Below are 230415 nucleotides of genomic sequence, written 5' to 3' on the forward strand. Positions count from 1 at the left end.
CTGGGTCAGTCAGGTGCAGCTGATGAAGCTCAGATACCACCATCAGAATACCTTGGAGATTACCAGTTGTGCTTGGGAGTCAAAGCAGGCTTAAAGTATCTGAATCTGTCCATCACTGATCTCATCCAATGCTTTAGTTTCTTTATGCCAATAGTTCATTCCAGCACGAAGGCCTTATGTAAATATATATTACTGTTCACACTGACAATATATGAATATCAGCCATGCAGCCATTGACCTGCAGCACCAGCGTGTCCCACAGCAGCCGTGGAGAAGGCAGCACAGTCACACTGGAGATTAACTTTAGACCTTTGCATCACTTCCAACATGCCAGTCCTTGAAAACCCTACACATACATGAGCTTGTGTGTGGGATTTTGCTTAACTGATGTGTTTTATTTACTTCCACTTCTTCTCGATCATGTGGGTGTCTTGTCCAAGCCCTCCCATTTTTGGAGAGGAGAACAGGACAGACTCAGCTGCTCTGAGTGCTGTGCATAGATATTCCTTTGCTGATGTTGTTACTCATTCTCTCCCTTCCCACCTCTGCTGCCTGCTAACAACCAAGGATGGGCATGCCATTCCTGAATGGCCCTGCAGCTCCAGGGCTAACACTGCGGCTTGCTGTCACAGAATCAATCCTTTGGGTTGGAAGGGACCTTAAAGCTCATCCAGTTCCACCCCCCTGCCATGTGCAGGGACACCTTCCACTAGAGCAGGTTGCTCCAAGCCCCTGTGTCCAACCTGGCCTTGAACACTGCCAGGGATGGGGCAGCCACAGCTTCTCTGGGCACCCTGTGCCAGCGCCTCACCTCCTTGTCTCCAGGCTGAACAAGCCCAGCTCTCTCAGCCTGTTTCTATAGCAGAGGTGCTTCAGCCCTCGGAGCATCTTTGTGGCCTCTAATGTTGTCTCTCCCCCCATTTTATTCTGTTGATTTAACAGCAAGGCAAAGCCAGGGCTTCCCACTAAGGAAGTTTGAGGTGTTTTGTGGGGAACAAGTCTGCAAGGAGCTGTGTTTGCAGTTAACAGCAGGATTACTGGGGACGCCTGGTCTAGAGCAGCCTGAAATGCTCATCCCAAGAGGGTTTGTTTCTAAGCTATTTAACCCCTTAAAATAAAAATTAAAAAAAAGAGGTCAACCATGAAAGGGAATTTAATAAATGCAGCTCATACATAAATATTTGCTTCTGCTCCAAAGTGCCTGATTCCTCTAGTTTCTCCTGTTAAAGAATACCCATGGGACAGCCAGTTTAAAAATGTTTCTGTTTCCAAAGATTTTTAAGGAGCTTATGCCCATATAGTCTGTATTGCTCTGGAGCACGGACAAGGAAAGGAGCCTGAAGGGACCCACATACGCAGCAGCAGCTTGTTGACAGCTCCCCTACGCCCTGGGCAGGGGTGTGAAGAGACCCCTTCCCTCCAGCAAGTTGTTTCCAGTCTCCTGCACCCTGACCTTGCAGGAGCCAGAGCAGCAAATTGAGGTCTGTGAGGTTTTTTCCATCCAGAGCTTGCTGGCGGCTCTGCCCCATTCTTCAAGAGCAGACCGATGCCATGTATTTCTAAGCCATCCTGCTGCAGAAAGGACAAGCTGAAGGATGGGGCTTCTTGCCTGCATATGAACTGGGCTACAGGAGCCAAAACAGGATGGAGCAGGCAGGGCTTCAGGCAGGAGGCTGCTTTAGTGAATTAATCCCCCCCACCCCCCCAATACCTGCTTTAAATGATCACAAGCTGGAGGGTATTTTAAGAGAAGCTAAGAAGAAGGTGCTGCTTTATCCCTATGGCTTTGGATTTTCACAGGAATTTTGAGTATCTAGAAAGATTTTTACTCTGTGGAGACAATGTGCTCTCAGCATTCTTCTTTTCTTATGTCATTTCATCTCCCTGATCCCTTTCTCCCCATCACTGAGCTATGTCTGTCTTTCCTCAAACCAAAGCCTCCATAAAATAATCCAGTGCAAGCATTCAACCTGTGTTTTCCTCACTGAGATTTGGACAAGCAACAATGCTCCTTTTCAACAGAAACCTTACAGAAAAAGTGTTAATTGCTGAAGATTTGGGGCTTGGTTTTGCTAACCACAAAAGCAAGTGGAAACGGCATCATAGGATACGGTTGCGCTGAAAGCTGGCAGGTGTTAAATAGCACACCCAGGGCTTCAGCATCCTCTGGCTCCGCAGCTTTGTGGTGGTTTCTGACTAATAGGCACCAACTTCATTTTTACCTTTGAGGAGCCTTGGCAGATACTCGTTGAACCCCCCTCGGCCTCAAGCCACACTAAGTTAAAACCTGAGTTAAACCCTTGGAGGCATAATCCATCCCACAAACTAAGGTATCAAGTGGGGCTGCTCCAACATCTTAAAAGCAGCTTTCCACTCTCCTGCATGTGGGCAGAAACCCTGAATCCTAATGACATCTGTATGAAACTGCCTCTTTCATGTTGAGCAATTTCGATCCAAGACACTGAACTGACATTTTATGTATGAAGTATACCTGAGGTTAGACAGGAGATAGTTGCTTCCAACCATCAAGAAGCAACCATGAGACGGTTGCTTCCAACAGTTCTTACTCAAAGGCCATTTAAACATCTCTCTTCTACACCCAGCCTCCTCTTTCCAGCTCCTGATCTTTTTCACAGATAGGAAGAAGAGTTTGTTTGCTGACATGATGCATTTCTAGCACCAGATGCTCCACTGGGACATCTATATGTGTGTCAGCTAGGAGAGCCAAAGCCTGGACCTGCTTTGGTTCTATCAAACAGAGCTGTTGGCTCTAGTGCCCACATGATCCTCTCTCCAGGCTTTGCACATTTATGATCCTGTGTGCAAGAAATTGGTTATTAGTATTAGGCATTTCAAAATCAGGAATGCTCCAGGTTTCCCTCTTAGCATCTGCAAAAAAAAAAAAGGGACAGCTGGGAAGCTCCTCATTCTGCCGAATCTCACAACATTTCTGCTTATGTGAAGAGCACTTAAAATGAGAGCTTTTTCTAGCCCTTGTGCTTCCAGCTGAAATGCCAAACCAGAGTGGCAGGACCTGGATACCTTGGAGGGAAGGAATGCCATCCAGAGGGACCTGGACACGCTTGTGAAGTGGGCTGATGCCAACCTCATGAAGTTTAACCATGCCAAGTGCAAGGTCCTGCACCTGGGTCAGAGCAATCCCAGGCACAGCTACAGGTTGGGCAGAGAAGAGATTCTGGGCAGCCCTGAGGAGAAGGACTTGAGGGTGTTGGTCGATGAGAAACTTAACATGAGCTGGCTTCAGTGTGCGCTCGCAGCCCAGAAAGCCAACCGTATCCTGGGCTGCATCAAAAGGAGCGTGACCAGCAGGTTGAAGGAGGTGATCCTGCCCCTCTACTCTGCTCTTGTGAGACCTCACCTGGAGTATTGTGTGCAGTTCTGGTGTCCTCAACATAAAAAGGACATGGAACTGTTGGAACAAGTCCAGAGAAGGGCCACAAGGATGATCAGGGGACTGGAGCACCTCCCGTGTGAAGATAGGCTGAGAAAGTTGGGGCTGTTCAGCCTGGAGAAGAGAAGGCTGCGTGGAGACCTCATAGCAGCCTTCCAGTATCTGAAGGGGGGCTATAGGGATGCTGGGGAGGGACTCTTCATTAGGGACTGCAGTGATAGGACAAGGGGTAACGGGTTCAAACTTAAACAGGGGAAGTTTAGATTGGATATAAGGAGGAAGTTCTTTTCTGTAAGGGTGGTGAGGCACTGGAGAGGGTTGCCCAGGGAAGCTGTGAATGCTCCATCCCTGGCAGTGTTCAAGGCCAGGTTGGACAGAGCCTTGGGTGAGATGGTTTAGTGTGAGGTGTCCCTGCCCATGGCAGGGGGGTTGGAACTAGATGATCTTAAGGTCCTTTCCAACCCTAACTATTCTATGATTCTATGACCATAAACTGCAGGTGCATTTTCAGGTGGGTGAAGGGAGAACCAGCTGTCCTCAGTCCCAGTGATGTAAAGCACTGCTAGTCTAAATGCAGTTAAATCAGCATTAAATCAAGGACAACTGCACTGGGTAGAGGCCATATCATTCCCCCAGCACATTGCAGAGATGTGGCTGAGGCTCTCCAAGCAGACGCAATGCCAGCACAATGGCCATGGGGCCATGAGTAAGGAAGGGGCTCTGTCCTCCTTCTGCCTATCTCAGGTACAAAACCTGAGATTTCCCGTCCAGTGCCACCACCTGCCCCATCTCTCACATCTCCTTGCCTTTTCCCTGTATATCTGCTCTCCACCAACAGATCTGGAACCCACAGCTGGCAAAATGGGCTACAGCTTGCCCTGCTCTCAAATGGAGATGGTTCTTCCTTGCAAGAGAACTTTTTGGGGTGGAAAGAGTGAGAGATAAAGGAAGCACAAGAAATACATGGGGGCTCAGAGGGGGTGATGAGGGGATGGTGTAGCTGGAGCAGGGCAGATGGGGAAGCCACCACCTCCTGTTTTTTTTCAACCCTTTGCAGTCAGGCTGTTGCCCCTGATGGCTTACCCAGCCCTCTACCTTCAAAGGACCCTTTGAGACCAGTTTTCAGCCAGTGTGCAATACACACCTTTCAGACCAGTCTTGTGCAGACCTTCTTCAGGAGTCTGGACAACAGGTTTGCCCCACAGAAACCCTTCCCAAACCTTGACAGCACGAGATTCCTTCCTTCTCCGTGTCAGCCATTAGATGTGCCTCTTCAGTTCCACAGTGCTCGAATTCCCCCTCTGGAATGTCAGAGCCAGAACCTTGCAGGCATTTTGGGCTGTGCATCTCAGACCCCCACTGTGGGCTCCCCCAGACCACAGGAACATGTGGTACATCTCAGGTAGCTTCTATTTTGGTTGAACAGTAGGTGATCAAGCATCAGTACTGCACGGCGCAGCCAAGTCCATCTTCTGAACAACATCAGACTCTTTAAAATGCCATGGGAGGGGAGAGGGGAGTATTTTGAAGGGCTGTTAGTACAACTTTTCTTCTTTGATTTTTATAAAACTCAAAACTGAGGACTGGATTTTATCAAATATCTTTTCTGGCACACCTGGCAAGAGGGAGGAAAAGAGATTTTACCTGTATAACACAAAGGAATTAAAACACCTCTGCAGATCTTAAAATCTTTCTTATTCCTGCATTCACTAAGAAGCTGGAGATGAGCAGAGTTTAATTTTAAAGCCTTTGTTCTGCCTCTTTGAAACAAATACTCTCTTCCTTCTGATAATGATTGAAGTGCCAGCAATTTATTTTTTAAAGGAAAAGATCACAGGAATTTCTGAGCTCCACACCCCAGCTCAAGTATAGCTTTGTCCTTTGCTGAGGTGATGCTCCTGTGCTTTAACTATTGTATACTTCCCACCCCAGTAACACAGGGAACAAAAAGGTGTTGCTCCAAAATAATAAATGCAGTGGCAAAGAAATTATGGCTTTAGTAAAGTTTTCTTTATGTGCTTGATGTACCAACTTCCAACAGTGACTTTGTGACACTGACTCCAGTAACAGTGAATTCGGGTTTTCAGGGGGAGTTTGTGTGTGTGCACGCTTTGGTTTTTAAAGAGGTTACTGCAGACAATGTTGTGGACAAACTTGAAAGTGTAAGGTTTTATTCTTCCTCTGCCACCACAGATAATGAAGTTTTATCAACTCCCTTTTATTATAGTAATCTAAAACTGTACCATGTAATAGGGTCATAAACATTTAATGAAACTGAACGCTGTATGAATAAAATCAGAGAAGCTTTAGGATGGGCAAACGGAGAACAAAAGGGAATCCAAGTAACTCAGGTGACTCTAGTCCAGAGCCTCAGTAAAGGATGCTCCTCCATCCTCACCTCTGTGCTGGCATGTAGCCTGGGCACCTCTTGCTTAACTCCCATTAGTGGGATTTTGCCCTGCGTTTAAACTACCATACCTAAAGTGAGGTGCTGAAATGCAGCCCTGATCTTTATGACTTTTTTTTTTCCTACTGTTTCAACCCTTCCTGGTATGTTCTGCGGAGACTTTTAATATATTGTTTCATCACATACTTAAAACGAAGGGGATGTTAATTACTCTGATGCCATGAGAAGCATAAATACTACCTAACTGACATTCACCGGTGCGTTTCAAAGAGCAGATGTGTATTACTATAGCATGGCAGTTACATTAACTCTGTGCAATGACAATAGGAAAAACTGGTAATAAACATCAAACTCGTCTGCCTTTTACCACAGGAGAAAAAAAAGAAAGTTCAAGTGTAGTGGAAAGTTTTGGGGGTTGTTTTTTACATTACCTCTTGCTTGCTTGGTCTAAAACTTTTTGCCAGGGGAGGTTTTTGGGCTGAAGAAGAGCCCACACTCTCCCTAATTCTGGTTTTGTGAGAGGCACCTGTGACCCTGCTTTCCATAAGGTTCACTTGCTGAGAAGTAGCTGATGTTTGACAAAATACAATCACATGGCCTTTGCCATGCCAAAATTGGCTTACAGTGCCCAAACACAAGTAAGCATATGTAGGGGTAGGTTTTCTTACTGGCAAACATAAAGTGGCCAGAAATATTATAGTGTCTTTGTGTAAGGGCTGTTTTTTAGGGACTGCTCATGCTCGGCAATGTGAACCTCAATTTGGTTGTGGGTTAAAATACACAGAGAAAAAATGACCTGGAGCACCCTGGTATTAACGACTGTGGCCTTGATTTCATTTGTTAAATACGGTGGATGTTGGAAACTGGATTAGAATAAGGCAAATACTATTATTCCTTTGTTATTCTCCCTGTGTTTTCCTTTCACATAGCTTTTGCTGGAGATATTGTTTCTGTCCTCTCTTCAGTCCATTGCCATGCCAGCAGCTATGGACTGAAAGTGAGAATAAAGATTGCAGAAGGCCAAAAATCTTCATCAATTTTTTTAAAACAGAAAATTTGAATTTTAACTAAAATAAAATTGTAGTGAAATAATTTCCATTCACCATGTTGGTTTTGTTTTTTTTTTTGCCTGAGAAAACGGAAGACTCCAAATCCAGAACTATGTTTCCAAAAGCAGAAAATTTAAATTTAGGGTGGACATTTTTCAAGTTGACTGGCAGATATGAAAATGTAAGGGGAAGAAAATGCCCAACAATTTGGGGGTTTGTTGAAAAACTTTCCATCAAATTGCACATTCTGATATCTGCTGAGGTAAATTGTAAAGGACAGTCTTCAAGTAAAATATACTTGCATAGCTATTTTTTTTCCTGTTTTCATACTCTGAAATAATGATCTTGACAAATTTGGAATCATGGAATGGTTTGAGTTGGAAGGGACCTTGAAGCTCATCCAGTTCCAGTGGACACCTTCCACTAGAGCAGGTTGCTCCAAGCCCCCTCCAACCTGGCCTTGAACACTGCCAGGGATGGGGCAGCCACAGCTTCTCTGGGCACCCTGTGCAAGTGCCTCAGTTTCTCCTAAATTCTCTTTCTTCTATTTTTTCAGTGTTAGTATGCATGCTGTAGGTTGTGGCCCAAAAGGCCTAATGTGATATAGAGAACAACCTGATGGAAATTCTGTTCTTCATCTTGTAGGTTTCCATGTAGGTATATCACAGGTGGGCTTTATTCCCCCTCCTTTGTTTTAGTGAAAATGGGAAACAACATTGTGGAAAGGGAAGCTTTAAAAAGAATGTGTGATATGGAAGTGTGAGTGCATAAATTATCAGAGCCAGCTTTGGAAATGTGCATTTGCAAGTGTTACGATCAGACACGTTTCCCAAAGCAAACTGTAGTAGTTGTAAGATAAATGGCGCCCCAGAGGAAAGCAATAAACAGTACAGCCACACGCTTTACTATGCCTTCATCTCTGTATTTCCATTATGTATGAAAGGGTAGAAAGCAAGCTACAATTCCAGAAAGCCCTTTGATCAGTGTATTTATTTTTCAAGTAACTTTAAAACAATATGAAAATAAAAACCCAAACCAGAAGAATCATTAAAAGGCTGGAAAGTGGCTGTGGATTTTAAATATGCATGAAGGGCAAAAGATTGGGATGAGTACACAATTTCCCTTGAAGCCTTACCCTGATACCCATGATACTGCAAAAAATTATTAGATCACTAGAAACCAACTCTTTTTCTGCACCATATGTTGCCCTTTCTCTGTCCTTGCTTCTTGCATATGTGGATTATAACATCTTTGAACCTTTGTGTTCTGTGATGGTCATGGGAGACTCTTTCAGAAAATATTAAGTAGTGTTACTATTAATATGTGTCTGTGGAGTAATTTAGATTGGAAGGAGCACCTCTGGATCTCATTTAATTCAACCTCCTTATTTAAATAGAAAGAAGATGGGAACACGAGTACTAAGATACCGGCACAGTGAAGAGGTCTCACCAGGATGCAGTAGGGTGGATGTGATGTCTGGTTTGAAACAGTCAATCATTAATAAGATCAGGGTTGTACATAAGCACCATATCCTTAATGTGGTCTTGCAAAGCAGAGACACCCTGCTTTAACTCGCATCCGAACAGGACGGGTCTTTCAGGACGATGACCTGACAGCATAGAAGAGAACAGGGATGCTGTGTTCAAACATGTCCATGAAATTGGATGATCAAAATGAGTCTTGTGCCTCTGCAAACATGCAGCCTCTTCTTGTGCCACCATGCTGAGAACTGGAGCAAATTATCCTTCTTTGCAGACCTTGAATAAGCAAATACTCAGGAGGGTGATGGGGTGGGTCCTTTATCAGCAATTGCTTTGAAAAATGAAATTTGAAAATTAAACAACATCTGTATAAGCAATTTTCTCCCCCAGGAATACCACTGTGTAGAGGCAAATCTAATCTGAATAAGGAAAAGAATATTCAAACCGAAGTCAGCAGAGAAAGCACATCATTTCTGTGGACATGAACTGCGGTGGAAACTTACCCATATTCTCACATTCCCATGATTATCTAAGGCATAGCCTGAAAATCCCAGGACTCTTTGTTGAACCTCTTCTTTCCCCTCCCTTTTTAACATAAAATGCATTTCACTGACAAATCCTTCTGATGTAATGGATTTTTACATGCCTGAAATCATGGCTAAGCTTTAAGCAAGGAAAATCAATAAATGCATGTATATAGCAGTTTAGGATTATTTCAGTAGTGCTATCACTGCACAAGGAAAGCAGGGGAGACGTATCTGCTGCTTCAGTTCAGCGTTGAGAGTGACCCCTTGCTGAAGAGGAAGCTCAGGGAGTGGTCATCCCTCAGTAAGGCCAAAGTGCGTCCCCTCCGTCCTACCATTAGCCACTGCATCTGGGAAATGGTGACATCTGCAGATGCGTGGGCTTCATATTCTCCACATAACCACCTCATCCTCTGGCCATGAGACTGCACATTGTAGTTTGGGAGCGACTGTAATTCAGTCAAGACTAGAAACGAAAGTGAGATGGAAGAAGGAGGCTGCTCTCTCATGTGGCCTTCAACTCATGAATTAACCAGCTATTAAACATCATCAAATAATCTTGTAACTTCATCAAGTTCTGCTAAAGCAATGCATGATGATGTTTTGCTCACATGGAGAAGTTAAATAAAAGGAGGACTGTATATCATAAAAGTATAGGATGATTTGGGTTGGAAGAGACCCCCAAAAGTCATCTAGTCCACACCCCCTGCAATAAGCAGGAACTTTTTCAACTAGATCAGGTTTGCCCAGAACCACATCCAGCCTGGACTTGAATGTCTCCAGGGAAGGGGCATCTACAGTGAAGTCAGATTATTCATTTCTGTGAGGGGTCTCAAAAAAATAATTATTTAAACTACTAGATTAGCTTGCCTGTTCTTGAAAACTCTTGTGAGACAACCTGAATGTACGAGTGTTCGGACAGGGAGAGCCCAGTTTACCGTGGTTTCCTTTTTCCTTTAAGGCTGAGCCAGCTTAGGCAGTAGCATAGGCAAGGAGAATGTGCATGGATGAAGCCGTTCACTGTTAGGAAACGTTCTTCCCTGTTTAACAACAGAAGTTACTCTATACTGTCTGGAAACTGCGATAAGAAACAGGACAGTGCTTTAGAGATACCATGCTTTAAATTTTGAATAATGTACTACTGGGATGTTTCAAATAGCTGAAGTGCAAACTGATCACACAGGTGTAAAAGGGCACACTGGTTACATAAAATATAATAATGTACCCTTCAGCACAGTGACATGTTCCATGTAGAATATAATGTACTATTTGAAATCAGTAACACATAAGAGAGTGGAGGAGAGTTTCAAAGACCAGACTGGAGAAAGGAATAATACCACAGAGTAGCACATGATGATATATGATATGTGGAGGAAGCTAAGGAATTAGATTGAATGCCAGGGAAGATTGAAGTTCTCCATGAGGAGATAAATATAATCCAAACCAAAGATACTCGGTCGGTAGGAGCTACTTACAAGGCAATCATGTTGGAAGTGCCTAAGTGGATAGCAAATCAGATACGAGCATGCAGTGAGATTGAAAAATAAATGTATAAATGCCAGTTTAATTCTGGCCTGTGCTGTGACAGGGCGGCAGAAAGGGACACTCCTTCATACAACACACAGGCAAAGTAGGAAATATTATCTTTGGGAGCCTAAATAAAGCTCCAGCAATTGGAGGTGAGTGTGAAAAGGAACAAGGATACCACAGAGAAATTTGGGATACAGAGGAGACAGACCGCCACTGGAGCAGAATTGAGTTAAGTGTGGCTGAGTGGCAACCAGCACATGGATGGCTGCTTGCAAATAGCTGTTGCAGGGAAGTGTGGTGGACCGTGGGCACAGCAAGCCTGAGACTGAGCAAATGAAATGTCTTCTTGAATTTCAGGGAAAAAATGGGTCAGTAAAGCTGGTCCATCTTCCTACAGAAAGGGGTAGGAGCACTGTCACTTGCCATGTAAAAGGAGTTTATACAACTGATTCCCTAGGAGTGAAAGGGAGCTTGTGTGTTACATCATGCATCATCCCACTTCATGGCAGTGGGCTTTTGGGGCTACCACTGACAAAGCTGCGGTCATGAGCTGTAAGGAAGAAGGGCTGAGATGGGCTAGAAGGTTGATCCACTTCTCGTTTTCTCCTGCTCTGCTCTGAAGCAGGATTGCTCGATAGCTCAAAACGTTTCAAGTACTGGGGGTGGCCAGTGGGTGTCAGTTTTGCTCTATGAAGCAGCTGATGGAGTTTCCCTTATCTAAAGTAAGAAACTATCTCTTAAAGGAGGCAGTGGAAAAAAAGCATTCCCGTGGAGAAATATGAGGTCAGCCCCACAGTTTGGCATTTTGGTTTCTTCATAGCTCTGTCTGAGCAGCCACAGACGGTAATTCTTAGAGAAGTCGTCATCTTGGTTTCTCCTCTTTCAGTAACTCTGATTTTAGAGTAAGGACAACTAAGTGACAGTTTTCAACAGAGCCTTTTTGTCTTACAAAAGAAGAAGCCACCATCTACAGGCAGCTAGACACTTTATTTTTAAAGGCTCATATGTGCAAATGTGCAAAAGTCTTGCATGAGCTATCTACGATAACCTCGCTGAGGGTCATGGTTTTGTTGTCAGTCAATGAAGACAACTCAATATAGTGTAGAAATCACTTAAAAGATCAAGTCAATGCAAAAGACCTATAGCTACTTTGGACACAATTTCCATGGAAAACATCTTCACATTTTAAGGATCGTTTTCAACAGCTATTTTTAACTACAGAGCCAAATGTAAAATTATACCCTTGTTGAATTAAAACCCATCCCGACAAAGCCAAACAGGCAGCAAGCCACTACAAAAAAAATGTTTGCCTTTCTAATGCAATGAGTAAGCTGAGACCTGGTACTTCTGTAGGGCTTCATACGAAACATTTGCATGAGGAAAGTTTTGTGATGAGAAGAACACCCTTTAACGGTGTACAGACACAATAAACCAGCAAAAGCAATTTGCAGAAGAATTTTTAATTAAAGGATGAAGAAAATATCTGCAAAGGTTTTTCTATTTGTGTCCACATTCATAATGCTGTAAAATTGGAATCTTTATTTTTACTTTTGTACGTCTTAGATGGGGCCTTTTCAGCTGAAGTCAGTAGGAGAATTTCTAGTCATATCAGTTGTATAAGCTCAGGCTTGTGCAGTGAAGAAAAGATACCTGATAAAATGACATCTTCTTTAGCCATCATTCCACCACCTAAAATCTTAATTAGAAGAATCCCTCGTGTTGCTAATAAACAGAGAGTAACATTTGTTCTTCCAGACCTCAGAAAAAAATGAGAGTATATTGGCATAGCTGGGAGTACAAGATTGTCTTTTAATACAGAGACCAAATGATGTCTTCATTGATTTAAATTCCCAAAGGAGAACTGAAAAATAGAAACACCGCCCTCTTAAAAATAAACAAACAGGAAAAAGGAGGCATTTTCAAACCACAAGAATGAAGTTATGCTTTCTTTGCTTGCACAGTTATGTGTGGGTAATGTCTGGATGTAGAGAAATGTTATTCCTTTCCTGGAGTAAAATAAGAATAATAAATAAAACTTTGAAAATGAAGAAATTCTCTGCCACTAACCAAATCTGTCTCCTAAAAAAAAAGCTGTGGAGCACTCCATCAGCTCTGCTGCTGGAGCAAGACAGAGGAATGCTTTGCAATAAAAATTAACATCCAGCTTTAAAAGGCTGTGGTCAAATACTGTTTCATGTAAAACTGAGAAGAGCGTAACAAGATGCTAATGTTTTATTTTTATGATCTAAATTGTTGCTTGTGGTTAATCAAAGTTAACCTGGCTCCACTTCAAAACTGATTATGTAGCCAGTTAATTTAAGGTGACTGTATTTATATAATCAAACTCCAGGACACTTGTATGGTGACACTTCGCTTATGGGCACAAAAGAGGCATAGAGCCCCCCTATTCTTTAAATTTCTCTCTCCTGCACAGTCACAGGGCCTCCATCACAGCTGTATCCAAGTCCCTGCACCTCCTGTTGAAGTGTTCCTCTCTTTTAAAACATTTGTCAGAGAAGAAATACTATCAGCTTTATTGTCTATGTGAAGAACAGAAGTATGAACAGGGATATTCATCCCCTGTAAGTAACTCTTTTAGCCAACTGATTTCTCCAGCCTCCCTGTGTAGTCACTGTAGAAAGGAATGCTCTTCTGGAGAGTGACTACCAGCGGAAATTTAATTTTGGTGCTTGGAATTGCAATTGGGAAGCATCAGTCTTTTCCATGGACTCCAGAAACAGCCAAGGAATAGGAAGCTGAACTAGATGCCTGTAGCAGAGTACCCCGTGTAAATGGCGGGGGAAATGAGTATCCTTTTCCAAAGCAAGGCATTGAAAGTGAGTCATCCACAATACAGATTTAGGCTTAGTCCCTAGGCTGTCCCTCACCTCTGAGATGACATTGTCAGCCTTTGGTTCAGCTGTGCCACTTCTGGACAGAGAGGGCCAGGCGTTTTTGTTTTCTCAGGCGCTTTTATGTTCTGACTTCATTAATCATGAGACTCTGATGTTATACCATTTCTGCAATGATCAAAAGACTGGTTTGAATGGCAGTTTCTCACTGTAGGTGTGGTACTGTCCAGTGAACTGCTCACTCTGAGTCCATGCATTATGCTGGGTAGCACAGAGGGGACTAACTAATCCCTGCCCTACTCCCCTGGCTTGGGACAGCTGGGCCTGTCTTCTGGATCAGGTTTTTTTGCAGAGCCACATGCCTGCAGGAGCTGTCAGCCTGAAAGATTCATCACCTATTTAGTCTCTGACAACCACTTCAACTAGTTTTCAACCCAGCACCACAGGTTTTTCCTAGCTCCCTCTAAGCACTAGCATGATGCTGGAAAAGCAGTGAAGGAAGAGGAACAAGGGCTAAAGAGGGTAAAGTACACATCAGTAAGTCCATGTTCACAGTTTGTAGCTATGCACGCTGAACAGGGGTGATGGTGGTTTTGGACACATGGTAAGTGAGGAGTGTAATGAAGAAACAGAACATCCTTCAGGTGTTTTGAAAAAAGGCCCTGGTAACCTGAGAGAAATCATACAACCAGTCAGATAGAATCAGGGAAAACAGCCTTTTTAACTTCCAGGGAGATATGTACGCTCCTGAAAGGTAAGGCAAGATGTGAGTTTAAAACAAGCCAGTTACTCCCCTTGTGCAAAGCATCACTCTTCTGCAAAGGAGAAGTGGGATGCCTAACAGTTCCTGCTGAGCAAGGGAGTCAGTTAGACAATCTAATTTCATGTTAAGGTCAGCTGTCTGTTTCCTTGTTTGAAAACTCCTATCCATAGTTATTCAGAGTTGAAGATGGTTTAGCAGTGCAAGGACCCTGAAAGCACCAAAAGACCTTAACGACCCTGATCAGCCTCAGCTAGGGCCTGCACACACACTCCCACCATTGGCCAAGTAGCCCATTTAAGATCAGCCCTATGATGGCTCTAGCTTTGGGACATGCTGGTCTTCTGCTTGGCAGAAATTGTGCCTCTTTCTAGCCATGGACCTTGCTGATTCTGACCTGTAGATTGACTTATTGGCTTGGCATCCAACCTGCCTCATTGCTGCAGACTTGCATGAGTGTCAGGGTTCTTGGTGAGACCTGGCTCTCATCTCTGGCCTGCCCTACTCCCTTCCTGGGGGTTGTGGGAACCTCACCTAGGTGGCGAGGTTCCTGCCATGCTAGCCTGGGTCACCTCTGTGGCCCCTAGCCTCCAGGGAGCCACAGGCTCATGCTGTGCACTTACAGGTAGGTTGGATTCAAATAGAAAATGTCCTTATTCCTCAGTTAATTGCCAAGCTTCAGAAAGCAGTAGTGAGAACTCTTTGCAAGCTCAGAAATAAATGTATAGGGTGGCCTTATCTATTCTATATTTCACCCAGGATGAAGACTCTGAATATAGCTGTAGTGTATCAGGTTGAACCCAGAAGGGAAGTGTCAAAAGCCTTACAAGACCTGCTCCCACGATGTTTGCAGCCCAATTTGGTAGAAGACTTCAGTATGGTAGAAGCCCCTTCAAACCCAAATGGCAGCTTTTGACATTTTAAGATTCAATCATCATGTTATCCCTGCATAGGGAAATGGAAGAATTCCACTCCCACCAAATATTCAGATGTTCAGTGGTACTTTGCAATATTCAACATAACTGACACCTCTAATTTTACTAAATAAAATAAACAACTGCCTATCTGCCTAAATGCCTCTAGCAGCTCTAGCAATTTAAATAGATCCAGCACACTTTTTCATCAGCTGCTTCATGAACTTCATAATACTCTGTTGTCCTCTGTTTGGTATTGGTTGTATGTAATTCTGTTGGTATTTGTGATTTTCAGACATAAGCAAAGCAAGAGTTAATTCTCATTTTTGTTGAAGTACTAAGCAGGAAGCTAGGTCACACATAAATCCTCATTGTGCTAGGTGCTGTACAAGCAAAGAATAAAAATGATCCCAGGCTCAAGGCTTCTCTGTTAGTAGCTTGTGTCATAGTTAAATTTTGTTAGAACACTTCAGAATTGCCCTTCCTCATAAATGCTATATCCATATACATTTATATCTCCATAATAGAAGATAAAACCTGTACGCTTTTACTGTTGATAATAAAACAGGAAATATAATACTATTTTCCAAGTAACTTGGATATAGCAATTGGAATACATGGGGGTAAAGGAAAGGATCTTTGTTTCTTGTATACTTCTGGGTTACATACACACGAAGTTCGCCACAGAATAAGGAAGAAGTATTTGTTGTGAAGCGTCTCACACAGAGCACACTGAATTCAGGTGGAGCGTACAGAGCAGGAGCTGGTGCCCTTTTAAGAATCAAATATTTTGATGAATGAAGCTCTACCAGTAAAGATAAGAGAATACAGCAAACCATGTGATAGATTAGCAGAATGTTTTACAGAGTCCCCTACAAAGCATCCGCTGCTCTTGAAAAGCCTAACCAGCCCAAGTGAGAAACTATTCACAAATTTAGTATTCAGATTACATACTCTGCCTTTTCAACTGCTCTCTGTACAATGAATGCCTGTACAACTACAGTAACAGACACAGATCTACAGTTTCTGTGGCCTTTGAGCTATTATGAGTATTGTGCCTCTCCATAAATTACATCTGCATGTCCTGAAAATACCAACTGTTTTAATAGGAATTAATCTATAGGCTTTTATCTCAGTGAAATACAAGGGATACAGTATGTTGTGTCCCTGTTAAAATGAATAAAGTATGCTCTGAAGATATTCAAGGATGTTCATTATTTTCTTTATGGGTCTCTTTATGGATGCATATAAGCATAAAACAGTCCTTTATTGTAGCAAAGAGGAGGAGATGGAATAATGAACAGATTAGTGCTTATATGCTTTTTAGATTGTCCAATGCACAGTTAAGTGAACAAAGGTCTGCTTTTGTCCTCTTCAGAGTGTATTGGGATTTGATCCAGTTTGCCTCCTTCTGCGGGTAGAAAAGAGAGGGTTCAGTCTAAAGGCAAGAAAGCAGATGCAGGGGTCTGCTGCTCTGTGGTGTTCATAGCTGTCCAAGGGACAGTGTGTGTTAAGATATGCCTTTTTGAATTTGCTAAGTATAAATAGATCTGGAGCTTATGCTGTGAGGAGCTACTATTTATGTGAGTACGTAATACAAGCTTTTCAGGAGTGAACTCCTAGAATACCTTACCTTATACAAGTATTTAAAAAAGGAGAAAAATATCATTTAAACCAGAATTTACACATCTGCATTATGGTTGTTTTGAATAATAATTCTCACACACATGCATATATAGGGGTTAAAACTTTTAAATGATTTGCTGAAAAGAGGCTGAGCCCATCACTAACCTATCGAATCATGTTACTGACAAACAATGAGGAACTGAGTTCCCCTCCCAGGGTCCTTGTGAGACAGGACAGCTCTATTATCTCCAGCACGCAAGGGTAGAACTGAGGTGCAAGGGGACTAAGCAAATACCTGGAGGGACATACGGGTCTTGAGTAGGTGACTGTTGGCATCACTTGTAATTTCCAAGGTAGCTGGCCTTGTGTCCCAGAGTAGGCAGAGCTGTGCAAATGTTTCTTATGTCTTGTTGATGAAAATAGGAGGAAAAGGGGCTGCCCACCAGGCTCACAGCAGCTCCAAAAGCTTCTCTTTTGGAACTATGCTGAAGTGACTTCTAATGTGGCAGAAGTCCATGGCAAAGCTGATAGTTGTTCTTGAAGCATTGCTCAGCAGAAGAAAAAGTCTCATTGCATTATTTACCACATTTTAGAAATGGAGAATTGAAATGCAGAGAAATAATGACTTGGCTGAAATTACATGGAGGACCCTGATGGTCTCTTGATCCCAAGCCAACACTTGGTCCTCAAGATCATCACAGTTGCTTTGCTGAGAATCATCTAGGGGCAGGTGTGTGGTTGACATAAACCACTGTGGAGCTCTTGCTGCAGCCCCAAAGCTGAGTTTTGTATTGGTTTCAATGGATTCACCCTTGTGCTGCTGTAGTGAAGATGCACTCATCTCTGCAGCCCTTGGAGCTGACAAGCTGATTTCTAAAGGCAACCCCTTTCACTTTATTCCCTGTCCCTTACTTTTCCTTTAGTCACTCCTTGTTTTCACAGCATCATTTGGGTTTTGAAAGCTTATGGAGCAGCAGAATTAAAAAAATCAGAAGCATTTACTGAAGAGCATGGGTCTGGGGTTTCCCATCAGCTTCCATGGCTCAAACAGGTTCCAGCAGCTTTGTGAGGAAAGCTGTTAGCTATTAAATTATTACCTGTAAGGAGAGCCAGCTGGAAGCTTTCAGTTTTCAACATTTTGATGAAAAGCACCATAAAAATCTTGACAACAAGGCTTGTAGCATTTCAATGACATCTTTTGCATTTTCTCCTGCTTTTCAGTGGTCTGTGAAAGTGATCAAAGGCTTCAAAATGCTGCTGAGACCCACATCTTAGGAATTTTGACCACCCAATATGAAGAATGGGGGGGGGGGGGAGGAGGCGGAAGGCAAAACCTGAAGTGTGTGCTGTTGAGTGAACTTGGACAGCTTTTGGGAAGTCACTTTCCATCTGGAGGAGAATGTCCGTAAGGAGAGTTATTCCGGCGTAAACTGTTATGGTATAATTACACAGCTATAGTTATGCCAGTCTATTTTCTGATGTAGGCAAGCCAAGTCTAGTTGTTGAGACGTAGGTGTGGGAAACAAGAAGTGTGCTTTCTAGGCTCAGCTTTGAGTGCTCTTTGTTGCCTTGGGCCAGTCCCCTAACCTTTCTGCCTTCTTTCTATGCAAAATGAGAAGAGTTAACCCACTTCACAGATGTGGTGTAATGACTAATTGGCTAAAATTTGTAGTGCTGGGGAGAGAGCTGTCTATTAACTTGAGTGTTTTTGGCTTTCTGAGTAATTTAATGTATTTTTGAAAGAGTTTGTCTCCCTCTCTCAGGATAGGGCTGCTCTGCCACTACAAAGGAGAATGTCATTTGAAGAGTTTGAGCTAATAAACCCTGGGTTTTACTTTACTCCTCTAACAACAGTATTGTGCTCACGTATAGCTGAAGCGAGAGTTAAGGCTGCAGTTAAGATTTTGCTTGAGAGCAAAAATTACAGGGACTTTGCAGACTCTGGATACGCAAAGAATGTAGGCATGAAGTGATGAAGGTACGTGTGTCAGTACGTGCCTGAAACTCACTTTGTGGCAGTGAAAATAAGGGATAATTCCCTGTTATTCCTGTTGGCTGCTCTGCTGTGTGAAAAGGCTCAAGGGTGTTATGGACAGCCTGAATTCAGATGCTTCCTAGTGTTTGTGCGCTTAAGTTTATGAATTTTAAGTTAATAACACCTGTGTATATAATGCATGACAAACACATCTACAGGATGTTCTTCCCTGTGAGGGTGCTGAGGCACTGGCACAGGGTGCCCAGAGAAGCTGCAGCTGCCCCATCCCTGGCAGTGTTCAAGGCCAGGTCGGACACAGGGGCTTGGAGCAACCTGGTCTAGTGTAAGGTGTCCCTGCCCGTGGCAGGGGTTGGAACTGGATGAGCAGAAAGGATGATGCTGTTGCACTTGATCTAAGGCCTGTTCTGTATTCATCATCAGCACCAAAGACGCACTGGGGGGTGTTACTTCAGCCTCAGCCGTGAGTTAAAGCAGGGTTTTCCTCAAGAGAACATGCTGGTTTTCCCCCTTTCCACACCGCACTGAATTATCAGGAGGGGGAAATACATGGAAAGGCTTTTATTTTAACCGGGCTTTCTCTGTAAGCGTAAGACTTACAGAATAGAAATTACCTCATATTTACTTTGAATGTTCATTAGATAACGGCAGCTCTCAAAGCTTCCCCCCCGCCCCGGGGAGGCTCCCCACCGTAGGGGTAATTGGCGCCAAGCCAACGCCGGCGTGAGAGCGCCGGGCCGCGCTGAGGGGTTAAAAATAGAAGTGCTGAATCATGACTCCGCCGGCAACTTCACCAGCCCGGCGGCAGCGGCTGCCGCTGCTGAGGGAAGGGAGGAGGAGGAGCAGGAGCAGGAGCGGGCATGGCAGGGTCCAGGGGGTAGCCCCGGTGCCCGGAGGATGGCGGCAGCGGTGCCCTGAGGGGGCGGTGCGCGCGTGTGTCCGTCCGCGTGAGGCGCGGAGCGCACACGGCGGCGGCGGCGGCGGCACTTGTCCTCTAATCGATTGCCGAGCGTGCTGAGCGGCCCTGCCGGCGCGGGCACCCGCCCCCCGCGCCCCCCCCCCCCCCCATCCCTCGCTTCTTTCCTCCCCCCTCCCGCCCCTTCCCTTCTCGTCTCCCTCCCTTCGCCTTGCCTCGCTGGCCCTTGGGTGAGGCGCCGCGGGGCGGCTGGGGCGGCGCGCACCCGCGGGGCTGCGGGAGCGCGCGTCCACGAGCGTGTCCGTGTGTTGCCGTGTCCGTGTGTCCCCGTGTGTGAGTGAGTGCGTGTGGGGAGTGAGTGAGTGCGGGCGTGCGGGCGCCGGCGGATCGGTTTCTCGGGGTTTGACCAGCTGTCCCAGGCTAACCCTGCTCTCTGAAGATGGAGGAAGTAAAAACAGGATTACCCTTAGCTACAGCTCCACTGCCTTAGTTTCCATAGCCAACTGCCGTGCACAAACACACCTCCACTAGGCAGAGGGAGCCGACACTAATAAAAACACAAACAAAAGGGGGATGGAAGTGATTCACTGCCTGCGCGGCTGAGGTAAATCTGCGCCTGGCTTCTTTTTCTTTCTTTCTTTTTTGTGTCCGTCCCCCCCCCCCCCCCCCCCCCCCCCCCCCCCCCCCCCCCCCCCCCCCCCCCCCCCCCCCCCCCCCCCCCCCCCCCCCCCTTTTCCCTTCCTTCTTTCTCCCCTCCCTCACCCCGGTCTTTCTTTCCCAGGTGGGGAGGACAGCTCCGTCCGGTGTGCGAGGCGGCGGCGGGGACGGCGGGCTTGTGTGTGTGTGTGTGTGTGTGCCTGCTTCTGTGTATGTGTGTGTGTCTGCCCGTGTGGAGGGGTCCTCGAGTAAAGTGCGGGTGTGCAGCATCTCCCGCACGGCGGTGGGCTCCAGTGACTTGTTGCTGTTAGATCATTAAAAATAATAATAATCATGATAATGGGGAAAGAGAAGGGCAAAAACGGCGTGGGAGAGGGGCGGCGGGAGCAGTTCGTGTACCGGGGGTTCGACGGGGCTCGCCCGGTCCGTTAGTCAGCGCCGGCCCCAACTGCCATTTCCCTCAGCGCTCGCCGCCACCTGCGGCCCCGGGGGGCTGCGGCCTGACGCGGCGGCGGGAGGGAGGAGAGACGCAGGGGTGTGTGTGTAGGGGGATGTGTGGAAGGGAAGGGCAGAAAATAAAATAAAACGAAAAATGAGGCAGGACTTCCATGACTTTGACAGGTTGTGGTATGGGCAGGCAGAGCAGGGATGAGGCGCGGAGCCCGGTGTCGCCCAGGGCCGGAGCAGCACTCCGGGGAAGTTGGCCTAGGCGTTCTGCGCGGGGTGTGAGTGCGCCTGCCGGCCCCCTCCCCTCACCCCATCCCGCCCCGCATCCCCTACTCTCCCCCCGTTTTCGTGCCGATTCGTAAGGAACCGGTGGATCAAGTTTTTCTCTCTCTCTCCCCACTGGTTAATCGCATTGCTGTAGCACCGGCTGACCTCCCTCCCTCCCTCCCTCTCCTTCTCTCTCTCTCTCTTTTTTTTTTTCTTTTTTTTTTTTTTTTTGGTGTGTGTGTGTGTTCTTCATCTTCCTTCAAAGTATGTGCCATTCCTGAGCGAGTTTCCCCGCCGGCTCATCCCCGGGGCTGCCCGGTTCCACATGCCCCACCTGTAAGTGCCAGGGGCGGGTTTCTTTCCCCTCTCCCCCCCCCCCCCTTTTTTTTTTTCTCCATCTTTTAAAAATAATATTTTTAAAACTTTCCCCATTTTGCGCTGTCTTCAGCCGGAGCAAAACTCTACTCTCTCCATTCGTTGTGGAGAGGGAGGCTTGGCAGCTGGGATTTGCCATCACCAGCCTAAAAATGGTGACCAAAGTTTTTCTTTTCCCCCTTCTCCTCCCTTCCTTGAAGAAATAAAAAATAAAAATCAAACCATGTTTTAATTTCGGTTATGGATGTTTCTGTGTTTCTTTTTGTCTTCCTTGCTCTTCCTCCTCCCTTCTTCCCCTTTCTTCCACTTCATTGGCTGGATGATCTTTCCCTGTTGCTTCTGATGTTTCTTTCTTTTTCTCAGTGTATGCCTGCCTACCTGGACTAGGGGGAAGATAAGGTAATTTTGAAGGGCTTGAGGAAGCAGCTTACCTGTTTTGAAAACTTTTTGTTTGGAGATTTCTTTTCTAAGAGTCATGTGAAAATCAGTAATTGAAGAGAGTTTGCTAGCAGCTGGGCAGGTTGAAATTTAAGTGTTATGTGCTGAATGCCTTGGGAATTTGATCTGTTTTATGCCAAAGGAACACAGAGAAAAGTATTTATTTATTGGGGGAAAAGGGGGGGGGGGAAGGAAAGCGGGTTAAGGGAGGGGGAGGGAAGTGGTTTTGGAGACAAGAAGTGAAGCTGCCTGTTTTCCAGTAAGTAATGGAGAAATTCCAGGAGCCAGGGCTAAATATACTTGGCGATCAATACAGAAATGGCTCATTGTGAATAATTTAGCTGCCTGGTGCAGTGAGAGTTTTGAAACTAAAGGCAAAAAAGAGGCCATGGAGGGAGAGAGGAAATAAAATTCTCCTCTGGTCATGTCAGATTCTTAACTTTTCCACTTAAAAGAAAATAGTTATGATTATTGGTCTCCTTTTTTATTTTTTTTATTCCCCCCCCCCCCCCCCCAATATATATCAAATGATAGCTAGGGGGTGTCATTCTATACAGTTACTTGGGTTTCTGGAAAGTAATAGCTTGTTCTGTGTCAGCAAAGTGCTTCCAGAAACTTTAAGATTGCTTCACACCGCAAAATGCACCATCTGGGAGTATTTAGTGTGATGTTTGGCCCCTTGCTGTGGCAGATAAATAGGGCTAGAGTGAACAGGTGCCTGTACAGGTGTGTGTGCATGTACAGTGGTGCGAGACAAAGAGTTGTAACAGACATGGGAGGGCTGTTTTTGTTTAGCTCAGGATGGAGTCTCTTGGAGTGTATGTGAAAAGAGCAATTGTTAGTAGTATTCATCTCTTCAAAGCCTGTTCTGGCTGTGAGCACTGATAATTGATAAAGCATTACCATCCCAGCTTGAAAAGACAAGTGGGAAGTCAGGGAAAAACCTCTTGGATCAGGTGAAGATACGAGTAGGGGAGAAAGGGGAGTATGGTCAGACCAAAGTGATCCCAGTGCAGCCTGCCTAGGAGGCAGCTGAATTTCTCTACTCACATAATTTTCAGGGAGAGTTCAGTGATTTGCAAATGAGCACATACAGTACACTTGTGTGTTTCTCTAGGCAATGGTTGCAACAGCAATAAAATGGGCAACTACTTAGGGCTTTTAAGTAAGTTTAATCATTTAATGGTTGATACTGACAGGCGTCTTTGAGGGTGTACTTTTCTGCCTTGCAGCACTGCACTTTGACTATGGAAGCAGAGGCTGCTGATGGATATATAACATGTAAGTAGTCATTTCATTTGATTATTCTGAATTACTTTTCTTCTCCCACTATCCTTTCTATAATGCAGGCACTTGAAACTTTAGCTTCCGTCTGTATGATTTTTATATTGAGATGACACTGAATTAAGAGCATTTAAACACAAGTTTTGTGTATGACTGAAAATTGCATGGGGATGGGTGCATGGGTGAGTACCTCTAGGTATAAGTATTTGCTGAGAATGAATGAACTTTGCAAATGAGAGTTCATCTTCAGAAATTCAGATTGCAGCAAGAAACTTTTTATGCCTTTCACTGTGCATTTCTCCTGTTTTCTGTGTCAGGGTTTATTTAAGTGCTTTGTTTAACTGTCAGTTAACCTGGAGCTTTGGGGGGGGAGGTCTGTATGGTGAAGTACTGTTTCAGTCTTCTCCTGCTCAGCCTGGATTCTTGGTGTCTGCAAATGGAAAAGTAAGCTTTAATTTCTCTTGAGACAAAGCAGTTGGGGCAAGGCTTGTCACAGGTGTATGTGTGAAAGATTAGTGACAGTAGGTTTAAGGGAACTCTTAAATTAGTTCATCAAACCTTAACTTGTGGCAGCTGAGAGCTCAGTTTTTACACAGGCTCTGGAAGACCCTACCAGTGGAAGAGGAAAGGGCTGAAGGGAGCAGGCGGGCTGTAGTTTTTAATCATGGAATGGAAACTTAACGGGGAACTTGTTTTGTGAAAACAGGTGACAATGAGTTTTCACCCGAAAGGGAGCACTCCGGCATGGCCATTGACCTCACCTCCAGCACACCCAATGGGCAGCATATCTCTCCCTGTCACATGGCAAGCAGTAAGTCTTTTCTTAAGCCTGTTTCTCTTTAGCAGTGTTTTTGGGTTAGTCTGGTCCTCCGGGTCCTCGGCTTGCTTACCAGGTTTTCACCACTGCCGTAGGCGTTGCTAATAAAAGAAGAGAAGGACAGGGTAGATCTTTTTTTTTTCTTGTTCATGCTGGTGTCTCATCTAAACATGAACGGGATTACTAGTCTGAACTATCCCAAGGTGGCATTTGAGAGCTGGTCCTTACCTGTTCCAGGTAGGAAAATACTAGGCTTGACGTGCTGATTTTGTTTCATCAGATTTTGAAATCCAAATGGAAGTTGTTGTTATTATTTACTGTGCTTCTCAGAATAGCTTGAAGTAGCTTTATTTGAAAACAAACATGTTTTATTTACAAAAAGGCTTTATTCTGGCAAAAATACTAAGTTAAACTATCTGGGTTTGATGGCAGGTTGTATTTTACTGTTCCATATAGAAACTTCAGCATCCTATTCATTACCTCAGCTTTGCCTTGACAAGTCCAAAAGTGGTTGGGATAATTGGAAGTTTATGGCACTTGGTAGCTGAGTTTCTAACAAACTGAAAGGATTTTGTTTTAGAATGTCAGGGGAGAAAATGTAGAGATTTGGAAGTCTACTGAGAGTGTCAAGTGCTGATAATATTTTTATAATTATTTTTGTGCTATATTTTGGAAATAGATAAATGTAGTTTACACGCATTTCGTAAAACGAACATCCTTCCTTTTCTCTGCTGTAAGTGCCATAGCTTGTTTTACTGTTGGTTACAATGTTATATCAAGATACTTACTTTAAAGGACCCCTGGACTTCTGTTAAAAAAATATGTAACATTCTTTGCTTCCAATATACTTTCAGAGGGTTCCTCTCTATTCGATACTTATTTTCTTCCTAGTGTAGGTACTGTAGATGCGTATTTATCTTTTTAAACTGTGAAAGAAAAAGTGAGCTTTCAGGATTGCTTGCTTTCAAATACATAGTGTACTGCCTCAGAGTCATTCTTACTGAGAAAAAGATGTTACTTTCCTTTAAGAATTCTTTCCTCCGGCAAATTAAGGGTAAAACGCAGTTTTTATGAGTCTTTAAAACTGAGGGTTATTATGAAGATCTTCCAATTATATACATGTTACTAGAGAATATAGTTGCTAGTACTCTGGACTGAACTTTATATGACAACTGATCATAATTCAGCATCTTTAGACAATTCCAATCCTGCTGCACTGGGATTCTGATATATTTTATTATGTTGTAGAAGTTTTACTACTCACTTTCTTCATTTTCTTTGTTTCCTTTTTATTAATGGGAAGGCAAAAGAAATCTCCCTGTTCTAAATCTTCTTTATAATCTAGACTAAAAAACAGAGTCAAATTAGGGGATAAAAAAGATCTAGGATGAAGTAATGCAAAAATACTTTAACACATTCAGTATTTTCATGTTCATTGTGTTAACATTTTCAATGTTTTTTAAGCTTTGTTAGTTCTTGCAGCACACATATCTGCAGCCTTGCTGAATAGCTCATTTTTGTAGGTGTGTTTTTTGGTCTCTCACAGGTGTCTTGGCTGCTCTCATCACTTCTGTTAACCATGTACTGCTGTTGAAAAATTAGGGGCTCTGCCTGGGTTTCCTAAGCCAAGCAAAACTTAAATTTGTTGCAATTTGTATACTCTGTTTTGCAGAGAGGAAGTTTGTTCTGTCTTAAATATGGAAGGTATTGATTAGAGGTTGTTGGCTTTTGTGGCAGCTGTTACACTGATTCATTTAAGGTTTTTTGGCCAAATCTTGGGTCTGGCATAGGTAGGCTACATCACTGGGCTGCGCTTTAGAGCTTTCCACCTGTTTTATAAGGTACAGGAAATTCTTTTAAAGGTTCCATAACCCAGGGGCCTGTGACCTCTATTTTTTGTTTTCTTCTTTTTCTTCCTTGTTTTTTTTTTTATTTGTAGTATGTATTTTTTAAAGGAGAGGTGGAGATGGGAGAGTAAGGAGGAATAGCTGTTTGAGATATTTTGTATAATGTGGTAGCTCCTGATGGATTGTTTCATCATCCCTCATTGTAAGTGGCAGAAGTGGCTGCGTTGTACTTCAATATGGTTTTGTTTCTAGTGGAATCACTGGAGGACAGATCCACTCTGCCGTTATAGTGAAGCCCAGGGCCTAGCATTCTGGCTGAGTAGGGTCTGCTGATGGAGGAGGTGGTATGTAAGTAAGTACATGGATTAGACTGCAAATATTTCACTCCTGGCTTTGTTGCCACCAGAAGGTGGATGGCTCTATTTAGCTGTGTGCTCAGGACATGCACCTGCAGGGCAGAGATCTAAGTTTTGACCTTTGTTCTTGCATTTCTTTGAATCGTTTTGAACTGCAGCTCTTAATTTAGCATTAATTTGTATCTGGCTCAAACAGAGGCAAAACCGTAAGAAGCAAATTTCTTGGATCTGTACTGAAATGACTGAGCAGCACTCTCCCAGCAACAGTAAAATTATGTGCTAGGTAAAGAGTTTTCTATGTTCATTAGCCCTTGGCAATCCAAGTTAGTAGGAGTTCTGGCTTTGCTACCAATGTTTTCAGGTTCTATTCCAAAAGGTTTAAGGTTAAATATTTTGGCTGGTTTTGGAGAGTTGTCTGCTGCATCCTTTAACCTATTATCATTTTCAAGTAGCTAGACGGTATGTATAGGTTATGGATGGGGCTGACACTCAATTTTCCTTGTGAATGAGATGATCCTGAAAGATAAATCACAGTAAATCGCCTGTCATAGCTAGCTAATGATCTTACATATACCTTGTGGTATGTATCTGCCTTTAGCAGAATACTGTATGTGTGTTGGCAGATGCTCTATTCTAAAATAATAATTGTAGTTTTATGTAAGCAGAGATTTAAAATATTGTAAATAGTTAAACAGAGTAAGTTGATAGATCATCTCAGTGTCCTCTACAGTAAAAGACAAATTAGTGCTATGCCTGCTGAGTACAGATGATACATTTACATAGCTCCAAATCTGGAAGTCCAGCTTTTCTTGTGATCTTCCGTAGGTAAACTCTTCCAAAGGCTAACACCCAGAGCTGGGCATCAAAGGCTCAATTAACTTTGTGTTGGTACTAGAGAGTTCCCTGCGTGGCCCTAAGCTCTCGTATAGACCCCACGGGATTCAAGGGAGTCTGTGTTGTTGCCTTCAGTGAATGCTGAACTGGGCTGTAAGTGATCAGGAACCTCTGAATAGGAACTGGCATGCTAATTAAAGGCTGATGGGGAATCCTTATAAAAGAGGCTTTAAAAAGAAATAATTCCCAGTCACCTCCTCATAATACCACACTGGATTCTTACTACAGTTATTAGAGGTTGTGTTTTTTTTTTTGTTTTTCCGAAGCTTATAATGGACTTAGAATGTCCCCTTTAGAAACTGCAGGGCACAGTTACTTGATTAGTGAGCTCGATGATGGCTTTGTATAGGATGAAGGATACTTCTCGAAGACCACTTGCCTGGTATCATGCAGAAAATAATAACATCAGCTATTAGCATCTGACAGTAAGCGATAGAGGAAATTTCCTCTTAAATTAGAGACTTTACAGTGGGTGTCTCAAATAACTTTATCTTTGCTTTCATAGACAAAAGGAGCCCTTAAATGAAACAGAACAATCATAAATATCAAATCCAACATCTGATGTTTGAAACTGATTAAAATTGTGGTGCATTCTAAAGATGTGTTTGTAGTAGCTTAAAGTGTTACTACGTTATGAGAAATAATAGATTAAGAAAACGGCCACTGTCAGCTGACTCTGTTGCTGAAATGGAGGTGATTGCATTTTCTCTGTGGTGGGGAATGATTGCACTGACAAGAGCTCCCCAAGTCTTTCTTGATTACTTTCATTTCTGAACTCCAAATTGTCATACGACCCCTGTTTTGTCACAATTGTGTTGCCCCCAGAAAAAGTTTCATGTACCAAGGCTGTATCGGCACCGTATCTGTATGGATAAAGAAACGTAACCGCTGAGCTTGTTTTTTGGCATGAAACTGTTTAAAATTAGAGCTTGCTTCATGCTGCACCTACACGGCAAACAAGCCTTGCCATCACTAGTCTACTGCCCAGGCAAGTGAGGCTGGACCTTGCAGTGGGATTCTTTTGGCTCACTATATGTTTTTTCAGTAGGATGAAGTGATGGGAGCTGAGCCTCTGCAGGAGGCTTTTCTTTAGGAAGGGTGGTTGGAGCTGGCTGGGCTGGGCTGCTGGAGTGGGGACTGAATTAGTGCTTTGAGGCAGTCACTCCCGTGACACAAGCATTGGGTCATGAAGAATTCTGGCAGCCAAACTGTTGAATCCCCCTGAAGTGGGGATTCAGGTCTTCAATTCTTCCAAGTATCTCGGAAAGTGTGAAACACTGCATATGATGCTAAAAATTTGGGTTGGATAACCTTGAGACACGGAGGAATCTCTTCAGCAACCTTTAAGGAGTAGGGCAGGCAGCATCTATTGGTCTGGCTATCTTTCATGTTGCCTTGGTGCTGGGAGGTGGACTTCTGACCATCCCTTAGGATGGCCTTCAGTCCTTTGTGTCTGACTTTCCAACCTTCAGAGTATGATGTTTAGAGAGCTTAGCTGTGCCTGATACAGATGTACCTATGGTTTTGCAGGGCAGTGAAGATACTCTATGCCAAAATGAGCTTACACATAAGGGATGAGCTCAATAAAGCGTAGCAGGGAACTGGAAGAAGTGAACTCCTTTGACACTTACAGAAGCACTGACTTTGCATCAGCCTTTTAACCTCATACTCGCTGGGAATTGGTGGAGTTTCAGCCAATAAGTTTAGCTTTCTTGAAGTTTAAGGAGGAAAAATAAGAAATAAAAAGGTGATGATCAGGCTTTGAACAGAAATCTAGGGGGTTTTGACTACACCTAAAAACTGAAGTGCTGCAGAGTAATGTTACACTGCTTCTTTCTTGAAAAAAAAAAAAAAGAAAGAAAAAAGGGGTACCTGGAAATGAAATACTTTCTGGGATGCAACTTGGATTGTTGTAACTTCATCCACAACAGCTTAGATTTTTCACACTGATATGGTTAAAATAATGAAATAGTTCCTCTGATATAAACTCTGTGGATAAACGAACACCAAGTAGCTGCTGAAACTTATAAGTGTTTAAGTAACTGCTATCCATAGCTCACACTCGGGTTCCCCTGTCTATTTTTCATATTTCTGTTGCAGTCTCTCTGGCATTCCCTATGGAGTCAGATACTTAGCTGCAAAAACATTCCTCTCTCCCAGTGAGTGTTATAACGAGGGTGGAGCAAAATGATCAGTTAATCTGATTAAAAAGGTTTTTATCCATTCTGATGGAAGCCTCCTGAGGGGTCATCTGCCAGGGCTTTGTTGCAGCACACACCTTTTCTTAGGGGAGCTTCTGTTATTCTCTTGGACTGTCAGGTTTGGTTAACTTTCCTTGGTACACGCCCTGTTACAACACTCAGTGCTCTTGCTAGCTTTGGAGTCAGCAAGTTTTCAAAGCTTGCCTCTGGAATTTCAGTTCCTTTTCAGACATGCCAACAAAAAGAGCAATCCTCATCTTCCTTGAAATGTGGCACTTTGATAGCAGCTGCACGATGAGATACCTGTTAGAGAGCATTTTGTCTTTCCCATCCCTGAATCTGGGGGAATGTGCCTCTTGTGTTGGAATCGAAGGGTATTTTCTCCTGGGAAATTGGATCAAGGGCTTGTTCCCTATTCCTGTGGGCTGTAGGCTCTGTCTGGTCCCTCAGGTAGTTGACAGTTTGCAGCACTAGGTTTTACAAGTGGAAATGCAGCTACCTGTGTCATCTTTGTGAGTTACAGAGGGTGAGCCGTGCTCGTGCTCGTGCTCCTTTCAGTGCCAGGAGAGCACCTTGAAAGAGTGATGCTATTCTAGCTGTGAAGAAAAGGCTTAGCTCTCTTCTGCCTTTTCTTCAATAATCCCAGTGAAGAAAACTCCTTAGGGGATCCACCTTGAAGCAGGTTGGTAGAAACTTTAAGAGAAGGCTGCGCCACTGCTCTCTGTAGTAACAAGACCTGTTGCTAGCCCAGGTGTGGAGCCTGTGCCATAGCATAGAGTGGTGAACACTTGCTTAGAGTCCAAGTGTCTGGCTGCTACATCCCAATGGAAGAAAGCAGAGCTGTGGTTATCACTGACAAGTGATGAGGCTTGACAGGTATGGGTTGGGTGACCAGAGGTCCAGCTTTTCTCCTGACTCTTGTCACTGTAAGGGAGTCCTTTCATGTTTGTGTGCTGCCTTTTTGCCCCTCTTGCCTTTTTTGGCCAATCAAAGAGGCTACAGATCACTTAGGGTGGTAGATGTTAGGCCTTGTCAAAAGTGAGAATTTTATTACAATATCTACTTTGCTTAGAGGTTGTTTTACATTTCATTTTTGCAGCCCCACAATGAGACGCTTTCAGAAGTACCTGAATAGCAGTGTAGCTTATTTTCTGTCCTGTGCAGGAATAATTGCGGTAGTCCTAAAGCACCCTGTTCTGGTGTGATTACATTAGAGCAACCACAGCATTTTAACTCTTCCCATACATTACCAGGCCTATGTATGGACAAACCCCTATTTACACTGCCCAGCAAAATATGCCCTTGATCCAGAGCCAGGTTTACATTACCGGCTTGTGCTGGCACTGCTGTGTCAGCCTGTGGCTTTGGAGAGCTGTAATCCCTCACAGGCAGAGCAGTGTTGGCAGAAGCTCCTGCTGTGAGCGTAGCCGTGGCTGGCAGGGTCACCTGCAAGTGGTGTTACAGGTGTTACACTGGAGTGTACCGTAAAACAGCAGGCCCTGTTCCTGGAAAAGCTGATTGATGCCCCTTATTTCTATGCTGATAAAAAGCTTCCATGAATTAGGATTTTTTTTTTTTTTTTTTTTTTTTAAACTGATTTACTCTTTCTCCACACAAACGTGCTTTCTGCTTTGGAGGTTTATTCCAGTAACACTGTGTGACCGAGGCATAGCACCACAGAGGTGGTGTGCTCTGTGTGCATCATACCCGCTCTTTTAGCTCATGGTTGCTGTATTCAGCCTCTCCAGAGAGGTTACAGGGCACTGGGTCTACCCTATGGGGAAGCCAAGATTGTTGGTGATCTCTGTGCTCTTGAAGGGAATGGTATGGAGGTTGTACACCTATATGTGGTTGTATGTCAGTCTTGGGGCTAAACTGCGCTCTCATCCCTGGTGTGGAGGGTGTGAATCTACTAGCTGGTGGTGAATGGAAAAGAGCAGTTAAGTGCATGGTGTCCCTAAACAGGTAGGAGTCTGTTTAGCAGACTGGGGTTTACATAAGGCAGGAGCCAAGGAATCCAGTTCACTCCAGATGTGCCTCCACTCTCCCCACCAAGGCTTTATGAAGAAGCTGCACCAACTGGGGCTTTGTTACCCCTTTTTTCTACTGGGTTATTGGGACCACTTGTGAGGCTGTTCTGGGCACAGGTATAGTCACTGTAGTAGGGAAAGTGAGAAAGGGAAGACTATTGGGAATATTTAAGTCCTTTCCCTATCACTGGGCTGGAGAAGGCCTTTTGAAGACTCTGCTCTAGTGTTTGCCCTGAAGCTTCATGCAGTGGGGACAGAAGACCCAGCTACATCTTGATGCTGCTGATGTCGGGCCCTTTGTCCTGAGGGATGGAAGTCTGAAGCAGTTTCCAAAGAAGGTAGGACATACCGAAGCATAGAAAATCCATTCACCTTGTCTATCACCTTTTTTCTTGTGAAGTTTCCTCTTCTGTGGGGAAGTAAAGTAGTTGTGTTTCAACTCCAGCTAATGGAAGATCTGGGCAGGGCTTGCAATAGAGGTGCTCCATTTGCAGTTAAACCACATACATGATAGAGCTAGACTTTTTGATGAGGGATATTTTCTTGTTTATCACCTTTGTTCCTCCACTTGAACAAAACAAGTGTTATATTGAACATATCGATGCTGTGACCTTCAACAATGGACTGGAGTTTTTTCAGCTCCTTATGAGTCATGTTTCCCTTCCATTCCTTTCAGCCTCAAAAAAAATCCATAATTCCATCAGAAGAAAGTGATGTTGTCCTGTTTTTTTTCAAGGGACATGTGTTCCATGAAAGTTATGTTGCTGAGTGGCGCAGAAAGCTGGCTGGAGAAGCCTGTGATACACCCAAGTCCATGTTATTATTTCTCATAATTACTCTTTGGGAATTTGTGTATGTGTAGTCATATGAGATTTTACGCCTACTCTTTCCTAGTCCTCAGCTCAGCCTTTGGACATTTTATGTTTCCCTTTGCAAACAAATGGGCTTTTTAGATAATGATCTAGCCATAAAACACAAACTGAGAGAATTTTTGGTAACTGTATCTGTGCATCCTTTAAACTTCATCAGCAAAAATGAAATACCCGTTTCTGTCCAAAGAGCAACAAACAGGATTATGTGAATTCCCTTCTTTTGAAAATGAAAGAAGTTGCCTCTTTTTGTATGAAAACTGCACACAGAAGAGGTACGAGGTCTATTCATTTGGGGAAGAGCAGCTATTCTCTTTAAGTCATGGATGGTTTAAAAGTTTCCAGGGAAGAGCTGCAGTAGATTGAAGATCTTGTTCTGGTTAGCAGCCAGGTCTGTGATACTCGGTGAAGGCTCAGGCAAAAAAGAAAATGGTGTTTGAATTTGATGGGGTTTTATCTTGTTTACTGAGAAATTGATATCCAGAAGTGTGTGTTTTGCTTTGTCCAGATATGGCTCCTGAAGGGGAACAAATCTTATTTATTAGCGGTTTTGCATACTGCTTTTAATTCCTTTCCTAGGTATGGCCTTTGTGTTGCATGTCCAGTGTCATGGTGAAGGGCCTCTCTCCCTGCATTTCTGGAGAGTTTGCAAAGATCTGGCACCTGTGCAGAGTTTGTCCCTAGAGAGAAATATTTTAGAATACACTTTTGGGCCTTAAATTTGCTCACTGTCTGAGTCCTCATCACCTTTCAGTAGTAGGCATGTCCTAGACATGGATGTGTGTAATAGTTTTACAGTTCGATCTCCTCAAATTAGGTAAACTTTAACAGCTCTTTGGACCTTGTTACCAGCACAGGTGGTTCCTGCTTGAGGTTAATACATCTCCGTGCAGCTGCCTGGAACAATCTGGGGTATCAGCTTTAATTGAAACCCCCTGTTTGAAATTTTTCCTCTAGCTTAAATGCACAGGCCTCTCTCTCCATCACTGTTAGGTATTATCCTTTGAATAATCTATTCTTCTGGAGTGTAATGGAATAATATCTCCTCGTTATGTCATGCATTTCAACAATAAATCTGTAAGAGCTTCACAAAGGATGCCAGCTGAAGAGATACAAATGGGTGAATAAAATTATCGGCTGAAGAGGTGGAGAAAAATTAGAGAAATTGATGTTAGTATGAGTTCAACCCCTATAGGTGGGAGGCAGTCAGCTTCATCATTTGCATATGTGACTTCAGAATGTCAGATTATAGGTAGGTCACGGGTTCAAAAGAATGATGTGCTGGTTGTGTATTTAAGGGTCAAGTAGTATATGATGTTAGCCGACTGTGAGAGCTCTGTGAGTTTATTCTTGCGTTCTTTAAAATTTATAGTCTATCAAAATGTCTTAATTTCCCTTGAATCCCATACATTTGAATGTGAGTATAAATGCTTCCACCAGTCAGCTGCCCCCAAATTAGCTAGTATCAGTAGACAAGGTATGAAAATGTGTCCAGCCCTAGTTTATGACAAGCCTGTGCATGTGAGATGTGTATAAATACAAACAGAAGGCACTTCAGGAGAGTTTCGGTCACATACTATGGAGACATACAGGCTTGAAAAATACTGGAATCATGCATGTCTTATGAAATTAGGAAGCCAGAAAGAGGAGAGGTATGTGACTTACGCCTCTGCTAAAGGAAAAGCTATTAAGTGTCACCCTTTTCAAATGTCAAATTCATGGGAAAAAGTTGTTGGAAGCCAGTCTCTGCTAAGGCTGCTGCTCACAGGACCTACATTTTGTTAGATGTTTGTGCAAAATCGCCTCACTGCTCGGACTGTGAGACCAGACATGACTCAGGAGATCAGCATGGTTTCAGGTTGCTGTCTTACTGCTTTTGTGCTAAAATGCTGTAAAGAGGCATTTGCTTTTTTCTCACACTTTTCAAGTGCTTGGTTTATTTAATGTCATTAGTGCTATTGTTATTTAAATTTAGCTTCTGACTGGTAATCATTAAATATTTATAGAAAAATTGATAGCAGTGAGATTTTTTTGCCCTAGTAAATATATCTCACATATGTATTCAAAACCAAAGCAAACTGCACTGCATTCCAGGAAATAATCTATAATGATGCTCTGTAATATACGTGCTCATCTTTGTGTCAAGCTGCTTTATCTGTGTCCTGACTGCAGCTAATCCTGCGGTGGAACCCTGGCTGGTTTTCTTAACGGCCTATAACAACAGAGTACAGTGTCTTAGGAAATGAGTAAAAATAGGTTTTCATTATAGAAATGTGGATAATAATTGCAGTATAATTATTCAAGGTTTCTTAGTGACTGTATATGGGGAGATTCTTAAGTTTTATGTGGCATCTTATTTACAGCACCCCAGCAGCAGACTGCTGTGCTAGAAGAGAATGGTGCCAAGGTATTTGTTCTGCTTTGCTTATGCCGATCACTATCACACATTCTGTTTTCTCAAACATGTGGATGTTGTTTGATGCCTCAGCTTGTCATGTTTTCCCCATCTTTGCTGTGGCATCTGAATGCCCTTATGAAACTAGTATGTGAGTCCCTTTAAGGAATTTCTAATGTATCTCCTGTTGTGAGGTCTGTACTTGGGTCTGGGTAGAGCAAAACCAGCTCTGTGTTTGGGAGCAGGAAGGTGTCTTTAAAAGAAGGTAGCAATGTGGCTACTGACGATGGTGGTTTAAAACCATTTAAAACCAATGTCTAGTTAAAAAAACTGTAACTGTGACCTTAAACTGGTTTAAGGCTAGAGTTCATTGGAGGGGTATGGACAAAGGCATGGGATCTATAGGATGCCTGTCGTGTGAACAAGACAATTGTTTCTCCAGCCTGGATCTCTGCGTAGTATTTTTGTGCAACTGTAAATGGAATAGATCTTGGTAGACCATCAAAGAAATGACCCGAATTAATTGTTCTGGCCAGGTATTTTGAAGAGGGGGATGCTTCCATCTGATTTGGCAATGAGATATCAATTTATAATGATGACTGTAGTTTGTTATAATAATTCTAATTATATATATAAACAGTTTAATCTACTATAATGTGATATGATAACATTTGCTGAGCTTTGGCTGTTTTCAGATAGTGAAAATGTGCTGGTGGTTGTTGGCTAGGATTCAGACGCATTTGTCAAAATTTTGTGCACTATGTGAACAACAAAATTTTGTGTGGATTAAGCAATTATTAATTCCTATTATCCATCAGATAAAACTACAACTAACTCATTAACCAAAATTAACAGTAAATAAAGCTGATCTGTTGTTGAGGAGGCTAATTAGGACTGTAATTGTGTAATGATGATGCATTTAACTTCAAAATGCAGATTTAAAAGCATCTCTTTTTGGCAGTGATAGGGCAAGGTGTGAAATGAAGTGGGATACTTATCACTGGCATTGGCCTCTTAATTAATGCCACCAGGATTGCCTGTGGCTTTAGGCTTATTCATGCCCTCTGTAGAGCTCTCAGAAATGTCCTAATTCTGCTCACATTGAAGCCAGTAGTAAACCAGCTTTTTTTTCCTACCAATGGGAAGAAGGTGTTACATGGAAGCACTGGTGTAAAACATTGCATGCTCCTGGGTTTACTACTGCAGCAGCGCATCCAAATGTCTGAGCGCTGGGAATACTGGCTGTGCTTTGGGATTTGCTGCTGACTTGCCATGGAGATAGATCTGGAGTTTCAGGCCAACAGAACTGAATTGTGACTCAGTGTTTTAAAAATGATTGAGTAATTTTCCATGCAAGTTCCATTACAATATCTTATGCCCCAAGGATTATTTACTATAGATGAACTTGCAGCATTTTTTTCACTGCTATATGTAATCTGGAATTTTAATAAGAAAGGAACAGTTTAAATAGGATGGTGTTTTACCCAAATTTCCTCGTTCTAACAATAAAATCAGCATCACTAGTAGCAGTTGTACCTGCTAGACTCTATGCACAATTTCTTTAATCTGTTGTCAAAAATATATTAAATGCTATTATGAGGTGTAGGTTTTTTTAGCAGAATGTGTTTTTTTTAAATCATTAACAAAGGAATGGGCACTGGATGCAGAATATATGATTCACCTTGTCTCATCCTTTCTAATTGCTCTACTGATTTCTTTCCTTCTGACTTGGTTTAAAGGGAATTACAGAACTAAAAGCATTGAATTAATCTTGAATGTTCCCACTAATCAGTCTTGAAGGGAGTATCGACATTTTTACCTATTTTATTTTTAAGTTTTCCTCTGTAAGTTATTTTTCTTGTGCTTCCTGGTTCATGGGGAAAGAAACCCTATGAGCATGTTTTAGTTACATCACTAATATTAGAACTGAGTAATCGGGTGGCTTTGGCAGCAGCCTCATTTATAAATTGGTGGTGAGCAGATGGCTCACCGAGTTGGCATGCCAACTCCAAACTTTCACAATCATGAGTCAAGTTTGAAATCGCAAGATTGCCTTACATGCCATGAGATGATTTTTTTGGGTGTTTGTTTAATAAATGTAATTCTCATCGTCCCCTCTCGTTTCTGAGCTGTGTTTTGCACTAAAGCATGGCTTCTCAACAATCTATAGGGCTGGGAATTCCTGTGGGGTTTTTTTTCTTAATTTAATGAAGGTGGAGCCTCTTGAAGCCACTTACCCAAAAATCTGGCTGCTAAGAAAAAGCATTAAATATCAGGCTAAAGGACATAAAAGTGAGACTTTGTAATCCTGGCTAACATCAGATATTTCAAATGGCTGAGATCATTCACGATTATCCTTTCAGCAGCTCCTGCTTTGTTCGTGCAATAATTTACTAGAAATAATTTGCAGGTATCTGTAATCCTGGGTATGCAAATCTGTGCCAATTTGTTTGTTTCCCAAGTGTGGGGCTTCAGTTGTTAAGCTGCATAGAGTACAAATGTTATATTTTGAAATGCAAGAGTGAATATTTTCTGTAAGCAAAATGTAGCAATAAGAAAACAGAGCTGATCTGAAGTGCTCAGATGTTCTCACTGTAAACACAGAGAAGCTCCAAAAGGGTCAGATCTTTATCCACTTGAGAATTTGGACAAATACTACAGGAAGGATTTTTTTGTGTTGTTGGTTTTTGTTTTTTTTTGTTTGTTTGGGTTTCTTTTTTGTTCTTTTTTAAGTTATTCCTTCAACTAAAATGAACATGGTGTATATGGGTTATAATGCATTGTGGGACCTGTTACAGAATGATAATTAGGCCTTATTCCTAAATGATTCCACATGAAATGTGCTATTGTAAATGCTGAACAACAGCATTTCATCCATAATCATGTAATTGGTGTGTGTAGCTAATTAGTGTGTGTTCAATTTAGGCCCAGATTTTTTGGAAGTGTCTCCTGTTCTGGTCCTGATTTAGCAAAGCTCTTAAACAGATGATTAACTTCCACTGGCTTTAATAGGACTTAAGCACATTCTTAATCGGGGCCATTGTGTCAGATCGTGTCTCTTGGTGACAATCAGAACAACCTGCCAGAGACATAGGAAAAATATCTGTAGTTCCTCCTTAAATTAGGTTAATCATTTCTTTAATCTGTGAGGCATTTTATTTCAGAACCTGAAACGCTGTATAGATCTCTCTTTTTTTCTGAATTTTCTTTTTTTTTTTTTTAAAGCAAATAGTTATTGTCACAATCTAATTGTATCTATAAAGTTTAAAGATTTTAACTAGCTTGGCAGGAGGCTGTTTACATCAAATCTGCTCAATACACCTTTGAGATGGAAAATAATATGCATCGGAGTGTGCCTTGCTTGAATATAAAAGTCAATGCTGATAGATACCTGTGATAGAAAATTTGTGTGGGAGTAATAATTTAGTAATAAAATAGGTCAAATTAATTCTTATGCTGAAGGGGATACCTTACAATAACCATTTTGTAATTTTATGTTTGACAGTTTGCTCTGCATTATGTGGATAGGTGGAGCTGAGATAATGTAATCCATTTCCAGTTGTAAACAAGATTGCTTTAAGAGCTGCTGTAGTAAGATGCATGTTGGCTGACTTTAAGCTGAAAGGTAATTGCCTCTGAATATTAATGTGCATGTGGGGATTTTGTTTTTAATTCTGGGATTTTGTTTTTGCCCTATAGCAGCTCTGGAGAGGCCCTTGTTTTCCCAAAACCCACTTTGCTGCTAATTGAAGCTGATGGCAAGTGTTGTGCTTTGGGCCCTTTGCTTTTATTTTATGTGGCCTGTGCACCTTGGAGAATGCTGCTTTCTTTGGCTATTTTTTTTTTTTTTGTTAACCACCTTTTGAGTAGGTGAGTTGTTTTGGAGATGCTCTTACTGTCTTACAGCAGCTATGGCTAGTTCCTAGGCTCAGGGAGGATTGATAGGTTTTAGAAAGGGGAGAAGTTGGCTGCACTAATTGAATTGTAGCCTCTTAAGAGAAATGAAAGTTAAAATGCTGATCCTGTGCTGCATAGCTGGAAAGCTTCCTCAGGAGTAATTTAGGATTTACCTAAAGCCCACTGCATTTTGTGGGAGATTCTCCATATAGTTCCAAATGCTTTTGGAGTAGGCCCATATCATGGGGGCAGATTTTAGATAGTGACAAACTTAATCTGGGGGAATATCAGATGTCTGCATTTGTATATGAAATTATTTTAGGCATTGAAGAGAACAACTAGGTTGCAATCAATTTGTACCTAGTCTTTCCATTTAAGTCCCAGCACTTAGCTGCTACGAGCTGTTCTATTACCTGCTGCCTACAGCAAGGCTCAGCACTGGTTACAGTGGGATTGGTGTTGAGCAAAGTGTAACTGCAACTCTGCTCTGGAGGAAACTGCAGTCAGGGTTCTGCAGGAGCTTGAAAATCTGTTGTGTGCCAGGTTCTAACCTGCACGTGTTTTAAGGGCAGTGGATATGCGGGCTGTCACTGTTCAAAGATGTTATAACTGGCAAGTTAAATATAAGGAACAAGCTCTTCCCTATGAGGGTGGTGAGGAGCTGGCACAGGCTGCGCAGAGAAGCTGTGGCTGCCCCATCCCTGGCAGTGCTCCCGGCCAGGTTGGACACAGGGGCTTGGAGCAAACTGGTCTAGTGGAAGGTGTCCCTCCCTGTCAGAGGGGGTTGGAACTGGATGAACTTTAAGGTCCCTTCCAACCCAAACCATTCTGTGATGCTGTAAGTGCCCTACATGCCCTTCTAGAAGAGGTAATTGTTCTTAAGGCAGGCATTCAAACCAGAGTCCAATATGCCTTGTTCCCTGCCAGCATTTTTTCTAAAAAAGAAAAAACAAACAACAAAATGAAGTATTTTTAGCTTAGACGGATTCACTGATCCAGTTTGCTGCATGGTTTCATGAAGCTAGAGGATGGTATCTGAGCAGGGGTGGGAGCTCCTAGTGCTGATGTTTCTGCAAATGCAAAGGTATGCTGAACCAGAGCGATGGGGGCAGCAGCTCAGAGGCACTGGCTTTGCACCCAGCCCCTTCTCTAGGTCACCTTTAGCTCATGCCTCATGGTTGGACTATAACCTCATAAAATGTCTCTAATTAAACAGTGGGCAGAAGATAGGTGGTGTTATGGGTGGGAACTGCTCAACAGAGCCAGCTGCGAGTCCTCCACATCCTTGCATATTGCACAAATTTTGGGGTATTGAGGTTTTTGGTTTAGAATGATTTTTAAATTTCCACAGTGCCATGTCTCTAGTGATTTGGTCTGACACTTCTGGAAGTCAAGGGGAGTCCTTGTGGTAATTCAGTCAGTTTTGCAATGTGATGCTGCTTGTAGCAAAGCTGTTCTATGGATGCCTTTGCTAAAAAATTACTTAGCTACAGAAACATTTGACTGTAGGCTGGTAAACAGAAAAAGTGAGGGTGTGTGGGTTTGTGAGTGTATGTTGCCCATTAAGAAGTCTCACTTTATGCTGTGGCTGCTTCATTACTATGATAAAAATAACATAAAAGGATTCTAATAACTAATTAACTTGTTCACTAATGGATCATGCATTGTCTTAAGGGCAGCAGTTTAAAGGAGTCTGTTTAATGAAAGTTGACTGGAGGTATGTCCTGTGGCTATTACAAACTTTGTTTTATAATAGCATGTATTTTTCAATAGCTCCTTCCATGCTGTAATGTGGTTGGAGTGGGAGAAAGAAAACTGGCCATTTCCCGGCAGGTAGCGATAAGTTTCTACTTGGTCAGAATGCTCTTTACAGTATGATAGGTTTATAATTATTATCCTAAGATTGATGTTTGGGGGGGGGGGAGTGTAAATTTGTGCAGCAGTAATCCATTAAGAAATCAATAATCATTCCAGCCTGAAATGCAGTTTCTCTACAACATTATAAATACATACCAAAGACTTTAAAGTCGTCTTGTCTCCCCTTCTTCACCCCACTCCTCCCACTTCGCTAAACTCCAAGTTCAATGTCCTTTGCTGTGTTGGAGAAACAATGATGAGGTAGGACTCTTCAGTTGGATAAAACCAAGGGTGGTAGCATTAGCATAATCTTGAGAGCCAGCAAAATATTTTAGTGTGAACTTTGCTTCCCCTGCGGTACCCTTTCGATCATGGAGAATTTCCCCTTCTCCTCTGCCTTGGTTTCATCCCTGGTAGATGTGGATGATGAAAATTCATGCCTTGCTCCTCTCTAGAGGACTATGGAGAGGAAGTGCTGTGTAAGTGTGAATTTGTTGTATGTGTATGTTTCCTTTTCCTCCCTCCTCCTCCTCATTCAGTCTTACTTCTTCATGTAACAGAACAGGTTCGACTATCAGAGGATAGCATGTCCTGCAGGACTTCCCTTTTTGCTCTGAATTCTCCCCAGCTGGGCAAACACATTTTCAAAATGTTGCTGTAAGTTATCCCCTGATCTAGAGAGCTAGAAACCTACTTTATCTCAGTGTAAAGGTGTTTGTAGCTGATTAGTAGACTCTGAGGAAGATTAGCATTTGTGTTTCTCAGTGGAAGGCTAAAAAAGCAAGAGGCTGGGCTGGCCTGGTTTTGATCTTGTGAGGAAAATTATGGATGGGACAGGGAAATGCTGTTAATGTAGTAACAGCCACAAAACATGGAGTACTTGTAATATTATGTTTCCATGTCTTTTATTTTCATTCTTCTTCTACTTCCTGTTTGTTAAAGTTGGTTGAAAAATCAGTTTTAATGAAAAATACCTCCATTTTCCACTTGAGTTTAAATTACTGTAATTTTTAGCCAGCTCTGCTGTTCATTAAAAATGGAACATTCTTTAATGATAGGGTTGTATCTTACATCCCTGATACTTACCCAGGCCTAATTTCACTCTTTTCTCATCTGCCTCAATAAAAGGCATGCTCAGCTTGGAATGGGTGCAGTAACTCAGTATCTGCCTTTTACTTTTCTGAGAACATTGTCATCTAGTACATGGATGTTCACCAGCCTTTTCAGCTTTGAGAAGGAGAGAAAGACCCAAGTGTTCATCACATCTTTCCTTTTGAGATTGGAGTATCTAGGGTTATGTCCAGAGGTCTAAGCGAGTATAAAGTGTGAGGTTTGCATGTCACTTGGCGCATATAGACCTTTGCTTATCAGAACAGGCTATGGAAATACCCATAGCAGTAGAATTATTCACGTATTTCAGTCTTCACAGGCTTGCATCTTGGACAGGGGGTTTTCCAGAGCTGGTAATGAGTGAAACTGGGCACTTAAAATCCAAGAACACTGCTTCTCATCTGTGTAGTTGCTCTAATGCAAATTTAAGGCTACTGTGGTTGTAAGTTCTTCACTGTAATCCTCTATGGGCAGAGCTTTCACACATGGCTTGATTGTGGGGCAGCTTGACTCCACTGGTTTGCACTTGAAAGTGTGAAGTGATGGGAAGAGGAAAAGGCCCAGATGGCAGCAAAAAAAGTTGGTTTTGTCAATTGCATTTAGTAGGTTTCCATTCGGCATTGACTTTTTGTCATGTCAATTGCTTTTTTCTTTTCTAAGGCCACAAACTCCATACTGGGTTGCTTTCCCATCAATAAAAAATACTTCCTTATTTACCTAAAACTGTCCCTCTTCCTCAGATGATGGGAACGTAAGAGTTTAGCGAAGCCTGGTACTTTGTGGGGTTTGACTCTTCTTAATTCAATACCTTGTCACTTGTGTCACTTCTTCATTGGCCCATGTACTGATCAATGGCTTTTATACATCAACGCAATTCTTACTCTGCAAATAATTCCCCCTACCCCGGTCAACTTGTGATACAGAAGCAGCAGCTGATTGACAGCTGATTATTATGCAATGATTTGCTGAAGTGTTCATGCAAATGACACGTGGCTTTTCAGTGAAATAGGAAGTCTTTATCACATCTTTTTGGGTTTTACCCATTACCTTCTTTTTCCAGTGGTTTGCAGAATGATGAGTGCTAAAAGCCCAGTATCAACTCACAGGATGCTGTATTTAACAGATAGGGTTTTACTAACTCTTGGTTGCATTTGTCTTTACTTTCTTTACTTCATAAGTCTCTGTATAGAATTACCTGTGAGTGGATATTTTCCAGTGTGCTTTTTAAGACAAACTTTCCATATTTTTTGTTTTGTTTTTTGTTTGGTTGTTGGGTTTTTTTTATCGTTGCAGCTGGTTTGTTTGTTTGTGTTTTGGTGTTTTGTTGTTTTTTTTTTTAATTACCAAAATTACCATTTTGTTGGGTTTTTTTTTTAATTACCAAAAGCTCATCACCATTGATAACTTACGAATGTGTATGTGTCCACCAATAGCTTGAATGGCACGATAGAGAAGTTGCTGTAAGTGGCTCTTTGGAAAGAAAATTCTTCAAAGAGAAATATTAAACAAACTGAAGGATTAAGAGATGCCATCTCAATAAGTTAGCGTTAATTGGCTGTGTACAAAGCATTTTAAAACAACTTCCCTGAAGATTCTGCATGTTAGGCTTGGAGTGCCTTTCTAGCAATGCTAGACACTGAGGCTACTTCAAAAGCTGGTTCCATCTAAAAAGTGCTTATTTTCCAAATTTTTTTTGTTTTCTGATTTCCAGACTCAAAACAGTTCTGCATTGTAGCTATGGGTCTCCCTGAGGGATTTAGGCTGTTTAATGTCAGCTTTACGTATCTTCTTTTTTGTGTGTGTGTGCCCCTCTAGGAGTATCCCATGCTGTAGAGACTTCAAACTGCTACTCTGGAAAACAGTTCCAAGCTGCTCTCAGTCTGTGGGCAGTAACAGTGCTGCAAATTGTAGTCGGGTCTCTGTGTTACCTCATTTTTTCTATTTCTGTTGCTGTGAGCATTATCGCAGTCTCCCAAGTGCAACACATTGACCACAAGCTATGTGAAAGGGCCAACGGTCCTAAACTACTGGTTCAACTTTATGCTTGTAGATGTGGTTTAAATCCTGTTGGAATTAAAAGAGAGAAAAGGACCCCAAGCCCCTTTATTAGTGTTAGGAGGCTATGGATAAGGTTCGGAAAGGTTTTTTATTTAATCCAAAGTTTTCAAAGCCCACTTTAGTGATGAACAAGCAACATCCTCTGTTTTCATCCTCATCATTTTCAGAGAATGGAGGTAGAAGAACTACACTTCTAGCAAGAACCAACTGTCTTTGGGGAACCTCACTTGTGATATCATAGGTCTGCCTTTTAGAGATGGCATGGATTGCTAGACCATTTCAAAACGGATCAGGAATACAATCAAGTAGGACTCTTGAAGAGCTGTTCTTAAGTGACTTGGTCAATGACATGCAGTGAGTCAAGGACTGAGCTGCAAACAGGCTGAAATGCCTGTCTTCCAGTTATGAGTTCACCACACCAGCATTTCTTGCTCCGTGGGTTGTATAGAAGTGTTAAATGTGTTTAATGAAGCTCCCCCCCTTCTTTTTCTCACCCCCAATGTTACCTCTAAAAGTCAAGGTAAACTGTAAGAAAGAAAGAAATCCCTAGCATAAAATTGGTAGGAGGAAGTAGTTCACAGCAAAATGCTTTCTCTTTAAATGCTTGTGCTGGAAATAGTTCTTCCCATTTGACCCACCAAAGGTCTTCACCAAGACTTGCAAGCTGTGGGAGGGTAGTAGCTCTCAAATCCTTTGGGCAATACTGTATTCAAATGGAGAAATGCTACCAAATCTTGGTCAGGTTAATTCTCCCTAGCCTGGTTGGGTAAAGGAGGGGGAAGTAAATCATTCAGTAGGTATATCTTCCATTCAGCAGGAGCTGCATATGATGGGATTATTAGTATTTCTAAACTAAAGCCCCTGACAGATCCTTGGATGCTTAAAGCTGTTGTGATGCTTTACCAGATGGTTCAGAAACTCAGACTGGAATATCTCATTGGCTGGTGCTGAACAATGACATTTCAAACCCACACATTTGTTTGGATTTTAATTTTCAGGAGGATTAAAGCTTTTTGGGATATGGGCTGTCTCTTTCCATATATACGCTCAGTACCTTATGTAGTTTAGATGCTTTTGCAGTGTCTTTCTAGTTCATCATGTTACTTATGAAAGAGCAGTTCGAACTGTTGCACATTTTTAAGTTTTATATATACCTGGTCTGGCAAACGGCAAACAGGATAAGTGTGCAAGTGTTGCCTTGCCTCATGCAACCATCATGATGACTGCAGCTGCTTTGTCTTGTAGCTGGGAATTGTGTGAACAGGTCATTATGCTGAAACATGCTATTTTTGATGCTGTATCCCTCTGTTCTTTTCACTTCTCAAATCTTGTCTTTGAAGCCCCAATCCTGCAAATACTAATATGTTTGCATAACTTGTATCAAGTGGAGTGTTGATGTTTTTCCCTGCTAGATGTTGAGCTGTTCAATCCTGACTCTACAAAGTACTTTGATTGAGACCCCACTGCTCTGGGGGAGAAGATCAAAGGAAATTGGTTGGGTTTTACTCCCTTTCATTCTCATGGCATTTTGAAAATGGGATGGAGTGCCCCTCTGGCAAAATGTAAAACATTTTTAGGGCCTACCAAGTTAGGCAGTCTTCCCTGGCTGCCCACATGGCTCTCTTGGTTAGAACTATGACCTTTCTGCTGCTTCTTAACTGCCTTGAAGAAGGGATGGGAATATTACAATTAAATTCCTTAGGGTAAAGACTGCTAGTTTGTTGTGTGTAGATGTATCGTGTGGTGGTAGGTTACTATGGAAAGATGTAAGTGCACTGATGATTTTGGGATTGAGGGAAGGATTTGAGCTTAGTGTTTGAGGAATGTAAAACTTAAAATGCTCCTTTAAACAACAGTTAATGCACATTCTACAGGGCAAAGAACCAGGATGCTTTGCTGACAAGTCTGAGAGCTTTTGCTTTTTTTCTGCCCTCTCTTACACCTGACAACTCTATTAAGAGAAAAGCAACAGTGGAGAAAGAGTTTGGTTATGTTGTAAAGAAAAAGTACATTTTATATAATTATTTTCCTGTGTTAGTCTGGTACATTCATTTCCACTGTTCTCTATATGATTCATATTTGTACATGACTGTTGCATGGTATTAAATAATGTGCAGGGTTTTTTTCTGTTAAACAAGTGTTCCCTTCACTTGTCACAAAAAGCTGACACATGTTCGTTCTTCAGTGAGGGAGTTCTGCATCTGTCGACACTTCAGACATAATCAATTTAGATTTCAGCAGATGATTAGTGCTCACCTCTAACCAAACTGAGAAGCTGTTCCTCCAAATGGTAACAAATAATATCCTAATTAGTCCTCCACTTAAGGAGCCCTCGCTGAAAGCTACTGATCTCAGAGGCCTTTCTGTTCTAGTCCACTGCCTTTACAGACTGTTGTATCAGCATTTATGCCGAGTTTTTATTCCCCCTGCCTCAAAATACCTTGCAGAGCAATTAATTATGCACCTGAAGATAGGCATTAGCCACGCAACAGTATTCCACACATAGTTATGAACATTTCATTAGTGCCAGTTAATTTATGTATGATTATGAAAGCAAGAGCAGGAATGCTGGGCAGGACTCCAGGATTATCCTATAGCCCTTGTAGCTGTTAAGTGTCCCTGTGAAGCTTTTTGACCCGGCCAACCAGTGCAGATGAGTAGAGCTCATGCTGCTTTAAATACTGGTTTGCTCAAAGCAGGAACCTGCAGAGTGAACAGAGCAGAAAATTAAGGGAAGAAGACAACATGCAGAGCAACTCCTCTGTGCTCCAGTGAGTGGCTGGTTGTGACAGCACCAGGTTTTACCAGGAAGTTTTAAATGGGTTTATGCTTTTCTGAGTCTGATTAGCTAGTTAGCAAAACATGCCCATCCCTGTCTATTAAACTCTGTGTACTTCCTCTTAGCTATCGCTATTTTGTACAAGCCTGGGGTTTTTAAATAAATACATGTCCACAAAGACATAATTTAAGAAGTACCACTCACAGGGATGGCAAAAAAAGCCACTGGCATATCTCAGGACAAAAGTCATGTGAGCAGCTATAGCTGGATTAGTGTGACCTCAATAGTACAAAGAATTGAGGAAAGAAAAGAGGGAGAGAGGATGGGGGGGGGGGGGGGGGGAACAGACGGATGGGATGGGGGACGCTGTAAGATGCCTTCTGGAACATGTGCAACCGTAGTTGTCCAAAGCTAGGCTGAGCAAGCTGAACACCAGAGTACATAAATATCCATTTTTAAAAAGGAAGTTTTAAAATGTCAATTGGATTTTCAGGTTCGATTCAGTAACTTTTTTAAACCCTGGTTAAGTTTGAAGGTGAGAGCACCTATTTTAAAACATAAATTGGCAGAAAAAAATCACTTAAATGATGGCAGAGTGCGGCTTAAATATTTGCTGCTAAAATGTTAAAGAATGTCTACCTACTAAAATTGGGGATGCCACAAAATTGGTACATAAAAGCAGAACTTGTAGCTGAGAGGGCTTTATTACTATGGTTGTTGCTTTTACTCTTGGTACAGGGATATTTTCTTCAGTTTATTCAGAGTTCAGTCAAAGTGAGTAAGGCAGCTAGGCATGAAAAAGCATAAAGATTTATTCTCCTCTGCAAGCTGGTGAATGAAAACTGGTTTGAGAGGTTGAGGCCAATTCCAATTTGCATTCAGGGTAAGGTTGACATAAATAATGAATTTAAATATCATCTAGGAAATGAAGCTGTTAATTATCTTTAATATATTAATATGTAAAATAAATGTGTGAATAAATGAATGTTAAGCTTTTTAAATAAGTGCACAATTTATCCCCTGAGGTAACAAAAAGAAGCGCCTGATCTACTATAAAGCTTACATTTATTTGCAAAATTACTGGTCTCTGTGGCTAATAGTTTTTGTTTAGAAAACAACTGAGAAGTCCAAATGCAAGACAAGGTTAAGCTACAGTATTTTAAACTATTTGAAGTTTCCTTGTTGCTCTTTTTAAACCCCAACTTCAAAACGTGATTAAATCACCTGATTGTTAATAGATTCACCGTGTCTTTCTCTTGAAAAGATGTATTTATCTTAGAAACAAGACACACAGTGCACCTAATCTATCTGCATTTTGGTACAGCAGCTGCTATGTTATTACTGAGAAATTTGTTAGTGTAAGAGGGTAAAAATTGATATGGCTATTATAAAGTGTATGAGAAAATACCTAAATGGAAGATTATGGCAGGCTATAATAGATGGGAATTATCCAGGTTACTAGAAGGTTGCAAGCTCTTTTGGTTTGGTCTCAAAATGGATTTGTTTCAAACACTTGTTAATGAATTGCCGGTAAAAATGAGGAGGTACTGATATTTCTTCCAAGTCAAATCAGAAGGCAGTATCGACATGAAAAAAAGTCAAAAAATTGTACAGAAAGAGGCGACACATTTGAGCTGGAGCAATGAAAATGAGATGAAACATGATAGTGCACAGTGCAAGGTTGGACACACAGGGACTAATAAGAATTTCTGTTGTAACCTGTATGGCTGAAAATGGCAGAGGAGGAAAAAGGTCTGAATGTTTTTAGGTGACACAAAATGTCTGTCAGGCGCCAATATGGTAAAATTATGAAAAAGGCACATGCCATGATGTGTTATTGCAGTGTTTCCAGTGGAGAAGGGAAATGTTGATGCTGTTTTACTATAGCTTAGCCCACGCAGAGGCCTGCGCTTCAGTGATGAGACGTCTTCCATTTCTTCAATTCCCTTTTCAGGGTAGTTTGGGATTTGCTCTTCTCTGTCAAGAAATGAAGGTTTATTCTGCCGCATCTAGTCAGCCTGGTAAATTAAACCTACTGAAAGGGCATGGGACTGGGCCCATTGAAGCATACAGGAAGGGGTACATATCGGGTAGAGTGGCAAGCTATTTAAACTTACACAGTCGTCATGAGGAGTTGCAGACAGTGAATAAAGCAAAGTTACCCTTTTGCTCCTGCCAGAACATGGGCAGGATTCTAACACATTTCTGAATGGGCTCATACGGCACGATGGCTTGGCAGCAGTGGGCTGAAAGTCATGTACGTCAATGAGGCACCTTTTCATTATGTAGAGGTCACCAATTGTGTGGCCTGCTGGGAGCCATAAGCAGTGTCATCCCTGTCTTCCCAAATTCTCACTCAAGGGCTGATGCAGTTCTCCTGCACTCGGAAGTCCAAGACAAGGCCTGCAGTATCTGTGCAAGTAAACAGGGTTTTGCGTTTTGTGGGCCGCAGTTCAGTAGTGCAGCAGCAGAAACATTGTTTCCATGTACTTTCCATGACTTTCTGCAGCTCTAGCTTCTGTGCTGTTGATTGACTTGAGCTCCAGAAGGAAAACCAAGATTTTACTTGGCAAAACCTATTCTAGGTGTCTAGCAAGAAAGCCATGAGATACATAGAGGTGTGGTTATGAAATCTCTATAGTTGCATTACATGTTATGTATTTTACTGTAGAGCTGGGGGAGCTTGGAATTAGTGATGACTTAGAGTCTGTTTCTGGTTTTGTTTGCTGTGCTGCAAGGCAATGGAAAAACGAAGTCTTCCGACATCTGTATTTCTTGCTCTCCTTAAAAGAGGAAGGTGGAAGAAGGAAAGTCATCTTGCTGAGCAGCTGTGGAAGGAGTCTGATGTGACGTTTTGGCACTGCTCAGTGTTGCTCTTTTGTTAGCTGTTGGGAGCAAGGTGACTTCTCTATAACAACCATTGCTAGCCAAACTCAGGCCAGCTGCACAGCAGGCTAAATATTTTGAGAAGGGAAAGAACAAATAGAAAAAAATAGTATTTTAAACGGTATGTCCCTATTCCTAGTAAATACCATTAAATACATAGTTTTTAGTCTGATGTTATTCCTTTGAAACCTTCGTTTTATACACCTTATACAAATTTTAAGTGACTTTCAGATTATTTTCTATATCCCTATACTCGGAACCTAATCTTGACTATTAAGGAAAAGTTAGATCTGGATAGTAAGTGTGAGGAGTCACTGTTCCTCATGGGCAACAAGTGACAGAAGGTGTGTGGCTTGAAAACTTAGTGCATTCCTTTTTCCCCTCATTTTGTTCAGGGCAGGGTTAACCCCATCTTTAATTTTAAATGACTAGCAGCAATTTTAAATGAATAGCAGCAGAAATGAAGGCTCAGGCCTGTGTCTGGAGCACTGGAGATTTAACTTTCCCATGGCTAACTGCAATTCTAATGGCTGAACCATATATATTTTTTTAATTATTATTATTAAACCTACTGTAAATTATATATAAATTTTATGGCAAAATTTGTTTTGATCTTTATGAAAGAATGAAATGCGAGAATGAAAGTCCTCAGCTGGTGCCAAGTTTTCGTTTAGGGTGAAGTGCCATAAGTATAGATCTAATATAGAGCTTCTGATTTAGAGCATCTGATCTAGCTTACTAACTACTCTTTATCAAATTTTAAAATATCATTTTTATTTAACAAAAAGCTCCATATAAAACATTATTTTGTTTCCTTTCCCATATATTTATCATGAGAAGACAAGGAATGCCATTCTTCTGTAGTATGGCTGAAATCATGATTTCACTCCAATCATCAAAATGAAATTTTACAGTCTACCTCTCCTCTGCCATGAAATAGGATGGTGTCATGTCACTTCTGTCAGGCAAACAAGATATGCTGCCCAGGTGGTAAATGAGGCAGGGAATTGATTTGGCCTGGCTGACTGGAATCTTTGGACAATAGTTAGTAGTGCAGTGTTTTCTTACAAAGAATAATTTACAATGTCTTTGAGACTTCTAATGCCAGAACAGTCTGGGATATATTTTCAAAGCTGTGTTCTCAGGGCTTGTTAACAAATAATGGGATTTGTGCATGTACCTCCCATGAGTTGCTTTGAAAGCATATCCTTAAGTGTCAGAAGATTTCTGGACACACATTTAAGACTTACTATATTCTTTAAAGGCTACGAATAGAAATTTCCCAATGCTCTCAGCTTGTATCATATTTAAAGTACATACTAGAAGAAACTGCTGCTACAAAAGAAACAAATGAAAAAGGACTTCCTCAAAAGTACCTTTTCATGCAGAATTGTTGTGTTTCTGGGCTGCCTGATGTGACAATGAAAGACACTGGGTGTTTCTCAGAGATATATTTTATGCAGGAGATATATCTATAGCACTATTCAGGGGAAAGGATAGTCTAACCACCTTTACCTCAAGATATCTTGTCTGTCAAACCAGAACAAGAAGAAATTGTGCTTATCTATGCGTTGAATATAATCTGGTGTTTTGGTGGGTGTTTTGTGGGGTAAAATTCACAACAAATTAGTACCTTCTCACCTTGAGGTTGGATCTTGGAATATGATAATTCATTATCTCGTGGACAATGTGACAAATAGGGATCAGTTCTTGGTAATTTGTTTTCCTGTCTACACCTGTTTCCACTGCTGAGTTACTATCTCTACAAGGGCTGCATGACAAGGAAAGAGAAGCACATTTTGATGGAAAACTATTACTGAGGTTTTACCTCTTTCCTTTAAATAAAAAGATGAATATAATGTGCATCTGTTTTTTTTTTTTATCAAGGAATTCGGTTGCTGGAGGCAAGCTGAAAAACTACTAAGTGCAGATAGACCTTTGTGTAATGCAGCATCCTTAAATATTGCATTAGCAATATTAGTAAGACCTGGTGGGTCCAAGATTTTCCATGCCTGCAGCTTTCAGTAAAGCCAAAGAAAATCAAACTAGTGGACTTGAGAAATATCTGTGTCTAAAAACCAGGAAGTGGAGAAGCATCTTCCTCTGTTCTGCTGAATAATCACTTGGCAAACAGCTGGGACACGTTGGAGAAGCTCCTGGTTGCAGTTTAGGTGTAGGATATTCTGAGAGGCTGAAGGCTTTGGTAACGTTTAGCTGTATGTAGGAAATGCTGTGTGATAAGAATGGTAAATTTCCTCTTAAACCATGTTGGTGATCTGCAGCATTTGAGGTACTTAGTACAAATGAGCAAAGCTGATGTTTTTGTTTGCTTGATGGTGGTGGAACTAGCAAAATTGAGGACACTTTAGGGGAAGGAGACAGTCTTTGGAATGATTTTTTCACTTTTCTGCTTCCCTGAAAAAAGGATCAGGTGGCCTGTGCTCATTGTATTTTATTTCTTCGGTCCCCCTAGAGCTGGATTTTTGCTCCTGGCTGGCTTTTCAGCAAAGACTAGTCCAACACAAACCAGTTGATCCAGGAGCTTAGGTAGATTCATCCAGAACTGCTATTTAATAAATCTCCTCTAAGCTAAGTTAAAAACTTCAGTTTTCTTCTCAAAGTTACATTTGCCCAAGCTAACCAGGCATTGAAGTAAATCTGTTTGTTTCTATTCTCTTTACCACTGCTGGACCCTTCTATTCTCTTTACACTTTTCTGGACCCTTTACCACTGTGAAACAGTTGGCGTGTGAACACTGTCTGTCCTTCCTGTACTGATTAAAATGTTTCCAAAAGGTCTCCTAGAAATTGTGTCTTCTACTGGGAATCAACCTGCCTCCTTTGGTTGTTCTTTGTAATGTATGCTTTTTTGTGTTTGGTGTTTTCCCGGTTGCTTTTCTTTGAACTCTTTCTGGGATGGTGATATGTCTTTGAGGGACTGACTTGAAGGTTATACCAGTTAGGTGGGTATTTAGCTTAGATCCAAGTTTGGTAGCACTCTATTTAATGTAACACTTAGGTGTCTGAATAATCCTCTCCCCATTCACAAGGGGTCTGAAAACACTAGCAAGCCCCTTTGGCTTGTACAAGATTTGAGTGTGTACCTAAGAATGCGCACTCTTTTCTGGTTTCTGAATGAAGCCTTGTAGAAGAATAACAGTATTACTTGCTTTTTTACTGGTTCATGTGTATGGTACTGGCATTTCTCAGCCGCATTTCTGCAGTGATTGCTAGTTAAGAATGGAAGAGCCTTACTGTCTTTAGCTGTTGTAGGGACAACTGTGTCTCAGTTTCCTTAAGCTCCATCTTGAATTTGGCCAGGCTTTTTGCCCCCTATCCTCCACAGCTTTTCTAGATGTTTTCCACTTTCCAGAACAAACATCTTTGTGATCCATGTTAAAGCAGCCTAACCTTTTTTTTTCTTTTCTTGACCCAGTGTACTGGGTTGTGGTTTTGACTACTTGTATATACTAACCCCCAAGTATGAACTATTTAGGCACACATAGCTGCATACTGAGGAAGCTACTTCAGGCTCACATCTATCAAAAATCATTAGACGTGTGATAGCTCTGTTCCTTCACTAGTCCTGGTTTCTGTTTAGTTTCATTATTTTGCTGTTTAGCAATTGTAAAATGATGTGCAAATGCACATGCACTGGAACATGTAAAGGGACTGCAAACTAAGACCACATTATGGACTTGCTGTACATCTATCAAACATATAAATAGGCGAGAGGAGCCTGTATGAATAAATGAGTGCCAACGTAATTTTTAAGAGGTTTAAACTGACCTCTGGAGTGATCCTTTGATTTCATTCCAACCTTGAAGTATTTTCACTTTTGGTACACTTTGGCTCCTGCTCTTAACTTTATTTACTGTATGGGCTCCTACTTTAGATCTTCTTCCAAAACTCTTCACCTTGGCTGTTGCTGTCTGGCGCAGAATCTTGTGTAATACTTTTTAGTGCTCTAACATCCTCTGAAATTCCTTTAGGTCACTGCAATACTGTCGCTGGGAATTCCAGAGGCCTTGCTGAGCGTGACCTCTTCTGCCTTGGTCCAACCACCACAATCTTCAGCACATTGCTTTCCACATTTTCCTAGCTTTTCCTCTTCCTGCATGCAGTTTCCAAAACTTTCTCCCTGCAGTTCATTTTTAGCGTTATGGCTAATAATGTCACTGCTTATTTCTTGACCTGATATAAAGTGATACAAAACTAAAGGCTTTTCTAATGTAATTCATTGAATTTTAAGGCTGTGTTCAGAGTCATTTGTGTGACAGCATGGTTCTTGTGATGGACTAGAGTTAAGCTTCTTCCTATATAAAATCTTACATTTCTTTTAAAAGTTTGGTATGAATAAGAAAGTTTTTTGGCTTGCTACTCATGAGGATGTAAGTTTGTGGCCTTCCTTCCTTTTTTTTTTTTTTTTTTGGATGGTATTATCTGAAAACAGTGTAATATGCTTATTTCTGGTTTTGCAGAGAAGGCATTTTTAGAGCAAGCTGATAGCGAGCCAAAGTCTCTGAAACCTTAAAGTTGTGGTTAGCAGACAGCCAGTCTAGGAAATTAGGTCACCATTACTTCACTTTTATATATATATTACTCTTATTTTTTATAATTCTGTAGTATGTCCTGCAGTTGACACTGTTGCTGTCTTGTCAGTGACACCAAGAGGGATTGGATCCCAAGCTGGCAGCAGGAAGGAGACCAAAAGGAGGGTCTGAGGCTGCAGGGGGGTGAATTTGGGGTGTGAAATCAGTGCCAGGAGCAGAGCAGCAGTGGAAGGTGGCTGGTTTATTTGGGAAAGAAGGTCCAAGCATAAACTGGTCTTTAACACCATAGAAGTAGGTTGGGTTTGGGGATCTGGGCAGTTGACAGTGCTCATGGAAGGAATTGCTTCCCTGAGGACTTTGGCTTAGCAGAGACAAGGCCAGTAACAGGCATGGTCCTTGTGGGGAGGCAGTTGTGGATGCTCTGCCTCCCTGAGTGGGTATTTGCCTCTGTGCTCTTGGCTGTTACAGCCTCCACTGCAGCAGAAATCATCCCTGTGTGGGCTGGTGGGATGAGGTGGGAGCAAGAGTAACTTGAAAACCCAAATCCATTTATATAGATATTAAAAAAAAATATATTTTTCTTCTCTTAGAAATGCTATTAGCAGATTCTGGGAGTACCAAAAGCTTTATTCCCATCTGTTACACTGTGGATGGCTCTTCTAAGGTGTGACCTTATCAAAGCTCTGATCAAAACACAGAGTGAAACTCAAGGCAGGTTCGATCTAGTTGAGATTCCCTTCAGTAGACCATGGCAATGGGGAACAATGGATGTGCTAGTGAAGTTCATTCTTTCCTCAAGTGTGGTTTTATTGGCAATGAGTATGTAAAAAATAGTGCTTACTGGCTTCAGGATCTTTCCCCCTGCTTTCAGACTTCTATTTGCTCAATTTGCTTAAAAATAAGGAAGGTTTCTATTCCAACTGTAGTATTGACTGAACCAGTAGAGCCATAACTGCCGTGTTAGAAGAACAGGTATTTGTGCCTTGTCAATGAGATTATTTGTTAAGCTCCTGATGCAGAACTTCTACTGTTAAGTTTTCTTCGTGGGCCAGGAGGAGAACAATTTAAATCTAGGATTAGTCTTCCAAGGCCAGGAAAATAAATCCTTTCAGAGAAAGCTAATATATCATTGTAGAAAGCTGGATTTTGGTTTTTTTTTTTTCAGGTGTGCTTTTAGGGCTTTGTGAGGGCTTTCATGAATCGGAGGGAATTTTGTGACTAACTCGGTCATGATACCTTGTAAGGGAAAAAGGAGACTGAAAGGGAAAAGAGGGATCCAGTGGGCAGACTTTGCTGTTTGTACTTGTCTGTAATCCCCTGACTCTGGCAGAGTAGCAGGCTACTAAAGCAGATAAAGGCAAAATTGGCATTAACCTGAGTCTCTCAGCCTGCATTTAGCGTCGAGGGAAAATCTTTAACCCCAGAAGTTTGATTTTTTTTTTTTTTTTTTTTGAGAAGTGGTTGTTTAGGGAAGGCAGTTCTTCATGCAAGTTGGAAGATGGGAACTGTATTTTGTATACTGTCGAACTAGCTTTCAGGAGCTTAACAAGTACCATCAAGTACCATCAGCCTTGGTGCTTCCCCCCCCCTTTTTTTTTTTTTACCATTTCACCTGTGACAGCTTCAGTTTACAGACTCCATTCTTCTTGTGGAAATTTTATTGTGTGACCGTTTCCTTGTTTAGTAATACAGTGGTTTGGGAGGAAGCAACTTTATACTTCTGATCTAATTTTAAAGCCTCCGAACAGGTTATTCACTCCTCCAACCAATTTCTAAAGATTTTCAAATAAGGCCTAACTTGATTTAGAAGGTGAGGAAGTAAAGTGTCAGGGCCAAAACTTTGAAGGAGCTTTCGAGTGTAACCTTATTGGGATTTTTAATGGGCTAAATACAGCATTGTAGGCAGAAGCTGTAAGCTGAGAAGCCCTCCATCTCAGCAGATCCTTGGGGATATGCCCTTGGGAGGGTTTCAGACTGCAAGAAAATGTGGAAAAACAAGAAGATTGCTCTGCAATGGTAGACATAATGTAGGGAGAGGTTGGGAAAGATAAATCCTTCTGTCCCCCTTCATTATGAGAGTAAAACGACACTTTTGGCTAGAGGCCAGTGAAACCTGGGAGATCTAGGATGGTGCAGACAGGACTAGCAACAAGTTTTGTCAGGGAATGGATTGGATGAGTGCAGATCTGCCTCTGTATTGTGTTTTTTGTTCTGAACACAGAGCATTAACCCCTTTGTTCCTGCTGCTTTCCAGAAGCAGAAACGAGGCCGAGGCACTCAATCCCTCAGAGCAGATGGGTAAAAATTGTGGTGGATTTTAATTAAACTTGGAAAAACAAGCGGAGGTAGAGGAATGCTCTGACAGGAGGTGTAGGATTGTTGGAGGAGCATGTTGTTGTGATACTGACCTGACAATACAGAGGTTAACAGCTATCCCGCCTTCCCCACGCAATCAAAATTTAGCAGCTGCGTGGAGAGGGGGCTGCCAGGCAGATTTGCTTACTCACAAGGAGCATTAAAAGAAAAGTTGGCTTTGTTTATTTTTTTCTTTCTTATCAAAAGGAACTGAAAACTTATTTTCAGCAATAAATGCTGCAATCTTTCATCCCGAAAATGGTCATTTTGAGTTAAAATTTTGTCATTCAACTCTTGGTTTCACCTATGGTGGTCCACCGAGGTATGGCTGAGGTGGTGCCTTCAAGGAGGCAGGGAAAAAGCTTGTGATCTTGAGCATCTGAAATCAGCTTAAATGTGGCACCTTTCTTATGCCTATGGAAACTTATTTTCCTGTACCCATAAATTTGTTATGTCTGTGATAAGTGAAGTTTGTCTTTCAACTTAGACCATTAAGGGCTACGGTGTGGTCAGAGGTGTGAATGCAGCTTCTGCTGATTTACCTTGGCTGGCTTTAAGTTAGCTCCTGTGTGTATGCAGGGAGGCCCGGTGCTGCATCCCAGCAGCACGGGCATGGCATGTTTTGGGGACTGACTCTGACTGCATCCCTGGCACTGGTACCCAGGAGCGCAAGGCAGTGACTGATGCTACCTTAAAGGAACCTCTGTTAAGTTGCCTCTGGCCAGGCAGAGCCTGTGTGTGTTTGCACAATCTCATGATCTTCAGGGGACAGTATTTTTTTTTATTTTTTATGGGAGTTGCATGTAAACATGGGAGGATGTAATTTAGCCTGTAAGTAGGATCTATTTGGTAATAAGCCTTTTCCAGAGCTGTATAATAATAGTTCTTATTTCTTCAGTTAGAAACAAATGAGGGCCACAATCCTAAACAGGCTTACATGGAAGCTTTATTGTAAGATTCACCAAGTACTGAAATTAGCCCGTAACTTCAGGGCTTTCAAGTTAAACATGCTCTTTTTCAGAGCCTCCGGCCATAGAGCATTTCACCTCGGAATAGTTGTACTGTTCCAACTACTGTAAGTCTAGGCATGATATCTTTCTCTTCCCAGAATAAGGAAGATTTATTTTAAAGTCCAACTTCTTACAACTGGGAGATACCAAGGGGCATTACTTTATAATGATATGAGGTAGAGCTGTTTTGCTAAAATTTCTTACCTGTTGTAGAATAGAAGGTCAGAATTATAAAAGCACCCATGGTGGGTAACTGAACTACCTGGTGTCATTTGAATCTTTCAGCAACCAAACCCCTTAGGAAATACAGTTTACGTGGTGTAAAGAAGCAAAGTATTTAATGTTACATCCCTTAGGCTTTTGTATTAGCAGCCCCCTAAGGAATGATACCATTGATAAAGATTTATTTTTTTTTTCCCTTAAAATGTATGACTAGTATTTTGCTGCTCTGAGGAAAAATATGGGGAAAGGGTGCTGTGATATTAACTGGGTGTAGTACAAGGGGTTCATGAATGAAATCCAAATTGGCTCGTGTTTGAAGGCTTCTGAGGACACTGGAGAAGTGCAAAAGGAGTTGCTGTTTGCTGTCAGGTTGTCACCTTTAGCACAGCTCCAGTCCTGACTTTGTACTTTTACCTACTTTCCTTCAAATAGCATCAGCCTCCACTGTTCCCAGGCTGCTTAGTTATAAATCATACCAAACCTTTGAATCCTTGAGTCATTTTTTGCTATGACTTTTCTTCCTCTGTGGTATGAAGTACACGTGTGTTATCTCCTCACCTGGAGCAGATCTGGGAGGTGGTGTGGTCTGCAGGAATGAAAACTGGGTTGGGAGGCAGGAGGTGGTGAAATCAGTGCTGGCTCACAGGGCAGAGTTAAGCAAACTGCTTCACCTCTGAGTTTCATTTTTCTCCCCTGTGCAAGGCAAGGGATGGGGACACTTCTCTGTCTGCCTCCCAGGATGGGCTTTGGGCCGAGTAGTTAATTCAGTCCCACTTGAATCTTTGGAAACATCACCATGCAGGACCTGACAATCCTTTAGCAGCTAATGATACGCAGCAGTGGTCTGTCATTTGCTCTGGAGTCTGTGTGGTGCATGTGTGATCTGTGCTTTCTGTGTTCCTGACCATATTTACGTGTGGCTCTGAAGGAGGAGACATAGCGAAGGTCAGCTGTGTCCATGCATTTTAACACAGACCAGTACAAACCCCAGTTTTCTGGTGTGGAGCGGCTGCTTTTGTGCTGTGATGTCTAGTTTGGTTGTTCACAGTGATCAAAATGTGCATGTCCTTGGAATGCTGAAAAGTCACTTAGGGGAATCCTGGCTCTCACTTTTTGCTTTTCTTCTGCACTTTTACTTTATGAGCACCTTTCCTCCAGTTGGGGGAAAGGCTGGCAAACAAATACCCTCCCACCTGCCAGGAAGGACCACACCTTGGGCTTCCTGAGAGTCATAGCAGTCAATAATTTATTGCAGGGAGTACAAATCTGTTTTCCAGCTCTGCTCAGGCAGCAACCAAAGAACTCAAACCAATTGGAGATAATGCTTATTAGAATAATCTCTTACCTGAGAGCAGCCATTCTTAATAAAAGACAAATAGTCATGGTTTTCCACCCTTAAATAGCACAGAAAGCCTGTTGATCCTTTGCAGTTTCACTGCAGGAAGAAGTGATTCTATTTTCTACCCCTCAGCTCAGGACCCAGGCTTTCATGCTGTCGCTGTGTTGCTGTCAACAGGGAGAGGATGGGACCTTCAGCCTTTGCCTGCTTGTTCTCATAACCTTATTACTGCAGGCTGTGCATTGCCTGTTCTTCTGGTTACATGTGATGAGGAGAAAATCTGGAGTTGTGAAAAGGTAGTTTAAAAACCAAAACACAGTGTTTTCTGGGAGGGGATTTTTTTTTAAATTTCTATTTTTTTATGTTGCAGGTCTGGTTTAGAATATAGCTGGTGTAACTCTCTTGAGCACTAACTAGCTTTCATAAAAATTATGTAAGCTATTTTTAGTATTAATAACTAAAAACTCTAGTATTAATAATTAACTAGTTAAGAAAAAAGTTATTTTACTCTTTTTTTTTAATGTCCAAGAAAATATCTGAACGTAACAAAATTATCTGTGTTTCTTCAGGACCTCTTTTCCATCTGTCCTTTTCTTTTTTCCCCTTTGAGAAAACCTGTAAGGTTTCTTTTCTCTTTAAGTTTATAGGTGTCTCTGACAAGATTGCTTCTTTCAGGGAGGGTGGGGAACTGTGTGAGTCAGCTTGTAGGACTTCTGCCCTAGCAATACTTTTAGAGTTAGGAGGAACTCCAGCTTCTACTAATCCATTCTTTTCCAGGGGTATGCTTTCATGCATGCTCGTAACCTGGGATTAAACCTGGCTTTTCTCAGTGTCCTGGCTGGAGCTTGATGGGAAGGAAGACAACATAGTGGACAGCTAAGTGCAGCCACATGTCCTGGTATTTTCAGGGCGTATCACAGCATGCCAGGAATGAATCCTCAGTTAATTCCATTGGTCGCACCATTAGAGTTCAGGACTGTCCTGTGTAGGTAATGTGCTTGTCTTTTAGAATGGAGTGAAACGAGTTGATAGAAACCTTTGAACTACCTGCCTCTGGCACTCACACAGAGAAAGAGCGTCGGTGGTTTAGGGAAAGATAACAGCCAACAAGCTGTGGCTTCTGTGCAGGCATTGATAGGAGAAGCTCTGTGGGTAGAGAGGTCAGACTAGAAGATCATAACAACCTCTTCTGATCTTAATGTGTCTGCATCTTACCCGAGTCTGGAATTCAAAAACTGCTCTACCCCCTTCGTTATTGATATTTTTCATTATTTCACAGTGGCGTAATGATAGGTTCTGTCTCACCAGATGATGCTTTGTTTGAGTGCTTGTAACCTTGTTGCAAATTTGTAGTATATAAAAGCTTCATAGGTGAATGTGTCTCTTCATGTCTTTTCACTCTAGATGTTTTCTGTAGTTGTTTTTCCCATGGGAATACGGAAAAGAAAAGGGTCTGGTCTTTCCTACTGTAGAGCAGAAGAGTAGAGCTTGGGCATTATTAGAATCAGCATCATTGGAAGGACTTTGTACGTGCAAGGCAAGCAGGCATTATCTTTTTCTATTTCCCAGTGTGAATTTGTATTTTTGCAAGAATCAAGAAAGTAATTAAAATAAGTACAAGATTTTCTTCTGGCATAAATTAATCCATGATGTGTAAAAGGGGAATTTGGTATAAGAAATTCCAGTAACATAAAATACTCTACAACTGTCTCAGATCCACATAGGGCTTATAATATTCCAAGAACTCAACTTCAACCTAACACAGAAAATGGAAATGAAGGCATGGGTAACCCATGTTCTTCTAGGGTATTTGAAGGGACAAAACAGGCAAGAAAGTAGAACAGAAGGTGGTGGTGGCAGAATCTGAGTGTCCCTGCTGAACTAGGGAAGGCATAGCGATGTGGTCCAGCTTTGCTAGGTATCTAATGAGGATGACTTGCTCTGAAGATGATTTAGGGCCATTGTCTTAGTAATAAATGGTTTCAGTTGAAATGGCTAGTAAAGATTTTCCAAGTTCTATGGAAGGATCTGTGAAGCTCTGCACTGAATAGTCCTGTCCTCGTGGAGTTCATTTGAAGGAACTTCAGCCTTGCAGACACTAGGTATCTAGTCCAAACTAGTCATTTCATCTTACTCTGTAGGCTCCTCCAGAAAATCATCATCTCGCAGAACAGGTGGGATGAAATTATTTGCCCTCTGGAGATGCTGGTTTATTTGGATTGACTTCACAGGGAACCTAGACAGTGCTAGCTGGGACTTGGCTAACTAGCTGTTAGATGTGTAGAACTAGGTGGCATAAATTGGCCCTTGCAGCACTAAATGGTGAGGTGATAGTTAAGCTCACCATGGGGAAGGACAAAGACAGATGGGAATGCATGCAACAAAACCATTCTGGAATTTGAGTATGGCAAGGACATCTCTCATGTTGGTTACTTTAAATGCAGTGATTGTTTTGATATACTATATGCTCATAACAGTAACACTCTTTGTAGCATCATTCTGGGTGCTGTCTGCTAGTGGAACTCATATGCACTGTAATGAGGAGTTTGGTTAAATACACATACCACCAGATGATTACATTGGAGATTAAACTCAGGATAAAAATGACAGACTTCTCTGTTTGCTCAGATAACAGCCATAGCAACTGCTGTACAAGCATGATGATACATTTTATTCCTTCTGTTATTACTGTGCTACCTGGCATTCTTCACAGAGGAGTAAAGTCCTGAGAAGTAGTTACTGAACTTCAGAAATAAGGAACACTTTCACTTTTCTCTGCTTGCTTTGCTGATATGACAAACTAAATGAACCAGCCCCAGTAAAACCCCAGCCCTCTTTATGCAATGATTCACTCAGGCTTATTCCTCCACCATCTCCTATTGCCCACCTCCTGTCTGGTTACTTAGTCTGTGGACCACATGGAGTTTTCTGTGATTTTTAAGAAGGAATGGGGGAAAGGGTCCCAGTCTGCAAGGGGCTTAAACTTACACTGTGATCAGAAATATGTCAGGGTCTTCCTTGTTCTTATGTGACCCCTGAGAAGGAGGTGTGCCAGTTTTCATCTGCTTGAGGAAGTGACTGGACTGGCATCACACCCATCTGCCTTTGATTCTGTGTCTCAGTTAAAGCAGATGCCTATTTACAGCTGAACTGGTTCAGAATGGCTTTAGGCTTCATCTAGAGCAAGGCTTTGGTGTCTGACTCTGGATCTGTAGCTAGACAGCACAGCTGCTTTGCAAAGGACTGGATTCACTGAAGGAGCCTTTGTGGATTAAGATCCAATTTAGCATTTGTAGGGTTGTCACAAGTAATAGTACAGCCTGACAAACAGCACAGTCATAAAACAATGCAGTCCCTCTGTGTACTGTAGTCCTCTGCTTTAGATGAGGTGCAGAGTCCAATTTTGGAGTTACTAGGTCTGAAGCTCCTCTTGTTCACTAACCTGTAAATTCAGGAAAATAGTTTTATTGAAGGCAGCAGGGTGTCAGCAGCATATAAAACCTGCGCTGCTGGCTCTGGGCTTGCAAGTCTTGGTCATGAGTGTGAATGGTATAGAGATTTATTTTTCTTTTTCTCTTGTAATAGTGTCCTGCTTTCTGCTGCCAATGTAGATACTGGACTTTTTAAAGTGGAATTTCTGCTGAAAACATGAAAAGCTTGCATAAATAATGAAATTTGAGGCCAGCCTGTTATCTTCAGTGCATTCCCCACTAGCTCTGGTGCATCTCCAGATAAGTAGTTTTGCAGGCTGACTAGACCTTTCCCTCCCCCATATTCCTTAATCCATCAAACTGTGCCTAGATCACTACAATTCCGAGGTTCTTTGTTGTGTTTGATTTATTTTGTTCCTTGTTGGGTTTTGGGGGGTGGGGGTGGTGTTTTAAATTGGGACAAGCCCAAATTCTCAGTAACAAACACCCTGACACCCAGCCAACACAAGTGTAGAGCTGGCTACTAATTATTTATCATTTGTTGTAAACTATTTTTCATGAAGATCTCTCACTAGATCCACAGTGCCTTAAGAGAGCAACTGAGTGTTAATCCAGTGAGCAGGAACAGTACAGAGAAGCTGGTGCAGCCTTTGATGGGTAACAAGCAGTCTCGATAGCATCTTTTGCATGAGGAGAAGGATGGGAAATGACAAGGCCAGTTTTGGAGCAACTGTATCCGTGTTTCTCTACCCTTGAGGACAAGGGGGACAAGTGCCTACATGTGGTGGATTTTGTTAGCTGGATCCAGTTGCTGTGTTAATGAAGGTCATGTTAGTCTGTGGAATGCCGGGAAAGCAGGAGAAGCTGAAACTGAGCTGGCCCATCCCCAGGCAAACTGGTTTTAACCAGGAAAAAAGTCAGAGAATGCGAAGAAACTTCTTGTACATCACCTCAGGCAGTTATGTATTCTGTTTCCTAGTTACATTTTTTTTCCTGGTATCAATTCCAAAACAAACAAATGGAGAGAGAGAGACACACACACACAGGGGGGAATTGGAGGGGGAGCATTCCTTGAAATAACCCTTTAACATCTTGGGCCAAGTTCTCTTGTCTTCAGGCCTGAAGATACAGTCTGTATGTGCTGGTATTGGTAGAAAGCACCCCAGATATATGCTGTAATGATTGTAAAATGAAACTTCTGATCCCTTTTTATTCATTCAGAAGTAGAATCATAGACTGCAGCATGTATCGGGCACTACACTAAATAGCAGGATAAAGAAGTGGGCACTGCAGGTACAGACCTCCTGACTGTCTTCTGTTGCACCTTTTTCTTACATGGGTAGAACAGAGTACTGGGCAGGAAAGGACCCTGGCATCAGTTAGCATCTGGAGGCAAAGCCCTGATGGAAGGGCTAGTAGCAAATCTGTTCAAACAGTAGCTTGGATATTTAGAAATAGTAGTTCAGCACAAGTATTTCCTCTTGGGCTCTCTGGGAGAAATGGCACAGTCAAGTGCAGCTCCTGGAGTGCTTCAGTTAGCTGCCCTACCTTGTGAATGCTGAAACCTCAGGTCTCCTCCAGTACTGACTGCAAATTTTCATTTCACGGGGGCATTTGCAACGCATAATTGTCATACTGAAGTGCTTGAATAAACCTTCTTTTTTTGTCTGTGTGATGTGATCACATCCACTTTCACTCCTACTACTAGTCTTTCAACTAACTTTTGACTCCAAAAAATTCAGGGAATTTATCATACCCTGCTTTGGAAATGACCGTTTGATCTGCTTAAGAGCGAAAGCAGAAGACATTTCTCAACTTCTCTGTACCGCTGCCCTCTATGTCATCCTGTTTCGAGCTCCCTTATACAGCTCTTAAAGTGCTATATAAGGTTCTGAAAAGTATCACATTGCTTGGCTCAGTGCTTAAGGCAGTAGGGCACACAGTCTATTTGGCGTGCTCCAGCAGCCAGTGGAAACAAGGGTAAGCCAGCTCATGTACATCTTAGCTTTGGCAAGGATGATCAGAGCCATAGCTCAGCAAGAAATCAGCATTCCCTCTGCAAGTGAAAGGTCAAGAATGCAGAAAGCTCACTGCCTTTTTAAGAAGATTGAAAGTTTGCCCTCCCTTTTTTTCCAAAAAGAGGGCAAATTAGGATAACAATCCCATTTTCTGGTTTGTGTTTGGCTGAGAATGTGTCATCTAATCTATTTAAGGAATGGTCACATTGTAATATTGTGAAGAGCTGGCAACCTCTGGGTCAAATCCATTCCATTCAGGCCTGCCGTTTGCTTGACTCGCTAATGGCCAACAATGTTTGTTATCCAGCTGACATCATGTTCTTTCCTGCTCCGAAGTTCTCCAGCCAGCAGATAGAGTAGAAACAAAAACTATCGGCATAGGCATTTCCTCATTAAAACCTGTGGTGCTGGGATCTAGACGGGACACTGCTCTAACGAGTTCAGAGTGCTGTGATATTTTTCAAGCATGGGCCTCCAAACCTAAGCAAAGAAGAGAGCATAGCTTCATCAGCAGAAGCACATGTGTGTACATATGTATATGTGTGCGTACCTTTTCTATCCCAAAGCACAGGCACAAATGTACTGTTATCAGTCTTGCTGAGAGAGTGGGTGGGAAACTATTCAGAGACGCTTTTTTTCCCACTGGAAGCCTTTGGCGTCTAGAAATCAAAGCTCTCTGGAGATGTGTGCAAGTCTTGATGAGATCTAAATTGAGAAATTTTCTAAAATCCAGATGGAATTTCTGATGAAAGCAGATGTGTGATCAACACCCTTGCCAGCTTAGAAGGCAGAGGCTGTAGTGGTGCCACAGAGAGCTTTGTGCTTAGTCAACCTGAGCAAGTACTCAGTATCACTCAAAGAGAGGTTCTTCCTTCTTCTTGAATTGGGGTCTGCTTCATCTTCATGGTTTTCTCAGTGACAGCCTTGACATTTTCTGTATAATATATCCCCTCTTTAAAGCCAGCACTAGTCATCTGCTGTGTTTATAGAGGGAGAGAATAAAATATTTAAATATTAGGAAGGATTTTGTGAAGTATTTCTTCAAGTAGATACTGTTCTAGCAAATGCAGTTACTTTTTCTTTCCAGATTACTATTAATGACCTCTTTTGCCTTAAATTAACATCCAGATTCTGTTTTTTTTTAATCAATGTATTCTGTTTGCAATGTAAGAACACCTTACTGTAATGATACAAATTAATTTTCCTTCTTAGCATAGTATCCCGCCATGCTTTTCTTTTAACATTGGAAATAACTATTATGAAATCAGCCACATGTGATGAAGTCTGTGTGAAAGACATCTCAACTGGCATGGGGTCATGTTATAAGACATTAGCATTAGAAGTTTTTTCCCACTTCCTTGAACAATTCCTCTTTTATGCAAAGATATGCAAAGTCCTGCCTGCCTTTTTCTTGCAGCCTGTGTTAAACTTCAGTTGTCACTTGAATTCTCGTTCCAAGTTTTTCTGCATCAATTTCATTGAAACCAACAGTAGAGAGCTTAAAGGATGTACAGAGATATTTTTTTCTGAAGGGCTCATAAAAGAGGCAGGCTGCTACTCCTTAGCTTGAGCCAAAATACATGGAGTGAAGATTGTGCAAGTTATTTTCAAGTGGATGTATCTTGTCCCTGATAGAGAAGACACTGGCTTTACCAACGCTGGGATTCCTGTAAGCTTACAGTGAATTAGGATTTGTTTGTGCTTCCATTGACTTCAGCACATGAACATTAATCTCCGACATTAATCAATTTATTGTCGCTGAACCTCCAAAAGATAAAGAATTACAACCTCTGTTTCATAGATGAACTGAGTTGCAAAGAGATATAGCTTCCTGTTTAAATGTGTGTTTAGGCACCTAAGGATGCAACTAGGTGCCAAATAAGATTTATGAAAGTGCTTTAACTGATTTTGAGTGGAAGTTTAGGTCTTGGAGAAGTAAGGGGCTTTCATAAATTCAGCTAGGCCCTGGGGTATCTATAGCAGCCTCCTGCTGACTTCACTGATCTTGCCTACGTTTAGGAGTAGAGCTAGAGCTGAACCCAGACTTGCAGAAAGGTAGAAAAGTGCACGCAGAAGATGAAAGGTGGCTCCTTGAGCAGCTTGCAGCTAGTGTTAGGGGACAGCACTATTCATGCAGATGTGTACAGCCACTATTTCCCCTTTTCATTTATTTCCAGCCTCATAGTATATCAGCATTCCCCTTCCCATCTCAGGTTATTTTTCAGCTGGATCATACAGAGGTTTCAAATGTTTGCTTTTTTATTTTTTAGATTTGTCTTTAGTTATTTTTAAACAGCACCTGTTTCAGAACTTCCTTGATTCAAATGAGTTCAATGCTTCTGTAGTCCCTGATGCAGGAGACAAGCTTGAGACTGGTTTGCATCCTTACAGCCTGCTGGGAATGAGCTTGCTGTGGAAACTGTTAGGTGGAAATGACAAGTAATACATTTGTCCAAAAAGGCAGCCTGTGAGTGGGACCAGAATGAAATTTGAGTCAAGTTAGATGAAAATGTTGGGGGACAAAACACTTCAGCAACGTTGAAATAGCCTTTGATGTTTGAAAGTAGAAAATATTTCCATGTTTGTTTCAAAATGATGTATTTCAGCTCCAAAGGGCCAGCACTTGAAAGACAGAGGTTATAGAACTTCACAAATGTTTATTTTCTTTTTTTTCAAATAGACATTTCAAGTCAAATTATTTTCGTAGCAAATTAAACATTTCTATTTGCCCTATATGATTATTTCTTTCATTTTGTCTTTGGTAGTCAGTGCAAAAACTCTTATTTTCCTTACGCTCCCACTAGAACGGAAGGTTGGAGACTGGAATATTCCACCTCCGTGTGTGCGGGATGCAGCTGCCTAAAATAAATCTCCAAGCTTTAGGCATCTCAGACTCTGCCTCATGGTAGATGCGTTTTTCTTACCCTCGAGTGAGAATCCTCTGTTGATGATATCTTTAGGGAAGCCAGTGATCCCAAAGCCTCAGGCCAGAAACTTGACAACAGAGCAGTAATGAGGCATTGCTTGTGTGAACAGGTCACTTTCTGCAAAGACTGTATAGCATATATGCATGAATAATGTTCAGGAACATTAAAAGAAGTCAATGGATCCCCTATGCACATGGAAGCAGACAAACGAAGCATTACATGTGATATACAAAATTCTGTGCCCTACCTGGGAGTATGCATAATGCCTTCTTGAAACCCTCAGGTCAAATCTGGCACCAGGGTAGTTGAATCTGACATGGTTCTGATCGTAACCTTTGCAGCTAGAGTTGTGCCGGTACATACACTTGATGAGAATGTGACAAGAGAAAATTGAATGTAAAGTCTGCTAGACAGCCAATAAATTTATTTTATATCTGTATCTTTTCCTTGCTTGGCAATTATTTCAGCAGGTGCTGAACTACTTTCTGCTTACTGTGAGCGAGGGAACTCAAACGAGCTACTGCAAATTCTTGATATTTCCTGTGCTTATGAGAAGACATAATCATCTGCAGAACTTGTATATTTGATGTGGACTAAGGCGGTTTTTTAAATAATGCTTTTATTATTTTTTTCTCCCCAAAGATGAAGATTGCTTATAAGTAGTGGTAGGTTACTTAGTACTACATAACCAAAATGTCTTTAGATTGTCACCAAACCCCTGTTATCTATTTTTAAGCTAGAGGGGCAGAGTTGTCGCTCGGGTCCTTCTACATTATTTGTTGTAATTCAGGAGACTCTTAATAACAGCATTATCATTATTGGGTTATAGCCCTCCTAGATTATGATTTTTAGAACCATAAAGCAAGAGTTGCAGAGTTTCAGAGGTTGATAACAGAGAGAAATTTATTGTTATTTCTTACACTTAAATCTGCCAGGCAAGTTAAAACAGTCAAGTAGGAGATCTGGAATAGAAAAGATCTGCAGTTAAACACTGAAAAATCTCTACCTCTTCTATTCAGGAGAGCTATTAAACTATTGCTTATTGTACATCAGTATTCTGCATTTGTTATATGAAAAGCTACTATAGGCAGTAGTTTGAGCAGGCTATTACGATTTCTAACTTCATGCTACGACGTTCTCACTTGTCTGCACGGTTGACCCTATCCTGTATGTCATCAGGGAGGAGATGTTTAACTTGTGACACTACTAATCCTTTCCTGAAGGCTTTTCGTTCTTCCTGCACGTTGTCCTTTCATTGCTTTTTGTGAGCTGGAACATGCTTGCTCAGCCCCGATGATGAATTCATGTAATTACCTATGTATGTGCTGAAGTCCTGTTGACTTTAACGTTAAAGATCAGGGATTGCTTAAGTATTGCACTGAATCAGGACTCCCCAGGCGTTTTCACATGCCCAAGGTAACTTGGGAATTGGTGCACCTTCTTGTAGTTTCCCCCTGATGGGAATGAACAGCAGGCTGTGCATGGGGACAGCTGGGAACACAGCAACCCAACAGGGTGCTTGTTTCTCCCCAGGTAAATAAATCTGCAGAGCACAGTTTGGCCTGTGTGCCTTTGTGTTAACTCGAGTGTGATACGTGGAAACAAATCGTGATGTTAGACAAAGTTCAGAGTACTTGGTTAATCCAATTCTAGAAAGTGTCATTAGTCTGTCTGCAGGTGCAAGTTATGCAAAAGCACATGTCTGTGCTAGAAGTCTGCATCCCAGTGTAGCTATGTGTGTGTACCTCTGCAGAAACCCTGTTTGCAGAAGCTTGTCATGCAGTCTTTTCTTTCTCAGCCAAGTTCTCACACAAGGATACAGATGATTTTCCATGTGCCTCTTGAAAATGTACTTGTCTCCACTTTTTTATTTTGCTGATATAAATACACCTAATGCACTGTGATAGTGCTGTGTTTTGTAGAGAAGGCTGCAAAAGCCCAAAAAGTCTAGGTTGGTCTTGGTGTACATAGGCATCAAGCTTTCAGAAAATATGATTGTCCTCAGCTGGAATGAGTGACAGTCCTGGGAATCACATCTGAATTACAAAAAAACTCGGGTCTCCAGTTCATATGTTGTCATAATCCAGTAGACACATTATATATTCCCTGAAGAGGCTCATTTGTGATCCTTTCTAACAACGTTTGTGCTCAGAATAGCATTAGCTCTTTGACAAGAGGGGCAATGTTGCTGTTAGAGCAGTTCCAGTCTGGGCTTCTGGTGGAGCTCTGTGACATTGCTTTCCCAGATTGATGATGAAGGAGTGGACTTAAGCTTTCTCCATCCCTTCAGAAGTCATCCGTGCTGCTTCCTCAGTGCTTTGATATTCTGCCAGCCAAGAGAGGGAAGAGCCGTTTATAAATATTTCTGGTAATACAGTAAGTACTCTCGCATGTTTTGCTCACTCATTTTCCGTATCCAGAAATCTATCTGACCAGAATCAGTTCACTCTCTTTTATTAGCAGAAATAGATCCACAACAATTAAAATTGATTAAAAAAAAAAAATAGAGAAAAGCAACAGCAAGCACAACATTGTATTGACTGACTGTGTGTATATTCACACTGGCTTCCAATCCATGGATAATTACCCCTCAGAGACTGTGTGCTGTGTACAGTACGGAGATGGAATTATGCACTTTAAAGAGCTTTAGTGAGGCTCTTAGGATGCCAAATTCTTTCTTTTTTTTATTTTTGTTTTTTTTTGTTTTTTTTTTTCCTTCTTTTCATTGCAGTGAGTAATGATTTTTAAATGCACATGACCCATCCTCAAAACCAAAATAAGGCACGTCAGTGATGTTTTGTGTCTGGGTGCCCCTTCTCTTGAAAGGACACATTAGAAGTGTGCCCATGAGGTGAAATCTGGGGCATGGTCAGAGATCTCTTGGGCTTGCTGGCTCTTTTTCATGAGGGGAAAGGCAAGTGGAACTCGGATGTTGCTTGTTCTGTTTGGCAGCAGGTACCCCAATTGGGATTGCTGCAAGGAAAGAGCACTTGAAAGAGACTGTGGGTGCAGATCCCTAAAAAAACAGACTTGCTTGAATGCTAAGAACCAGTGGTGGTGGTTTCTCCAACCTCTTTATCAGAGCCAGTTGAACTGTTTTGATTTGCAGTTTCACGCACATACACAAATTAAAATATTGCCTATAAATTTCAGCCTAAATTGGTTTTGGCAAAGTGATAAGCAAGTAAAAAACAGGGCCTCATCGTAGGAAGTGTCAACCCATCTTAATTTTAGACAGAGATACCAGCTCCTCCTAGAGGAAAAGAGCCAGTACGTAAATAGCTCCCAACAGATCCTTTACCCAAGGAGACAAAAGGGTGACGTGCACAAGTTGCTGCTAATGCCAGATTTAAGCTTTCCAATGGGAATTTGTCATGTACATGAGGTTTGAGTTTGTCTGTAAGATGTGACTTGATGTTCAGGCAGGAGAGTTTATTGTTGTTCTGTCATAGTCTGGAGGTATTAACAGCTCTCCAGATTTGTTGGAGCTCTTTGGAGAACATCTCCAAAGGTAATATCTTGGGAGTTTAAAAAAGGAGGCACCTTCTGAAACACAGTAATTGGGAATATACTTGGCAGGCACTTGTTCTTTGATAGTGGCCATGTTTATGGATTTTTATCTTTAATTTATGTTTAGTAACAGTGAATGGTGCTGCATATTGTTGCATCAGGGTGTTGTCTTAAAAGGAGGGCTCCTAAAGACAACTTGTTGCCCAAAAAGAGATTCTGTAACAGGACCAGACTGTGGCAACTACAAGGTCCCTGCACCTGCCCTGCTCTCCTGCTCAAAGATGAATGAAGGTGAGAGAGCTTCCAGGAGCTGGTTTGTGTGTACAAGCCAGCTCTCTTGGTCCTGTGTCCCAGAAGGAGCAGTGTCCCTGTGTAACTTGGACTGCAGAAGCTAGAACAAGGCAAATAATGACCTTCCTTGATGCTGCCCAGCTTCAGCCCCTTAACGAAACAAAGGACATGCACTGCTTCACAAATGAAGCTTCACAAATGAAAAAGACAAACAAATGAAGTAGTTCTGCCATCCATCAGAGAGGCTGTGTGCATGGCTGTACATGGTGGCTGAACGTGCAGTTTCCACAGTAGATGAGGTTATGGGGTGTTTTCAGGAGAGGGCTACATGTATCCCCTGAGGAAGTATGATATGCTTCAGTCTGTGAATCTGTTATGTCTCCTTCTTGACCTTCGTGGAATAATACCAAGTGGTGCTCAAAACCACTCGCAGCGTCTTTTACTGATGGTGCATCCCATGACCACCTCAGCAGTCTGAAATGCTTCAGTCTGGGGTTTAGTCCTGCAGTCCCATGTCCTTTCTTGGTTTAGCGGTTGATGGAGATATGTGCTCAGCACTCTTGAGGGGGGAAATGTGGTGGGTGCTTTTGGTGTTTTAGTGATTGATATGAGAAACTGTATGTGTGTATGTACCCATTCTTACTGTTTTAATCTAACTTGAAGAAACATTCCTCACTTGTTAGATATGTAAATTTTTAGGTAGCTAATTATCTGCTTTACTTGCCAACTCTCTCCAGCCTCTTTCTTCCATGATCCCACCACCCTCTTTCCTTCTCATTCCCATAAATATGTGTAGCTGATGAATAGCAAATCTTCTCATAGAATTCTTCAGGAATATTTACTGTAGGGCTTTGCTTTTGTTTGCTTTTCTGGTGACTTAGAGATGGCATAGTGAGAAAAGAAACATGTGAGCTAAACCTGTTGGTTTGAACATTGTGTCAGAAAATATCCATAAATTGCAAGCTACTACACAGATGTATAGATTTAATGAGACTGTGTGATGCCATTTATTTATGCTAAAGAATCTGACACATACGGTACTGAAAAAAGTTAATACTCTAAGAGTTATTTTATATTTTTCCATTGCCATCTGTCACTGCCTACATAATAATGATACAGGTGAAAGCCTAGCACTGCTTTTAAAAAAAAAAATCAGAATGAATAGTCATTTAAATGTCTTGCTGCTTTAATAGCTGGTGTGTTTTAAGTTGTGGGAAGGAGGCAACAGAGATACACTCCCCCTGTTTTTTGTATATGAAATTTGGGGTTTAAACAGATTTATATTCTTGAAGTGACTTCTGAGAGTGGAAGATGATTATAAACTGTTCTATCCTTTAAATTTGGAAAAGTTAGGGACTAAACCAGACTCTGCCATCCTTTATACCATCAGTGTCTGGTTCTTGGAGTAGCTCTTTCATGTGCATCTTCAGATGGAGGTGAAATTTTGTGCTTGCATAAATGTGCTGAATTAAGTAGTGTGAATGTGATTCATCTGTGAGTGGGTCTTTCTAGATCCCAGATCCCAAATCCTGATTCCCACTGGCCATCTGAAATCAGTAAAGAAAAAAAAAAAGGAAATACACTTTTTCAGCTGTCTTAAGTAAAAATGTTTCAAAACAGCACCATGCTGACAGAACTCAGCATTTACAAATACAGTGGCTTTTCAGAGTTTTCCTTTAGCTTTATGCAGTCGTACTGTGGTTAGGCAAAGCTGCTTTCCCTTTTTCTTCTTTTAATCACAGCAGAGTCCAACACAGCAGTGCCTGTGAAGTGTGTGCTGAGGAGTCCCTATGCTCTGATGTTTGCAGTCATCAAGGGCAGCAATAGTCCTATACCTGGGGATTTGCCCGTCGCTTCACATCCAAGGGTGCAGACAAGGCTTTTACTTGAGTGAATGAAACAGGTTTTGTTGTTAATCACCTTTTTACAGTGTAGTGATGATGACAGGTGCTTATCCTATAATTTTCCATGGGTTGATGAGTTAGGGAGGTTCCTCCTTTAGAGGAGGAGGAGGACATGGCTGGGTCAGGTTGCATTAAGATGATTTATATAATAAAAAAAAAACCCACATCTTTTCCTGAAAGCCGTGAATGATCCAAAGGTGTAACTTTGTAATGAAAGCCTTTCACTTATTTAAAATAATGTCTCTAGTGGTAAAATGCCAAAAAATGAAGCAAAGTGCCTGGTCCAGACACAGAGAAATCATTCCATTGGCTTCCAACAACTTTTTCAGGTGTATTTTCAAATATAGTGCAGATCCCTAATGGCAAGTTCCTTATAAATGAAATAATCATTACTGTTCTAATTACTATTCTTTGTGTACATTGGAAAGCATTTTAGGAAGTCATGCACTTTTTAAGAAGCAGAGATGACAATGAGTGAGCAATGAGGTTTTGGTCACTTTAAATGGATGTTATAAATCACTTTATTTTTGTTTATAAGAGATGATCCATATATAGCTGTAGTTTGTCAGCATTTTCCATTACAAACTTCTAGTTTTGGGTACTGTATAGAGCCCTCAGCAGCCTCTTAGAAAACCCACTTAGAGGTGAATGTTGTGTCATTGCTTAATGAGTATATGTTTTTTCTGCTCCCTTATTAGAATTTGAACCAGTCCTAAAAATAAAAAGGTGTTCGTGGTTTAATGTTTTGAGAGACAGTGTGTTTCACTACAGGACTGAGCCCGATTTTATTTTTTCTTCCTCTCTCTGCTTTCCAGTTGCATCAGAAATAACTCTTGAAGTAAAAAAGAGCTGTGGTAGGAGAGGAGACTGACAGTATTTAATGTATGTGCTGCAGACAGTAAGAGACTTGCTTTAGATCGGCAAGGGAAAGGGTTGTCAAAGACCACCCACGTCCCCAAACCCTGCCTCCTGCAGCTCATGGGAACTGTGAAATGGAAAGTTTACAATGAAAAGGGGCCCTGGAGAACACCTGCTATACAACACAGACAACCCCCTCTCCCCAACATCATCTGCCCTTCTGTAAGGCCTGAGGAGTCATTAAGACAAAGACTTAGTGATTAGGGTTTGCAGCAGGGGCTGATAAGATGTCGTCTAAAGGCAGAAAGTTTGCTAGGTGGCATTTGCTCAGAGAAGCATGTTTCATGAAACATAATAAGGAGATGAAAAAGCCCTACTCCCTCTCACCGCATCAAAACAGCCTGTAAAGTAACAGAACAAATAAGTATCCAACAGTTTCTCCTAATCTGACCATAAGGAAAACCCATGAGTCCAAGCCTAATAACTGGCTTAGCTTGAGCATCAGTATAGGGGACAGCAGCTAAGAGCTGAGTACTGCTGCGTTCCCCTCATCTTATGCAGGAAGCGGGTTCTGACACTATGAATGGGAAGGGAGGAGTGGGGGTGAGCAGTCCAGCAGTCCTCATCGCATCTATAGGGAATCAACAGAAACCATCTACTGCATTAAGCACAATACCCTGTTGCACCATCATTACTTTGTAAATATAGGCAAAAAAGGAGGGGGAGATTGGGTCATCAGTACTGCTTTTCCTACCCTGGGATATGAATACATGACTCTCACTTGTGCAAGTACAAGTTGCATAGATGCATTTATGAGTGAAATTTGGCCTGAGGTCCTTCTGGAGAGGAATCTTGCAACACTGAGCCATCATATATAGTTAATTAGGAGTTCTTACTCTTGCCACTTTAGAGGTAAGCAGCATTTGTGACTTGTGGTGAGCAAACAGCCATGCCTTAAAGGCTGGGCATCCAGAGCAAATTCTGCCATCTTTACTTACGCCAAGGTAGTTTTTACTCAGGCTGTCATCCTTTGGACTTCAGCAGATGCCTCACTGTATGCAACTCGAAATTCATTGAAACCATCTGAATTTAGTCTTCTGATAGAAATTTCAGGTCTCAATGCTGCAGTTGCTGGGATGCTTAAATCAGAGCCCTTCCAACTGTAACTATTTAATATTTCTATAAGCTTGTATAGTCATTTGAGCATAAAAGTTGTTTCATAGGTTTAACTGCTGCAGTCTTCAGTCCTTGTGTCTGGCCATGGACAGCTGGGTTGGGAGAAGCTGCCTGGTATTTTAAAAGTGTTGCTACTGAAAACATGAGGTGACAGCCAGTGTGTTGTTCCACATCAGCCAAAGCTGGTTCTTGTAATGGTATAGTATGCCTGGTCAGGGCCTGATCCAGCTGAAAATGGTTGATTTTTCTCAGGAAGGTTAATTTTCAACCAGGGTAGTTTACCACCCAGTTCCATAAGAACTTCCAGTATAAAAGATGGAAGTAGGGTGGGGAGTGAGAGGATGGCAACCACGGTTTGTGTCAGCTAAAACCTGACTGGAGCTCGGCTTAGCTATGCAGCTGCATCCTGATTTAAACTAATCTTGGGTGTAACAAACCTGTTAGTCTACACTTACTGCACACACCACCTCCAGAAGATATGAAATAAGTATTCTGTTGCATTTAGCGAGAGTTTAAATTGACTTCAGAGAGGTAGCAGGCTTAAACTGAGACTCTTCAACGTGAAAACTAAGAATTTTGAAGGATGCCTAAATAAGCTGATCACTTCTCACTGTATTTCTGGCGCATTAACCACCTCCATGTGGGCATGAAGAATCCCGTTTGTAGCATGCAGAAAAGGACCTGGCACAAAGCTCCTAAATCTTTCCCTTCTCTTCTTCTTTTTATTAGTTATAAAATGTTTGGTTTGATTTAACTGGTACAAATGGACATAAGCCTGCCGGGGTCACCCTGGCAACATGGTGTCACCATCTAAGATTTGCGCTTGCTCAGTAGACAAAAGCTAAAACTTTGGCAGCTTGTGATAAACAAATTTGACACCCAGCATCGGGGACATCCATGTGTAATGCAAGAGGCCCTGCTCTAGGCTTTTGTTGCTTGACTCTAGAAAGGAGCTGGGTAATTCCCCTTTCTTTGCAGGTGACGTTCACCCTCATTTGTTCCATCCAGCTACAGCTTCACTGTAAGTCTCCAGAAAGCCTCAATCTACTGTGAAAGCAGAACAGGTTTCCTTGAAATACATCTTTCTAAGCCCCAACTGAAACAGTTTCCATTACAGTGGTGTTAGGGCAGTGTTGTCTCTTAAATGACACCTGTGGGTGTCTTCCTTTCTCCTGAAGATCAGGGTTACCAGCTTCCAGTACCTTGAGCAGCCCTGAATCTCCTTATTCCTCAGCATCACACCTACACAACTTTTGAGGGATACCTGTATCGCAGCAGCAGAAGGAGAAGCCTGTTAGTTTCTCAGGAATTAAATATAATTTGCAGCCAATTTAGGTCTTAATGTCAACCTGTTTGCCAAGTGCTTTGTGGCTATGAGGCAACAACAGAGCAGATTCCTCCTCTGGTTTTGCCACTGCTCAGCTGGCATTCTCACCCTTTGTATGCATGCCTTTTGAAAAAGGGAAGGTTTGCCCATGCTCCCTTGTTTACACATTTAATAGCTCACAATTAAGCCAAAATGGACTTGAAAAGCCTCGTTAATTAAAAGCCAAATTACCAGCAACAGAAACTCAAAGATGAAGTTTTCTTTTCACCCCTTTACGCTGTTCCAGGAGGAAAGTATATTTAAACATGCATTCAAGTCTCACTAGCTTCTGGAGAGGTGTAGACACCCTCTTTAAGGACCATTTTGCTACCAGAGTGCTCTTAGACTGAGCAAGAGTCAGGGCTCATTGTTCCCAGCTTTTAGCATTCCTTACCTTGAATTTTCAAAGTCTGTAAAGATGGAAGCGTTCTCCCTCCCCCCACTTCCTTAATTTTCAGTTTACAAAACACTGATTTGTCATTCCAGATATTAAAATTAACTATGTTCCACTCACCATTAGTGAGTGTTTTTAATAGGGTAGAAACATTCACATCTGAGTCTTGAGATCTGTAAGAATAAGATTCCCAGGTTCAAAACTTGTGAGTAGCTGGCTCATTTTCTATTTGTCTTTAGCTGCCAATTAGCAATGTCATTAATCCACTGCCTAGGAGAAGTTCATGATTAAAATAGACGGTGTCACTGACCATGGACAAGACAATATGCAGAAGGTTGTGCCATAGGTGCCCGTCATTGTGCTGCAGTAGTTAGAGCTCTGTCTCATTCTCCAGAGGGAAGTAGAAATTTCTTAATTTCTCTGCCTCCTGGGGTACAGACAGACACATTATCCAGGCTTTGAATACTGCATTATATTGTGTTCTGGATAGGGATTCTGAAGCAGACCCTGGGAGGGCTAATGCACCACCTGCCACCTGTTATCAGGGGAGCTTGGTTAGGGAACACATTGTGTCCGCATTAGCCGCAAATGTCCTTTGCTGCGTCCACCCACAGAGCCACCCGAAGGCTCCTTGGGGGTGGCAGATTTGAATTTTGCCTCCTCAAGGATGAGTGTCTTGAAGCTGGGCCAGAGCTTTGTGTGCTGCTGGCGAGAGAAGACAGATTGGGGAAGAGGCACAGGAGGGTTGGAGGGATCAGGCTTGCTTTTTCTGCATCTCCGGGGGCAGCAGGGAGGAACTGGTGGTGCATGGCTGCTGCCAGTAAAGGCTAACCTCTAGCTGGAGACCACAAACCCTTGGTGACAGTGGCCAGCCTGATTTTCTGAGGCCACAGATAAAATAAGCAATGACCTAGGACAGCAGACAGTGGAGGAGACAGAGGAGCACGATCCTGCTGCTTGCTCCCTGGTGTGCTGTACAGAAGGAATTTTGTTCTGGAGAGGGAATTGTACTCTAGCTTGCTTAAGGAAAAGATGACCAATGCTTTAGTTTATACCCCACCTGGGGATCAAGTCTCTCAGCAAGACAAGAGGGTTTTATTTTTCCCCCCAGATCTCACTTTCGAGGGAAACAGATTTCCACGACAGAGGCTGAAATACTAGGAATAGTTTTCTTAGGTGGATCTTCCAACTTCTGGTTTGTAACTACACTAATTTGTGGGTGAAGGAAATATTTTGGTACTGAAAACTTGCCAAAATGCTGTTTAACAGAGAACTGCACTTTAATTAGCACTTAGGAGACATTAACAGTAATTGTATTCAATTTCAACGCTCAGGATAAAGTGTGATTTAGGATCAGCTGGTTGGTGCCCTGAAAGAAAGGGGAAAACAAAAAAAAGGGAAAAAAACAACAAAAAAAAACATTGCTGTGTGGTCTGGTGAACATGCGCCCTTAGCTTTGTGTTTATAGGTAGAAGCTTTTGTGGCTGCCTGTCTCTTTCTTCCCACAAGGTGTTGTGCTGGACTGGGAAAAAAGTGGAAGGAACTTGTATTAACTGGAGGGAAAGGATTTAACTTCAAGTTCATGCTTTTGCAGTGAGCTGGATTATGGTTTATCCCTGCTATCTCTTTTGCTGTAATTTTTAGGAAAAGTGCCAAATACTTTGAAAAAATTTTCCATTTACTTATTTATGCTTTGCTTTGCCAAAGAATGAGAAAGCCTGCCACATTCAGCAAGCATGTGAACAAGAAAGGCGAGGGAACCCAGGGTGAAATCTGATGTGGAGACTTGTGTATGATGCAGGATAGCCATCAACATCCCTTGAATATTTCTTTCTTCTTAACAGCAGAGTTCATTATGCTCTCAAAGTTTGTGGCTGTAGGTGAAAACAAAGACAGTGCCATTAAATGACTGTAGTTGCAAAGGCTGGCTGAGAACAGAGAAGACAAACAATATGCAATTGAAGTGCCCGTTTGTATGCAAGCTACCAGACAAGCCTGACATATACACCAGTATGATGTAAGGCAGTGGAGAGAACCTGATTAGCAAAGCCCTCACAGCGATGCGAGGAGATCCCTGCTGCACCAGCACTCCCCTCCTTGGAGACCTACAACTAGTCCCAGTTGAAGGAAACCTTCCCACAGCAACAGAGCTGGCAGAGGGTTTCTGAAAACGGCAACAGTGCTTCTGTGTGTGTGTGTGTGTATGTGAAGGTGAGGGAAGTAAGAAGAGTAAACAGCCAGAACAACTCTGCAGAATAGATGGGATATGGCGAAGGATGCAAGATGAATTACTTGGGCTTTGTGAGCTATGTGTGCAGGAGTTGTGGAGCACTGCATGTCTGGGAGCAAACGGCTCACTGTTTTGTTGGGCTGTTTAGCCTGTTGGATGAAAGCCATCCTTTAGCAGAGAGAAATGCTAGGGCAAGATAAAGTAAGTGATCTTCTGGTTTGTAAGCTCTTGCAGCCTTGCTTTCATTTGTGCTGAGCAGGCAGAGGTCCACAGACTGTAATGGGAAGCAGTGGTTCTCAACACTTACTGCAGTCAAGTGTATTCCATATCAGAAGTAGAGTCAAAAATCTGTATATGTAAGAAGACACGTAAGATACAAGGCTTTCTCTCTCTTGTGAGTACATATAAATATATACAATTGGTAGGAGCGTTGGGTTATTTAGTGCATTACTGTGCAATGAGAGTGCACAGGCATGTGGCAGCAACCTGGAGTTTTAGGTGAGGAGTTCAGGGCTCTAATTCTGGCTCTACTATAGCTACTTGTGTGGTCAAGTGTATTAAATTCTGCTCCCAAGGACAGCAAACCATTTATTCGGGCTTCATTCTCAGACTTGCTGAATACCCCAAAAGGCTGCTATTATTAGAGGGAACTGCCATTCCTCTAGCTCTGAAAGTGGGCTGTCCATAAATCGCCAGTGCCTGCTTTCCATGCAGAAGTGGGACTAGGACCTTGGCTTTCTCCCTGCTAGCCTGCGGAACTTCCAGAGCTCCCACTCTTCCTCCCTTTGCTTCTCTTGCTGCTGTGCTGGGTCAGGCCCCCTCATTCTCCCCATGCAAACAGCTTCCTGTTGACCTTTTTCTGCCTTCCTTCCCTTGTTATGGCAGTAGCGGCCTTGCAGAAGAAGCTAGTGAGTCCTTGGTGGACGGGTGATTTGCAGTTACATAAAGTTTAGGGTGTCTCTTTTTATGGCCAGGTTTGGGTGCAGGAGGTTGCTGTCACCCACGTATTTCCCTGTGTGTGCTGTTGATACAGGGTTAGCACTGTGTAGCAGAGAGCTGTCCTGGGGTACTGTGCTTTTCCACCATGCCAGGTACCAGCTGAGGATAGGTCACAGTCAAGCTCACAGTCCCTACTTTTTTTCCCTTTTTTTAGACAATAAATGCATCTCTGGCAACAAAAATATCAATTCCCTTCTATAAATGTAGCACTTGAATATTTTGCAGTTGCAGACTGTTTGGATGACAGTGCCTGTGCTGGGTACTAGTCTGCTGTGATCTGATCTGGCTGCGTCCTTGCTCTGGATGGGCTTTGCCGTAATAGTACTTTCATTCCTTAGCTCCCATTAGTGCCTTGATGAAGAGTGGAAGATGCATTTCAACAATTTTATGATTAAAAAGCAACGTCTTCCCGTTCTTTGGTCTCTGGTGCCTCTACCCTGTTTATTATGCTTTGTCTAGGGTAGCAACAGTGACTTAGAGTTAACGTCAGCATCAGTCTCTGAACCTTGTATTTTCTTTAACCGTAAATTCTGGGGAAGAAGGATGAAAGAGGAAGTCTAAGTAGCAGAGTTTGTTCTTTTGACATTTTCAAGCCTGCTGTTTGAAACTCACAGCAATCAGACACATTTACTCATTGGGTTCCTGGACATTCCCCTTGGTGGCTGTACTCTGGAGCACGTCTGGCCAGGGTTTGGAGGCAAGCATTTAGGCTCTTGATCTACTGCTGTCACCAGCATTCCTGCAATGGCCTTAGTACAGAGGTCAAAGACTGCTTAGATATGAAGACTGAATCACCTCCTTTTTAAACCCCTCAACAGGATCAAGGCTTAGGGAAGCAGGCACGTGGGCTTGCCTTCTGGCTGACTGTGGATGGGAGAGTGTGACTCTGAAACAGGCCTTTCGGCCACTTCAGCCAGCCATTTAGACATTGAAATGAGGGTCTCTAGTGATGACAACGCTCCTGTGTGAAAAAGCCTGATGCATTTATTTTCTGTAAAGATATACCGATTCCACGAGCTGTTGATAGAGAAGATTTATTCTGTGACCTGAGGATCACAGAAATCGTGGTGAGCCCATCAGTCTAACTGGACAGATACGAGAGATCTTCAAGTGTGCTTATTTTACTTGCAAATATACATAAGCCAGCAGCATAAATCTCTCTTCAGACCTGTTTGCCTTGGCAGTGTCCCATTTGTGTGAATCGGAAGATGGTAGCAAAACAGCACTGGAGGTTCATCCAGTCTCCCCTCTGTCAGGAAGCCTGCCCGACTCTGGCTTCACTAGGTCCCTGTGTTTTCAATTATCCTGCTTGCAAAGGATGTTTGTTTCCCCAAGTTGTGATGGTGCAGTGAAACCTTGTCTTTGGAAACCCTTCATCTTGGTGCACTAGGCAGGAGAGACCTGGAAGAAGCAGCTGTGGCTATGTCCTTTGCTCTTGTGACTTGGGCTTCTTGAAAGGAAGGGAGCTCCTATGTTTCAAGCTAAGCAGGAGGATAAGTTCTTAAGCCTGCTGCATCTCTGCAGCTGTTGGTAGGTCTCTGGATCACGCCGTGCCTTAGTTTCCAAGCTGTAAAATAGGGATAGAAATTAACTTAAATACCACAACAAAACAGGGCCTAAGACACAGTTGTAACTTGTGGTGCCATCACCATCATCAAACTGTGAGATTGTGGTGCTGCCACCACCGTGAGACCCTCATGTTGGTCAGAGCTTAAAGGCCGTGCTTTAATATTGATAATCATAGAGATTTATCATTATATTAGTGACTGGGAACTTAGAGCATACATGGGTTTAATTTTTTTAATTTTTAATTTTTTTATTTTTTATTTTTTTTATTTCAGCAAATTCAGTAAAGCTAGAAATGCAAAGTGATGATGAATTTGACAGGAAGCCCCTGTGTCAGGAAGATGAGATCAGGGCTCATGATGAAGGAAGCAGCCTGGAAGATCCTCTCACTGAGGGTAACGAGATGATGGATAACAGAAAGATCCAGGAGCTCTCAAGCGAGGGAGGAATCCGGCTTCCGAATGGTAAACTGAAATGTGACGTCTGTGGCATGGTTTGCATTGGGCCCAATGTGCTAATGGTACATAAAAGGAGCCACACTGGTAAGCAGCTGAAAGAAAATCTGATGACTGCCCATAGCGTCTGATGTTGATATTACCTGACCACTCTTCTCTCTTCCCTTTTCATTCATGGGGTAGCAGGAGGTGGGGAGGGAAAGATGGGCTTCATTGGTTTGGTTCTCTTCCTGCTCCCCAAATTCTGGTGATGCTGTGTTTCTGGCATAGTGGTTCTTTGACATTGATTTACAGCCTCTAGTTCTTAAAAACAGCACAGAAGTCTGAAAATTGCTTTTTTTCTACTGTTGTTTGCTGGTTTACTTAACCAGGGGCAAGACAGTGAGAGTCATTCTTTGGCATGGGGGTGTGTGTGTTCATGTGTGTGCGCATGTGCAAGGCTTTTGAACCTTTAGGGTGAGTCTTAGGTGGTCTTCCATTGGAGGTGCCCAGAGTGGAAAACATCAGAAGCTTCCTGGGGATCTCTCACCTCCTTTGCAAGTGGCTGGGCATGATGCTGGTGGCCTGACAAACCTGGGATTAGCAAACCCCACAGGGACATGCATTATCCAGCAATGTATTGTGTGACAGCTCCAGCAGGAAACCTCACCTGAACTGCTCCTTTGAGCTAGCACTTGGCTCCCCTCACCATCCAGATGTGGCATCTTTCAATGCTTGAACTCTACTATAATTTTATTTTTGTTACTGTTAGTATTTCTAAGTTTCAGAGACCAAAACAGCTCACTGGGCTTATGGATCTGAGAATTCAAGAGGCAGACAAAACTTCTGCAGTATGCTGATTGAGGGGGCCTTTGGGGCCTGAAAGATGAGGCCTTGAGTTCAAAATAAGGAATTTCAGGCAAATTTTGGCTAGTAGGACAAACTCGGCTGCCTGAGGGGCTGGTACTGACTAGCACTCACCTCTGGTACTCGCCTCTGCTGCTTACCTCTGCTGCTTCTCAGGTAGGAGTGGTGGTTACCTCCATCAGGATAAAGTACAGGTGGTGCCAGAAGACAGTTCTCCCTGGTTTTGCAGAGGTCTACCTGGCAGAGCCTTTATTAAAAACAGCACTTAAGCTTGTGCTTACTTTTTGTGGTATTTAAGCACCTGTAAGTCACCTGAAGTGCTACCATATATGCTTAAGATACACACTTCAGTCTTATTAAGGTTAAGCACAGGTTTTTGTGCTGGAGCTTCAGGGGGTGCTTGTTCTTCATATTTTTTAGACAAAATGAAATCTACCTTTTTTCTTTTGTCTTTGCTATTATTTAACAGAGTGAGAGACTCACACAGACTGTGAGATTTCTGCTAAGATTCTAAAAGAAAACTGGGGATTTAAGATAGAGTAAGAAAGACTATGCATAATCCCTTTGTAAACCTAGTAGTTCACAGTCAAATAGTGTGCTCTTGATGTGAAAGGAATCAATAGAATTTCTGTACAGAGGAATAATAAATACATACTACATACTTAATGCCCTGTATATGAGTTGTATTGATAATAACTTAACAGAAATGTGTAATGCAAAACATTGCAGTATCATTTATGATGCAGCCGTGATTTTAGGCAGCAGTTACAACAGGGGAAAAGCACTAGTTGGAGGACCCAAATCTTGATTAACAATTTGACATGCTGTTACTAGGAAGGAGAAAGAGAATTGAGATGTACAGCCTGAGTCCCCAGCTTTCAACCTCCCTGAAAGTTTTTGTTGGCACTTGCATGTATCTGAGCATATGTATTGTAGGTGCATCAGAGTCTGTGTATTTGAACTTGAGCAGCTAAATTAGACTTGCTAAATTTAGACTTAGGTATACTTCATTAAATGGTCTGCATTTTTTGACACACTGGCTAGCTAGTGCATCTTTTAAATACAGACAAGCTGCCTTTTTCCTGTGAAAGAAGACCTGCAAATTCAAAGAGAACAGAGCAAAATCTCATCTGCGTGCAGGCAAAGCGGCTGTATGCGGATGCATAGATGGGGATTGCATAACTGATAGCATTTTCCTGCAGGCTACTGCTGGTTCCCCATAGAGCCCTGACTCTTCCCATCCAAGCAGAGGAGCTGTGATATATTGCTCTATACAGATGATCTCAAGCATATAGAAATGACATTCCTTTTAACGTGCAGCTCTGTGCTCTATGCTCAGTAAACCAATTGGCAAATTTTGCGGGGGATTTTTCTTTTTCTTTCCCCCACTGTTTGTTTGTTTTTTAATACATGCTGCTGCTTCACTGTCCACAACAGAAGGGGAAGTTTGCTTGGATTTCCACATCCTTGATTTTAAGGAGTATTTTTAGCATACTGGTATCTCTCTTTTGAAGTGCAGTGTTTTAAAGTCTATTGCCACTTCCTCGGCAGCTAGGCATGATGGGCTGGCCCCAGCTCTGGAATGAGCCCTGACCTGTGGGTAGTCTGGTTTTGCAGCCCAAGGGAGAATTGTGGAGGGAAGGGAGGTTTTCCCTGGCGAGTGTAAACCAATGATATTCTTTATCAGCTAATGCAACTGGCATGTAAATCCTTACCTCTCAAAGCCAGTTTAAGTATGTTTTAGAATCTGAATGTCACCTTACTCTCCTCTTTGTCTATACAAAACCAAAGCATGGTCTGGCCAGTTACTTGTATTGGCAAAGACTGAAGTATTTTTCCTTTTCCAAAAAAACTGTCATCGTTCTATGTAAATCACACAAAATTCTGTGGTCCATAGTAGAGGCTGTAATTTGCATGTATGCTGGGACAAGAGTGTGGCTTTACTTACACTGGGGACCCAGCCTTTGCGAGAAGCTGTGCTGTATGGCTTTGGCTGCATTACACACATAAAGGAGCACAGTTTTCTCCAGCCATTATTTGTCTGTTTGTGAGAGGTAGTTGTCTTTCCTGCCACGTTGTTGTAGTTCAGTCAAACAGATATAGGGATGGGGAAAATAATCTGTGCTGTGGATGACACTCGGTGTCCCATCTCTCATCCTCGTGCTGGAGCATCCGTTTCAAATGACTCATGCAGTCATATTGTATCATATATAATCACAGAGTGGTTTGTGTTGGAAGGGACCTGAAAGCTCATCCAGTCCCAGCCCCCTGCCTTGGGCAGGGACACCTTCTACTAGAGCAGGTTGCTCCAAGCCCCTGTGTCCAACCTGGCCTTGAACACTGCCAGGGATGGGGCAGCCACAGCCTCTCTGGGCACCCTGTGCCAGTGCCTCAGCACCCTCACAGGGAAGAACTTCTTCCTTATACCTAATCTAAATCTCCCTCTGTCAAGTTAAAGCCATTCCTCCTTGTCCTGTCCCTACAGGCTCTTGTCAAAAGTCCCTTTCCAGATTTCTTGAAGGCGCTCTCTGTCACCCCTTCCCATGATAGACCAAGCTGAGGATTTCTCATCCATCCTTCAGATCCACACAAGCTCTGCCTCATGCCTGTGGTGCAAATGGTGCTCTGGTCCACAGTACCTCCATCACAGAGTCCTTGGCACTGCTCCTCCGATACTGCCCAATGCAACATTTCTTTGAAACGCTGGTAATTCAAGTGAAACGTTTTTGTAGTCTGTATGATCCTCAGGAGAAGTCTTTCTATTTATTTGTCATCACTGATAGAAAAGAAATAAAGTGTTTAATGTGGGACTTAAGCATGATGCACTCCCTGCTTTAGTGAACAAGGTAACCCCATCCTCTCTCTCAAGTGCCACATCCTCGTGTCAGAAAAATAGCATATGTCAGGTTTGATTTATTTTCCTCCTTTCTCATAGTGTCTTCTTTTGGTCCAGATTTCATATTCCAAAGCACATAGCCTGATTTACATCATCTTTATCAGAGGTATTTTGTTATTGCAGGAGAGGACTGGTCACATAGTATTGCCACTGGATACCCCAGGGGCTTGTGCTAGGGAATGTTGAGGGAAGGGGAGAAGAAGGTAAGGTCAGGAATCCAACTTGTGTGAAGGAATGAAAGGGAACTCGAATGAGTTCTCACCTCTTTAGGCTCTCCGCTAGTGGGCCTGATTTAAAAGTTCCTTGATTCTCATTTTTGGTAAAGCAGAAACGTTTTGCTGATGCCGCCCTGTTGCTGCCTCTGTGATCTGCAAGGTCCTCACATTGTTCTCCCTTGCACTGTGAATTGTGATTTTTCTTCACTGTAACATCCAGTCCTTTATTTAGTCCACTGCTGGATTTTTAAATACTTTTTATCTCTAAGGGAGGCTTGGGATTATCCTCATAGAACACCTAGAGGTTAAATGCTTTCTCTGTGTGGACACAGAGGGATAGGGGCAGATCAAAGCCATGTCCCTGCGTGAAGGGCATGACGCAGCAGGCAGTGGGGATAGTAGTCTTATCAGCAGCCCAAAGTGAGAGTGGGATACGTTATTTTTTGAGCTGCTAACTACAGGAAAGTCTCATCTCTTTGCTTGCACTCCCCGTGCATTTTAGTACCATGAAGTCAGTGTAATGAGACAAGTTATGTGCCTGTGAGAGAAATCTTCAAGTTCTACTATAGCAGCTGTGGCATTATTAACTAAACATATGCAACATGGGAACTCTGAATGCTAGTTAAGTTTTGTTTTTCATGCAAAGCTCAAGTTTTTGGGACACAATTAATAAATGAGGAAAAATCTAATTGTGCTGTTCAGTATATAAGACTTTATGCCCAAGCCAGTTAATTAAGAGCAAATTTTAACAAATGGACATATTAACATGTTGCAGTTAACTCCATTAGCCTACCTGTCTCATTCTTCCAGAAGAAAGGTTTATTTGGTTTAGTTTGTCATTTGTAACCTAGCACAGGCTGAATCAAAAATTGTAGGGCCAAACTTCTAAAAGTGCGATTTTCTACATGGGTTCTTAAATCTAACTTTTCCAAGTTAAGCATAAGGAGGGGGAGCTTGGATTTTTGAAATCACTGTCTGAATAAGGATGTGTTTTACTTGCAGTATGTGGTAGCTAAACTCTTCTGATACTTGTACCAGTTCACTTAGAGGATTTTTCTGTCTTAAGAATATGGTCACGAATCTGTGTACAGAGGACACTTGGAAATCACCCACGATTTCTCAGGAATTTTTCATGAGAGATTTGTCACTAGTGTTTTATAATCTGCCCTATCTGGCAGTAGGTTTTTCCCAACAAAAAGCCCTAGTAAAAATCACTGATTTCAAGTGATGTGCAGCCTCTTAAGTGAATTTGATAGAACAGTGAGTAGGTATGCAGGCTAGATAGTCCCCAGAGTAACAAATACAGAAATGGAGCAAATTCTGCTGCTTTGTCTCTCGCTTGTATAAAGGCAGGTTGCAACTCGGTGTCTGTTGGTATGTCGGTAGCACAGCTGATATTCCATTTTGCTCCTGGGACAACATGGGATCAGAGCCGTTGCAGCATCTTATGAACCAGGAGAAACATTTTATTTTAACTGAGTTTAACAAAAAGCCTACTACAGAAGGGTGAAAACCAAGATTATTAGATTACTTGATTACCACTTCTGGTGGTAGCATGGGCACAGTAATTCTGCATTAAGAGGTTAAAAAGCTAATTTCTATCCCTTTTGAGAAGTACCTAAGCTGTCCTGCGCATATCAAAGGTATGTGCCAAAGGAAAAAGGCTGAAATCTCAGATATACTTTTGGTCGATGTTAAATGTGGTCCCAAGGGACCCGGTTCTTATATGTAGATGGACTTCATCCTGGCTTTCCTTGTTATTGTGAAGAGACTTTAAACTTAGTGGATTTTTAAGAAAAGGTAATTAAAACATTCAGAGGAAGGGACTTGAGCACTGCTGTTAAAATAACCAGGCTTCACTGTTAATGAGAGCTCCTGCATTATTTTGTGAGTCATTCTGTTTGATTTCAAAGGGACAAAAGTCACCAGCCAAGGGTTATGAAGATCTAAACCTACTTGGTTGCGAGGTCTTCAGGCTCTTTGTCCTCAGTCAAATTTCTGTTTTGGTACAGAAAATATCACTGATGTATTTTGCACCAGTCTGAGATTCAGAGAAGGGTAACTCATACTGAAACTTTTGCAGAGCACTTCCGTGCTGAGGCGGTAAAGGAGAGTTCTTGTGCTGGGAAGTTTCCAGTTAAGCAGAAAAAGAGTTGGTTTGTTTTTTGAAATAACATTTGACATATAGACAGTAAAATATGAAAGCTATTAGGAGGAAGTTAATCACTTCAGTTGCCTGGTTTCAGGTTATATCAGGTAGACGGTGTTCATAACTTGTGCTGTGAAGTCTCTAGGCAGCTGCCATATGTTAAAGACGCTTATGAAAGGAGATAATTATGGAGGGACTGTGTCTTGATAATAAACCTGACTCCCTTGGTCCAATTCACCTTTCATCTCGGTGTTTGTTTACACAACAGCAAGTTAACTTGGGTACTTTAGATACTGGAGAAGGCATAACTGTATTGGATGCATGTTAAACAATGAAGTTTCAGCAGTATTATACTGTAACTTAGAGGTAAATATTTGAAATCATACCTTTCAATTAATGCTTTATTTAACTGTGAAATGATAAAACTCCATGTATTTGTTTGTTTATTAACGTCATCACTGGGGTCGTTTCCTGCCACAAGCCCCTCTTCATAAAGCTTAAGGAAAAGTAATACTTTACAACTCTGGATTACCTTGACTAGCCCGTTCCTGAAGTAGCTTTAGACAATTAACTTACCAGTGCTGGAGAACAAGGGTTTTTAGGCATTCTTGGTTTTGTCTGGTTTTACATATTAAATCTGGAGCTGGAAAGAAACATGTTTTTTGTTTGTTTCTCTGTTCCTCCCTCTCTCCCCACTCAGAAAGTCTTCTTTTTAATCACTAAGGTTTGAGGGGTTTCTGTCCTAGTTTAGCTCTAAGATAGAGAAAAGGTTTAGTACTTAAAGTAGATGCCAAATATTTTGTGGTTACATTGGAGTCATCTAGTTTCCACTGCTGAAAAGCAAAAAGCTTGCTTAGTCTCTTTTCAGTATATGTTATTCTTAAAAGGAGTTCTTATTTTAATAGATCAATAGAAGTATACAGAGTCAAACAGTAAATACATAGCTATAAGTGGTGAAAAATGCACCACACTCATAATTGTCATTACCCTCCTGTTGTCTTGTATGCCACCTGTTTAATAGTTCTATAGTTTCTGGAATGTGAGTGCTGCCATCACCCCCAAAGAAAGGAAAGCACTTTAAACACAGTCAGGGACTGTCATATAGAGAAGAAACGTATTGAGGACTTTTGAGTGGATGTGTAGTTTGAAGTGTGACTAATTTCAGCCTATGAATAAAAACTTTTAATTTTCACACAAGAGTAAGGTAAGTGAATAAGGATGTCAAGGTTGTTAATTTGTTATCAGGAGATAATAGCCTTGGAGGACTACATACCAGCTTACTAGGAAAAGGCAGCAGGAGAAGTAATTGGAAAACGGTCTTCTCAAGGCACTGAAGTGATAAAGAAGTCTGGTTTGGTAGTATCTGGAGTAGGCATCAGACAGCATAGTTCTTGGAACACCAGCAAAATCTTATTATTCGGTCTTTACTTTTTTGTGCACTCTTCTGTTGGATAATGGTCTCTCAGATTAGCTGTGCTAAATGGAGGAGCTGCTAATCAATAGCATGAAGGTGGGACTAAAATTAACAGTCATCCCACAAGCCTGCAGCTTAAACAAGGAGTAGGAATCAAGTGACTGCACGACAGTATAACAAACAGATCAAAGCAGCTATTTACCCAAAATTAAGCCAGTAGGAAAAACTACTGGCTTTGAATAGATACAGAGGTTATTTAAGGTAAAATGTGCTGCTATAGCAAATTCTGTCTGTTTCAAGAGATTTGGTCACTTTGTGAGCAAAGTGGTGTCACTCATTTTGTGAGCATTTTCATGTCGTCTTTGCCACTGAACCGTGGTTCAATGACTGTTTGAATTCCTGACCAAAGGCTTTCAGCATCTCTTTGGCAGCTAGTTTATGGAGGAGTAATACCTGCCCATATGTGGCTTCCAAAATATCAAAGGTAAATGGGTGGTATAGCAGGTAAAACACTCTAACTGCGTAGTTTTAAATACAGCAGGAGTAAAAGGAAAGACTTTAGACTTGGTAAGAAACTTGCCACCTTAATGTCGTCATCCTGAAACTGAACCTATCATTCCTAAATACTGAGAAGCATGTCAAAGGAAGGGAGTTTGCCTGTTTTCTCAGACAGCGAAAGCAAAACAGAAAAGAAAAAAGCCCCATGTATTTTTCTACTGCAGTCTCTGCATATCTCTGTTATGGACATTTTGAAATGATGTAAAAGAAGATAATGGCTAGTCATATCTTTTAAGTATAGTGTGGGAGTTTGAAAGGGAAACCACAAACTCTTTATCAATTCCAATGAGCTTGTGTTCAGTGTCTTGGAAGAAGAGCTTTATGCCCTGATTTTTTTTGTTGTCACTCCATAATGTTCTTGGCAAGCTTGTAGAAACCTTACTGTCTTCTTCAGCGCATCTGTGGTGATTTCAGATGTAATTTCCAGCTCGTGCACGTGAAGTAAAGTTACAGAGGTACGGCATATATATGGCACATATCCTCCTTTATGCTATATTCCTGGCAGGGCTCTAATGCTGGCAGTGATTTAAACCACTGAAGCAAGAACTGCTTGTGGACATCTGTAAGAGCTCTCTTCCTCCCTCTCTTTCCATTTGTATCTACAGATGTATTTTGGACTTTACACTAGATGCATGAACTCCTTTGATAAAAACATAGCATTAATTTTGTCTATCAAGGGAGTAATCATTTTAAAGCAATTGTAAAAGGCTTTGGAGAGATGTGATAGATCACACAATGTGTGTGTTTTTCATGAGATCTGTGTTTCAGGAGAGTGAATTCAACCTCAGAACGCCCACCAGGATTTAGCCAAGACTCCATAATAGGTGATGCACTGAAAAAATGAATGAGGCTGCTTACATCTGAAATCTGATTAACTTGGTCCTCACTTGGTGAAAACATGTCAGTATCTAAAGCCCTGCTGCAGTAAAGCACTTTAGAAGTGGCTGGCACAAGTGTATGCTTGTGCCCTATTGGTGTGCACAGTGGGACAAGCAGATGATTACAGCTGATTGCCTGCCCAAGAATCCTGTAACAGGCTAAGTGTCCTCAACAAATGTTGACAAAAAGTATGCTTTTAATAATACTTCATAAAACCTATGTGATTTCTCAGGGGTTTTCCTCTAAATAGTGACTTTAAAAAGGGTGCTTGTTTTTATGGACCCAGTCTCCACTGCCCAAAGAAAATACAAAGGATTAACATCAAAATAAGTTTTGGATGTGTATGTGTGTGAATGCATGGCTTGAGGGGACAGGGTAAGGTATAGAGTTTCTGTTCATTTAGATACTTTGTTTTTCATCAAACAAGTCTTTTCAGTTAGCTTTACTTAGAGCGCAAATTTGCTTATTTCACAATTTAACAGTGTAACATTTTTCTCAGTGTTTGCTACTGCCCAAAGCTTGTAGCCCGGGTCCTTACTTGCTTCTATTCCCTCTGTACCACTCCAGCAATGCAAAGCAGCCTTTAAAAAGGGTTTTCAAAGTATAATGTAAGCAAAAGGTCTGGTTTGAATCAAAGACCTTAGCATCTGCCCAAGTCCAGTTGGTCTGCTCAGTTCCGAATACTCATATGGATTGGACCTATACTAAAAATAGGTGCAAAACCATAGAGAAATGCTAAAAACCCACAGTCATGGATCTGAATTTTGATCAGAGCTCCTCTTTTACGAAGGATCAAACCTCTGAGGTGGAGAACTTTAAGAAAATCAGGCTGCATTAATCACCTCGAGGAAAGAGTCTTAAATTGTTATTGGAGTCTTTGCCCGTTGTGCAAAAGAAACAGCCTCTGACTTTAGCAAGTGCCACGTGTGGTGGTGGGGACCATACCTAGGTAAGATGGCACTGTTACAGAGAGCAGGATAAAGGGCTTCATGCCTCTTCCAATGTTTCTTGACAGCTCTCTCCCTTCCATTTCCCTTCCAGGTGAACGCCCCTTCCACTGTAACCAATGTGGAGCTTCTTTTACCCAGAAGGGGAACCTGCTGAGGCACATCAAGTTGCACTCTGGGGAGAAACCATTCAAATGTCCCTTCTGCAGCTATGCCTGCCGACGGAGGGACGCCCTCACAGGACACCTTAGGACGCACTCTGGTGAGCCTGCCTTGTCTTCTCTTCGCTCTTGTTTTGCCCTTTGTCATTGACCTTCAAGTGAAGCAGGTTGTGAAAACAACTGTGGTCCTGGTGGCTCTGGGTCTGTACCATCCTCTTCAGATAGCACAGCTCTGAACTTTGGGAAAGCCTTGATGTAAATCACAAAAGTTGTGGTTAAGCCACACCTCTCCTTTTGTGTAACTGAGCTCCTCTGCTGATGCTATCGTTCTTCCCTTTGAATATCTTCTTGGGTGTATCCAGTCTTCCCTGGCAGATCGTTTTGACACTCTCAGCCCCAAAGTGGCTGTGAAATTCCAAAGACTGTAAAAAATAAGTGCTCTTGGTAGCCTGCTCTTCAGTTCATACCCATTTCTTCATCTAATAAATGCCATATGCTGGTGAGTTCTTACTTGCTTATCTTTCAGAAATCTCCTGATTGCATTTTTGATTGTTGCATCTTGCTGTAAAGTCCTACTTCATGGCAGCCATAGCACTCACCCCGAAGCAGAAGGTGGTGGAGGGAGATTAGGTTTGTCTTGCCTGGCTACTTGATATATATCAAGTCTACCTGGTAAGAGTTTCTTGATACGTTCTGAAAAAATATCTGTCCTATAACTGCATTTTTATAGTCATGCTGATAGCCCGGATCAAGATCAGATGTGTTTCTGGTCTTTGTATGCCTCACCAAACGGCCTCATTCTACCCACTTATTCAGTTGTGTAGGACTCTTGAGTAAGATCTTAATTTGCTGCATTTTTCATCTTCTAAGATGTTCAACTTCTGTGTCCAGGCCATTTATAGGAGTCTGTGTTTTTCATTGTTGAATGAGCAGAGATAATTGGATTGCTAATAAGTGATAGCATTACAGATTAACATTTTGGAGGTATTAGCAAACGTGTGACTACTAAAACACAGTGGTTGAAGTGCAGCCACAGACAAAAACTCTGCTGTGAAAATGCAATTATGGAACTTCCTGATTCTTTATATGTGTTTCTTTTGCAGGGTCAGCCTCACTTCAGTAGAGGTTTCTGGTTCATGAGCATTAGGTTTGTTTTAGGATACAGAGTTGCCTTGACATTTCCAGGAATCAGAAAGGTAGAAGCTAGTAAGCTTCTCCAGGTAGACTTTGGAGTACACAGAAGGCTGTATTGATGCAAACGCACTGCTGACAGAAAGCATGAGCTTCCAAGTGACTGCAAGTGTGGGACTAGGCTGAGAGAATGGTGTGAGAGTTGTCAGCTGAGAGGATTGCATCTGCAAGTCAGCAGGGACAATATTTGTGGAATTGTGAGATGAAATTCTCACATATATGACCATAACCATAGTTTCATCTTGAAATGTAGTAAAAAAGAATACATGATCAAAATAGCCACACTTAAAATAACAAAAGGGGTTGTGACGTAAAATAGCCCACGTTACAAAACACATTGATTTTGAAGATTGTTTTCGTAATATGAATATAGATCTTGTTATCCAGATACAGCCATTGATAGAGATTGTTGGATTTTCCCGCTTGAAAAGTGCATATCTGATGTTTCTGCTTTTTGTATGAAGACGAAATGCAAAGGTGTGGGATTTTCAGCAGGCACCTAAGCTGCCTAGGCACATGAGTTCCTCTGGATCTCCTTCCCTAACTGACTTACTTGTGTTCAGCTGTGCTCAGTGGGTAATTCTATATTTTGTTTTCAGTGAAGAAAGTGTCACCCCTCTCAACAGTCAACTACACCAGTTTGAAGCAGAGGGCCAGCAGAAATAGGCAAGTGTTCCCACAATACTCAGACAGTTCTTCAGAGCAGCACTCACAGATGAAGAGTTAAAAACCTGGGATATTGCCCTAAAACCTGGCACCCACCTGTGAACATGAGCATGGGAGTTAGGGTGTCATTCTGTCTATGTCTTACAGGCCAGCTTTGTTGATCTGTGCAATGTGCGTGAGCATGGTTCATGGAGAAAATGGGAAGATGTTTCCTAGAGTTTTTAAATGGTTTCATATCTGTGTACTGTATAAGCATCTGCTGCTTTAATGAAGTACAACTCAAAAGTCCATGAAGATACATCAATTCTAGTAAACTTCATCGAAGGTCTTTTCCAACCTAAATGATTTTATGGTGCTGTGATTGTTTACATCTCTTATTTCTGACCAGAAAAGACAGTATCAGATAAAACATAGAAAGAAGGGATTGAAAACTATTTTGAAACGTGAGATTTCAGTCACATTTCAATCTAGTACACTTAATATCTAAATTGAGGTGAGTCTGTATATGTTTTTATGTTTACAAAAGAAAAGCTCTTTAGATCAGCTGATACAGATTGGAACCTTATCCTCTAAGCAAAGAAAGTACTGCTATTTTGCTCCAGCTGAGAATCTGGTAAGTGATTTCATAAATGCAAGACCAGTTTCCTTTTTCATGTTGCATGTCCTTTTCATTCTTAAATAAGAAAGTGCTATGAATTAAGAAAAACAAAAAAACACAAAACAACAATCTTTTTCCTTCCCAAGAGGGCTTTAAACTACTATTTTTTTGTGTTTGTTTTTTTTTTTTTTTTATGGAAGGCAGAGTATGCAAGAAAGGAATTGAAGAATTTTTTCTATCTTTTTTTTTAACTCCCAGCTAGTTTGGTCTGTGAGTTGGAAAGCACTCTGTGTCGCCATTTAGTCAGTTACACGCTCTCACTATTGCCAGTTAGTCATTTTTTCCTGTGCTTAGTGCAGGGTTTTCATACAGTAAGACAAGAAAGGTAAAAAAATAAGGAAATGTAATTGCAAGCAGAAATCAGCAGAAGCATCTCAGAATTATCTGAAATAGCTGAAGCTACTATCAACTTAAAAAAAAAAAACCACCAAAATTATTACAGTTGGGTTTGGGTTTTGTTTTGTTTTGTTTTTTCTTTTGCCTGGGGTGCATTTTCTTGTTCATGCTTTTTAATATTATTTCCTAATTATTTGAAAGTGTTTCTAAGCATCACAATCCACATTTTGCTTACCCTTCTTCTGCAGAATAATAGCTTACTATATAAGTGTTCCCAGGATGAGTGGTTAACAAAATATTCCTCTGCATCTGTAATGCTGCTGCTGTTTAACCCTAAATAATTAAGGTCTTATCTTGCAGTGATTTAATCCTGCAATTATTTATCATTTACTGACATATGGAGTTCTGATGAACTTTGTGTTTATATTTTCCTCCCACATGCAACTTTTTTGATTTCAGAAATATAATGATGCCTTCAGGACATTAGTAGAATAATGCCTGTGGAGAGAATGTACAGAATTACACTAAGAGTGGGCATGAGCATCAAGGTACTTACAGGACTTTCAGATGTTGTCTTCAGAATTAACTCCATAGTTCCATAGCACATGTGATACAGGAGAGGTGCTTGAGTGTGCTTCCAGGATGTGAGTTTTAAGGACAGGCTGTGGAGGGCTGGGGCAAATGTTCGTAGCCGCTGCTGCAGGATGTGCTTGACAAAGCAGCATGAATTGGCTTCACCTTGCCTACCTTTTGCTATTTTCAAGGAAGAAAACATCCAGGCAAAGCCAGTCTCCTGGCAGCAGTCACAGAGTACCTGTTATCTCACCCTGAGACATGCCCATCTTCTCCGTCATCTCTGTAATTGCACAGTGAAGCAAAAGTGGGTACAAAACCGATGAAACATTCTAATGTAGGCAGTTAATGAGCAAACCCCAGAAGTTTTAAGGAAGACAGTTAATCTGACAAATCTGATAGTTAAAGCACCTAGATGGTGACTTCTGTAGTTGGAAAGACATGCTATAAAGCCTAATGCTATTTTACCTTGAAAAGTTAGGCATCCTCAAACAGGCACATAAAATTAGCAGTTATGTTTTAGCATGGATTTCTCTTGTGTCTAAAATGGAGCCAGTTCAGCCCTCCCCCCGTAATGCTATTGTAAACACAAATGATTTGATAATTCTTAAAAAAGTCAAGGCTGTAATGATGAGCAATCTGGAAGAGCCCATAGAAAACATTAGAACATCAGTTTTCAGAGCAGGGCTTGGGCAGTAAGCCATAAATTAAGGGTGGAATCACTTGGTAAGGGGAAAACAACATACAGAATAGGTTTTGCACTATTTTGCACTAAGCAAGGTTGGTGCTGTGGGCAAATTATTTTGCAGGGGTTTGTTTTGTTTTTGTTTTTTTTTAACAGACTGCCTCATTGCGCATACACACAAACTGGCCACATGAAGCCTTCTCAGGCAATCTTACTTCTGGAATTTCCTTATTTTTCCTTTATCTTGGCAACTTCAATCATGCTCCCTTACTCTGAGAGTATATAAGTGTGACTCATATATGAAAGCAGTTTTACTGTTTATTTCTTCCTAAAAAACAGGTAGTCAGATCATTGTTTTTTCCTGTCACAGAAGCTTTTCCTCACAATACCTTTTAAAAAAAATGTGCTTCCAAGCTATTTCTTTCCTGTTTAGGCAATGTTTTTTTCCCCTTTTCTACTTCCAACAAATATTTGCTTTTTCTTCCCCCTCTTCTTACTGCATTGCTGCTGCACATTGCTTGTTATTTACCCCCCAGCTCTTCAGTTGCACTGAAATAATGGTGTTGTTTTATTTGCAAAAGAAAAGCAGTGAAGCATTTGTTTTGAAAAGAGAGGCTTAGGCAAAAACTCCCGAAAGCACTATCTTAGCAAACTATGTACAGTGTGTGAGATAAAAGGCATATAATTTAAACGGTAAATGTAATTTTTCTGTTTCTTGGTTTGCAAGTCTATCTTTCTCATCTCTTTTTCTCCATAAGGACTTTTTGCTCAGCTCCTGCTGTTTGATCGTAAGCCATTGGAGATGTCCTACATGCCTGCAATTGCATGGCTGTTGTTGGCACAAGTGAGATCTGTGTGTGTGGCTGTGCTCAGAGGCAGAAGGAACCTGGTTCCTACTTCTGATGACATGCCTGACTCAGAACCTGTTTGGGAGAGTCATCCCACCTGTGAGTGTCTCAGTCCAGCTGAAAAATGGGATGAACAAGCACAGTGCTGAAAAACACAGCGCTGTGCTTGAAGTCCTGCCTATCAAAAGCCAGTGAGAATTATTGAAATAGTGGCAAGGATGGTTATTAAGGATAATGAGGAGTCAGTGTTTTAAACTGCTTTTTATATCTTCAAGAGACTTTTACCACTATTAACATCTCCACTCTTAAAAGGCCCAGTATCTGTTCTGTAACCATGTTTTTGAGGATGGGAACAATATAATTAGAAGAATCGTGGGACCTGAAATTCTCCTTGCACTCTGAGCTGGACCGCCTCAAATACATTGTGAATGGAGAAAAAAAATAGTAAATGTGAATAAGTAGGATACTATCTGTGAAAAATGAAAGGTATGTGAAGAAGTGAGGGGATATTTTGCATACAAATCCCATTTCTGCAAATAGGCTAGCAAACAGCATCTTCCCTCGGTTGTGATGAGCCGTTGGGTATTTATTCTCTTGATCTGATACTTAGGGTTGTATTTAATCAGGCAGGGCTACTTTTCCTCTCAGGTTTTCTTATGCAGTTTCAGTTAAACTTGGTGAAATTAACCTTGTCACAAAATCATTTTGCGGTGTTCTTACCAGAATCCAGGTTCCAAACCCAGATTCCAAATTAGCAGGTACACAGTACAGCAGCTCATTAATGCTTCCAGTACCTAGAGACCTTCTCTCTGTGTTGTAGAGAGTGTAAAATCTCTGGGATTCTGCTTTCCATATTGTTTGTATGTGCATTTTTTAAAGGTAGGATCAGAACGTCTACAAGGGTAGCGTCTTTCATCCCTAGGCATCCTTATTTAAAGTTTAATCCCCCCTGTAGACTCAGCTTGCATCCCATGCTTTGCTAAATCCCTATCGGAACCTGATCCTCGAAGTGACGGGGTCCTCTTCACCTCCAGAGCACTACAGTTACAAATATTAGTATCAGCTATATGAAAAGATCATCTTTTATGTGCTCAGAATTATCTCATTATACAAGCTTGGTCATGATAAGCCTTTTCTACAGAGCACAGTTATCACTGAGAAAACCTCTTTGATTTAAAGGTGCTGTAGGGTCATGATCTTTCCAGAAAAAAAATAACATTTGGGCTTTGTTTTTAGGAGAAACTTGTGAAAAGATACAGTTCCACCCAAAGCAACTAGTGTTTACTTTTTGCTTATTGGACTTCTAAAAGTCTTGAAATTCCATAAAGATTCCCTCTTATCTGTGGTAGTAATGGATCAATCTTTGTTCAACCCAGGAGATCTGTTTCCGATAGATAAGACAGAGAAATGGGAGAAGTGGTCCTGGCAAGCAAAGGTAGATGTGCTGTGTACCAGCCTCATGAATATCTCACTCTTGCTTAAGACTGGATATCAGCTTTTTTTCCTTCCCCATCCCCCAGGGTGTGTGATTGAGCTGACAGGGGAGCAGACACTGTGTCCTTTCATGCTTCTCGTGGTGCCCCAGTATAAGCAGGAGGTGGCCAGCTTCTTCAGTGGTTGGGGTTGTCTGTAAACTGGCTGAGTAGAGACAGACTCACCCACTCTCTTAGTGATGAGAGACACCAATACTATGGGAGTATCCTTGTTCTAAATATCAGTTCACAGCAAGATTAGTAAGTGCTAAGATTTATCATGGTATCTGTGAGACGAGTCTTGTGCCTCCTGCTGTATCTCTCAGTGGAGCCATGGCTTTACTATGCCTCTAGTGCTCCATTCTTCAGCAGAGAGAAGAGGGAAAGCATGTCTGAAGGGAGGTTGCATCTTCTTCTCCTCTCCCTGATCATCTAAGTTTGCTCTCCTTAATGAGACAGAGTGGCAGAATTAGATGTTTGGTATTAGGTTGGGTCTCTGGACCCTTGGCAAAGAGAAGTTTTGTGTTAAGGTAGCAGATCCTGCACCCCAAAATGGGGAAGAGTACTATTGCCCCAGTCCTGCAGCTTCACCATGAGGGAAAGTTTTCCCCAGGACAGATTACAGTTCTACAGTGCAACAAGGTGCTCACAAGGAGGGGACAGGGTGTCTTTTGCCTCTTACTTCAGACCTCTTGAATGTGCTGTCATCTCATCTAGAAGGTCAGATAGCTTCAAAGTACTTGGGGGTAACTAGGTCATTGTTTAGACAGCATCATCGTGGTGCAAGACTTGCATGGGATCATCCCTCATTAACTTTGTTGAGTTCCTTTCTTCCTACGGGAATGCCTGTGCCAAGATGGGAGTGTGTGTTTGGGGTGGGACTGTTGACATCCAGTTTTTGTGGGTTTTTTTCTGTCTCTCCTTTACATTAGAAATTCACATCCTGGCATCGTCAGACAGATTCTGTCCCCATGTTGCCTCAGGCTGTGTACAACCAGAATGAAGTACATGGTGTTGCACTACTGGGCTGCTCATTGGAGAGGAAAGGGACACTTCTCCACTGCTGCATGATGCCCATTCTTACGCCAGCCATCCTGCTTTGGAGGAGCAAAGAAGACAGTGGCTTTCTTTTTCCTCTGGGCTTTTATTCTGCCACAGTGCTATATGTGGGATTTCACTGACACAAAGCGGATGAGCGTGATGTGACTTCTGCATATAGAGCAGCAGCCCTTCTAAATAGGATGCTTAACCTGTTCCTTTAAACATCCAGAGAGACTGTTTCTATCACCTCCCTAGGTAGACAGTTCCACTCCCCATCTGCTTTTTATAGCTGTAACTCTCATTTGGATATTTAACCAAAACTGTCCTTTCTTTTGCTGCAGATTATTGCTCTTTGTAACACTATTTTCTGTGACTCTGAGTAATCCCTGGGCTCAGTTTGCACTGTGATAGGCAGTAGTCATTATGTTTGGCATTGGTTCTACTCTAGCCTGTCTTTATCTTTCAGTCCTTCCCTCTTTTTTTTGTTTTATTTTTACTAATTTTGATTTTTTTTTTTTTTTTTTTTTGCTACTCCTACTATTATAAGGGACCTAAATTTTGAAGTCATTTTGCACTCTGGAAACATGGGCAAGTACAGGTGCAGACCCCTTAACCTCATCTCTGCCTCAGTTGCCTGTCAGTGAAATGGAAATAAAGTGCACTTCTCAACCTTGTCACGATGGTGAGAGGGCAGCATGCACAAATGATTGCAAAGCGCACACATGCTGCTGCAATGAAGGTCATGTAAGTACGTAGCAGAGTATTCCAGTGCTGTGTGTGCCCCTGCTGAATAGCATTACATGTTATCTCCTTAGTTTTACGTAGCCTTTGTGCAGTAGTAAAATGAGATAATTACAAAGTGGAAGGAATAATAACTTTGTATTGTTCCCGTAACCACTAAGGTATTATACCCTGATCCTGGTGTGATTATCTTCAACACAATAGTAAGGTGATTATTAATAATGCTAAAGAACTTACTACCTAGCCTGTAATTTTTGTGTCTTGTTTCTTCCATGAGCCCTATCTATTTCATCAGCCCAAATCCTGTGAAGTGGGTATGTGTTGTTGCCTTGTCGTTATCAGTATTTCAGTGATGGGAAAATGAAATAGGAAAAAAAACCCTATGAGACCCAATTGGCAAATTCGGGTACCTAAGCACCAAGGTAGCTTCATGTAAATCACTTGTCTTTCTGCACCAGAACTACAATGGGCAGGCTGGCAGGTGAGGATCTAGTAGCTTAGGTATTTAAGGATGTGTAGTTCTTTTCTCCTTTAAGTTCAAGCTGTAAAGGCTTCTTGTGGCCTTGTTTTCTTTGTCATCAGGGATTGTTTCAGAAATCCAGTGTTTTTACACTCCAGTTGATATATGTACATACAAACCCAGTTTAAGGTGTAGCTGCAAACACAGGCATTGCATAGCCAGACTCCACACTCCTTGGGATCTGGGTGTCACATTGCATTAGATTAAGCCTGGAGTATGTGATGCAGTGCATCAGGAGTCCTCCTACTGCAGAGGTGGCCTTCTGAGGTAGCTGCAGTGAGTTTTGCAGAACAGAGAGCCAAGAAGTGACTGAGAACTTTCTCATGTACTTGAGATGCAAACATGGTATTGACTTGATGAAGCCATCTCTTGGCAAAACCAAGACCTCTTCTTGCACATACTCTGAACAGCAAAATACCATAGCAGCTCTAAGGAGGAAAAAAGTTTGGCTTTTTTCCCCCAAGAAAATTGTTTTCAAGGGCAAAAGCTTTTGCATGTTACCTCCGAGGAAAGGAGATCCAGCATTTGGAGCTGGCCTTTGTCAGTTCTTGAAGGACTTTGTGAAACCTTTCAGCTTGAGGAAGTTTGAGCTTGGAATGAAATGGTGGTTTGAGGCCACCTTTCCTTGATACCTCAGAGCTGGTTTATGGGGCAGTGTGAAATGGAGAAATGTCGCTGGCGTTTTTGATAATATATGAGTGATTTAAAGTGTAAGAGGGGTTATTTTTGCCATCGGGAAAGGAAATCAAGAGAAAGTAAAGGGGAAAAAAATAACCCAGCTAACACCACAGCATAGCAGAGCTGCAGAAAGCTGCTACTGCTGTATTCTCCCGGGCTCTCAGCAACCTGTAATTATGAATTATCTGACAGCTAAGATATTGATGGATATCGTTCAAGGAATATGAGAATGTCTAGATTTTTTACAGTGAACCTGTACTGAACTCTGTGTGACTCTCCTATTTATAACCCTGTGTGAAGTTCAAGGAAACTTGTCCTGGAGGTTTCCCATGAGAGGGAACTGTGTTTTTACCTGACTAAAACTCTCTGGATATTTTCCCATTTTTTATTTGATCTAAGTGTGAACTTTCTCCACCCTCTACCCCTCCTTCCTTTCTGGAGTGGTTAGAGAGGTTGATTACAGCCAGGATTACACAAGAGATGCCAGTTGCACACATGTTTTGCATAACTGTGCCGTGCTGATTTCAGACAGGGTGCCCCAAGTTCCCTCCCTGCCTTGCAAGAGCGAGTCAAGATCTTTATCTTCATTCCTGAAGCTAGAGAAATGCTGTTGAGGCCCTGCCTATTGAAACTTTGTCAAAGAGCACCTGGCTGGGACTCTCCCCAGCCACAGGGTTGCCAGTACACTGCAAAGCACTCCCTTTTGGAAAAGCCTCTACTGCAGGTTTGTTCAGGCTTTTTGTATTAAATCTGCAATAGTCACTCTGCCTCTGTGGGATGTGCTACAAGTGGTCGGTAGGACAGGGTAATTGAGAAGGATTTTCTCTGTAAGGCAGCAGTTCCCCAGGATGCTGCAGCTGCCCAGAGAGCTACCCGCTCCCAATCAAGGATGGGGAATGTGCTCCCCAAAGATGTGTGCTCTCCCTCCCTTCCAGTGAGACAGGCGTGAATGCTCTCATCATGCTCCAAGATGGTCAAGGGCCTGCGGTGAGGACCCTGACTGGACAGCTAAGCTCATCCTTGCACTGATTCTGGGGCTAGTTAAATGTTAGTTAAACGGGGCCCTTATTTTCAAAAGCAGTGAGCCCTGTTTAGTTTCAGTGAGAACTGGGGGCTTTGAAAGCTTAGTCCTTGGCCTGTGTTTCAGTTCCTTTTGCTGGGATAGAGGTAATTTCTTCCTCCTGCCTCTTTTCAGTTTGGAATAGAAGTCTAGGACAGCACACGGCCAGACAGGACCGGGTCATGCTAACATGCCTATGCCATGGTCCTGTGCCATGGGATAGAGCTGGTCTGACAGGTAGGCTGAGCTCAGACTGTTTAAGAGCTTCAAGCTCTTCCTAGAAAATAAATCACATGCAAAGGTTACACTGCTGAGATTCTGATGATGAAATTTTTATATAGAAAAGCAGCATGGGCCATAGGCGCTCTCTCACTTGGATACCCTTCATGTGCCTGCATTTTGCTCGTCTCCTTGGAGACAGTGTCTTGTCTGAGAGCAGCTAGCCTTGGCTAGGAAAGGCCTGACATTTCTGGTTTGTGGGATGAAGCTGTGCTGCTGGATGTTCCAGCAACCACAGAGGCATGATTTGATAGAAGCATAAGCAGTTCCAAGCAAGGTTTTTGTGTGAACATCTTCCTCTAATACCTCTCCGAGGACACCACTCGAGTCTCTGATGTGAAAGAGGGGTTCAGATATCTTCAAGGAGAGCCCAGCAATCCCCATCCCTCAGATATCAGAAAGGTTTGAGAAATTTCTCCCTTCCCTTTCCTCCTTTCAAAGAGCTGAGTCAGCTGAACTGGCATGTCTGGAACTCTGTGGCATCGAGAGCAGGCAGTCTGCCAGCTGCATTACACACCACCATCCAAAGGAACACGTCACTCCCTTCTCTCCCTCCCCTCATTCCCAGCCCCCCCTCCCCTTTTCCCTTTGCAATCTCCACCCTCTCCCTTTTATTTTTCCTTGTTGATCCGTGTAGGTGAGTCAGAAAAACCTGCTCATCCACAACCTGTTCCTTCTTGCCAAATCCTGGAGCAGCACTCCCAGTTCTTGTTAGGAGTCAGGAATAGGTTATGAAAACAAAAGCTGATACAGGCAGTGTACTGGGTATAGAGTGCATACTGTAAAGGAAAACTAAATGCATAGTGAACGTGCCACTTAGAATGTGTTCCTAATAGAGTGATGTCTTTTGTAGAAGGCACTTTATTCTGTGATTCATATATAATAATAGTTTTCTTGCTATAAAATACCAGGATGAACAAGGAAATCATTTAAGGCTCTGAGAGCTGGGCTTGTTCAGCCTAGAGAAGAGAAGGCTCCAGGGAGACCTTAGAGCAGCTCCAGTACCTAAAGGGGCTCCAGGAAACCTGGAGAGGGGTGGACAAGGGCCTGTAGGGACAAGACAAGGGGAATGGCTTTAACCTGACAGAGGGGAGATTGAGATGAGCTCTTAGGCAGAAGCTCTTCCCTATGAGGGTGCTGAGGCGCTGGCACAGGGTGCCCAGAGAAGCTGTGGCTGCCCCATCCGTGGCAGTGTTCAAGGCCAGGTTGGACACAGGGGCTTGGAGCACCCTACTCTAGTGAAAGGTGTCCCTGCCTGTGGCAGGGGGCTGGAGCTGGATGAGCTGTAGGGTCCCGTCAAACCATTCTATGATTCTGTAAGAGGGAGCATATTTACAAATTTTTAAAATAATGAATTTTAAAATAACTGGAAAGTGGAAAATTTCCAATAGGAAAATAGGTGGTTCACAGAAGTGTGATTTTGAACAAAATGGCTGAGCTTTTGGTATCAATTTTAGTTGTACTAATCTGAAGAAACTCCATTGATGGAGTTTCTGGAGAAATTCCACTCCTCAGAGTTTGCATTACCAATGTATTTCTGACCCCAGGAATTGAAAAATGGTGACTCTGGATCCCCTCAGTTCATGGATACTTAGAAATGAGAGTGAAACGTGATAAATTATCCTTTTTGTTTACTTACGGTATTTATTTTATGAGTGGGGAGGAAGGGAGAAAACATGCAGGTGAACTTTTTTCTTTGGTCAACTGACTCTGGGAGCTGAAAGCTGAAGAACAGCATAGTGTTGTATCTGACTTAGGATGAAACTGCAGGTGTTGGTTAACACTGTAGGAGCAAGCGTGTCTCGATATCTGTAGATATATTTCCATCAAGCAGCGTCAACAGATTGATTTTTGCCATGTTTTGTTGGAATGAAGGTGCTCAGCTTCAAAGAATAGATCATCCACCAGGAAAAGTGCTTTGTTTGACTTATTTGTGTCACACTAAAATGTCCACGTTAGCTATATTTTGAAAAATGTCTCCATTATGTGTTCATATCATTGGTCTCTACAAGCAATCAATTTTTCCTAAGGGCTAATGATGGACCAGCTTCAGGAGACTGCAAGTATGGTGTTGGTTGAGTTGCATGAGATTTCTGCCCTGAGCAGCATCAAGTCCAGGACTGATTTGAACTGGCTGATGAGCAGTCCATGGAATAGGATTGCATCATTGGTGAAGAGAAGGTAAAGGGTCATTTTCTATCAGGGAGTATATAACTCATAGTGAGACACAGTCATTTCTCAGAAGGTTCAATCCCAAGACAAGAGAACAGGAAGGTTTACTGCCCAGCCACCTTCTGCAGAGGATGCAGACAAAAAGGGACTTGACAAAGGTATTTGAGACATCAGTGTCACAGGTAGGAATGAATCCAGACATCCTAAATCCCCATCTACTGACTTGGTTCAAGCCTCTTCACACACAAAGTAAATAAAAAAATAGATATAAGAAAATGAGAAAAAGATAGTTTTGTTCTCCCAGGTATTGAGAAATGAGAAGATTTACACCCTTTCACTCTTGATTCAGACTTTGCAGAGAAATCAGCTAATTTAAATAGCCTACTGGAGCCTTCAGTATAAATTTTTTTTTGTTGTAAGGTTTTTTTCAGGCAAGGAATGCAGTTAAGTATGTTCAGAGTTTCCTAAGTTCCCCTTTTTTACAGAAAACCTTTTTAAAGTATTTCTGGATGTTGAGAGAGCTCTGTTTTGTGTTGTCCTGCTTTTCTGGCTTTACTTTCAGCCCAAGCAGCTGCTTTTTCTTTCCTTTCTTTTTCATCCTTTTGGTTTAGTTTCACACCCATATTTAATTTCCTTTCATTTTGTCTGCCTCCCTTTCAGCCGCAATAACAGTTTCTGAATCTATCGAGGGCTTGTAGTGCAAAACTAATTGCACCAAAAAAGAAACACCCTAAAACCCCAAATCTTTTCTGCTGGAATTTGGAATTGCTGGATTTTATTACCCACAAAAGATTAATGCAGCTTCAGTGTCAGACATACAGTTGGTGCAGAGGTTTGTGCTAGAGCAGAAGCTGCCCGGTATCCCACATTCATCTCCCGGAGTTAAAGGATGCCATCATCCTTTAAAAGATATCTTTATTGTTAATTGTTGTTTTGCTAAGAATTGTTTTCACACAAAATGGTCATGACTTCCCCCTGCCAAATACTATGGCTAATTTTGAATGTGGAGCAGTGAAGACCACAAGTGTTGGTGACAAATGTGGTAGGGGAAGGAGGCATCTGTCCAGCCCTGGTGGCAGCAGATTTGCTTTGATGAAGCTGGAATAAATGGGAAGAGCATTTGGGAGCAGTAAACTGGCCAAAAACCCTTTATCCTGGAGGAGCCTTTAAGCATATGAGGTTTTAGAAAGTATGCAGCACAGCTTGGCTTAGCACTGTCTGCTTGAGAGAAGTCCCACTCGAGTCTCATTTCGACCTCTTCTGTAATGTTGGTGGTAAATATATATGTTGTCAGGCAGAGAGCAATAGGAGGAGACAGGAAAACTGCATAGGTAAAAAGAGTCAGTCAGCTCAATCTGTTTGACCTCATTTGACATCTGTGCAAGGCATGACAAAACCACATGCTTGAAGAGCAGATCTTTCCAAGGGTGACAAAGGCATGGGCCACACTGGTTCTTGGGCAGAAAGAAAAGTATGAATAAAAATGTTCATATCCCAAAGGAGCCCATTAGTTTCACAGCCTGACCTGGTTTTGGAAGCAAGGTTCCCTTCACTTCTAGCCTTGATCAAAATAAGTGAAAACTCCCAACTTCAGTGGTTGGGAAAGAAGAGGAGCTGTCAGTATTGCTCTTCCCGTGTCACTATTATCTTTCTGACAGCTTACTGCTAATAGTCTGTTTCCAAAACTTTGTTTCTGACAGTAACAAGAAAAGGGAAAACTTACTTACATAAAGGGAACCTGGAGCATGTTCTTATCTCCTAATATGAGACGTAAAATAGAATGGTGTCATGTGCTAAAAGAAATGCTTTTTCTCATGTAGAAGCATGTCGGTGGAACAGTGGAACTCATTGACTTGGGATGAGAAGAAATGAGCTAGGGATAACTGGTTCAGAGGTTTTATGCAGAAGAAAACTAGCTCGTTAGGAAAGTTAAAGGCCATGTATTCTCTCTGTCTTCCTTTGTTTATATAGTATAAAATAACTGGTAATACTATGTTTGGCATATGCTTGCTCCAAGTAATTAATGGATTCTGTTTGCTTTATGATGCTGAAGGACTTCTGAAAGATATGCAAAGGGGCTGCGCTTGAAATATATACAAACTGTATGCAGGTGATCTAAATTGACTTCAGGGTATTGCTTCCATTGATACTACCTGTGAATCTGGCCTGACATCTATATTTGTTTTGCCCAAAGGGGGGGAAAAAAACCCAAAACAAACAAAAGCACTTCTCAAGGGAGTGTTTGTCCAGCAGCATTCCTGATCTGCACCAAAGTACCCACGCCCTGTGCTGAGTGTGTGAGCTGTTCCTTTCCACCTGCAGTTGAAGCTTGGCTTGTAGTGACATGTGGATCTCCAGTCACCTCCTTAAATTCCTGCTGCGCTGTGGCATTGACAGGGAGCAAACAGGACAGGGCAGAGAAGAACAACAGCCCAACCTATACTTGTTTTAATTTTTCCTATTTGCTCTGTTGCTGGAGCAGGGTTAAAATAAAAGCAAACAAGCACATTTTGTAAGGTTTGTTGTATGAACCAGTTAACTCTCAGCTTATCAAGTCAAGTTTAATATGACATTAAATGTCTGAAGTGGAGTGGAAAGTACAGAGCTGGTACATACAGTTAAGGTTTAATCTTCATCTTTAGCCGGTTCCCGCCCACAACCAGTTAGCATGAAGGCACTGTAGGGAAGAGGCTCCTTTCTGAAGGCTCCTCTCTCAGATTCATTGCAGGGCCTTTCCGCCTTTAAAAGTAAGTTGCAGTAAACCTGGCTGCCTCTAAGTGACTTTGAAGTTAGCCAGGTGATAAAACCCCCAGTTATTTTGTGGACTTCCTTGGTTTTCTTAGTTTATCTCAGCACCAGAGTGCTATTTAAACAGAGTCCTTTTTTAATAGCATTTAACCATTTCTGAGCCTGCATAAAATTCCTGGGAACCCTGCCAGTGTTGGGGTGCCTGGAGAACAGGGATGTGCTGGTATAGAACAAGGACAATGCACCCAGTTCAGTGGCCTCACAGCACAAGTGCAAAACATTTGCAGTTGGAATTTTCGCATATATCCAAGGGGGAATGTGAAAGCCCCATTGCCATTACTGTAAGATAAAAAATGAGTGTCAGGTGCCTTTTGCCCGATTTGAAGCTCTTATATTGGAAGAAATAAAGGTAAGCCAAGATAATTATATGAGGAGAGTGTCTGTATAGCACAATGTGTGTTTTGGGGACATGGAATTGGAGCAAACAGCCGTGAATGTCGGTTTTTTTTTTCAGAACTAAGTACAAGTTTAGTGTCCTTATCTTTGTTTTCCTTGATGTAGTATGTACTTTATTTTTTATTTGCATGGTTTCACATAGGTGTGTTTTCCTTTGGTTTTTTTATGCATACATAGATACAACATAAAAACCTACAAAGTGAACTGTTTGTCTTCTGTGCTGCAAGGGAAGGAAATGGGGTGTGAGATTCTTGCTTTTCTGTTTTTAATTATTTAATAGGTGATGTGAGACTGTGGCAGGAGCCCTGCAAGTATTGGGCCTGTTAGGGAGATTTCAGTAATTCTGTGACTGTGCCAGTGAAACAGGAGTTAGTTTGTTTGTTTGTTTGTTAAACTTCTGGCACGAAAATGCCACCTACTTATTTATAACCCTTGTGGCAGAATGGAACATTGTTTTTATCTGTAAAATCCTTCAGAGCAGTTAATACATAAACACAATCTGATGAATCAGATTAAATAACAGAGCCACCAATAGCTGCAAGATAAATTGTAATAAACTACTCAAGTAATAAAAGGCTGCAGGTAGAAACATCTTGAAGGTGCAACTAAGGACCCCAACCCCTTAGCTATTGGATGTGAGCAGTTACGTTTACTGGTTTACACTAGATTCTGGCTGTGTGCTTATGCACAGAGAAGATGTAGATGATAAAAAATTTCTCCTGACTAGTGTATTTACTTATTCTTCATGTGTTCATGTTTTAGTGGGTCCATTCTAGCTAAAATGTAGCCTGTACAACATCCTCAGAGTTCACATATAATCTTATGTTTGACATTGCTTGGTGTAGAAGATCGAGGGAGGACTGCACACTAGTACATTATTTCTAGCTAGCTGCTTATTTTACAGTACTGTAAACAGCTGGCAGGTAGATGCAGGGTTAGGCTGCTGTTTCGTGCCCTGGGGATATTTATGGGAAAGGCAAGCACAGCTAGGAAACACAGGGTGTGTAGGTGCAATGTGTTGCAATTGTTTTACTGTGCTGATGTACCGCAAGTATCTAGTGGTGTTTCACTGCTAGCTGTATAGGGCTACTCTAATAGTATGTGATAGTTGTCGACAGAAATAACTTATCATTGACTGCCGCTGTGTAAAAAGTCAGGAAAAGCCGTTTTTCATGTGCTGGAAGGCTCACAAATTGTTAAACAGCCACATATATATCAATAGGCAATTGATAATAATCTTTACTATGAGACATTGGGCCACGAGGTTGTGAAGTGAGTCAAGTGCTGTATTTCAAGATCCAAGTCAAGAAAGTAGTAGTTGCTTAATGGCATGTATGTAGCCTTCTTCTGATGTAATGCTGCATTTTAGGTTTTGAACCTTTTGAGGAATCCAGAGTGTCCAGAAACCTTTTTAAGCACGGATCTATCTGTATGATCTCCTCTACTGCATGATCTAGTGAACCCATCCTTTACCACATGACTTTAATGAAACCTAAAACTTGGCCCAAAATACAGTAATCTAAAAGGTTTTGTAGAATGGAGACATTAGACCTCCATGAGGTCCAGAAATGTATTTGCATCCCATGAAATATACCCCAGGTATTGCTGCCTCTGCTTTGATTGGCAAGCATTAAAAGGTTAAGCCAAAGTTTTCATAATGTGTTTAGAGATTTGATTCTTTCTGAAAATCAGACTGCTTTAAGATGCCACAGGTTGGGCACTCAAAAGTGGAAGTACTTGATACTGCGTGTTACGTGTGTGTGTGTGCTCTAGCAGCCTGAAGCCTTATTTTAGATGTTTGCATGTTCTGACTTCTGCATGCAGATTGTCTTGGACAGTCTTGGGTTAGCTGTGGGACTTGCTGTTATTTCTGAACACCAGTATATACCCATTATTGTATGTGTGTGTAATCTCTCAGGCAAAAAAAAAGCAACGAATCAAAGAGCCCCCATGAATTTCAATGAACACATTTACAGTCATTAAGCACAGCAGCAAGATACAACATCAGAGTGGGAGGCAGTTTCCTTTGCAAAGCTACATGCTGCTCGGAGCCAGCATGGGCTTAGGTCTCACTGTATTTTTTTTTTTTGTGATTAATTCATTCAGGGGTGTAGTATTCATGTAAATATTTTTGTGTGTGAAGCTTTGAGCTGGGCAGCTCTAGAAAAGCCAAAATGTGCTGTTTAATTACAGTAGCGAACTGTGTTATGTCTCTGCAGCCTCAGCCCTCCTGCCGGAACCTCAGCGCTGCCTTGGTCCTTCGTGGCTCCAGCAATTACTTTCTTGGCTCAGGGAAGCTGGAGGTGGGAAGGACTGTAGCAGTTACTATATCCACCTCTTTCTGACTGTTACACTCTCTTTTTCGTCCTGTATGGTGTCAAATGTCACTAAGCTCAGAGGCATTTTACATTTCCTGGACTGACCATCTCATGGCCTGAAAGGGCACTATGCCTACACATTGCCTCCTATGCCACCTATTTTTTTTTTTTCCTGATTAATTTATTTCTGCTTGGTCCTCTACTGTGCACCATCCTTAATATCTCCTCCTGCTCTTTAATGTTCACTCCCATATCTAATAAAATCACAGTGTATTATTAAGTCCTTAATTTCTCAGTAGAGATACAGGTCGTATTTTTCTGTATCTACCTAGTCATGTGAGCCTCACCAAATGAGCCTCTGTGCATCTGGCAAAGTGCATGAATTCATTTACATACTGCGAAGAAGGGAATTATTACCTTAATCATACGTATGAATAATTAAAGCACAGGAAATCAGAATAACTTGCCTGCAGTCACAAAATTTGTAGCGTAACTAAGAGGTGAAATGTACGCTCCCTAGTCCCAGCCCAGTGCCTTAATCATACTTCCTACCTCTGTATTAAAATTGATCTTACTCTGATAAGTCTCATGGAAGGGAAAGGGCTGCTTTGTAGTAGGCACCATGTAAGTGCAGAACAGCTCCGTTTGCCAGGGGCTTCCAGTTTTAGGGAAGAAACAAGAAATAATGAATTAATACTGGTTATGATCATGGTGGTGGATTCTACAGCCTCACTGATAGGTGTAGTTTCAGCCCAAAAGAATCATAGAATTCTAGAATGGATTTAGCTCATCCAGTTCCAACCCACTGCCATGGGCAGGGACACCTTCCACTAGAGCAGGGTGCTCCAAGCCTTGTTCAATCTGGCCTTGAACACTGCCATGGATGGGGCAGCCACAGCTTCTCTGGGCACCCTGTGCCAGCGCCTCAGCACCCTGACTGGGAAGAGCTTCCTTATATCTAATCTGAATCTTCCCATTACCCCTTGTCCTATCACTATGTCCCTGATGGAGAGTCCCACTCTAGTATCCTTGTAAGCCCCTTTCAGGTAGTGGAACATTTTAACAACTTCGATGCTGCTTCAGAAAGCTTCAGTTGGAGAGTGCTGGGGTTTCCTTGAGCTCTGAGGTACTGGGGGCTGAGTGGGAATTCAGATTTTACAGAAATAAGTCACGCTCGATGTGCTCCTATTGAAGGGACTTCCTCAGACTGAAAGTAGCTACATCAGATGGCCACTTAGTTAAGAAATCTTGGCTGGCTTCCTTTCTAAGGCCCTCATGGGGCAATAGTGCAAAAGTAATAAAAGTCTGGTGCAAACCTCAGTGCAAAGTCTCTGGTCCCTGGGCTGGGCTGCCCTATATCATACAGCTATAGTAATGCCCTTTTCTGTATGAGCTGTTAGTGGTTGAGCAGTTGCAGAAAGCTGGGACATGGGCAGATGGACAGGAAGGAGTCTGCTCGGCACTGCTGCCTAGGAAAACATGGTGCATGAAATAGGGAAATGTGGGAATAGTTAATCCTGACTGCTAAAATCCATGCATGTTTTGTCATTGGTCTTAAGGAAGACAAGATTTTAGCTCAGCAAAGTGTATCATTGCTCTTAACCTCTTCTATAAGCCTTTCTCGTGTTATATGCTTATTGCAAGGTGTTACCTGGGATGCCTTGTTATTTCTCTTTTACTTACTTTATATTCTGCTGTGCACTCCCATCTCTTTTGAGAACAAAATGCTGTGCAAATGCCTTACGGGCTCTTTCTCTTTTGCTGACCTTTTTTTATGACTTTGAAGAAGTTTCCCTAGGACCAAGTCTGCTTTCTGTCTTGAATATTGACCTTAGAGTTACATCATCTCATTGTCACTGCACGCAGGCTTCTCAGCTATCAGAGTTGCCCCACAGGACTCAAAGTATTCCTAACTCAGAAACGCCTTGCCTTTTATGTCCTCCTATTTTCCTTCCTCCCTCAACATAAGCATTTTAATTTCACAAGCAAACTCTGTTTCTCTGTGAATTTCAACAAGTGGTTTACCTGTTTCGTGGTAAAAATTGTACTTCAAATTTAAATGTCTTTTTCACTGTGACTGTCATAATATTTTCCATTTGAGGCTGAGACTCCACTGTGGGTTTTCTGTGCCACATTGTCATTTGTACAATTCTGCGTTTAAATGCGTGGAAATTCTGACATTTCAGTAAGAAATGTAAAGTGTTTTTTAATGTTCTTCAAGTTAGCTGTTTCATAGGTATGGCCGCTGGGTTTTGCCCCGTGCCGTGGTCTTTCCCAGTTCAACAATAGATTGAAGATTTCTCAAGATTTTGGGCTTGTTTGCAGTCACTGAATTGCGTCATTTCTGTGAGAATGAGTGGTGGTAATTTTTTATCTGATTGCTCACCCTGAAAAGGTGATAAAGGAATAATTACCCCAAGCCAGGGATTTCCAAACTGATTTTGCTTGGGTGCCACTGTCATTGGCATTGGTGATTACATACGGTGCCAAATGTGGTGTTGTGTACCATGGTCTTCAGTGAGGATCTTGGAGAAGGTAGCTTCATACCGAGCAAGTTGAGCCAAACTTTGAGTGGCTTCACAGCGAAAATGGCTCTATGGTGGAAAGAACTCTCTTTAGTGGGGGTTTAGGGAGGGTTTTGTTAGGCAATAGCACTGTTGAGCTCTTTGCCTTCAAGTCAATGGCCTGTAGACCAAGCCTGCTCATGCCCAGTAGTGTAAGTCACATTTGGGGGGGGGGGGGCAAATTTGGGCTATTAACACTTACCTACTGTACAGTATTTGAAATCCCTTTTAGCAAACCACCATATGAAACCACATGACTGCCATGTGGAACAAAGAATGCTGTTGAGGATATCACTGGAGTTGAATTCTCTAATACGCTTCTGCAGCTTTCTATTGGGTAATATGAACTAGATGATCTTAGTGTCCTTTCCAAACCTAACCATTCTTTGATTCTGTAATATGAAACACAGAAAAATGTACACCACTCATAATGTTCATGTCCACAAATGCATATTTTGTCATTAGCTAATTTTAGAACCTGAGGGGAAATTTGCAGCTATTTCAGTGACATGACATCACAATGACAAGGTTTCTAAAATCCAGACTGTAAGTGCTATCTCAGCCAGGTGCGCCACTTGCCAAACAGGTTGTGAGAACTGCTGGTGACGCAAACTGCTGCCATCAGAACTGATTCCACTGTGGTCTGACCTGATCAATGGCACTGCAACACAGTTGCTTTGTGTAATTTTATAATAAAAATCATAGAATGGTTTGGGTTGGAAGGGAGCTTAAAAATTTACCTAGTTCCAACATCCCTGTAAAATCAGTTTTACAGGTTTGGGCCCCTGACGTGGCTGCATCAGTAGAGCAGGAGGGACAGAATTTGGAAATGAACCCAAGGGACTTGTATTCAGTCCTACTCAACTGGAGCTCACAAACTTCGTTCCTCACAGGTGTGTCTGAGCAGCTTCCAGTTGTGTAATAGGCAACATGACTAACATTTGTCACATGCTGTTTATTCTCTTATCTCCTCCCAGAGGAAGCAGAGTGTGTGCTGGAGTATTTCTTTCCTTGGGGAGTTATGTTCTGCAAATCCCATATTGCCTGTAGAAATTGTGCCTTTATCATTAGCTTTTATCATCCCTATGAACCTTGAATTTTGATGGAATTTGGGTAGCTGACCATACTAGATATCATTGGAAAAGCTCAGCCTTGTTGTGTGTAAATAGTTCCTGATATTGTTGCAATGCAGGAAGCAACCATTTCAAGAGGTGTCATACAAACCTTTTTTTGGTTGTTGAATCAATTTTATGGTGTTTTTTTTTTTTGTAGTGGGACCTTGTAACAGAATGTTTCTCTGTGCTAAATGATAAAATATTTGATTAGTTATAGCTGCCTCTTGAATAGCTGAAAGGAATCATCCCTTTCCCTTGTGTCTTACAGTTTATCTAAGTTGCTTGATAACCTGGTGTAGCCAAACCAGGTGGACTAATTCAACCCTGCTTCAGCTTGGTTAGCTTAACATCTTTAATTGCATCGGATTTTTTTGATTATACAAGGAGTTAGCTTCTAATAAAGGCATCAGGCTGGCAGACATTGATGCCATCTAGATGCATGATGAAGCATTGTGATGGTGATGATAAAAGTCTATCCTAGGGAGCCGCTAGTGTGTTTTCCTAAAGGTGCTTCTAGAATGAAATGGCTAGTTTATGTTTAAGAGCTGAGGCTTGATCCAGATCATTCACATCAAGGGCAATTACTTTGGGAATGATAATGAGCTTCATGCTTGGCCTCCACTGAGATTTCCAGTGCCAGTGCCAGTTGCAGCAACAGTGTAAGGTAGTGAGCAAAATAAAATAAAGACCACAACAACTCTTTGGAGTAAGGCACTATTTTCCTGGGCATAAGCCTTATCTCTAAATTAAAAAGAAATAAAAAAGAAAAAAAATCAATCCACAGTTTGGGTGCTTAGTAAAAGCAGCTGTCTTTTCCTGGTGGGAAGGTTGGTCGTGTCACTGAACTCTGCACAAACTCTTTGAGAAAAACAGAAACTTCTGCAAGCATGTTCAGTTCATCAAATCCTTTTTTCAGAGACAGAAAACATTTGAAGCTTTTTGACCAACTCTGACACTAGAGGCTCAGGCTTTCTCATCCTCCATCATATCGGTGATGTGGGGCACACACTGTGGTATGTGCTAGTCCTGCAGAGGCCCCAGAGAGTTTCCCTGGCACTGGGACTTAGGAGCCTCTGCCCAGCTTGTTGTTGGCTAGGGGTGTCCTCCCCACAGTTTCCTCTGTGTTTTCTCTATCCCAGTGGTGACAGTACATTTTGGCTGTAATTAGTAGAGCTTAGATTTCATTAAGTAAATGACCCTGAAAAGCTTTCAGTATTGGGGGAAGCCCAATAGAAACATGTATGTTATCCGGCAAAGGATGTTCTGAATTTCTTTGGCTGGAAACTAAAATTCTCACCTAAGATCTTCAGAACTCTGGAAGAACTTTGACCTTCCCCATCCCTCAGCCAGCTCTGAAAATCACAGCCAATGGTGTTTTACTAGACTTACAGTACTGACTTAATAGCTCTTTAGTTATTACAGAATAAATGTTCATGTTCTACAAGTTTAAATTATATTAAAAGCCTTTATTAGCACAGCTTGGCAAAACACACTTCTGGCTAGCTTTCTGGCCTTGGGTTAGGCCATTCTTGTGGTTTCTTAATGACATGCTATGAAGAGGATATACTTTATGAGAATCTGGTGCCAGGTTTTGCATGTATTAGGAGGCGTTTAACATTTGTTCATAATGCTCCCGAGTGAAACAAAAAAAAATGAAATTCAAGTTACAAATCATTCACGTGGCTTGATTTTTTTGTTGTACATAGCCTTTTATATTTTATTTATATATATATTATCTATATTTTTATATTATCCAGTCTCTGTGAATTACTGGTGGGAGCTCAGTTCTGGCATGTGACAGTTCTGTTACCAAAGTTTCTTTCTATTATCTTTTAATTTCCAATCTTCCCTTAGTAATTTTGGCAACATTTTCTTAATGAAAGAACTCCTCTGGGCTATGCAATGGGTTTCCTCACAGTTGGGAGCAGAATTAGGCCACTGGGGCAGCTCCTTTTAGTGAATGCAACTGTTGGTACAATGGGCAAAGTGTCTCAGAAGTTTCTTTCCCACAAGATTTGGTGACACACTGGCAGTGCTGAGGTGTGATTCAGCTGTTTGGTTTGTTTTCCCCTCTTGTTGTTTGTTTGCTTTGCAACCAGCAAGTCCACCTTTTTCCTTCCACTGATATTGCATGTTAGTGTGAAAAAGGGATGGGACAAAGTACCCATCAGGTGGGAAGGAGGTGTGTGCGGCAGGAAAATGGGGCTGGGAAAAAGGTCTGGGACTTGAGTAACCTTTCTTAGGTGTGTTTCCATCACAAGAGTTATTTATTGCAGAGGCACGATTGTTGATAGTAAAAATGGGTCGCAGTGGATTTGACCTGACACTCTCATTCTTTCCACAGTGGGGAAGCCTCACAAGTGCAACTACTGCGGCCGGAGCTACAAGCAGCGCAGCTCACTGGAGGAGCACAAGGAACGCTGCCACAACTATCTGCAGAATGTCAGTATGGAGGCTGCTGGGCAGGTCATGAGTCACCATGGTGGGTGGAAACCGCCTGTTGAGGTCTCTTGGACGTGGAACACCCCTTGAGGGTTTTTTTTCCATCTGTTTTTCTTCCTTCCTTTCAGCTTTGCATCATTTCCATTTTAGAGATACATTATGCCCAAATAGGCAGGAGGAGAAAAGATGGGCTAAAGTCCTCACTCTGTCCAGTTTATAGCAATGGTTTTGCTGTTCAGTCAGTATTTCATTTTTTATTGTGTGTAAATAGGCAAATATGAAAATAAAACAGTCATCTGTATAAAGTTACCAAAAAAATTAACTCATAGGAGGTAAGGACGGTGGAGCTATTCAGAAGTCGCTCTTTCTACTCCCTCTAATATTATATCACCAAGAAAGCGAGGGGTAGGTACAAAAATCTTCAGAGTAGAATGGAATTCATGAAAGTAATTATAACCCCTAAAAATGTTTATATGCATTTACATGTGTTAGTATTAATATGTTAACTAACACTGCATGTGTTAATATACATAAAGACTGAAGATTGCCAAAAAAGATTGTTGCAAGCAAGAAATGTCAAACTCCATGAATTTGTTTTCAAAATTTTCTGTAGCTATCAGTGTGGGTAATGAGCGTAATGTCTCAGACTGCAGGGTTGTAGCGCTAAATGCTAAATGATTGCTATCCATAAATTGTTACAGTTTCATTCAAAATTAATGGCTTGGAAACTGTTCTAAAACTGAACATCTTTTAACTTTTAAAAGTTGTCTTTAGATGTTTGGTACCTAATCAGAAAATATAAAAAATACATGTTTTCCATTTTGATAAAAATTTACCATATACCTAAGAATACCAAAAGCTAGATTGTAGGTAAATGAAAAGGCAAAATAATGTTTCCTTATTTTTTTCCTCCCCGTTTTGCTTTTTGTTATTGAGTGGAGTCATGTGTCTTCATTTGGAAATTAATTATGTAAAAGTTCTGAAAGGTCGTTTTTAAAAACCTAAAAGTACAAGCTGAAGCAAAGTCTGTTCAGCATAAATAATATGGAATGTTTTCTGATGAAAAAGATCACAAAAAGAAAAATTAGAGTATTTTTCCATGAAGAATTTAATCCTATAAAGGCATTCTAAATATATCTAATACATACTGCCTAAAGGTTCATACAGCTGTATTAGGTAATTACAATCTTTGTAGAAATCCTGGAGACTAAAGTCAACATTTAAAATGTAATGGATGACTTTAAAGACATTGAAATTAGTGGTCATATGCTTTAGGCCTGACTTTACACTTGTAAAAGTCAGTGGAAAGACTGATTTCAGGGCTTTGCTATTTGCAGGTACCTATTGTGTGCTTGGTCTGTTCGATGGAGTGGTTAGTTGATAGTAGGAGTTTAACCACCAGCTCCATTCCCCACAGAATACACACTCTTTCTGAGGGTGTGCTTGTCTTTTATTAGCCAGTGATTTCAGTCTGCCTTTCTTTAGAGGAATAACAGAAAGCTAATGCAGTTATGACAGCCAGATTGCTTTAGAGACCATGTTGCGGAGCATCTTCCCAAATTCCACTCAGCTTCTTGTTTTTTTCAGTTATATATTAAAATCGGGTTTCCTTTTGTTGATAGTGTACTTCTGAGGAAATCTAAAGCTTTTTCTAAGCTGCTTAATGCTATGACAAGAAGGGTAAGTCCTTAGCCTTGTCTACCCAGAGAAGCTGGAATGGTTGATCTTGCATTGATTTTTCTACCAGCTGAAGTTAAACCAGTGCAAACCCCATGTGGACGGTTCTTTTATTTACAGCCTGACTGACTTTGCTGAGGCTTAAAATAGAAACGTTCACACAACCACTTCACTTTTCTCAACAAAATTAGCTTAAAACAGCACTTTGAATTCAACTAGTGCCTCTTTCTCCTCCAGGCAAATATGTCTAAATCTCCCCTGGTGAATGTTTAAGGGGATATTTGATCCACGGTCTTTGTTTAGCTGTTTAGTGAGGGCACAGCAAGGACAGGCAGCAATAAGGAGCTCCAAAGTCAGTTGGGACTAGGAATAAATCTCGCCTCACGTCCCAGCATCACTCCCACCCGTGAAGCTCAGCATGGGAGAGAGGATCGTGAGCACCAACCTGTAGATGTCTGCAGCAAAGTCCTTTCTCCTGGCTCTATAAAGTCAGCAGGGAGGAGAATACAAATGATTACTCAACTTAAGGTTAGGTCTTAATCTAATGCTGAAAAAATGTACTGATTTTCCTCTCTCCCATCTCACAAATGGAGAAGCTATTGCGGAGGATGAGTAAGTGTATGCTTGGAGATTTTGAACATTGGTTGATCTTGTATCACATTGGGATTTTTTTCTGACTCTTTTTCCAAATACACTTAAGAATTTTCTTCTTGCTGAGTTTTGAAGCCTCTGAATGCATTTTGGTGTGCCTCCTGGTCACAACTTCATCATTATGCACAGAATAGGTAGAGGTGGGGATTTTTCAGCTGTGTGGGCATTGTGCTTTAAGTATGCAGGCAGCTGTGCTGAGTCTCAACCAATATAGCCAACATTTAACATCAGTCTAGCTTATTTGTGCGGAGATGAATTGTTCCAGAAAACTGGAATCATTTTCTAGACAGTTTGAGTGCTCAAGTTGTTGGGTTTATAGGCGTGCTACAAACATCTCCTTGGGTGCTTTCGCTGTGGCCTGATGAGGTCTTTTTCTTGCAGATGGCTAAATCACCTAACTAAAGCCACAGGGGGAAGCAACAAGTGGGGAAGGAGGGCTAGTTTCAGTGTGTGGGTAGGAATGTAGAAGTCTCGGGGTCTCTCTCCATCCTCTTGCAGGGTGCCTATTGCTTGCTGAACTGCCCCTCCTTGTGGCTATGTCCTGTTCCCTGCTCAGCACGATGGCCTACTGCAAGATAGCTCCCACTTTCCTGGCAATTTTTGACTTGGCAGTGCTGTCCCCGGAGGTAGAAATTAGTCTGTGGTCTCATAGCTAGCGATGTGTTGGGGGTGACTAAAGTGACAGTCTCTGAATGCCAAAAACATGACCTTTGTGGGAACAAACAGAAATGTTGAAGGCTAGCTATGGTTTACACCCAGTTACATGTTCTTCTCCATCTTCACAGAGCAAAAAGCCAAGGGAAATTCTTAAAGTGGAGTGGAGAAGCATACTTTTTTTAGGAGAAGGAGAAAGAAGCCTAGCCCTAGGCTATGTGAGGCTCAAAGGGCAGCTCTACAAAAAACACACAATGGCCTTGTGTCCTTCCCTCTTAAATAGTTGCTTAAAACATCATTAAAATGCTGGTCCCACAGGAGGCTTCACACCAGGGTCCCTGGGAATATTTCCTGTCATTTCTCTGTGCACACACGTTTTTTTTGATAGCAATATTGTGAGCTTAGGAAAGGAAATTGAAGTTGATGGAGTAATACTAATTTATACCAGCTGAGATTTAGCCCAGTGTCTGTTGTCTGCACACAAAAGTATTTATCAGCACAACACACACTGGGTATGTTGCTTGCTTCTTTTTTCCCTATTCTTTCCTCACTGAAACAGCATAAAACTTTTTTAATAGTATGTGTGGCTTCTTACAAATTAAGAAGCAAAACCTAAGCGAGAGCCACCTCAAGCACTATGATTGAAAGACCAGTGTCTTCAGGAAAATAAAGACTTTGTTCTGAAGGCCATCCAGTGAATTGAGAGTTTGGGCTTAGAAGCAACATAACTGCAATTGAAAAGATGGTGAACATCTGCATGGGCAGTCTAGGAGTGCACCCTGATAGCTGATCAAGAACATCCTTGAACAGGAACGAACTTGAGTGTGGGCTTTTCATGGACTAGATGCTTGGCTTTTAGAATAAAAAAGCCTTCCTGGGCTGAGACTGTAAGTTCAAGGCATAAAATAAGTTGCTGTATCAAAGCTAGTTATAATGTGTCAGCTGTTCTTCAGTAGCTCCCACTACCAAAGTAATGAAATATGATGAAATACGACACAAAAGGAATTGCATTTACTACACCTGAGCTTCTACCACAGAGCAGCTGATTTGTGATAACTGTTGTCTGTGTGTGATCTGTTTGGTTTTCTCTTTTTTCATTCATTCTGTTTTTCCTCAGAAAAAGAAATTAAAAAAAAAAGGTGCAGGCTGGGCTATTTGTCCTTCATTTGTATGTTTTTGAATTGAAAAGGAAGTGAATGTGTCTAGAATTGATGATGTGAGCTTTAGCTTAACTCTTTGGGTTTCTAAAATGCGACATCTCGCCTGTTTGGTCCAGTTTTTGAATGCAATTTAAATGGTTTCAGAAACTCGACTATTTCTGGTTTTCCCTTCTCCCAGGAAATCTATATCAGAAAACACATTCTAGTAACTTACTCCCATCACAACAGAAGTATTGGTGTGATTCTGTTGAAATAGAGCCATGCTCAGGATTATAGAGTTGAGTTCTGAGGTGGGAAAAAGATCTTTCATCATGAAAGAAAAGAAAATGCTTTTATTGGTGATGATTTTACTTTTAAAAGGAGTCCAAGCAGAATTTCTGCCTGACTTAGAGAAGAGCAGATGTCTTTTTTAGCACTATTCATTTTTCATGGAAGAAAGGTTTCAAATTCTGTATATGCAATTTTACACACATATGCCAAACAGTAGAATTATTTAATTATTACTTAATTGCTATAAGACATACAAATGTCACTACATTTGGGGCTTAATCAGACAACTGTGAAAGTAGTCAGGAGGTTTTCAATTGACTTTGTTGGCAAGTGCAGCTCTATAAAGCCAATGTGCCTTTAGCAGGTCTTCCTAGGAGGGATTTAAAGCCCTCTGCACTTTCCTAGGTCCCCACAACCAGCCTCATAAGTCCTGTACACCAAGGGCTGGAAATCCTTGAAGTGCGCTCACCTGCAGACTTGGCCCATCACAGTGAGGGTGGGTATTGCCACTGAGCAGGGATCCAGGGTTTCACACATAGTGTGCATGCGTTTGCACACGTACACTGGGTTTTGGTAAACCAAAGGACAGTCAGATGCCAGTTCCCAGTGAAAATCAACAGACATAATCTTTCCTTTCTTCCCAAATCTCCTTGGTAAATACTTGTGTAGAACTAGTGCAGATAGCTCCTGCCCAAGCATGGTATTTAAATAACCTTAAAAATTTAGCCTTAGATATTAGAGTATTCCAGACCTCCCGGTCTGCGCTGGGCATTTATTAGGTCACTTGAACACCGCATCCCATTTTGTTGCAACATTAGATTCATTTCATATTTATGCTTTTTCTTCCTTTCTTTCACTGAAGCCAGCAGGACTGTCTTGTAAATGAGATACCATTGTGTTTTTCTCAGGGGGAGCATCCTGTACAAATAAAAAAGCAGCAGAGTAAATCATTTTATAGCATATGGTAGATTCTAAGTCTCAAAGAACTCAGCTTTCCATAGCAGCAGAGGCACAAATGGAATAAAATGAAAAAATTGCCATGTTTTCTTATTATGAATGTCTGAATTGAGAAGTTCACCTGAGCAGATACTCTCTTTTGTAATTGCCTGGTATTTGCTCTTCCTTACCAGAAAGAAGGCAAAGACAAGACTTTTATCACCCCATTTTTCATTTATTATGTGCTAGCAAACAGCTGCCTGTTCAAGAACAGGGGAGTGATTATTCCACATTAGGATCCTTAAGGTAGTAAATTTACATGGGAGGAAAGTAGGCTGGTGTTGTTCATTTATGGCACAGTCTGAGGGAGAAGGTGCCTGTGACACACAAGGCTGCTAAGGTGAGAGACCAGAAGGCATGGGTTTCAGTCTTCCTCTGCTACCTCTGCAATACCACCTGAGACTTCACAGGCAGATTTATCTCATGCAGAGAATGCAGTGGGTTGCTCACAGTTTACAGATTGTAGGAACTCTGTGCAAGGTCATCCCAGTTTCTCATGAAATAATTTTTGGATCTCAACCTTCCCATTAGCACATGGGCCAGTGTCTGATTCCCCTCAAGTTTCTCTTGTTACCTTCTGAAGGTGTATGAGGGACAATTAGGCCATATATCAAATTCAAGGCAGCAGAGCAGAGGTACATGTTGAATCACACTTGACATATATTGTAAATGATTCAAATTCTCAGGGCCTGATCTGCAGCATAGTACCACTGCCTCTTCTTGGTGTTTAGATGGTGTTGGCTGTTCAGCAAATGTGGAGTACTTGGCAGGTATTTAGTGAGTAGCTGTGTATGTCAGCAATTGACATAAAACCCTGTGCAGGTTGGTCACTCCCCTGGTGAGAAGTCTGTGTTATTCTTATACTTCTTTTGCTCTAGCACCTTATTCCCTAACCCAACAAGCAACAGAGAGTGAAATGAGTAAAGACAGAATGGGTCACTGATTTCTTTTTATTGCCTTGAAGACAATGTGTGAGCATTCACCTAACATAGGTCGCACAGGAATGCTCCCTGCTGATCCCCAAAAGTGTAAAGACAGACACAGAAGTCTTGTGTTCACAGGCTGTTAGGTCTTGTTTGAAGGGATAAAATATTAGAATCATAGAATGGTTTGGATTGGGAAGGACCTTAAGATCATCTAGTTCTGACTCCCCTGCCATAAGCAGGAATACCTTCCGCTACACCAGGTTGCTTAAAGCCTCATGCAGCTTGGCCTTGAACATTGCTAGGGATGGAGTACTCACAATTTCTTTGGGCAACCTGCTCCAGTGCCTCACCACTCTCATAGTGTAAAGAATTTCTTCCTTATATCTAACCCGAACCTCCCCTGTTTAAGTTTTAATCCATTACCCCTTGTCCTATCACTACAGTCATATATTAATCGAAAAATTGATAGTTTCTGCAAGTGATTCTGAAGGGAATTTCCATACAATGTTAGTCCTGTAATTCCTGTTCAGTGTTTGTTGATTTTACAATCTCATGTGTAGAATGGGGAAACACATTTTAATGAACAGATCCTTCATTTGGGAAGCTGTCGTCTTGGGGAATGCACAGCCAGGCCCAGGAAACACAAGTCATCAATGCCTTGTAGCTGTTTTTGTCATTGAGATTAGTGCATAAAGAAAATAAGAATGGTAAGCATGAAGTTAAAGGACTACACAAAGAATAACTAAAAAGTTACATTGGCAACAGGCAACGATATTGAACAGAGAGTAACAGAAAATGTCATCTACAGAGTGAGTTTTCAGAAGTGTACCTTCCTCACTGGGTGTCTTAAGTATTCAGAACAAATCAAGTCCTTTACTAAATGTTTAAACTTGGGCTTCTGCTAAGTAAGATGGTCCCAAAGAAAGGCATTTTGTAAATGTAGCTCTTTTTAAATGTGATTGCTGTCTTGATGCCCAGTGTGTCCTTGCACCTTGTTTTACTTTGTGTTGCACTTGTTGGGCAATCAGCAGGGCTCAAATGATTTGTGTTGTCTGTGAAGTGTAGACCAGACTTGTCTGATACGATTTTTTGGTTTTATGTAGTACCTCCTATGGAAGATTGTAAGGAACAAGAGCCTGTGATGGACAACAATATTTCTCTGGTGCCTTTTGAGAGACCTGCTGTTATAGAGAAGCTGACAAGCAACATGGGAAAGCGTAAAAGCTCCACCCCACAGAAGTTTGTGGGTAAGCTTGAAATACGCCTTTTATTATTTTTAGTATGTAGGTATAGGTTACTACTTGTTTGCAATAGCCAAAAGAAGGAGGGGAAAAGTAGTGCTCTCAGAACTTGGCTGTGATGGGGAAGGACAGCAATGGAGATGCTTAAATAGCTGCAAGGAATCCTAAAAAATATTGAATTAATTTTACCAACCCAGAGAATTCAAAAGTGAGGTCCCCAGAATAATGAAAATGGTTTAGAAAATCTTGAGCTTTTTACTGTGCCTTAAGGCTGTTTTGTTTTTTTTTTAAACTTTTCTCTGGTCCTCCTTGAGGTTTATACTTATCTTGTCCTTGCCCCAGCAAATAAAAACTAAGATTCTCATATAATTATCTGTCTCCATATATATATGTGTGTGTGTGCGTGTTTCTGTATTAAAAAAAAACAGACAAGTATCCCAAGACTTGTAAATTGTATCACATTCTTGAGAGTTGGTAACAACTGGTCTGATAATACCAGCATGAGGAAGTAGAAATCACATAACTTCCTTTGCTTGCTCTAAGTGCAATGTTCTGCACACAATAAACTTATTAAGGCATGAATATAGACCACTGGGTGACTTTTTGTTACCAAATTTAGACTCCTAGGCCAAAAATTCAAGTTTTGCTTTGTGTCTTGACATCTCGGAATTGTTCAGCTTCTAACAGGAGACAGTATAGGGAATTTACTTGGCTTGAGTGGTAACTTAAAGCTTCTTTTTACTGCTACTGAGGCAGTGCTAAACTTCTTAGGAGAGGAGCTGGGGCAGAGAATTATTTGGGGTAAGTGTATGCTGCTAGACTCCAAAGTCATGTAATATGCATTTTCCACGCTCACTCCCTGGAAGGACAGTTGTACAAAATTTAAGGCTGTCATATAGTCATTTTACCTACACTGAGGCCACTTACAGAGAGAGGATAAGAGCACTGTAAGCAATTAACACAGCCATTTAGAAAAGTTGTTGCCCCTCAGCTAAATGCAGATTCAGATGGATTTGTTAAATCACCACTGAAGGTGGTTTTCAGCTAACCTACATGGTTTTGAATAGTAGGGGGCTAGCAGCATGCAGCAGCTCACCTGGGGGGACACTGACACACTGACCTGGCTGCTCTCAGTCATCTGACCATTCCCAAATATTAGTGCTAAGCCAAGGTTAGGTCAGGAACAATCCAACCCCCACAAGGAAAGCTGGTGGACATCAATGTTTCCTATATTGTAATTAGTCCTTCTGATATAAAAGTTTAATCAGTAGACTGTTGTCTTTAAAAGTGGTCTGAAATGAATTACTGTTTAGCTGATGAGAACTGGAGGATTTATATTTTCATTTAATTTACAGCTGTGACAGCAGTGTTGAAGAGGGGGGAAATGGGAGCAGAATTCTACTGACAAACCAAATACAGCTTTATGAGACTATAAACATGGCCCCATCATAGCAAGTTTCCCTAATGTTGTCTCAACAAGTACTGTATGTTCTTGCAGGTTGTGATCAACAGTGGTATTAGTTAACCAGGCTGACATTTAAACTGTCAGACTTCAGAAATATTACAGCCTCAAAATGAAGAAGGGCAATACACATCTTTCACTCGTTCTCACCCCCCAAGTTGTCCGCATGTGAACAGAATTGTTTGCAATACCTCTCAAGGTTATCTTTGCAGGGGTGAGAGACTTAATCTGGGAGGGCTGGAGACCTTGCTTTCTTCCCTTAAATCCTGGTGTACCCAGGCCTACTCCCATAAACAGTATAGTTTGCTCATTATAAACCTACCTCAACTGACTGGAAATCCTTGCTTGAGATATGCTGTACCAGATTATTATTCTCTTCAGTATAGTATACTACTTTGGTGTTAGATAAACTTGTTCCTTCTATAGGTGTAACAAATCATTCTGGTATTCCATTTTCTGGGGCTTCCAATTCAGGGTTTCATGTGACATGCAGCTTTTTATCCAGATCCAGCTGCAGGGAAAAAGTGTCCTCTTTAATATTTACTGTATCTTATTTTTCTGCCTTTTCTGATCTTTCATGGCATCACGGTGTTTGAAATTAATAACAGCTGTCTCCACTTTGTTCCTTTATTTTATTTTTTCACCATGATCTCACTTTTCTTCCCGTTTTCTCCCTAATGAAATATTGTTCAACTCTATCAGGAAGAACTTGTAATGGTTCTCTTGCTTGCAGGAAATTTTCCTATGCCTACTGCAAGTGTGGCACATGTCCAAAACAACTTAATGGTGTTTATGAGAAGGTCATATAAGCATAAGCTAAAATCTTTGCAGACTACATCTACTTTACTGCTCTTTCTGATCAGCAATCTCCAAGGGACATTGGGTTTGGACCACAGTCTCTACTGTGGCTGAAATTTTGGTAGGGAAGGAGAGGAAGCAGCGTACAGCAAATAGAGTTAATTTCTGAATGAGAGATTTGGTTATATATCCACTGTTGAGATACAGGTCTTCCCAAACCTGTTGAAAACAGTGGAGGCAGAATGTATAACTTCTTTCAAAGAAGGGAGAAGCACACAATAGTGAAATTGAAAGTAACCATCTTCAAGCTGATCACATGTAGCATATTCACATATTTTCGGTTTGAACATGGTGCTTACTCTCACAGAGCTTTACTGAGCTGTCAAGAACTAGCAGGATACAGAACAAGACGTTCATGTGGCTTAAGACCACGGTTGTTATAGTAAGAATCAAAAATACACAGGTATTTCAGAGCAGATGAAGACCAACCAGCTTCAAAATTAGAATCAACTTCTAGTTAATGGGGATCAGAAGGAAGTTTACCTAGTGGTAAATTCTGTAACTGCTTTTTCCAAGACTTCCTGCATCTTTCTCCCAGGTGTCTGGCATTGCAGTTGCTGTAGATACTCAACAAGATGGTCTACAGGTATCACAAAGCATTTGTGTCTGTGTGCTTTGATCTAGCTTCGCATACCTGCTTTGAGGTTTTTTTGACTGTCATACAACAAGATGACCACAGTGGAGAATGTTTCTTCTTCTACTTCACTATTGTAGGGCCAAGTGTAAATAGAATTTGAGCATAATCTTGCACAAAAATTAAAATATGAGTCTGATTAGTTTTAAGTGCAGATTTGGCCAAAGAGGAATTAAAATTGAAAACCATGTTGGACTGGTGTGTTAATTCTTCTGAGCTCTTGTGTTTCACACCCTCTCCTCCCCACATGATCATTTATTTTACTCCTTTATGTCGCGCTTAATTTCTAAGGCTCTGACATCTTTGGAACCAGTTCATATTTAAAGGAATGAATCATTCAGGTCACTGACAATTTACAGTTTTCTGTGCTGGAATAACTAAATGTGGAAGACAAAAGGAATCAAAATAAGGTTTGTGTCATTCATGAAAGTAGTCCATAAAGAACAGGTATTATTTCTTGATCTGTATAGCCTACAAAGGACTGACAGTGTGTTTGGCAGCTGGATCAGACTCACCAGATCCAGTTCTTTATTCAAACACAAGAATGGTATGGGTGGCCAGAGCAGGTGACAGGAACCAATGGATTTTTCCATTTTCATTCCTTTTCTTCCCACCATGGCAAAGACTCCATCTGCTTCATGGAGCTGTCCCCATCTGCCTCACGGAGCTCTCCTCCAGTCCCACTTTGACCCCACCTTGGGAGAAGCTGCTTAATTTCGTATGAGACTGGAGCCACCTCCCATTACAGAGCTGTCCATCCTATCAGTGGCAGGACAGGCATCACAGACAGTGAGACTGCCAGCCCATGGCAGAAACACTGAAAAGACTGTAGTGATAGGACAAGGGGTAAGGGGTTGAAACTTAAACAGGGGAATTTAAGATTGGATATAAGGAGGAAATTCTTTCCTGTTAGGGTGGTGAGGCACTGGAATGAGTTGCCCAGGGAGATTGTGAATGCTCCATCCCTGGCAGTGTTCAAGACCAGGTTGGATGAGGCCTTGGGTGATATGATTTAGTGTAAGGTGTTCTTGCCCAAGGCAGGGGGGTTGGAACTAGATGATCTTAAGGTCCTTTCCAACCCTAACGATTCTATGATTCTAAGAGGATGTTTGATGGCAAAAATCACCGTTACATCATGTTAGATTAGGGAGGCCATTGCTTTAGGACCATTTGCTCCTTCTGTCCTTCCTTCCCTATTTTTCTCCAAATGCCTTATGTGTAACAAAGAAATAATTTTCTACGTTGTGCTTTCTCACAGCCAACCATAGGGAAACGCAGTGAGGTACATGAACATGGTGTCTAATCAGAAGCATGTGAGCAGTGTTGCTGAAGAGAGTAGGAATATTTATGTACTTTACTTTAGACTTGCATTTAATCACCTTCCTAATCAGGACGAAGTTCCCAAGCAAAAAGCAATGCATCATCTCCAAGGATAACATGATTGTTCTGTGGGTAATGTTAAATTATTTCTTTCTGCGTGATTTTAAGATAAGCCACATTAAGTGGAATGAATTATTATAGTCAAGAATAAAATGCTGAGTGATAGCTATGTTGAAATGTACTAATGCTATTTGGAAGAGATTTGGGATTGCAGTTCTGCTTCCTTCTTATGGTGGTTTATACACATTTTGTTCCAAGCAATTTTGGCAAAAGGTGATAGAAGATTCTTGAGTTCTTTAATTCTTGGATAGTCAAACCTCTGTTGTCTGAAGTGACTCCTTGAATGTATTAGCTTATGCTATTGAAGAAAGTACAGGTTTATGTACCAAGGCAGTGAGAAGTAACAAAGACAATGAAAACCAAATTATTTATCAGACTTTGTCAGATCAGCTTAAAAATTTAACTGTCAACAACTAGCTAATATTTGTGTCTGTCAACACATATGAGCATGCATATCCTATACACCTAGTTATGCGTACAGCCTTTTCTATTTAAAAAAGAGTTGCTGTTATATGAACTTTCCTTGTACTGACACTCTAAAGCCATCACAGGAAAAGCAGTGCTGCTGAGTTGAGCCCTGATGGAAGTAATGGTAAATTGTTAACTTCAAAGGAGAGGTGTGATAGGTAGGCAACATGCCCTACAACTAGCATAATTTACCAGTGTATCAGTAATGCCATTGATTTAAAAAAGTTACAAGGATGTGAATTTGGTTTCGCATGAGCCAGCTTCATCATCATTATGTATTTATTTAACCTGTGTAAATTAAAGTTGCTTTTGCCTTTTACCAAAGACACTAAGCTATAGACTGTGGTTTCTGTGTTTTGTTTTCTTGCCTAAGCAGGCACTGTGATGGTGGTTGCTATGTCTTTTTCTCAGACCAAAATATTGGGATAGGATTTTTTTCTTTTTGTGGGGGAGAATTACAAACATACCATAGCTTGACTGCGAGATGGCAGATCAGCTCCCAGGGCTCCTGTTACTTGCTCTCTTCTGTCTCATTTTACTGACATTTCTTCTGCCGGTTGAAGGATTTAAATATTGCAGCTCAAAAGGTGCCCCTGTACCTGTTGCTCAGGTATGCAGTTGCTATGCAGCCCTGTTGTAAGGTATGTATGAGGCACCTCAAAGTACAGGGGATATGTGGCACTGCCTCCTTTAATTTTGGGAGACTATGTCTAATGGTATAAACCAGCTAAGCTTCATTGACCTTGGTGGTTCAATCCCATTTTTTACCAGTTAACATGTATTTTCTAACCAAAGCACGGGCACAGTCAATTGGTCAGGAAGTCACTGCAGTCACATGCTTCACCTAAAATAAAAAAAAAAAAAAAACAACCAAAAAAGTTGTTGGTGAAGTTGCTATTTTATCCATCTCAGGACAGAAACTTTATAGGAGGTCAACTGTGAAGCAGAAGGAGGCTAACTTGGGACTCAAGAATGAATTTTGCCCCAAGTCAGGGTGAATTTCAGAGTGAAATTCTTCCCCTCACTACCCCTTTTACAGTGAAGCCTTGGAGGGATTACGTTGATTTGTCTCATTCATTTGCTCTTGTCCCTTAGGTGAAAAGCTCATGAGATTTGGCTATCCAGATATTCCCTTTGATATGAACCTAACCTATGAGAAGGAGGCTGAGCTGATGCAGTCTCACATGATGGACCAAGCCATCAACAATGCAATCACCTACCTTGGAGCTGAGGCACTTCACCCCCTGATGCAGCACACACCAAGCACAATTGCAGAGGTGGCCCCTGTCATCAGCTCAGCTTATGCTCAGGTCTATCATCCTAACAGGATAGAAAGGCCCATTAGCAGGGAAACAGCTGACAGTCATGAGAACAACATGGATGGCCCGATCTCCCTCATCAGACCAAAGAGTCGAACCCAGGATAGAGAGGGCTCCCCCAGCAATAGCTGCCTGGATTCTACTGACTCAGAGAGCAGCCACGAAGACCGCCAGTCCTACCAAGGAAACTCTGCCTTAAATCCCAAAAGAAAGCCAAGCCCAGCTTATATGAAGGAGGACACCAAGGTTTTGGATGCCACAAAAGCTTCTAAGGGCTCTTTAAAGGATATCTACAAAGTCATCAACGGAGAAGGGGAGCAGATTAGGGCTTTCAAGTGTGAGCACTGTCGCGTCCTTTTCCTGGACCATGTCATGTACACCATCCACATGGGCTGCCACGGCTACCGGGACCCACTAGAGTGCAACATCTGTGGCTACCGAAGCCAGGACCGCTATGAGTTCTCATCGCACATAGTCCGAGGAGAGCACACATTCCACTAGGCCTTCTCATCCAAAGGGGACTTGTATGAAGTAGAAGAACTGCACATGAAGAAATACTGCACTTACAATCCCACTTTTCCTCAGACATTGAGACGCCTATTTTGTTGTTGTTGCTGTTGTTGTTGTTGCTGTTGTTTAATTATTATTATTATTAACCTTATTTTTTTGTGGACCCAACCTCATTTGCTCTGCCCAGCTTAAGAATGGAAAGAAGAGAGGGAAGGGATAAAAGAGGGGTTTGTTGTTGCCATCACTTTTTGGTGAGTTGCCCACCTCACTTTCAGTGGGAATTCAAAGGCAGCCTGTTTCTTTATCAATCAGCTGTACATCATGTCCTGTTTTGGGACATCACTCACCCTGCTAAGTGCTTTAAAGTCCTGACAAGATGCCACTCATTTACAATTTGAGGCGAATAGATAGAAACATTTCAGAGGAGAGCCTTTTCCAAATGTGTAGATACAGTGCGGGGTTTCGATGGCTGGAGGAGAGAGGAGGATCTTTATTCTGCAGGATGAACAATTATTTTTAAAGCAAAACTGTTAGGGATTTAGCAGCACTAATGAAAGTCAATGTTCCTTTCAAAATTACTTTCTAGGGTGAACTGTTTTCCTGGGTTCAGTGTGTTTTGCCCCTCTAGAATGTAAACTTAAAGAAAAAAATGAAACCAAAATGTATGTCTTAACACTGTACCACATTACAGCAGTTTAGTTTCATAAGTCTGAGGGCCTTCTGTGGTAAGTCTGAGGCTTTGTATTTTTATTTTCCTTAACTTATGAAGCACCTTTTTTAGAATTGTTGATTTGCTGTTACTCCATGCCTATGTATTGAGTCACTGGCTTCTTAGAGACCCTTGGGAGCCTTACTTACTTAGTTGCACCCTGTGTTTTAAGGAATAGCATTTAGAAATAAGTTTTACACTTGCTTCTAGGACAGTAACTGGGCTAGGAGTGGGTGAGAGAGTCTGTAGTTTACTCAAGAGGTTCTGCTGCTTTTCTGAAATAATTTTTTTTAAAAGTACGGATTTGAAAATGACAGAAGTCCTAAGTAGCAAAGTGTTCTTTAAATATAGGTATATATAAATATATAATTATATAATACTTTCTCATTCTGCTATCACAGTGTTAACATCTTGGCAACAGCCTAAACTAAGACTTGTAGCTGGGAAAAAGAGAGGAACTGGATCCTTAGCCAGCATTAGTCCCCTTAGCCCCATTGAATTTAATGGAACTACCCCAGCTGCTTCAGGAGCTGAACCTTTACCGTTTATTCTCTCATTGACATCTTATTTGCAAATCTGCTGAACCAATGAGTTCCTTTTGGTTTTAAGTCATCAATTCTACTTTAATTTAGGGGTGGAAGTATTTGCAGGTTTTGCTGCATAGCCTTTGCTCTTGGAGAGCACAGAATCCCTGCAAATGAGCGGATAGCACCTTCCCTGCTTCTTCAGGAAGTGATGCATGGAGTTGCAGGTGTTGTGCTTTGATTTGGATTTGCAGATTTCATTTTTATTCCTATTTTATTAATTTCACTGGGAAGTCAAATGGAGAAACAGACTTCAGAGTAAGTCATTGAACTATAGACTGGACAAGAGCAAAAAAAACCATATCAGACCTCCAATCCATGTTGTTTCCTTTCTTTCTCTCCCAGTAAATAACAAAGCCAGCAACCACCCAGCAAGTTGCAGGTTGCATCAGTAAAAACTGGGCTTAAACCTACATGACAGATTGCCATTGAAACCCAACTGTTTGTACCAATCACAATTGAAATGTTGTTGTTTGGCAACAAGAACACAGCTTGAGAATGGAAAGATCTGCATGGTTTTAACCCCCTCCATGCACATGGTCTCCATGCGCTTGGTGAGACCTTTTCCAAAGTATAGTTACTAAAGTGTAAAAGAGAGAGCAAGATCAGGCCATAATGAATTCCCATCTGCTCACTTCAATCTGCGCACTCGATGCATATGCCAGTTTGCTGTTCGTTTTGAGGGTACTGGCTTTTTTCTTCTTCTCTTCCTAGACCTGGAGCATTTGAAAGTAGGAGCTGAGTGGTATTGATTGAAATCTTTTTATGGTGACATTCTTGGCAGCTAGAACCTGTGTTTAGAAAGGATACAGTAGATCATGGCCAGATTACCTGATGACTGCTTCCCAGCACTGAAATGCTATTATGTAGGAGCTGGTAAAGTCTTGCAGTAGCCTATTAATTATAATACAATATGGAGAGAAATGTCATCTTGTGTAATGTGAGAGCTATGAAGGCTGGGAATATACGGGCTTCGGAGAGACAGATTTAAAGACCTATTCCCAACATTGTTCTTAATGTCATTGGATTCCTACCCCTCCTTCTTTCTTCGTCCTAATGTAGAGGAAAGTCAGGCAAATGAATCACTGCCATCCTCCAGATCATTCTCATTTTCTTGTGCATGGTGCAATCAAAGGAGCTTGTGCAGGAGAAAAAAGGGGAGATGCTGGAAGGCATCACTTTTATTCCTGGCTGATTCTCTGCAGCCATGAAGATTGGCTTAGGAGGCAGCTGGCTGTGTTCTGCATCAGGATGTGCTTGGAAATTCAGAAAAGAGGGGTTGCTTTTTGAGGTGGGAAAAGTCATCTCAGAACAATGTGCAAAGGGAGAGCTGCTGGGCCGGAAGTTCAGTCAGCTTGCATGGACCTCCAGGAAGACATGTGCCTGAGCCAGAGAAAAGGATTGCCGGCAATCCCTTTCAGTCTCTGGGGGACAACATTCTATTCTCCCCTCTGTGGTCAGTAGAAAGACCACAGGCTATGGTTTCTTGGAATGGTTAGCACTAGGGAAAAAACGTTAACAACTTCTGCCTGTGTTTAGGAAAGCACCAGAATACAGGAAAGGCAGAGAATAATCTCTTGTATATCCACAAGTAAGTTGGCTGCAATTACATCTGCAGTTTGTTAGTGTGCACTTTCATTCATTGATGATTCATTGATACCTCCTGTAGTGTATATTCTGTAAGTGTTTAAAATACCAAACAGGGAGGCTCAGTGGTTTTGTAACTGGCTTCAGTTAAGCTCAACTTCTTGTTCCAATGGTAGTATGTGAGATATGTAGCTGAGCACCCTATGTCCCATTATCATAGGCACAGAGAACTGGGGAGTTAGTGAGAAGAGACACTGGTTTAGTTATCTTCCAAAAACTGCATCTTTTGGAGAACAAGAAGGTGAGGGGTTGCATTAAATCAATGTCCTTTTCTGAAGACTCAGTCAAGTTTTTCACCCTAGAGCTAGGGAAAAAAAGATTAAATCCTAGTTCAATGTTTGAACAGCGTTTTGGGCTAGCATTGATTTTAGTATTTGCTTACTACTGAAAATCACTGGAGGGTTTTATCTCAAGCAGTTTTCCCTACACAGAAGTGTGCAAAATGAGGCCTCAGAGATTTTTATTTTTTTCCGCTTGCTTGTTCTCTGCAGATTTCTAAGAAAAGCTCTTGAGTTTTGTCAAGTTCATTAGTCATTCAAGAGTCTACTAGGAATTTCAGTAGATGATCCTTGGCCTGCGGATTCATTTGTTCTAAGTATTTGGTGTTGGAAATCGAACCTGGCTAATTTTTATTGGGCTCTCATGAAACTCTTGGAATCAGGTTTCCAGTTAAAAACATGCATTTGCAAATTCTTCTGAACATTCCCCATTTTCATAAAAAAAAAAAAGCCATTTCTGCACACATCCCTGCCAGTAAACCCTTTCGCTTCATTTTACATCAAAAATGACGAGATTCTGACTCAACTTAGAGTATTACAAGCCTATTAATTTCTATAGAAGTGTGACTGCTTATTCTGCTCTTGGTATGATCCATATTCTTGGAGCAAAGGGCATTATCTATGTATCTGCTGTTCGGGCAAATGAATTTTACAGCCACCTCTTTGCAGTCAGTTATGAGTGCACATCAAAATATATAGCATTTTCAGTAAAGCCAGCTCTTTACTCGGTAACTTCTGGGATTAAAACAGTTTTGTTCTCCTTAAGAAGTGCTTCCATCTAGGATGTGAAATGTGTTTAGGCATTAACCTCTATTGCTCTGTGTTAGGGAGAAAGAATCAAAATCTGTTAATTGGCCTAATTTTTTAATGGTGGGAGTTTCTACCATGTGACGTAGAAACAAAAGGCCATGTGGAACTGAAGTATGTTTACTGCAAGGGGAAGAAATTCTCAATTTCAGGAGTTCCCAAATTTCTTTCTGTTTACAAGGGCATTCCTAAGTTGGGGCTCTCAGGCAGAAGAGGAGGCCAGGAATTAAACAAACCCTTCAAAACTGGCTCTTTATAGGACATTATTACCGTTGCCTAGGTCCTGTGTTTGCTCTTTCGTATTTGAAAAAAGCCAGACATCAGACACTCCTTCCTCCAGAAAGAAACTTTGGAGATCATTTAGGGAAAGGTGCCAAGGACAGGAGCCACAGTAATACAGTTCCTTTGATAGATAATATTCCTTTCCTTTACTCTTGCTGTGTATTATAACGTGATGAGGAGGGGCAAAGGAGGCTGCTCTGACATCAGAGTTGCCTAAACTCAGTGTGGGATTTGAGGAAAAGTGTGATATAATTGGCGTTGATGCCAGAAATTGGTGTCTTAGCTTGGCTTAGTATCAATTAAAAACAAAAATGGATGGCAGTCATGTCCTGCAGTCTAGGGCAGCTGGAGATTTTGAGAAAGTGTATTTATATATATATGGTATCATATAATTAGATATATGCTTTATTGTAAATGTGCCTTTTTCAAATGCATTTTGAAAGTTTGTGATGTCATTCACGATATCCTACTATACCCTTTCAGAATGCACGACAAAAAACAACCCAAAGTAAACATCCCTTCTGCTATGGTGTAGCGAAGTAGATCCCTCTCCCCTTTGGCACCCTCCTTGGCAGCTTGACCCAGAGGGAGGACCATCTTTGTACTTTGCTGTGAGACTTCCTGGAGTTTGATGGCTTTTAGGAGTGGGAAGGGCTAAAAATTGCCCGGGCAAAGTGCATTCCAGCTACCCAGCCAGAGCTGGTCCTAACCCACACAGCATCCCCAGCTCACAGTGCCCTACAGAGTGCAAGGGCAGCACTACCTTGTTCTCCCCCTCCCGAGATTTAAGTAAAGCATGCTTGAAAACAGACTTTGCTGTGCTTTTAAGATCCTACTGAGGAGTGGACTTTAAAGCATCTCCTACTTGCTTCAGCCTGGAAAAAGAAATCTATCGGAACAAAAGTCCTTTGGAAATGCCTTGTAAGTTTGATTGTCATGGTGCTGCCACCCTGATGATTGATGCGGAGGTGAGAGAAGCCCATCTGTAGAAGATGCTATGGGGGTTTATTAGCTAGAACACTTGGGTGAGAAGTGCAGCATTTGTTTTGGTGCTTTCCTGGCAGGTTGGTGACCTAGTTTCAGATATAGTTATTTACCCTGCACGGGTGCAGTATCTAAGTGTGCCAACACAGGCACAGCATGAACCTGGCAGGGGAGGTGACTAGGTGAGGGTGCTTTGGGTCAGGCCCTGACCCCATTGCCAGCTCCTCGGCACCTCTCTGCTGGGGTCTGGGCCTGTGGCAGTCACAGAGAGTATATGGGAGGAGGAACTAGGTAGAAAAGATCCAGAATTTGGTTCATCGTAAATATATTCCCTTTATCCCGTTAAGAATTGTCCTGAAGTATAAGCCAAGGAGAACGTTACTGGTTTCTGTTTAGCCTCTAACCTAAAAGCATGTGAATGTGTCCTTCTCCACTGAAACTCTCAAGTGAACAGGGAACAGTCAGGAGGAGGTTGTGTGCTGACATCTTGCCATGCTGAACACTTAACAGGCTAAGATAATAAAACTGGTACCTGAATCACCTAGCTTTTCCAGCCTTTGGAATGGTGGTTGTCAGTATGCTCACTTGGATCTTCATTCGGGAAGATAACTGCCTGTGTTCTCTCCTCTTGTAAAAAAACTGCTTTACAAACTGTCCTGGGTTCAGTTTGTGCCCTTAAACCATGACACAAACAAATCACGGGACCTTATTAATCAGTGGGCGGAACTGACCATTTCAACGAAGACTTACACTGCTGTACTAAACCATATGATTTACAGTTACAAAAGGAGTACTGTGATGTATTTGCTAGCAGTATGTGAAGTATTTTAAAAGAGTGAATGACGATGAAGTTAGTTCAGGTCATGTCTTGAGAGAGGCTTATTGACGCATATTCCATTGGGAGGAAGGGAGCAGCTTGGCCCAAAACTTGGGCTTGATGCTTCCTTCCTGCAGCAGGTATTGATTTAGGTGCCTGCGCTGCAGGCCAATAAAACATGTGAGCATGATTAGCCTCCTGCCATCCCTTCAATTAGATCTGGAAGTACACAGGAGCTTTGCAGTTAACAACATGCTTAATAATTGCCATTATTTGTGAGACTGGGTCCTTAGTTGCTAATCGGTGCAGCACAGCAGCTCTGGTTAGGTCTTAGTTGTTGGCACTCCATGGTGGGGCTCTGTGGTGAAGATGGTGCTGTAGCAGCCTTAATCCCTCACACTCGGCCGTATGTGAATGACAGCAGCCTCTAGTCTGGATTATCCATCACAGATAAAATATGGGCACCTCCTGCAAGGCATGGTAGAAAGCACGACTCCGTTATTGGCACAGCGAGGCCAGTTTGCAGTAAATTGGGCCATTTAGTTTTACCTCAAGTGACATCAGATAAGAAAAGCTTCTTGAAGGGGTAGAGGTCACTGAATCCCCTACTATGCACTTACCGGGTTTTGACATTGCTTACTGGAAATGGATGTTCATTCCTGAACACACTGTCACAAGGGAAGGACTTTTTGGTTATTTTTGTAGTTGTTCAGATTCTGAAACTGTGATCAATTATTTGACGCATTGTCAAGTGTCCTCAGAGCTTGAACATGTTCACTTCCTCTGCCATGTAGCAGTCTCCTCGGGCTTTCAGTGGTTTTCCCTTTCTCTCTTCTCCTTTTCCTTCTCTGAGCTTTAAGTCTGGGCCTGCTCTTATCTCCTGTAGCTTGGGACTGTCTAGAGGTTTGGGGGTTTCTTTGGGGGGGGAGTTTTGTTCATTGGCTGTACAGTCTGTTTACATATTTTTGTACTCAAGTGTAGTTTTATATTAAAAGCAAAAAGAAAAAAAGATAGCTTGAGAAAACAAAATATTAAGGTACATCTTTGTAACACTTTAAAGACCTAGGGTACCTTCAGAGATGACTCCACAGTGATGTAATTATAATACTGTATATTTGCCTTCCTTTTTAGTTGGTTTTATTTTCTGGTTGTAATTTTTTTTTCCTAAAATGTATATCTTTTTATGAGAAACTGGAAACTTTTAATGCAAGTGTTTAGAAAGATTTAAAATTGTAAAGTAAAAAGAAAAACAAAACACACAAAAAAAACCAACAAAGTCTTTTTTTTTTTTTTTTTCCCTTTTGGAAGAAAATGCTTTAAAAAAAAAAAAGTTTTACTACTGCTGTATTCCAGGGTGGGGGTTACCAACCCCAAATTTGCTTCTTATGTTTCATTCTTGGATCCTGCTTTCTCAATGTGCTCAGTGCAGACCTGGATGATTTGCTTATATTAGTCAAAAGAAAAAATTCACCCACAAAACCACCTTTTGGGGTTATTTTTCTGTTCAAGTGCAATACTTTCCCTGACATCGTATTAATGTGCGGTGGTTTCTTTGTTCTTTCCTCAGTCCACTCAAATCAGTGAAGCAAAATGCTCTGTCTTAAATACATGTAAAGATAAGAGTTAAGTAAATTAGACAGAATCAGGTTGGCAAAAGGTGAGAGAATGTAAGTTAAGGCTAAAACCCATACCGTAACTCCTGCTTTTAGGTGATATCGAAACACATCCAGGGCATGAATTAAGAACATACCTATTCTTGCTTCTTCCTTTTCTTTTCTAATTGCAGCTTTCTTTTTAAGAAAAGCACTTAATATCGATGTTTATTAAAAATAACACAAAGTAAAAAGATTTTTTTAGTCTGATCCAAAACCCACTCAGTGGAGACTCTTGTTGATTTTGATGATGGGTTTTGGATTAGACCTAATCTCTTAGCTAGGGCAAAACTGCCATTTACTCTAATGGGAGAGATTTGCCTGCGTAAGAATTACAGGACTCATGTCCTTTATCTACCTGAGAGACCAGAAAAGCTTCTTTAGAGTTGTCCTTGTCTTATATAAGTTTAGATGAGACTTGTTTTACATATCATACATATTTATATATAGTGTATTTTTAATGCCTTCCCCCCCAGAAGACTGAATCCGCTGTTCTGTAAATACATATTTAGGTACAAAATAAAACAAAGAGAGAAAATCCCGTTGAGATTTCTTTGCAAGGCAGTCGCTGCGCATGCACAGTAGCCACTTTTGTCTTTTAAATTTGTATTTAGAAGATTTCTTTTTTATAATAACAAAGGTGAGGAGACTTTCCCATTCTGACCGATTGCCAAAATAATTTCCCAGACTTCTGTGTTTGAGTTCAAGAAGAGAAATGCATTCAGTGGGTGACTGTAGCAGTAGCAGTCACCCACAGGTTCACACTCCTTGGGCTGAGTTCTGGTAACCTCAGATAGGTTGCTCAAGTCCTCCCACAAATGGGGACTGTGCTGGAGCAGTGGGATCATAGCAGAGCATGCACCGTTTAGTTGAGCGTAATTTAGGCTATGGGCTCTGACCTGTTTATCACAGCATCTTCCCTGACTCATAGGGAGCCGCATTCTGCCCACTTTAGTGCTGGTTTCCTGAAGCAAGCCAGGTGAGTAATCTGGCAAATGACTGCTTTTCTTCCTGGTTATGATTCTTTGAGTTCTGTGACAGATATTCTGAGCTCAAATTGAGGAACCGTTTCAATTAAAAAAAAAAACCAAATAGAAATAAAAAAAGAAAATCCAAGAAATGGGATTTTATTCCAAAAGCCAGTGAAGATGCTGGATAGTGTCCCATTTCTTTATGCTTTTATAAAATGAGTTTAGAAATTATCACTATGACAGTGGTGCATGTGAGCAACCCTAATGTAAACCTGTATCCCCCTGCTGAAAGAGTTTTGCCGCTATAGACTGAACTATGGGACTTGTTTTGTTTTCTTTTCATCTTAGTATATATACATGCATACATATGGTTCCACATCTGTATGTGTGTACTCTGTATATGTGTGAGTGTTGTACAGCCATGTGAGAGTGCGAGTCTGTATGTGCGTATAAATAAAAGAAGCTGCAGAAACTTTGTAATACTTTGTGAAAAGGATTATATTATAAAGGTTTGTACTGTCTTGAGTGCACAGCTACTGGAATAAATGTAGGGAATCTCAGGAACAAGCATATAATTTGTCCAAGAATTATTTCTTCTCAGAAGTGTAAGTGCAGTTTTTAATTCTGTATATTATTTAATATTTTACCAATAAAAATAAACTTCTGACACGAAAGGGTTTTCCATTCAAGCTTTCTGGGAACATTGGTGTATGCATACACTCTGCTTTCTTGCAGCAGGAAACACCTCAAAGGAATCACATTTCTGCCTGATAACAAATCCTATGAATTAAATAGTCTGAATGCATTATGAGTTGGGGGTTATGAGACTCGTGAACTGGGCACAGATCCACTTTTAATACTCATTTGAAGCTAATGACATTCTTTCCATCAGCTTCAGTGCGAGCTAGAGAAGTATCCCCCCTAAGGTCATACTATGTAAAGTGGTGGCATTGGTCATCTGCCATTGGGTCTGCCATGTTTTTAGAATGAGTTAGTGGACCAAGGTCAAACTTTTTCCAGAAGGCACTCGGATTGCATAAACAATTCCTTTGAGATCTTCTCTCAGCATGGGTTCCACTCTGTTGTATCCAGAGGAGATCTTCCCACTAGAGATTTATTGGGTAGTTCGCATCACCTAATTAGCTCGTTCTTTCTTTCATAACACAGCTATCAATCCGGTAGTCTTCACAGTACAAACTCTTCAGAATAACAGGAAGAAGATCTCGTGAAGCTTCGTAAGTTTGTTGTTTGTTTTAGGAATCTGTTGTAAATTGTTGGTTAAAGATTAACCAGCCTCTCCCCATAATTAAAATGTTCATTACTGACATGGGAATGGAAACTCCTTGCGATATCATCTGAATAAAACTTCATCTTCCTTTAAGACGTGGTTGATGTATGTTGTCTCCAAGGAATAGTTCTGTCTGATGAACGGAATTTCCTCTGCCTTCTTTTGCTCAGGATTGACAGATTACTGGTTTTGCTTTAGAAAGACCAAATATTCAGCTAATGGGACAGTCCAAGTATTTAATGCATGGAGAAGAAATCAAGTTCAACCATTGTAAGACAGAAATGACTGATTTGACTGACTCAAGGTCCTGTTCTGAAACTTACTGGAGATGGTGACACTCTTTTCATTGACTTCTGATAAGGATTCTAAGAAGAAGAGGGGAGAACTCATAGGCAGAAACTAAATGACTGATAATCATTAAGGCTGCTGAGTCATTTGCTGGAGTGAGATTCTGTGCGTGGCCTCGTGTTGTTAAGGAAGAGAATCTTCGAAATCTGGCCATGAGTCAGGGACAGTATGTTGTTTGTGCCTGTTCAAGTGTCTGGGTGAGAGTCACACCATAGTGTACCACTGCCTTTTTCTCTAGATCACCCAGTCAGCAAGCAAAGGGCAGGTTAAACTCAGCTATTCAGCTCTATCTAGGCAACAGGAAATCGTGTCTAATCCTTCCCCTGCATCACTTCTGCTAGGAAACTTTTACTCTATTGAAAATAGCCTTCTCTTGCTTTATAGCAACAGAGGCCTATAGATGTGCCTGCATATGCTATCATGGTTGAGTCTTAATTCGGTCTATGGGAGGCAACTGCTTCAACATATTTAATCATTTTCTCTGTTACTGGGTCAAATTGCAGCAGATCTTTTAAACTGCAGTGTTACCCTTCATGTTGATTGACTGGATCAGTCTACTAGCCAGGTAAGTGATGTGCTTCTGACCAGGCTGTCCAGCACCTTGGCATTAAGCTAAGATTCCCCTTGTCACCAACAGGCAGTGACAGCACAAGCGATCTTTGAGCAGTGCTTTCTGACAAGTGCCTTCTGCAGCTCTACCAAAACAAATATAATTTTCCCAGTTAATAAAGATTAAGTGTTGATTCCTGGCTTTCACTTCTATAGCTCTAATATTGCTATTTTTATGCAATACTTTCAAGAAATTACTAAAGCTTCATCTAAGGGTGAATTTGTGCTTTTAGAATGTGGTGAAGCAAAGCACATTCTTCTCCATCTCTGTGCTCGGATGTCAAATCCCAGCCCTCCAATGAATCGTTTCCCACCAAGACACCGCAGAATATGTAACAGAATAATGGGAGTCAACAGTAGGCCCTCAAAATCACGTTATGAAACTCACAATAATTGAGGGACTAAAAATAAATTTTGCTTGGATTGCACTTTAACCATGCTTGTTTTGGGAGATGTTGGGTTTTCTTTATTCGATCCTAATGTAGTCAGTCCTCAATAAACCTAGCTTTAACCTTCTGCCCTTCAGTGCTTATTTTTCCTCTTCTTGGTGCATTATATAAGCATGTCATAATTTCCAGCATGCAATTAACAATGTTTTGGTTGGGGTTTTTTTCCACAGTAGAGTACCTTAGGAGACACGATGACTTCTGGATTCAATGAAATAGGAGTTGAGAGGATTACTGTGTAAGTACTCAGGTCTCTTAATATTTTACGACTAAGAATGGAAGCTCTTTTCAAAGGAATATGCTTGTGAAATAGCCTCTATGTGTCCTATTAATTCCTGGTGCAGAGATTAGGGATGAAGTCCCAGAATACAACATTTCCCAGGGATTTCTCTGTGGAGAAACTGAGCCCTTCTAATGAGACTATATAAATGCTCAATATTATCTCATTATTTTTCATTAATCTGTGCACACCAGCCCGCCTCCACACGCTGTAATTCCATGTTACCACCCATGTTCACATTAAAATAGGAACAGATTATTCAAGACTCCCACACAAATCGTGAACCTCTATCCCTTCTGATCTGTCACTGGCCATCCCTGGGACTGAGGGATGTCTCCCCTAGGCCTGAAGAAGTCTTTAACCCTGGCAACCCTGCTCTTCAGAGCTAAATGTCTATATTTATTCCTGGCATCCAACATCTGAGTCCGGGTGAAACTACCCTGTCAAAACTGATTTTTAACAGAAAATTGCTCTTCAATGAACCCATTCTCTATGGAAAGTGTCTGCTTTTCATAGATTTGGGAGGGTTTGGGGATTTTTTTTCCCTTAATAAGAAAGCCTGAAACTCTAAACCCTCCAAAGGTTTCTGGGTTATTTTGTTTGGTTTCAAGAGGAAATACTTCCCTGCCCTCAACTCCTGTTTTCGTATCAGTTCAAATGATGTCAAGACACTATTTGCTGCTCTTTCCCATTATTTTCGTTACTTTTCCTGTTTCAGGCTGCCTGTATGTAGTTTATAGGGTGTGGTGAGGAATGTAAATTATTATTTTCATGTAGGTGTGGTAGCTATTCAGTTGTAAATCTTGTTTTCAATCCGACTGTTTTATTTGTGATCTGTAATATTGATCTGTCTCCAGGGCAGAGAATGCTGCAATCTATCAGGAGCAGGGACTTTCATTCCCGGCGAAAATAAAGCGTTCAAAGGACTCCCAGAAGTCTCCAAGATGGAAAAAAAAAAAAGATCTTGATTGAAGCCTTTCTCTTATATTTTTTTCTCCCTCTTTGAGATGAGTAGAGGAATTTGTTTCTGTGGTTGATTTGCTTTTATCAGTTAGTTGCAAAATCTGCCCGGCCTCCCTTTTCAAATTCATCTCCTGTGATAACCTGCCACTGGCTGTCTCTTGATAACTGAATTTAAAGAAACAAGTTTAAAGGTTTGCCTCTGAATGTGATCCATGACGGTGAAGGAACAGGACTAATCTACAGAAGGGAGTTCTGCAGTTGCTGTTGGACTGGAGTAAACTTGTCAAGCTGTTTTCAGTTCCACACGAGCTGTAGCAGACATGCCTGAAACACAGCTGTATTTTCACAGAAGCTGTGAAGAGGCGTTTTGGCAGCCCGCTGTCAGTGGTACTGCTGATGCTATGGCTCTCCAAAGCCCTTTTCTGGACCAGCCCCATCTTAGGGAGGATGAGCTGCTGCTTAAGGCATGAGGGGTACACCCCTTCTAGGACCAGATGCTCCTCAGCTGCTACAAATCTACATGGCCTGAGCAGTCTGACTGGAGCTAAGCTGATTTACTCTGATTCTCTGTGAGATGCAAGCGCTCCTCTGAGTTCTCTGGGCTGTTGTGTTTGCTCTTCTGGACATGCTCTCATCTGTGCATGTCCTCTCGAATGAACCTGTTCTGGAGATAGCCATTAAAGCCACCAAAATGGTGATTTATGGGTAAATCCTGACATCTAGGAATACAGTCATTGCAGGCTTTTTTTGTTATGCTTGAGGCATGTAGAATCCTTGTGCTTCAGGTTATGGCTAGCATCAGTCACTGGCCTCCGTGAAAACGAAAGTTGAGGTGTCACATGCTGCATACTCAAAACTGATGGCCATGCTTGATGGTTTTGGCCAGCATACTATGGTAGATGTGGAATCTAGTTGTCCTTGGATACCTCAGCCTATTGTTATCTATCAAAGAGGTGTTTTGTTGGTTGTCCTGAAAATAACCCAAGTCCTACCAGCTTGAAAAGCTTCTCCTTTCACTGAAGTGGCAGAAATGCGCAGTGTTTGGGCAATAGTTGCATTTCCTGAGCAGTGAATGCATGGTTCGAATGCCTGCAGTACATGCTGAGTGTTATGCTGGTGCTGTGTGGCCATGATAAGGCATTTAAAGTGCTTTTTCTTGGGAGTTCTTTTCAAAAATTCATTTCCTCAGTTAAATGTTCTCTCTTATTTGCCTTCAACTTTTCCCCCCTTTCTTCCAGTAATAAAACAGAAGTTGTCAGTAGACATTAGAATACAGCAAGGCTTCAATCAATCCAGATTGATATTAATTACTTGCATTATGCTGGTTCTTAGAAGCCATTCGGAGCTAGGTGATCTAGCAGAGAAGAAAAAACAGGTCCTAGTGAACTCTTAACAGTTTTATCATCTACTTATAAAAAGAAACCAAACTTCTTCTAGTTTTCAGAAGTCCAAAGATATTTTTGTCAAGGCATGGATACCAGACTTGGAGACAGTATTCCAGTAACTGGCCCTCTAACATCTTGCTGCTTCTTGAGACTATTCCCCATGTGTTTATATATGAGTATATACAGAATTACATCCTTGTGTTCCAGTGGATGGCTTTTCAGTGTATGTGGAGCAGGGAGCTGTGCTTACAGTTGTGCACTGCACTTTTCCTACTGTTTAGCTGACCTCTAAGCTTTGGCTGAATCACTGCTTTTCAGAATATAGCCCCCCTCCTTATAAATGTGACCAGCAACACTGGTCCTTGGATGTCTGATTGCAAGCTGAGATGTACTAAAACACTTGTTGATCAAATGAGTCCAGCTACCCAACAGATCTGGATGGGTTTGGCTAACTAACATCCTAATCTTTATCATGCTCTCACAGATCTGCCTCATCTGTGAGTATTACTGGCTCTATTTCTTGTTTAATTAGCTCTTTTGATAAGATAATAAATTATGTGCCTCAAAACCAGATCTAAATGGGACCTTGTTTGGAAACACTGCAGCTGAATGATATCCTATTTACAGTGCCTACTGAAAACTGTCCAGTACATAGATGGACTGTGATCCATTTAGTATGAGCACTGATTTTTTGTTTTCTCTGGAGAGGAGGAAAATGATCACAGTATCAGTAGCATACCATTTTTATGCTAGCCATATCTGCTGGAAAGGAAGCTTTTAAGATTAAGCTGGTGTGATGCACTCTGTACAACACACTTCAACTGCTCTTAGGAGACAACTTTTTTTGTAACAGGTGAAAGGTGAAGGACTTTTTGGGTTTGGTATAGACTTAGTTATGAAAGAAAGCTGAAGCTCTTCAGGAAGGAATGGTTTTGAAGATAACATCACTAGCCAGTTCATTCAGCTTCATGTGAAATTCACGATATTTTAATGATCTGCTATCCTGCCAAATTCAGATGACCGCAATACTGGCCACGTACTTCATTTCATCATATGTATTGCTGCATTGCTGAGACTTCTTTGAGACCAGGCTGTTAGTAGGGAAAACTCTGCTGTTATTTCAGGCTGATCTGTGCACATCTAAGCTAGGCTGCATAAACCATGGATGACCCCTCATGCAATTTTATCTTCAGTTGCTTGCCCCATTCTGCTACCAGGCTTACACACCACCACAATCCCAAACCTGACATTTTTTTTCGGTGAAAATGATGGCGGAATAAGCCAAATGGTGATTTTATAGCATAGTAGCTCTCCCACTGCTGCTCTCAGGGTACCCTCTAATTCAACATTGTCAGACCCTTTGCAGCACTTGGCTTATCCCATTCTGCACTGGACTAAAAAGAGGGGTTAGTGCAAAGAACTGTGTATCAATCTCAGGAGGTATTTAGGCAGGAGTATTCCACAACAGCTATTTTGGGCAATTTCCCCACATAGAGAAGCTCTACTGCTTATCTCGATGGAACAAAAGTCAGGCCTGTTCTTCTAGATAAAATGCTTTCCCCTCCAACTGCCTGATGGCTTATCTCTGGTCTTGCAGCATCACTCGTAACCCTTCTCCTGACCCACTTAACTTTCTGCTTTTAGCAGAGCTGGGGTGGGGGCAGGGAGACTTGATTAATGAAGGATATTCGCTTTCTTTTAATGTGAAAAACTCTTCAAGTGCTCCATGCTCACTTAATTAGGAGAAAAATCTCTGTTCTTAATCAGCTGATAAATTATCTATGGGCAAAGCTCTAAGAATGTATTTCTGGTGTGTTTGGTTCATATAAATTATTTACTTATAAGGGGATAAGCATATTTAAGGATCTCCTAACAAAGAAAAGAACTTTAATATCATTTGACACTTGTCACCTTGTTTTCTTTGCCTATTAAACCAAACCAAAACTGTGTTTTTCTTTTCCATATCTCTAACATTTTCTGTGAAATCAGCATTTTAGGAAGCATAGCAATCTACTAGTGCTCACCTTTTGAGCTTCAAAAACCAGATAATGACTAAATATAGGTAGTCAAAGCAGTGAATGCATTGTCTCTTAAATTTCAGTTTCAGTCCAGCAGCAGGTACAGTGAATGCGAACCTGTTTGTTAATTTATTTGGAATTAGGCTGGTACTTCTAAGCCATTTCCTAGTGCATGATTATCTACTGAAATGGTTTTGTCAGCTCGAGCTGGCTGGTGTTCATTCAGATAATTTCTTGGAGAGCCACCACATGTGCAGTTAAGCAGGATTCAGTCTGATTTCCTACTCTAACCAGTTTAGGGGACTGGTTAGAGGGCTGCCAAGGTGCAGGAGACAAGATGCTTGGTTGACTTTATAGTTTCAGCTCCAAGGAGAAGAAAGAAGGGATGTAAGTACGTGCACATCCAACTTAAAACAGTTGTTGCCAGGTTCTGCCTTTGGGAAATGGCAAAACAAGCCAGCAAATCAGTCAATGAATATCTTCATATGTCACACAGCCTTTCACATTCTTTCATTTGCCTTCATTCCTTCCATTAATCGTATGAAGTATCACCGTTACACCCACTGCTTCACAAGGACAATTTCACCCCGTCAATTTTGATTTTATTGTCTTTTCTCACGCATTCATTCATAGGTGCAGAGGAAGAATGAAACTTGCTCTATTTAGCCAGTGTGGAGCTGTGATGTTCCTATGCTGCCGTATTGAGTTGCATCCATGTGTCACAAATCTTTTGCTTGTCACCTCCCATGTTCTACTCCCTGTCACTTTAAAATGAATTCATTGCTAACCACTTACTCCACCCAGATGATACCTATTTTCTTCTACCACAAGGTACCACCTCATGCTCCATTTGGGGAGGATGGAGAGAAGGAAAACCAAAACCTGACAGTTGTGCTATGAACCAATATGATTGTTATGTTCCATATGGAACACTTAATCTAAACAGTATTACTAATGAAGCTAGCTCTTTGATCAGAGCATTGCATCTCCAGATATCGCAGTGTAATTTTGCCTATGGAAGGGGGCAGAAAGAGAAAAGGAGTCATATCTTCTTTTCTGAGTTTGTATAGGATCTAACATTCACAGCCGTTGGTGGGCAATTTGGCATTAACGCCGTGCAAATCGTATTAAAGAACAACCATCTTCATGCATTGCCAAAGTTGCTTTTGGAAGCTGTGCTCAGAGTCAGGTTGGAGTTTTCTGAATCACAGAATGGTTGAGGTTGGCAGGGACCTCAAAAGGCTACCTACTCCAACCCCCTCCTCAAGCAGAGTCACCTACAGCAGGTTGCATAGGGCTGTGATTTTGAATATCTCCAGGCCTGGAGTCACCACAACTTCCCTGAGCAACCTGTGCCAGTGTTTGTAACCCTCACGAACCCTTGTTTGTGACCCTTCTTCTTGTGCAGAGATCATCGCAGTGTTGGGAAACAGGATGCCCATGTGGATCACGGGGGGGGTGTCGTGCATGTAGGACGGATAAGATCAGGGCAGAGCTCCCTTTTCAGTTGGCGCCAGTTGCTGGGCTGTGCTCCCTGCTTGCAGCACGTGTAGCAACAGGGAGCAGCCTTATCTACCAGCCCTGAGCAAGGAAGCCTCAAACCACAGCTAGGAACATCTTGAAACAGATTTTTGTCACCCCAGAGAAAACATCACAGGGGAATAACAGGCCCCAGTAGCTATATACCAGTGATGACAAGATAAAGGCACCCAACTCGTCCTTTGTGCATATCTAATAGTGTAAAAGCAACTAATTTTAATCCCTTTATTTCAAGCTTAGGAGGAACAAGGACATTTCTCTTTCTCAGCTCTTCTCACTATTTTGTTTCCTAATGTAATGTATGCGTGCACCTATTTTTTAATGTATATATAGATATGTGGGAGGCGTGGGGGGGTCTGCACATTCTCTGTATGCACATACAGAGAATGGGACTTGCTAAAATGATGGGCTTTGTATAGAGCCTGGGGAAACACAACCCTGAAAGTCGAAAGAAGGATTTCTGCTGTGTTTTGTGGAGCATCTCATGTACCACTCGGAGCTCACAGACATGGCACTGAAGGTGTTGCTGGACTTGACTGATGTGTGACCTCAAGCCAGAGCTGCAGAATTAGATTTTGACCAAAGGCAGTACCTTTCTCTGCTCAAAGGATGCCTTATGCTTGTGGGCAGTGGTAAATGCCCAGAGAAGGCAAGGTTCTTCAGAACTTGGAAGGGAAGCTTGTTCAGAAGACAAGTTGGGTTGTTCTGGTGATTGTCAGGTAGTTGAAAGCTGTCACTGCTATCCTCATTAAAAGGATGGATCAAGTATTAGATCTCTGTGGAGAAGTGAAGGAAGGGGAGCCAGAAAATCACCCACAGGTTTAATGGGATCATATAAGAAGCTGGAGTATTCCAAATAAAATTGATTCTCTTTATTTATTCCCAAATAAGCACTTGAATCAGTATGAATCAATACTAGTGAAATCAATAAATGTATCTCAATTTAGTCTAGTTTAAAATCTATTTCAAAAGAGAACCAGAGGTAGACTCAGGAAGCGTTTTAATACACCGATGTAAGAAATGCTACTGTCAGATAGATTCAGATTATCCCAGATAAGTGCATTATAACCCAGAATGAAAACAGGCAGCAAAGATATAAAAGCAAAGAACCTGTTAGCGCCAGTCTCTTGGGAAATGTCAAAAAGGCTGATGTGAGGAGCGGTGGTGAGTCCCAGCATCAGCTAATATTTGTATTGCTGCTGTTTGCCCTATGCTTCTGCAGAGGTGAGAAAGAGAGCTCAGTCGCCAGCAATACCAAACAATACAATTCTATTTAACTTTTGAATTTTACCAAAAAAAGAGAAGCGTGCCTTGGTTTTCTTCAAAACTGACTCATCTCCGACACACCTGGCACCACTTCTGTTTTGAAGAAGGTGGTATCGTTTCCCAGGCTGTAATGACTCCTGAATTCTTTGAAACCTAGTTGCGGAGCATGTTACTCTGTTTTTTTACAGTGCTTTTTAATGTGAATTGGTGTCAGTACGTATTTCTGCACGGTTTGCAATGTGTGCCACCCTCAAAAAAAAGATGAAGTTAAACGTGAAAGCCAACCAAAAGCTGGAATAACGAAAAGGTCAAATATATTATTAAGCATTAAAATTCTGAGAAGTCCCTGTTGTGCAGCAGATTGTAACAAGAAGAGGAAACGGCACAGCATGAGCGATCTCTTGTGATAAAGATCTGGTGAGCAGAGAAGAGCGAAGGAAGTGGAGCGCATGTGATGATTCCTGTTACAGGACGTGGCCCTCCTCCCCATCAGGTGCTGTGCTCAGGGCCTTGCCTGAAATACACTGGAATTTGGTTAAACTCAGAAATGTTTTCACTTTTTTGCTTATTTGATGATCAAGCGAATGGGAGCCTTTGATTTTGCAGTTGTAAAAAGGCCTCTGAGACTGAAGTCTGATCCCAAAAAAGCATCCCCAGGCCTGACCTGGAAGGAGTCAGTGCCACATATCTTCAGGATCACCACCTCTGTAGCATGTCCCATGTGTAACTCAGACACCCATTTTCCAAGACCTGGGATGGGACTACTGGCACTGTCCCATTTTGGCACCAAACAGGTTGGTACCCAGTCATCACAGCTGCTGACATGTGGCTATGAACAAAGACTCCGTTTAAGCTGCTCTTGTGAAAGACTTTAAAGTTTTTAAAGCCCCTGTTGTTACCGTAAGGATTGAGCGGCTTTGTGATATTTAGATGCATTATTCAGGGGATGAGAAACAGTTGATTAAATGACCTCAAATATACAGTATTATTCCTGTCACTCAGTACAAGCCACCATGGGGACTTGGGTTTTGTGTGTCACTTAAAGATTAGCCTCTGCTTTTAACTGCAGGCAAACCCAGGTGAGGGTGGTAGAGTGCCACCTATGTCCGTACTGTAGCTGTTGTTCATCCAGCAGCATACAGATGCCAAGTCTCAGAGGACAGAGTGAGGTAGTATGATCTCTGAGGATGCCATCCATTCTCCTCATCAGATACCCTGCTCAGACTGGACTTGGGCTTGGCCCTGCAGGTGAGTGGACAGAGAAATTTCCTCCTCTGATGAGAACACCAGCCAGATTACAAGCAGGATGGTCTTCCCCATGCTAGCAGCTGTTGGGTTTGCTAGTAGGGTTTTCCAGTCCTGCTGAATTGCAAAGCAGCAGTGGGAGGCACTGGTGTTTTTTGGGGGTTTTAGCCCTGATGTAGGCACAGGGACACAAGAAAAGGAATTGAGGAGAGAAGGAAAAAGGTCAAATTTCAGGAAGCTCACCAATGGGTGATCAGTAGCTGAGGGTTGCATGGTAGATTGGGTGGGATTTGCTAATTCACCCATGCATGCAATTTCACTGAGGGATGAGAAGACACGATAACATGGCAATATGTGATGAAGAGCCTTGAGGAAAGCATGGAGCAAGGAGAAAAACCTGCTGGGAGGCACCAGCCAGCAACCCATGTTGGTTTAGGGGAGGTTTTGACATGAATAAGCTCATTCTGAAACTTAACAAATGAAAGGTGAAAAAAAGTGACTCCATCACCTTCCCTCCCCACGCAAGTTTTTCTATAGCTCAAATAAGTTAGAAGCACAGAAACATAGAGCTGAAATGGGCCGTGGGAGATGAAACAGTGTAAAACCACCACACAGACACCAGAACAAGTTTAACTCTCATGCTAAGAAAATTCAATCAGGGTAATATGAATTCAAGCCTTCATGCAGACTGTCTGCAAGGGAGACGAGGCCCATGTTCACCCTGTACGTGATCAGGCGACCTTTGCAAGTGGAGTTCGTAAATCCTAGTGGTGTGTCGTTGATCTCCCCAGTGCCCTGCAGTGTGGTCTGGTCCTGGGGTTTGTGTGTGCCCACTGCACCCCAACAAACATCGCTGCTGAAGGGCAAAAGGGCTAAAATCACCTCCCTGGCCCCTGGGGGAAATCTGTGTTAAAGCTGGGATGCTCAAGGGTTGGGATAACGGAAATGGGCACTTCCAGGTGCTGCCTTGCTAATTACTCACCGCTCATTAAAATAACTAGAAAATCATTTTGCAGATTGTATCAGTTTGTGGTTGGCTTGAACTGGTGCTTTATTCTCCAGGGCTGAAACACACAGCACTTTTGAAGGCCTGGACTTTGAAAAAACAAGGACATAAGAGGGTTTATTCATTTCTTTCTTCCCTTCCCATTCACCACAGAAGGAAGAAAAAAAATCCCAACAAAAGCCTAATTGATGCCTGTTGTTTTGCTTCCCTACATGCTTTTATTTCTCTCTGTTGCTTGCTACCTAGTGTTTTCCCTGTCTTTAGAGATGCTAGTGAAGAAGCTAAAGGGGAAATGAAACTCTGGCCATGTGGTATTTTCCAGATACATATCCATTTTGCTTTGTGAAGATGAAGAGGAAAAACTCAAATCCAGCCCCGAGATGTTTCCATTTCAGGCCTTCAAATAATATTCTAACCCTCTTGCAAGCACTTTAGAGCAGAAACTGCCTTGCTATGTGTGTAGATAGCAAACAAGTTATCCTTTTGTGATTGTATTATAGGAACCCCTTACATGACACCGTCCTTCTGGTCATGCAGCTGGTTTGAAGAACTATGTGATTATCTTCTAAATTTATTATTACTCTTTCCAAAAATGAAGAACTTTGGGGTTTTTTTCCCTACTTCAGGTGCCTGCCTGGTGAGGGCTGGTTTTAGGTTAAGAGCTGACTTCGGGAGGCAGTTTGTCAGGCAGGACTGCATTTCATTTCCTCCCTTCCCCATGGATAAATGATTGGCTTAATTCAGGAATTCTAAAATCATTATTATTCTTCTCTCTGGACACAAAAAACACACCTGTAATTTCTCACAGAATATGCTTTGTTGCAGAAAAATTGCATCCCCTCCTGCGCCGGTGCGTGAAATGTGTCCTTATGTAAAGAGCAGCTTAGCTCATCTGTTTATTGCTCCATCAGACTCTGTGGCCGTATGTAAACGCTCGGCGTGTTTGTTTGTGTGCTGGTGGTTAATGCTCATTAAGCAGGGAGACTAATAGCACTGCCTGGAGCCAAGCAAAGTGGAAAGCAGTTGCCATACAAATTTCCCCAGCTTGATTTGACAAGTGCAGGCGGCGCTTAACCTGCAGCATCCCTGCTGCTCCTCTTGCCCGTGTTGGCTCTGTGAGCTTGTGCCAAAGCACAGGGTGCTTTATGAACAGCATCTCTCTGTTCATCAGTGCAGAAAAGGCACTGATGGCCTGGGTGGGGGAGCAGTGGGTTGTCACTGAGTGAGGGATAATGATGGAACCATGCCAGGGGTCCCTCTCCACCTGGGTTTCCTGGTTTTTAGAAGCTGTGGTACTTGCTGCTGTCCACTGCTCCTCACAGGCATCTTCTGCTCCATTTCAGTCGTGTTTTGTTGGCTAATTTATCCCTCAGCTGCTTCTTCTGCGTTCAGGGGATTATCTGTGTGTGTCAGCAAATGGGAAACTGAGGCATCTGGCTGCAGAGTGGGTCATGTGAAATATATCAGTGGTGGTGTAGTGCTAATCTATGAGAAAATACCAGCAGGCTGACAGGTCAGGGTGCTGATAACTCTGCAGGCAGGAGACATGGGCCAGGGCTGAAAATCTGGCATAGTACTGAGGGCAATATGGGTTTCCCAAGCCTGTTGCATTCCACACACCTAGAGAAAAGGTTTAATTAGCGACAAAGATGAGAAGCACTTTGGGTTTGTTCTGAAGTTTTATTCTCGGGGATAAACTCACCTTAGATGCCCAGAACAGGTTTTTGCCCCCTAAAAAAGTGAAGTTGGGATGTCCACTGAGCTGGCCCATGTCTGTCAGTAAGCATGGGAACAGCTGTGATGAGAGGTGTCCACTGTCACTGCCCAGGGCATGTGCCTTATTGAAGGCATCAGATCCCAGCTCTGACGGCTCTGAAATCACCTTGTCAGCTGCACTGAGTGGATGGAATACAGAACAGACCCTGCAAGGGGGCTGATGTGTTAGGTGGTTATCAAGGAGCCAGGCTCTACATGGAGTCATAGAATCATGGAATGGTTTTGGTTTGGAAGGGACTTTAAAGTTCATCCAGTTCCAAACCCCTGCCACAGGCAAGGACACCTTCCACTAGAGCAGTGCCATGTAATCTGGCCTTGAACACTGCCGGGGATGGGGCATTCACAGTTTCTCTGGGCAGCCTCTGGCACTGTCTCACCACCTTCATAGTGAAGAACTTCTTCCTAATGTCACTTGTTTCTAATGTTAGCATTTATTACAGTTCTCTTGTTTAGACTTGGCAAGATTTGAAGAAGTCTTGTCTTGTGACAGGAATCATTGCACGTGTGTGCAGCAAAGGCTGGGGTCTCATTTCAGGAAGGTGTTTGAAGGTAAAACATAGCATGAGGCTCCCTGCTGTCACTAGAGGCTTCCTGAGGGATGCTGAGGAAATATGACCACAGGGTACCTTGTTTGTGGAGAGAGGACTTGAGGCACAGTGCATCCCTTTGAACCAAGGCAGAGCTTTTTTCCCAAATTCCTTGGGAGGAGAAGGGTTCTTCACCAAGGTTTTGGATGCTGAGGATTGGGCTGGGTGCAGAGTAGGTCAGTGTAGCAGAAAAGCTGGCAGTGCCCACTTTTGCCTGCCCTGTGGCTCTGGCCGTGGCCATGCCAAAGAGTCCAGGCATGTGCAGAAAGCCATGCCTGGGTAGATGTCATACTGATAATAAAAGACCCTACAACAGCAGTTAAAGCAAAGCTAATCGGTCTTGGTGGATGTGACTGGGGATTCTGCCATATGTGGCACATCTGGCTTTAAGTCTCTTGGGGTAAAGCCCATGGCATGTTTCTCTTGTAGGATGATCTCAAGTCCACTGACAAAGACTCTGCTAAATGGTCAAAGAATACACAAATAAGTTCTAAAAGGGATTGTCCTCAATGCTTATGGTTAAGCAGGCAGCTAAAGTGAAGTGTTAATACTAGACAAACTAGGCAGTGCTTACAGCATCCATAGGGTATTTGTCTGATAAGCTGTGGCGGGGTTGTACAAAAGTGTCTGAGGGACTTGAGCACTGGTTTGTCCAACAGCTTTGGGCTTCTCAGCCTTCTTCAAACTTCAACATAATTTGTCTGGAAGATGAGAGCTTACGTTCAAGTTGTTATCTCCAGATAACTCATTGAGTTAATGGTGTCTCACTGGCTGATGGTGGCTAAAAGTTACCTTTCATCCTGGGTCACTCAGTCTCGAATGACAGCTTCATTCTGCAGAAAAGATGCATTTGATCTTCACACAGAGGTTGAAATTAGGTCTTGTGTTTGGGGAAAATACTTTAACCGGTAAGATATTGAATGAAACTTTTGCTTTTTCCTTCTCCTTCTTTGTTTTTGGAAGGAGAATTGTCCTATCCTTAATCTTGAAAGACTGAAGTGCCATGTTGAAGAGTGAATCTAGAGCACAATGAAATCCCAGGAGTGCAGAGCTCTAGGGAGGTGAGGTGAAAGATACCACCATTCCCTCACTGAAGGTTTCCTAGTCCTTTTCTTAATCTGGGGCAATTGCCACCTGGTGCGACGCTTAAAAGGATCTAGAGACATGCAGCTCTTCCAACCCATTCACAGCCCAGGGACCATCTCCATCCACTCCAGGCACAGGTTTCTGCAATGGGGACCCGCCTCTTGAGAGATCTGGTAAGTCTCAAGGCTACAGCCTTTCACCTCCTTTCTCAAGAGCTTCGCCCAGTAAAGTCAATGAAAGTGAGAGAGCCTTTGGACTCACGTATATCTAGAAGCACATCCATAAGGACTGATGTACTGAATACAAAACATAGTAGCACTCATTCTGGAGTAAGAATTGATTTCTTTTAATTTGACTTAATACATTTTCTTATTCTAGCTTAAGAGCATCCAGAAAAGCTTTTCTAGTCAATTTTCAAGTGTGAAAAAGCTGTTTTCCTTGGTCTCACAAACTCATCTTTGAAATGGGAATAACTTAGTCTCCCATATGGTGTTGAAAGCTACTTCATAGCAGAAATCTCCTGTATATTCATACAGGATTTCAGAGCAGCAGGTGGAAATTATCTGGCAATTAAGTTAGTGCTATGGAGCAAGGACTTGGAATGACATAGTCAATCTATTCAAGGTTCACATCTCCCACTGTCAGCAATTGGTTACATGACTGTTCATCGTGCTGCTCCTCAGGGGAAAAGAGGCCTTGGAGTGATGGCGAAAGATTTCAGCTGATTTCTGATAACTGTGTTTGAGCAGGTGATTACATTTATCTGAAAGGAAATGGTTAAAAGCAGTTCTTCAGCAGGTCTGGCCCTGACATGGTTCTGCAGACTTACTGGGCCACTAATGAAGAAAAGTAACTTTCTGTGAATGGAGGAAGTAGCCTCACAGAAAAACGGACATCAAAAGGTCAAGGCTCTCCTCAGACATTCATGTCTAATTTTATTTCAAGCAGTAGATTTCTCTACTCACTTGAAATACTCAGGTTGGAGCAATAATGCAGGATGGTTGCCATCATCCTGAAGGGGAAATGTTCACCATCCTCTTGCAGCAGCAGCTAAAGGTGCGTCAGTCACCATCTTTCAGAACTGTACAGTATTTTTGTGACTGTTTGTAGCTAATGTTAGATCGGCAGTGAAACATAGAGTCACAGAGTGGTTTGGGTTAGAAAGGACCTTAAAGCTCATTCACTTCCAACCCCTAGCCACAGGCAGGAACGCCTTCATCAGAGCAGGTTGCTCCAAGCCCCGTATATTTGTCTCCATTGCAGAAGTGTCAGGATTATTGTTTTGTTTCTCCATTTATTTTGTTTCTCAATTATTTTTTGTTTTTCAGTTTATGGGGAACTGATTATTCTCATAGCGCCCTGAAAGGGTTTGCTCAGGCTTTCCAGACTAACTTGACTGGAATTGTGGGGTGGCTCCAGAATTCATGACTTGTAGGACGGAATAAGCATATATAAACAGCTGGTTTGGCTGGAAGTCAGTGTACAGTATTGCTTCCAATACATAAAAAAAATGAAGCATAACACTCCACTGAGGCTCCATCAATGGACAGGAAGGTTTGCTATCTGTGTCTAGTAGGCACTGCTCCTGTTTAAATTTCTCTCTGATGTTACAGCGTGGAACATCATGGCGTTGCTGTGAAAACCCTGACAAGCAACAAGAATCCTAGAGAGCATCCTTGGCAGTGTGGAAGCTCATCCAGTCCAGACAAAACAGAAGCAAAGCCACATGGCTGGTGGGAATGCAGGAGGTCCTGTGGGGTGGGAGCACGTGCAGATGCAAACTGATGGAGAGGTGTGCTTCAGGGTCAGCCATGAGGTTTTTGAGAATCACATGGGGGATGTCATTCTAAATACATGTATATTCATTAATATAATTAATATATATAATAGAAATATATTTATAATATAATATATAATAATATAAATACTGTATACTCATTTCACCATGTGAGTGGTAAAAATGAGTATGAGCAACCCAGAGAGACCAGCTCCCTGGGGAACAAGTGCTCAGGTGGGATCCTAGAGCCTGGTACTTGGAGCCCAGGGCTCTCTCCATCCTGCTGGGGCCAGAATGCGATCAGGGAATTCAGTGCTTGGCATAAGCAGTCTTGGAAGAAGCAAGAGTTTAGCAGGCTTAAAATTAAGCAATGAAAATTGAAAGAGAGCAATGGCCAATCTCAACTGGGTGTTGGGGCATTTTAAATACAGGATGGTCCTCTATTGTAACCTGTGTAAAGGTTTGCTAATGCCCCTGATATATTGTAGAGGCTGAAAGAAATAGCTTTGCACAGTGGGATAAGCATGCATTTGACTTGGTTCCAGGTATAGAACAGAGAAGAGCCATCAAAACCGGAAGAAAATAGCTGCCAACAGTCCTGTCTGTCTCAGATTATCCTGATTTTCTACTTGCTCTGATAAACCCTGCTCCCTCGTCCCTTCTGATGGAGTCAAGGACAGCATTTCCCTTTGAGAGCAGCTTTTGTTCCAATCAGCATTAACCACGTTTTCTGTGTAGGATATGAAAAGCGTTGGAAAGAAAAATCTCTCCTCCGCTTTCCCCTTGTTTCACTGGCAAGAAATACTGGGTACTGAGAATGGAGGAGACATGGGGTGGAAAGAGGTCTGACCTCTAAGGTTCAGAGTATGATGGCAGACAGAAGCAGCACCTCTAAGATGATATTCAGGAAGGCGTTTTTGATTTGCCATTGGGAGTTACTAAAGGAGTATTGTCCCCTGCTCCTGACTACAGCAACAGGAAATACCAGACCAAGCCTTTTTTCCCCTCCTCCCTGAAAGGACAGCAAGAGGCCAGGTAAGCCTTCACCACCCCTTGGCTAGAAAACATTGTGCTGGGGTAACCGGTATGCATGGACTGGGTGGATGCTAGAAGATGTGCACTATTGAGATGCAAGATTCTGCTCTAAAATAAACCCAGAACCTGAGTGTTTGAAGTTTCCCGACACTGCAAATGGATGCATTTTTGCAACTGTTTACAAGGGGGATTATGTGCGTGCTCTGCTGTCGCAGTGGTTTAATTTGCATGCTCACGTAGCACTGCAACTGGAGTTTTACGGTGCTTTTCCTCCTGTTGTTGGAGGAACACCTTCCCAGGCATATAAAGGACTCTGTGTTGGAATGACCAACTAGGTAAAACCTTTTATAAAACAAGAAAGAAAAACTGGACATTCTAACTGGAAAAATACCAGCTTCAGGCATTTGGGCACTTTCATAGTCCTTTGACATAACTTGGAAATAAACGGTTAAAAGTTGGCTAAGAATACTTGGCCCTAGCCACAGATTAAGCAAAATGTCTATTTTATGCCTTTTTTCCTCACCAGGCTGTTTAAACCTGCTAAGAAATTAGTTTTCACATAGATTTTGAGCTGTATCCATTTTTTCCCCTTCTAATACGCAAAATACTTGGATTTTGAAGAATGATGTAAATTTTAAGCTAGCCAGACAATATATCTAACGGTTATGAAATATGGACGGAGTTCAGGTCATTCTTTGAGGGTAAAGATGCTGAAGCAAGCCACAGTTTGGAGCAGTTCAGTTGAAATACTTTGTTGGCTGCAGCTTTGCTCTGTCCTGTGAATTTCCATTCTTTGCCAGGGTATCCTGGGATAAAGGCTGTCCTGAAGAAAAATAACTTTTAGGTAGTAAATAATACTGCAGTAAGTGCGGAGTATGTGGCATGAGTAAGCTGGATGCCACCTTTCTGGGAAGGCTTGTATTGAAACTTCGAACATGCAGTCTGTGGTTTTGAAGGAGAAGGTGATGGGATTTTGCCTTGTTTGAGGAATTTGATCTTGAACTGAGTAACACAGCCTTTAAAAGCCCATAGTGGTGATGTCTGTCTTTCAGACAACTATGCAGGTGTGTACTTTTGTACCCGAAGGCATCTCTCAATGTGTTTCTTCATGGACTGAGACTCGAGAATGCCACTGAAGTGCAATAATATTGCTTAGGGAAACTGAAAACAGCCTTGCTTTGAAATCCCATCCCCTCGTTGCTAGATGCATCTGAAGGTGTGTGTAATAACTGCCCTTATAGTCATTATTACAAGCTAGATACAGTTGTAAGTAGCTATAAGCTTCTTGGATACCCTAAAAACTGTGGGGATGGAAAGGAGAAATGGAAGGAGGGCTGGGGCAGAAAGAGAAGCCTATACATAGACACACATCTGCCCTGTCACACACAGACATGCAGGAGGGGAAAAGTGAACTTGATGAGAAGCCTGTGCTGGGTTTAAGGCAGGGAGTCCCAGGGTGCTATTGCTGTGGACCTGGCAGTACTGTCTAGCTCTTGTGATTGTCCACACGTTTGCTGTTATTGCAAGGTTTGGGTCTGCTTTGGACTGATTATTTAATGTCAGTGCAGAGCGTAAGGGCTGCTGGTTTTCATTTGTAAGAAGAGCAGCATGTTTGTTCATCAGCTGCTGCCAACTGCATCTCAGGACAAAGAGGGAGGAGGACAAGATGTGTAAGTTTTGATGATGAACCCCTTTCTGCCTCAGCAATTTCTTTACAGCAAGTGTTTAGTGTGTGAATGGAGGGGGGGAGGATATTTCTTCCCTTCTCACTCAGAAATCTGTCATATCCACAGCAAAATCCATCAGTTCCAAGCTCCTTCCCCTTCCAAAAATCCTCTACTCACCTACCGCATGCCAGGCAGGCAGCTCTGGTACCTTCAAAGCCCCTTGCTCCTCCTTCCTCCCCACCTTTTCAAGGGGGTTCAGATTTGGGATGCAGGTCTCTTTTCTCCTCCCCTCCTTTTCTTTGGTGAATTCATCCCAATCCAACCCTGGAGCCTAGGGGTGGCACCAACGTTGGCAGAGGGAGGGTGAGCTCGTGCCCCTGTGGCAAGGTGAGCCCAGACAATGTGGGTAGAATTCATCTCTCTGGCAAATCTGAAGTCTCCCCAGAGCACCCCATTTTGGTGGCTTGCAGGTGAGGGAGAGATGATAAATGAGTCACAAGAATGCTGTTCTCAATGCACAGTAAGTGCCACAGGGCTCCAGAGATCTGAAAGCGTAACTTCTTGGTACACTGCAAGCAGTCTCTGCCAAGGCAGGGAGTAGCTCCCGTGCTCTCTGACAGCCCAAAAGAAGATAGGGAAGCTGGCATAGTCACAATCATTTTTTTATGACATTTCAGCAAAAGGCCTGTGGCAAAAGACTGTCCAGTTCTCTGTTCCAGCTTCTCGACCATCTATGTCCTTAGAAACACAAAGCTGGCAGGCACAGCATCGTCTTCTGAGCCCACAACAAGAAGTTTGCGAGCTCAGGTCCTTCGTGGACCCTCTCAGATGCTTGTCATTGATCTTGAAGATGCAGATTGGTATTAGCTGAGAAGATTTTTGTTTTCATGAGGTTCAAAGTCAGATTGTGCCAGCAGTGGCTTCAGCTGTAAGTTAAAACAAGTTTTGTCTGGGTGTTATCTGACACACAGCTTCCTAACTATGGAACTGAGATGCCACTTTGGATCAAAACAAAATCCCCCTATATTAACATATTATGATTTACATTTTCCTCCTGTAGAACACTGAATAGAAGCTGCTCTTCAAAGATATTTCATTGAGAAGCATCCATGGATGTTGATGGCAGCTGTCTCTCCTATCTGCTTATAGGATGCAGACATTCTTATGCAGTTTCTAGATAGTACATCTGTATGTTAAAAAAAGATTGGGCTTTCCTCAGCTTTATTAGGTCTGTGACTCTCATTGCTCAGGGATCATGGCACAAATGCTATTTCTTTTTTGCAGGAACAGCACAATCAGGCTATGTGATCTGACTACGCTCTGGACTGAATGGCCACAGTGTTCATCCATAAATACCGTCATCTCATGGCAGGAATGAAATAAGCTCATTTGGGTTTTGCAGGTGACTGTCCATGTTACCCAGAGACCACAAAGTATGTGCAGGAGTGTTTGATATGGATCTCACCATGCTTTTAAGGAGAATTCCCCTGGAGGTTGTAGTTTACACTTGACTTACTAATACTTACTTTCAAATGCAACATGTCAGCTCAAAGAGGAGACTTTTAATGCAGACAAAGTCAAATACCAGTGAGTGTGACACTGGAACCGATGCAGATTTCTGGACAGAAACTCTGATTAGTGCAAAGAAGCTACCCTGAAGTTCTTGCTCTCCAACTAGGAAGATGTCAGAGAGCGCACAGCTAAGCAGCAGCCTGGTAAACACAGCGATGTTTGTATTAAACATCTTTGGGGAACACAATTATTTATACTGACCTTGTTTGCCAACTCTTCCGAGGCCCAAGGAGAAAGCCTGCGATTTTGTAAGAAGTGAGGCTCCTTCATTATACTGCTTCCATCTGTCGGGTTAGTTTTTAGGATCCGTATGTATTCATCTCTAGGGGAGCAATGGGGATTTCACAGGCAAGAAAACATATGAATGAAACTTTGTCTGTCAGTGAAGGGTCTAAGAGTGCTTTCATGTGTCATATGGGCACAAACTTAACGACAGGTTGCTGGGATGTGGGCAACTTCAGGTTAGTTCCATGCTATACTGTAGAGCACGTAACGTGTAACAGCTGTATCCAGAAGTATGGATGGATAGATTCATGTGCAAAGAAATCAAAGCCTTTGGGTTACAAGAGGGAAGAGAGGTGAGGTAAACTCTCCCCTTGATGTCTGTGATGATAGTTTCTGTAAGATATCATATAAGGTTGAGATTCACTTGAATGAGAAGATGACATGCAGTAAGTAGTCTGAAGGTATAACCAGATGAGAGCAACCCTAAGCCCAGATAAAGGATATGATTTTCCAAAGTGCTAACGGGACTCACCATTTCCACTTAAGTCCTACTGTAACTTAACGGGATATGTTTCCCTTTTTGGTGCCTGGTGAAACATGCAGTGAGTTAAAGGTGGAGCAGCCGTCACATCTGAAACACAGGCCTCAGCAAGCATCAGCTTGGGCAGAAGCCTATGAGAAACAGCCTGGGCTGCCCAGATCTGGTAAGTGGGGCTTCTTGCGAGAGGTGATGTGATGCCAGGCTTGAGGAGCAGTTCATGTTCACTTTATTGGAACTATTTATTACCTTCTGGAAAATGCAGTTAAAAGTGAAATCACCCATTGACATAGGGATTATTGGCCCCATCTAATTAAAGTCTGCCTGGGAGAAAAGTGCTGTGGTGAGCGCAGGTGGGGTCCCAGTGAAATCCTTCCCCTGAAATGCCTTCCCATGGCATGTGCAGACCAGGGGAAAGAAAGATGGAATAAAAATGAATAACACTGGCTGCAGGAAAGAGCTGAAATGATTTCCTGTTACTCTGAGCGTGTCTCTCCTCATTGCTCTTCCCAGTGGATAGAGTCAGGAGCAGGGCAATGCTGCATTTGTGAGGTAATCCCCAAGCTGTGCGCAGAGCTGGCAAACTCATAATGAGTTGTTACTGTTCTTCTGCACTACAAAGGCCCCATGAAGCTGTTTGTCTCTTGTCCTGCTCTTTATATTATTTCAGGTATATTCTTGTGACTTCAGAAGGCTCAGTCAGTCCTCTGCTTGGTGTTGCTGGGCAGGTTAAAACATGCCCAGAAGTCAGATGCGTTGATGCTGATTTCTCCCTGTGCAGGACCCCTGTGCATGGTTAGGGCATGCATGGGAATTGCAAAACCAGGCACTTTCCTTAGGCAGGTTGCTTTGGCAGGGTTAGGACCTGCTCTGAACCTTGCAGCAGCTACAGCGCACGCTCTCTTTGCAACCTAAGCTGCTGGGCACTGAGGAGGTCATGTCCCCTACAATCTGGATGCTGGAGGCTATCCTGCCATCACTGCCTGTGCTAGCTGGCTTAGAGTAAGGTAGCCTGTCTGCTCAAGATGCAAAGACCTCTATGAGTTTCAGTATTGCTGTTCTTGACCTCTTTTATTGAAGGACCTTGAAATGAAGGTCACTCCTGAGTCCCTTAGAAGTATACCCATGGAAGTTAAGAATCAGAATGGTTTGGATTGGAAGGGACCTTAAAGCTCATCCAGTTCCATCCTCCTGCCACAGGCAGGGACACCTTCCACTAGAGCAGGTTGCTCCAAGCCCCTGTGTCCAACCTGCCCTTGAACACTGCCAGGGATGGGGCAGCCACAGCTTCTCTGGGCACCCTGTGCCAGTGCCTCAGCACCCTCACAGGGAAGAGCTTCTGCCTAAGAGCTCATCTCAATCTCCCCTGTTCTGGCAGGTTAAAGCCATTCCCCTTGGCCTGCCCCTACAGGCCCTTGTCCAAACCCCTTCTCCCATGTTTCCTGCAGCCCCTTTAGGCACTGGAGCTGCTCTGAGGTCTCCCCTTAAGGAGCCTTCTCTTGTTCAGGCTGAACCAGCCCAGCTCTCTCAGCCTGGCTCCAGAGCAGAGCTGCTCCAGCCCTCGCAGCATCTCTGTGGCCTCCTCTGGACTCGTTTCAGCAGCTCCACATCCCTCTTGTGTTGGGAAAGTGACATCTTAAGAAAAATCATATTCATCCCATTCTGTAGCTTTTCCTACTCAACCCGACCTGGAACACTTTAGATGAGCAGTGAAGCACATGGTGTGGAGCTATGTTTGTGGTCATGGAGCCCATCTCCATCTGCCTCTTTCTCAAGCCTCTGTACCTGTCTAGGCTCCAATGCTGTGGTGTTGCAATGGGGGAGCTGGTTGTAACATCACTAGAGTAAATTGGTTTTTAATTCAGTATTGCCTTCACGTTGTTTTTTCCTGCTCTGTCAGTGCTTGGTGCTTCACCTGAGGCCTGGCTTCAGGTACATGATGGAGCACGGAGGACTTTGCTTCTCTTGGAAAGTATGGGCCTTGCTAAGGTAGCTGCAGCTCCCAGTCCTGGGCTCTGCATCACCCCTGGCTCTGCTCCCCCCTATCCATTCGTGCTGGCCCTCCCGTTGCCTCCTGAGATGCATCTGGATCTCTTCTGAGCAGTTAGGTGCAATCTTGGCATATCCCTAAATCACTATGCATGAGTGAAAACCTTGAGAAAGCAGGAGACAAGTAACCTTTCTTCCTTGGTTTGTGAGTTTCAAGGCAGTGTTGGAATTCACTGAGAAATAAGTGGTTTGTGAGCTCTTAAAAGCAAAGGAAGCTATTCCATTTTATGCGATGACGGTGTGTGCCCACCTTCTTAGGGGCAAAGCAGTTGTGGCATCTCACCCTCCAGTACCAAGCCACGTTCCACTTTTCCCATGGCTCTTTCCAGTTCCATGCAGCTAGTTTACTCTTAACTAAAGCACGCCTTGGAAGGAGGTGGCTTCCCTGCGCTGCCAACAAGGTAGAGCTCTGCAGAGCTGCAATGGCAAAGTGGGGAGAGCTTTCTTTCCTTCTGCAGAGCTGGGCTCTTCGGCACCCCCCCATTTATTAACCCTTGCTCTCAAACCTGTTCTCGCTCTCACACCTCCAGAGCTCTGCAGCCACTTCTTGCACCTCCCACAAGTGCACATGCTTTTGCTCCAAGAGCCTCCCTGGATTTCGGACCTGTGTGTGATCAGAATGAATTAAGACTTGGCTGAGGCATGGGATTATTGCAGACCTGTCACTTCACAGTATGTTCCTGTTACAGCCCACACTCATGTCTGCTAGTATTTTAAAGTAAACTTTAATTAGCATCTTCCAAAGGGTGTGAATAAATTGTTTTATTGTTGTTTTAGGTTTGGTTTTGTTTTAAGGAAAAGAGTGTTTACTCACCAAGGACATGTTTCCAAACTCTTCATCCACGCTGGTCCTGGTTTTCTGATAACTCACTGTGCGTATCACTGTAAAGCTCTGCGTAATGCCATTGGTAGGGGCAAGGTTGCTCAGCCGTGGAGTAGGGCCTGACATGGAGGCACATGCAAGCACTGAAGTCTTTTGGAGCCATGTTAGAGCAATGCTGTCAGACTCCTGACGGCCATGTGTCACCCATTGACTAGCAAACTATTCCAATTAAGTGTCACTCTGGGCTAAGCAGATCTGTGTCTGCCTTGGTTTGGTCTAGCAGCTCCTTCACCTGCAGTGTGATGGGAACAGCTTGGGCTGGGTGCCCTCAAAGGTCTTAAACAGCTTCTGTGTAACACTGCTGCAATCCAGAAACACAGGAGAGATCCCCCCCCTTATTGTAAATAACATGTTTGAGATGTTCTTTGCAAGGAGAGTTGAGCATGTTTTCCAGCCTTCATTCCAGAAAGGGTGAATCAGGTATCTGATGGGGTCCAGAGACCTGCTCATAGATAGAAAAGGGACATTTTGTACATGGCTGAATTCCTGCAGAATTTCTTTTGAAACTGCTGAAATTAAGCCTATTATTATTGTGAGAAGGTTTCTACCCACCCAACCTATTTACTAGGCTAAATTTGTGAAAATAGTGGAATAACCGATTGGAGGGGGATGAGCTACAGACCTGTTCACCCTCTTTTTGGGGAGAGCATTAAGGAAGAGCTGAGAAATCAGGCTGGGGCTGGGGTGCTACCTGGTAGCGCTGGCACAGAGCAGTGATCCCCACCCCATACCGTCTGTTTTAAAAGGTGGTGTGTGATGTGAGGAAGGTAAACTCACTGCCTGGAATACTGCAGGCAGGAAGAAGTAAACTAGCAGCAGGGGGAAGAGGCTAAATTTAAAGGCCTGGGTGTTTCAGAGGACAGAAGGTGTTGACTTGGGTGAGCTGTGAGGACTCCGTTGGCTTTTGCATTGCAAGGAAATGTACTTGAGCAAATGTGCTGGAATGAAGTATTCAGACAGATAGATTTACTCCTTTTAGTTTCACCCATGCATGGCTTCAGTTCCACCCATCTTGTTTAAACAAACATACTTGGTGGGGATAAGGCATGGAAAATCCTGCTCTCTGCTTGTGTTTGTTCTTCCCTCTGCTCCTCCAGCAGGGACACTCGAAACACAGATGGAGCTCAAGGCGTTAGGTTTTAACAGATCCAAATCAATTTGATGTGCCCTTAAAAATTCCCGCAGTCATTTCCAGTGGCATCCACAGAGCTGCTAACAGACGAGCGTGTGCCCAGTCACTAGCTGCTGTATGCATTGGTTTTCTCACATTGAAAGCCATTATTTTCCTCTAATGTGACGGCTTCAAGTGTGCCTTTTTGGTGGCATGAACACAAGAGCATCTTTAGAAATTACAAAGTAGTGTTATTTGGAGTATCAACATAGGAGCAGCAGGGTGGTGGAGACGGGTTGTCATCTTGTGCTTCTAAACCAGTTGTTCCGAGTTTCCTGGTGAGACCTGTCAGTGAGTTCCGCATAAAAAGGACCCCTGTAGGTGGCCAAAAAAAGGGATAATGTCTGGAAATCGGAACAACCAATTCTCTGACCCATCAGCTGTGAAAATGGGATAGCAGCAGTTATCAAAAGACACAACCCACTGCTTGAAGGAAGACCCTCTTCCTACTGGGAAGGACTGGAGAAAAGTTAGCCTGCACTGCATCCTGATATGAGATAGAGGGAATCAAGAGAACTTGCAGCCCATGCTGTGCTTACCCACTGGTGTATGGCATTGTTCATATTTGTGTGAAACTAGTATTTGATAGCTTGGAAAAACGGTCTTCAGAATAGGAAAGGATTATTCTATTTGTGCCACTTCTGCTTTCTTCCTTCCCACAAGGTTTCACAGAAGTGATAGTGGGCATGGACCTCAGGAGGTCTGTAATCTAACCTCCCATCTGGAGCAGAACTGTCTCCAACACCAAATCAGGTTGGCCGTGGCTTTGACTACCCAAGGTTTCATCGCTGCTGTGGATGGAGATGTCTATGTCTTTCTGTGTGACCTGTTTGAGGTCTGTGCTATGCTCCTAGTGCAATTTTTATTCCTTATTGTCCAATCTGAACCTTATAAGCTACACTATGTGGCCATTGCCCCTACCTGCCATTACCAAGAAGTGTGGCCCTGTCCTCATCACAGTTCCCCTTCAAATCCTGTGGGCAGGAACTTGACTTTAGAAAGTGACCCCAATTTCCCTTTTGTATTGGCTTTATGTTCAGGGATGATTCTTCATACTCCTTGGCTTTGCTACTGGAGGAGAAAGTGGTTTTCTGTGGCCATGACCTCCCCAGCTGGGGAAGAGCTGTGTCAGATTCAAGCCCTGTGAGAAGGGTGGGAAAGTACATAGGGCAAACTATGTCTCTGAAGAATAGTTCACTTTCTTTCCTCCATGGCTTGTTCTACTGAAGAGGGGAGAGAGGGAATTCAATCACTATTAACAATGATTATCGGTGTACAGGATTATAAAGGACTGAGCTGTTATCAGGAAGCTCTGATGCAAGTTCCTGTTCTTCCCTATTCCCCTTCTCCTGACTCACCTGGTCTGTTTGCTGTGCTTTGCTTCATCCTGGGGGAAGCAGATCACTCAATACATTGCTCACCTCTCCTGTGACCTCTCTGGTGCCACACCTTTGTTGGATGACAGCAACAAAAACAGCGCAGAGAATTCCCAAAAGGGTGAGGACTCCTTAATCCCTTCAGAAAACCAACCCAATACTTCATGGGTGGGTCCCTGCTAGTCTCAGGGTAAATTATGATCTCCTTCCTCATCCACAGCTCTCTGCCTTTCCAATCACACTAAACACAAGTGCCAATCCCATGTGCCTCTGGCCCATCTACCTCCTTGTTGGGAAAGGCAGTGCTTCATGGGGACAAGGATCTTACCCTCTAAAAATGCCATCCCTTTTTCTTTTCGTTAGTTCCACTCATGACTATGTAATCATGGGTCAAGTTGGGTGCCTAGCAGCCAGAGAGACAGTCCCCTCACCACCACTGGCTTAGAGCTGTTGGCAGTTTTGCTGTCTCTTCAGGTGATCTCCCTCAGTGTTTTCCTTAGCTGTGCTTCCCTTTGGACCAAATCCTTTGTCTATTTATTTAGCATCTTTCTTCCAGCCTGTATTTTGTACAGTCATATCACCATGGTATCAAGACACTCTGTGGTCAGTACTAGATGCAGTACTAGATGTTAACCACTAAGATGCTGGAGACTTTACCTCCATTTTCAGAGATAAAGGCTAAAAGAAGCCGATCGCCCAGGTTATGCGATGGATTGCAGGTGAGACTGAACTTATGGACCCCATTCAGGCCTAGTCAGACCACCCTTTCCATTTGGTGCTTCAAAAAAAGACATGTGCCATAGGGCAGACCCCAGCTCACAATCCTTTTGTTAAGAAATCTTGACGTTTCCCTGCCTTTCCCTAGATCTGTAAGGCTGTGATTTATCAAGAAAGAACATAGTAAACCAGCAACTTGTTCTACAGCTTCACCACAAGGATGATTCCCATGGACTGCTGATGGCATCTGGCACTGGGTTTTGGCTGCCTTTCTGGAAATAGTGAGCTCTCTGTGGATATCTGGTCATTAGATGATGGATTTTTGTTTGCTTTCACCTCAACTTAATTCAGACTCAGGTGCCACACATCTTCATTAATCCTCTTAGCCGCAATTTGGTTGCACCCTCTTACCTGAAAGAAAGGAATTTGTTAATGCACCGATGAAAAGAGCTGCAGCAATCTGACATTCAAACCCAGACAAACAAAGCTCTCTCGACTCACTTGGAGAAAAACCACATCAATTACACTGTCAGTTGTATTTACCTTGCACAGTCCTGAGCCATCCCAAGGCTGAAACATGTGTTGTCAGTGTCTGGGGCAATGCCTCTGCGGTTAAGGATGTGCCCTGGTCGCTGGGATGGACTGGGGACACAGCACAGAGAGGTGCATCCATGGGCTGAACAAAGCTGCAGGAATGCTGAAGAGCAAAGTCTCCAACACATAATTGCCACAACATCTGAGTTCAGCAAAGCTCATTTTGTAAACTTGGGCTTACAAAACAAAAGAAGAAGGGGCAAAAAGGAAGAACCTGCTGGAAAGGAGGTTCTGCAACATCAGGCACTGCCTTCATTCCTATGCCATGAGGACTCTGTAGTCCAGAAATGCTCATTTTGTTTGTTTTGCCCCCAGCCTTTGCTTATTGCTTATGTCCAGTAATTTGCACCTTACAGCAACACTCTCCTCTCCAGTCCCTGGGGTTAGAATGGAAGCTGCTTCTGATAGTAAGATGGGGGTAGCTGTCTGGGTACCCATACAGGGGAGCAGAGAGAAAGGGCCCTGCTCAACCTCTGGCCTTGCAACACCCGTTGCTCCCATCTGCTTTTCAAAGCGCTGCTGGTACCTCACTTCCCTGAGCTCGGAAACCTGCCATCACAGCTCTCGAGAGTAGCTCTCCTCCTGAGGCTCAGGAGCAGCAAATAAGGAGGGTTTTGTTTTGCTGTCGTCTACCTCGGCACATTCGATGGGGAAAATTAAAACAGACACATGAGCGGATTAGGTGTCAGAAAACATCTAATTATGGCTTATAAAATTACCAGCTCAGTGGCTTACGAATGGAAACGTGCAAAGGAACCCTGTATCAGTGTAGCCTCCAGCTTATCCCTGAAAGCCTCAGCTCCAGAGAAAAAGGAAAGAAGCAAACCCTCCAGAGCAGTCCTCTACGGAAAATGGAGAGTCTGGTTCCTTGGGATCAGTTTCAAACCAGCCCTATGCTGTGCCCTGTGTTTCAAAACACCCTGTCTCCTGGAGGATAGTAAAAGATCATGTTGCTATTCATTACATAGATCCTCTCTGCCCACTCTCAGCTCCTTACATGGTTTCTGTCATGGTTTTTGCTGAATGGCACAGGCCGATGCTGCTCTTCACACCGCCGCAGTGCTTGGAGTCTGTGCCCCACATCTGTGGTGCTTCAAGAAATTCAGACAGAGGCCTTTGCCCCTTTGAATTTATGCTTTGATGGCCTAATGGTTATGGTTTGGGTATGGTTTAATGTTACAGAATGATTTAATACTTCTCACTTTTAACAATTTCCCATGAAATGCAGGCATGATGGCAAATACATTTTGGTCCCAGTTTTGAGCATAATATGTTCTATGGTGTAACCTCCGTGTGTTTGTAGCCTACAGGACAAAGACTGTCCCCAGAGCTGTCTGCCAAGGCATGGCAAGGGAGAGGTGTGACTCCCCAGGAGGTAATTACTTGCTTATCAAAACTCACTGGGAGTTTTTGATGGACTTTGTGTACTGCAAAACGCATTCACACAATAGGAATTTGCCAAGGCTTTTTCCAGCAATTGCCATAAGCCTTTCTGAGTGAGTGTTTCAGTGAAACTTTGGTGCAACATCAGCAACGTTGTACGTATGACCACTTTCCTTTTCTTTTTTAGCTTTCTGCAAGATAGCCAAAATCTCTTCTTTCAAAGTGTACCAGCTGCATCTTTAACTGTTGGAGAGCCTGTGGCCCTCTCTCTCAGTAACTAATACCCCATTCCTGGTATGTTGTATCCATCCTTCTGGCGGCTCAGAAGCCAAGTGCTGCTGCAGAGTCCAAGGGCCAAATCTTGGATCAGCTCGCCTTGGTATCACATAGGCTATATATGCAAGGGCTTTTCCTCATAGTGACTCATGAATATAAGTGTGCCCTCAACTTCTTTTGGAGCATTTTAAGTGGAATAACTCAAATGGGAAGGGAACACCTTATGCTTTGCCTGGTCTGCTTGTACTGGTCTTGCCGCAGCACTGCTGAAGACCCAGAGTTTTCGTCCTGCCTTAGAGAGCTCCTGGGCTCAAAGAGGTTTTCAAACGGGGTTATGTTTTATGAGAAATAGCGTTTGTTATTTTGTGTTTCCAAATGGATTGCAAGAGATGTGTATCCCTGGTCTTCATATCCCAATCCTTGGAAGATTTGCCTGTGCAAACCTGATGGGTGTTTTACTCACTTTTTCTATGCAATTTCCTATAATGCCTTAATTTTGTAGCCAAGATGTTCTCCTTGAGAAACTTCCTGAGCTACTACAGTAGGTACACAACCTGGGCCACTAACAACCCTCACAGTAAACAGTCAGATCATCTTAGTAAAATACAAGAGCTGAGGGGTGGATTTGGCAGGTGATGCTCTCAGCACTGCTCAGCATATTTGCTCAAGCACAGCATCTTCAGATTGCACATATCCTGCTTAGGCAAAGGCCTGCATATGGCTGCAGTTATCATACACATAGGTATACCTACCAGTAGAAACATGGTCTGAATATCTGGGGCCAGCTTGGGACCAGTGAGGCTGTGAGCAAATATAGAATCATAGAATCATATAACGGTTAGGGTTGGAAAGGACCTTAAGATCATCCAGTTCCAACCCCCCTGCCATGGGCAGTGACACCTCACACTAAACCATGTCAACCAAGGCTTCATCCAACCTGGCCTTGAACACCACCAGGGATGGAGCATTCACAACTTCCCTGGGCAACCCATTCCACTGCCTCACCACCCTTACGGTAAAGAACTTCTTCCTTATATCCAATCTAAGTGGCTATGTAAGTCCTATTTGTAGCTCTTGTCATGAGGTGGCTTTGATGGGGTGTCTCCATCACTCCATGTGCAGAGCATGACCTGGAGAGCCAGTATGCACACATGGATGTCTGTGCCACTTTTGGTCAGCACTGGGCAGTGTTTAACATCCTAAAGGAGAAGTCCTGGCCCCAATGTGGTGTATAGTAAAGTCCCCATGGGGCTGAGATTTCACAGGACTCTACCAGAAATACAGCTTGTCAGATTTATGGTTCATCTTCCTCTTCCTTTGGTGCAAAGTTGTTTTGGTTTAGTTTTGTTTTTTACTTTAAACTAAAAATTACCTTTTTCATGTGCACATCTGCTTTCCACCCCAAATCTTGGTATTTATGTATCACACTACTGACAACCAAGCTGTTCTGGCTGAAAATCAAAGTATTTTTGTGAAAAATGGCATTAGTCCCTCATGGGAATTGTGGTTTTCAGCACCTTCTGTTTCCATTCTCTTTTCCAGGCTAAGTTTTGTCGCAACCTGTAACTCCCGGGATGTGCATAGACACAGGGAGCATGTGTGCAAAGCTATGAACATCTTTAGCTTTCGAGGTCTTATAAATTTCAGTGGGGAAAAAAGAACAGACTAAAAAGCAAAATGGGGGGGAAGGGGAGTAAAAGAAAGCCTTAAGGGGCTCAACGACACATTTTTGAGTCATGATATTTCACCAAAAAAATGTTTTTCTCCTATGGAAAATTCTGATAAACCCAAAATTGTGCATCAGCACTTCCTATAAGAAAATAACTTTTCCTCCAATTTTCAGTCTAGTCTGCTCCTGTAACAAGAAAAAAAAGTTTTGACTGTAGTTAGCCTATGTGGGATTTTAACAACCCAACCAAATACATCAAAAGCCTTCAAGATATTTCATAGCAAAATTCTCTGGAGTTCCACAGTGTTTGTCCAGCATCCTGAAATTCAGGAAGGTATTTTGAGACATGAAAAGTTTATTTGCAGAGTTACCAAGCTGGAGGGGTAGCTGCCTGAAATCAATCTAATTCCATTGACTTTAGTGCTACAGTGATTTACAGCACTGGCGAGTGTCGCTCAGTGATTTGAGCTTGCAGTTTGCTGTGCGTAGAGCTTGTGCTGCTTTCATTTTACCCATATGGGAAAAATGGTATAATGGGGCTGCAACTGTGCAACTGCTATAAATATGTTTGTTTCTATGAAGGGATAGGATTTTGTGTGTGTCTTTAGTTGTTTGTTTGGCTGGGCTTTTTAATTTAACTGTGTTTTGCTCTCTACAACTACCTGACAGGAGGATGGAGCCAGGAGGGGGCCGGTCTATTCTCCCAAGTAACAACAGTTAGGACGAAAGGAAACAGCCTCAAGCTGCACCAGGGCAGGTTTAGATGGAGCTGAGGAACAATTCCTTCCCCACAGGGTGCTCAGGCATTGGAACAGGCTGCCCAGGGCAGTGCTGGAGTCACCGTCCCTGCAAGTGTTCACACACCGTGGAGACGAGGCCCCAGTGCCATGGGTTAGTGGTGGCCTTGGCAGTGCTGGGGAGCGGTTGGACTGGATGAGCTTAAAGGTCATTTCCAAACCAGCTGATTCTATGACTCTATGTCCACAGTAGTGGTTTTCTGCTATTAACTGAGTTTTGCAATTTATAGCACCTGTGCTGAAATACTGAGACCTGGGTGTATGTCCCACCTGAGAGAGAAAAAAAAAAAAGAAAAAAAAAAGCTTTTTTTTCAGTTTAAAAGTTGGTTTTGGAGTCAGAAAACAACACGTTCAGCTCTGCCAATCCATGGAAATCACTGGTTGTGTTTATACAGCAATTAAAGGGGGATTACAGCTGCTGTGGAGCTCAGCACCCTGTCCCCTCCCCTGTGCACACCAGGAGACTCAAAGCCGCATTGTTCCCTGTAGCCGTCAGCACCAGCCTGGGGACAAGGTGGGTCGTGAAGATGGGTGAGGATGGTTTCTGCCAGGGAATGAGATTTAAAGAAAGAAAAAAAATAACAAAAGCAAAGAAGAAAGGGTGGGGAAGGAGCGACAGTTTTGTTTTCATCTTCTAAAGGTGTTTTCCATGGCTGTCGTTGATGCAGGGCAGTGGGGAAGGGAAACATCTGTTCCAAGTGCACCCTGGAAATCATGCTTCAGAGCATGTGTTATACAAGGTTCTGTACAAGTATGTGGGCAGAGGTTGTCCTTGCCCTGAAAACAATGACTTAGCATGAAGGACTCTGTTTGGAGGCTGCATCCTCCTGCTCTGCTCAGAGGAGCATCACTGGGGATGGGGTGAACCAGAGAGGCGAACTCATGCCTCTGCTTCAGCAAGATCCCTTGGGCTCAGTACAGCTGGACAGCCACCAGCAGAGCTGGATTCCTGCTCCCCATGGAAACAGCCTCTCGTAGCTCCTGTCCCTGCCCAGACAGCCCTAATCCTCCTTCCACAGTCATCCTGAGAAGCCTCCTGGCTCTCTTATCAAGGAGGATCTGTCTTTGGCAAATATTCACAAGGCTGCTTTGCAGTGCGAGTGGTGAGCCAAGGTGGGTGGCAGGGGCCCATGCCAAGGAGAAGGCACTGACTGGGACAGGATAGGGGGAGACAGCACAGCCACAGGGTTCCTGTGGTTTGTGGGGCACATCAGCCCCCCACCACCCTCACATGCTGGGGAGACCTGGCTGTGTTCCTGTGGGTTACAGCATCCTGACCTCTGCTGCTAGCAGAAAACCTTTAAAACAAGTGTCAGGGTGACCCACCCAGGAGGAGATGTTCCCTTGGTGACAGGGAGCGTGGTTGGAGATGGGAAGATGTGGTTTTTCCTCAGATAGAATGGCTTTTCTTGCAGAGAGGACAAGTTTAGGGGGGAAGGGGATGCCTGTTCCATGCCAAGTACAAGTTCAAGTGCTGAGGAGCCACAGGCTGTTTAAGAACAGCTTTTTAGTTATATAGTCACGTAGCTCCATTCTCAGCTCTCAGGGCTTTGGGTTTTTTTAGACCCCTAAGAGAACAAAATCCATCATTTATCCTGCCTCATGGGCAGGATAGAGAGTTATCCAGAAAACGTGTGCTCTGGACAAAGCAAACAGCAGAAGAGACATTGGTCCCTCCCCAGTGTAAGGCACAAATTCAAGCCCATGCATGGGTTACCCTGACGGTCACATGGGTATTTATTTCCACTTGGTGGTAGGACAGGATCTGTTTCTGTGGTGCTGTTGCAGAGGCTGTGAGCTGAAGCCCCTTGAGCAGAGCCAGCGTGCAGGCTTGAGGAGCAATGCCTGGTGGGGTTTTACAGCCCTGCTTGGAAAAGGATTTGGGTTGTGGGACTGGGAGAGAAGCTCAACCAACCAATGAGAGATGATCCCAGTAATGGTGTCTTGAACAGACCAGTGGGAGTCAAAATGAGTCACAAGGAGGCACTTCCTGCACAGCCTCTCCATTCCTGGGAGTTTCATGTCAGTACAGGTCAGACTGCAGGTCCAACACCCAGATCTCAAGTGCTCAGGACTGCATAGCCAGGTTTGCACCTGAAATTCATAGTGAAACTGGTGCTCACCCCACCCATGGGGGCACACAAGGGTTGGGCAATATGGAGGGAACATGGGGATCTTCAAAGGAATTGAAAGAGAAAACACCGCTCCCTGCCAAAAACCCCCACACAAAAATACTGCCAAAGTAAACCAACCCCCCAAAACAGGCTCTGGGAAAGCAGCAGGTCCTGTCCCAGCTTCTGGTCTGACCTTGGTCATGGCTATGGATGCACCGAACTGGAGTCTTCACTTCTAAAGATGACAGCACCTAGGTCCGTAAGTACCAGTGCATACAGGTGTAAGCTCACTTCTTTTCTTTCTTTCCCCACTGCAGCATGCAGTCAGTTGTGCCTCATGAATGAAAGGTGAATGTGAAAGCTGGAGGGGCTTTGCTACCCTGTTAATGGTATGTAAAATAAATTGGGCCTGAGAACCATTGAGCTGGAAGCAGCAATCAGCCTTTGTGGTAACATCCTTCTCCCTGGACAGGCAGCATTGAGAACATAGAATCACAGAATCTTAGAATGGATTATATGGAAGGGACCTTAAAGCTCACCCAGATCCAATCCCCTGCTATGGGCAGGGACACCTTGCACTAGAGCAGGTTGCTCCAAGCCCCATCCAGCCTGGCCTTGGACACTTTTGTGAGGATTAGTTAACACCACATAGCGCAGTACAGTAAGTAAATGATATCTGGAGCCTTTTGCAGCACATGTTGACTTTTTACATCTCCCTGTGTTGCTCTTTTGCACCATGCAAACTAACCAGTGGGAAAGGAGATGTGCCCCCTCACTTGTGCAACAGCACAGGGGAAGATCAAGAGCCACTAAAGTTTTGGGTTGGTTCTGAGGTGCCTTTGCGCACACATCCCATAACCCTTTTTATAACAGGATGATGCTGGTTACGGAGGTAACACTGTCAAAAACCCGGGCAAAGGAAAAAGCCTTACATCTTCTCGTTGGGTTTGAGCCTCAGCTTTGTCTCTGCCGCCTGCCGAAAGGCAAGTGGTGGCCCGCAGACTGCGTGGCTTGCAGGGCATCTAGTGGCCGGATGCTGTACGAGTGCTCAGGGCGTTGCAATGTTTCCCATATACTCTCTTCTAACAGCAGCCCTCTCATCCTGAACAGGTTAATGTCCCCATTACACAAATACAATCAACCCCTGGAGGCTAGAAATGTGGCCACTACTCTGATTTAAAAGATATTCTCCCTTTCCTTTCCCTCTGCTCCTTCCCAAAACGTCTGTTTTGGATGAGAAGCAAAACTTTGCAGGTGGCTTCAATCCTCCCTCTGTTGAATGCCTGGGAATAATGCTTAGTGGCAGTGGCATCCCTTCACACATCACTGTGTCTTCCCCAGGCACACCAAGGAGCTGCTGTGAGGAAGCCTGAGTGCAAAACTTCAGTTTGGAGGAAGCCTGTTACTACTCCATCATTTTTGGTTGCAGGTTTGGCACGGGCATGTCTCAGCTTAGAAAGACTGAAGAAATCACAGAATTGGGTGGGAGAAAGAAAAACATCACACCCTGTTTTCCAAAGCCAACATTTCTTAGCATGCTATGAGGGTTCAGGACCAAATCTGCCTCTGCCAGCAGTGAGATGCCCAGGAAAGCATGGTACAGCCATGCCTGTGGGCCATCCCTGGCTTCAGGGATGGGAAAGGGGCAGGGAAGAGCCAGGGACACTGCAGTTGTACCAAGTGCTGCCTTTGCTTTCTTTAAATATTCATAGGATGATACGTATGAATCAAACAGTCCCTGAAAGTACAAGTGCAATGTAGCAGATTGAAGGCTGATAAGAAAGATTCTTTTGTAAGGACCTGTGACTTGTGTCTCCTGGATTTTATAGGAAAATGCACATAAAAGCAATTACTGGGGTGTGAATAATTTCATTTCGTAATGGCCTGACAGTTTTGACAGCTCTGAGCTTGTTATCTATCACAAACTTTCTTGATCTCCTAACTTTAATGTGACTTTTAATTATACTTTCACCTGAGTAAAAGGACAGACAAGCTATAGTCTGGTTTTCGTTCAGTCTAACATACTTAAAGCATAAGGGAAACTTTTCCTCCCAGCAGGCTAAGAAGGGTGATTCGGGTGTCTGATGTGGTACATAAATGTAGAAAAAGACCCAAAACCCTAACACAAAGAGTTCAGAGTTTGCTTTTTGTATGCATGGAAGGTGAATCAGTGCTTCCTTTCCCTCCTTTGTTGGAGCTTCTGGGGGAAGCCATCTTCTCCTGGCTATGCCAGTGTTTGCTGGTGGAAGTTTGAGTTTGGATGCAGCTGTGGGTGTTATTCCCAGGCAGGGTGAGGTCAGGGTGAGACTTCTGGGAAGGAGATGGGGACATGAGGATGTCCCTGAGAGGCTCACTCTGCGCCAGGCATGGAGGTGGTACAGGGGTTTCCATGTGTCCCAGGCTGCAGAGAGGCTTCAGAGCTGTCTGTGGAGACAGTTTATGGCAAATGTCGATTAAAAATCATCCCAATCCAGTTAATTGCTCTCCACAGTTGAAAAAGAATCATTCTTTCCATTCAGAATTTAAAAATCATCTGATCACCACAGGCCTGAGTTACCAATGCCTTTGCCATGGACCTTGCTGGGAGAGCAGTAAGCCGCATGACCTCTCCTAAAAGACCCTTTTCATTTCCAAAACACAGCCTTGCCTTCCCAGTCATGCCGATGCTCAGCAGCACTGTGCATCTTGGTCCTTATGGGCTGTGTTTCCTCAGCTCAGCCCTGGTCTGAGAGCAATGCTTTTACAGACCAGCACTAGAAGGCTAGGTATATTAAGGACTGCAAACAACTTGGAAGCTATAGTGAGGGGCATCACATACACTGAATGGGAAAAAATGTGAGCATGAGCTAAAGTGTAAATCAAAGTTAGGAAGATTATACTAAAACTATAATAAAATCCATAATGAACAAAGCCCACTGTGTTCTGCCAGACCAGTCATTTAAAAGTTAGGAGGGACCAAAGTTAGGGATGCTTGTACAACGCATTTTTTTTTCTCCTGTGTATGTGCATTAGAGCACATTCTTTCATGTCATCATCATATATTAATTTCCCTATATGACCTGTTATGAGAGTGCCTTAGAATATTGGAAAGGCACAGCACATATGACCAGAAGGCCACTGGAGTTGCAGAGGTATTAAATAGATCCCATACATCAGTTGTTTGTTGGTCTGTCTAGTGACAGGCTGCTGTTTATCTTATGATAAAATAGCATGTTAGGGAAACGTGTCTTTCAACTGCATTTGTATAGAAAATGTTTTTGTAGACAGAAAATATAAGGGAAAGGTAAGATGAGAAAAGTTAAATAAAAAAAAGTAACTTGAGAAATTCAGGGGCAATAAATCACCGCAGCAGATGGCATTCATCTGTGAATGCTGTGCGGAGCTATCAGTCTAAAACATTGCACAGGAGTGTGCCATTAAAATGCAGACATAATATCTGCCCATTTTCACTGCCCATCGTTGTGGTGCCTGAGCAGGTAGGAGGTGACTTGGTTCTGCCTGCCAACATCTCTAGGTGCCTTCAGAGCCCACCCAGTGCTCCCACAACAGCCTTGGAAAATTTGGCTCAGTGGATTATGTGTCCATTTACTTGCTAATTCTCTTAATTATAGCGAAGAAGTGCAATTAAAGAAGCGTATTCTGAAGAATATTTGTTAAATCCATGGGATATTGATTTACAATGATCTTCCTGCCAACTTACACACTTGGAGAGAAAAATGCTTTATGTAGAGCTCATATGTCTTTCGTCCTAGGTTTTAGAGGGCTTTTGGATGTGTTGGTCCCATGTATGAGGAGACAGCCTGCGAAATGCCTACATATGACTCAGATCAGGACTTAAGTCTTATGTTGCCACTAGTGTGCAGTCCAGCGGAGGCTGTTCTTGCTGTCAGGATCATTCTACAGACCCATCATGGTCACCCTGAGTGAGGCTTCTCAGGTAATTCCCATGGTTGGGATACAATGGATGAGAAATAAAATAGAGCATCATCCATGAGAAAGCATTCCCAGCTGGTTGGTGGGAGCTGCCTTTTCTCCCAGAGAAAAAGGTTAAGTAGGAACCAAGTTATAAAATACTGGGAAGGTGCAATCAGCATGTCAGTCAAAAGTTAAAAAACCCACCAGCATTATCAGATTTGGGATTTCTAGCAATTCTTTGAAAGTGTTGGCAAAATAATGGGCATAAGGGAATCCAGGAAAAGATGCAGAACTTGGCACATGGATTATGAAGCTCACATTGAGAGCCTGGGAAATTGCAGACTGCATAAACTGGGTCTTGAGTGACAGTAAGTAAACCCCTTCATCTCCTGAATCCTATTTTCGCTCTTCCTCACCTTGCAGATCGCAGTGTGAGGATAAATTCAGTGGAAGACTGTGAAGTTATGGCAGGTCACAGTTGCATAAAATAAGGGAGTCTTTGCATTTGGGAACCTGTGATGTGGTTCTCCTGTCATTTAAGATTTGGCAAAGAAAAGGAAAATAAAGGCTGGTTAGGAAGCCGTGGTTATGGCAGTGCATGGATATTTCTGCCATATATATAATTATATAAATATATGCATTCTAATAAATAAACAGTGCACAGATGTAATTGCTATTGGAGCAACCTGCTGTGCCGGTGGCACAGGTTAATAAGGGGACTGAGAAATGGGGTCTTGGGGACCAGCTTTTGCCTGGTGGGGAGGAAGAAGGGAACAACGTGCACACAGGGATGCAAGCCCAACTGGGTAAACCCTTTGCATTGGCTTGTGATTGGGAAAATATTTCCCCTCTTCTAGATTATAGTGGGAGATGCTGGCTTTATGCCCTGTGAGTCCTGTTTAGAATATATACAGAGTGTGGGTACTTTCTTTAACAATAAAGAAAAAAAAGTGTTGTTTCATTTTCCATTGGCTTGTGATTGGGATGATTTGTAAAGAAAAGAAAATTGATTTCAAGGCCACAGGAACAAATTGAGGGGTCAATTTTGACTTTAATTCCAACAATTAATTAAAGAACTCTTCTGGAAAGGTTTGTAAAATGAATATTGATCTCAGATCTCAGGCACTCTGCAGTCATGTCTCCGTTCTGGTTTCTATCCTTCCATTTTGATTTATAGATTGGGTTTAGCAATAGTGGAGCTACATGACAGGGCTGCTCAGCAGCACTCTCCAAGCACTCATCCTGAGAGCACAAAGCTCATTGCAGTCATCTTCACAGTGGAGCCGGAATATTGTAACAGCGTGAGCAATGGATGTGTTGCTTTTGGTGTGTGCTTTGATGACCAGGACCCACCTACTGCTGTCCTGCCTCAGCTTACTCTCCTGCCTCCCAGTAAATGTCCCTCTGAGCAATATTTTTGTCTCTACAGCAGTGTAAAATGAACTAAATGCTGCACTGATACTGGTAGAAGCAGAAATATTTGATAGCCTTTGATTGAAAGGAAGCTTGTCTGTAGAGCGATGGCCAAGGTTGTGTTTGGTTTTTTGAGTTGTTTTGGTTAGTTGTGTTGGGATTTCTTCATGGCAGGGCTGGGGTCTTTTGCTACCAGGTATCTCTGATTACTGAAGAAGAGGTGTGGGAAGGCAGGAAGGCTCCTCCTGGTACCTGCTGCAGATGGGTTTGCTCCATTTTAGGTGTCCTGCTCCATAGCATGGGCACTCCAAGGTTTGGCAGAAGTACAGCCTGCTCTCCCCTAAGAGTGTGCCTTTTCTCTTTCGTTGTCTTTATTCTCTCTCTTCTTCCTACCCCACTTGTTCATGGATTCAAGTAAAGGACATAGCTCTGTTTTCTGTCAATGCCTGCTCTGCCATAAATGGGAAATTTTTGGAAGGGTTAATCTGAACAGCTGTCCTTAGCACTTTACCAGTTTCCCTTCTTCTTGCAGATACCCTTTATACTGACTGCAAAACACAGATTTCTCTAGCTGGGTGGGTTGAGTTTGCCAGGAAAATCGTCTCTGCCCAGAAAACGTTTGGTGACACCAAAGCACAGTAAGTGGTGATTGCATCAAATGAATTTCTAGCATCACCTGGACCTAAACCAAGTAGCATCAGATTTAATGCTATTGCTGCTGGTAGAAGCCTGGGAAGCAAAGTTCTAGCTTCAGAAAACACTCCTACCTGCTCGGTGTAAATAATGTTTGCTCTTTACTTGGAGGATAATCAGATTAGTGGTAGAAATTCAGCACAACTTAAAAAGATTAAGCGTGAATTCTAGTCAAGGTGTAGAGTAAATGGTAAAAATCAAGGTTTTTAACATCGAGAATTACTGCGTGGCTGAAAAGCACCCCTGGCTCTGAAATAACTGGTATTTAGAGTCCTATTGTTTTATTTACTACTGCATTTAGAGCACACCCAGCTAGTTAGCCAACTACTTATAAAACATATTTAATGTTTGGAGGCACTCAGTACAGCTATAAAGTGATTTTTAAGGGCATGCAAACATAGTGTGTTAACAGCATTACATGCACTTGAGTTCCCTCTGGAAAAAAAAAAAGAAACAAAGAACACAAATGAACCCCCTTTCCGAGTAGACTCGATTGTCTCATACAGAGTTTTGTAGATGAGCTACAGCTCAAACTGGCTGACTTCCCGGTACTTGATAGGAACCATTTAAAAGGATAAACTTGAAGAGATCAATACCCCTTACATACTATAAGTGTTGTAGCAGTGAGTACTCCAGGGCTGTTAAAAACTCTGTAATAAAGGACTGCTCAGAAATTAAACAAGAAGAGGGGGGAAAACCCACCCATTGGTTGTAGGGACTTGGTCCCATTTCATTGCACTGGGGATTTATCAGCAAAGCTGGAAGCTGATAATGATCTTTCAGGCAGGTTTTCCTCTGGTTTTATTCCCAATTTATACGGGTAGCAGCAACAATGTCAGACGGAAAGTCTGTGAGCAGGCAGAGATGAGAAGAGACGCCAGGGAGAGAGGCACCCACGTGTGTGTTTATCCATTTATGAAAATAGGGAATCCAGAGGCAAACATGCTCAGCAGTCCCTCGGTGCAGATAATTGAAAGTGAGCGCTGAAAGCATGCGCTCCTGTTTCATGCTCCAAGGGTTAATCGTCTTCTGGGGCACTTAAGATGAAGCTCCTTTGAGAGTCCACATGATATCTCCTGCCTATCCCTCAACCATTACGTTGTTTCTCCTTTCAGTAATTTCTTATTATTTAGGCCAGAGTGGTGGTTATTTTTCCCTGGCAAAACTCATGCTGGCTCACCCTTCACATATTATATTCATCAAGAGGCTCTACCGCTTTCCCTAAGGATCTTTGCTGCTATTTTTCCTGGTAGTGTGGGGAGGGACTGGGAGTCCTGGGAGAACCATTAGTTCTTTTTGAAAGGATTGATATGGACCTGGCTTTCTTCCAGTCCCTCCACTGCAGAAATTGTAACTTATCATTTAAAAGCATACATTATTTTTGTTAGCAGTTCAGCTACTTCATTCTCAGTTCCTTCAACTTTTCTGGATGGGTGCCATGGAAACACAAATGACTTATTATAATTTAGTGGCTGGGATTGAACGGGCACCTCTTTATCACCATCTGTACATCTCCATCAGCTCTGGGCATGGTGCAGAGCAACCCAGCCTCAATGCCTGGTGCAGGAGGGATAGTAGGATCCAGCAAAGGGGTAGAGAGCATATTCAGCATTGGCTGCTGAAGTTGCCCAGGCATGTGGCAATGGCAGCAGCCATTTTACTCAATCTGGGGGCAGAACCCAACTTGCTGTCTCCTTCACACCTTTCTTAAGTGTGTTGGGTTTCTGAACTGGAAGGAGTAAACGCAAGAGATGCCTCTCCTTCTGCATGCTGCAGTATAAACATATTCATATATTCAGGCACACATCAGGGCTGGTGAAAGATGTTACTCTGAGTTAGTAATTTTGCTGGCACACCGAGGTGCATGCAGTGTCCCATGTCTACCTGAATCTCAGCCTTTCCTGTAAAACTGATGTGTAAGACCATGTCTTAAACTTGTTTCCCATTATCTGAACCTTTGCTGCTTTGCTTTGCAACTCTTCTTGCTGTCCTGTTGGCATGGAAATAGAAATCAGAATAGAGACTGAAGACCCTTCAATGTCTGCTCAGTGAACCCTCCCTCTTCACTGATGTTTACAGGATTCCTTTTTTCCAGTTGCCCCAGATATTTTCTTCCACTCAGTAGAAGAATCTCAGCAGAAATATTGCAGTATAAGAAGTAATGAATCTGTGCTTCCCTATTGCACGTAGGAATGCTACATGTGCTGTGCTAATGAATTTATAAGCCAGAGTAATGCAACAAGCCTGCTGCTACCTCACATCTGCTTGCACCTGTGGACACACATAATGCTGCCTTATGTTAATAGCAGGATGGCCAAATAATACAGGACAGCAGACTTTCTCTCCTGAGATTATTTTGCTGGTGCAGACACCAAGACCGAGCCATTTAAACCAGAAGATGCAGATCCCTGAGGCTGAACATAAAATATTTATATGAAGAGACCATGGGCCAATAAATTTCAGTTATAAATGTTTACAGCTGAAGGTAGTTATAAATAACCTCCAAAAGCAATATTTCAATTTGCACTTATTGTACTTGTACTACACGTCACATTTTCAGGAAACAATAATAATTGTAGCAGGACATGGAATTAGCTCATGCTTAATGAATGATTACCCGGTTTAGTTGCGATCGTTACAGCATCAGGTCACAATTAAAACTGTGAAATGTTTATTCTGGAGAGATGGGACTGTTTCTCCATGGCTACCATTTATATGTCCACCAATGTATAATCTGTTCACAAAATTGTGACAGAGGTGGGTAGTAAATTTGTCTGATAATTCCTGGTTCTTGAATTTTCAGTCATCTACCTTCGGCTGTGCAGGCTTCACACGGTCTTTGGCAACAGAGAGTTAAAACCAGGATAAAATTTACTCTTCATTGCATTGAGCTTAATGGCCATCTCCTACTGATCTGCAAGAACCCAAGTTTAGATCGTCGCAGGTCTTTCTCCACCTTTCCCTCTTGCGTGTTCGCGGCACCCAGCATGGCTGCTTTCTCCTCATCTTCTTCTTTAATCTCTGTATCTCTTGCAGGGCAAGGCATAGGTTTGTCTTTTGATTCTTTGTCATCTTGCTATTAAGCACTGAGTTTTAAAGAGAGAAATACCTTATCTAGCGACACAGATGTAAATGCTGTGTTGACTTCTCTTGGGTTGATCCAGCCTTGTCTAGTTCATGGGGGGTGGTTTATGCTATAAGAATGAGTTACTCTTTGTGTGAGGCAAGCACCTGATAATAAATTTGGTTGTCTCTCTCACCTTATGGTGACTACAGCTGTGCTGTGACAGGGACCAAAAAGCTTTTTCCAGATGGGGAGAGCTCTTGTGTTGTCTCTCTGACAAATCAACCTCATATAGGGTGGGAATAGTTACAAATAACTCTATATTGACATTGCATTCAAGTTGGAGGACACTTGCCTAACCTGAAACTCTAACAGTTGGGTTCCACCTTTCACTAGGAATGGCACCTGTGCAAAACTGTAAAGCACAGTCCTTAGGGTACTGTGAGAAATGCACAGAGAAGGAGAGACACCTACTGAGGATGATTTATCCCACCCTTGTCATAGGATGCCATGAGTCTTCTCCTAGGGAGGCTTATTGCTTGTTGTTGACTGTAGACAGCACTCTAAACAGTCTCTGAATGATGAGCTTTCACTAGACAGACAGCTCTTCTGTGGCTAAATATGATGAAATGACATCTGTCCTCTCTAATGTTTTTGATATCCTCTGAGTGTCTCCAGTGTTGCACACTGTGATAATTTTTTCCTTCCTTTCTTTCTCTCTTTGTCTTTCACCAGTGCTCTGTGTCTGGCTGCCTTTATCTAGCCCACATGTCTCTGTGGAGAAAAGACTGACTTTGGCAAGAAATATATTCTTAGCCTTTCCAGGAGAGGAGATGACTTACTGCAAGGAGAGATGGGAGCTGTAGAGAGGGTGAACCACAGTGCAAGGTGCCTCCAAAGCTCTCTAGAGAAAGGTCATAGGTGTTTCTTGGCCAACCTGGTATTCAGGATACCCCTGGGTACATGAAGGTGCCTGAGGGGTGATGCTTTAGAAGTGGGGTACGTCTATAACTTCATGGCATGAGTCTTCATGATAGTGCTGTGACTCTGTTGGTTTAAATATATAGAATCATAGAATAGTCAGGGTTGGAAAGGACCTTAAGATCATCTAGTTCCAAACCCCCTGCCATGGGCAGGGACACCTCACACTAAACCATCTCACTCAAGGCTCTGTCCAACCCAGCCTTGAACACCACCTGGAATGGAGCATTCACAACTTCCTTGAGCAACCCATTCCAGTGCCTCACCACCCTTACAATAAAGAACTTCTTCCTTATATCCAATCTAAACTTCCCCTGTTTAAGTTTGAACCCGTTACCCCTTGTCCTATCACTACAGTCCCTAATGAAGAGTCCCTCTCCAGCATCCTTATAAGGCCCCTTCAGATACTGGAAGGCTGCTATGAGGTCTCCATGCAGCCTTCTCTTCTCCAGGCTGAACGGCCCCAACTTTCTCAGCCTGCCTTCATGCAGGAGGTGCTCCAGTCCCCTGATCATCCTCGTGGCCTCCTCTGGATTTGTTCCAACAGTTCCATGTCCTTTTTATGTTGAGGACACCAGAACTGCACACAATACTCCGGGTGAGGTCTCACGAGAGCAGAGTAGAGGGGCAGGATCACCTCCTTCGACCTGCTGGTCACGCTCCTTTTGATGCAGCCCAGGATACGGTTGGCTTTCTGGGCTGCAAGTGCACACTGAAGCCAGCTCATGTTCATTTTCTCATCGACCCCCAAGTCCTTCTCCTCAGGGCTGCTCTGAATCTCTTCCCTGCCCAACCTGTAGCTGTGCCTGGGATTGCTTCGACCCGGGTGTAGGACCTTGCGCTTGGCATGGTTAAACTTCATGAGGTTGGCATCAGCCCACCTCACAAGTGTGTCCAGGTCCCTCTGGATGGCATTCCTTCCCTCCAGGTGTCAACCGAACCACACAGCTTGGTGTCATCGGCAAACTTGCTGAGGGCACACTCAATCCCACTGTCCATGTCAGCAACAAAGATGTCGAACAAGACCGGTCCCAACACCGATCCCTGAGGGACACCACTCGTTACTGGTCTCCAGCCGGACATTGAGCCATTGACCACAACTCTTTGCGTGCGGCCATCCAGCCAGTTCTTTATCCACCAAGTGGTCCATCCATCAAATTGATGTCTCTCCAATTTAGAGACAAGGATGTCGTGTGGGACAGTGTCGAACGCTTTACACAAGTCCAGGTAGATGACATCAACTGCTCTACCCCTGCCCATCAGTTCCGTAGCCCCATCATAGAAGGCCACCAAATTGGTCAGGCAGGATTTCCCCTTAGTGAAGCCATGCTGGCTGTCACCAAGCACCTTGTTGATTTTCATGTGCCTTAGCATGCCTTCCAGGAGAATCTGCTCCAAGATTTTGCCAGGCACAGAGGTGAGACTGACTGGTCTGTAGTTCCCTGGGTCATCCATTTTCCCCTTCTTGAAAATGGGGGTTATATTTCCCTTTTCCTAGTTGTTGGGAACTTCACCTGACTGCCATAATTTTTCAAATATGATGGACAGTGGCTTAGCAACTTCATTTGCCAGCTGAATATGGGTGAAAGAAGATCTGCAAGGACCAAGTAATATATTGAACAAACAGCCATAGCTAGTAGAGGTCACACAAGCATAGAGTAGAAACAGCTTGTTAATAAACCCATCAAATTTCAATGCTCAATGCAAGCCGAGCACCATTCTTCAGTGTCCGGGTAGACTAGCTGCAAGAAACTGAGATGGGAACAATCATAGGAGAGGGTTTATAGGTTGTACGGGAGAGGTGATTAGATGGCTGCCTCCTAAATGAGAGGTACCAACAATTTATAATCCAGAGAAATATTTACTGGTTTTGCAGTTAATAAATGTTACAATATCTTGCAGGCAATGTCTAGATCCACTTGGCGAGTGGACTGCTGTGCTTGCTCCTTATGAAATTTAGCATCAATGGGAAAGCTGTTTGGAGGCTAAGAAGGGGCAGCACTGGAAAAATGGTGAGACAGAGTTTACTTTTCTGACATTCACCCTGGCCTAATGTACTTGGTAAGTTCCCTTCTCTCCTTCTTTTCTAAGAGAGTACAAGAAGGCTGCTGACTTTCCCCCTCACAGTCTGCATCTCCCCTAATAACTACCTGAGATAAATTAAGCTGGGAAACCAAACTGGTTGGGCTGTCTTCTGGGGGAAAGCAACCCTTTTGCAGGCTTTGATCTTCACTATGCTGTTTAGAATGTGCAAATAGACAGAAAAAGGAGAACTGGGCAAATATTTGAATGCAGGTGACTGTGACAGCTCCCCTTAGCAAGCACTCCACCCAAGAGCCCATCCGAGAGCTTTTGGCTGTGTTATCACAGGAGTGGCTCTTAAATGAGCAGATGAAGACAACAAAAGCAAGACTGAAAGTAAGGACATTTCTGCTAAGGATGCACAGCATTCCCATGCTCCCTTCCACACTTCTGAATAGGCTCTGGTGTTACTGAGTTGCTGGAGCAGGTCCAGAGAAGGGCAATGGGGTTGGTGCAGGGCCTGGAGCACAAGTGTGATGGGGAACGGCTGAGGGACCTGGGGGATTCAATCTGGAGAAAAGAAGGCTCAGGGGGGACCTTATCACTCCCTACAACTGCCTGACAGGAGGATGGAGCCAGGAGGGATTGGGCTCCGTTCCCAAGGAACAAGGGATGGGACAAGAGGAAATAGCCTCAAGCTTCACCAGGGCAGGTTTAGATTGAATATTAGGAACAATTTCTTCCCCACAGGGTGCTCAGGCATTGGAACAGGCTGCCCAGGGCAGTGCTGGAGTCACCGTCCCTGCAAGTGTTCACACCCCATGAAGACGAGGCCTCAGTGCCATGGGTTAGTGGTGGCCTTGACAGTGCTGGGGAACGCTTGGACTGAATGAGCTTAAAGGTCTTTTCCAAACCAGTTGATTCTATGAGGCTGTGACCCTCATGGCCAAAGAGGGTATTTCAGGCAAATTTTTCCCATTAACAAAAGCAGAAAGAGTATTTCCAAAAGCACAAGCGTAGCCCTGCTGCCACTGGTGAAGTGCTCTTGCTCTTAAACCAAGAGCTCACTGGAATGCTTTGGTACATTGAGACCTTGGAGTAGATACAAGGTCATGCACTCTGCACCTGCCTTTGCAAATGCTTCACTTCAGGCTCTCATTCGGCTGGTTTTTTAGTAGCTTTGTGCAGGACAGCTAGACAAAGGGAAAAATGGGCAAAGATGATGAAAACATTAATACATATGAAGGTTCCCATTAATTATTGAATTACTAATTCAATTATTGAAGAACAATTATTAATATTTATAGCACCCAGATTGGTAGTGATGGATTAACCGCGATGGCATAATTTAACAAATATTTTAAAAATAAAACATTTAACAAATAACATTTCCACCATTTTCCATCTTAAAGAGAAGTGTGAAGGGTTCATGAATATATGCAGTCTTTTCTGATTTAAAACATGGGTTTCATTATTTTATTTTTATTATGGATTGCTTTAATGTAGATTTTATCCTCAGGTTGTTTCCCAGTGAACTTCTACACTCTCTTAGGCAGAAAGAAACCTATGGCAAAATAAGCTTATAGTAACAGCACTATAAATCTACAGTGTAAGTACAAGAGTAAGTAAATGCATAATACAGCTACTTCTTTCCACTGATTTCTCTTTCTGACGTCTTTGTAACAGAGTGATTGATGTATATGAAAACCATTTAGCATGTATTAAACTGGGGAGTCAAAATATTATTTTAAAGTTTTCCAAGTTACATTGATCCAAATTTATGTCAGAATCCCCTGAAAGGTTACTTTGGCCCATGTTTTGCAACATTCTCTTTTCACTGCAGAACTTCCTACATGACATTGCAGTAAAAGCCAGTGCATACATGTGTACCAACATGCAAAATTTCACAACGGAAATTTCTGAAACTAAACATCAAATGAAATTTGCAGTTTCTGCAAAATGTCAGATTTGTAAAGGCTTGTTGGGCTTCTTTGTCAAAAAACAATTTGCTAATGGTTTTAACCCCAAAAGGTTTATTCTACTGGGGGGGGGAAAGGATCTGGGGGAGATCATTCCACCTGATCTTATGATAAGCCTACACCTGCCAAATTTACAAGCCTCATCTGTAGGAACTCTTTCAACAGATGTTTACTCTGTGTGATATTATCATGTTTTCTCTGAAGTACTTAACTGCACTTCATAGGGAAAAACAATTCCTTGACTTCCTTCACAATAACATAACATCAAAAATAGACTTGAGATCTTGTTATTTATATTACTGAAGTACTGAATGGCCTTTCCTGAGAACAGACTGTTCTAGCATCAAATAGAGTACTGAAGTACTGTGGGAGATGGTCTTTGCTCTGAAGAACTAACACTCGAGGTAAACAAGACAGAGAAGGAGAAGACGACAAATGGAGCATCCTAGAACTGCCGCAGAGAAGTGATGAGATATAAGTGGCAAACCTTAGCCACATTCCAAAGCATCCCACCATTTCCTGTTTTTCCATATCTCCTCCTCATCCTTCCTTTCTAATAGCCAGAATGGGCCTGGGACATGCTCCTGATGACAAGAGGTGGAAAATTCCTCCTTTGCTTCAGTGTTTATAACAATAAATAAGCTTATTAAGGAAGCAGAACTAGAAATGCCCCAGGTTATACCTTGTAACTCAGCTGAAGATGAGCTGGTAGGGAATGAGGATGACTAAATTTCTTCATTCCTGCCTTGCAAACCACAATGACTGATCCACTACAAAAAAAAATGGGCTGTTAAATTGCTATTTAGCAAATACAAACTGAAACGCCGCTTGTATGTCTGAAATGATGCATCTTTGCAAAGCATGGGGCTCAAACTAGCCCATCTGCCTGTACAAGTACTTTAGTTACCTCTCCATAGGCCTGGCTAGTGAGGCTGGTTCTTTAGGAGGTCATTACCCTGGAGCTCAGAAAGGAAACTGGCTTACAGGTTCATTTTATTTAAATGTGTCAATTATTATTTATTTATTCTGGGGGAAAAAATAGCTGAAAACTTGCAGCTTTTCCAAAGCATCAGAGTAAGTTCCTTTCTTTGTTAGTGCTCTTTTTCAGGATGTATGTGCTAGTCCATGTGAGTGCTCTGGACTTCAGTTTCTTCTGCCCTTGTTCCTATCACAGCTGTGACCTTTCTGCCATGAATTTACTTGAGAATATGTAGAAGACAAGAAAGAAAGACAAGGTGATGTTTCTTTAGCAGTTGCTGTTCTTTGAACTTCTCTGAGTGCTTTGTCGGCAAGCAAGCTCTCTTCAGGATTCTGCTTCCTCTGGTATATAGGAGGCTATTTCTTGGCATGAAGTAATTAGAGGCAAGGTAATTTTATAGCATAAGGCATGGGGGTGCTCACTAATCACAGCCTTCCCCCTGCTCAAGTGCTGCGATTACTGACGAACCCCTCTTTGCTGCAGGCAATTGTGTTTTCTGGGGCAAATCAGGTCACCAACATCTGCATGCTTCCTTGTGGCTAATGCAATAAGCTGGAGCTACAGGAGACATCTCTTCAGGACAGCACTTGCTATGGCTGAATGTGGGCACCCTGCAAGGTGGGGGCAGTCATTAACTGTCCACCTGGTAGAGTTTGGAGCTGGTCTGGTGGGGCGTTCATTTGCAAAGAGGTGCTTGTGCTCAACCAAGCATGAGGAGGGAATAGGTGATATCTTCTCTTTGCCAGCAGAGTTTGTGCTTGAAGGGAAGTGATTTTTCCCAACAACCCAAGTACCCCCAGAGGTAACACGTCCCTCAGATAATGCCAATGATGATCTTGAAACCACTGATAACCTTAGAAATGGGTCTGAATAAGCAGGATGGCGGCCTGAAGTCTTTTCACTGATGACTGCAAATACGAATGGGGAGTTTCATTGTACAGGATACAAGGGAAGCCCAGACGTGATGCACTAAGTGTCTGAAAAGCCTGACCTACATAGTGCCCTCTGCAATTCAAACCATGATGGTCTTCCAAACCAAAGCTCTTCTCGCTTTGACGTGCAGAGTTTGAAACTGCTGCTTGTCTACAGCTACAGGATCAGGTTGCAGGTCTGTGCCATGCAAAGAGCTTGTTTTCTGTTATGTGTTTGCGTAGGAAGATGTAGTTTATCCAAAGAGATAGCAATTCCCTTCCTCATATTTGTCACCACACCTGGAAGCCAGAATGGATTATTTATTTTTGTTGTTGCTGTTTTTCAAGTATTAGATACCTGCAAAGAAGATTCAAGTAAAACTTCACTTGGTGGGACTCCTTCAAATGGCCTCATTTCAGGTTTTCCATGGAGAAGGTGCTGGTTATACCCTGCTTCCCTGCTCACACAAAGGTCACTGATTCCACACTAGGGCATGGCAGATCAATGGAGCTGCCTTTCAGGATGTGCAGCTCCTCAAGGACTCATGCTCAAGGGAAAATGCATGACAAAACATCAGTTTTCTTTGCCAGGAGGCATAGAAACAGAGGAAAATGCGATGACAAGCAGGTTTTCCTGCTTGTAGGTGTTCTTATTCTCAAAGTTTAAATCCAGTATCTATCCAATGCAGGACAGTACCTTATCCTTTACCAGTAAAGTCACACCTGGTGAGGAGAGGAAAGAGGGAGAAAGTGGGTTTCCTGGAGGAAAAGAAGTCTTCCCAGCAGATGGTTCAGCCAGCCAGCAAGGATTACAAACCTCTCTGGGAATCCTTTCTTTATGGCTAGTGAGAAGGTGATATTGCTAGTGACAGCACAGAAAGATTGGCTGAAATAAAATAAAGAGGTTTCCATGGTGATCCCTTCATATTGCAGTAAATTTCATCTTGCAGTCAGCCGGGTTGTGTTTCTTCCCCCGGAGGAAGAGTCCTCGGCTCCCCCTGCGTTATTAGTTACTACTGGTGCTAACGAAATGCCAGCAGACCCCGAGCAAAGCCAGTGACAGGGACGTCTCTGCGATGGCCTTATTAATTATCCCAAAGAAGTGGGACTGCCCAGGCAGCCTGCAGGTACTTTAGAACTAATCCTGCTTTCTGCTTTGAACTGTAAATAGGTAAAGAATAGATATAAAGATATAGCTGTGGTTAAAGATCAGAGAGGAAAGAAGGAAATTTCTTCCCATTTTACAGCTGTGGAAGGAAACAATAGTCAAAATATGTAACTGCCCTAAAACCAGAGCCCAACTGCTGTGAGAGGAGGGGACTGAATGTGTAATTCCCAAACTCCAGCACAGAAGATTCCTTTCCTCCCAAGATTAATGCTGGGGAAGGCACTGACCTGCAGAGAAGATTGCTGGCAGGGAAGGGAAGCTCTTTGCGCTTGGGTGACCAATGCAGCATGACCTAGGAAGTGTAGCGAAGGGAAGAGGTGAGGGGTCCTCTTGTGCTGACAGAAGTGAAAACTGCCTGATGAAAGAATGACCTTTCCTTTGGGAAGACGAGGAATCCCCTCCAGCTGTCGAAGCTGATTACTCACAAGTTCCACATAAGCGTGATCTCTCCTACAGTGCCGAAGAAATGAGCAGCCGCAAGACGTGTCTCCCTGTGGGTAGGCTCAGTAATGAGCTTCCCAGCTCGCTCCTGGGATGACAGCGTCTTTCCATCTGCATCTGAAATTGAGAGCCACAAGTGCAGTGCTAGTCAGGCTTTGCCACCCAGAACATGCTTGACATGAAAAGCACTTCCTTAAGAAGGTGTGTCATTGAATGCAAATGAACGCTGCCTTAAGATCATGTGAATTTCTGCTACAGAACAAATCTATCTGCTTAATGCACTATGCATCCAGAAAGATGTTGACCCATCCATTGCCACACTCAAACCTCTGTGCCTTTGGAACCATTTATTTTATATTGCAGGCAGTTCAAATAATGTGCTGGAGACTTAGGAAGCAAAGACAGATGTGCAGGAGAGATGCTCAGATTACTGCTAGCTGTAATGGCTCAGGGTGACTCTTGGGAGAGCAAAAGGTGTATGAGGGTGAGCTGCTCCTAAACATCAAATTTGCTGGGGCTACCAGCTCCAGCTGGGAACTCATCATGGACAAGGATAAAACGAAGCCTCTAAAGGCCACCCTCTTTTCCTTTTTACCCCTGAAGTTAATCTTTCTTCCAGAGCTTAGGAAAGCTGAAATTTGTTTATCTTGAAGCCACTGTGCTCAGCCATAGGAAAATGCTGGATCCCATCTTCTGCTGTCCCATTTGTAAATCTGCTACTACTGCACTGTCAGCTGTGATTGCAGCTCAGAGTTTGGGAAGCACCAGCCCATCCAGCCTGGCAAACAGACAGTCCTTGTATTGTCTTCTAGCTGGGCTCTGTACAGCACCCACAGTGGCCAACATGTGATGTTGAGGGTCCACTGGCCATCAAACCGGCCGGGTGGACAGGCTGATGCACCCAGAGGTAATTGCACCATCTGCACTGGGACATGTTTCACCTCGAACCTTAATGTGCTCAGGTTTGTTGAGCCCCAGACACTTTTCAGCATAACCTTTCATCAGGTGAGGCACAATTCAAGACAACCTTCCATCAGATGGAGCTGAGATGGAGGGGATGTCAGAAACTGCTTCAACAATAGGAGCTTTGTGTTGGACTACTTATTTTGCAGTTTGGAAGAAAACTGTGGCATCCTCTGGCTGGAGGGCTGGATTGGTGCTCCACAAAGATGTCTTCTGGGAGGACCAGGGACAAATGGGAACTTCGGCAGGGAAAGGAAATGGTATGAAGTTTCCACTGAGTGTGAAAGTCATCCCAAGTGAAATTTCCTGCTATTGTCCATGTGAATTGGGGCTCAGCCCCTAGTTTGCAGTAGGGCGGCTATAAAAACATGTTTGGCAGCCAACTTTTAATGTGCAACCGGTGCTGTTCATATTATCATGTTAAGGGAAAGCTGTGATTCTTTCTGCAAAGAAAAGAGCTATTAGAAAGAAAACAAACCACAGAAAACAATGAGAGATCAAGACACATGCTGACTGGCTCTGCAAGGAGAGCTTGAGGAAGTCTTAAGAGGGAAAATAAAGAGACATAGGCTGGAGGCTGTGATTGTTATCTCAGTTCAGTGCTGTTGAGCTGCAGTGCTTTGGCACTAGATTGCTCACATCTCCCTCGCTTTTCGCCAGGAGTGGCACGTGTGTATTACTGGGGTGAATTTGCTTTGCAAATCTACCTTTGTGTCTTCAGATTAGCTGTATTTGCTCAAGGATTTTGGAGGTAATGTAGGGGAATATTCATGCTTCTATTAGTTAACATATCTGCTTTTTGTTAAGGTCGTAACAGCATATCATCCAACTGCAAGCACTCAAAGTGGGTATTTAGGGTACTTGAGATGCATTTTTTTATTTCTTTGCTTTTAAATAGTTTCTCATGAAGTTACTGAGTCCATCGTGGGTAACTCTCTGCTGTGTTCACTGGATGAGTACAGCTCAGGTTGACCATGGGCTCCTGCTTTTGCTATGTGGGAATGCTGCTTAGCAGCAACAGCTGAAAACCCACTGAGCCTGGTACCTACAATAAAGTCATCCAAGGACACACGTAGATGTTCACTCTCAGCACCACCTCTGTAAGTGTGCTTTTGCTGTCCCGTCCTCTCTGCTCTGCTAGCACTGCTGGTAATGCACCCTTCATCTTCGTACGAGCCCTCTCAGACATGCATCCTTCTGCTCAGAACCTGACAGCAAGGAGTGCAGTATGTGGTCCTCTGGCTGTGGAGGCTAAATAGTCGTGTCTTGCCATGACCAGGTAACAAGGTATTAATTTTGGGGTGATGTGAGGAAAAGAACCAAAGAACCTGATTGCCTGTGCTGTCAAAGATGGAACGGGGGAAGCGAAAGGTCCCAGGCATGTGATTTAGTCACCTGCTTCTGCCAGAGGAGCCTTGTGATGCTTTCCTACAAGCCAGCTTTATTCCCAGCAGAATGGTTTGTCACAGGCCTCTTTATTTAAAGCAGAGAGAAACTCCTTTCAGAAGGAATTTTTGCCTCAGACCAGCCCTGCACCACATCTGCTGCATATCCAAATTACCTAGGACAGCTTAATGACCTCATCGTGTTGCACCTTGTACACAGGATTTTCAGTTGGAGACCATGGGCAGATCCAGAGAAGAGTCAAAGGGTCTTTAAAGCTTAAGAGGAGGGGAAGAGAACCATTCATAGCATGTTAAAATAGACTGAAATTGCACAAAATTATGGGTTCTGATCTCAAAACTATCTTAGGGCACCTGGCAAGAAAAGCTTCAGCTTTTTCAGCAGCAACAAGGCCTGGAGATAAGCTAGAGATAGTAGAGCAGAAGGACAAGAGAGAAAAAGGAGTGGGCTATCGCCATAGAGGAATACTGGACAGCACATGTATCTACTTAGTACACCCAGGTGAGGCCAAGAGACTTTCATTGCCCTTCCTAAAGCTGTAAAGCAGCAGAGCTCTGCTTGGCCTAGCACCAGGCTGTCTGCCCTGCATCCCAGCAAACGTGATGCAGGGAAGTGAGAGGGCAGCAAGAAAAGAGCATTAATCAAAACCGTGCTGCCTGGATGGCCCAGACTTCAGGGGTCACCCATGGGAGCAACATAGAACTAAACATGGTAAGTAAAGTGGCCTTGTCTGAACCTCTGCTGAGGTTCAGAGAAAGCCAAAAGTATCTTCTGATGTCTCAGTCTTTGCCCTCGCAGGCTCTAAAAGCAGAGAGGAGCAGTTCACAGACATACAACTGCTCATGAGGGGGGTTGGAACTGGATGGTCTTCAAAGTCCCTTCCAACACAAACCATTCTGTGATTCTATGATAAGTGTAGGTGTCCGTCCACCAGAAAGCATTAGCAGCATGCTCAAAAATTGCACTGTAGTAGGCAACCAACTCCAAGGATGTGGCATCTGCAGGAATCTGATACTCTTTACTGAAAAAAAAAAGGGGGGGCAGGGGGAAATCTTTACAATTCCCATTTGTTAAAAAATGTGCAAGCACCTCATTAACTCTGATGGTATGATAGTTTTGGCTAGCTGCATTGCTAAGCATGTGTTAAGCTCTGATTTAGTGCAAGAAATTACCTTTGTAACAGCAGTGGAGTCTTCTGAATGCAGTTAGCACCTCCCCAGCGCTGATAAGGTGCGAAAAATGATCTTCCCATCTACAGTTGTGTCAGTTGAATGCAATTAGCACCTCTACATGTGTTTAAAATCATGACCCCAGGTTATACATTTCAGCAGCCTGCAATACATTAGCACTTAATCCCATCTTTGTGAATCAAGGAAAAAAATCACTGCAAACCAATGCAATGAATACAGTTAAATGCCATTAACATTCCATTAACTATTTTTAATGAAGCAAATCCAATCCCAGATTGGTGAACAATGGACTAGGGACTTCTCACAACAGACAACAGTTTCTTGCTGTATAGACGTGTCAGAGGAAGGTCTAGACCTTGTTTAAACAGCTCTGTTAGGCTGGGGTGGCAAAGTCAGGCTTTTCACTTGGCTCTTCATCCTAGGGTACAGGCACCCCAGGATGCTGCAGAGAGAGCAGGATGCTCCTCCTAAAAACGCTGCCTTCTCTGAAGGGAAGAAAAAGAGAAGAGAGAGGGAGGGAAAAAACACAGTAGGTATTTTTTCCTTTGGTGCAAGTAGCCAAGTTCCAGTGTGTTGATCATTCCCTCTCAGGCTATTAATCGCATCTTTAACTGCACTAAACCAGATTCTGTCTGTCTCTGTATGGAAGTCTTTCCATGTCCAAAGAATTATTGTCAGCAGTGTCCAAACTCCTTCTTTTCCCACTGTTTTCCTTCCAAGTTTCACTGACTAAAAATTACTGTATGGAGGATTGTGTAAGTGCGCCTGACACAAGAGCTTCAGTAATATTTTTCTTGCAGACACAGCATGTATACAGAATGGTCATCTTCAGACATCAAATACATACACTTTTGTTATGAATACCTGAAAGCTGTAAATAATAATGCAATGCAGACACACCTCAATGGGATTGAAAACTGTTTTCATTCCAAACACATTTTTACATTATATATTGAACAAATGATGAGCCCAAGCCATTTTCTTTGCCGGGATTCATCTGGCCCTCTTTGCTTAAAGCCAAGTTTTGCTGAGATCACTGGCAACACTTCACATCAAAGATCATCCCAACGTTGGGGCTCAGGATGGAGGCGGGATGCAACAGTGGCAGCTTCTGTACCTCACCTCTACACATTTTTTAAAAGCCAGCTATTGATTTTTCATTTCAAGAGAGATCTGCAACAGCTGTGAATTGTTTTTTATTACTATTTACTTTTTTTCACTAAATTTGTAATCAAAAGGGACAGATCCGCATCTGAGACACTTGACAGTGCACGTATAGGACTTCTGCTGCTGGCAGCAGCCACATGTTGGTATGGCATCTATATCTTGTTAGAGAAGAAGGAAACACCATGCTCAACTCCCTGCATATCACAGGTCATAAAGCCTTACTCAGTGATTCCTACACAGAACCAAATAATTTGTGGCTGAACAAGGGAAAAACCCACTCAATCTCACTGTAACTTATTCTTGATCATCCTTTATTTTCTCTGTATTTCCACAATGCATGGTCTTCTGCACAGGAATAACTGCTCTGAGGAAGATGAACATCTGCGAAGAGTTCTCTGAGAGCGAGACTGTCCTGATTCTGAACCTAAATCCAAACCCTATCCCAGTTAATAGAAATGTCTACTGCAAATTTAGATGTTCATGGGGTTTTTTTATTCTAAATGAAGCCAAGGTTGCTGCTGCAAGTTAAGGGGGAAAAGAAGGGCTCCTTCCTTTCCTCTCTCTCCCAGGAACATGTGAGATGAAGTTACCATACAAGATGAATGTTCATCAGAAAAGTCCTTCTCACCCCTGAGAAGCCTCAAGGACAACCAGGACATGAATGCCTGATGGTAAGTGCCTGGGGCACTGCTGTTGCCTTTTGCCTTGGCACAGCAACACAAAGTGACCTCATCCTCTATTTTCTTCTGAAAATGGCCCCCAAAAGTCCTTGCACCAACCATAAATACTGCATCTTCATGATGTGATGGGCATATGTGTTCTTCACGTTGCTGTGAACATGACCTGCGTCCCCAGGGCCAGCCAGCGCTGAACATTACATACCACAATCCACTGATTTTCTGGTGCATATGGGGAAGGGTCACCATCTATTTCCAGGTACAAAATATTGAGGTATCATGACATACAAGACTTGAAGTGCTCCTTTTTGTAGTCTGGGAAAAAAAAACAACCAAACAAACCAACCAAAACCTCCAACCAAACCATTCTAAAGGTTATCTTTCTACACCCAAGCATGAGAGCTTGGGTGTCTACCTCAGTCTTCTGGATCAGCAGTGTTAACCAAAAGGGTTAACTGCTGAAGGCAGTGGGATCAGTGGTTAGGTCTGGCTGATGCTGGCTATTGCTTTGACTTTTTTGTGGGTCTTCTATGAGATCTACAGGTCCCAGTGTGGAAATCAGGAAAACAGCTGCACCTTTATTAGATTACGTCTTTTAGCAGTTCCTTTACTGCACTGGGATAAATACCTTTGCTATGTATACCCATGCACTGGTCTGGCATTGCTGAAAGCTACAGCATCAATCTGGCTGTCCTTCTTTTCTCAGGGCAATTCCTGCTGAAGTCACACTGGTTGCCGCAGTGAGAGCTACCAGGGGTTAAACAGCATCCAAGCAAGATGAGCTTGAACCTCATAGGCAAAGCAGTGTAAGGGGTCACTGCTGGCTGAGGGTGAATTGGGGGGGGGGGGGGGGGGGCTGTGCTGAATTGTTGCCATCTTGCTTCTTTGGAAAGAAATGCAGTGTTGTGGCCAACAAAGGAAGTCAGGAAGAAATGAATCCATTTCAAGGAAAAGCCCTACAGCTGGAGGTGAGAAAAGACAATTCAGCGTTATTAAGAGTAAGTGGACTTGGGGCTGTGTGCCCAGCTGGGGCCACCCAGCGCTGCAGCAGCCTCTTGCCTGGAGCCAGGGCATTCTGCAGTCCCACTTGGATGCAGGCAGGAGGACGCAGCACTGACAGCCATCCATCCTGGAAATTAAATTCCACTCCCCTCGGGCATCCTCGGCTCACAGCCCCACTTGGTTGCTTTAGGATTGCTGAGCGTGCAGATTAGTATGGGCTAAGTCCAAAACCTATGAGATCAGCGAGAAAGGCTCCAACATCCCAAGGAGGCGTGAGCTTGGCACTCCAGGAGTGGGTTTCAGCTCGCACATCTCCAGCTGTGGGCATGAGGAGTGGGATGGGACTGAGGATCTCCTTTGCTATCTGTGGGCTGAAGGTCAGCATATATACTATTAGATGCTGTGGGATGCAGGGCTGTCCTGCTGCTTGTGAGTGGGATGGGACAGGCAGTGTATCCCTGGAGCCTGCCTGGGTTCCCTTTTTCTCCATCCCAGCCTGAAACCTTTCAACAAGGACTGAACTAATGGACCAAAGAGCCCAAACCTTCTTGTTCAAAGCAGTGGGAGGGCACTGGGATCAATCTCAGGGTTAAGTGTCTCTCTTTCAACCAGGGGGCAAGGGCAAATCGTTGTTAGGATATCGTGCCTCTGTGGGCTGAAGTCCCTGCATTTGGGGAGAGGAAAATGTGAGCAGCTAACTGAAGCTAGGAGAGTACTGCTGTGTTGGCAGGGTCCAACAAGGTCTGCTTCTGGCCTCAGAAGCAGAAAATCCCCAAAACCAAAAGCATGATCCTTGCCTGAGACTCCTGCTGGGTTTTCCAGTTGTATCCTGGGGAAAAACAGTCTGTTTAGGCTATTGTGCAATGCAGATATTTATAAAACTGTATCTATTTAAACTGAGGAATGTGCTTTTTCCCAGTGAGGTCTCTGAAAAACCAGCAGTACGCCGCTTGACCCAGGCCTTTAACTTGAACTGTCTTGGCAGTTTAATGAAACTAAATAGCTGGGCTATGGGGAGTTCATTAGTAAGTAATCCAAAGGCCAAAGCCCTGTGAGCTCGTTCAGCTCTCAAACACTTATTTGTGTTTGCCAGATTCAGTAGAGCAAAACCCCTTAATAGGCACTGGCAGTATGTGCCACATGCTCTCTTCTGATCTGGAGACAGCAACACATGCACTGGGGTGACTTCATCTTTCTACATGAGACTTAAGGAGAAGGCCAGGACACAATGCAGTCCCCCGTGTTTCCCTGGGCAGGCTCAGGTGGATTTGCAGAAGCGCTTCTGCTGCTCAACTTCTCAAAACTTTTGCTTCTGGCAAAGCAAGTGAGGGACTTGCATTTCCTTCCAAAAGAGCTTTCAGAGATGGCTGCTGCTGCCAGCAGTGCAGCACTGAACCTGCAAGGGACTCCGGCTTTCTTGTCATGCGATTATGAGCTGGCTTATTGCGTGCCTTTTGCCCAGGATGTGAAGTGCCTGTAGGGTTTTGGCAGGTTGTAAAACAGGATGCAGAACTGCTGCTTATTACCTGTGAGTGGGGGTTTAGAGCAGTGAGAAGGGAAAGGGTCTTCCTCCTGCTGCGTAAAGAATTTTTGGGTTTCCAGAAACCAAGTGAACATGTTTCAGTTTTACACTGTGATTCACCAGGTGTAAACAAGGTGAGACTGCTTTAGAATAGATATTAGAATAAACTGTCACTGAAAGGGTGCTCAGGCATTGGAACAGGCTGCCCAGGGCAGTGCTGGAGTCACCATCCCTGCAAGTGTTCACGCACCGTGGAGACAAAGCCTCAGTGCCATGGGTTAGTGGTGGCCTTGGCAGTGCTGGGAAGTGGTTGGACTGGGTGAGCTTAAAGGGCTTTTCCACCCTGGTTGATTCTGTGATTCTCTGATCCTAAGATTTACAAATAAATGAGCTGCAGCACCACTGAAGGTTTGGCAGGGAGCTCACTAAGGGCTGCTTGAGATAGTCAAAGGAATATCTTGACTCCAGTATACCTTGTTTTTTAAAGTAGCATGTAAAGACCAACCAAACACTGTGCTGACCCTTAGGGGTTGTCCATCATGAAAGCCCTTAGGGAAGGTTCTAAATGCCACATCCTAGAAGTAGCATTTAGTTTTTAAAGAGCTTATTAAAACCTCCTACTGTGAATTTGGTAGAAGCCCAATGTAACCATGTGGTGAGCCCCTGGGCTGGAGTTGAAGGACTGTGGATTAGATCCACACAGGAAAACTTCCATGACCTGAGTTAAAGCTGGTGACATCCTAGGTAGAAACAGGGTTTTCTGTAATTGAAGTTTATTCTGTAGGAAAATTCTTGCTGGGCTCCAGCATAGCTGCCACACAAGTGCTTCTAAAAGTAAATAATCCCATCTGCCATGTGCATCTTGCAAAGGAATTCACTCTGGAAAGGTATGAATATTACATAGGAGAAAACAACCTGAGTAATAGCTATCCCAAATGTTGCCAGACCTGCAGTGGCTTCAGCAGTGCAGTTTTTCTTCTGGAGTGTGCAAAATGTCCCAAGGATCAAGTAGATTTTGAAAGGGGACCTGTGTCTTTTAATGAAGCTGTCTCAGTTTATACCACAGCGCTGCATCCCCGGAAGAGCCTGCACTAAATCAGGCATTGCCAAACACAACTTCCATGTCTTAAATTTACAGTATGAATAATGAATGGAGATTTTGGAGACCTTATAGTAGCCTTACAATACCTAAATAGGACCTAGAAGAAAGGTGGAGAGGGACTTCTGAGAGCATGTGGTAACAAGACAAGGGGGAACAGCTTTAAACTTGCAGAAGGGAGATTGAGATGAGCTCTTAGGCAGAAGTTCTTCCCTGTGAGGGTGCTGAGGCACTGGCACAGGGTGCCCAGAGAAGCTGTGGCTGCCCCATCCCTGGCAGTGTTCAAGGCCAGATTGGACACAGGGGCTTGGAGCAACCTGCTCTAGTGGAAGGTGTCCCTGCCCGTGGCAGGGGGTTGGAACTGGATGAGCTTTAAGGTCCCTTCCAACCCAAATCAGTCTGGGATTCTGTGGTGTTATCCAGAGGTATAATGTGAAAGTTCTTGTGGCAGCTACAGGAAAGGTTAAGGTCTGCTGAAGCCCATGTAGCGTTCCTATTTTCCCTTCTATGAGCTCGGGCCAGCTGCTAACCTGTGCAGGCACCTCTTTTCCTTTTCTCTAGCCTGCCTCAATGTAGTCCAGGGGCTGACAAAAATCCAGAACTAGTTACAGCTCTAAAAGTCTGTTGTGGGGTGTTGGGAAGTGTGGTCATGTACCTTTTCCATAGGTGCTGTATAAACATCGGCTTCCATGCTACAGCAATGAGGGGTGTGCCTTTATTCCTAAACCCTCCTTTCCATGCAAGACAGAATCCCAGCAGTCCCATCCAAGCAGTCTTTCTGCACTTGCTGTGCCTATCCAAGGCAGCCCTGCAGTAGAGGTCCAGTCAGGACAAAGCCCACATGTGACTCAGCCCCTGTCTCAAGATGTTACTACAAGTCCTGCGTGCCTATGCTGTGGTCATGGCACAGGAGGAGACCAGTGGATGCTTGCTCTTGCACTGGGATGAGTGAACAGAGCATGGGTAGGTCTCTCCAAGGCTAATCTTTTAGCAAGTGACATGCCTGGGTCAGGTCTATAGCTCTGGCAACATTGGGTGTGTTGTTTTGCTGGGCACTGCGGGAAACATGCCCATAAATGTCACTAGAGGCATGGGGTATTCCTGAGGAAATGGCCTCAAAGACGTGGGTTTGGGTTTAGATGGGAAAGGTGGCACTTTTCCCTGCGAGGGAAGCAGGGATGAGACAAAAGCAGCACAGCAACGACATCTTGTGATGTGCCGTGACGGCTGCATGTGCCTGCTGCGAGAGCCGAGCGGCTGCATGGAAAGTCCCTAGTCCCTGTGCCAGTCAGGAGCACTCGGCTGTGTCCTTGCTGGGAGGGCAGGGAGGGACAATGTCCCCAGCGTATTGTGATGAGCTGGAGCCAAATCAGGGGTTTGGCAACAGCAAAGCAGGGGTGGGAGTCAAAAGGTTACAAAGGAAAGTCCCGGTTATTGCGTTCTCTTTTAGCGTGGCAATGCTGCATAACACTGAAGTCCCTCTTGAGTGCTCTGTGGGAGCCTGTGCTCCACCCGTCTGCAGGTATCTTCTGGAATAGGTACACCAGTAACATTTCATTTTCTTTTTGCAAGAAGTAAGCAATTGCAAACGTTCTGCTTGATATCTGAGTATCTCTGTGGCTACAGACCCACTTCTCATGACGTGTTCCATCCCAAACAAGGGTAGTAGTACCCATCCCTTCCCACTTCGGTTGCACCAAAGAGGAGCAGTGGCAAAAGTGACTCCAGACTTGCACCCTGGGGCTCAGAATTCAAGGTTTGTAGTGGAACTTCTCTCAATTGAAAGGAGGTTAAGTTGCTGCCCTAACATTGCCCAGCTGCTGAAGAGCAGCCTCTTTAAGGCACCAGCTCAACCCACCAAGTGGACAGCCCTTCCTGAGACCCTTCAGTTGTAAGCTGGGTTGAACTATGGCCAGTTTTATACTGAACTCATGCAAAATCAGCATGTTTTGGAACTGTGGTGGCTGAGCTCCTTTTTGAGACATTGTCTTTGTTCCCACCAGTGCTTCCTTGCAGAGCTTGCATGATGGAGGTCACGCTCTGAGGTGCCAGAAATAAAGAAAAGCCTCTACATGAAACCATACAGCATCCAGCTGCTGTGCTTAAGGTAATGATGAGCAGAAACGCATTCCTGTCTCACCTGTGTTGTGTTACATCTCTGGGTAGGATTTCTGGAGACACCTACAACACGTAGCAGCAGAAGTGCTACTGAAAGTCAATGAGACTTTGCTCAGAACAGCCTCAGGTGCTTTTGAAAGACTTGCCCTCTTGTGGGTTTCCTTAAAGACTTGTAAATTATAGTTAATTCCTCTGGCTTAGGTGTATTAGTTGATAGAGCCCAGGTTTACATTCCTGTCCGCCTTAGGATCTCGCCTCTGGGGCCTCCTAGTCAGCCTGGATTGAAAGTTTGGCAGGGCTCAGGTGTAGCAACTCCTGCCTTCAACTGCAAGAGAGAGCCACAAAGGTTGCCAGTGTCCCTGTGTCCCATTGCCTAGCCTTAAGGGACAGGTCTGCATACCGTAGCTGGGACAGTGCTCTCACACTGCAAGAACTCAAACTCATCCAACACAAGCTGCTGGGGACAAAGTAAATCTGGTTGTGCTCTGGTCATCCTCTAGGCCACCTCCAGCTGAGAAATCAAGCTACTCACAGGGCCTCTCTGCAAGGAAAACAAGAGTGGCTGCAACTTGGTGTCGTTTGTGATGCCCATTTATCTCTTTCATGTGGAAACAGAGGTCCCTGTTGCACTCGGATTGAAATTAATGCCAGCAAGGATTGTAACTAGGCCACTTGCCTACAAAGCCATCTACATCAGCGGCTGTAGTGATAGGACAAGGGGTGATGGATTTAAACTGAAACATGAGAAGCTCAGGTTAGATATAAGGAAGAAGTTCTTCCCTGTGAGGGTGGTGAGGCACTGGCATAGGGTGCCCAGAGAAGCTGTGAATGCTCCATCCCTGGCAGTGTTCAAGGCCAGGCTGGACAGAGCTCTGGGCAACATGGTTTAGTGTGAGGTGTCCCTGCCCATGGCAGGAGGTTGGAGCTGAATGATCTTAAGGTCCTTTCCAACCATAACTATTCTATGATTCTATGCCATTACCTACCTCTGGGATTTCTCCTTGACTTTGTTTTGAGGGGTTTTTTTTAGGGATTATGGGTCCTTCCTGTGTTCTTCACAGATAATCAGGAAGAAGTACCCCCCATAAATGAGATAAAAACCTGACACAGTTTTATCTACTTCATCATTAGCTATTCCAACCTATTTGGATCAGAAAAAGCGTATTGCTTCCAGTGAGCCTAATCGAGGTTGTTGGCCTCTGGCAAATTAAATAATCCTGCCCTATAGGTCAGACAGGTAACACATGGTCTTCAGGAAACAGTAGAGGACTAAGGGGAGGAGGGGGGGCAATAGCAGTCTTTCACAGAAAAGTCACCGATTTTGTCCAGAAACCAGTGTCATATCTCAACACACCATAGGCAAGGGTCGGTGTTTTCATTTGGGTGCTTGTGCAGAACCTGTCCCGTGGGGACACCTGGCTCCTCAGTTTTTATTGTGATGCTGGGCTTTGGTGTTGCACTCCATCGGAAAGGAGGCACAGCTGCCTTGTCCTCTGGGTCTGAGGGGAAGGTTCAGCTCTCAGAGGCAATCTGCAGTGATGCGACAGCATGCCTCTTCTGCTGCAATTTCACAGGAAAGCCTTAGTTGCCTAGCTAGGTCCACAGGCAGGCTCGAAATCAAGACCAAGGTTGTCCTCTCTGTGCAAATATAAATTCAAAAGTATGTCCAGGTGGTTTGCTGCTCTAAGTCTTCCTCTGGTGGTTTGGAAAAGGTCTGATTTAATTTGTAATATCCTAGGGGGAGCTCAGAGTAAATGGTGCTGAGCAGAAGACAAAAGCATGGCTACAGACAGGGGCTCCAGTCTGCACCTCAGGTTGTAGATCATAGCATCACAGAGTGGTTTGTGTTGGAAGGGACCTTAAAGCTCATTTAGTCCCAACCTCCTGCCACAGGCAGGGACACCTTCCACTAGAGCAGGTTGCTCCAAGCCCCTGTGTCCAACCTGGCCTTGAACACTGCCAGGGATGGGGCAGCCACAGCTTCTCTGCGCACCCTGTGCCAGCGCCTCAGCACCCTCACAGGGAAGAACTTCTTCCTTATAGCCAACCTAAATCTCCCCTGTTTAATTTTGAACCCACTGCCCCTTGTCTTATCACTACAGTCACTGATGAAGAGTCCCTCTCCAGCATCCTTGTAGGCTCCTTTGAGACGACTGTTGAGTTTTGCAGGGCTTTACCAGTGTTGTTGTCATGACCCTGAAGGTGACATTGGGTAACGGAACTGTAAATTACCATAGGTATCAGACCCAGGTTTGGAAACTTTTCTGAATCTGCCTAACCCACTGCCTTGGCTGAAGCAGGGGGAGAGCAATGGCCATGGCTGCTCCTTCCTCTCTTGGAAAGGATGTTCACTCCAGAAGGTGGGCTGGTTAGAATCAGAGGTTAGCTGTGTCACACATTCTCTGTCTTAATCCATGCAGACTAAAAGCCCAGCTGCTGATGGATCAGGAAACAGCAAATCATAGTGGAAACAGCTCCTGCACTGAGAAGCACCGGATCCCATGTCTTCCCACACTGACGACTCAAACCTTTTCATTGAAATTGGGAAGGACAGTTGGATTGTTCTTAGTCATCTCCAATGCCTGTGTGGATGAGGGTGGAGGTGGGTGGCAGGTGTGATTTCTTGGTTTGGTTTTCTTCTTTTTGCCTTATGCACATAGAACGACATGTCTGCGGTGGCGTTGCTCACAGCAGCTCCTCTGAACATTGCTCAGAGGTCCATGAGTGCTCAGGCTTGCTCTCAGGACTATGGGAGCAGCAGTAATAAATGAATGAAGACCAGAGAGCAATAAGTAAAGCTGTGAATCACCCTCAGTGCACAGGGTGTCGTGGATCGAAACAGTGGTTGGCTGACCCTGTCAGGCTTGTCAAGCAGATGCCTATCTGAGTGCAGCGGAAAAAGCTTGCAGAGTGAAGTGCTTATGAACTATTTTAAGGTTGTGGCATTGTTTGTCTTACAGAGATAACTGAAGTGTGAAACCCCTTGTGGATTTTTAATCTCTTAAAATAGATCTTTATGTGCTAGGTTTTCTGCTAATTGATGCACAAGATGGTGCATTAACCTATAATACATCGGTTAATACAAAGGAGAGTTTGCCCACTGAACTACAGCTTTTGTGCAGCATCTGATGCTATGATTTTTGTAAACAAAGAGAAGTCTCGTGTCCTTATGAAACCACTCGGTCACTCCCTGGGAAGACCTGAACTCTTTGACTGATTTCTGTCATATCTCATTGTTTCTCTAGGCCTTATGAGGAGAGGTTGAACGAAGCAGCACTCCCCACAGAGGGTCCCCATGGAGTGACAGGCTCCTGGCGCAGGTTCACCTTTTATTAGTTTCCAACAGCTTCAGCAGCACACAAAACCAGAGGAGACTTCAATCATTCTGCTGCTAGTGGAACTGCCTCCTTGGCTCCAAACTGTCTGTATAACTGCACGGGAGGAAAAACCCGCTCAAAGCTCCTTGCTGCTGATTGCCGCCTATAAAAAGATCTTGACAATCTCTCCTGTGAAAAGCTCTCACACCTCCACTCTGCAGCATGCCTTTGATGCTTTAGCAAGTGGGTAGTCCTCAGGCTATTGAAGTGCCCTTCCTTTGTCTTCTGCGCTGCTCAGCTCCTGCCTGCCCGCACAGGCATGTCCCTCCCACGGTGGATGTGGACCCCCTAGATATGCTGGAGCCCTCGCCTTCGGAGGAGGTGCTTGGAGGGGCCCTTATTTGGCTCGGGTACTGCAGTTTTGTTGGCTGCAGTGACTGCAGCCTATAGATCATCAGATTTCTGGGGGAGGGAAGAAGATACTCAGCACTAAGCTTGGGCTAGATGTTCCATCCTTTACTAGACGGGGGTTCAAGAGCAATCCCTCTCTGCTCCTCAGCTTCTATTTCATGTTTGACTGATATAAAGGAAGCAGCATCCATTGGTCTAATGGGATCACAGGAAAACAATGAGGCATGAAATGGTTTTTTTCTTCTTTCCCAGATAAATCCCTGTTGTAAATTAAGTAGTTTACCCATTTAACTACAGGTGAATCACAGATGCTGGCATAAATCTACTGTTAATAAGGAGGGAGATTATCCAGGACAAAATTTCAGACCTCTTGGGTCCCTCTTACTAAGAATGAAGTAATGTTCTTCACAGGTTATGTTATCACCGAGATAATGGGGAAGGAACATAGTGTCAGCTTCTCTCAGTGTGTGGGATCTGAATGGGGTGATATCCCCATGCTGCAAGTATTATCCAGTTCTCCACACTGGAAGTTTCTATTGAAAATAAACTGGGATTAGCATTGGATCAAGTTGTCCAATGGAGGCAAACCTTGGAATGGGAGTACAGCTTTCCCAAGGCCGGCAGAAGCAATCCTTCAGCAGGGCTCTGCCACCAGGAGAGCTGGAGCCCAGGGCAGGGTGTCATTTGCCTCTGCATGGTGAGCTCCACATTCATGAACCTCCCTGGTGAAATCTGGAATTACATTGACACCATAGCAAATGCAGTCACCTATAGCTAAGACTGGAAAGAAAGATGGGACTTCTCCTATCCTTCACTGAATTGTCTTTCAAAATGAGTTGGAAATACTGTTTTACACAGCGGATATTCATCCTCTTTAAAAGGGCTTGAAGCACGATATCCCTATGGCTTGGGGATCAACCCCTGAGAAGGCTTGACTGTGTGATAGGAAGAGTTAGCAATGGGAAACTATTAGTAAGGACAGCAAGAGTTGAGCCCCTCAGGCTGCCGAGTGCAAGGCTGTCTAGTGCTAGCTGCAGGAGGCACTGATGTTTCTGACGGGTCAAGTATTAATGAGGTCTTAACAAAGATAACAGAAAATGACTGCGAGCAGCAGGCTGTCATGGAAGTAACAGGTTCATGTTTCATTCCTGCAGCAAGAGGTCCCCCTGTGGCTCAAATTGGCTGTCCCAGTGGTGCAGAAACACTGCTGAGGACAATCATAGAATCACATTCTCTTAAAGCCACGTTGTGATCTGGGGGCCTCATAATGGTAACTAAAGATGGTTACAATCATTAAGGCACAAGCACATATCAACTGAGGCACAGTGCCATCTCCTGGTGCTAAAACATCCCTCCTCCCCAGCCCAAATTCAGAAGGTGGTGTTAGCAATATGGCAGAGAAACCTTCTCAACACAACACCTGTGTGTGCCTGCAGAGCCATTTCTTGATGCCCACATAACGTGCCAGCTCAGGGGGCTCATCTCATGCCAGCTCATGCCCTGGTGGGAAGCCTGCACGTGAGTGGCTTCCCACAATAAGGAAAAATGGCCTAAATACAGTATTTGCATAGCTTATATCTGCTTCTGGTAAATCTCATTTCTCTGATAGGAGAAGAGGTTGTCTGACATCCACCAGGCTCTAGGTGATGCTTCCCAAGACCCTGCAGCCTAGCATCACCCACAGCTCATGGGAAGTACTTTTGGGGAGTAGTTTGGACCCTCCCTTTGCTGGTCCTAAAGCAGAGCCCATGGCTGCCATGTGGGCTCAGACCTCTGATCCGGGACTAAAATGTTTCCCTTTAGTGGCTCTTAGGTTATGAAGACTACAGACAAGGTCGGAGATGTAAGAGGTGTTGCCTGGGTGTTTGGTTTGGGGAATTTAAGGCAGCTTATCCTCCCTGTGGAAAGGGAATATTACTCAAGCACTGACTTGGTGTTTGGCAGTGACCTCTGCAGGATTTGCAAAGGTGAGGAAAGCCCTAACATCCCATAAAATCTTGTCTGTTTTGTACATGTCTCAAGGCGCAGTCTTAGGAGATCTTTAGCTGCCTAATGCGGAAGAGCTCCTGAAAGTCCAGATCTGGATTTCAACGGGTTTCTTATCTTCCAGTTGATTCAGCAGGGGGGATGTGTTTGCTGTTGCTGTGGGTGAGGTGTGTGTCACAGCACTGTCAACCTCCATCATGCATTCTGCTGAATCCTGCTGCACTGCACGTTACATCCAGCCTTAGATCAGGATGATTAAACCGGACTTCTGGCCTTTCCCACATGTTGAGCAAAGCTGTCTTGCACTCCAAGTGCTAAGCCAGGCAGAAACTCTCCTTTCTGCCAATATGCAAGTTATGTGCATTTTTCCTCTTTGCAAAAGTTCCAGAGGCAGGGAGATAAAAATACTGCCCCACTTTATGGGAGAGCACAATTGACAAGGGGCACAGAAGGACTGTCAGATTTAGGAACTGAACCTAAACCCACTGAACATTCTTCAGTCTTAACAGTGTGTCCTGCTTCTGAGAGATGGTATCAATGGTTGTGCAGCTTAGAAAATCATTTACAAAGCTCTTGTCAACAAGCTTGTTCAGGCAAATAAATGGGAACCTGTTGCTTAATCCTGTTTTTAAAAGCACTAATATATTATCAGAGAGTGTCAGCTTCATGAAAGCCCCAGCTGGAAACGTAAAGTAAGATTTCCTATGCTTTTCCATTACCTTCCCTTTTTTGGGAGAAAAAAGGTTAAATACCAAAGAGAAAAAATAAGTTAAGACGCAGATTCTAGTTCAGAGCTTAATGCTGATATTAACACTTGGTGACATGGATGCTGCTAGAACAGTCTCATCCGCAGCTGAAATGCTCACAGGAAATAGGATGCTGAAATCACAGCCTTCTCAGGGAAGTATTTTTATGTTGTCTCCTCTTCTTCAGACCTGATCTTCCACCCTCTTCTCCTGGATAATGGTTTCTGGATGTCTGCTCTTGCCTGTGCTGTTCTGCAGCCTATGTCTTTGCCTTAAATTCAATGCAGCTCTTATCCAAGGACTGCTTTGTTTCTTACTGATGGTATTTAAGCTGCAATAATCCTGCAAGGGCTTTTTCTACCTGATATCAAAGACAAATGGTTTGAATTTTTATCCTGTTGTAAGGACCAGCCTATCCCTTTCACAAAAGCTGGAGTCAGCATGAGAGATTTAAGTTAAGCAGCATTTTTCCTGTTACCCAAGACATTTTTGCTTTGGTCTGGGAGTGGAATTAGTTCCACAGTTACAACTAAAATAATGTTGGGTTTCTGCCTATGTTAGCAAAAAGTGTCTGATTAGTCCCCTAAAAACTCCCAAGTGCCTATAATTCATGGCCATAGCTGACAGGATTTGGATCCAGCCCCACTTGTTGTGGAAATCCTACCCCACTGCCTCTGCTTTCAGATCATTCCTCACGTCTCTGGTTTAATTTGGTCTAACTACAGCTCGCTGGCAAATGACAATTCATAGTTAGGCAATTTTCAAAGTCTAATTGCTCCGGAGTTTTCTCAGTACTTGAGAATTTCTTAATTGTATTAGCCAAGGTGAGGATAATTGCTGCTTTCATATCCTTGAAATTTCTCATACAAAAGAGGCTTATGCAAGAATCTGCTTATTCTCTCCAATAAATGATCTCTCTGTTATTAAGGAGTGTGTATTGGGGGACTGCTGGGAAGCATTCTTCTGCACCATTATGTACTTGAACAAAACCTGAAACTTGCACATACAAGACTAAATTATAGTCTGGGGGTTGCTCTTTCAAAAGAAGAATAAGCCCCAATTCTACAAATAACCTGGTATTTTGCATTTTGGGGATCTGGGTGGGGGAAATCTCCTATTTATAGGTCACTAGAGCTCTAACATTGCTCCTGGTCACAGATACCGACGTTGTCCTGTTTAAATCTACTAGTCTTTGCCAATCAGTGCTTTATTTTTTGCTTTGATCATGAAATCCTCAAGCAGGGACCATTTCTTCCCCTGGTTTCTATAGCTTCAGGATCTTGAGATTATTCAGGGCTTCTACACATCTCGGCATTGTAGCTCTGTGTTGAGTTTATACTGCAATAAAGCCACTCCAGCAGAGAATCAGGCATAATGTTCTTCCTTAAGCTCCTGCAATTAAACATGCATGCAACAGTAAAATGCCATGTATCACTTCTGAGGCTACAACTACCATTAAAGAAAAAAGGAGGAGGATGAACCATGTATTTTCTAACATGCCAATTCGACAGACTGAATGTGGGAAGGAGGCATTCAGTGAGTCAAACACTTAATGCAAGAAGCAAGTTCTGCACAAATTGCTGATAAGGTAGACAAATTTCACAGCCCATTCTGGGGAAAATATTACATTTCATGGTGCTTTACAGATGATGAGAAATCCTATTAAAATCCTGAAAAAAATATGTATCCAAGTTAAATGTGGTTATTTAAAAGGATCTGTGGTTTTGGATGCAGGATAAGAAGTAAAATGGCCATCTCTTAGGGATAATAGCAAGTGTCATAGAGGTTTTACACCAGGTCCTTGGTAAAAAGTAATCTTCTTATAGTTACAGGACTGATTTCTCTTGCACCACATGAAAGTAGTCAGAAGTAGTCCAAGTATTTATTTCAATTGCTAGACATACTCAGAGGATAAATAAGAAAAAAGATTGTAATGGTGAGTATAATAAGGACTGCAAGAATATCAGACCTTTCAGGTGAGCTCTTTCCTTACTCCAGGACTTTAAATCAAGGTGGGCTATGCCATCATTTTGAGGCAGCTGAGCTATAATTTAGGAGCTTTTCCCAGTTACCATGCCTGGCTGAAGTACAGTGGTATGAGCTTTGCAGAGGTTTAAATCACTGTTTTTTAAACTCAGATGCCAGTGCTCTGACTTCAAAGCTGTGCTGATGCAGCAAGGCCTACTATATTCCCTGTCCATCCAGGTATGAAACGGATCCACTCCCACTGGTACCCACCTTGGCAGCCATACATTTAGTCACATACTTTCGTTACTCATATTTCTAAATCCTCCATTTGGATTCTGTCTGTCCAGCACTAGATAGGTCTCAAAGTAGCTCTAGAACTCTTGGCAGCAATGTAAATTTTCTCCAGATCAGAAACCAGCTCACCATGAATAAACCTTGCTCTACAAACACATCAGTGTGTTTTCCTCCACTATGTTGCCTGATCATGTTTGCTTGAAAAGCACCTCCAGTGCCAGGGTTTTGCAATAGGATCTGGTTTTCTGTGGGAGAGAAGGATAGGCTCTGCACCAGAGTCCTCCTAGGGACACCCTGAACAGGTACTTCACTAACATTGTGCTCCAGGGAAGCTTTGCACTATCATGGCTTGACTTCGTGAACGAAGATTTGGGAAGGGCTTTACCCACGCTTACTACAAGCACACAGATGACTAAAAAGGCCAATGTGTGATAGGCAAATCCAGCTGCAAAAAGCACAGCAAAAGGTCTCCTTGGGTGGTATAGGTGGGGTGCGATTCTTTCTACGTTGTCTTTTCTCCTTGAGACTAGCTCTGCGTGTGTTCTCAAAGGAGTCAACAGCGTTATGTATGGTGTGTCTCCAAGTCTCCCTATTGGAGGCCAAGGTGGACCACTGATGGTAGTCAATATGACCAAGGCTAAGGTATTGTTTCAGGGAGTCCTTATATCTCTTCTTTGGGGCACTTCTCTTGCAGCAACCAGTGGTGAGTTCACCGTAAAACACGATCTTAGGGAGGGGGTGATCCTTCATCCTAGAGACGTGCCCTGCCCAGTGCAGCTGCGATTTCAGCAATATGGCCTTAATACTGGTGACCCCTGCCTGTTCAAGGACAGTAACATTTGACACAGAGTCAGTCCAATGGATGTTTAGAATTGTACTGAGGCAGCGCTGATGAAAGCGTATGAGGAGTCGCAGGTGATGGCAGTAGATAACCCATGATTCAGACCCATATAAAAGAGTAGACAGTACAATAGCTCTATAGACACTAATCTTTGTACTTTTCTTCAGGTGTTTATTGCACCAGACTCTTTTATGGAGTTTTCCAAAGGCTCTATATGCCTTTGCTATTCTGTTTTCTATCTCTTTGTTGATTGCGGCATCCGAGGAAATAATGCTTCCCAGGTAGCTGAACTGTTGAACTGACTTAAGCTCTGACTCGCCAATGGTAATGTGTGGATGATGGTAATCTTGTTGTGGTGTAGGTTGGTAGCAAACTACTGTCTTCTTCAAGCTGACTTCCAGCCCAAAAAGCTCAGCCGCCTCTGCAAAGCAAGATGTTAAACACTGCAGAGCTGATTCTGTGTGGGCTACAAGGACGGCGTCATCAGCAAAAAGCAGTTCATGGACAAGGTGATTTAGGGTCTTAGTGTGGGCCTTCAGTCGCCTTAGATTGAATAGGCTCCCACTGGTACAATATCGAATATAAATGCCGTTTTGTTCACTGAGGTCTACTGTAGCCCTTTGGAGCATCATGCTGAAGAAGATTGTGAATAAAGTTGGTGCGAGAACGCAACCTTGTTTCACACCATTGGTTATTGGGAAGGGCTCAGAGAGTGCATCGCCATATATTTGCACTATACTTCTCATGCATTAACACATAGAATTGCAAACCTGAACTCTCCCCAGAGAGGTGCTCCTTGTGGTCACTATGCAACTTGGTGTTTATTATATTCCCTTATATTTACCTTATATATATATTCTGTGTTATATACTTTTCCCTTATATATACACCTTATATATACCCTTATATTCCCTTATGCTTGTTATACTCCCTTATATTCCTGGGAGTTACTGCCACTTAATGAACCAACGTAGGACCAAACACAGACTCAGCTCAGCTGTGTCCCATTTCCTTGCTATAAACCTGGATCTGTTTAATTCCTGCATTAGTCTGGTTTTGCTAGCTGTAGCACTTACAGAAGTGAATTTTTTCGAGGCATGAGTCCTGGCATGTGACAAAGCCCCTAGCACATAAACTAGAATGCTTTATCTGCCATAGGTCTAGGAAAGCCTGGTTTCCCACAGGCTTGTCCTGCACACTGACACCTCAGCATGCTCCAAAGTCCAGCCAGGAGCTGTTGCTTTCTTGTGGCCTAATAGGAAACCAATAGTCTGGAAAAATTGGTCTTGGGGAATTAATACCAACTTATTTGCTGAACTTCAGTAAGAACCATCACTTCTTCATGACAGTTAAGTACTGGGAGGTGCTAAAATGGTCATAAGTGACCTTCTGTAGTGAAGGATTAGCTTGTGGGGGCTGTGTCCATTATCAAACACCCAGAAATATTCCCGGAGAAAAATTGCCTTCAACCATAGATTACTTTACTAAAAATAGCACCAGGAATGACTCTTATGTCAGATGGTGTGAAATGATATAAAAAACAAAGCCTTTTTGAGAGCCCCTATTACGAGGGATGTATGGGATGCTGCTATGATATGATTTAGCGTAAGGTGTCCCTGCCCACGGCAGGGGGGTTGGAACTAGATGATCTTAAGGTCCTTTCCAACCCTAATTATTCTATGATTCTATGATTCTATTTATATGGTTGCCTGCCAGCAGGTCCATATATTTGTTACTGGCAATGAATGTCCACGCTCCTGGAAGGAAAAATGATTGTTCTCAGGCTCTGACAAGATAGGTTATCCCCTTCGGATGGAGGAAGAGGTTCTCAAAGGAAAATTATCTTCCCAGTTTCCCTCTCTGCTTCTGGAAGCTCTTTCCAGGGCATTTTGTGACTGTGCTATGAGCCAGGTCGACTCCTGTGTGGTTTCACAGGGGCACATTGACTTTGGGAGTGGGAAGAGTATATGCGGCTTTCTATGTGACTGTCAGGGTTGGGAAGTAAAGCTCTGGTTGAAGGTGTAGGGATGAGATAAGCAAGCTTATCACATAGCTTCTTGGAGGGAGGGAATTACAACCTGGAAGGACAACAAGAAGCTTCCTAACAAGAACTAGAGCTGCCCAGGTGTAGTGGTGGGGTGTGGGGGAGAGATGAAGGTGGCTCATTCCCAACATGTTGTGGTGCTGGAGAAGCATAAAAAGGGGAAGGAAATGCCAACATGTTGCAGTGGCCAGCGGGAGCCCACGATAGTAAAGGGTCACTGCTTCCTCGCTGCTCTGTGGGCACGACTGCTCCTCTGACCCATCTATAACATCAGGATCACTTTTTTCATTAAAAAAAACTTTTCAGAAGGGGGAGCTTACTAATTTATTTATTTTTCTTTTAGAATTACAAACAACTAGAAAACTACCTTTGAAAATGAAAAGGAGACTTGAAACAACTTTCAGGCATGAAACTACTTGCTATTCAGGTGTGAAACTACAGTGAGGAAGCATTTCTTGATTAGCATTTTCAACTAAAACTTAGCTCAATTACAAAACACCATGACAAGCTTCCCAAGTCTGTAAATACGCACTTAATAACATGCTCATCTACAAGAGGAAACAAAAATGATAAAGGATGGCATGAAGTAGCAAAAAACTAACACATGCTTTTTGCTGTGGGAGCTGCTGCCATCATTCTTTAATAGTGAACCTCAGGAACTGGCTTTGCTCTCAGGACATGTGATGTCTGCTTTTATAAACACGCTCAAAAACATATTTTAAAGTGTTTGTATGAAGTGAAAAGGGCAAATGTGGAGAGAAACTGTAAGATTTCAGAAATCTTACTCCCATTTTCCATGGGAGCTGAGTGAAAAGTTGGACTAGGGGAGATTTGTGGCTGAGTTTAGGTCCCAAAGTGTGCTCAGGAGCAATGGCTGGTACAATCTGCTGACATGGGCTGACCCATTAGCAATAAAGGTTTACAGGAAACCCCTTCACTATGCATGGCTCTGGCCTGGGTCTTCTGTGGCACTTCCCTGCAAGACTTGAGAAGCTTCTCAGGTGCAATACACTGGTGGCAAGGCACTCCTAGCTTCCCACCAAGGATTCTGAGAGCTGCTGCTGAGGTTGAAATAGGTTACAGCTGCCTTCCCTTTCACATATTCTCCTGTCAAGAGTGCTCCTGAGCCCCTTGCAGAATTGCTGGATGGCTTCTTGAAGCCCAAAGCAGGGCTGACAGCCTTCCCACTGAAACATTTAATGCTGAGAAGCCTGGTTTGCAGCTAACCAACTCTGCTGTTTCAGTGAATGATGTTCTCAAGGATTTCTTCTTTTTGCATTCTCTTTTGAGCAATATTTTTCTTACTCTCCCTGAGGTATGCTCTCTGCCCCATTAAATCTCCTGAAGTACCATTCAGAGACTGTGAAAGCCCCAGTGATATATGTCCCTGCCTTCAGGAGACTTCACATGGTCTTTGCTGCCCTGCCATGCAACATGAGGTGTAAACGTGGCACTTAGGGACATGTGTTAGTGTCCCACTTGGTAGTGTTAGCTAAACAGTTAGACTCGATGATCCCAGGGGTCTTTTCCAACCTAAATGATTCTGTGATTCTAAGATAATGGGAGACTTATGGTAAGAGAAGAGGAGGAAACGCCAGGACTCCTGACTGGGAGCTGGTTGCAGGTGAAAGCAGACTGGAAATTATCTAATGGGAAAGGTCATGTGTGGATAAAAGGAAAAGGTGGGGTTGTTCTTTCATTCTTGTGTGTGTGAGTTTTAAGCTGGGTAACCCGGCTGTGTTTTCTCTTGTTTGTGATCTAAGGCTTTCTGTCTCTTTGTATAGCTAAGAATGGGTACTTTCTAAAATATAGGTCCTTCATCACGTTTCAGAAGGTGCAACCATGGAAGAGAAACATCTCCTTACTCAGTACAGTATTTTTCTTATGCTATGGGGTTAGAGGTTTTTCTTTCTTGTCAGCCTCAAAGGTGGGCAAAATAGGGTGTCGTGCCTTGATGTTGTTGGAGGAAGCAAGCCCATATCACGTCTTGTACAGACACCACAGTGGGGCTTCCAGCAAGGCTGGGAACTTATGGAGTAACCTTGAGTAAGCGTTTGTAATGCTGCAATTTGTGGTGCCTTGTGACACTTTCTGGAAGTGTTTGGATGACTTAACAGGCCCCTTACAGCTTCTGAGGAGGCAAGATTTGACCTCCTTAGTCAGTGCTTTGATGAGGAGAACATTTGTATTTAATTAATACTGTTCTACAGTAATGGGTGCGAAGCTGTGGAAAGCTGAGCAGTGATGAGAACGTTTCCCAAGTCCAGCAATGCAGAAAGAAATTATTAGTTTAACAGGGCATGAAATTACCCTTTCTGTTTTCTACAAATTTAATCTTAGTTCACAATATAATCCGCCATGGCTGATGAAACCCCATCAGGGTTGCCCATGCAAGCAACCCAAAAACATTTGCCTTCACATAGCTCTAAGGACTGCTAGCAGATTATCAGCCCTGGACACCAAAACGGTCCCTGGCAAAACTCACCTGGTTATTCTTTTATAACTTCTTTTTCTTCTTTATTGTCCTTAGTGACAGTGTGTCATGGGCCCACTGGGCTAAACCCAGGACACAGTGCCATTTTTATCAGAGCATGTGAGTTTTCTGCAAGGGGCTGTGGAATGATTTGCTGCATGTGCATTAGGGCAGCTGTGTGCAAGTGGGAGGAGATGCTCCCTGGTCAGTAGAAGAGCTACAGATCCAAATGGAGAATCCAGAAAATGCTGAATTTGTCCTTTGAAATCACTAATGCCCAAGACATTGGGAATGAGAAACTTCACAGCTTTCTTAGAGTGGATGGATGAAAACACGATGCTCTAAGGAGCTGTTTTTAATTCTTCTTAGGGAGGAAAGCTTCGTGGGTAGATTCCTGGGCTGCTTTAGGCATACGGATGTGAGAATGGGACAATGATACTGCTGCAAATACTGAACAGACTTGTGTGTCTTCATCCTCATTTTGTCACATTCAAATAGTTGATAATATGTCCAAACCCAGAACTGCTTCAGAGTAAAACTGTCTACACCCAAGAAGTCTTAAAATGTAGGTGATTGCATGAATAGTTGTAGGTCCAATAGTGGATGAGTGATAAAAGAGTGAACAGAAACTCACCCAGCTCACCTAATCCAGTCAATAGCAGAATCTCAGACCACTGCAGTAAACTGTGACTGAATATGAAATCAAAACAACTTTCCAAAGTTGTTCAGCCTCGAAAGCTGCCCCACTTCCACCCTATTTTAAGCCTATGCCAACCATTCCCCGCTCTGCATCTTTTGCCTCTGCTGTCTTCTCTGTGGTATTGGTGGAGGTACTTCAGCAGAAGTGTGTAATGACACACTAATTTCTTCTTCTTGCTGTTGTGCAGATGTAAAATTAGCTGCTCATCCACCGGTAATTAGATGTGACTATCTGGCAAGTGGCCCCTTTCTGAAGAACCACTGTAGAGATGCTGTTGAATGTGATACAGAGGAGGAGAACCTTTGAAGTTAAAACATAAACACAAAACACTTGCAAATATGTGGCAGGTGGCTGAAATTACAGCTGTTAACAGTCCTATGAAATAATTGAGAGTCCATTGCTTAATCAGCCCCTTGAGTCTCACAGTACTTGTTCTGGCATTGAAATCAATGACAAAGCTGCCACCGATTTCCTGGGGACTGGGCAAGAACACAAATGCTTCCTATTTGTTGCAGACTTTAACTGAATCATGAGAAATGCTTTAAAAGGAAGAAATAATGCCCTGGGGCTGATCTACATATGTTTTTACACAACCATGACTGGAGCTGCATAGAGCAACACTGATTTCTACCTGCCACTGAGGGCTCACCAGCCCGTCTTTTATGCTTTAGTGATTTCTAAACTAGGAGACCTTTGTATGAAGATCTTCAGGCAGTAGTGGGGTGGCTGAGGGCTCTTGATCAATTTTGTCTTGTCCAAACTAGCCTATGAAGAGTGAGCAGCCTGCAGTATGTGGATTAGTTTTGCATTACCTGGTAGCAGTGCCTGTGAAACTGAAGGTGCGTGGCTGATAGCTTATTCATAAGACTTCATAGGTTTGGGTGCTTTGCTTTGAGAAGCGAAAGGCTGACACAGTCACAGTTTTCCTTCAGCAGCACTTAGTTCTGATAGGGCATTTTCTTGATATCAGTGGGAGTTGTGGCAGTAGCAAATCACACACAAGGTGCTGTCAAGTAGTTCCTGACATGGTTTAAAAGTAAGCTCATTGTGGACTGTCAAACTCTTGCGGTATCTGTCTGCTGGCATTCCTTTCTCTCCTGGTAAACTGACTTGGCTTTTCAATGGAGACTGGATTGCAACAAAAGAAATTGGTATTTTGTCCTATGAGATGAAAGGTTCGTTTATGGTTACTTGTTGGATTTATTGCTTCCAGACAATATAAAAGTTGAAATGTCAATTTATATTATCTTTCCTTCAAACCTGTATCAATAGCCATCCACTGAGTCACTGTTAAAGCAGCAGAACAGAAGGCAGGCAGGAGAGATCTCCAGTCACCCGCTGTGAAAACAGAGACATCAGGCTACGAAAGCCATGATCCCGCATGCTTTCTATCTATTGCTTTGCAGAGACCTCTTCATTGTGTCAAAAGCTTTTTTAAGCCAAAAACCATGCTCAAAAGGGAAGCAATGATTGTTTCCTTGCTTATGTCCTATCATGCTGGTCATGCGTCTGCCTGGCATAAGCTTTCCTCCCTGAAACCCCCTTCTACTAAGTGTAATAGATGCCAATCTTCCTCAGCATGTCTCAGGATATAATGTAGCCCAGCGTGATTAGGTTTGCTTTGACTTGTTCACACCACACTGATTCATTGCCCAGATTCATTAGGCTGGAGAAACACCAATCACTTTTCAGCATTTGAGATGGGATGGATCATTAGATGGTCACTGATAGTTTCATTCTGGTTTTTGTTCTTTTTTTTCCCCTTTACTCTTCAGGATGTAGACCAGAAAACTGGATTTTTAATACTTTTTTTCCTATCTAAAAATAAGGTGTAAATGTAGTAATGTATTTGGCTGTATCATTATCTGAAGTACAAAGGTCCTAGACAGAGTCTTCTAGAGGGCAGCTTAGCCTTAGATTTAATTTCAAATATGAGCATATCCCTGTCCTTTCAGTAAAGTTTTACAATATTCCATACTTGCTGGGAATCTGTATGACCTTTGCAACACTTCATTTATGAGTAGTGGCATAACAAGATTAACATTGATCTTTCTTCAGTAAAGGTACTCCGTACCTTTCCCCCAGGTCCCGTAGGCTGCTGTTGAGTACAACTAGCACCACATATTTGAAATTCCACATTGAGCTTAATGCATAAGTAGTCTGGAAAAAAAGAAAAAGAAATAAAAAAGAGGGGGGTGGATTTACTTGTTTTGTTATATCTGCTTGATGGTGCACAACTTCTCATTCTGTGCAGACATGCAAAGTCAGAGCACAGGTATATCGCTGCACGAAAGGTAACACAAAAACTACCTTGAACGCTTGCAGATGGTGTTCATCTTGCAGTGTGTTTTGTTCGCAGGTCATTACAGCTGCTTCTCTCTTCAGAGAACTATACAAGTTCTCTGAAGGGCAAACAGCGTTCTCTCGTGGCTGTGCAGCGTGGAGCGCCTCTGATGGTCAAAAAGGGAGCTGAGAGGTCACACTCCTTCAGTCTTGCGTCAGGGGAAGAGTGGAAACATCAAGGATTTGGTGAGAGGAGCAGGAATGTGATGCATCAGAGACAGGACCACTTGGAAGGTAAGGAGATCTGCTAATTCCTGCAGGCGCTGGTGTCTTGGGAAGTTGCACAGGTTAATTTAAGCTGTGTTTCTGCTGAAGTTCATCCCCCGTCAAGCCAATAGTCCTCATGGTAGTTTGCTACAATCTTTATTTCAGATATGCTCTTCTTCCAGGACTGGAAAACTTGATTTCAGGAGGTTATAATTTTAACTGGTGCAGGGGCAGCCGTGCATGAAGTGATCTGCAACAAAGCTGTAATGAAGTAGTAACCTCATGGTGAGTGTGCATCAGTAGCCGACAGCTTCTCCTTATTAAGATTTTTCATCTTTGGACTTAAAAAAACATAATCCAAACATATGCAGTCATCCCACTTTTGGGGCCCTACACACCATCTCTGATGCTGGCTAACAACAATGTGCTTAGCAGGAAACACAAGGCTGTGCAAGTCTCCCCGGGGCCCTTGCTGTATGGGAAAAGTCTCTGTAAATCCACATCTCAGCTCTGCATGGCCCATGGTTGCACAGGCTGCTGCTGTGTCTGTGAACACAAGCTCACATCAGCTTCAAATCCCTGCCTGAACTTTCAGAAAACTGGAGAAGGTACTTCCTTTCAACAGGTTTTTAGGTAGGCTGAGGCCACGTCTCTAGGCAGTCAGGCAGCAGGGTTAATGCAGTCCTTCTCCTATCTGTAATGGCTATAAATCTTAGCCAACACTTTAGCCAAGTGTAGGCTGTTCATGCCACCAAGTATGTGAGAGGCACAGTAGCAGGTATGCTGATATATCAATTAAAAAGGAGTCATTAGCATTGGAGTTAACACTGCAAGCTCAGAAATGCTGGAGTGTTTTCCTTTGTGTTGGAACAGAAGCAAAAAGCTTATTTATGAGCTATTTTCCTATTTTCCCCTCAAATATTTAAAATCCAAGTTCTTTTAAAAGAAGTTTTGCAAAGACAGACTGTATGCGTGAGGAGAAGGGGTTAGGATTGTATTTTAAACCATGTCACGTATTGCTAATCTGGTATCAGGGTGATGATTGGATACAATATACCTGGGTAAAACTGTTTTAATTTAATTCAACTTGATTTGAGAATTCTTCTATTTTCTAATTCAAATCTAAGTGGAAGGTGGCAGTCCTAGTTACAGGAACGACACTAAAGGTACCAGCTTCAGTTAATGTTGTCAATGTATTTGAACCCATATTATTACCTGGACTTAAAAACAATGAAAGTTCTTAGTAAAACTGCTTCCAACAGAATTCTGAAACTTTTCCATAGAGCTCAAAAACTCCAATTTCTTTTTCCAGGTCAGAGCCTCAATGAATGCTATGCAATGTAGAAAAAAAAGTTTTGAAGAAATGTGTGTTTCCTTCCTTCTATTAAAAACTCCTGGCTAGGCCCGTTAAGCAGCTCTTGGCAAACATAGGCATATTTATCTACTCTAGATAATACTGGCAAGTACCTTTGGTGTCATGCATCAGTTTGACTGGCTCCTCTTCTTTAAACTATCATTTCCATGCATAAACCAATTGGGAGTGGGGGAAGTATGACTTCTTTTCGGAAACCTTTAGCCCAGCAGAGAGGAAGGGAAGTTTGCTACTGTTTTGATGAGGCCTTGGTACTGAAGATGCTTTACATCTTTATTTACTTATTGGTAACGTCATTCACCGTGGCTCACAATTTCTGTAAGAGTCGGTAAAACACTGACATCTAGTGCCTAAAACAAAGCATCCAAAAGTAGCATCGAGAGATTCTAGTCTTGGGCCTCTAGGCTGGATGTTGACTGTCCACTAATATTGCAGACTGGAGTATGTTATGGACATTAATATTATGGTTTAACTCCAGATCAATGGAAGGAAGCTGTTGGTTTGTGCACTTAATGTTACAGTATGCAGCTGGTGAGACAGGGTGGGAGATGAAGGTCTTTGTCCAGTAGGAGCTGGTTGTACCAGGATGCTGGAGTAGGGATGCTCAAACACCAGGAAAAACAGATCTATGTATTACCTCTTATTGTTCTGAATATATGAGGATTTTTAAGAAGAATATGTTAATATATAGTAATATAGCACATTTAAATATAGACTATAAGGGGGGGGGGGGGGGGGGGGAGGGCAGGGAAGGCAGGTTTTTTCCATGATTGTGAGTATGATCCTTACTGATGCACATGGAAGAGAGTTGCAGGGTCAGGTTGTTCATCAGACCTGTAGAGGTAAAGCTGTTAACCAAGAAATGGCTATAGTCCATAAAGTGGCTATTGAGGGCCAGGTCTGAGAGCTGGAACCTTAACCCTGGAAGGATGCTCTCCTTGTCAAGTGAATCATTACAATGCTTTCCCTTCCTCATTCTCATGCTGCTTTTTATTACCTTTTGCTTTGCCTTCATTGTTTGATTGTTCAGAACATTAGAGTCCTGGTGACATAGTCAATAGGAAGAAGGAGCTCAGGTGCTCTCTCTGAAGTGGGGACGAGTTTGCCTTTTCCTCCAGAGCCAGTTCTTCCTCCTGTACTCTTTCCCTTTCTGTAACCAGCACTCATTTAACACCTCTGAGGTCAGACTTTAGTGGCTAAACTACCTAAAAAGTTCTCCTGCCCCTGCAAACCCCCACATCATAACAGAGCATTTGAAATCCACATTAAGTTGTATTGACCTCAATGTCTTTAAGCACAAAGAACCCAAACAGACAAAAGCTGTTCCACGCGCTGAAGCCATCAAGGCAAACATGAACTCACGTGTTATTTCTACAGGCCACTCTGGTGTTTCCAGGTCCAGTAATGAATGAAGACAAATGGCTTTTGTGTAGATGCTTTCCTAAAAGAGGTTTATCAGGCTTCTCAGAGGCAGAGTTACAGAAGTCTCTTGCCTTGCCCATGCTGTACAGTGCTGAGCTGACAGAAGCAGAAAAGCAAGAATGGAGCATGTGCTGGGAGCCACACTGAGTTGTCTATTAAAAAAGTATATATACCACTAGTTGCCTATACTTATTGCTCCAAAGGAGGTAGCTAAGTCTTTAAAATCAGCTAGGAAACCAGCTCAACAGCCTGGAATAATTATAGGGCATTTCTTGCTCATTTTCTATATAATCCATTAAGTATATCCTCGATTTATCTTCCTATTTCTGCTATGTCATCTGCAGTTTCTATTCTAAAGAAGTATATTTAAGGGATTAGGCAGCAGGCAGACTGATGAGATTTGGTATTTGAAGCCTAAGCTCGGGAGCAACGATTTCTTTCAGTCTGCCACCAATAACCCATTTTGTATTTATCTTGCATCTCTTGTTGTTTAAATGAAATAGCAAATATGTTCTAAATGCTTTTGTTCTGGGTCCTGAAATATAGGAATGACAGAAACCTTCTGTGTCAGCCAGCCTTTTAGGAAACCTGAAGCCATACCTGAGTTACTGAAGTTTAATAGCTTGGGGTGGGAGGTAGTTACTTCCCATAACATCTTTCTCCATCAAGGCTTTTGTTGTAACCCTGGATTCAGAATTGTTCCAGTGGCATTATAAACTGTAGTGTAAGGCCTTCTAATGTCACCTCTTACTACCATTGAGAAACCTTTATGTTATGACTTAGATTATACTTTCATAACCTGCATCAAAAATGAAGATGAATATAATGAAAGTAGATTGCTAGTGTGTTGAGGTGGCATTTCAGCTGGGAATCTGAGCATGAAATAAATGAGCCAGAATTTTGTCTTGCCAAAAAAAAAGGAGCCACACTCAATTATATCCAATGGGGTTTCACCCAGTTTCCATCAATAGAAATGGTGTCAGTAAATCTCACATTGGCTTTTGGCTTCACTCTTGGTTTTTTAGTAATTTCTTTAGACAGGAGATGAAAAGCCAGAAGATGGATTTGCCCTTCCATTATCAGACTGATAAACCCTATTTTAAAATATGCTTTTGCCTTGCTTTTCCTTTTTCCTTTCCTTTTTCCTTTCCTTTTTCCTTTCCTTTTTCCTTTCCTTTTTCCTTTCCTTTTTCCTCATCTTCCTCCCCACCAAACCACCCACAAGGACTGGAGAGGATGCAGAGAAGAACACCATATGCTACAACCTCTCCCTCTTGAGGGATTCTTTAGCATCTGATATCCTGGAATATTTTCCTTGGCTGACACAGGGAAAATCTGGGAAAATCCTTCTTTTTTCATGAAAGACAGTCTTGCTGTGGTTAGCTTGGAAGGAAAGATGCTGGAGATTAGGTACTTCCCCCAATCCCCCTATGTTCCTATGTTGTTTTTTTTTTTTTTTTTTGCTAGTATTAAATTCATTGGTGTGGAGTTCATAACAGCATCATGCTGCTTCAGTGTCCTTCTTCTGACATAAAGCCTAGCCAGGCATGAGTAGGATGGCAGTGAAAACAGCTTCCCATGAAATATTTTGCTGTTGGAAAAGACTGAGTTTGTTCAAATTATATACGTCACTCTAGGTAGGCAGTACACAGATGGACTTTTACCTGGCAAAGCAAGGGTGGATTGACGTGCTGGTGGTACTATTCTTGAGGGCACCATGTGTAGGACATGGCCAGCACCAGCTTTCTGTCCTGGCACCTTAGTATCAGGGTCTCGACGTTCACATTTAGGGAGCTGGTTCCTTGGTCACCGGAGAGTGCTGTGCAGTGAGGCTTTACACAGATGGAGTTTTAGGTAAGTAAGTGAGGATGTCCATGTTCGTAGCACTGCTCCGGAGAGCACCATGGGTAGGACATGCCCAGCTCCTGGTTTCTGTCCTAACAGAGGATGTGGTTATGGGTTCCGGTGGAAGGGCCCGGAGCCGTACGAGGCGAGAAGCCGCTCCCGAGAGCCACAGCCGGGATTAAACGGGAAGGAAGAGAGGAGCGGTCGTGGTGGAAACCGATGTGGAGCTGAGTGCTGCCCGTTCTTCGGGTCCCGGCGAATAAAGCCTGGAGGGTCGGAGCCCCTCGCCCGAGCGTCGCCTGCCGGTTCCCCCAGCCCCTCTCCTAGCGGCGCCCGGGCTCGGGGACTGAGGCCAGTTTGGGGCTCCATAGGGGGCTGTGGCTCAGCAGAGCCAGGCCCGAGAGCGGGGACTGGCCCCGATCGGTGCTGCGAGCCGGGACGAGCCCCGTGCTCCCGGGACGTGCCTGCCAGGGGTTCCGAGCCCCGCTCCCTGAGAGAGCCGAGCCCTGCGGCGCTGGAACCGGCCCCGGACCTGCTCGGGGCTTCCCGAGAGCGTGGGGATCGCTCGCAGGGAGGGAACCTGGGCTCCACGCGGCCGGGTCCTGGGAGCAGAGACCAGAGGCTGAGTTCGGAGCTGAGCAATAAAGTCTTGGGCGTTGGAGTCTGGAAACCAACCGGCTGCTGGGGCTGCTTCGTGTTCAGACACAAAGACCGAGTTCTGCAGTTTTGCGGACTCGAAACCGGGGTCAAGGAAACAAGATCTGAGGCTCAGAAATGGAGACCAAGCCCCACGTGTTGGAGTCTGGAGCCCGGCTCATATGGTCTGTTGCAGGGCTCAAAGAGAGCCCAGGTCCTGTGTTTTGCTGCTCAAAAGCAGGTTCAGAGCTTCGAAACGAAGTCCCGTGTATGGAAGTCTTGACATGAGGTGACTCACTGGGCTGATGCTCGGGCTCAGAAACACAGACCAAGTCCTGCACTTAGGGGGCTCAAAACCACGCTCCCTTGGCCAGCTTTGGGGGCCCGGGGTCAGCTCCGCGGCGCCAGGACGGATGCGACGATGTCGGGTCCGTGAACAGCTCTACCGCGGTGGCCGCACAAAGCCCGGAAAGCGGCGGACACAGTCAAAGCACGACCCCGATCCTGGCAGTGCTCCCTACCCGCGACCCGAGAGGTGGTCCCGCTTCCATCGCCAGCTGAAGCGGCGTGGCGGGGCGCGGAGGCAGGCGGGGCCGAAGAGATTTGAGCCCTGGCGGCCGCTGTCTATCAGTCTGTGTCCTCGCTGGTGTCTGTGCTCTCCTCTGGGACTCCCGCGGCGGGGCCCAGGTGAGCCGTAGGGGCAGCTCGGCCTGGGGCCGGCACCAGGGAGCAGGGCCCGGGAGACCTGTTGCGGCCCGGCGGGTGGCCAGGGGCCGGTGGGGAGTGCACAGAGGAGCGGCGGGCCTCGGGGCACTGGGGAATAAAGTCCGGAGGGCCGGAGCTGGAGCCCATCGACCGAGCCGCCCAAGGCAACCTGAGTAGGGCGCTCCCCGCGGGTCCCTCCACACAGTTCGCAAGCACCGCCCGGCCCCATGGGGCCGTCCACAGCACACGGGGGTTCGGGGCTCAGGAGGGAGCTTTGGGATTCGGGAGGGAGTTCTGAGATCTCAGGGGGGGTGTTTGGGTGCTCGGGACCCGGGGCTCTGCAGCTCGGACCCAGGGGGCATTTCCCGGCCACAGAACGGAAAATCGAGCTGGACCAGAGCCTGAGTCCCGCGCCTTCGGTCTTAGAAACGAGCCCCCGTTGGGGTTTTCTGAGGTCAAAGCAGGGGCCGGGCTGGGTGGGGGGTGCTGGGCTGAGGGCCGGGGGTGGGCTGGTGCGTGGACCCCTTCCGGAGGGGCAGGCAGTCCGGTCACTTTGGGACGCCGGTATGCACCAGGCCGAATGAGGTCTTAGATGATAGTCTCTGGCGCCAAGGGCGCTTTTCACACTGCTTCTATCGCCTAATAAAAAAGGCTGGAGCATGTTCTTTTTAACACATGCTGGTTAACTTTTGCCCTACGGATTGCACCAAGAAATGCTCAGTCTGTTCACAGCACAACGGCAGAGCTTCTTGTTATCCTGATCTCTGGCAAGCTACTTGTTACCTTTTTAAGCCTAGATCAAAGGGGCTCTTCTGGTGACCTACCTGTACCTGTGGAGGGATGATAGGAGACCTCCTGAGAGTAAGGACGTTTTTTCCAGTTGAAGTCAGAGTTGAAGCTTGTGTTCTTGCTCTGTATGTGGAGATGTAAGTAGGGTCTGGAGCACTCACTGTCATTCCTGAGATTCCTTTCCTCTACCCATAATCTGTATGAGGAGGGAGAAAGCGTGCAGTGATAATGGTGGGATGACTATTACCAATTCTGATACGAGGTCTGGATTTTGGGGGAGGCAGGAACAGGAAAGGCAAAACCTGCCATCCCAGATACAAAGGCCACCTACACCTAGTTTAACCTGGGCCATACAGACTGTTCTTTCACCCTCTGCCTCCTGCCATGGAATTTTAGGTGGTCAAGCAAGGGTGGATTGCCATGTTGGTGGCACTGTTCCAGAGCTCACCATGTGTAGGTGATGCCCAATAATAGCTTTCTGTCCTGGAACCTTAGGTGTGTGAGCCAGGGCTGAACATCTGAATTTATGGAGCTGGGTTCTGGGGCACCTGAAAGCACTGCCTTGAGCAGCAGTACAGAGATGGGAGTTTTAGGTGGCAAAGTGTGGATTGCCATGTTGGTGGTAGTGTTCCAGAGCTCACCATGTGTAGATCAGCCCAGTCCACCTCGCGGGAAGGCAGCATTAGCTCCATCTCCTCCCGGTGGAACGGCCATTTGCATGTCTAGACCCATGGGACAGGGAACAAAACAAAGCACCCAGAAACCCTTTTTTCTCACCCATCTTCCTTAGCCCTCCTGCACTTCTGTAATTTCTCTGTAACCTCAGGCTAAAAAATCCAACCTACCTTCTTTTACAGTGTTGAATATGAACACAGAAGAGGCAATGCAATTTTTAAAAGAAATGTTTTGGGGTTTGGGTGGGATTTTTTGCTTGCTTTAACTGAGTGGAAAATCCTGACAGAGCTTGTACAACCCCACCTGCAGCTGATAACACAGAGTGTTCCAATAGAGGGTGAGGCCTCCAGCTGCAGGAGGTCATTGCCCCCTAAATCTGTTCTCTAACATTTTAAGTTAGCTCTTCCTTTCAAAGGGAGAAACAAGGAAACAGGAATGACCAGCACAGGGTGCTAACTTGAGTGTTTCACATCATCCATCCATGTTTCTGCCTTCCCAACAGAAACAAAACAGTTTGCATGCCAGGAAAGCCAGTTCTGTCCTAAACTATTAACAACACCTCCTGCCTAATTAAAGAATCATGTCTGGGGAACCCAACCAGCAGCATGTGCTGTTAATAATGTAGAGCAAAGTCTTTGGCTGCTTTCAGCTTGATATGAACAGGGAAGAAACCGAGGACCTCAGCTGTACCTTCAGAACCAAGTTTAAAGTACTGGCTGCTGAAGACAAGGCTGGGGTTCTGGAAGCATTACTTACACTGGGGCTGCTGAGGGGGAAGGGGTGAGAACTGGAAGCAGCAGAACACCAGCACAACTTTTTGAAGAAGGAATTTTAGCCTTTATTCACATTTGCTGCTATTTTCAACAGCAAATGCAGCTGGAATCTAGAACTAAGTACAACAATGAAACAGAGATGTACAATAGCAGCATGTCTTTCCTGCAATATCACAGCATGAATCTGTGTCAATCAAGGATAATTCTCCTCACTCCCAGACTAGACACATACACTGAAGCTGCCTTTCTTTGTCAGAAGAGGATTTAAAATCTAGACCTCTTCTGTACAGTATATCCCTTTATCAACCCAACCCAAAAGTTTCAGGGGGTGTGCGCTTCCCACTATATCAGACCATGGGACACACAAAAAGGGATTTAGAAGCCCATTCGCTGCTATTCCACAACACAAGTGGAATATGATAAGAAAATGCCCTGTTTAGGGCGAGAGGGTTAAGAGTGGGGGAATCCAGGCTGCATCCTAAAGGAGCTGTTTAAGCCCTACCACTGCTCTGCAGCATGCAACATGCTCCTGAGACAAAAATGGGACCTGAGAGGACTCTGCTGCAGCACTGCGTTAGGTAACCAATGCACCAGCACTGCCAGCTCCAAAGCCTCGTTTTCTCCAGTAAAGCCCCTGCTGCCTCCTCCGTGCTTCCCTCATGTTCAAAGGATATAGGGAATTTCAACAAGACTATTCAGAACCAGATTATCTGGAAAGCACAAGCATGTTGGCTATTTGTTAACATCTTAGAAGCTACTACCTGTCTAAAATTAAGTGGCATGCCAGAGCTGGGTGTTTTGTACTGCAGCCTAGAAAAGCCCTGACAATATTAGGAGTCTCGTTCCACTGAAGTGTGATCTATCTACCCTAGGGAAACATTCTGAAATGCTTGAACCAACTATGGGGAACAACAAAACTGGGATGAATAATATCTGCATAAACAGAAAAACACCTCAAACTGACCTTCGGGTTATATTCTCTTGGATAAAACTGAACATGAAACAGTGATGCCACCTGAGTTTGCAATAAGATCTGCTGAAATAAACCAAACAAGAAACACAATACAATCCCAGAACAAGCTGAAGTCTGGAAATTGCAAAATCTTCATCTTCCAATGGGAGATGATCAATTCTTCATATTTGGAAAGCCATCTACTTAAAAAGAAAACAAGAAATACTAATAAAGCACACCAGCAGGTGAATTCTGTTTGTACACACTCAAACTGAACTAAAAGGAACATCAGCAGTTTTAATACCCCAGAAAAAACACTAGAAGCTTTAACAGTTTTGCTAGGCAGTGCAGAAATACCCAGCAGAAT

General features: G+C 43.0%; 1 protein-coding gene and 1 long non-coding RNA gene across 13 annotated transcripts; one reads left to right on the top strand and one right to left on the bottom strand.

Annotated features, from left to right (window-relative positions):
- Positions 1–6765: 6765 nt before the first annotated feature.
- On the bottom strand, positions 6766–19217 carry LOC130600765 (uncharacterized). The gene is made up of 3 exons (XR_008972525.1): positions 19163–19217; positions 17653–17780; positions 6766–6810 (listed from the first exon to the last, which is right to left on the bottom strand). It is a non-coding gene; the product is annotated as an uncharacterized LOC130600765 (long non-coding RNA).
- A 603-nt stretch (positions 19218–19820) lies between these two features.
- On the top strand, positions 19821–136289 carry IKZF2 (IKAROS family zinc finger 2). Of its 12 annotated transcripts, none has more exons than XM_057412375.1 (10): positions 20336–20656; positions 21101–21171; positions 21574–21609; positions 22881–22929; positions 23639–23743; positions 81352–81618; positions 91530–91697; positions 116062–116199; positions 123597–123740; positions 129692–136287. In XM_057412375.1, the coding sequence occupies exons 4-10, from the start codon at positions 22896–22898 to the stop codon at positions 130414–130416; spliced, it is 1581 nt and encodes a 526-aa protein (XP_057268358.1). In that variant the 5' UTR covers positions 20336–20656; positions 21101–21171; positions 21574–21609; positions 22881–22895; the 3' UTR covers positions 130417–136287. The 12 variants fall into 12 exon arrangements, with proteins under 12 accessions (XP_057268356.1, XP_057268358.1, XP_057268359.1 ...); XM_057412374.1 differs by lacking the exon at positions 20336–20656 and adding an exon at positions 20721–20846; XM_057412376.1 differs by lacking the exon at positions 21574–21609.
- Positions 136290–230415: the final 94126 nt, after the last annotated feature.

Source organism: Pezoporus wallicus, unplaced genomic scaffold (genome assembly GCF_028554395.1).
Source record: "Pezoporus wallicus isolate ANWC-B61680 ecotype Strahan unplaced genomic scaffold, APGP_CSIRO_Pwel_v1 contig_6566, whole genome shotgun sequence".
Classification (NCBI taxonomy): Eukaryota; Metazoa; Chordata; class Aves; order Psittaciformes; family Psittacidae; genus Pezoporus; species Pezoporus wallicus.

What these genes read in the sequence shown, in the direction of transcription:
- IKZF2 (XM_057412372.1), top strand. Translation starts at nt 20,730, where the DNA reads ATGACTTTGACAGGTTGTGGTATGGGCAGGCAGAGCAGGGATGAGGCG. An exon ending in TGCTGATGGATATATAACAT is followed by an intron (nt 22,930 to 23,638) that starts GTAAGTAGTCAT and finishes TTGTGAAAACAG; the next exon opens with GTGACAATGAGTTTTCACCC. An exon ending in GCAGGTCATGAGTCACCATG is followed by an intron (nt 116,200 to 123,596) that starts GTGGGTGGAAAC and finishes GGTTTTATGTAG; the next exon opens with TACCTCCTATGGAAGATTGT.